This window comes from Ammospiza caudacuta, chromosome Z (genome assembly GCF_027887145.1).
Source record: "Ammospiza caudacuta isolate bAmmCau1 chromosome Z, bAmmCau1.pri, whole genome shotgun sequence".
NCBI classification, from domain to species: Eukaryota; Metazoa; Chordata; class Aves; order Passeriformes; family Passerellidae; genus Ammospiza; species Ammospiza caudacuta.
This window is the reverse complement of record NC_080632.1, coordinates 66,247,915-66,536,272: the sequence shown is the minus strand read 5'-3', so window position 1 is coordinate 66,536,272 and position 288,358 is coordinate 66,247,915. Positions and strand designations below refer to the sequence as shown.

The 288,358-nt window shown below is 43.1% G+C and overlaps 1 protein-coding gene, 1 long non-coding RNA gene and 1 other non-coding gene across 5 annotated transcripts; 2 read left to right on the top strand and 1 right to left on the bottom strand.

The window, feature by feature from the left end:
- Positions 1–85,982: 85,982 nt before the first annotated feature.
- Positions 85,983–88,592, top strand: LOC131571528 (uncharacterized). 2 transcript variants are annotated; one of them, XR_009275953.1, is made up of 4 exons: positions 85,983–86,104; positions 86,991–87,097; positions 87,731–87,938; positions 88,396–88,592. It is a non-coding gene; the product is annotated as an uncharacterized LOC131571528 (long non-coding RNA). The 2 variants fall into 2 exon arrangements; XR_009275952.1 differs by having other exon boundaries at positions 87,731–87,943.
- Positions 86,405–86,537, top strand: LOC131571732 (small nucleolar RNA SNORA13). Its single transcript, XR_009275963.1, has one exon. It is a non-coding gene; the product is annotated as a small nucleolar RNA SNORA13 (small nucleolar RNA).
- Positions 88,593–92,143: 3,551 nt separating the features above from the next.
- EPB41L4A (erythrocyte membrane protein band 4.1 like 4A) lies at positions 92,144–208,551 on the bottom strand. Of its 2 annotated transcripts, none has more exons than XM_058823389.1 (23): positions 208,319–208,551; positions 161,837–161,941; positions 155,102–155,153; positions 154,574–154,652; positions 150,763–150,860; positions 148,177–148,297; positions 143,410–143,497; positions 141,239–141,327; positions 140,804–140,867; positions 131,412–131,503; positions 130,403–130,480; positions 128,061–128,173; positions 121,846–121,927; positions 117,127–117,210; positions 114,849–114,962; positions 112,479–112,526; positions 107,948–108,025; positions 103,509–103,628; positions 98,141–98,188; positions 97,491–97,559; positions 96,524–96,634; positions 95,429–95,510; positions 92,144–94,370 (listed from the first exon to the last, which is right to left on the bottom strand). In XM_058823389.1, exons 1-23 carry the CDS (start codon positions 208,415–208,417, stop codon positions 94,242–94,244), a joined length of 2,043 nt encoding a protein of 680 aa, XP_058679372.1. In that variant the 5' UTR covers positions 208,418–208,551; the 3' UTR covers positions 92,144–94,241. The 2 variants fall into 2 exon arrangements, with proteins under 2 accessions (XP_058679372.1, XP_058679373.1); XM_058823390.1 differs by lacking the exon at positions 208,319–208,551 and adding an exon at positions 166,880–166,971.
- Between the last annotated feature and the right edge of the window lie 79,807 nt (positions 208,552–288,358).

Here is a 288,358-nt window from a genome sequence, read left to right as displayed (position 1 = left end):
CCACAATAATATTTTTTATAAAGCAGTACAGAAATTAACTGCATTAAGCATTCTCTTCTATACTGTTGTTATGTAATTCTAAATACAAAATACATGAACCATAGACTACATATCAGACCATGGTTCAGTTTGTCCATATAAATATCAAATAAAAGCAAATATTTAATTGAGAAAAAAATTATGTCTTCAGAATATGTGATATATCACAGTAGCCACAGAAAAGGAGAAAATACTCAGCACTTTGAAGGTTGAGTATTAAAAATATTACACCATGATTTTTATGATAAAGGAAGAAAGAGCTTTTTTTTCCAAACTAGAATAAAATTTGTACAAATGTTTCTAGACGTCAATATCTTTTAAACTCCTTAAGAAGAAAAACAACCTCATGAAAACACACAAGCATATTCTAGGAAGGAAACTGTCTTCTGTCTCTTGTAGTAAGCATTACAAAACTGCAAGAGAAAATCTCCTATTCAGTCTGTAATTTCTAAAACAGGTTTTCAGTACAGATCACACATTCAGGCATCTCAGCCCCACCAACAGCAGATGAAGTGTCTATACCACCTTTCCATCCTCATTGAGGAGGCAGGCAGGCAAGGCATATTGAGGGAGACATGAAAGAATAGGGACAGTGTTCTACCTGGAAGAACCTTGCCCTGGACATGTAGTCTCCTCAGAGTTTGGGAGTGGTTCTTCTCCACAAACCATCTGTAAGCAGCTGTTCTGTGCCTAGAGCAGTGGTTGTGCTTCCAGCCCCTGTTGTAACTTGTGTGAACTCGCCTGCAGAACTCATCAAGGCACCTGGTTGAGGTGGTAAAATGAAAGAAATTTCCATCATTTATTAGAAGACATAATTGTAAAACTGGTATTAAGGACTTGGAGGGATTATAGAAAATCCTCCAGGCGCTTGAAAAAAAACCCTGTTAGTCCATTAGAAAGGGCTGGAAAGATTGCTATTTCAGCTAGTTTTCCTGTACAACTCATAAATATTGCCTGTCAAATCCCAAACTCTTTACCCAGACAAACTCCTGCTGAGCAAATGGAATTGTGCCCGAGGAAGGACTGAATGAGGTTTTCTGCAGTTAACTCTCTGAGCCTGGCACTGAGGGACTCATTGTCATGAAAACCCAACCCATTATCAGTGAATCTGACAGGGTGGAGCACATCTTTAAACATTGTGCGTTTGTTCAGTCTGGGAATTCATTTGTCACCAAATATACACAATGCACTGGTGAAATTTGTGCTTGTCCCTCACACATCTATAATTAATGCATTGTTATTTTCCATCATTTTTGTGCCAGGTAAGGATACAAATACAAATTGAGTTTTTTTGTAACTGTCAAGCTTTCTTCAATTTGTGGTTCTCCTAAAGACAGAACCCTATCGATGATAGCTTTACTGTCCTTAACTGTCTTTTATGAATTCCTCAGAGGCATCCCTTAAGAGTTGCTGTATCAGAAAGCTGAAAAACATTGCTATCTAAAATTATTCCCTTTTTAGTACTAAAGCTGCAGACTCATGTAGTCCACAGACTAAGTAGTTTTTTAAACTTGACAACAAAAGGAAAGGTTCTGATGTTTTCACTTGCCCTTTGACAGAAAGATTTACAGTCTACTCCTGCAATGAAAGATTTACAAGGTCTATTCCTGCAATGAAGTAACATAAGGTAAATAAGAGCATTATTATGCAACTTGAAATTATGGCTCTTTATCAATACTGTGTGCAGTATTGGTACAAGAATCCATTGTAGTCTTGGAGCACTGCAGGACCTTGAAATTGTCCTGACCTGGATTTTGCTGGTAGTGGGTAACTTCCCATTATCATTCCTCATAAATGAATTACACAGATTGTGTTTACCCTCTGTTGGAGGCACAGCACTGTGTGTTATTGTTATGTCTAATGTCAGCATTTGCTCAGGGCAGAACCAGACAGAAAAAAATTGGCTGAGATTAACCTAACACACTTGAATTTCACAGGCCCACATGAATGCCAGAAGTAGTAAATTACGAAAGAAAGTAAATTTAAGTCTTTTGTACGCAAAAAGTTCAGCTGAAGTGCTCTGAGAGAACTCAGTTCCCAGTTCATCCATGAAAGAGGTGCCTTGGTCAGATGCCAATTCAGCTAAATGTATGGAAGTCCAATTCTTCTGTAAGACATGAATGAGCAGATACTACTTGGACGATCTAATATCATTTCAATGGGCTTGATGCAAATCCTGAGCAGACTGACACCTGAAGCCAAACATCTGAATCATGAGCACGAGATCTACTCCTCTTTTCTATGCAGTTAGAAGGCAGTGGGCTGTTTTCTGCACTGATCCAGTGCACTGAGGAGAACAGAAAAGCAGCTATGTCTGTTGAAATATAGTCACACTATTCTCTTTCAGTGGCATTTAAAAGGATCTGTTAATATTTCAAAATAGAAGGCCTGAAATTATACTGAGGAACACAAATGCTAAGTTAATTGAACACCTGAAAGTTCTTATCCAGCTGTTGTTACTAAGCACCCTAGAAAACAAACCCACTAATTTGTACAAACTAACTACACACGAGATACACAGAGGAATGTGTGTGGGCAAGAAGCCATCCTCTTACATCCGTTCTGTCTTTACCCACCAAAAGTGATGTATTAGAGAAGATGCAAGAAAAAGTTTGAACTCAATAAATTGCAGATGGAAGCACGAGCTCCACTTAACACAGATGACAGTCTGGATCCTGGATGCCTCTCACTTTATTCATAGAATTATAGAATAAGCTGAGATGGAAGGGACATATCAGGATCATTCAGTCCAACTCCTGGCCCTGCACAGAACACCCCAAGAGTCACATGATGTGCCTGAGGGTGTTGTCCTACTTGAACTCTGTCAGGCTAGTGCTGTGACCACTACCTTGGAGAGCCTATTTCATTGCCCTAACACTCTCTGGGAGAAAAATCTTTTCCTGATATCCAGCCTAAATCTCCCCCGGCAGAACTTCAGGCCACTCCCTTGGGTTCTGTCAATGGTCACCCCAGAGAAGAGACCAGGGTCTGCCCCTCCTCCTCCTCTCATGAGGAAGTTGCAGACCCAGTGAGTTCTGCTCTCAGTCTCCTTTTCTCCAGGCTGAACTGACCAAATGCCCTCAGCCACTTTTTGTATGGCTTCACATCAAGGTCCTTCACCATCCTCGTGGCCCCCTTTAGCCATTCTCTGATTGCTTAATACCTTTTTTATATTGTGATACTCAAAACTGCCCCCAGGACTGGAGGTGAGGTCACTCTAGTGCAGAGCAGATGGACAGTAAAGAACTAAATGTATTCTAGTGTGAGTAAATTCCAAAGGATCTGGCATATATTGCCTGTGCTTCTTTGCAGCATGCATGACAATGAGTTTGCAAAATGCCTGTAGAAGTTGATTTTATAACACACATGAGGTAACTAGAGTGGGGTTCATGGCTCGGTGTTTAGTCATAATTGATGCAGGTCTGTGAGCTGGGTATGCACATACCTGTGACAGTCAGTGAAGTCCTGGTCTGTAGAAAGGCTATAGAAAGCAATCAATCTCACCACAAAGAGGTGTGTGCTTTAGGATCAGATTAGTCAATTTCTCATCTGCATTGCTTAGGCAGATCCTACACACGAGGTAGGTATCACTTTCAAGGTTTTCCTTGAAAGCTTACACCCCATCTTCATTTACCAGAAATCTTTGTGAAAAGTCAGCCATCTTCTTGAAATCTCGTTTTGCCTCAATGTTTCTTCTCCCGTTTCACTTTGTAAGACTCTGATATTCTTGCAGGCCAATCCCCTTGTCTGACCTTCCACATTTCTCACAGTTTCAATACCATTCTATCTCCCTTGTTATCACATTTCTCACTCCTCTTGCTTGCAAATGCAAGCCTAAGAATCATCATACAAGTCACAGTGTTACCCCTTTAATCTGCAGCTGTCTCATTCTGGCCAATCCAAAAGTTCAGCAAGTTTCTCCCAGGGAATATCACCTTCAATCCAAGCTGGGTCTTGGCCCTTATGTTCAAGTCCTGATTAATGTCAAGGATATTCTTTTCAATAGTAAATGTATGGTATTACTGGACCCTGTTCCATGACACATGTACATATCAGGATTTTTTACTATAGCAGCACACAGGGAGAGCTCAGCCCTGATCCCCATTTTTAAACTAAAAGATAGTCCTACAAAAATGACAGAAGGCTAAATTTTCTTATCATGTCTTTTCCAGGAATGAACTTCATATGGAGAAATGTCACTTTTCCAAATGATTGCTGGCTACTCTAGAGAATAAATATGCAGCCTGCAGAAGGATGCAGAGCTTGTAAAAGTCTGTGCACATACCAGTATGTTTTTTTCAAGACACTTTTTCATTCAACATTTTTTTGGATATAGATAAGAGAATTCACCCTCATTTTAATGTGGTATGCATCTGGTTTTTTTTTCAACAAGAACTTGGAAGATACCCATTTCCACATTATTTTTGAGGGCTTTAGAAAAAATAGATCTGAATATATTCTTCTCACTCCTATTTCTGACTGAGTCCAGCATTTTTTGAGGGATGCTTTAATTACAAAACCAGGTTGTTTTACATCTACAGCTGAGGGTGGAAAGGGTGTTAAAATAATTCTCTCAGAATGCCCTATGGTCATAATTCTTAATTTTTCATTGTCTCTAATATTCTCCTTCTAAAGCCTGTTCTCACCAATGATGCTGTGGTGAAATGATTATGAGCCAAAACTGGGAAACAGCACATATTTCTCCAAGTCTTTTCCATTTCCTGCTTCCATCACAGTGATGTATGTGTCCAGAAGAGTGGTGGACGGGGAGGGGAAATTATTGAATCTGTTGGTCTCCTGCTAAAAATATTCCTGTTAATACAGTAGACAGTAAGAGCAGCAAAGGACATACTGACAAATCCATGAGCTCCTTCTTCTGTGGTGTCAGTACTTTCAGAGTGTACTTTCCATATTTTGATGAAGTGGTCAGATTTCTATACAATAATTTATAAAATGCTGTTCCAAGCAATATACCCTCTCATTTGAAATTTTACTAGAGTCCTGTTAGCTTCCTGATTATTGTGAGTTCTCACAAACACTCTCAACAATGGACCAAATTAAAATATTTGATATGGCAACTTCACTGTGAAACCCACAGATTCTGCGAGGCTTCCCTCAACTACCCTTAGGACTTGGCATCTTTGCCACAGAGTGCTTTTCATCTGCTTAATTGTCCTTGATGCAAAATGGAAAGCAAAGAATTACTGAACAAGGAAGGTTGTTGAAAAATGTTTTATTCTATTACCTCTCTGCTATCTAAAGTCCACATTTTCCATATACCTCTATTACACATTTGCTATATACACTGCCCTAAACATTACTTCAGTAATTTACTTCATCACTGTATTACAATTAAATTATTTCTGTAAATGTGTTGTAAACACATTTATTTTCACTCATGCCTATTTTAATTTCCATCTATTTTCACTTCAGAAATGTTAAATGAGAAGACTGAACAGTCAACGTGTCAATTTTAAATGTTAGAGAATCTTAATAAGTATAATTCAATTTTTAGGTGCTGTGACAATGTTTTCTTAGAGAAATATTCATAACTTTAAAAGGAGGGGCAAAATTAATTCCTGATTTATCTACTTCTGAAGACAGCAACTCAAAACAGTGAAATTCAATGGATGCAGAAGGAGAGGACCCTCAGTGCTGTGGATCAAACTATGTCCTTGCTCCAATCTCGATGACTGGGGAAGGACAAATGCTGTCAGCAGTGCCTTGCAGTGCCATCAGGCCATCTGCTTGCACACCTCAGGTGCAGGAGGACTGCTGCAAGGCATCTCATTTGCTGGGCAGCAAGGTAACATATGGAGCCCTCACGTCAACACCTGTCCAATATAAACCTGCAGCCACACCTCCCGTGCCACCTGGCACTTTTCTTGCCCTTTTTTCGGCAGGTGCAAGTGCAGGCACAGGATTGAGACGGGCTAAAGCAGAGCTTTTCAGAGCTCAGACCTCTCTGCATCAGACACTGTCTGCCAGGCCAAGCATCACCCTGTAGCACACAGCTGGGCTTTCTCTCACAGTTCTTACCCAGGGATGTTAGGAAACACTACAGGTGTGGTGGGATCAGCTGCAGGCTAAACTGGGATTATCCACTAGTCTCTGCTCTTGATCACTTAGGGATATCATGAGCAAAGAAAATGGATAGCAGGAATGGGTGCTGGTAGCACTTTCTCAGGTTCTCCAGGACTCTTATTTCAGTCACTGGCCTCTCCATATCAGGAAGAAACACCAGAGTGTTGTGAGAATACAAGGAGAGACAGGTGGCACAGAGATTAACCTGCAGAAAAAGTCTGTAAGCAAGTAGATTGCAAAATAACTGAAAGTAAATATTGGCTTAATGGCTATATAAACATGTGTTTCTCCCTTCTTTTCAGAGCCCTGAGGGAGAGACAGGTGGGTATGAAAGCAGTCTCCATGGCAGTGTGGCTGTGACACTGCCCTGGTGTCATTCAAACCCCTCATTGTTAATCAGTAGTAGAGATGGAAACGTTAACAGCAGAGAGAGAGGGAAACAGAGCTCAAACCGTAAACAGCACCTGCTTCCAACCGTCTAGTGGCTGCATCTTAAAAATCAGGAAGGGGTTGTCTAAATCCATTAAGGCACTTAGCATAAATATGTGTAGCAGACCTGTCATTTTGGGTTAGAGAGAAAAGAGAACAAGATACCCAACACACTGAGAAAATATATGAAATTACAAACAGTTTAAGTCAGACTGTGCAGTTCATGGCCTGTCAACTTTTCCATTTAACATCCATTTTCAAGACTCAACTGATAAATTTGCCCCAAGTGTTGCCGAACAAAGTTTTGGAAAAGGACAGGCAAGCAATTTTCCATTATTCCTTTCTTCACAAGCATTTGAAAACAATTGTGAAGTCATTTTAGACTTCAGTAGTATAAAGGGACATCTATTTTGCAGTAACTGGGTAAGGATTAACAAAGATAGGATGTAGACAACAATACCTACAGCAATGAAGCACTATGAAATGCAAGTAAGCATTTAGATTGGAGACTGCACTTCAACAACCAAAATAGACTTCTATATGCTGGAAAGGGTAACAGTGAAGATAATAAAAAAGTGAGCATAAATTAAAAATGTCGCCTGGTTTGTAGAGGAGGGGGCATTATTTGCTTTTAACTCTTAAAACAATTTCACTTTCAATGTAGGTCTTCAGAAAATGTTGTACGTTGTTCAGAAATTAATTTGGTCACTTGATATGCTGCTAAGCTTGCTCAGATAAACTGTTGCCCCTGTGGGTATTTGGGAAGCAATGAAAACTTGAGTTCAACAAGTTTTTCTGTGCAGCTCTGGAACAACTTGTGGTATTTTTTTTCAGACTGGTGTTTCAAGAATAGAGAAGGTCACTTCATGAATATGATCAAAAATAGGTAGTACCCCTTTTGCATGTGATAGTGAAAATGTTCTACTTAATTTATTAGATTACTATGGATTATGTACTTTACTGCCACTCCCAGGTCGGTGACCAAAGATTGGCAGTGCATGGTCACCAGTCAGCAGCCAATGTAATACAAACTACCAGGCTCAAAAAGCAAATGGAAATGAAAATGCTGTAGAAACATCTTTTCCTTGAAGAGCTACTGGTGCTTATCTAAGCTTTTGAGTGCTATGCCTGCAGGACCCCTTATTCCTCTGGGCTGAAACGATGAATTCCTTAAATGCATTCCCTTGTGAATCCAGACTTTCCACCCAAGGCTCTCAGCTGGTCTTACCACAGACCCATTGTAAAGGATTGCTTAGGCTAATGGGGATTGTGCTTAGGCATAAACACTCAAGCTCTGGGATGGCTTTTTCCCAGGGGCTGCAGGTCAGTGCTACCTGGGGCTGTTTGCAAGAGTAAAATAACCCCCCCAAAATCATACAAAGGAGCATAATCTGTCAAAGAGTAGTGAGAGATAAATAATGCTTCTACTCCTATTGGTAGTCTTTGGAAACAGAGGTGAAACAACCTCATTGATTCTGCTCAGCTGGAAAGAAAAGCCATCCAAGTTTTTACATCAGGACACAAAAATATCGTAGTTTAGGGAATGTGTGGTTTAAAGCATAGAGAACATTCTTTGCACATAAAACTTGATAGAAAAAACTGGAAAAGCTTGATGGGAAGTTAATGGTGGGCTAGAATGTAACCTGCACAGCTCCTAGTGGAAAACCACTGTTCTCTGATGCACTTTCAGTTTCCTTTTTAGGGTTTGTCAGGGCTCCTCTGCCTTCAGAGTTGTAATTCAATTTTCTCTCCAGTTTTCCTCTATGCTTCTTCAACAAAATCCCTGGCCACCCTAGGGTTTGAATCCTTTCATCCTGTCATTTACTAAGTCTCTCTTTCTTCCTACAATTTATCTTTCCTGCTCACTTTTCCTTCAAGCCATCACAATGGCACTAGTCCATAAAAACCCATACTTCCTCTTTCTTACCCTCTGTTGCCTCTCCATTAGAGCAGACTCTCCTGTTCAGTCAAATTGACTTTCTTAGTGTTCCATCATATTTACTGGAATTTTGGCCCTCACATGGAACTATGACTGGGCCATCCATAATAAACCCTGACATTAGCTGCCGTCTGGGTCTTTAAATAACATGTCAAGCATTTTTTTCTTCTTAGATTATTTGCTTTGCATTGATTTGAAGCCACTGGTGATCCACAAAAGAAGACCAGAGCAGGGTGAGGGTGACTGCAGTTCTTCAGTACAACAATTTGTACAGTAGATTAAGTGCTGTACTTCATCTGCAGCATGATTAACAGGATCAAAGGTGCTGGCAGATAGCTCTGGAGCTTGACCTTCTGTTTTGACAAAAGCTTTGTAGAGGCTTGCTACCAAATTATTGCTCAAATATGAAATGGGAGGTACACATATATTAATTTTTTTTCTGCCTGGAGAGCTGTGCACAGGCTGAGTGCTCTTTCCTGCTGAGAAAAATTTATGCAGTCATAGAATGGTTTGGGTTGGAGGGACTTTAAAGATCATCTTTAAGGGCAGGGACATCTTCCACTGGAACAGGTTACTCAGAGTTCTATCCAACCTGGGCTCGAGCACCTCTAGAGATGGGGAGTTCATGATCTGTCTGGGTAACCTGTTTCAGTGCCTGAACATCCCTATAGTAAAGAATTAGTTGCCCATAACTAATCTAAACCCCCAGTCTTCATATAGACCCACTTCATGCGCTAGAAGGGACTCTTAAGTTCTTCCTAGAGCCTTCTCCAGGCTGAACACCCCCAACTCTCTCAGCCTGCCTTCACAGGAGACATTATTATAAGAAAAAAATTGCCATTCTCCACCACAGTATAGCAGTGTCAACAAGTGGAGCAATAGTGACATGGTCCCTAAACTATTATTCCACAAGTCTCTGTTGACTAGCCTGCTTTATGTTGACAAAAGAAAAGCTGTTTCACAGCATTGCCTTCCTATTCACATCTGACTGCTCTTAAGCATCCCTTCTCTGTGTGTCCCTGTTGTCTGTGTGTGACATAAGGGTGGTAAATGGAAATGTAACCCAAACCATCTCCCTTTTTTCCCTTCCTGTTGTATGCCATCCAGGAGCATACATCTGAGGGAAGTGAATGGGGAAAAGCGCATCAAGCCAGAGGGCAGCTGTAGTATGAGCTATCTCTCTTTGTCATAGCAGTCTTGCCTCGCTTGCGCTTCCCAGCCGCAGCTCTTGAAATGCAGCAGCAATCAAATTTTATTATAGCAGAAGATACTAATACTGCCTTTTTTTTAACAAAAGATAAGAATAACATTTATTTCTGCCTGAGGTCAGCCATATTTCTAAACTCTTCAGAATGTTTGCACTAAAATATTTACATAGGTAAAAATTACATGACAAAAGCTCCTTATGCTATGACATATTATAATAGATTGTGACTTTACATACACAGAATCCGATTCTTTATACGTATAAACACAAAAGCACTCTTTTAACTGCTGTAACTGGGTAAAATTACTGCATTCCCCAACTGTTTAGTTCTTAAAACTCCACATCCAATAGTCACTATGGAGAAGCTCAGTACAAATCTAACAATTCATATATGCAGTAAAATAAAGAAATTAAAAAAGAGAACTTGAGTGCACTGAAAAAAATAATTGCATTATTTGCGATACATGTTTACTCAAACTGAAGGACTTCACTGCCTAAGATACAACAAAACATCCCCAGCACAGGAAGGACATGGAGCTGTTGGAGTGAATCCAGAGGAGGCACCCAGGTGATCAGAGGCATGGAGCACCTCTGCTGTGAGAGAAGGCTGAGAGAATGGGAATTGTTCAGCCTGAAGAAGAGAAAGCTTTGAGGTGACCTATCTGTGGCCTTCCAGTTCCTGATGGGAGCTCACAAGTAAGATGGAGAGGGACTTCTTACAAGAATTTGGATTGTAAGGGGGACAAGGGGGAAATATCTTCAAACTGAAAGAGCAGGTTTAGATCAGATATCAGGAGGAATGTCTTTTCTGTGAGGATGGTGAGGCCCTGGCGCAGGTTGCCCAGAGAAGCTGTGGCTGTCCCATGCCTGGAAGTGTTCAAGGCCAGGCTGGATGGGGCTTGGAGCAGCCTGGGATAGTGGAAGGTCTCCCTGCCCATGGCAAGAGGGGTTGGAGACAGATCATCTTTTAGGTCCATTCAACCCAGCCCGTTCTGTGATTCTGATTGAATGGGCGCTTCATGACATGATGGACTCTACCAGGAACTCAGCATTAGATTAGGACAGCATCAGAATCATGGTTCTTAGCCAGAATCATCAGCCCAGCACTGCGCTGACCTCATGTGCACACCAAACAGCACCTCAAGCTGCCCTCAAGCAGGCCAGAACTGGTGCTGGCATGAAGAGAAGGAAGCTTGTCAGGAAGCTAGTCAGGAAACAGAACTTACTCTTTTTCTCATTAATGGGCCAATAGGGAGCATGTGTATGTCAGGCCAGCCAATGCACAGGAGCACATCAACAGCAACAGTGGCAAGAAATGCCTCCCTCTGTCTTTAAGCCAAAAACTCTGTGTCATTTCCTCTTGGACCAGAGCCTTGCTACCATGATTCATGCTCTGCTCCGTTACTACAACCCACTGCATCTGGAGCTGCACAGATGCAGAATAAAAAGCTACAAAACCAGACACACTCATGAGATTCCTGACTGAGGAATAACTGTCTATGAGACTGGGGTGAGACATTCTGGTACATTGAAAATGTAGTTTCAAATAAAATCTTGTCAAAAGTCCTGCCATTTTTTCTTGAGCGGATCAGAATGGAACCACAAAGAAGTAAGGGAGAGATCTTTTGTCAGCAACCAAGTCATTAACATAATGGGTGAAAATATTTTATATTACTCTCATGTTTACCTCCATTGTCCAGATCTACCAGTGAGAAAAATGCAGGCAGATGGAAAGTAGAAATCTATTTCTCTCATGCAAGGAAGTTTCCATTGCTAACACAGCCTTTAGAGTTTAAGGTGTACTTTTTCCCCATAAGCAATAAATTCAGTTAAGAAATAACATTTTGGACACAACTGTCTTTGACTTATTTTGTGGATCTGAGTCCAGCTGAATTTCTCTCCAGACTGGGGAACTCTGAATTTTATCAGCTTCATTAATCACTATGAGCTTTCCTCACTTGACTCCAGAGTCACCCTGTTCCGTTCTTTGGACATGAACCCATTCAGAAACAATATGAAATAATGGGTGGAGAGTCCTTCTAATACAGTGCCTGTCTGTGAACAAAGGTTAGTCATCTAGAGCCTGACAAAAGTCTTCACAAGAGAGCTGGTGTCCAGTTATTTAGAGCAGAACACTGAGTACAGCATGTTCCAAGCCAATATGTACTGTCTTCCAGGCAAATTGATCCCACTTCCTGTCATTTTTATATAGTAGTTACAATACCTTGCAAAAATTATGGCTTGAAGCTGCACAAACCAGGTATAAATGAACAAATTACCTTGGCAAATGCAACAGTAGATACAGATGATGATGATGTAGAGTGGATGGATTTGTATCTACATAAGACATTCAACTTAGTAGCTTTTAAATATATGTTAGCATTCTAACCGAGTTTTGCCTAATGTTCTTATGCTAATATCAGGCCAGGCAGAACCATGCTGTATGAATGTTATTCATCAGTGTCAGTCAAACCAGTCATAATCAGAGTTTAGTATTTTCTTTAAAATATATTTTGCTGTTGCCACACTCATGCCTAATGAAATATAACAAAAGAGCAGTCCCCAAACACTGCCACTGCAGATTTAGGTGAGGTTTAACAAAGGATAGCCATGAAAATGAAGCAATTTGGTTTAATTGTCTCTAGTCATTCAGCATGGAAAGCTTTATCAAAACATCTGACAGTGACTATACTAATTTATTTCCTCAGTTTGAATATGATTCACACTACAACCAAAGTTGATTCTGTCAACTCTATTACACCGTTTTTAATGGGAGGGTGGGTAGAGAAGAGAATGAGAGGATAAAAAAGGATATATAGATAGTCAGTCGAGGAATTTGTAATTAATCTAACTAAATAGGTTCACAAACCATACTACAGGCAGAAAGACTTTAAAATCTTCAGAAATGTTGAAATGTCTAGATGTAAGACATTTCCCAAATGCATAGACACTTTAAAAAACAAGATGTAGGCTCCCAGCTCACTTCACTGAGTGTCTTACACCAAATTTGTGTGTACTTTCCTTCCCACTCAACTCCCTGGCCACAGGAGAAATGACTGGAGAGAAATTTACAAAAGGATGAAGCATCTAATCCCAAGCCTCTAATCACCTCTTTCTAATTTTAAGCAAAACAGTGTGTATCTTTTCAAGCTCTGCCTCACTATTATTTATGCAGAAAGACATCTAAATATTAAGATAGCTGCATTGTGGTGTGTCTTTGGTAAGGCAAGAAGCAAGAAGCAGCTTCATCAGTGCAGCCTGGTGACAAGATCTAACAAGGTCTCTCACTACTCTGACTCCACCCTGCTCATCTTTTACATCCAGTCCAGTATCTGCAGCACTCTCACACAATGTCCCATTTTCAAACACCTAATCCTGAAATAAACTTCAGGTGCAAAGCTCCACCGCTGCTCTATGAGAGCCAGAGTCTGGGCCTGTGCATCAAGGCCAACTTACTGCTGTTGGAATACTCTTTATGAAGAAAATCAGTCTCCTTTAAATGGAGAAGAACCATGACTCCTATACCTTCAGATCTTGCACTTCTTTGGGATAACCTGAATCCAGGGCTTCATTGTATTTACTCCCCTGCTTCTACTGGCCAATGAGAAGGGGGAACATCAACCACAAAAACCAGAAAACCCTGTGATTGTGGCAAAACCTGGTGAGACGTCTCTGTTGCTATGGTGAACTTCTCAGTTTTTAAAGATGGTAGTGGCTATGAACAAGCCAAGCACAGAGGGTATGAGATGACCACGTAGGCTATAATAATAAACACCTTCACTTGCATACATTGAACAACAGTTACGGTACAAATTAATTACCTGGTTGCTGCCCTGATGCTGAGAATTCCTTCAGACTAGCTAGTTCTCATTCTGAAAAAATATGGTCTTATTTGGCAGTTTCTTGATTGTCCAAGAAGTGTCCAGACAACAACATTAAAGCAAGGTGTCAACCATGGACAATTTTTGGGACAATTGCAACTCCATTGTTCACCTTGACAAACAAGCCTTCCCAGAGTACTCATTTATCAACTGTCTGAACCATATTTTACATTCAAAGGTTTCTAACACTGTGAATTAAACATGATGGAGGCAGCACCTGGAAAAATTCTAAACCTGTCCCCTGCTGCTGGCAGATTGGAGAGCAGAGAGTTCTGCACATATTGATTGAAATCCACTCTGCTGAGGGTGACAACAATCCTATCAATCTAAATACAAAATTAATATTTAGAGACATTCTTTGGATAGGTGAGGTGAGGTTATCAGCTCTTGGCAGATTGTACAAATATATGCATGGTATATTTTCCCAGGGAGTGATCTCTAAAAGGTGCACCCCAGCAAAATTACTGTAAGAATTTTTCTTCTTTATTTGTGCTTCCTAAGCCCCAACTTTTACACAACTTCAGAGTTTTACATTTCATGGAGAGAAGATGTATCTAGCAGACTTTAGTGTCCTACTGAAAGCAAGCATGTGTCTTTGGAAAACCTTTGTCCAAAATCTCTGGTGCCTGTGGCCTATTTATTTTTTATCTGCAGACTGAGAAAATAGGAGCCAAAGATTTACATAAAATGGACACTTAATAAAAGGTTTACAAAACACAGTACATAAAAACTATGTATCTGGAATGAATACTGATATTCCTTCTTTTTTTGATTCCTTTCCCCTTCAATTTGCTCAAAAAGCTCCTTAAAAGCAGGGCTAGTCAAAGCATCCATTAAACAATGGGAGCAGGGGGGCCTGTCAAGGGAATAATAACTTGTGTGAATATTTTAATTTAGTCATCATTTCTTGAAGTTCTTTATTCCATTAAACTGTGGAGAATGAAAAAATTTGCTCAGGTTTTATGTGTTGAAAACTGGCTTTGTTCCTTTGGCTTTTTGTATTTAAATTATAAAACAGAAACTTTTCAGCAGAAGATATCTTGCCAACAGTAGAATATTTTTGTGGGTAGTCAGTTTCCAAAAAAGAATGTTGATTTTTTGACTGGCCATTCTTATCATTGATCTTTCCCTAACAGTGTGGAACATGATGTCAGTGAATTATCACACAGAAGAAAATTATTTTCTTTTCTCACTGTAGTAAACAGTAGGGTAGCTTGTCTCAAACAACACGAGAGACACCATTTAATTTAGACCTGAATTGATTTAGTCCACAATCAGGCTGATGAATTATCTGTTGACAATAGAAACACTGAAACTGAGCTAAAACAAAAGAATTAACATATACCAAAAAATTCAAGTCTGGAAATGGTGGACATTCAAGCTTGAGCAGGTTGAATTAACTGAGTTATCCACTTAAAATCTGGTTTAAAAGCTCATAATGAAAAGGAATCAGTACAATACTGCTCATTTAGTGTTACATTTAGAGTTTACTGCTCATTTAGTTCCCATCAGCAAAACTGTCATTTTACCACTTCATGGCTCTGACAGGTTATGTCACAGCCCTCTCACTTCAGGACTTTCCAGTTAAACAAATATTTTATTGCTTATTAGCAGTGTCATTGTCCCACCAAAAGCACATGTCTAAGCACCAGTAAGACCATGCATATAATTAACTAATTAGATACAACAGGACTGTTTGCCAACACAAGAAAAGAATCACATTTCAACCATTGAATGACTACAGCCTGGTTTAATGGATCTGAAAAAAAATGCATAATCTGAAAACAAAAGCCTACTTATCACTTGTATTCCCCACAGAAGGAGTTGTGTAAGGTCAGAGTGAAACCTTGGCTCTGACTTCCTGACACATGGAGCAGTCCAGCTGAACAGGCACAGTTGGTGTTTTTCTGCTGAATTGTTGCAAAAATTTGATCCTGTCAGATAGCAGCATGAAGGAATCTGACTCATATTCATAATGCTCCTGAGGTGCTCTGGGGTGATGGCAGTAATGTGACTCTGTTTGCTTCAAACACTCATGAGAGGTAGAAGAAAAACACCACAATATGGTATGTGTGGTCTTAAGCATTCTACAGCCATGGATAGACTGGAAACAAACAAACAGAAAAAAATGTAGCTATGTGTTATTTAGGTAAGAAGCAGTAAAGATTTAACACTCCCCAGTGATTCCCTGCGACAGGAGATGGGCTCAGAGCCAGGCATGCACACATCTGCCTTCCCTGCCAGAAGAATATGCCTGCTTAGAAGTTAGCTGCTAATCTCTTCAGCAGGGTATTTACAGTCCTACTGTAGGCCTGGAAGAGTAGCTATGGAAGATTTTTAACAAATCTTCTTCATGTTTGCAATTAAGAGGTTCATGTATACATTTTATGATGAGCTGAAATTTCTACTCTGCCCAAAAATTCTGTTTCTCTGGGCATCCTAACACCTTTTTTTAATACTGGAAAAAGAAAACAGAAATCACCTGTAGTGACAGGCAGTGTGAACCCTGGATTTCAGCCAAATTCACACCTGAAGACAGGAGAATTTAGCAGAGAGAGGAGCCACAAAACTTCAATTATCCATTTGAAGTGTTTGAAATATCAGGAGCAACACCAGCAGAAAGGCTACAAGCCTATTTTTGACCAAAAGACTGGCCACAAAGTAGTCATTGAATGACCCTGTGCTTTAACACAGAGGGCTGGAATATCACTCCAGCAGGCATTCCACATTCTGCTTATCCACAGCCCCAGCCCTCAGGAGTGGTGTGAGTAAAGCTGATATCCCTTTTATGACAGCTTTCTTCAACTCAGCCACAGACAGGATGGGGTGATAATCATCCCCCCTCTGTGTTATTGAACCACCTTGGCCTTTGTGTGTTACTTGGACAAAAAAAGTCCCATCTAGAAATAGGTCTTACATGAGTAAATATATCTAAGCATGAAAAAAGGTAAAGTAGCTGCCATATGATAATCAGTTAAATTTGTTGTTACTGTAAGCTGTGTTTTTAATGGCTCAGGGTGGCAGAAAAAATATGAAAAAGAATGTTCTCCTTCTCCGGTAGTAATCTGCACCTTAATTACACCATTCTGTTCTTAGCACCCTTTAATAAGGCTTAAATTAAAAAAAAAAAAAAAGAAAAAGAACAAAGAATAATGAAAGAGATGAATGCAGAAGATACAATTGGGAAAGTTCATAATGGAGGAAGCTTGGGAAAAGTAAATGGATGTGACTTTGATGGCAGAAGTAGACCATGCCTGATGCAAGAAAACATAGTTATAAAACTCCTAGCATTTATACTGAGAAAGAAAACATGTAAGAGGTTACAGAAAATCCTCTGCCAAGCAGTGCTGCTTGACGAGAGCTAGTTTGAAGTTTACAGAACGTCCCTGATAAGCAAAGCAGTAGGAGCTAATGGATAGAAAGGGGCTTCCTGACTGCTGCTCCCATATCACGACATAGCCAAGGCTTACTTTTTTTCTGTACACGCTGCAGCAGTTTGATTTGCTGACCTACTTGGGTGGAGCAATTTGCCAAGAAGGCTCTGTCCAACACGCCATCATCTGTATTGTGTGATGTAGCCAAACAAACCTTCAATTTTGCCAGAAGCAAGACTGATTCAGTAGCAGGGGACTTAGCACAAGCTGTCTGGGGTGGTGCTCTGATTCATCTGCAACACTGGCTGGGACAGGACGACTCCTTTCTTCACTACTGTCTGCCTGAAAGAAGGTAGAAGGAACAAGTCTCATTAGTCCTGGCCACCATCCTTGGAGGCAAAGTGCTGCAGAAACATAAAAATCATACAAATCCAGGAAAACAGGACTAGGAGGCAACTCAAAAAGCTATCTAATTCACGTCCTACCACACTAGTACTGCACTTCTTGCTGCCACCATAAATGTGGCTATGAGGAACTATTCACAAGAGAGAAAAATGTGAACCAAAGTGCATACATAGCCACCCACAGCAATGCTGAAGGAACAGAAAACTGAAACTCATTTACTACATATTCATTTTCATCTTAGACACTGTAGCTTTTGTAAGTCCAGACTAAAAATAAAGTCAGAATGTTGGCTAATATTACAAAGAACTTGATGAAAGTACTACAGAGCTCTTGAAGAAAGAGTGATGAAATTATCCTTTTTTGCCCCATTGAGATTTTCACTCTATTTTTAACTCTGTTTCCCCCCTCTGAAATGTTATGATTAGTGCAGAAGCAGAGCAAACTTTTGAAGGAGAAGCTGAAAATTTCCTGGTGTTACCAAAAATTTCAAATTGTACTTCTGGCTTCTGAGCAGTTTCCTTTATCTCTGTGTACAGAAATAACACAGCTTCAGGGCAAAGATCCCTCAGAAAATTAATACCTATTTTTGGTATTGTTTCTTTCTTTTTTTCCTTTCTTTTCAAACGTACATGTTCCAACTACAGTCTTGTAAACTCTCAACAGTATTCTCCTTCAATATTGCAGTATTTTCATAAACAACTTCAGTCTGAAATAAAAAAAGAAAAATCACTAGGAAGCAAAGACAGATTGCAGCAGAAGCCAGGAACAAATCTGGTTTCTTGAGGACTCTTCAATGACTAAAGGGAGCTCTGTTCATTTGCATCATTATTTTGGTTCTTGGGTCAAAGGTATGACTGCATTTTTGTTTTTGAAGTTTCTTAGTGGTTGCATATAGTGTAATGTGCCAGAGTAGCTGGAGGGTTTTTATAATATATTTGTTTTATTTATGAAATAAACACCTGCTGTTTACTTTAGATTTCCCTGGAAGCCTTTGTAAGATTGAGTAAAACAGTGGTTCATGTAATATATTTTCAAGATCTTTTTCCTTGGCTGTGTAGAACTGGGCTACTTGAAATACAAACTTTTTCATTTGTGAAGAATTTGCTGCTAAAGCTCTCTCAGTTTTCCTCTAAAAGTAGATTTTTCCAGAGCTGAGTCACAAGTTGTGCTCGATATAAACAGAGGACAAACAGCACAGGCCAGCACACAGCATTGCAAGAGAATAAAATGTTGCAGCAACACAGATACAAAAAGATGCTCACAGTACAGCTCCTGTGAGTCACAAAATTTTCAGGATTACTCCTTTATGTGCCATCTAGCCACACAGAGCAGTCACAGTTCTGGCACATTCAGTCTGTCCTTCAGGAGGTATAGGCTGATGCCTCTGCCCTCTCAGAGCTATTTCACATGACTCATGGGTGTTCCAGCAGCCTGAACAGCTGGATGTCTTTTAGAAACAAGCGGGAAACTATTAGCCTTTTCGTCAATGATCTCAAGATTCCTTCAGTAAAGAAAATATTTTGGGAATGCGGGTTTATTTCAACTTAGGACCCAAAAAACATCATGGCTTAGTGTTTTATAGCTGCTGCCCGACCCATCTCACTTTGGAATCCAAACTCTGTTGCAATAGTCATTGGTTGCATCAGTCAGTCTTTTCTTATAAAGGGCACCTTATCAGCTCTCTCTGAAGGCATGACTATAGAACAGAGGGTTCTGGGCTCCCATACATGACCTGGCCATCCACTGGCCCCTCAGACACAGGGCTGGACACAGGACAAGGCAGGAACATGCTGTAGGCTCCAGGTACACAGCACTGTTACACCTTCATTTCAGAAGGACAGGCATTATTGTAGCCAATGTAACTAGTTCCCTGGAGGTAGATGAGAAGGAGATCATACTCTCTCAGATCTGAATCTATGAAACATAGTTGAAAAACTTACGTATTAAAAACTCTTCCTGGTCCTTAAGCGCTAAGAAGGAAAGGAACTCCTTCAGGCTCAATGTGTTACTGCTTTCCAAAGCTGGGCAGCCCAAATAAGTGCATGCCCTTTGCTTTGGAATGTCAACTGCTAGTGCTAGCAGTGTTTTACTCAAGAGTGGTGAGCATTAATAACCACTAATTAGTAACCATTAATGGCTGAGATGGAAAATGGCTCAAGAGAATGGCCCTTTCAGACACCTGTGGACCATTGGGTGCATCACTGCTCATACCTGTATTCTCCTTACCGCAAGAAATGCAGGAACCACAGCAGAAACAATTCCAAAGTCCTTGATTACAGAGCCAGACTCACATAAATGCAGGTACCAAGGTATCAGAGTGGGACACACATTTTCCATTTACCACTTTAGAGAGGCAGAGCTCTTATTTACACCCAACACATTTCCCTCTTTAATACGTGCCCTCTCCTACATTTTAGAAAATCACATTTACCCTCCAATAACACCTGGTATTTTACTCATAAAAGAGATCCCCTGGCAGAAGTGTAATAGCATAGTGAGGAGTGGCAGGCTGGCTGCTGGACTTGCACTTGCAGACTGAAGGACAGTGCTCTTCTTCTATCAGATCAATGTCTTTGCCTACTAAGTGCCAGTGTGACCAAAAGCAGGGTGGCACAACTGTGTAAGAAAAGATAAAGGTTTCCATTCCCTTATGTGCCCATATATTGTCCTACAAAGGCCATTCCAGAAAATTTGCTACTTTCTGATCCTTTTTTCATTCTAAATGTCTGTGCTGGCATACAGGCTGACTGAAGTACTGCAGTTATTATAAAATAATCAGGTGAATTTAGGAAAGCAATGTTCTTGTACCAGCTGCCTCTGCACAAATAATCCTTGCAAATGTAAAAAGAACAAATGTGTGCCAGATTTTGCCATGGGCCAAAGGACAAGTTGAAGAACCATCTACGGCTGTGCAGTTGTGCACAACAGCAGGAAGCTTTGACAGTCCTGTGTTCTTTCAGAAGACCTCTTGTCCTAGCTCTACATCACATGATTTATGACAATTATCATGAGACACTTGACAGGCTGTCAAGGTACTTCATGACATTAAGCCCTTCTTTAGTCAACTCTGTCACCAAGGCAACAGAAGAGCACTGTTGAAGTGCTCAGGTGTTAGCCATCCTAAATGTGATCTTGTCAGGAGTAGATGAACTGAGATGATTAAACTTTTGGATGAGTCTGATTAACTGATTAGTCTACAATCTAAACAGCTGTTTTCAAAATTATACTCTACGTCTTTGAGAGAACAGAGAAAATATGGCTTGCTTTATGAGGTGTAGTTTTCTTCCCACCATTATTTGGTTTTTGTTGAATTTACATCACAGTCACATTATTGTGCTATTCAGTGAAACTTTGAAGACAGAAATTGCAGATATATTATCAGAATATAGGAAAACAATAAATGGAGAGATTTTCATAAGGTTGTCTTGAAGTGGTAAGAAGAAAAAACATCATACCAAGCTTCTTCTAATTTATGAGTGCTTAGTCATGTATGTATGTATAGCTTTAGCAACCTGTGGCTATGAGTGCATAAAATGGCATTTGCATTGATATCACCAGTTAAGAAAATCAAGTCCACAATTAAGACAGAAATAGATTTTAATTACAAATGAAGGCCATGCAAGTGTAAGTGCAGATGGAATAATTAGAGCTTTACAGTGAAATCCTGAATGCTTGTTCATGAAGACATAAGAAGTTATAGCAACATCTGGTTCCATTAGAGAATAGACTATTCTTTTCTTTTTTTTCAGTACCTGCTAATGTGAAAAGAAAATGTCTCTGAACTGGAACACTTGCAAAGTGCACATGCTGCACTTTGAAAAACATAGCAGCATGTTGTTTATTGATGCATGTTGAAGGTTTTAAAGTAAGGTATGACAAGCAATGCATAAAGAAGTAAATCAGGTAATTTAATCCATTCGACTGTGACTCATGTTATCCAGGCTGCACAGTGGAAAACAAAGTGGCACCTTGCTGAAAACCAGCAGACAGCACAAACACAGAGACCAACCCCTTTACAAACACTTCACTGGAGGATGTCCTTTAGAAGCTGGGGTTTTTTTGCAGTCTTTGGTAATATTGCAGTAAGATAAATTCCTTTTTAGCCTCTGCTTGTGACTACAGCAATTTGCCCAATTTTTTTAATAAAAAGAGCACATCAGATCACAGCTACTGTGATTCTTTGATTATAAGTCAAAATCCTAATGTTTCACAGTCCATGACAAATAAATTTATGTGGCTTTATCTGTTAGAGGAATAAATGCCCTGAAACTGAAAAACAGTGGCACTTGTGGTGCCATTACACTGACATGAATTGGGAATACCCCTAGGATGACTGTGCCCCAGAAGTACCCACTAAATATCTCATGGAAAGAATAAGGAAATACAAACTGAAATAAAATTGCTCTATAAAGATCTTTCAGGGGTAAAAGCAATATGACATGTGATTTCACTTCCTGTGTGCATAAAATTTGCACAGGAAGACTAAAAAGATGTCTTTGGAGCCTACTTTGGTCAAAAGAACTCAAAGCAAATGTGTTTTCCATTACTCCCTCTAGCTGGCACTTTCTAAGCGGTTCCCTAAAGACAGATAGCAATACCTCATCTTGAAACAAAAAATAAACACTTTATCTCAGTTTTGACTTGAAATCTGAAAACTTGGATTCCCTGAGAACTCAGAATCCTATTCTGCAAAATGATTTTTTTTCAGGCTGTAAAGGTATTAGCTGACAATTCCTAAACCTCATGTACAGGCTTTATTCATTTACCTTCTACACCAATTTCCTTAAAAAATGCCTTATGAAAAAAAGTGTTGCATTGACCTCAAAAACTTGCTCTATAAGAAAAATATAAGAAAAATATGAGGCAAAACTAATGTTACAATCACAAGAGATAGCAAGACAAAATTCTTTCTGGAATATAACCATTCCAAACAAAGGGCTTTTTAATAAAGATTTTATCTTCTTTAATTTTCTTTTTCATTCTCACTTTTTTTTTTTACTTCCAAAGTAATTTAAGAGCTATTAGTTAATAACTAAATACATTTCTTTCTGCTATTTGTCTGTAACTCAGAGACCCCAAGGTTTTCTGCAGGTGGAAGTGATGCCACCTAATGACAGATAAAGACATTTAGTACTTCTTTCTACCTCAGCTTAGTTAAGAGAGAGAGAAGATAGATCCTCCTAATCTCCTGTGTAGACTATCTCTGACATTAAAACAAAGCCATCATAAAACCATCTCAACCTCTCAAGGGAAGATAAACCCAAATTTTGCCAACTCACTGTGGGGCAGAGCAGGGCTGTGTCCAGGACACAGACTGGGAGTGGGAGAGCCAAGCACTATCTGATTGCTGGAAACACTACTATATACAACTGCTGCTTTCAAAAGGAAGTGAGTAGAAAATAACCAACAGAGAACAAAATAACTAGTCAGTGTAAAATAATCATAGTGATTTTTGCTGCAAAGAAAACTGGCTGATTTCATCCCTTTCATACTTGATGGAACTTTATCAAAATCTATACCTTCTTTTTTTTTACTGGAAATTACAGCTAACTGGCTTGTCTCTCCTACCAGTTTTGCCTTGGTTGCATTATGTTTATTGGAATATCCCTGCAATTCACTATGGTCTGGGCTCACAGCCATGGTCAACGAGTGCCCTAGAGATGACAAATACATCTTGTGATAACAAATCTGCCACTGAGTGAATAGAAGTTGGGCCTTGTTTTCATCCTGTATTCTTTTCCTTGAGTAACCAGAGGGTACAAATGACTGATAATGTGAGAAATTACTGGTGCCACAAGTTCAAAAGCTCCTTCTGACACCAATGCTTTTGTCTGGACTGAGTTGTAAAGAAAGAGTGTTTTACCCCTGCTAGAGCCACGTATTCCTTTGTAATCCTCTCAGTAATCCAGAAAATCTCCTGGCACATATGTAGTGACCATGATCTCTGACAGAGGAGACTGAGTGGCCAAGGATTCAGCTTTCACAGCTGAAACTAGCAGAGTTTTGCATGGCTGCTTGTGGTTTCCCCCCCCTTGAGTGCAAAGACCTTTGCTATTCCAGCACTTCCACTGTGTCCCACAGTTTGTTGGAACTGGAAAAGGACTGATGGAAGGGTTTGCCATTGTAAGGGAGGCCCAGCAGACAAAGAATGAGCACAGTAATTATCTAGAAGAGCTGTTTCTCTGTCTTTGTCTTGTTTGTACTCTGGATGCTGGGGACCCGCAATGTAAGCAGCTCTGCAGTTGCAGCAGACTGCTCTCTTACCTTCTTCTTAGCTTGCTTGCAAAACTCAAAATTGGAGAACTTGTATCCAGTGTCATTTTAAGAGAAAAGACAGATCCTCTTCATGAAAACAGATTTCTAGTTTCCACATGAATACTAGATGACAACTGCTTTTCCTCATATTCTGTAAAGGAAAGTATTTGGGAGTGAAAATAATTCCCCTGTTGCCATCAGGATGTTTGTTCTGTCTAGGTCTGCTTCTTGGAGATGATTATTTTACATCTGGATTGCAGTTATCTGATTGTATCAGAGGTACACAGTGGTATTTTGCAGCTGAAAATAGTCCATCACAGACTCTCAAATTTATTTAGGTTTATGGAAAAATTCTTATTTGGAAAAGTTAAAAAGGAAGGTGAACAGTGTTGCTGAAGATGTAACCCCCACTCAATTCAAATAGTCCACCCCAGTACTATGCTGAAATAAGACTAGATTTTCTTGCAGATAAGCCTTTTTCATGTTGATCAAAGATTTAAAGAACAAACTAAATGGTATTATTTTAATTTGTTGTGATTACTTATTCTGTGTCCAATCTTGATAACAGTGATCAAGAGCACACTACATATGTCAAAATTTAATACCATTTTGACAGCATTGTGCCATCTTTCTCTCAAAAGATTATTGTATTTTTCTCAAAACACAAGGCTGACAATATGGGTTTAATTTTCTAAAAATAACTCCCTTTACTAATACTAAGAACTTATTCTGGAGCTGTTGAAAGAAAATTTTCTGTTCACCTACTCCATTGATACTGAATACTTATAGAAAAGAGGAGTGTTGATCATAACTGTGGTTTCAAAAGTCTTCTGAAGTCCCCAAACTGGACTGAATCTTCCCTAATTCACATGTCAGGATGGTACAGAGATTTGTGGGCTCTATTTCATCACAAAGAAAAAGCATGGAAGCTTCGAACATCTACTTTCAAAACAATATTGCAATATTCTTTCTTTCAGGACCATGACAGGTTTTCATAATCATAGATAGATGGAAAAGGAAGAAAGTCAAAAAGCAAAAAATAAGTGAAAATAGCAATGCGTTAGAGAGAATTAATTGCTCTGGCAAGTCAAGTACAAAAGGTAGAGTTTTTTGATCAGTAAGAGTGCAAATCTGTGCAGTGAAAACTCAGAAATTAAATATGAATTTTAAAGGGACAAGTTGATGGTCATTAGTAGAGTTTTCATACTATACCTCCTCCCTCAAAAAAATTGGTTGGCAAAATCAAAAGAATATTGGATACATTTGTAAGACATCTGATCCTTGGAGAAATGAGGCTTGATAAACAGAAATTAAAATTGAAGATTTAATGAAAATGCCACTATAGCAAAATAACTCTTCCGGCTGCTATGAGATAGATACTCATGAAAGCTGTAATGAGTTGGATGAGTAACTTGCTTTTAATCAGCCAGCTTTTGCATGATGACTTTTTAAAATATGCAATTTGGTAATAACACAAGAAAAATTTTGAAGTAGCAGCTGGAAACATGGCAGGAAACCTGAGGTAATAAAGACTAAAACAATAATACTTCTTTGCTTATTTGTCAGCAACTAGGTGGTTTGGTTTATCCATATCTTGATTGCAAATTAACCAATCTGTTAAACACCATATTTTTTGAGATCACCAAAAGTTGACTAGCATTGTATGAATAATGCCACATTTTTAACGAGGCACCCTAAGAGTCTGCTAGGATGCAGATCCTCCTGGGTCCAGAGGTACAGTACTCATCACACTGAATGTCATCCCAGTCCATTCTTCCTTTGCTGTTATAAATATGAGGATCTAAATTAGAGTTCTTATGCAGTCTTTCCATGCATAGGCACTTCCAAACCTCAGTGATCAGTTTTTCATCAGTGAATGCAGTATCTCAATCAAGAAGTGTCCATGTCTGTCTCTGTCAGGACTGAATTTCTGGCCAGGTCTGGTTAGAAACAGGGCAGCTCTCATGTGTGTTGTCATCTGTGGTAAAGATCTTTGGGCAGTGATCTGTGCAGAAATGTCTTTTTAAGTGTCTCTGGGACCAGGGTCTCAGGAAGTTTAGGCACAGTGGTTCATTCAAAAATCTAAACCAGTGGTATGCATGAGTAGGTATGAGCTGGGCATCGAGTTCATCTGCCATGACAATCTGAGGCTCCTGTGTATCTGTAAAGAGGCAAACTCTTACAGGGTGGAGGACATGAAGAAAGAGACCATCAAGGAAGGCTCATAGGAGTGCAGTTTTGAATTTGAGTTTTTTCTAGCTGCACTACAGTCATCTTAATCTTTGCAAGATTTTCAGACTGAAGAATCGCCTTTAAAGGTTCATTGAAAGCTCTGGATGGACAAAGGAACTGAATAGTCACCTTACTGTTCCATCTGTTCTTTCCACCAAGAATATCCATCAAGCAGCTTTTCTGGTCCCAGACCCAAGCGTCAGTAGCAGCTCTCAGGCTTGCTCAGTCTGACCAGCTCCTTACCCAGCTGCTCTTGCCTCTTGTGTGAATGTCTTTTAATGGCCTTCCAGAGCCTTCTGCGTTCCTTTCTCCAGTCTTGGCTTCCAGACTGACCTGCTTATCTACTCTGACAGGTGATATCTAACCAGGTCATACTCTTTAAAATGAACTCTGGAAATCCAGATTTGGAGACTTAGTCATGTGCGCTGCTGTACTGTCTTTCTGAAGGAATGAGAGACTACCAGAGCTGAAAAGGTGTGATGTAATTCCTGCTTAACCCCTAAATTAAACAAGTATTATCCTGCTGGTTTCTCCCTCCTGTTCAAGAAGAAAGACGTAGTGATAAAACAAGTTCATTCTGGATGGTCCTAATGTTTTAGATGCAAGAAAATATAAGCTATAAAGGCTTATACAAATCACCAGAGAAGTTTGCAGGTGTCTATTAATCTCTGACCAGCCCTTTAGCCAAATCATATTTTCCAATGCAGCTGTTTATTGCTTTACCAGGTCCTATCCCAGACCACACTTTCTGAAGTCTGATGCAGTTATATTGACAGTGGCATATTTTGGACAGATTTTTTATATGGAAAATCCCTCCCCTGTAATTAATGTTCTCTTTTTAGTTTACCAGTAGTATCCCAGTGCTTACTAGCCTCACAAATGAAGACTGAACTATATTGCATTAGTTAATGAGATAATCAGAGCAGACAGTCTGTCCAGAGGTACTTGTTATATACTTCAAACAAGTCACAAGCAGGAAGAACAGGGAGGGAAAACAAGTGGGTAGGATTGTGCAGTTGCAGTGACTCAGCCTGTGTAATTAGCATTAGATGGTGGCTTTTATGTCATTACTCGACATAAGGTGAAGTGCAGTTTACTTCAAGATGCTGCAGTCTTTGAAGGGAATCTTTGTGCACTTGGTAATGAGTATTTCACTCATGCACTGTGTCCACTTCATTCCTCAGCATGCAGCTTTCAGCACCCTTAGGGCCCACAACAAGGAGGGCTGGCATTCCTGTGCTGCAGAGACTGCTGGGCTGCATGAGGAAGAAAGAATCACCACCCTAAATTCTGGCTACAAGTAGAAATCTCTTTTTTCTTTTTACATACGGTAGAATTGCTTCAGTAAACGAATGCAAACAATGTATGTTGCTGTGCATGTGATAAAGATAATTAACTGCAATACTTCCTTCAAGGGTAAATGGAGGTGGAAGGAGTTTATCTGTAATTTCAGCAAGAACAAATTTATTTAGTTCTCATAAATATAAAAAAATTAATTTGTCCCATTTTTTAATTTATTAAAATTTTCAACACTAATATAATACTACATAAATCTACCACAATAGCAAAAGAAATTCACACAGACATCTGGCAGTATAACCATTTTTTTTTTGCAAATGTGGTTTTGAAAGTTCAATATAAAAATATATTCTTTTCAAATAAATTCTGAAAAGAAACCTACAGCTTTGTCAATAACCATTTTCTTAATATTATTTTACTACGAATAGAGCTTGAACAGAATGCTCTCCAATATTTTAAAAGATTCAAGTTTCTCATCAACACCAGATCACTATGTAGAACTTCTTTTTGAAATATACACCTTGTATTTCACACAATCACAAATAGCTTAGTAAGTGATAGGTCAAAATAAATCCTGGCCCATTAAATTCTGGAACACATCTGGTTAAGTATAATATTTTCTGCAAAGTCTTCTATTCATTCATTAACAAGAAAACAAATGCGGTTTGTATTCAGAAAATAAAGTAAATTATATTAAAGAAGATACAGTAGTCTGGATTTGGAACTGGGTAACCAGTAGCAACTGGTTTATCTTTACTTTCCCTGGTGATGTTAGCAACATTTGTTCCTTGAAATGACTACATGTAAAGGAATCAAAGAACACATGTATTGGAAAGAAATCAAACAGTAGAATAATTTTATATATTAGGAATTAGATTATAAACGTCAAAAGTTCCAAAAGCACCAAATATATTTCTTTACATGCCATCTCTACTTGCAGTAGCATAAACATCCCTAGTTCAGTAATAAAATGTTTCTTTATGACACAGTAGATAATTTTCCAGTGATGTCAGTTACTAAGCCATGATCTTAAAAAGTAGCTTTGATACTGACAGCAAGGAGACTAATAAATGCAAATTCATATTGCTTTATGACTGGCCTAGTAATGCTCAATGCAGTGAAAGTTACTTCAATATTGTAATTCACAACTTTGTCCTTAATATCTGGCAGCCTTTTAGCCTCTCACTGAAGGAAAATTCCTGGAGGCAAAACTAGCTTTACCTCTTAAAGCATAAACCAATGTTTATTTTTCCTTCATCTTACTTAGTTCAAAAGAATATTTGTTTATGTAGTTTTTTCATAAAATCTTGATTTTTATCAAAACCCAGAACTACTATAAATATAATACTGAAATGGCTATTGAAATGAGAGGGTTAGATGGTATTTTTTGTTGAGAGATTCTTCATGCTATGTTCATAGTTAGTGAAATGACAGTAGACATGATTCCTATCACTATGTACAAATCAGTAATCCTGCATATTTCACTGCACTTCATACTACCTAATAAAAGCCCAAAACTTGGTAACATATACTATTGGTTTCTGTGGAAAGGAAGTGGAGTGCAAGCTGGGAAGATGGAGACCTAGGAAATGGGGAAAACAGGGAGCTGCCTTTGGGTAGAAAGGTGCTCAGGAGAACATGGGACAGGAGATGAGAAATGGGAATTGAGCTACTTAAGGGTTTGGTCAGACAAGGAAAGAGCCTGCACATAAAAACTAAGTCTGTAAAACTAGGACTGAAAATACAGATAATGATATCCATAGGATACAGAAATACGTACCTTTCTACCTGTTATCATACACCCAGTTCTGCAGAGGACCATATGACAGGGAGTCATGTACTGCTTCCTATGCTTAGTGTGTACTATATTCTTTGACTGCTCTCACCTCTTCTTCCTAGATTTTTTCTCTTCAGGTCTATTTTTATGCTTCCTTTCTTCTCCTGCCTCCCTGGTGTCAGCTTTGTGCCAGCACTAGAAAGGGTGCCATGTCCTGAAGCAAGGTGGGGCCCTGCCTGCTGGGGGCTTCTCAGCCCAGCACCAGGGCAAAGGGCTGGCACAGTCACAATCCCCTCATCCCACAGCAGCCACAGCTGGACACAGGATCTTCCACGCTCCAAAGCCAACAGGCTCTGACAAGTTCCCACTGCACTCCTGAGAGATGATTTCTTTTTTTGGACTCATCATTTGTCTAAAATACATTTTTCAGTGATGTCAAGAGACGCGTTTTGGTTGTAAGCAGCCACCCTTCCTGCCAAATCTCCCAGCCCTGCTTCAAAACATGGGCATGCAGAGCTTCAGCTGAATGACTATATTGCTTATATTAACACGGAATGGAGCATGGGTATTTTTGCCTCACACAGTGTTCAGATATGGCTGAACTTTCCAAAATGTTTAAGTCTGAAGGTTAAATGATACATTAATATACAGAGGGTTTTATAAGGCAACTTGCCAGGCAAAAATAAAGATAGGCTTCAACAATTTGCCCTGTTTGAAATACCATGATCTGATAGGAGCAAAGATACAGATGAATAACTTAAATATTAAAAATGTGAGGAAGTGTTTAGAAGAGATAAGCGAGTTTTTAAATAAAATAAAATTAACAAATTGAAAACCTATAGCAGAAAAAAAATTCTTCCCAGCATTGAAATTTGATTGGACGTAGAATACTGGTACTTTGGGGATGGTGTAAGCCCCATGATTTGTGACCCAGCCTATAAAAATAGGCTGGACAAAATATTAGAAAATATGTCCTGCTGAATAACCCTGTGCTCTGAGATGGATGAACCAGATGACCGAATATGACTTTTCCATCTGTACCATCCATGAATCCAAGAGAATTTCTGTATTAATCTGTGGATGAATAAACCAGAAACCTCACTGAAAGACCCAGCCCTGTCATCAGTGCCTGTGCCAATTAGCACCTTGCTTCACAGCATCACTCTCTCCTCTATATTCCTGTTAAAATTAAGATGGGAAAAAGCTCACAGAGGAGAAGAAGATAAATGTGAAACTTTTTGTGTGGCAATCCAGGAAATGTCTGAATTTCTTCCCTGGACAAAGGGGACAGGAATGCTAGAAAAGGCAAGGAAGAAGAAAGAATATTTTTTGCTAGAAATGTGATCTGAAAATTATGGCCAGTCACCAAGGTCAACACCTCATCCTGCAACACTGGCTTTCCTTCCCATGAGCAGCACGAGTGGCTCAGAGACTTTATCATTCTGCTTACTCACTAGCAAATGTACACCCCCTCTTTCATCAGTGCAGGAATTTTTGTGAGATGCTTCAGTGATGATTTAAAAAGCAAAATTAATTTACAGCTTGAACAGCCATCCACAGAAGAATTCCTAGTTGGCATGGGTAACCTGTACTGTAAGGTCAAACACGGTGTTGACATAAGAGAGCTCCCTGCAGCAGCAGGAGCAGGCTGCTCAGCAAGACAAGAAGAAAACAGGCAAAACAGAGAGTGATAACAATTTTCACATTCAGTCATAAAATTGCAAATTCTTCACTTCCTACAAAGAGAGCCACATGTCTCACTGCAATAGAACTGAAAAGAGAGCAGTTTGAAGCCATATACTGCATGATTTTCAATAAAAGGAGTGCAAAATATTCTGTGGCTTAGTAGTTGGAATGCAGTTCAACAGTTTGTAGAATTATGAAATCATAGAGAAGCTGAGTTTGAAGGTTCCCATCAGGATCATCGAGTCCAACTCCTGACCTTGTACAGGACACCCCTAAGAGTCACACCGTGTTGCCTGAAACTGTTGTCCAAAGGCTCATTGAGCCCAGTCAGGCTGGTGGTGTGATCCCTGCCCTGGGGAGCCTGCTCCAATGCTGCTATTATTGAGCAGTTGTAGAACTGATCAATTGCAACAAATCATGCAGCTGAGTTCTAACACTTAACAGGAAAAAATAGCTACTTTACCTACCTTCCAAGGGTGGTCATTTTGGATTTTCTGGTTTAAAATCCAGTATGAGAAGTGACACCTGGAATTACCATTTTGAATTTTCTTTCAAATCAGAGTGACTGTGTGAAAAGCTGGGTCTTTGACTTTCATCAAGCCAGACATAAATATATAAACTTGTGGTGAAAACATTATTTCTGGATCACCAATTTATGTCTGGCCTAGTACACATCTCTTTCATCCAGATTCAAAGAGGATGAAGTAGTGTCCTGTCACAGGGAGCTATGACTAGCTGTCAGATGCTGAGTTTGGACGAGCCTTCTCAAGAATCTGAACTTCTGTGGTAGTTAAAGGGCAGAAACTGGAACTTCCTGAAAGCTGTTGGCTGTCCTGTTAATTCTCTTCTAAATCTTGATGTTTTAATGGTTACAGGTGTTTGCATTTGACAACACAGATATTGTTGAGGACAAAACCTGCTGTTTCTCAAAAAGTCTTTCTAGTTCTAATGGTAATGTCCTGAGTAGAGAAACATTTCCCTAGCAGTGGAGTTGCATTAATCAGTACTACCTAGCTGTAGATCTTTCTTCTCCTTTTGTTCCCCTACAATACAGCATTGAAGAGGATTTTAGTAACTGACTTATGCATATAATCCCATACACTTGCTTTTAATTTTGCAAAGATTGCCAACAAATTATACAGCTTGAGTTTCCACAGTTAACACCAACAAATTTCACATTTAAAGCAGGAATTCAGCCACTTTCATTATGCAGGAGGAAAGAAGCATAAGTTTCATAATCATGACATTCATCCTCCACTTTATGAAAAGTGACTAGTTGTATTGGGTTTCTGTGGCCAGGTTTTGGTAGTGGTGGGTTACTGGATGGTTTCTGTGAGGAGATGCCATAAGGTTCCCTTATGGCTGACACAGGCAGTGCCAGCTGGCTCCAGGATGGATCCACCGCTGGCCAAGGCCAAGCCCATCAGCAATGGTGGTAACACCTCTGTGATAACAGATGTAAGAAGGAAGAGAAGTTATTGAGAAAATGTAATTGTGCTCAGAGAAAAGTGAGAACATGTGGGAGGAATAAGTCTGCAGACACCTGGGTCGGTAGAAAAGGAGGGACAGGAGGTGCTCTGTGTGCCCGATCTGCCCAAGGTGCAGACTGTAGTGGAGGCCCTGTGCCCTTGCACCCCTTGGAGATCCATAGAGAAGCAGAGATCCCCCCGCAGCCTGTGGAGGACCCATGCTGGAGCAGGGGGATGCCCAAGAAAGGCTGTGATGCCCTGGGAAGCCCACGCTGGAGCAGGCTTCTGGCAGGACTTGAGGCCCCGTGGAGATATGGCCCGCACTGGAGCGGGTTTCCTGGAAGCACTTGTGACTCTCTGGGGAACCCAAGCTGTTCCTGAAGCACTGTACCCTGTGCTGGAGCAATTAATGAGGAATCATAGCCCATGGGAAGGAAAGGACACATGCTGGAGAAGTTAATGGAGAACTGTCTCCTTTGAGAGGGAATCCATGCTGGAACAGGGGATCAACTCCTCTCCATGAGCAGCACCAGGAACCAAGTGTGATGAACTGACCATAACCCCCATTCCCTGTCTCCATGGGCCTCTGGGAGAGGACGCAGAGCCTAGAAAGGAGGCAGGGATGGGAGAATGCTGTTTTTAATGTGTTTTTTTACTTCTTATTTTCCTGCTCTGATTTTTGTTGGTAATAAATTCAACTAATTTCCCCAAGTTGGGTCTGTTTTGCCTCTGATGGTAATCACTGAGTGATCTCTCCCTGTTTTTGTCTCAACTCATAAGCTTTCATGATATTTTCTCTCCTCTGTCCAGCTGTGGAGGGGAGTGACAGAGTGGCTTTGATGGGTGCCTGGCATCCAGTTACAGCATCAACCCACCGCAATAATAAAGCAAACATCGTAACAGGCATGTTGAGAGATATTGTTCTTTCTCTTTTAAGGCCAGTGAAATGGAAAATGTTGTCAGTGATGAAACACAGAGAGATGCAGCTGGAAACGACTGAGGGCTTGGCATGACATAAATGAGAAGGTGCAGAGGCAGAGGATGTCTCTCTGCAGAGGCCGACCTGGCACAAACCATTGCAGTGCAAGGTTTGGCCTCACAAAGGCAACAAATGATGAGACCTCAGACTTCAATGCAGCTGTAGAGAATAACAGAGCTTGATAGAGATTCATCATGGTGATGGAGCAGAAAATTGGTAGGTAACTCAAGACTGAGAGGTACGTCACAGAGAAAAGTAGCAGAAGAATACCATTTTAGATGGGCTGCCTGTGGAAGAATGTGAGGACAGAAGAAAGGGAGGAAGAAAGCTCCCAGAGCAAAGATATTCCCAAGGAAGGGTTTGGCTGCACCTAAGGGAAAGCAGAAAATAGGAACTATGAAGCAGCTCTTCCCAAAACGGGGTGGAGAAGAAGAAATAACAAAAATAGAATGTGGCATAAGGATGATAGACAGAAATAAACGTAAAATCAAGCCAAATCACAGAATGATATGCAGACAGGAGAAAAATGCAGGGTAGGAATTCCATATGAACAGCAAAATAAGTGGGTTTACATTCTCCTTTAGAAGAATTTTATGGGCCATTCACAGAATGGGAGAGTGGGCTGTCTGCCAAGATGAAAAATGTGGGCACGTCTCTGAAGGGATCATCACAGGAGTGGAGGAGAGGGCAATGAGATGCATGATACAGCCAGATTGCTACTGGGATGATTCAAAGACACTTACATGCAGCTGGAGAGGACAGGGAAAAAGATGGAGGGACTTAGTCTCCAGTGAAGTGCTTCTAGTACTAGAAGAGATGAAAACTTGGACCAGATGTCAAAAAAGTACAAACAGGTATTAAGAGAAACAAACCTCTAAGAATGAATGCTACTTCATGGAAGAAATTTTACAACTTCCTCCTGGTTTTTTATGAATCCAGACACATAAAACACAAACATCTTATTCTAATTTTTTTTAAAGTATGTAACTTACTCTCTTGTTCCCAGCAGTCCTCAGGATTCCACACACCAGCTAAATACCTGGGCTGAAACAGCAAACTATCATTAGCTATGGAGACTCCTCAAAACTACTTTACTCCTCTTAGGCAGTTCTCACAGATGAATGCTGTCATGAGTGCAAAGGAAATAAAGGCTTGTGATACCAGATAAGCTTTTCAGGTCACTATATGAAGCTAGCTCTGCCGAGCCTCATTATTGATACAGTCATTCTTCCCATGTATGCTTCATTTTGGTATTCATTTTGATATTGAATACATATTGCTATTCAAAGTAAATTATGAAACCACTGTATTTATGTGATCCTACACACAAAATATATTAGATTTGGCAATGGGATAAAGGGATTATTTCCAGTGCACAGGATAAATTAAGAAAGACAACTAAATTATAAAAGCAGTATATTTTGTGTTGTTGAAACAGAAGTAATCTTCTCCAATAATCTCATAATCAATACCCTTTGAACCTTTGAAAGATCTATCTGCAACAAACACTAAATCTACTAATTTTAATGTGCATATCTTCCAGCATTCACTTCCCCTGATCCTGTTATCATGGCCCATATTTTGTGAAACCTAGGTTTTCATGCAAAAATGAGAAGATTTTGTCCAAAGGATAAGTCATGCGCGTCTCTTAAAATAAGTGTGGATATCAAAAGAAAAAAAGATAAGAAATTATTATTTTTACTACCATACATATTCACAAGCCCTTAGTATTTACTCCAGTCAGGCACAAGAAGATTATTAACCCTTTTAAAATTACTAACTTTTATTTAACTAAGCCAACTATTCAAGGTAGGTGAAAACTTTTCTTAGAATGACAAGATATGTTTGTATGTTGTTAATATTATGTATGCAGAGCAGGAAACACATAGAGAGATTTCCATTCTGAAATGTTTACCCTCAGATACCAACATCTGTTACCATGATGTTTGAGATCTTGCTAATTTAAAACAGAAGAGGGACTTACAGCAATGTGTAAAAAACCACTTCAGATGTTCCCTCTTTGACTGTTTCAGTCCATCTGTATTGCTGGTTTCCAATATCCAAGAAAATATCTTGGCAAAGCACAGAACCACTGGGAAAGAATTCTAATATCCTACTAATTCAAGAATGTACTTTCCTTGGAGACTGTATTTTGAAACCGTATTATTTATTGTTTGTAAATGTCAGTCATGCTCTTTTCAGACATTTTTAGTTTCCTAAGATGAAGAATTAAGGATTTGCAGAAGAATTCGGAGTGTAAACTAAGTCAAAATGTTAAATTCAATTTCAGACTCAGAAAACTAACTTAAATGGGGAGATTAATAGTTTTAGTGGTTTTCCCTTCAATCCCTTGTGGCCTCCATGTACACTATTACATTATCAAATGTAAGAATTAGAATGTCATCTTTTCATGATTTTACAAATTTAAAAAATATTATTTACAAAATAGACTGTATTTATATGGAAGTTTTCATTTTGATATTCCTATTCTGCAGCAATTCTTTTCTCATGAAAAATTACTGAAAACTCATAGAATGTTTGAAAAGACTGCAGTGTTGAGATACAGTCTTGTAACCCAAATAAAAGCAGCAGGTACTGGAGATCACTGAAATCTGAAAGGAATACCATTAGGAACTGCCACATGCAAAAGTGCAAAGTGAGTTATGTACATCAAAATTTCTCCTCAGCATCACTATTTACTTCTCACTGATGTAGGTCTCCTTGAGATAGTTACACTGCTAGCAAAATTCACTCCTTTAAATGGGATGAAACTATGTCATCCTTTGCTTTGCTCTCTTTTCTTCTTTCTACTAGAATCTAATAGTAAATTCCTTTTGGTATGACCACTCACTCCCTTCATCTCTTGCCTATTTTTCCCTCTTCTTCCATCTTTCTGCAAGACTAAAATAACCTTTAGAAGGGCATAAGGCTGTCACAACCTCCCGCAGTAAATAGTGAATAAAGGAGATGATAAGCTCAGGATATGACAAAGAGCCTTCTTTCTGTCGCTTTTCTTTTGAAGAGTGAGTACAGAGTTATGTAAGAAAAACTGATTCCCAAATTCTTCACATTCTAGTGGTTCAACACAAGACATTCCTTCCAGCCATATATTTTCCATAGGGAAACCACACAAAATAATATGTAATAAGAAGCCTTGCAGGCAGACTGCCTTGGCTTCCTGTAGGTTTTGCAAAGAAAATGCTGAACAAAGCAGACAGCTCCTAGGCCTGCCCCATTCCTGCTCGGATATGGAGATCCTACTGAGCTCTACCAGCGAGGAGAATAGAGCTGGAAATAGCAAAATGGCCCACAATCATTTTATACAGTGTAGTATTAGCTTAAAATAATAATTCTGCCACTTCAAACAGGTGACATCACTACCAGAGCAATTGAACTGTATGTGCCTTATAGAAATATTCAGTATGTGTCATCAGAGTCACAGGCTGAATTGAGATCAGCCTGTATGAGCTAGGGACAGCACAAGCTAAGCTGAATTCTACTGTGCTCTGATTTTGTCATCCATTCAATTCAAAAGCTGTAGAAAAACCACAGCTACCATTGGCAATTGTGCTGTTGGAGAGGCCTAACTCCAAACCTGCATCCTGGGAACTAGAACTAAACTAGAGTACAGAGAATATTTATCACTAAAATAGAAAGGACTACAGGAAATATGAAGACTCTTTTCTGATGCACAGTGAGGAGAAAAGAGCCAACTGTCCCATCTTGCAGCAAAAACAATTCTGACTAGATTTCTGGAGAAAATGTTCTCTGTGGGAGAGGTTAAGCACCAGATGCCCCAAGAAGATATTCCATCCTTGGAGAAGATGTCTTGTCCTCAGCCAGGCCAGGCTCTGAGTGACTTCATCCAGTTTGGGTATGAGATTGGACTAGATGATCTCAAGAGAACCTGCCAAAACTGATTTTTTTTTTATGAAGTTAACATTTTCTACACAAATATTCTCCAGGCATGTTTAGACTCACTTTTCTACTTTTTTTTTTTATTTTATTTTAATACCCGTCTTTACCAAAATGTTACCAACCAGGAAGAACAGCAAGTGAAAGTGTAGATAAACTTGCTCAAGTCCACACTACCCTCCAGTCCCAGCCTCTCTCCTTACCAAAATCTGTTCATGTTTTTAGCAGATTAGGCAAAAAAAGGGTTTTTTTGCTTTGCAGACCAGCTCAACATTGCAGCACTCATAATTCAGGCCAGGAGAACCAGGAGCAGACAGCTGATTTGGCTACCTCCACCTAAAACATGCTCCACACAGCTGCTCAGCAGGTTACCTGGCATGTGCTACCAGCATCTGTATCCAGGATGTCATTCACTGAACAAAAACTGGGATGTCAATGCTCCATTTTGACCAGGGCCTAGTCTACCACCACAGCCATGCTGGGCCTGTGCTGTAAGTGAACACAAATACCTTCCTCAGGGGAGATGAAACGCCACTTGCAATCAGAATCAATGCAATGAAAGGTCTTGTGCTCCTGTCTTGCCTAGACAAACCCAGTCCTCAGTACCTTCATACTGCTGAACAAATTAGTGCAGAGCTCTTCATCCACCCTTGTCCTCCTCCTCATCTTTAAAAGGCCGCACTGTGCATTTGGAACAATTCCTAGACTCGCAAACTGTTTCCAGAACTTGTGAAGGAAACTCAATGTTTACCAAAGTTTTGTTGAGGAGTCTCCTAAAAGGCTGCATGGGCAACTTCAGCTTGAGACAAATAATGGGCTGGTTCACAACCTGAAAAAGAGCCTTGTGTATGATGTGCTCAGCAAAAACTTCTCACTAATATCATTCTTCAGAGGTTTATCAAACGGTTTTATTCCATCTCCCACCTGGATTTCCATGCCATGGTGCCAACCTCAGCACACAGGCAAAGTTCAAATAAGTGTCATGGCTAGTAAGCAATGAGACAGATTATTAGAAACAGCCAAGAATTCATTCTAGCAGGAAATTGTATAGCAACCAGTGCAATATCAAGCAAATGATGAGTCATATTATATTAACAAAATATTTTAGGCAGTTTCTCTTCACAATATGATATTATCTGTGGCAGGAGTTTTCCTGAAAATTTGTAATTGGCTAGATGAAGAGAGGAGAGAAATCAGTTTGAATAGAGCATTTCAGCAGGCAATTTGAGCCAAAAGGTCATATTCAGGGATGAGTATTTTCTACGAAACTAGGAGGAAGAATGTCTCAGATGTTGAGGAATATATTTATTACAGGTAGCTCACTGTGCAGATTGAGGTCTGGGTGGCAGAGCCCAAGGCAAGTGTCCGTGAACTGCCAACCTTGTGCGTAACAAATGTACAGGCATGGCCAGGTGAGGGACACTGCAGGAGATGAGGACTCAGCCGGGAGACCCCAGATGTCCCCGTGCAGACTGACAGAGTATAAAAGCACAAAGATTTGACTCTTTTCTGGGGTCCCTCCTCCTCCAGCCTGAGGTGTTACTCTGTTGTTGCACAATGATTACATTATTTTAAGGACCCAGAGGTCTGAGACTCTGCTGTGGCAAACGTGAAGTCGAGGCAGTAAGGAAAGTGGTCTGACTGTGTGGGGTGTGCAGGGAGCCGAGCAGGGCATCCATCACCTCCCTGGGTCGCTGCCACAGAGCGGCTTCAGTCCCAAGCAGGTGGTGCCAGTGTGGCTGACAGAGCAGCCCCTGGGTGCTCAGAGAGCAAAGTTTCCTTAAGGTGCTCAAGTTAGACACAAGAAAATGACCTCCAAGTGCACATAGTAAAAAATAAAAATCATAAACTCATCTAGGTTTACACTACAAGGAATTTGTTTGAGAATAATGTGAACCTAAGAAAAATACGAAGCCCTACCCAACACAGCTGTATTGACAAAAGGCCTTACTGGAAAAACAACATTTTTTCAGAATAATAGCTTATTTCCCCTGGGGGCAGGTGAGTGGGAGGCCATGGTGGCTTTGCTATATGTGTAAACTGCAAATCTTTGCCTTTATAGCTCTACTGCTATAGTAGGAGTCTTAGAAAAATATCTTTATTGTATTTGAATATCTGTATTGTACTTGAATATCTGCATATAGGCCTTGCCCTGATAAGCCCCGGTTGTTCTTGATGGGCTGCAGCTGTAGCTAATGAAGATAACTGGGATAAAAGGGGGGGTGTGTTGGCCAGTCAGGGAGAGCTTGGAGGGGGCCTTGATGCAGAAGAAGCAGGTCTGTGCTGTGAAGATCTGCCCCCAAGAAACATCACTGAGAAGGTATGAGATTTTAGAAATGTATTTGTGACAGTATGGGACTTTAGAAATATGATAACAGCAATATGATAACAACATACTGCTAATACACAACATCTAGGTGTCTACATTCCAGGAAAGCACTCCTCATGTAAACAAACACAGGCTAAAGTTCAACTTTTTCTTGCTAAGTTCCCTAGACATCCATGTTTTAGAAGTCATCTTTCAGATAAAATTGGATAGCTTCTGTGTATTTCTGAGGCTGTCATCTAGGCAAAATTCTTTTGGCATGGCCAGAGCATTACCTTTTAAAGGCAGTACTTTAGAACAAGCATATTAAATGCAAGTAGGATATGCTACTGATTCAGATTTTTCAGCTTCAGAGTAGAAGCTAATAAATCAAAACTATAAGAAAGTAATTGACCATGTTTTCTGATAGTTAACAAGACTGATTCACATCTCTTGGAAAAGTTTGATAGTTGCCATATATCTGCCTCCAAAACTAGTGCTAGTGCTGGCATACCCCACTGCTGGCAATGCCTGTAACTGCTGCTTCAGCATTTTCCTCCTCTGGTAAACATGCTAGCCTACCTGCATAAACCTGCCTTTTGGCCTTAAACAAATTACTCCCCAGATTCTTGGCTGGGGTAGTTTGAGTATGTTATTTAAAATGCAAAAAACCTTTCTTTTTTTCTCCTACTGGTTTATAAAAAATGTTCCACATAAAATACTGGGCTTAATGGGAGCACAATTTGTTCTGGTAAAGTTCTTGTCTTGGCATCATGCAGAAAGCTGGGTAGCTATTGGTGTTATAGGCCCCTATAAGAGTGGTGACCAAGTTTATCTAGCAATTGTCTTCAATCTTCTGCCGAACATGAAAGCAGGCAAAAATGTCTTCACAGCCTTGAAACAAAACCAAAGGGGGGAGTGTTGAAGGAGGACTGCAATGAGGAAGCAATTAGTCAGAACTGCAAGGATTGTGCATTTCAGCCAGGCATGTGTTCCTTTATTTATCTGGGTTTATAAGTGAAGACTGCAAGGGGAGCCAAATTTTAAAGAACAAATTGTACATCTTTAGTACTTAAGTTCCATAAATATGTAATACTGCATGTCCCAAAAACACTGATCCTGGGCCAAGATAAAGTCAGTTAAGAACACTATAACAAAAAAGGAAAAAAAGAAAAAGGAAGTAAAAATAGTGTATTTTCATACCACAAAAGATCTGTAGATCATCTTAAGCAAAGAAATCATGTGGGCTTTGTTATATTAGATTCTGATTTCTTCCACTGTATTACTTACGGAACAGAAAAAAAGAAGATACAGGATTTTAAGTATCCTTCACAACGAATATGCTAGTCTCAAATGAAAATATTTATACATGTGATTATTTATTTATACATTTTTATAAAATGCATCTGTGTAAAATGCAGACCTCTGCTGCTCTGTGGCAATAGCCCTTATCTTCCACCTGCAGGCACAAAAGTTATTTGTACCGTGCAAATGTAAGAGGTGTCCCAAGGCAAGGTTCAAGACCAAATGCACAATTCATACAAACTGAAAGTACAGGCCAGAGGCCACTTTATGAAAGACACTACATTCCCAGGTATGTCCAAAGCCTTGGCTGGTTGCTGGATGTCTTAGCACACACTTTAGAGCTGACAGGCTCCCCATGGCCTACCTGTGGGCAGTCAGGGCAGCAGTGCTGTGTATTAGGAAGAGAAGTCAATCCTAATGCTGCTCACAGCTTTTTCTGGCACCACTCAAAAAGCGCAGCATAGATGAAGCCATAGAATCCAAGTTGTGTGTGACTGCAATTCCACTGAGCAAAGAAGACCAAGGTGAGGAAAGTTTCAACCTTTCTTTCACTTTGGCTCTTTCCTCCCAAAGCCCACTAGCTCAGGGCTATGAACTACCCAAAGAGCAATTCTTGCAGACCACCACAGAGATGAAGGGAAGCTGCTGGGTTGTACTTACAAGTGTGACCACAGGCAGAATACTCCAGACATGCCAAATGGCATAAGAGATAGTGGATAATGAACCTTTGTCTTTCTGACCAGCCCTAAGGGTCTTGCAAACACCCTGTCTCATGCAGACTGTGCAAGATTTGTGTAAAAGAGCTTTCTGTCTTTCTCCTGTTTAATTCTATCACATGTTTTTCACAAAATGAAACACATGTTGTAGTCTGATTTTCAGCCTTCTGGCTAGGTGTTTGGTGTTACATAGCAATTACAAAATAGCGGGTGTTTATGATGTGTGTTTGTTATACATATTTTTTATATTTGCTTAATTAGGTTCTGCATCTTTTCCTGTTATTATTTGCTCAAAGACAACTGAAGCCATCTACCTTGGCTATTGCCTTTTCTTACTTGAAGATTGGTCTTGATAAGCATTAGGTTTTCATTGCCAATACCACACTAACATCAACTACTCATGAATACCATTTATTCATTTAGTATAAACTTGTGAGTAATGTCGCTGCTTAAATTAACGCAAAAAAAAAAAAAAAGACCAGCAGAATACAACGTGGATGACAAGTCCCTCACTAATTTCTCTCCATTTGTTGTCTGAAAAGTATAACATGTTTGCCATCCTTTACATGATTATTTACTCTTTTTATACCCATGGCATTTAATTCATTCTCTGATTCACTAAAAATAGCTTTCTTTCCTTGTGTAACACAGGAGAAAGGTTGGTCTTAGCTCACGTAAGAAAATGAGTAATACCATTGCTGTTTCTCAGTGAGCTCCCAATTCCTGTGGGTGAAATTCATCTTCATGGGTGGGGAGGAGGGGGGAGGAGGATCTGCTCCAGACCTATGTAACATTTTATTCCACAGAGCAGGCAGTTAGCACTAAGCTGGTATTTAACCCTTCTCACCAGAGACTGACAAGCCATGAATCTGAAAATGAGTGTCAGTCCAGAACCTTGTCCCGATAAAGACACAGCAGTCTGCTCTCAGCTTTCATGTTAGAGATCCAAGCCTATGACTCAAACACATGAAAGGATTTAGGTCTCTGAAATAAATCACTAGCAGGACTTCAGTCAAAACATTCAAGCCTTGTGACCTCTGTCTAGCCACAGTGCTGAGTAAATCTTGGAGACACCTCAGGTCTGAGGCAGGCAGTTTAATGGCAGCATCTTGTCCAGCTCAGCATCTGTGCAGATGTGACTCAGAAAAGCCTCCACTGAATTCACTACCAGTGACGTCCTTCAAGGCCCAAGGATGCTCCTCACCTCAGCGATTTTAGCAGGCATCCACAAAGCTCACCCAACACACCCCAACCACTCGTTCAAAACTGCAGCCAGACAAGAGAAAGCTGATACCAGCATAGCTGATAAAAGCATAGCTGATAACAGCAAGTGTATCTAACAGCAGCACACCCAGGAGGTGTCTACCAGCATATTTTGATGTCACTTGCCAAGATTAAGATACACAGCTCCTAAAATAAGTAGTTTACAACAGTCTTACGATACACTAAATATTTTAATTGGCTCCAGAAAAGATAAAAAAATGTACTAGCACTATGAGGTCTGGACAGATGTTTCATCTTTCAAAATTAAATTCTGAAAGAAACCACAGATCTGGACCTCCAAAAATGAGAACTTGGTTTTCCAGTATGTACACTGGCTGTTACAACTATCCACCAACTGAATTCTTACTCCTTGTCTCTGAAATTTCCATCAGTCATTACAGCTTTTTATGGAAAAATGTTGCCTTCCTTTAGTTTCACAAAAAAATTACACATATAAATTAGTGAGCTAAAAAAAGATTTGAGGAATATCCACTGATAACCAATGACAGTAATAACTTACAAACAAATATTTCAAAGACTCTGCCATAAAGAGGATCAGAAAATATCAGGCTTTGACATATTTACATCACAGAAATTCAATACCACCACACAGACTTTACATTAAATTATCCACATTTCATGGCAATGATGAACAGTGAGATCAGCATTTCACATATCACAAGAATCATCCCTGTAATTAGTCACTAAGGAACAACTACTACACATAGCAGACTGTACTGAGTAACAAATATTCTGTAGTGCTAATGAAAAGCAAATCTATAGCTTATCTTATTACTAATATAATGATTAATTCAGACACAGATCTTTCACTTATTCTAAAACTGGGCCTTTAAATCAGAAACTAAATGTCAGTTCTGTTCTCCATCACTTCAGCTACTCTGAGGAGCTGTACAATTATAATCAGGAAATGCACTGTTATAACTCATGGGATAACTTAACCCAATTAATCAAAATATTTTTTGTATTCAATAATTTTATGCTACCAAGAAAAAATGGTCATTTACTGTTTTGAGGTCAAATGGTATGAAGTCATTTACCTATTATAATTCACTTCCAAGAACTCCAGTGGCTTTACATACCAGCCTAGGACCCCTACTTAATCACTCATTTCAAACACTGTGAAACCTGTATCTTTGTAAAACTATTTTCTTTCTTGGTTTCAAAATATCACAAAAACATTCCTACATCACAATCACATGTTAATGGCTACATCATCTGGATTGTAAATCTTTTAAAAATTATTAGTACAATTTAGAATTATTTCCTCTTTAAGGAAATTAGTCCAGATCGTTTCAATATTTTGCCATTTCATGAGCATTGCATATATTGCTTGCCTTATTAAGGGATAGAGATTTTCAAATTTGACTCCATTTGTTGTGTATCAAGTTTAGATGCATTAAGAAGACTTCACTGTTTAAACAACTCTCTTTAAAATTAACAAGAGTGGGGGACACAAGGTTTGAATCCACAACTCAGATTCACAAGCTACTTTTGGAAATCAAATTAGCTTCTTTTTATAACCATGTTCAATAACATAAAATAAATCAAATTATGTCGCTTAAAATCAAATTGTTTCTCACCAGTTTCCTATGTGAGGACATGACAGGCTGTGCAACACAGAGGAGGATGAGAGAAACAGTGGTGGGAATTTTCTCAAACTCTGCAGGCTCAGGAGTCTTGTCCCACCATGGCAGTAGAGGTGCAGGTGGACTCTGTGCCATTTTGAGCAGTAAGGCAAGAGTCTGTTGAATGTGAGGGCTGGAAGCAGGTCACTGCCCACACAAGATAGAGGGCTCCTGCTCCTCCTGAAGACCAGCAGTTAGTAGATAGGTTTGGTACCTCACAAAATAGGTATGAGGGTCTGGAAGTGGGTGGAGTGATCGCAGATTTATAGAATGGTTTGGGTTGAAAGGTATTGTAAAGGTCTTCCAGTTCCAACCTTCCATCAATAGCAACACCTTCCACAAGACCAGTTTGCTCAGGGCCCCTTCCAACCTGGACTTGAGCACCTCTGGAGATGGGGCAGCCACAACTTCCCTGGGCAACCTGTGCCCAGGGCCTCCCAGCAAAGAGCTTCCTCCTAATATCTGATCTAAACCAACTCTCTTTCACTTCGAAGCCATTCCCCCCTGTCCGGCCACTACATGTGCTCACAAATACTTCCTCTCCATCCTTCTTGTAGACTCTCCCCAGGTACTGGGAGGCCAGTACCTTCTCCAGCCTCTTCTCCAGGCTGAACAATCCCAGTTTTCTCAGCCTTTTCTCATAGGAGAGGTGTTCCCTCCCTCTGATCACCTTGGTGGTCTCCTTGGGACTCACCTATATTTTTAAAGAAATAGGTGACTCTTTTATTATTCCATGTTCAATTATGAGATAAATTCAACAACTGAAAAGATGGACAGACTTTCAAAACTTCTTAGCTTCCATAACTGAGGACAGATTTTTGGAATAGGCAGATGTATCAAGCACAAAGTTCTCAGATGTCCATCAGCAGGGTCACAGTGGAAACTGGTAAACAATGAGTATTTAAAAAAAGGCCCTAAACTGGTAATTGCAATATTTTCAGTATTGCATATTTTCACTTCTTCAAAATATTAAGCACACAATACTCAAAAGCCAATAATTTCTTTTGATTTAGCAAGGCTCACGATTCTGTGATTCACAATCCTTCATGTTACAAATCAGGAATGTGGTGGAAATGAATTAGTATTAAATTTTAAGGAGCAGGATGATGTCTGAATCACTTCCCCAGATCTTTAGTGTTTAGAAGATGGATAGTGTGGAGAAGAGTATACTTCTCATCAATTCCATTTTATATTTATTTGATGTTAATATTCCATTTATTCTATTTAAACAAGTCCACAGATGCAGTTAGACTGTAAGTTATTAGTTTGATTAAAAATTGTACTTAAAATGTTATTTTCAAACTGGTCTTTCTCTACCACTTCCCAGTGGTCTCTGGGAACTGCTATATACAGTTCTGGCAAGCACTGACTTCACAGCTGCTATGAGTTAGTTGTTTATTTATGCACCATCCTACTTGGCACAATAGGTTTGATTTTGTTAAAGGCACAGTGAATGGGCACAAATCAGAAATTTCAAATTAATTCATGCTATCAACTGTTAATGTTAGAGGCTGAGAGCCATTGCTCAGACACTGCTCACCCTCCAGAAGTGTGAAAGCCATAAAGGTTCCTCAGCTTTCCTCTCTTAAATCTAACTTGGCCCTCAATCTGAAAGGACAATCTCTGGCATCTTTGGGTCTGGGCCAACAGATACCTGTCTGGAAAAAAACCTCACAGAAATTACCTGAGTGGGAATTTTGGATTATGAAACATTTTCAGGGCCAGTGCCTTAATTGAATTTTCGTCTACTACTTCCAAGTAGGCAGCTGAGAAAGCACTATGGGTGAATCTTACTGCATGAAAACACTTCTCACTGGGAAGGTGCTGAAATTACATTTTCTTCAGGTTACCCAGTAGCTGCCAGATTCCATGAGGCTTTCTGTCACCAGTGATCTCCACCTGTGTTTGAAGCCAAAATTCCAAAGCAGTGAGGTCTGGGCTGTGCTGGGGAGGATGTGTGAGGTCCTTCAGTGGTCAGTGACTGGGGAGCTGTGTGACACCCCTGCATGCCATGTCAGTAGAGCATCCCAAAGGTGCCTGACAGGGCACATTGTGACACCAGCCTGTGCTTTGCACCCATCAGGAGATTAGGACTCAGGGTCAGTATCAGAAAAAATTACCCACTGGATGACGTCCCTTTGCAGCCCATCCTGATGGCAAATCTAGACTGCTTCTGAGGGCTCTTGGGACAAGTGCCTGAAAGGGCAGTCAGGATATTTCCTGGTGGAACTGGCTTTTGCTGTGAAAAGCAGTATGAAATATCCATGTATGCATGCTACAATCAATCTGGCATGTTGTCCAACACTGATCATCACTATAGTTACAGGGCCTGATCTATTTTGGGTCCAAAATGACAAAGAAATGTAGAATATCATCCATTCGTAGGCTGGCCAGATACTACAGTCATGCAAACATTAAAAATATGTGTGGTAAATTAGGTAACTAAGCAGAGGTAGGCAGACACAAATGCGGATTTTGAGATGCAAAATATTATGCCTATATCTGTTTCAGTGAAATGACACATCCTTCGGCATAGGACCTGGTATAGTCATGTGTTGTTGTGGTACTGTATAAGTAATGCACTTCTGGCAATTACCACTAACTAACTCAGAAAAAACACACAAAAATTATGGCACAAGTACTGTTTTACTCCCTTTCTTAAAAAAATAAAACCTAGGAACTAGAATATCTTGGGTAAATTGTGGAATAACATCTCTATTTGTTTTTGTTTGTTACCAATACACACCATACTACAGTGAATTGTTTGGAGTTCTTCACAAATGCATTCAGTCTTTTCATACTAAATGGAAAGGTTCCTGTAAAAACTGTTATGCTTGTGAAGTGAAAAATTATGTTTTTCATAATTTAAATATCATCTACCAATACTGCATTGTCCCACTGAATAATTCAGAAGTATATTAGGTTGATGTTATGACATTCCAAATCTACTATTTGCATTTTTCAGTCACCCTTTCTAATCAAGCCTCCATAAATAATCTGATTAAGATAAATTAATCCCTGGTTTGATGCCTTGTGCTGGTAAGTAAGTGCAGATAGTTTGCAGGCTAGTTTAAAGCTGGGGCTATGTCTAAATAACCACTGCTACAGTCAAATCTTTTGAATCAGTTCCTCACATCACATTGCTGCTGAAAGCTAAACCACTTTTGATACCAGAAAATGTTGTATGCAGCTTGGGCTCTTCATTTTCAACTTGAGAGAGACTTAGCAAAGGATTAAAAGAGAGCTGATACCTTTTAGGGATTTTGAATAGCAGAATAGCACTCTGCTACCAAACTGCCTACCCCACTCACCAGGAACTTCCAACATTAGGGACATGAAAACAGGTGAAAAGACAGTTCTGAATTCTCCTTCCTTGATTCCCCCCAGTGTGTCATTCAGGCTAGAGTACTGGCCCACGCATAACCCATTCCTAACATCAAAATCAGACCAGTTTAGCCCTCATCCTTAAACGTATTTACACACATAAACGTATTTACACAGCACATTCTGTCCTTGTTCATACAAGCATGGATGAGAGCCTTGCCAATAGCCCACTTTTTGGCTGGCAGCCGTCAGACTTGCAGGGCCAGCCACAGGCACAGCAGCCAGCTGTTCCTTTACTCTAAATTGCTCATGAACCTGATGCTCAGCACCTCACTGGCTGCATGCCCAGGCTTTCTTCTGGCAGACAGTTCACTTCCTGTTTTCAGTCATTACTATCTGGGCTATTTTCTTCTTCCCCAAGTGATTCAGTGCTTGTTGAGCATCATTTCTCCACTATTCCACCATTCTTTCATAACTTTGCCCCATTCTTCTTCCTCCTAGTGGTTTGCACTACCTTTTGCTGTCTTTATTTTATCTTCCTCCTCACCTCATGCCTGTTATAGTTCCAGGTTCTCTTTCTCACAGCACTATTCCCACCATCTTCCTGTTCTTCCTCTCTATTCCAAGCAAAATTTTCTTGCCTCCTTCTGGCCATTTGTCTTACTCAATCTTTGGCACATTTTCCTACCTTTCCTACTTGCCATCTCTGTTCTACCATGGTTTGCTGCTTGATCCTTGCTCCTCTATTCATGCTTCTTCACCTTCTCCACATCTTCACACATTTCCAGAAGTCACCTACAGTATCTGGCTGCCCCGCTTGGCGTAGACCCCTGCAATTAACACAACCCCATTTCTGTGTTGGCCTCTCCTGTTCTCCTTCAAGCTGCCCATTAACAGGACTAAAAAAAAAGTAGCTGGAAAATCAAGTTTCTCTTTTCCTGTTCAGTTCATTTCAAACTATCCCTTCATGCTCCTATACATCATATGTGAGTCATTTTCTCCTCAAATCTGGCTCTTCCAAGTCAAAAACCTTTTGCTGTGCTTCTCAAACAATGATTAAGACATTTCTACTATGAAGACTTTGTCTGTTCCCTCCAATATTCCTTTTTATTCCAGTTGGATGTGTCTGATGTGAGTAGACCGAATTTGCTTTTAAAGTCCTGAGGGATGTTGCTGACATGCTCTAGGTTTATTTACTGTATTGCATACTTAGGTTGCAGTACTGCTTGGGCCTTTACGTGGACTTCTAAATGAAAAACAAATACAAGTGATAAAATTCAGTTCCACTGCAATCTGCAAATGTATTACTGCTTCTTTCTAATGCTGAAATTAGCAATTGAAAGTGAATTTTAATTGTAGATAGTCCTCTTCTACTCTTTCTGTCACATAAATTCCTCTTCCAGTAGTGAGCCTGAGAAATGCCTAAACCAGGATGACAGAAACAATGCAATGAGAAAGGAGAAAGGTGGGGAATTCTAAAGGAATAAATAAACAAATTTTAAAAAACAACAACAAAAAACCACAAACCAAACAAACCAAGCAAAACAAAAACAAAAGAAAAAAACCCCTGACAAATTAACAAATAGAACAAAACAAGACTAAAAAAACCCAAACACAGAAAGGAAAGCATGCACTCAGCAGTTGATCTAAGACTCAGGCATATTGCATTCACTGAAAATCTTCCATTTTCCTCAAGCTCAAGGCAAAACCCTGGGCCCATTACAGTGACTTAGGCCAAGGTGTTGACATGTTACCTGATTTCTGAAAATTCGTCCTCTCTGTCAAAGTGAAAATATTTCATTGAGGCTGGTAGAAGCCTCTTTTCTAGTTAAAGTACAAAAACACTTATAAATGCACCCTTATGGCAATATACTTCTATCCATCTCCTCAGGCCTTGACACAACTGAAAAAGAAAAACCAAGGCCAGTTTCTGCTGGTTTTTTTCAATTATAAAACTTTATCTTATATTTTTTTTTTCCTATTATGTGTTAGCTGAATTTGGGTAAAGAGTATCATGTCTCAGAAATCATGAAGGGAGCAAATATTTGAAAAAATATGTTCTAGAAAATTAATGCAGTACTTGGAAATTGTGTTTAACAAGGTTTCCTAAAAGCTGTGGGTCATAGCAAATGACAGTATATCTCCTCCTCATGTAATTTTTCCGATTTGCAACCCACAATTGTACTGGCACTAGAGCAGGAGATGCTGCTATGATGTATACAGCCTGTCCTTGAACCTTATTGCACATAGTAAATCTATAGCTGTGTCAGGTGACCTTGCTGGAGGATAATAATTTAAATAGTCAGAATAGCAGGGAAAAAAATTTAATCTAGGGTGGAAATTAATGTCAGGGAAGGACAGGAATATTTCCTTCCATTACTTACCACTGCAGCCAATATAAAATCACTGGTTTCCACCGTGCCATTTGTGGCTTTTCTGATGCCACCTAAATTGTCAAAGGCCATTGCTTCAAAAAAGTCTCTAACCTGCACCTGCATTATTCATTTGTTCTTGTTGACTTACAGAATTTTCACATACACTTATAAAAGTGTGCCTGCATTACAATTGTAATATCGATTGAAAGGCATTTTAAGAACCACTAAGCATGTACTCCACTAAATTGGCAGCAGCAATCTCTACACAAAATGCCTCTTGCAGCCTAATTTCAACAATCCCACTCTTAACAACAGCTTTCCTAGTGGGTAGCAAACATCTGTAGATGTATTTGAGTATCTGTACAACTGTAACCACGGGCTTGAATAAATCTGTCTTTCTTCTTCTTATAAAGGTAGCCAGCAGTGATTACTAATTATGGCAAATTTCTACACTTAAATTTTACTCTTTTTTTATGATGTGCTGCTACAATCATTGCTGCAGTTTGAGTGTGAAAACAGGAGTGTGACCATGTTTGTGTCTGCCATAAAAGTATCAGGACAGCCCACATCCTGGCTCCTGGACAATCCCACCTGCAGCTTTCTATAATGTGCAAAGAGTTTTACTAGGCTATAATAAGAGAATTCATTTTGCATTCTTCTCTCTCATCATTGCATCTCAGTTGTTGTTTTGGTCTGCATTTTGTATGCAGTATGCACAACACCATTTACAAAGAGAAAAGTTATTTACCATCAGGGAAGGAAATGTTTGCATGTTTTGGTCACATTGAAATATGTGGTTAGGCGAAAGGGAGGTATGTATGCTTCAGTGCTGCTTGAGATGGAAGCAGGTAGAATTACAGAAAGTACAGAGCAAAAAGGTTGGCATGACCTTTTGAGAACCATGTGTAATGTTACACTATCAGACAGGAATATAATGTGAACAGACAAATGGAAGAAGAAATTTAACATGTCCTGTTCCTGAGACAGCTGCCAAACAGGCTGAGTAAAATCTGCCCACAAAAAAGCATGAGATAATGCAGGCATACGTTAGCCTGAATGACTGTATCACAATTAAATCATAATTATTTGAGAAGCATTACAGCACAAGCAATATACGAAGAGCTGCCTTAGTATAGCACAAGCTTGTTGCTAATACAGATCACATTCCAAATCCACTTCAGTCTGTGGCACACAGCCAAGTAGAAGAGTATCTGCTATGAGCTCATCATCCTGGGGGAAAGGGAATGGGCTGCAGGAAGCCAACTACACTGAACAGCCAGTGCTGGCCGGGTGAGCCTCCTCCTCACTCAGCCAGTGGCTCCCAGCAGCTTAAGGTCAGGCACCATCTCTACACAGAGATGACTTTACAAAGGGGTGTTGATCAAAGGGTTTGCAATACTTTCTGCCTATAGGCTTCCTCCACTTGTCTCTTTTTTCTTTCTGGAATTAACTCTTCTGAGGCTACTCAGTACTTAAATCACCCTTCACACCACTCTCCTGCAATGGCCATGATTATGGATTGTTTATTACTCTCAGAATTTCTAGAAGTGCTTCTAGAAATAAAGGACACTTAATTCTTAACTTCCCAAGGTTTTCCTCTTTCCACTCTTCTCAGTGCCTTCTGAACCCAAGAAATATACACCCCTCCACATCTCAGCACATAAACTGAACTGAGAAAAATGATATCTATTTATTTATTCTAGTCATCTGCAAAGGAGTCTGTGTACAGGTTCAATTTTCAGGGAGTAGCAACTGAGGAAGCCTTGCCATTTGTACAGTTGTCTATTCTTTTCTTCCACTTTCAACTCATCTGTCACTGACTATACAGGTAAACATAACTAATTTCTTTCAGATTACAGTAAAATCCACTTCATTCCAAAGTCAGGGGTTCTTTTGTTTGTGATGTGCTGCAGAATATTGCACCATTGCTTACTGCAGTATTAATAATTCTTGTCCCCAGGCAGCATATCCTGAAAGATCTCTTCCACGCCACATGGTTGCTGAGGCAATTGCAGTTATTTCAATGTGCAAAGCTTGGCATCTGGCATTCAAGTCTTGGCATTCAAGACTCCCAAGGGATTCAGCAGGAGCTAACCCTAATAACCAGAGGGTTAGCTCCTGCTGAATCCCTTGGGAGTCTTGAATAAACATTTAAGAGTAGACACTATGGAAGCATTGAGTTGATATCTTGTGCTTAGCTGAAAAATGCTTCTACAACCTGAAATTTAGACAAATCCTCGGACTGCGCCAGAGAGTTTACATTTTATGGTTTTCATTAAAATTTTGGATTTAGACAAGTTCTTACTTGGTCTGGTTTTATGATACTAATTGTGCTTTCAGTCCCTGTCTGAACCTATGTGAATGACGCCCTGTTTGATCAACTGGAAAAATTCCTCTTTGCTCTGTCATTTTTGGTGCTAGGTCCTTATGTGAGACACCTGCATGCGTCATCCTGATTCTCCCACTCACTAAGAGATCTGTGATAAAAGGAGCAGCTAATAACACCATGGCCTCATATTTCTTGGCTAGGGTGTACAAGTTGGTTTCATCACTCGATACCAAAAAGATGTACCGATAATCCTCAAATGGCTACTGTTGTCTCTGTATCCCTGGGATTACCCACGCTCTGTATCTCACTGGACTTGAGCTAGAGGGGGGTCAGCCAACCCTGGAGCCCTTCTAGTTCTTTGCCCAAGGTGGATCACCATTATTGCTAATGTTAAATTTGCTGAGTTTCAACAGCTGCTGTGCAGCTTTCCAAGCAGCTGGGAGCTGCTGTAATGCTGCAGTCTTTTCCCATGATGTGCCTTCCATCCAGAAGCAGTTGAAAGAGAAGACCGAGGTGAAATTACATGTCACATGCCGTGCAGCAAACTGAGTACTCAGGAACAGAACTGGTACCTGAAATTGAGTTTGTACTGGACTACCTACAAAACTTTCTTGTCTATTAGCCTATAAAATTTCCTGAGCTTTGGCACCATTACTCACAAGTGACCTCACTGACCATCTACAAAGAGTTTTGGGTTAGATGTAATTCTGCCCTGTTATTATATTTTATGCATCATTACTTTCTCTTGGTTTTATAATGCTGATTGGGGTTTTTTACCACCTTGAATCTCTATGAGAAGCAGCAAAAAGAAAGACAATACCAAACTGTGTTAGGGCAGGTCCTGTCGACATAATAATCCATCACTGAGAAGCGCAACACCCGCCTGCAGTACAGCACAGAAATACTTTTTTTTCATTATAGCTGATTGTGTTTGTTCAATTAAATTAACACACACAATAGTTCTGTCTAAATCTGAGCTTTCAGCTTTGTTTGCACAGGCAAAAGGAAACCTCAACCCTTTCAACACGTGCAAGAGCTACCCATTAAGGCAGAATGTCCCAAAAGCAAACATTCTCAAAAGGGAAATTAGAATTTTAAACCTGTTAAAACCTTCAAGTTTCAGTGCAATCTGTTTTGTGGTCCCATTGTTTCAGCAGAAATTGCTCCAATATGCAGTCTAGACCATAGCCTTGACAGACTTATCTTTTATTCATGGAAGAAACTGAGAGAGTAGAAAAGAGAGATGATCTCGCCGTTGCAGATTTCATTGTACTCCTACTCACTCCTTGCTGCTGTTTCAGTGACATCAGTATGTTTTGTCCTTTTCCATCTATTATCCATCACCATATGTCCTCTGTTCACAAACATGATCCTCAGGGAATCAAATAGCAAAGCATTCTAAATATCAGATATTCAGATTTGCAAATGGTCTGTCCCTTGCACCATAAACACACTCACTCTGTGCACGGCCCCATCACTGGACAGAAGCAGGTTTCCACTCAAGCTTTAGACCTCTTTTCCACACTGTGGGGACACAGGGCTTTAGGTCAGTCTACTTTTATTCAATATGAGCATTATGATGTCAGTCTTGCACAATGCTGATGCAGGCAGCACCCTGACTGACAATTCAGAGGCTACAAGTCTTCCACAGCCCTCTCCTTATTGTGAGGGTGAGAAGGGGAGCATCTTTTTTGCCCTACAGGCCACAGGAGGAAGCGGAGGTCAAGCCATGCCCCAAAATCCTTCTGTCCTCTCCTTCACTGGCCAAGGACTAACTCCTCTGCAGAGGAAAGCAGCAAGAACCCCTGAGTTGAGCAGGGGTAACACACCTTGGCAATGGACCAGCAGCCAGCAGTTGTCTGACTGCCACATCCCTGTGTCTACTGCAAGTCACCCTTGCACAGAGCAAGAGGAATGGAGGAAAAGCATAGAGATGCATTCTTCTGTGACTGTGGGCACACTTTGTACCTTATCAAGGTAGGGAGCTTGGAGCTCTTTCAGGTTTGCCTTGCTTTAACTGAATGCATCATGCACCCAGAATCTTCTCATTGGTCTGGTTCCTAGGCTTAAAAAATCCCAGCTCTGCTGGGTAGCCATGACTTCTAGCAGAGAAGTGATATTTTTGAAACAGAAGGCAAGGAGATTCCAAAGGAAAAACAGGATGCCTGATTGTGGACCTCAGGGAGAGACTGAGTAATGCCCAGTGGCAGTAAATCTCCACTCACTGCTGAGAGAGACAACTGTGGACAGGGGAGGAAGATAGGGAAATGACTGGAAACACCAAAGACAGTGGAATATAAATAATCTTGTATTCTTCCACTGTATGCCACACTAGAAATTATTTTCCAGTTGGTACATTCACAGGCATTAGACAATCAGGAAATTCAACCTTCTCTCCCTTTTAACATCTTACACTTTTGGCAGCTCACAGCAGTTCATTTGGCAGGCGCGTGCACCAAATGTGCCTTTCAGTCTTGTAACAGATGGAGTACATTACACACAGAACTGCATGCCTCACATACAATATCTAACACTTAAACTAGGAAAGGACATCCAACAGATCCCACTGACCACAAAATTACTTCCATATTGCTGAAGGGAAAAATTTTATAAATTAGTTAGAAGCAAATATTCCCTCTCCTCATGATAAATAAATGTGTTACGCCTGACTCCGTAGGCCTTGTTTTCAAAGAAGCAAACAAGTTATTCTTGTATTCACATTTTACTTTGGATATGTCCCACCTGAAATCTAAACCTAAATTATTAAATATCCTCTGATCCGTTTACATTTGTGGTATAATTGTTTCAGAAAGAATGAAAACCGGATCATTTTGCTAGCTATTTGGTTTTAATGGCTTCTTTGTTACATGTTTATAAAACCCAGAATAAAACATAAGCCATAGGCTTATAGGACCATAGGCTTCTGATTAATCTACAGATTAAAATGTTTTACTCAATTCATAGATCAAATCTAAAGGTACTGTATTTTCAAGTACAACTGAGAGAAGATTTTCAGAAATTCTCAGAAATTTGTTTCCTAAGTGCCCACAGCAGACAGGTTGATGGAGCTAAAAAAGGTACCTTTTAAAACATGGCAATTACCAGGTGCATGGAAAAGAACAGCCAGAGGGCAGAATGGAAAAAATAAAAGCAGGACAAAATGTTAAAATATAAACACTGTTAGGTTTACTATTTATATATTCAGAAACTGAAGGAGGGATTTGCAGAGTTGTGAATCACACAGCAAGTTAGAAACTACCAGAGAATGTTTAATATATATTAAATATATGTGCTAAGTTATACAGCATATTATGTAACATATATTAAGCACTCATGGGTGCTTCCTAACTTGCAGGGTGACTTGAGGTGAGATAACCACTTCTTCGATTTCAGAATCTTTCAGATGTGGATAAAAATATTTGTTGATATCAGTGGTCTAGCCTGAGGATGTCCTGGTATTTGAACAGCAGCCATTCATGTGTATAGTGTTACAGTTTTTGTCACTGAATTATGATAGTGCTGTCAGTACTTCAGCAACTCAAACACCGAGGTAAGCCATGGACAGAAAATCCTATGCTTTTCACTGCAGAGGTCTACTTAAGGAACAGACTCGGAGCTCATTTTCTCCTGTGATCAACACTGTCTCATCTAGAGCAGGGTCAACTGTGGAGACAAAGAAAGTAAGTGTACAATGGATGCTGCAGTGTTAGCTGCTGCTCAGTGTGACTCACCAGAAATCATGTGAGACTTCATCCTGTCCCCTCATAAATGTGGGAAAGAGTTTAAAGAGTTTATTTTCTGCAATTTTTTGTACATGTTTGTATGACTAGCTCTTTATTGATATACATCCTGATGTGAAATAAGTCTGATATAAAGCAAAACATAACACTTCATTTTTGGACACAGCAATGCATTGTTTAGTCTGTCTGAAACCAGACCATGTTTGGTCTGTCTGGAGGACAAGTGCAAATGATTAGACACTATAGTATTAGTAACTATACATATGTGAACAGAATTGCTGTGCAGAAAGTTTCAACAAAATAATTGACTGTATCTGTTCTCATTTTATGGAAGATAACAGTAGATCTTCAAGAAAACCTCCAGAGCCAAATACTTTTCTTCAAAAAATTCATTTCCTGCTGTCACAGAAACAATCTTAAACTGAGCAAAGCAGAGGAACAAAGTTAATGTTGACTAAATTCTTACATTCCAAAAACTTACCCAGACCATGGAGACAAGATAACAGAGAGGGGTAAAGAACAACCCTTAATTCATGGAAAGAGAGTAGAAATTTACAAAAAGGAATAGTCCTGTATTCAGCCAAGCCTTATCTCTTTGCTCCAAGTACAGATGGATTTTATTATGCCAAAGACAAGAGCCAATAAAGCAAGTTCACAAATTTCTGTATGACAAAAAACAATGCTATTTACAACAGCAGTATGTAGATGTATTACTTCAGTATAAACGTATAACAAACAATTTCAGGCATTAAAATTCAATTCTGCTTGAGAATTCAGTTGCACCTATAAAATAAGTCAAAACAAAGCAGACAAATAAGAGGAATAAAAAGCACATCAGTCTGGCTGTGACCAGTCCAAGGCTTCTCCTCTCACACAGGCACATGTGAATCTTCTTGGTTCTGCTGTGCTATTGAATCTAGACAAAGGAAGTATTGTACCCCACAGACTCAGACTGCTCTCCAGAACTGGGCTCTTGACTGTAGAGTGGCATTGGTAAAGTGCTGAGGACTGGGGCCTCATGGGGCTTTTATAATGTTAATAATGATTATGTGGACAAAGGCACTGATGACAACGCACTCAGCAGAGACAGAGCTGTGCTACCAGCAAAAATGCTGCACTAGATAAATTATCAAGCCCGGGTTGTCTGAGTTCTTTGCTTCAACAGGGGCATTGCATTCATACATTGGGTTTATCTGACCTTCGTTCACTATTCACGTGCAAGACATCAGTCAGTTTAAGCAACACCCCACTGTGCTCTGAGATGAGCTAAGCATACTGATTTCCTCAGGTCTAACTCCAGAAATAAAAAGATAAATACATGCAATATATAGAAAGAGAAGTGTAGGACTTGTGTGCACAGCTCTAGATTTGCTGTAACTAAAACCATGACTTGGCATGCCAGAAAGGTCATCTCAAGAACCTGTAGGACATGGTGCTGTGCACGTGCTGCACTAAACACGCTGACTCACAGACATTGCCAATGTTAGAAGACAAATGTAATGGTTTAAAAACTGATGACTCTGCTGTCACCAAGCAATAGTGGCAAAAAAACCAGCATGTCCCCCTTCAGCAACAGCAGTTCACATCCAGAACTTTGATTTGATCAGGCAAAAATTTGGGGTGGTAACACGTGGGGTACAGGACCATCTCTTACAAGATTTCTGATGGAAACTGCTGTATCTAGGCCAGCTAAAACCAAAAGCTAGCCTGAGTAAGAGCTCAGATAGTAATATTTCTACTGTTGTGCCTATCTTAGAATACTGCGGGGGCTGGTTTGCAGGCAAGTATCTAAATATCCCCTTAAATTATCTCAAAGAAATGCACACATAATAAAGGACACCTTTCCAACATCTATGCTCCTGACTTTTGTTTCTAGTACACTGAACACAAACCTACAGTGTGGATTCACTGTGGGATTGTTATTAGGATATAGACCAAAATACAACTGACGAGACTCTTGTCAGCAAACACCTTTAAAAAAGCCCCACCGTGTCAAAACCAAAATCAAAACAACAAAAGCAGCAAAATCAAACACAACATCAACAAAATAGTATTGGTTTTAGCCAATTTTTACTCATAGTCACCAAAGGAGTATAAAAATAGTAATTAGATCATTATACAGCAGGCATGAACACAGAACAATATTTTGGTTTATGTATTCTGAGGATCTCAACCATCACTCAGAAAGGAGATTATTAAGACAATAAAAATATCTCAGCATTTGGGTTTGTATTAATTCTGAAGGTCTCTGCTAAAATTTTATACAGGGGTGCAGCAATGATAAGTTTCAACTAGATCACATCAAATGACACCTGCTTTCTTTACAATCTGTATTTCAATCTTTTTTGCTCTCCCTTCCATTTGATATAAAGCACATTTTTAATACAGGCTACATCAGTGCCACATTCTCCAAGAACATTTCCCATTATATAGAAGGTTTCCACATGGATGAGGGTAATGAAAAAATCATTCCAGTTTTGGTGAAATTCACAAAAACCTGTATAGTGGCTATGTAGGTTTGTAAAAACAAATCATTTGAATTCTCCAGGCCTTTGACAGGTTATGTCTTGGCAAGCTTCCATTTCATCTTTCCAGATAATTGATAGAATTTGTATGACTTTCTGACAGCTAAGCTTGGTGTTGTTGCAAACTATTATTCTGTTGCAGCCCTGCTTCATCCTTCTCTATCTGCTCAGCCACACTCCACGTGGTGTGGGTATGGATTTTAAGACTATGTGCAGCTGCTTCAAGGGGTGATCGCTGCAGCTCACAAACTGGAACAGGAGATAAACATGGACCGAATTTTATATTGCTGCTGTGATAAGCTGGAAACAGCAGTGGCTAAAGTGCCTTCACTGGCCATCATCCAGATGTTTGCCATAAAGTTGGTGATCTCCAGGAGGTGAAAGCTGGGGAAAAGGGAGTGACAATATGACTTCAACACTGCAACTCACACTTGCTCTTCCAACTCCTCTAGAAAAAACTCACCTGTTCAATTGAATTCCACTCCCACTTAGCAATAATGCCTTCTCACATTTTTATGCTTATTTATCTTGTAAAAAACCTTAGCTAGTTTCCCAGTTGGTTAAGATAATCATATTGCTTCAATAGCCAAGGCAGCTCCTTCACAGTTAATTCTGGGCATGGTACAAGGACACAGATTTTGAGTTTAGACCTCTCTGTTGTTATCCATGCCTTACTCACCCTATTGTACTGCAGTGTGATCTTAATGAGGTTTCCTCTTCCAGGCTTTAAAAGGTGACAAAGGATTTGATTTTCAATGATACCCCTTCCTGAGAGTGTGTGGTTACTGACACTCTTTGACCTTAGTACATCGTCTGTTGGATTCTAGGTGACATTTAAGAGCATAAACTCTGATCTGAATACATGGAGAGCTGCCCATTTGGAAAAATTACTCTTTCCTCATGGGATAGTATTAGTGCATCTGCCAAAGGTGCTGGTCCACCTGAAACTCCGAAAAATAAAAGAAAGGCAGTGATGGAAGGCATTTTCTTCTATGGCCTAGCTCCAGGATATCTTCATATTTCAATAAAACCTGCCTGGGATTTTTTAGACTAGTGCAATGGGTATTGTTAGACATAGAATTGAGTCTCATTGAACCTGGTTCAGATATCTCCCCTCACCGAACAGGCAAAGGAATTCTGCTGCTAAAGGTAAAAGGGATTTTATATGTTTTTATTTGAAGTTTGAATGGATGCTGGGCACTTAAATTAGGAAAAAAGTGAGATGCTGATAGAGCAGGACAAAAAAATCAGAATTGCTTGGGCATAGAAAGAGGTACAAAACCATGGTTGGTCTGTAACTAAAAGACTATAAGGAGGATATTATTTGATTACTCTTCTGCTCAAAAAAAAAAAATTCTGTGTTATTGCAAACAAACACACCAGAACAAACTCACTCAGCTCACTGCTTGGTCTCTTTTCCTCACTGGAATATCCTTAAAAGCCCCAAATGTTTTCTAGTCACTTGGACCAAGAGGAAGGCAATTATCTGTGCTAGGTCTTTTGGGAAGAAAGAGAATTTGTGTGGGTAGATCTATTCCCTGCTGTTCTACATTTGTTCATGTTTCTGATGGGTGTATTATGGTTAATTAAGCTTTACATAATTTGTTATTTAAATAATTGCTAAATTATTTAATTCTCAAGTAATTGTAGGGTCTAGATCTGGAAATTGATGGAAAAAAAGAAACAGCATAGTTGCTCATGGAACAATATTAGGTGTTTTATTTTTCTCCCATTTTCTTTCTCTTTTTTCCCCACCTCTCAGGAAATGGGTGGCAGTCCATAACTTCACCCCAATCATACCTTTTCTTGAATGATCTGAATTTTCCATCTCTCTTACTAATACCAACACCTAATCATTACTTGGAAACAGCTGGAAGCTTTTTACAAAAGAAAAAGGGAGGAAATGAACAAGACAGCATGTTTTATAGTCCATCCAAAAGACCAAAAGCTTTCTCTCTTCAACACACCTCCACATGAAACTGTGTCGTAAATAAATTCAGGGTCCAAATTCAAAGGAAAATAAATCAAACATAATTAAAAAAACTTTACAGAAAAAGCTTGAATGGTATTTTAGCTTTCTGCATTGTCCGTTATTGACTCCTACCTGACCTGTTTGAAACTAAACATCTTTGTTTAAAAATAAATACAATTGTCATTATCAAAATGATACTTTGATTCATCTCCATCGATCTTATCTCCACACATGGTGGGTTGGCCACCTCTTTAGTGTCAGCAAAAGAGCCTCTTCCTTTCTCACAGGAGGGGCAACCCAAGGATATAATTACTATAGATGGTGCATGGAACACAACTATCTTACACTTTCCAGCTTTTATTTTTCATTATAAACTTTCTTCTCTGTATCTTACTCTTCTGGGTAATTTCATGGTTTCTGCACTTGAAGGGGGAAATGAAACTAGAATTCCATCACAGATGTTGTTGACTGATAAAGATAGAGAATGAAGTCTATTTTTAGAGCTAGCTAACTAATAAGTTTAATTGTTTATCACTAATGTTCCCAGTCTCAGATGTTGTGATAATTGCAATGGATGGTCTGAAATGCAACAAACAGGTGACAAGACATGAAATGTTACATTGATGTATTGAAGTTTTACTTCAATATATTCTATCTGCTTATAGGGGAAAAAAAAAAGAAAACTTAAAATCTCAAAAATTAGGCTTTTCTTCAAAGTCATCCATTATTGATGGAATTAGGTTTTATCCAAAGTACCACTTAAAACACTTGATCTTTAGCACTAAAAATTACAAGAAAAAGACTTTAATTACACAAAACATATAGAAAGTGATTAGCACTTGGAATTTTTTGATATGTCCATCTCCTCATCTTGTTCACATTTATCCTTTATTTAAGTGGAATCACTAAAGTTGTCCCTGCATGTTGTCTGGTCCAAGCTCTTACCCAAAACGGGTCTCCAAAGAGTCTCCAAGTTGGATTAGGTTGCTCAATGTCTGGCCTACAATGAGAAATCTCCAGAGATCAACATTAAATATTTTCACAGGGCACCTGTGCCAAATGACTCCCAAAATTAACAGGTTTTTTGCCTTATACCTACCTAGAATCACTTCTCCTGCAAGTTGGGACTGTCACCTTTTGTCCTTTAAGCTCACAACCCAGGGAGCAGTGGGGTTCATCTTGTAAACAGCCCTCATTCCACAGCTGAAGAATTAAGTATTTTGAAAACTGAGTGAAAAAAACCCATCACCTTCAGTCAGAATATGTTATGTGCTCAAAGCACGTACTGCTGACCTCACCCGAGTTTTGGCAAGAACTTTCCCATACTGGGATCCCAAAAAGGGATACAGTACTCCAGATTTGGCCTCATAATTGTATAAAGTGAATAATGAGTGGTAAATTAATTCTGGCTAATGAAGGCCATCTTTCATACACCATGTCCATCTTAATTACCATGCTGCTAGTACTTAATATTTGTTTCTACAGGCACACAGGTTCCAAATAGGCCAAAACCTTGGTTTTGTGTAAAGCCTACTTGAAATAAAACCTAGGCTACCACTCCTTTAAAAAGATCATTAAACAAATGCTAAATATAATACCTCCACAGAGGTCATCTGATGAGCAGAATAATTGTAGATGTCCAATCCTGGTATCACAAACACTTAAGATATGAAATATGGAATTCTTGTTATTTCAAAAGGCTGTTCTAACCTCAAGCCTCCAACCCCTCACAGCATGCATAAAAGAATGGTTATTTCCAAAATAGCCTTAAGTTAGAAACTGGATCAAGCATTGGACTTTTCACTAGTTTAATGATGATGTTTTGCTACTGTTAGACTGAAATGCTACTTTTCTGTGAACAAACACTAGGAAATTGGACACTGATTTTTGCTAGCAGTTTGAAAGGTGTAGTACACCATGAATCATTTCTTTTGGTCTGCCCAGGTAACTGTACATATGGCTCACCATGGTAATTTTTTTAATATAAGACCTGGTGTCCTATTGAGAACTCCTATCAAGACAAAATTTATTTCAAGATATTTCAGAAAGTTGTTCTCTTCTTGCACAAGTAAGTTCTACAAAGAAACAATGGAGAACTAATTCTTCCTTTCTTCCTTACAAGTGCACTGAATTCTTCTTACTAAACAGAGTTTTTATGTAGTCTATTTTAACATGTTGTGGCTAGTCTTCTAAATAAGTAAAACAAAGCCTCTGGAGAAGATAATTTTCTCTTGCTTTACACTACCTTTTTTTAAGCATAAACTACTTGTCTTCTAAGCAAGATCTCTCAAAAATCAGGTTCTGAAAATGAAAAAATATTTGTTTGTGCTATGAGCATTTTCAGGATCTGAAATGCTGTCTGAATGAGATCTTTTTCAGAAAATGTTTTTTCAAAGTCTGTCTAAGCACAAACAAATTTTGACAAAGCTCACAATAAGGAAGGGATTGAACTATTATTTTCACAGATCACGTGCCAAAAGATTAGAAAGAATCAATAAGAAATTACCTGTATGATTCTGAAGTCAAGCCACATCTTGCTGTGGTAAGAAAGCATAGCCATAAAATGAAGGATAGACAAGATTTTTACATAAGAAGGCAAGTCTTATTCATGTTTATATCAACTGAAACAACACAAATTTTGTCTCAATCTTGGGGCAGTAAAAAAGTGAACAGCAGTTTATCTAAGCAGATAAAGCCTGTATCGCTGAAAGGCACATCAGGGAGAGAAAAGGGAGAGAAAAGACATTCCCTGTCATTAACTTTTGCTTATCAGTCAGCATCTCCACTTCCATCTCTTGAATTTCAACTCTTCAAGCCCATTGCTGTTAGCCCTGCAATGACATGTCCAGAAATGCTGGTCAGGGTCAGTGTCAAAACTGTTAGAGACATATCTCGTCAAGGAAAAAAACCCAAACCAAAACAACAGCAAAATCACAAGGCTTTTGCTAGTGTGCATTAGTAAATTTGCAAAAAAAGTTGCAGCTCTGTTAGGAAAATCTTTTGACTCAGCTAAACTCATTAACATTATACTGGCAAAATCTTTCTATTGGTCCTATTTTTCCAGAATGCCTTATACAGGCATGGGAGCTACTAAAATCAACCCATCTCCCAGGAGTTTGAAATTGCTGAAAAGGCAATCAGGCTACTGGTGGCCAGAGCCATCCAGCTACTTGTCGGCCACACTGCTTCGGAGCCAACTCACTCCACATCTAACACCAGTGACTTGGTACAATCAATATCAACATCAAGGAACAGCCCTAGTGCAAAAGCATTTCAAAAATTCACGTAAATTAGAACAGCAGATACAGGGAAGAAAAAGCAGCATAAATAGGGGGATAAATGAGCACGAAGTCATATAAAAAGTCAGACACAGAAGCAACTGCAGAGCTTTGTGGAGCAGAAACAGGCATCTTCCACAATTAAATGTAACTTGCCCATGTAACTTGTCCATGAAAACAGTTCAGTTTGAAGAAATTCACTTGGAGAAGTGAATCTTCAGCCTAGATTAAAATGGTGAATTCACAGAGAAATTATGTTTCCATGATTTTCAGTCCAGACTATGTAATACTTACTAGTAGTTAGGAAATTTTAAAAAGTTTAAATTTTTTAATATAATATTAAGCACATTGCTATGGTCATCATGAAAACAGACTACAAAACCAAACAGCCTGAATTATACACATTTTATCAATTTATAAAAAATATCTGGCTGTATTTCAGCTTCAGTCGTAATAAAAACAGCTACTTGTACACTAACTCATTCATATACCAGAACAATTTTTACACCTACCTGAAAAAAAAGTATCAACAAAATATACTGTAAACATTGCTTATCATTTTTAAATTGACTAGGGAAAAAACAAATCCCAACTTAATGACTATTCCCAAATGTACAATATTCTACTCATGAGAGAAAAGTACTTCACTGCATAGATCCTGTTTGAAGCACTAAGGTCATATATTGTCAGATAAATTGCTTCCTAACTAATCAATCAGCCTGGGAAAAAGTTCTCCAAGAAAGCCTACTACAGTATACCCAAGACAGAAATTCAATACCTTTTGCCTTTTATATTCAACAACTATTATAATAAATGTGTGGAGAGACAGGAATGTCTCCCTGAAGATGGTCTGTTAAGTGAGCACCCAAAAAATAGAAATTTTCAAGTCAAAACCATGAACTTAAGAAGAAAGGATATTTTTTAAGAGAAACATATCTGATGCATCGGGAAAAGCAAAACACACCCTATCAAGTGACTACTTTTCTCAACCAAAACTAATAAACCTTTTCAATGTCATATATTAAACATGTGCAAAGAAGTACTCAGAAATTACATTAACAGAAATTGCTTAGCAACTTATTTCAAATAACAGAAAAATACAAGGAAACTGTAAGTAATTCACACCTAATTAACAGCAAGGGAACATATTCATTGAATAAAGGATTTGAATAAAATTATTGTCTTGCATCTCACAGTTCAAGTTTCCATGACAACTTTTCTTTATTCATGAATAGCAGGTTTGAAGTAGTACCTAAGTATGATTCAAATGTACTCTATATTTTATTTGAGCTTATCAAGCAAGATCCCTAGTAAAGAGAAGAGAAAATACATGCTTATTACATTCATTTTACAAAATACCTGAGTGTGCACTACAAAAGAGTCCACAATGGTGATGTGATGGTAATTATTTCAATTTAAACTCCTGACAGTTAGCAATAGTGGTACATACTGAAAGCCTATGCTTACAAAACATTTAATTACCATAAATGAGGCTAGTCAAATTTATTCCAAATATGAACAAGTTTTGCTTGCAACTGAAGTGTCTCCATATTTACTAGGTTTCATCATGAAAACTGCACAGGAACTCAAATCCTGTTACCTTCAAAGTATCACTAGCTGAATAACCAGCAGTAGAAAAAGCAAGTTTTCTCATGTGAGTGGAGCTTTAAATGGAAGGACAAAAATTATGGTGAAGTACCTTCCAGTGACTGTGATGTCATCAAACTAGTTTAAATAAAATTATCATTTGGGGTACCTTTGTATTCAAAAATTCAATACATCCCCAACTTTTGAAGATGACAAGGTTTAAAAAAAATGAAGCAAGGAGGATTTCTGCATAAATAAATTAGCTGGATTTCTTTTTCAAGACAAATTCCTATTACACAAGCTCCATTCTCTGGGTTCATCAATTTGAAAACTCCATAGAATTAATAGGGCAGGTTTAAAAGATAGAATTTGCAATTACGACAAAAGAAGCATTTCAGCTTTTCCCAAAGGATACATATCTTTTTCTTCTACCTCAAGGAGCTCTGGAGACAAGTGCAGAGACACATGAGCTTGCTCAGCGCAGCTTATTAACTCAGGATCAGAGCCATGGTAATGAAGCTATATGATCTGCAGGCCGAAGCTGGCCTAGTTCCAGGTGTAGTCAGAGGAAATGTATTCGCTTTTTTGTCTGTCCATAAAATGGCACTCACAGACAGTATTTCAGCTTCAGGTGTTCATTCTGCTTGTCACAAATTTTTGAAGCTCAGCATGTGATTTAGAGCTGCCCAAATTTAAGCATCAGCTACAGCAAATCCCAGGAACAGAGCTCTCCATCTGAGTTTACTGAGTTCACATTTGAAAAGACTGGCCATGGTCACTGGTTTTCAATCTGAGGTTTCATGCATTATTTCTAACTGTGAAAACCAGGCCTAGTCTCAACAGGCTAAGGCTGAGAATAAAAGGCACATCTACCAGAGTGCTTTTTAGAAGATCTGCAAGGTGAAGAACACTGGCAGCTCTTCCCAGAGAAGTACTTTGTTCACTGCCCTGGAGCATCACTCCATATCTCCCACCAATTGTAGTGAGACTTCTCATCCCACTGAGATACTGAAAATACAGCTCATGTGCAAATATTTCTGCCCTCTATTCGTCAGTAACATCTTCCTCTACAACAAAGGTCTTGTGCACAGCCCTACTCCTTTGCATTCTGTACCTGCATAGGCAATCTGTTTTCTGTGACCTTGTGCTAGTAATATTTACTCACAAAAGATTGTCACCAGGAACTACTTCAATCTGTTGCAGAGAAATACTCATTTGAAGTGTTTCAGAGTGTTTGCCTGAGGAATACATTTGACCATTGCCTGTCACTTACTTGTGAAATAATGCATTTTTAAGCACACTTAACAAGTTTCTGTTATGTGTTGTCTTTCTCCCAGAGATATTAAGATGCTAGAATCTAAGATAAAATGTATGTTTGTCACATCACATTCGTATCACAGAAGTACTGTGCTTGATAATCTATACAGAGGAGTCCTAAAGTGATGTTTAGAATGGCTGATTCACTCACATGAGTCAAAGTCACAAGAGTGAGATGAAATTCCAATTCAGAGCTGTGCTGACTGATGTCAACAAAAGAAAACATATGAAGAAAACACAGAGAACAGTTGAGTCCTGAATAGCCAATTTTAGTATTTTAAAGGCAAGCCCAGTTGTCAGTTTTCTTCTATCACATATACAATTGCATCAATGGTAATTTCTGGGGAAGGAAGATGATAAAAGTATTAGGAATACTACTAAATATTACTAAAAAACACCAGCTGAGGTCTTATATGACTCCTCATGTCATCTTACTTCTATATACTACATACACTATATGTATAAAAAGAGGATTTGTGAACACTAAAATATGACAATGCTGTATATAAACTCTTAGAGAGTTTATTCTTGTGTATCTTGTATTCAAATTAGTAGAGAAATTTTAAAGCTATCAATAAATTACCCAAGCTCCCTTTCCTTAAAAAAGTTATGGATTTGATGGTTTTAGTCTTTTAAGATATTACAGTTGTCAAATATATTAAACATTGCAGTTTTAAGGCAAATCTTTGCATTAAAAATCCAAAGCAAGAACAAATACTGGATTAAATTACATTAATAATGGCTCATGAACATAGGCTATTTTTGAAATAAAAGACTCCTACATAACTAATTTTTAGAAAACTGAAGAAAATGTTTTCTTGTCATGCTCTCTTCTTCCTGTAATCATTTGTTGTGTTTAGAGGTTTCAAAATTTGGAATAAATCTTGTAGGTGATGAATTAATAGGAACTGCACATTATCATGATTACAATCACCAGATAAATTGTAAGGGGTCGGGCAAATTACTAATCCTGCATTCATATAAATATGTATGTAGAAGACGTGGAATGGAGCATGGGCCAGTCTCTCTGTTTAGGTTTTACCTGAAAACCACCTCAATACGGCAGCACCATACATGCATGACAGGTCCAAACAAGAATGATATTCTCTTTTCCATACCCAAATGGTCCATTTGTATTTTATGGAATTATACAACTTTGTAAAAAAACTTCCAAGGATGTTTACCAATGTTAAAAATCCAGAGAATGACAAGTACAGTTGTAATATTCATTACCTATATGTGCCACCCTTCACAACAGACCTAAACCTACCTCCTGCAAGTGACCTTTTTTATGAAGACCTTAATGAGATAAACACATAGTGACTATCTTCCATTAAATAAAGGTTTGATTTTGGTGTCTTGTCTGTATAGCAAACCACACGAACAACCAAACTTCAGTGAACAGTCCCACTAGCTCCATTTTGTGAAAATAATTCCATGAACCACAGTACCACAGTGAACTGTAGCAAAAAAGTCAGCAAGCTGCGGCATCATTACTGTTTAAAAATTCTGTCTAAATAAAGGCTGTCTTCAGCATAAAAGTGAAGAGGTCTGGCTCTGCAAATTTTTAATTTTATTCTCTTCCACTCTGAATACAGTAAATCTTGTATTAAAACAAAACAAAATCACTTCACAAGCTGCTTTAAAAATATATTCAAAGCTGTAGGTGTGTAGGTGTTTGCATAGAGACAAAAACAAAAAGAAGGAAAAATCTCACTTTTAAGGATTCCACCATTTATAGGAAAAACTCCATTACTCCTCCACACTAAGAACCTTCCCAAATATATATATATATATATATATATATATCAAGCCCTCCATATCATCTCCAGTATCTTTGCCATCTGTTAGCATATATGGCCAAGAAGGTACTTGTCCAGTAAAATTAATTTCATGGAGTTGAGTCTTTTTCTTCTTCTTAGATCAAAGCTCCATTTGTGAAGTTGTGCAACACCACTTAAATCAAAACACACCATGATGGAATGACATTGCATAAAAAGGCACAGGCAAGAACACTATTTTGTGATGCAAAAATACAGTTTGGTTTATGATACAGCATAGCAAGTGTTTCTGAACTTCTCCCAGATCATTTCAGAGCAAGCAAAAATGCCCAAATTTTCAATTCACTTGAACCAATACACATAAGTTCTTCTCATATACTCATTCTCATCTCATTATGGTATATATGAGCTTCTATTTAGTATTACAAATCAAGATGATTTTCCATTCTGGTGTAGTATGTTACTGCCAAGAATGAGTCACCTTAATCACACGGAATTTTAAGTGGCTAGTCTTTGCTTTTTAGCTGAATAAATTAAGTTTTCTGCAATCCTGACCTGCCATGGTCCACATTTAACAAAACTGTTTATCTTTCTAGTTTCAGGTAATTATAACAAACAAATGCATAGTTTCTGAGATGACTTAATATTTGTGCAAATCTGCAGCTTTGAATCTGAGTTCAGTGAAGTTATCCCATAGGCAGAGTGACATAAGTTTAAAAATATTCCTTGACTAGAAGCACTCCTTTCTCTTTTTTTTAACCTAGAACTAAAATACAGCTAAAATTCTTCAAGTTATGCTTCAGTGTTATCTCAGATGCATTGCTCTACATAAACAAACCAAACCAACTAAACAAACAAAAACAGCTCAGAGAGAGACAGGAAAGATGATCAAGAAGTAATAAAAGGATGTCCTGGTCCTATCTGTTTTCAAGTGCATTCTTCTAGAGATGGTCAGAAGACTTTTTTGCCTGCATTATGCAATCTTTCTAGCAGTCACATAGCTTATATTCCTTCTTTAGAAGCTACTTTATTCTCTACTTTAAAATCCATATTTGAGTATTTAGGTTTTTTTTTCAGTAACAAACTTGTCTTATATTTAAGTGCTTTTTACTCCCAGGCAAAATGAAATCTGCTTTTGCTTTCAATTTTTTAACAGCTATGTAACTGCAATATAAAGGACACAAAAGTACGTGCACATGTTTTCAGTTTACGTTTAAAATGCAGAATTAATTGTAACTCTCTATTTTCAAATCACTTACTTTCTTAGGCCCAGAAATGCATTTAACCTTAAGCATATAATTAATGGCACTGCTGCCCTGCAGGAATTCAGGTAATCTTGATAACATTGTTTTCACTAGGTCTTCACTACAGATCAGGTTTTCAGAAAACTAGTTCTCAAGGTTGAAAATTATAATTTTAAGGTTTTTATTCGCATCTGGGACAGTAGGGTTCCATTATTTTCTGAGTCTACTGAGTGGTCTTCCAAGCACTACTGGAAATGAAGAGGTATATACTGGGATATATGGAAAAAAAGCCTAGACTTTACAAGTGACTGCAATTTGGACCCTGCACGTTTCTTGGCTTATCTATAAAGAAAGAAAAAGGAGATTAGATTCAAAACTAGGAACCCTTTCCAGGAGCAATTTAGGATTTGGAAAAGCATCTCCAGCCGGAACATTAGGCTGTGCCAGAGAACATGTTTGGCTAGGCTTCAGCATCAATGCTTATCAATTTGCACGGCTCACACACACACACACGCACACACACACACTCTGATGCCTCCATTTCACGGGCAAGTGAATTATCTAATACCCACTTTTGGGGCTGTGGGCATCTATACCATGCTAAGTTTTCCTGGAGGTGACCAGGCAAGCCTTCCTTGGGGTAACTACAGGGATAACTACAATTGCAGCAGTGTGGGATTCTGTTCAGTCTGTCCCAGAAATAAACCCTTGGGCAGCTGGGTTCTGCAGTGCTGCATGCTGCTAAAGCTGCATTACTGCTCATTCCTGAATGGCCCCATTTAACAACACCTTGCAGGTGTCTGCTTGAGTGAAGGTCATAACTTCCTCTAGATGTGCATGGAAGTAGAAAGCCAACACTTACAAACAACCTCCTATTCCCCTATAAAACTAAAGAATGTTCTATTTTGTTATAATTAAATATTATTAATTGTTCTGTTTTAATGTTCTCTAATGTTCCACACGTAGCTCTGACCAGTCCCATAAACCAGCAATCCTGAGGAAAGATCCTATTTTACATTTCTCATTGGATCACTTTTTGTTTTGAAAATACTGATTTTCTCATTACCTGAAAGTGTAAGTATTACAAGGTGTTCCATGGGTAGCAGAACTAAGAAGCAGGCTTCTTAGGGTTGTGTCCTTTGTTCTCAGCCTTTAGAGAACATCCTCACAAAGGCAAGAAATAGAACATGCAGCTGCTAACATCCAGCTCCCAGCTGGTTAATAGGCTGCCAAATACATCTAACACCAGAGCTGTCTGTGTTATTTTTTACCATGACAGCTTTTGTTTCTGAACAGTCAGTAGTTTTCATTAGATCTATAGGAGGAAAGTTTCTAAAATATAATTATTTTATTTTTATTTATTATTTTTATTATTTATTTTTATTATTTTATTAAAATCCATAATACTAGCCAAGAATGAAGAAAACATACTACTATAGACACTGTAATATCCATTCTCTTTATTAGCTGTGTTCCAGCTGCTTGATTGCTCAAGCACCAGTTACCTATTGCCTGCTTCTGGGTTGTAAACACTTCACAGAACACAGAACTACCAACTAGTGTTTACCACATATCAGCACACACAGAGACAGGTTTCAAGCCTTGTTGTTCTTAGAATCTTTTCTTCACATAAACAGAGAAACCTGAAGATTTTTTTTGTTATCTCGGGACATGCTGCTCCCTATTCATTACAGAGGGAAACAGGACATTACATTTGATAGTTTGGGGTTTTTAAAGTAACTGAGTAATAACAGACTATCTCACTTTTAGCCATATGCCAAGGAAGTTCCCTATGAAGAACTACAGTGACAGCTTTCTAGAAGTCAGACCATTACACATTTGAGAGGTATACAGATCTATTCTCCTGGCTACTTATGTTCCTGCCCATCTGTTGCAGTGGCAAGGTGCCTGCTTATGCACAGACATGTCCATTTCAATAAAGCAAAAATAACAATTGTCAAGAACAAAAAAGCTTTCAGGTGACATAAAACTTCCAGCACTCATGCTTCCACAAGGAATCCCTCCTCATTTGCAGCAATACCATATGCTCCTCTCACACCACTCCCAGTGACATGTGTGCCAAACTCTGTTGGTGGGAAGAAAGGACACCATGAGTTCACAATTGCCAGGATGACAGACTGAATACAGCAGGAGGAACCTGAGAAGTACACTAAGACAACATGTAGGGTTCCAACATGTCACAAAGAAGCACAACTGGCATCTTTGGCTGGTAAAAGCATTCACAGCTGAAATGTGTCCATTGCAACTAACATACTCCAATTTGTATCCTCCACCTTCATAATACAACAAAAACGTCCTTTTTTTTTTTTTTTTTTTTTTTTTAAACTGATATACTGATGTCTCTTAGGCAGGTCTTTTGGGTATTCTGCATTTATTATTCTTCTGGAATCATATCAGTATGTTCAAATTAAAATTAAGTACTTTCTGAAAAGTCCAAATTTAGCATGGGATTTGAAAGTCAAGATGAGTTAATTCCTGTTTGCATATGAGCGTGAGAACATTCAGCAGGAACAGGGAAACCCATTGTTTTCAAACGACATACAAAAGTTGGCATTCAGTAAGCAACTTCATGAAAACTATAAAAAAAGAAGACTCAGTGTATTCCTTTTAGATGAGTGAACTCTAAGGGTAACATGAGGAAAGGGTGGTTAATACTTGTTTATCCTGTCCTCCAGAATCCAGTGAGCAGATCTGTTGAGAAACAAAAGCTTTTCCTGTAGTCACCTCCTGACACAAAGAAGTTTTTAAGTTCTAAGTAAATGAAATTTAGACAAAATCATATCTGGTTGCCAGTGTAAAGGCAACTTCCAGAGAAGCTGAATGTATTCTGGATTTTAACTAGTTGAGATGTTAAACACTAGGGAATTACATGTTGAATTTGAAAATCTGCATTTATTCCAGGCACCTAAAAGACAAATTTGAACCTGGCCAGGTAGCAGCAGTCTTCCATTTAGAAGTCTGAGTGAAACAGCAAGTATATATTGGTAAGCAAAGCCAGCATTACACAGCAACAAACAGACAATGAGCACAGTGAAATAGTGACATCTATGTTTGAAAACTGTTTTCAAATGGATATCAGGGTGCTCTGAAAGGCTTCTGCCTTCATGCCCATATTGAGTCATATATACAGGTGTACTGCAGTACAGAGCAAGACTTGGCTGCTTTGGGATCAGATCCATAGAGGAATATAGGCTTCACAATCCTGAGAGTACTATGGTGATTCCATTTTGCCTTGGCTTTGAAGTCTATATCTCTCTACTCTACAAAGGGAGAGCTCAGTATTTCAGACCAAGCATCAGGAAAAAAACCCAGTATTTTCACACAGAATCACACACACAGAATCACAAGGTTGGAAGAGACCTTTAAGATCATCAAGTCCAACCCAGTCCTAACACCTCAACTAGATCATGGCACTGAGTGCCACATCCAGGCCTTTTTTAAACACATCCAGGGATGGTGACTCCACCACTCCCTGGGCAGTGATGATTCCACTACTTTATCATTCTTTCTGTAAAAAACTTTTTATGCAACTATTTATCCTAATATCCAGCCTATGTTTCCCTTGGCATAGCTTGAGCCTGTGTCTTCTGGTTCTGTAAGTTGCTGCCTGGACAAAGAGACCAACCCCACCTGACTACACCCACCTTTCAGGAAGTTGTAGAGAGTGATAAGGTCACCTCTGAGTCTCCTTTTCTCCAGGCTAAACAACCCAGCTCCCTCAGCAATTCCTCACAGGGCTTGTGTTCCAAGCCCCTCACCAGCCTCGCTGCCCCCTCTGGATGTTCTCAAGTGTCTCAACATCCTTCCCAAATGGAGGGGCCCAGAACTGGACACGGCACTCAAGGTACTGCCTCACCAGTGCTGAGTACAGGGGAAGGATGACCTCCCTGCTCCTGCTGGCCACACTCTTCCTGATACAGGCCAGGATATCACTGGCCTTCTAGGCCACCAGGGCACAGTGCTGGCCCCACCAAGGCACACTGCTGGCTCACATTCAGTCAGCTGTTGACCAGTATCCCCAGGTCCCTTTCTGCCTGGGTGCTCTCCAGCCACACCATCCCCAGCCTACAATGCTGCAGGGGGTTACTGTGGCCAAAATTTGGACTTATTAAACTTTATCCTATGGGACTCTGCCCATCCATCCAACCCTTCCAAGTCTCTCTGCAGAGCCACCCTACCCTGCAACAAATCAACACAAGCTCCCAGCTTGGTGTCATCTGCAAATTTGCTAATGAAAGATTCAACACCCTCGTCCATGTCATCAATAAAAATATTGAACAGAACTGGTCCCAGCACAGACCCCTGAGGGACACCACTGGTGACTGGCCCCCAGCTGGATGCAGCAGCACTCACCACCACTCTCTGGGCCCGGACATCCAGCCAGTTCCTAACCTAGCAAAGAGTGCTCCTGTCCAAGCCGTGGGCTGCCAACTTTTCCAGGAGTGTGCTGTGGGAGACAGTGTCAAAGGCCTTGCTGAAGTCCAGGTGCACAACATCAACAGCTCTTCCTGGATCCACCAGGCAGGTCATTTGTTATAAAAGGAGACCAAGTCGGTCAAACACCACCTACCCCTCCTAAACCCATGCTGAGGGTTTACCTCACCAGGTACTGTGGTCAGTCTAACCAGCCTATAATTACCAGGATCCTCCTTCCCATTCTTTTTTGTGAATGGGTATCACATTGGCCAGCTTCCCAGTCATCTGGGACCTCACCAGTGAGCCAGGACTGTTGGTAAATGATGGAGAGTGGCTTTGCAAGCTCATCTGCCAGCTCCCTCATCACCCTGGGATGGACCCCATCTGGTCCCACTGATTTACGAACATCCAAGTGAGTCAGCATTTCTCTGACTGCCTCCTCCTGGATAACAGGAGGACCATTCTGCTCCCGGACACCATCTACCAGCCCAGGAGGACAGCTGTCCTGCGGACAAGCTACCTTCCCACTAAAGAAGGCATAGAAGCACTTCTGCCTTCTCCTCACCTGCAGTTACAAAGTTCCCTCTAGAATCCAATAGAGAATGAAGGTTGGTACCATTCATTTTACCATTTTACCATTAATATATTTGTAAAAATATTTTCTATTATCCTTTACAAAAGTTGCCAAATTAAGTTCAAACTGAGCTTTGGCCTCCCTAATTTTTTTTCCTACATGACCTATCAACCCCCTTAAAAACTTCCTGAGAAACCAGACCATCTTCCCAAAATTGATATATCCTCTTTTTATTCCTAAGCTCCTTCAAAACCTCATTGCCCATCCAGGCTGGATGTTTTCCTCATCGACTCGTCCTTTGGCACACAGGGACAGGCTCTTCCTGTGCCTTCAAGACCTCTGTGTTGAAAGCTCACGTTTCCTGGACTCCTTCATTTTTAAGGGCTACTTCCCAAGGAAATCTCTGAATAAGTCTCCTAAAGAGGTCAAAGTCAGCCCTCCAGAAATCTGATATAAAAGCCTTGATGTTTGATGTTCCTCCTGATTTCACCAAACATTGAGAACTCCATCATTTCATTATCACTATGGCCCAAGTGGCCTCCAACCACCACATCACCCACCAGCCCATCTCTATTTGCAAACAACAGGTCTAACATAGTCCCTTCCCTGGTGGGCTCACTCACCAATTGTGACAAAACATTGTCCTCCACACACTAAAAGCTCTTTTCTGCTGTATGAAGTCCCTGACAGATGTCTAGTAGGTTAAAATCACCTACAAGAGCAAGGGCTGGTGATCCCGAAACATTCTCCAGCTCCTTACAGAATGAGTTGTGTCCACCTCCTCTTCCTGGTTGGATGCACAACAGACTCCCAGTAGGATGTCAGCCTTGTTGGCCTTCCCCCCTAATTCTTACCCAAAGGCATTCAACTTCAGCATCATTAGTTTCAATATCCATGGCATCAAAACCCTCCCTAAATAAAGGGCCACCCCTCCACCTCTTTCCTGTCTCTCCTGAAGAGCTTGTAGCCATCCCGTACTATGTGAGTCATCCCACCACGTTTCCATGATGGCAATTACATCATAGCTCTGCTGCTGAACGATGGGGCCTCCAGTTCTTCTTGTTTGTTACCCATGCTGCGTGCATTAGTGTACAGGCACCTCAGCTGGGCTGCTGATTTCACCCCTAACTCAGGCTTATCACCCTTGGGCCTGCTTCCAGAGAGCCCAGCTGCATCTCCTTCCCCCTTCAAACCTTAGATTAAAGATCTCTCAATGTGTTCTGCCAGTTCATGAGCTAAAATCCTTCTGCCCTTAACAGAGAGATGGAGCCCATTCAGTTCCAGCAGTGCCAAAAAAGTTGCCCCATAATCAAGGAACCCAAAATTCTGCTTTGAGCCACTTGTTAATAACATGAGTTCTCCTGTTCCTTTCAACATTTTTCTCCACCACCAAAGGGACAGAGCAGAACACGACCTGTGCTCCTGCCCTATCAACCACTTGACCCAGTGCCCTAAAGTCCCTTTTTATTGCCCTGACACTCCTCTTTTCAATCTCATCACCGTCAACCAGGAGTATGAGCAGTGGGTAATAATCAGAGGGTCAAATCAGCCCAGGGACTCTCTTGGTAATATCCCGTATCCCAGCCCCAGGGAGGCACAGACAACAATGGGTCTAGTCAACAAATGGGGCCCTCTGTTCCCCCCAGAAGGGAGTCATCTACTATGACTACCCTTCTTTTCTTTTTAATGCCAGAAGTGGTGTTCTGTCTGGCAGACAAAGCCTAAGCAGGAGATTACCTGGGCAGATAATTTTCTTCTACGTCCGCTGGCTGACCTTCTGGATCCAGGGCCTCATACCTATTCTGAAGTGGGACCTGGGTAGGTGATGGGGGTTGGGAGGAGTTTTTATTCCTCAAGCAGGGACCCATTTCCACCCCCCTTCATCCACCAGGTGTCCTCCTACTGCCTCCTATTGACAGTGGGAGACATAGGAGTCTTCTGACTCCGGATGGATCTCCCTCAAGGATGGAAGGGCTGAACTCCACCAATCTATTTTCCTTTCACTTTCCCTGATACTCCTTAGTCTTTCAACTTCCTCCTTAAGCCTGGCCACCAGCAAAAGGAGATCACTCACCTGTTCACACCACAGGCAGGCTTCCTCTGCAATGCCCCTAGTATCACTGATAAGCCCAACCACTCTGCACAGGAATGGGTCTGGACAGATACATCCTTTTTGGAGGGTTGGCAACATACGCTTTTACTAACTGTAGTTTTTGATTGTGTAAAAACCATTACCAACAACAACCAAAAAAACCCACCCAACAACAAAAACCAACCAACCAAAAGAAACAACAAACTAAAAACCTCACCAGCAGGAGGAAACCTGCAACCCTGTCTGTGCAAACTGCCACACAAACTGCCATGCCATGCTCTGAGAGCCATGTCATGCTCCTTAGAGCCCTCTTTTAATTACCTCACCACTCACAGGAGGAAAAACCTGCCCTGCACCTGCGTGGCTAACAAGAATGACCAAGTGCTACCAGTAAGGGTCAATAGAAAGCTTGCTACCAAAGCCTCACTCTGCTCTTTCCATAGCTTGACATTGCATTTACCCCAGTGAGAAGGCAAGTCTGCAAGGAGGAATAGGTTGTGAGGTATCCAGTGCCTCAGCTGGCTCACCCTGGTCTGCAACCAATGTGCCTCCCTGCCATTGCAGCTGCGTATGTCCTCAGTAGACCCTGAACACAAACTTCTCCTAGGGAATGGACACCTGTGACCAGCAGATGTTCTAGTCTATGTTAAAGCAATTAGCTCTCGAGGAGAAGTGAAAACTTGTACCCCGTTTTCATAGTGAATAAAGCCATGGGGGTTTTCTTATGCATGGGACAAGAATTGCAAACCTATTCGTGTTGCAGTACAAATGAATACCACAGTGTATAATTTATCATTTATAATTCAACACTCATAATTGCTCATAGTGAAGGGACAAATATTGTAGATTAATACTGACATTTTTCATATTGCAGCCTGAAAGGATCTTCTACTCTGCAATTTCCTAATTAAAAGAGGATGTGTGCAATCACAGAATGAAAGAAAAGCTCTGATTATCTTAGCCTATGTCAAGCCAACACATTTGCCAGTGAAACTACAATGTTGAGGGTTAATGAGCAGCATTACTGTAAAATAATGTTAATTCTGCATATTAACACTAGCAGATAGCATTATTTCTCAACTATGAACACAGTCTCACAACTGAGTACTTCATTCATTGAATCACACTATGCTGTCATTTCAAAAGAAAAATCTCCTGGAATTTTACATCCTACTCAGAAAAGATATATTTAAAAAACCTGAACCATGCAAAAGATCAATGGTCATCAAATAATACTATAGAAGTGCATAGCAGAAGAAGCAGATGGGGAAAGAAGGCAGAAAAGCATGTGGATTGAACTGAATTCCAGTTCTGTGGTCAGTTTGCAGCAAGCCAAGTCAATTTTTCTGGCCTTCAGTTTCCTTCCAGATGCCCTTTTTCCTGAGGACTCTACGGAGACAAGTCACAAGGTGCATGAATTGTCACATAATCTTCACCTAGCTTGCACCTAGCTGCCTCCCTTCAAAGGATCCCTCAAGATCTATCACTAATTATTCCATGTTTCTAGGAAGCCTCAGGTCTACCATTTAAGCAGAACAGAACTGTACTATATTCATAACTGCTTTTCTGTTAGGGGATAAGTAGGGCCCACTGCCACCATTAGGTAAGACAACACTGCTCACTGACTAGAAAATATGATCATCAGGCAAACATAGATATGCGTCAAAATACTCTTAAAAGGGCATCACTTTTTCCTAATTAGTCCAAATTAGGTAATTCCTAAGCACATCAGGACTAGGAACTTCCAGCGGGGACACAGAAATTTCAGATCACTACAAAAAAAGGCCAAATGAAAGACATCAGTGGTTAACTTTTTCACAGATGGCCATTTTTAAACACTCCTCTCACCAGAAACTTTGTCAGCACCTCTCTCCTTCCAGTTCCCCTGCTTCCCAGTGACCTAGAGACATGGTGATTTTCAAGATATGTCATTTGTATACAGACAGCAGCACTTACAGTAATGATATGCCAGCACCCTTTTCAGAGTGAGAAATGCAGCCAACACAGTTAGTGCCCAGGCAATTGTTACAGCTTCTTAAACCTCTATAGAAGTAAAAGCCAGAACAGTGATGCATCTGTAACACAGCCATAGGCTCCATTCTTACAAAGCCAGAGGAGTTGCAGCTACAGAACATTTTTACGAAGGAAATGTATTGGTAATTTAAGTACCTAGGTGACAGCTCCTGATTATCTGGACAAGAATAAACAAGAACTTTTCTGTACAACAAATGTTGTTGAATCTCTTCTTTCCACTAGAAATTAAAGAACAGGGAACAAGGAGAGAGCCTGGGACCTGTCCAAGGGATTCTACAAAGAGAACACACCCTGAAGAAAAGCAAGGATACTGTAATATTACTCACTATTGTTCGGCCCATTTCCACAGGACTAAAAGAACTGTGTTCCAAGGAACTGAAGAAATTATTCAAACTAAACCTAGAAGCCATGTTCAAATGTGCCCAGGGTCAAACTAACTGACACTACTCCTGGCTCATGTGCAAAGTACCATAATAACACTGAACCTCTAGTGGAAAGAAAAAAACTACTTTCACAAACCACACTAAAAAACTACCAGCACTACCACTACTACATGATGGTAATTTAGACCAACAAATAGTCACCATTTTTACTCCATGCCCACCTTGACTGAGCTTCTCAATAACAAATAAACAGTTCAAACCCTTAACAATTATGGTAAGAATGAGGTAAGAATACACATAAGTGTATGTTTACATTAACTAATGTTTTGAAAATAAAAGCTATTTCTAGACCATTTAAATGTATCAGGAATTAGAGTTAACTTTTCCAAAACAAGTGTAGTGTGTATACCATATACAGTGCAAGACAGTGCTAATACACATATAAAAACATCATTCTTTGAAAATAACCAGTCCACCACTTCAATAACTAAAATTGTTTGATTTAACAATGGAGAAATTCTCACAATCAGAATCTGGGGCAGGTTCATGCACGATCCCCACAGAGCAGCTGAGCAGCTCATATCTGCTGAGCAGAACTGTGGACACTATGCCAAGGACTAATGTGTCATTTTCCTGCACCAGTTTCAAGTTTTCTGCCTAATTCAACAGTAAATAAATATATGTTGCTCGGCAGATCTCTGCACCAAGCTATTCCCATATTGATTTTCTGTGGCTTTTTCAATAATTGTGAGAATTATTTATACAATAATGGAAATGTTATCCTAAAAGTATATGTAAGGGAGTAGTCTGTTATTTGCCACTGATGCCCAAATTTACACATTAGTAAATGAGTCTTCTTTTGCGGATGCTCAGGTCCATGAAAATCTGCTTTACTAACTGATTTACCTGAGCCTGAGTACTTATTTTTACCAAATACTCAGTCCTAGAACTACCACAAAAGAGTCAATTGCTGGATTCATATCACAGGGGAAAAGACAATTGCTCTAAACATTTGTTATGTCCAGGATAACCTAGCCTATTGTCTTGTTAGTAGTGATAAAAATGACAGAACAGGTAGGAAAACACTGGCAAATCAGCTTCAAATGCAGTGCACCAGATGAAGAGACCTTTGATACAGAGTGGTTACAAAAAATTTCTGAAAACAAAAAATTCTTACAGGTTTAACAAAATTTTTAGTGTGCCAGTATTTTAGTGGGTTTTGTAGTTTATCATACTCAGCAAGTGAGGCTACCAACAGAAGCCAAGAGGAACTTGCAAATTCCCTGCACAAATCAGCTGAATAGGGAAATATAGTGACAAACAAAGTCAGTAACAACAAATAAAAAGGAGAAAAAAATTATACTAAGAGTCCCAAAATGTTTCCCATTAATATTATAACTTTTGAAGGAAATTGACATGTCATTATAGTCCAGTGAAGGGCTTCATTCAACGAAAAAGTGTTGCCAGAAAAGGAAGGGAATGAGCCATTGAGAGAAGAGTTTAATAAGATTAAGCCATTCTTCGGCTCTCCAGAATATCTGAAAAGCTGCTAATTGACATTAACACTCTTTCAAAGATAGAGTCAGCCTCATGCTTCTGGAGGCAAGCTCACCACCTTACAGGTGACTTCACACTAACTCACTGCCAGCTCCACACCCTTTCTCTAATTCAGCTGGTACAGACAAAAGACAAGGTGGGCTGTTGGCAGATCGCTGCTAGGCTCCTGTAAGCCCAGCAGTAACGCAGTAACCTGGCGTTACTGTCCTGGCCGTACTGCTCGCCACTCTCGGCATTACACTGACCTCTGCTGGGCTGCAGGAAAGCGAGCTGCCGAGAATTAACGCGGATAAAAATCCAAGCAAATCATACCCTGCAACTTCGGTGGGAGTTCAGCAAGGGCATGCAGAAAGTCTGATTTTGCCTCAAGACAGCCCAATAGGAACACGCTAATGCCCTGCTGCTCAAAAATCATTTTAGAGATATTTCAGTTTTTACAATGATGCTCCCTCCAAATAGTCTACTGTGTTGTGTTAGGATTTCCTGTAACACCACTAAAATATTGTGCACATGGTGCCCCCTTAATCTTTATGAAGAAAAGGAAGCAAATAGGTGGATCTGCAAACTTTCTCTGCAACATACATCTCAAACTGAAGTGCATATGTTTAACCTTTCTTGACTCTTCTCAGGCTATATTGAACTATTTTAATTAATTTTATTATCTTCTACTGCACATTTTAGTGTGCCTGAAGGCAAATTGCATGTTTTTGGGACTCTGACCATTTCAGTGACCGGTTTTGTGGCATGCTGCCACAAATACCAGCACTGACAAAACTCATGGAGCAGTTAATTGATGTTGGGAACTGAAATGAGGCCACAAGGCAGGAAGGGCAGGAACTGGTTTTCTTGCTGAAGAAAGCACAACGGGGAATTTAAGCCTTACAAGTTAGTGTTGGAGTTCACTCAGGAAAACTAAGGACACACCCAGACAGAGTGGAACAAAACACTGTTTATTGCAGATTCAGATTTTGACTGCTTATTAGCATTCACAGGAAATCAATGACTACTGAAAAGGATGAGGAGCCAGAACTGTGCTTACTCCACTTGTAGAGTAAGACTGAATATTCACTCTCCCTTGCACATAGTAATAAATTTATAAAAGACTTAGTTTGACATTATATTTCCTGGGGCATGGTGGTGCAGGGAGCCCCCTTCTGACTATGTCAGTTGCCAGCTGTTGAATTCTACTTTGAAAATAAGTAAGAGTGAATGAAGAGATCATTTATGATATGCAGTACTTTTTAAAACTGAAGTTAATGTCATTTAAAGCCTAATGGGCTCTTTCAGTACTAACTTGTCAGAAATATTCTCAGGTCTGACAAAACACATCAGTAATAAGAATAGGCCTTTTGTGCATGCTCAGGAAGTGCTTAAGAATATTTTAACAGAAAGGAAAGATAGCTTATGTAGCTGTTAACAGCAGACTCACTTAAGTGCTGGGTTTGAAGCAGCTCAGCAGATCTTGAAAACACAAATGCTGTCCACATGTACTCAGAGACACAGGTACCTTGCTGCTGGAAGTCCGCAATGCCATTTGCAAGTTGGTTAAACAGATGGAAAAGAAATTTGTGCAAAAGAATGAATACACTAGAAAATGTAGTCATTATCATTGCTTCCTCCCATGCTTTCTCCATTTGGCAGGATGACAAGTAGTGCACACAGCACTTTCAGCCAGCCAAATGATGACTTTTCAGAAAACCTTCAAGAAATTAATATTCTTTAACCCTTTTATAATTTGGCTTCAAAAGTATTGCCAATTGACACTGAAACAATTCCAGTGATTAAATAATCAATCACATGCTTAGGAAACAAAAGAGAAAGTAGTACCTTAGCATTAACTTCAAAGACAAAAACCTGAGTGTCTCATGCCTTTCACTAGGTAGATTCAGCTTTTCTTTCTTAATCACTGTAGGGTCAAAGTTGTTGTCTTGTGCCTTGTGGCTGTGTTGACAAATTGGAATACATCAACCACTGCATCATACTGGACAGTGGTTTAACTCAAATTCATCATAAGAGGCCACAAAGCTACAATGGGGCTTTGTACTAGAGCAGATATTCAAGCTGCTAACCATGCAAAATGTACAATAAATAATCTGAACAACAGGGCCAACTGCTGGGACAGAAGTGTCCTGACCTGGCAAAGCAGGACTCATGCTTTAACCTTCTGTTAAACCTCCCACATATTTAAATGTGGTTTCTGTTTCCACCTCAAGAGGTTTTTCTTATCTACTAGGTAACTAAGAATTATTGTTAGTTATGTCTTCTATCTTGCATGTCCTGGGTTTGGGGGAATACTTGTAACAAATAAAATGATCACAGACTCAGAGATTAGGAATTCAGATTGACTGTGATCATCTAGAAGATAAGCACATTAAGTCATTCCAATTTGAATTATGTTGCCACTTTCCAGAAAATTCTAACCCTAAAAGGACTAAATGAATCAGTTTGAAAAAGTAAATAAATCCAGCTGTGCAGTATCATCTCCTGTCTTTTGTAAATTGTGCCACTGATTATTTTTACTGTCTTTAAAGTTGTTCAGTAAGAAAAGAAAAACAGGATGTGTGATCAATGTCCCTAACCTGCTTATGATCTGAAAAGCTTTGATCACTGTTTGATCACTGTTAAAACTTTAAAGCAGCCTTTTGATACTTAAAGGGAGCTTGTAAGAAAGATATAGACAGGCTTTTCACCGCTGCCTGTAGTGACAGAACAATGAACAATGGTCAGAAACTAAAAGAGGAGAAATTTAGACATTAGAATTGGACATAAGGAACAAATTTTACTCTGAGGATAGAGTCAGATTGCCCAGGGAAGCTGTTGATGTCCCCATTACTGGAAGTCTTCAAAGCCAGGGTGGTGGGGTGTCGCTGTGCAGCCCAGTCTATGAAAGATGCCCTTGCCAATGCCACAGAGTTTGGACTAGCAGGTCCCTTCCAACCCAGACCATTCTGTGACTCTGCGACTCAGTAACAACTTCTGGGTTCACCTGAAGTGACTATATCGTTCATACAGTCAGTTAGTGTTCTGTAGATGGAACACTTAGCTAATCAAGTTCTCCTGTATCCCCAGGCCAAAATAATAAATGTCACAGACATTTAGAGCTTTTTCCTCACTATACTGTTTACTTAGATAATCAAAACCTACTTATATCGGACTTAAACTTCTGTCCAGGCAGCTGTCCCTGAGCAGCAAATCAACACTTGACTGTATCAACAGCACAGAGTAACAGATCTCCACTGATTTAATAGCTTGACTGTCGCCTGCAGTCTCATCTGTGTCCCTCCAAGACCACTACTTGTGAATTATATGTATCACTTTACTCAAAGTGCCGACCTTTATGCATGCATAAGTTTGGCCTGAGGCAATGCCTAAGAAAATTGTGCATCTTCCTCATGTGCAAAACAGAACTCAAATGACAAGCCAAAGCTATTAGAGGTCAATCTGTTTCAAATTAATGTTAATGTTACTTTAGTTTGAACTATAAACAGAGCACTAATAAACGCTTAGACATGTCTAAGCATAAGGACGCAAAAGCTAATTTCTGTAAAGCAAACTAATGTTGCACCCCTGCAAGTATGAAGGCTTTCCCAGAAGCTCTAAGTGATGACATCTGCTTGCCCCTTAACTTTTCCTTTTATTTATCTTTATTCCTCCTAACTGTCTTGGCTGAATGAATCATGTCTCTTTGCCTGGGCATTAGGCAGCCTTCTCGTAACCTCCTGTTATTTAGCTAAGGCATACACACACCTGCATACACACTTCAGGCTGTCCTGCAGAAGTGACTTGGCAACTCTGCCTTTTGGACACTGTGTAAGTGCTTCCTCTGATATTCCCAGGTAAGGAGGAGCCAAAAGAAGCAAGCAAACCACAGCAGCGCCAAGAAGCAGAGCAGGGTGGATTCCAGCAAAGAACATGAAACCCCATCGAGTGCAAGAAAATGCTGACCACTCCACAAGCAAAGAAGCAGGCACACAGACGTGAACTGCACAGAGATTCCAACTTGTGTCTTAGATCTTGTGTTTCACCCACAGAAAGTTGTGAACAGTGGGATTTATAAGTGTGGGAATCAGTAGCATTGTAGAATTTTTTGTTAGATGATAGCTTAATCCATCAGAGCAAGGCAGGTAGGAGAGCTGTACAGGTTTCCCTATAGCTGGCACCAGCCTCATCCTGCTCTGTCCTGGACACGCTGCCAGTTTATCCTCCTGGTGTACCTGCCTGCTCTGATTCCCCCTTCTCACAGGATTTCAAATATGTGAACACAAGGTCAGGAAATGTGGAAAATATGCACTCTGGCAGAGCTTTTGCCAGCATTCAAGCCTTAAATATCGAGGGCTGTCTCAACTTGCAGTGTGCACCAAGACCGGTTCCTCTCTCCACGTGCCCCGGGCAGAGCAAACAGCAGGACACTCCTGGGATGGACAAGGCACATTTTGGCTCTCTGAACAGACTAATAAGAGCTAAGTTTAGGAAAGAAACATTGCTTATTCTGCAAGGGAGCAAAGTGGAGGTTTCCACCAGTCAAGCACACAGAAGGGTAAAAGGTCACAGCTTTCACACAGCAAAACATCCGCGGCCCACCTAATGCATGTTTATTTCTGTGATGTAACCTTGTGCAATTCTTCAAACACAGCCCTTTTCTTTATTAAGCAACTTCTACTGTATGTCATCTGAGGGCACTGGTTATGTTTACAAAAGGCGAGGGGAGTTCAGCCTGGGGACAGACAATTTTACCTGAAAGCATCGCAACCATGAGCGAGCCGTGCACGGGATGGGGTGTTACGTGCAGTCACCTCACCGTGATCTGCCCCCGTAAAGACAAAGGGAACCCCGGGAACTTGCCCGCCGGGAGGGCATAGGGAATACAGGGAGCCCCCACAAAGGCCCCAGGAACACCAGGAGCCGCCACAAGGAACAGGAAGCACTAGCAACTTCCCCTCAACAGCCCCCACACGCCTCGGTGGGCGCGGCACTGCGCATGCGCAGGCAGAAGGATGCGACATCGCCTCCCTCGCGGAGGCGCCTCCATCGCCGCGGTAAGACAGTGGGGAGAGCCGATGCTGGTCTGAACCCCGGCGCCTTTCCAGGGCTGTGTCGCCTGCTCAGAACTCCTTCTCCGGGGATGGCCGAATGTGTAGCCTCGCGTCTGCGGCAGAGGCAGTACGCGGCCGCTGCGCTGCGGGAAGAGGTGGAGGCGGCGCACGGCGTGCCCCCTCCTTTTCGGGAGGGATGGTTCGCCCCGCGTGAGGTACGCCGGGAGCGACCCGGCGTCCGCGGCTGCTGAGGGAGCTGCGGTGTGAGGGTGTTGTTATTGGTGCTGCTTGTCTTCGAAATCGGGCACTTACCTCTAGTACGTCCTTTTAGACTCCTTGTACTGTTCGTGTGTCTCTGTCGTCTTCAAAGTATGTCTTCTCCCTTTTTTTTTTCCCAAATGAAAGCAATGGAAGTTGGTCAGTGGCCGGAGCGTGCACCACCATGACGAAAAGGTGTTCCAGGATCATGGTATTCTTGGCTTTTCCTATTAAGTGTTTGCTCTGTATATAATATTACTTAATTGCGAATTTTGAAATATTTTTCAGCTGATTAATTTCTCTTTTTCATAAACTGTGAATTTAATTTTAGGAGTAAAGAGTTCCCATATGCAGGTTTTGGCCTTTGTGTTGCCCATTCATTCCTGTTCCGGATGGATGTGGTGTCAGAAAAGGCAAAGAGGAATTCTTGCTCAAACTGGTTTAGGGAGCTAGTTATGTACCTTCCTCCTTTCTGTTTTTGCAAGGACAAAAAACCCTAAACAACATGTAGGAATAGTATGGTTGAGTAGCCATGTAGTAGATTTTATTCTGCAGTCTTTTAAAGTGGAGAATCTGACAGTTATTAAAAGAGGAAAAGCTAAAATTATAATGGCCACTTTTAGCATTGTTTAGCTCTCGTGTCTGTCATTACATTTGCAAGTAATTAGTACATAACTTTCCAGGCTTCTAGCAGTGGCTTCTAGATTTTCTACTGTAAAAAGACATTTACACCTTAATACTCATGCACAGAAAAGATTAAATCTTCTTAAAGAGGAAAAATTGTGTTTTGTTTCTGTACGTTTGTGGGTGTATTATTCAGTATTGAATAATATGTTGTGTATTCTATTGCTGGGCTTTCCTTGATGCCGTTTTGAAAGCGTAAAGTGTTCTTGGATACTGTCAAATTCCTGACAGAACGTTTAATGCTAGGAATGCTTCTTGCAGGTTCCTGGTGTGTTTTGCTGGAAGTTTGGGATCTCTCTGTGTGGTGAAGGCCTCTGAGCTTGAGAAAGGCATGTGGGAAGAAGCTGCCAAGTGCTGATTGCAGAGCTGTGAGTAGCAATAATTCCTTGTGCAACTCTGTCCTGTATCTTGCTGTTAAAATGAAGCAGGCTTTCTGCTGAGAAGGAGGCACAATGACTTTAGAGCAGAAATCAGAACTGAAACAGTGAGAGTGAGATCTGCCTGATGGCTATATTCTTATCAAAAAGAGCAAAGTGGAAGGTACAGAATAAAAATTTTGGTGTGGGTGGCTTTGTTAAATCAGTGTGTGGCTGCCAGTGTGTTCAAGACAAGGACTTGCTTTCTCATGTTTGCTTTTAGGGGTGTGATATTGTGGAGCATTTCAGAACGTAAAGGTTGAAAATGTTAAAAAGACTGGCAAAATATGAAAGGAAGTTTTGAATATGCCAGATACTGCTTCACTGTAAAGTCTTGGAAAAGCCAACATTACTGAAAAGCTGAGTAGCGCAAGTCAACCCAAATTTCATTAGTACAGACAAGGTATTAATAAAAATCACATGCACTATCAAGTCTTTTTTTTTGTGTAACCGACATACCCAAGGGTGTGACGTGTAATCCAAGTCTCTGAAGCCAGGAACTTAGAGGTCAATACTGGAAATCTGGTGTAAAAATGATCCTGTACTACATCACTGTAGATTTTGTTTGGGTTGGGTTTTTTTCAGGAGAAAATACAACTGATCTTCAGTGAAGTGATGAAACTCCTCCAGGGTGGCCATAATGCTCTTGAAAGTAATAACATCTGAAAGTTTCATCAACGAAATGTGAGAATCTGCTTGAGCAACACAGATGCAATGAATCCTTTACCCCTACTGCTGGTAGGAAGTGAGCCTGTGAAATCCATCCACACCTGCTGCACCCCAGGCACTGTGGGTAAGGTGGGCACTCTGTGTATGAATCTCTCTCTGGGAAGAGAAAAGTTTGTGTAATCCATTAGTAGTAAAGTGTCCAGTAACAGGGCTGATGCTTGTTTTCCAACATAAAATTATTAAATCGTGTATTATTGGCTTACTGTTCCCAGAGTGTTTTCTAATGCATAGTCATGTGCACAAGTTAGTACTGCAGAAATTTCTGTTGATTCCCACTAGCCAGAAAGTGTTATTACTGCCACCAGTCTGTAGTTATCATCTGAATTCTTGCTTCGGTGGGCAACAAAACCTCTCTTACAGACAGGCTTCCTAAAAATTAGATGTGTAAATTTTACCTTTTTGCCCACAGGATGAGGGCATCATCTTTGTAATACTGTATTAGTGTTGGGGATTTAGAGGATGTTACTGGAAAGAGCTGTGTGCTACATGTGTCTCACATTGTGTGTTTATTTTTTCCTTAGGAAGAATTGCTAGAACTAGCCTGAGAGCAATGCCCCTCTATTGAAACACTCCTGCCTAAGAAACAAAAAAAACTGTTTAAAAGATGGACTACTAAGCCTCCATGTAATAATACAAAGTGCATTTAACTGCATTGTGTCAGTGTCTGGTAATGTTTATATAGACAAAAAAATAAAGATTTATGTTTCTCTTCTCAGAATTTCTGTCTTTCCCAAGCTTTAGTGCTTGTGTTTCAGAGTTCAGACTTCTTTGTGTTATTGTTGGGATACCAGCAATCTCTGTATGAAACAAAGCCTAGGAGTGAGTTGGGATGTGATGATTTAAACCATGGTCTCCTGCAGTATTTGGAGATAGGGTTGGCTGAGATTTGTATTGTGAGCAAAAATAGAAATTAAAAAAGTAAAAATTCAGCAAACCTGGGTTTAAAAATAGCAGGAAAGGTGTTTATCCAGCATGGAGAATGACAAGTTTATTATCACCGTGACCAGCTACATCATGTGGTACTTCAGCATAACTTGGAGTGAAATACTCTTGAGGTAATTGGGATTGCTGCTTATTTTTCTAGGAAGACTTAACATGGTTTATCAGAAGAACAAATGCTTAAATTGTGTATCTTGCACTGTGATTTTTCAGTACTGAATGTAAGCATGTTACTAATTCTAAGTGCAAGGTTGTTTTTGGTTTGTCAGAGAGAAGGAGGTTTAGACAAGAGTAATTAATTTTTAAGAGATCCAGCTTGTAATTATGGGATGTACTTGAAAGTTTAGGGTTTTTATTAGGGATTACATTCCCTGAAGATACCATCTGTTCAGGAGTTCTGCTCATGGGCCTTTGTTCTTGAAGTGTAAGACCAAGAGGAGTAGCATTTTAAAACTTAAAAAAAAAAAATCTCATGAGCAACAGCTAGTGATAGGATTTGATGATTGGTACATAACCCCAGGGTTAGATACTTGATTGGTATCAACCTCAGGGTAGGCTTCCTTTCAACTAAAAAAGATGTAGAACCTCAATCTTTAATATGTAATACAGGGGTTATAGTGGCATAGAACAAGGTAAAAGTGAGCTACATGAAGTAATAGGTGCTTTCAGGGGTCACAGATTACTTAAATAATAATGCTGGTAAATGTGAAGTACAATGTTAAACATTAGAACTGCCTTTTACTTTGTATGACTGGCTAACTGAATTGCACCCTTAAAAAAAAAATCAACGATCAGTATAAATCAGTATAAGAATCTGTTCAGCAATATAAACTGAAGAGAAAGGATAAGGTGTTCATATTCTGGAACAACCTACTACATGCACTGAAGCCCTACTTTGCAGGAACTGGGTGGACACCATGTGCTCCTGGAAAGTAGAAAAAGTAAATCTTTTGGAGTTTGGTTATTTTTTGCTTTTGCTTCTGCTTTACTAAACTCCTTTATCTTGACCCACAAGGATTTTTTCCATCTAATTCCTTTGCCCATCCTGTTAAGGAGGGGAGTGATAGAGCAGCTTGGGCACCTGGTGTCCTGCCAAGGTCAACACATCACAGTTCTTACTCAGGAGAACAAATACAGGAATAAAAACAGACACATTAAGGAGAGAGTGTCTGCCACACTGGCTCTGTACCTGTGTTTGCTTTGACAGCTTACATAGTCTGCTGGTTGCTCTCTGGTGATGCTTAGGTGAGAAAGGAAACTGGTATAGATGTGCACTGGAAATGCAAAGCTTACAGTGACAACTTCCTGCTACAAGATAAAGTACTTAATCTGGAGAAGCTGTGTCCTCGAATGGATTTTAATTGGTACTACACCTGTTTTTACCAGATGGTGGTGTCAAATGAATCTGTGTTTCTGAAGGCTTTGCTCCTTAGTGTAATGTAAATAAGACACACAGGCAACCATGCAATGCCCTAAAAATTCAAGTTTTACTTGACTTTTAAATAACCTGGACACAAGTATTGACACAGCCATCTATCAAACTCATTTTAAAATAAAGCACACAGTTGCTTCATGAATACCTAATGTATATGGAACAAATGTATCACATTGGTATGTTCATGTATGTTGTCTTCAAACACCTTTCTAGGGAGTTCTGAATTAAACAAATCTTCCCAAAAGAAAACATGCTATCTCTTTAGTTCAATATCCACCTGTATAAAGGGAATGACTTTGGCAACTCAAATAGGAATGACTTTGCAACAAACATCATCAATATAATGAGCTTGGTTAGAATACAAGTTGCAGAGTTAGTGATACTGGAAGGGGTGCAATGTAGAAAACAGCAGGTCCAGGCTAGTTCCAAATGAAAGAAACCAGCCAACTAAGCAAGGGAACCAGTATAGGATATCCTACAGTGCTTTTGTGCTGTGGTTAGCAAGCCCTCTTTATTGTATAAAATACATGTTTTGCAAAAGGTTGTACAAATATGTTGTAATTATTGCTAATTAGTGAGAGTTTTGTAACTTACCAATGCTTAGCACTTATGGAAGTCTCAGAAGAGGTAAAGGCAGAGGCACAAAGTTAAAATCATCAGCCTGAGATCAATTCAGGAGAATTAAGATGAGAAGGCCTCAAATACCAGTCCTTTGTCCAAGTGAGCAGGGGTCTGTGTATGGCATTCAACCCCAGGGTAGACACTGTTACACATCTCATGTCTTTAGCCTGATTCTTCAGGATGTACAAGGATTTTAGACTGACATCCAGACTCCAGATCTGAAAATGCAGCTGCCTCTAGGCACTGAATGCCCCAGGAGAGCTGGGGAAGGGTAGCGACAGTGGAGGGGGCAAGGTGTAGCTCAGAGCTGTAGGAGGCTGACCACTTAGACATGTAGAGCTGGTTTAGGTGTAGAAGGCATAACTGTGACACAGTGTTTTCAGTGATTGATCACTTGTGTGTATCTCTCACAAAAATATATAAAAAAAGATGCTTTTCCTCAAATGATTGAGGAAAAGAAGCTTGAAGGGAAAGGAGGATCACATATACCAAAAAAACTTGCTTTTCTGTACTATTACCTGACAGTGATACCCTTGTTGCAAGTTTTGCCTTGTTTTGGCACAACAAAACATTTGGAAAATGTGTAATAGAGGCATTGTATCTTTAGTCTTTTGTGGACACAAAACTGGATTGTAGTGGCCCAGGCTAACATCAGACTGGCTAAAAACCTGCTTCCTACATAGTCTCATAAGGGAGAAGATCACTAACTCAAATCTAGGGCTCTCTCTGCAAACTTCTCTTCTAAATGCAAAATAGTTGGCTTGATTACAAAACAACTCTCCAGTGACTTGAGAATTTAAACCTTTCACTACTGGACTAGACAAGCTATTTTCTGATGTAGTGCAGTAAGTAAAATACCATGCGTTTGGCTGAGGGTATCCAGCAATAACACACAAAAGGCCCACAGGAAGATGAAAGCATACATAAAAGCATGAGGTTTGATATAAACCTTGATCAATATTTAAAGATTGGCAAGATAGGTACACTATGTACAGATAATTCTCAATAACACAAATCCCCCTGCAGTAGTAGGTATGTGATACTTACCTGTGCTGGGTAAGGATAGCAAATAAATAGTAATGATTAGAAAGCACCAAACTATAAGCTTGTAATGCTCCAAGCTGGAATATGTTCTCAAAGGAACAAGGAGCAGCTTTCGTTGCTGATACTAATCAGTTCTTGTATACTTTGTCATTTTTCAGTTGCCTTCCAAAAAGATTGTGATGCTCTTCATTTTGCCATGGTGATTTTTTTTTTCCTAGGGGTTGATCAGGGTTTTTTGTTGTGGTTTGGGTTTGGATTTTTTTTTTTTTTTTTTTTTTTTTGGTTTGGTTTGTTTTTTTGTTTTGTTTGCACTTTTCTTGACTGTTGTTCTTGACAGTACTACAGAAGGTCATAAACAGACCCTACAGGATCTCTTTAAATTGGAGCAATGACAATGAAACCATTTAACAAACTTAAAAAGCTGAGCAAATACTTTAAACCAAGCCCAACAATGTCCTAGAATTAAATCCACAGGAAATTCAAAAACTTCTAAAGAACCTGCATGAAAACTGAATTTTTACTACATTATTTTTTTTTATCTTGCTCTTTCCTTCCCTTAGATTTGTTTACTGAGACTGTAGAAGCAGAGCTGTCCCAAGTAAATGACCAAAGAAAACTATTTGTTACATGACTCTGCCTTCCCTGCAGCACTTGCTAACCTAGAGACCACTGTATACTGTGATAGGAATATACAAACTGTATGGCGGCCACCCTGGCTGGTAACATCCACCTGACCACATCGTGAAACAATGAAGAATCAAAAAACAAAGTGGAAAATAAAACACATCGTACAACATTTTGCTTACCAGTCTAGTCAGTTAATATGTGTATTAGTAGTCCCAGGCCTCTTGTAAAAGTGTAACTTAAACACCTTATGCTAACTCCAGTTCTCAAGCGGTGTTGCTTTACTGACAGGGCTGCAATTCCCTGGTGTTGCTTGGACTGGAAGACACAGGATCACTGTAAATCTCTGTGGGTTGTGAGGGTCGAGTGTAGAGAGGACAGATGTAGAAAGGCACATGAGCTGCTACAGCTGTTTGCGACACTAACAAATTCAGTACTTAGTTCAATGATTACATTTAGCAAAAAATTACTTCCACAACACAAAGACTTTGCTAAGCTCTACAGCAAGACAGCAACGCCTGAAAGTTCATCCATGTGCTGACTGTGGACAAATGGGAGGCAGAGAAGTGATTTTCAGATATATGTAAGAAGTGATAGGACAAGAGGAGAACCAGGCATCACTTCAGATATATATTAGAAGATAACCCACTCAATGTGCAGCATCATTAAAACTTAGTATTCCTACCATGACAATAGAAAAAAAATTATAGTTCTCATACCTGAAATACTGCCTTTGTCATTTTAACATAGTAGAAATGGCTCAGAGAAAAGTGTCAGATTATTTTATATGAGATATTAAGACAGATTTTGCTAATCTAGATTTAAAAAAAAAAAAGGCGCTATCTTCTAGCTGTTTTAAATACTACTCCACAAGTTTCATTTAACCAGCACTGAAGTGCCTTGTTAAGCTGTCTTTACACAGTGGGTCAATTTATCTTCCCCTGTTTCCAACTACAAGTTGGTAAATGTATTTCTGTGGTATGGAATGTTCATTTATATAGTCCCTATACACAAATGGACATTCAAAATTTAGAACACTTAAACCTGCCCAAAGCAAAGTAAGTCTGTATCATCTCTGGAATGCACTGCTACAGCATGTTACAGAGTCTACTGTTTTTGAGCTAAAATGGGTTGAGTCAGAGTTTGTATCAACAACACAAGCGTCTGTTATTGTGCTAGGTTAAAATAACTCTAGTAAGAGCTATTATTTGTCCTTATGTCTCAGAACATAAGTTGATCCCCATATAAATTGTGAAGATAATTTCCCCATATCACACTGTATTGCACAATTGACCAAAAATATTACTATTTTACTTATCTTGAAACATCTGATCCTGATCATGTCAGTTAACAGTCATTTCTTGAAACAAGGCTATTCAGTTACAGAGCAGACCATGAAGCCTGTTTTGTTGCAGCAATTTTTTTTTGTTGTTGTTCATTTTTTGGAAATGTAACTACTGATCTTTCAGTTTTGCAAAGAATTTTGGTTTTGGTTGTCTGTCAGGCAGCTTGTTCTCAATCAGTCACACCACTAGAATGGTGTTGGTGATAAAACCATTGCTTGGTCTTCCCAGCAAGCCAGCTGCACTGCCAGGTGTCCTGAAGGAAAGACCACCATGTCAACTTCAGTTCCTTCTGTTGCACACATAAACAAATTCTCACTTTCCAAAGACCAAAATCCATTCACCATCTTCAATTCATCAGTCAAGTCTCCACCTTGAAGCGTGACACCTGTACAGTTTTTACAATCTTAGTGTTGGGTTTTCCATCAACATTATTAGTGGATAGCAGAGATGGTTCTTCTATCAGGCTGTCCTTAGATCCATTCTGCCTCTGAAGAGCATAAATTAAACATGTTGTTGAAAACATACAGCAGAATTTAAACACTGTATTTTGCTAACTTGCTATGAAAGCCTTAGGCTATGGTATGGCAATTCATGTATACGCATACACACATGCATCAGGAATAATAAAGTCTCTACATTTATTTGATCAAACAGAACTTTTTTCCCTTCTTGCCTCCTGCCAGCTGCTGCCCCTTTGTGCTATTGCCTATTCAGGGAATGCCATGATGATATTTAGCAAAACACTGCAAGTAAACACCCACAAGGAATTAGCGTCCACTGTCGTGAGGGAGCCTGGGGCAGAGGGAAAAGAGAGGTGTTTGTACACACTGAACATTTTAACATTACTGGTAGTAAGTTAGGTGTCTGGAATTCTCCCTTCTCCCTTTCATGTTTTGGTTCTCCTTTTGTGTGTTTGCACAAAAGACCTGTGAGCGCTTTTGAATAGAATTTGCTTCTCATATTCTGAGCTCAATAAAACCATCAAAACTGAGAGATATGATAGTGTAATATATGATGAAAGACAGTGATTAAGTTAGATGAACATAAGGCAACTACTGTCCTTTTTAGATGCCAATAGCCTAAAAAATAAATTATTTGGGACTGGGGGGGGGGGGGGGGGGGATAAAAGAGAAAGGAAAATAAAAGCACTGTTTCAAGCCCAAGCAACAAAACTCTTCAGACAACCTCTAAAAGAGATTAATAAATGATGTGATTATACCTGCATTACAACCACATCTGCATAATTCAAGAAGTGGTAAAAGTCAGTTTTCCTTCAGTGACAAGCAGAGATGCATCTTAGGAATGCATCAGATTGGGAAAGAGTTCTCCAACAGCTGGAGCAGGTGTTCACAGGGGCTTATGCTACAGAACCACATGTATTTTGGAATACAAACAAAGTGTAAGTAAAATACAAAAATTTGATTAAAAAAAAAAATCTCATCTTTATTTTTCACTGTAAATCAAAGACTATCTTAAATAAAGCACTAGAGTTCCACTTCTCTCTCCAATGAAAAGGAAAATTGAAAAGGATGTACAATCACTAACCTGTTGAGTCATGTGGATGCTGGGAACTTTCCCATCTGAAGATCGTGTAACAGGCAGTGGAGGGACCAGATCAGTTTTGACACTGGAATTATGATATCACAAAATGGATGTTGCTTTAATGAGGTAAACTATAACTGTGCAGAGGAAGAACAATGAAACTGATACAGACTGCTCTATTGATCTGAAGGCCTTCTATCACCTGACTTAGGACATCTGGAAGCTGTCATGCTGATTCTCTGGGCACCTTCAGGGCATAGCCCATCCCATTCCTGTCTTTTCCTGGTCTTTGGAAGGAGCCCAAATTGATACAACATCTTTGAATAACAGAATGGTTTGGTTTTGGAGGGACCATAAAGATCTTCCAGTTCCACCTCCTGCTATAGGCCTAGATACCTTCCACTATCCCATCAGATTTCCCTCCAGCCTGGTCTTGGGCACTTCTAGGGATGGGGCAGCCACAGGTGCTCTGGGCAACCTCTGCCAGGGTGCAGCCACCCTCATGGCAAAGACAAGTCTCACATGAAATCACGGGTGTGCTGCACCTCCTTCAGGGTGCTATCCAGCTAAAACTAGCCTTCCAGGTGGGGACTGCTTTTCATGTTTTTATGGCTTGCTGCAACCGAGAATGGGGCTATTGCTTTTCCATTCATCAGTACTCTTCAGCCTTCTAGGGAAGACTGATCCACCTATTGATGAAGGGGGTTGTACTAGAGTTCCCATGAAAAAAATTACAGGCCTAACTCAGATAACATCTTAACTCTGTCAAGGATGAAGTTACTTGGAAAGTAACCCACAGACTCTCATCCCCTAAGCAGCTTTATGACCTACCACTAAAGACCTAGACAGGTTTACTTTAGCCTTTTCAGTTTTTCTTCCTTTCAAATGGATCAAGAAAACCACTGTGGCTGAGAACAGACCATAAATGTTTTTGGAGTTGTTTCCGTCACGTTTAACTCTGAAGACATACTATTCAGGGGGTCACCTGAACCCTGTGCCACCAACAAGCCACATTTATGCAGCTTCTTACCACCATGACCTCTGTCAACTTTTGGGCTGCACTAGACTAGTTCAGTGCTAATAACCATGTTCACATACTTCACTTCAGACAGGACAGATCTCTCCCCATCGGAGCACTGGGACCGCCGGTACTGCCGGTAGCTGCGAGGGGAGTGCGAGTGCCGGATGCGGATGGGGTCGCCTTGAGTCCTGAGAGAGACACAGAATTCACACCAGGGCTTGGTAAACCAGATCTTTGGCACAGAACACAAATTCAGCTGCAGACTGAGTCTTCGCATTTCGTACTGAAGTATAACAGACAGCTTCTTCTTGCACTGGCTGAATTTAAAGAGCTGATGCTTCTTTTTAGAAGTCTGCACTTGGAATTCAATGCTTTAAGAGAGCAGAGGTCACAAACTGGCATGCTCATATTTGAGAATGGAACTTTAATGAAGAATGCATTAATTTATATGTCCTTAACATCAGCCTTTTTTGCCTAGTGGTGTTTGGAAGTACATTATAATGCAACCCAGGATCCCATTTGTGCTTGCACTGACACTTGGAATCCCAAATGGGCAATTATTGCAGCGAAATGGATGTTGGTTCTTAAGGAAATAGGTATGCCCTGGCAGCTGCCCATGACAACCCAGGGAAGGGGTTGCAAAGATTAAAGAGTGCCTTGGATGATTGGACTATTTAAAACAAAGAAGTTTATGAAAAAAAATATTTTCTTGTTTGCATTCACTTCTTTCTGGTACTGTAGTTTATAATATAAGTTTAAAAGCTAGCATAGGGAGAAATACAGAACATACAGACACGTTCATGAGTGTGTGGGATATATTAGGAGAGATTAAGATGGGTTTTATTTCTTATTTTGAAAAGTAAAAATATTTGATTTAAGATTATTTAGTATCTCCACCCAACCCATCCTAGGGGAGTATTTGGAATAGATATGAGCTTATAGATTGTATGTAAACCCATTCCTATTTCAGTAGGACACATTTCACAGTAAAGTAAGAAAAGTGGGCTTTTATATTCACAAAAAATAAATTCTGACCAAACTCACTCTACTTTAGTGTATGGGATTTCTTTCAATTGCTCCTCAGATAGGCCAGATGGATCCACAAGCTCCTTCCTATAAAGGATTAGGAAAAATAAAAAATGTAACATTAACTGTGAAGTGCAAAAATTTTTATTATATTTGGCTAAAATGATTTACTAAAACAAGCTGTTGTCAGCCCTGAAGCTATCTTGACATCAAAATAGGACACTTACTTTGAAATAAGTATAACTTCACCTTGATTGCTTCAACTGCATGTCTCCTCCTGTTCCACCTTCTTCTCAACTCCCTGCAAATCTGATCTTGTTGCTTCACAATATCATGAATATTATGTGTGCTGAACAGTGAACACGCTTTGGAATTGCTAAATATCTCCCTAAGGGGTAATGGGGTGTCACACTAAAAGTGTCAATATTGATATTTTGGAAGCCACACAGGAATAAATCCCTAAAATTATGTATTGTTCTTTAACAATTCATTTACATACGATGGTCATCTTTATTCAGTGCACTCAGTGACCTGCAGTATCTTCTACATCTTAATACATACATAATTTACTGAAACTAAATCAGTGTAGTGCCACAGTGGAGGGGATTTGAATAACTACATTAAAGGCAAACCAAGCATCTCTCAGACCCTACAAGGACCATACTTACTGAATATGTTTCCACAGTTCTTCTTTAGCTTGTACATCTGGGCTTCTCCTATAAATATCAACAGAGAAAACACAGGCTCAGCTGTGAAAACCATTGTCTGACCATGTTGCTGTCCAAATAACTTTTAACAGCACAGACCCTGCACAGAAATCATGATAAATATAATCCACCAGTGACTTCAATTTTAAGGTTTGTTATCTCAGAAAATTCATTAAACTTCATCACTGTATTTCAACTGAAAAGTCATTTCTTGAATGACAGGCCCTCCTCAATCACAATTTCAGTTCCACCAGCCTTCAGCAAGAGTGTACATAAAATATAAACAACAGCACAATTCCCCAAGCCAAATCACTGCCCAGTCGCTGCCAACATTTATCCCTCCAAGGACAACACGTTTTGGAATGACACTTCTGAAAAAGGCCCTCAGAAATGTCCTGTGGCCCACAGAGCCATTGGTGGGCAGAAGGAAGCACAGGCCACAGATCAGTAATCCCAGCCATTACCCATGGACACCACTGGGAAAAACCGGAATGAAACAACTCCACTGCAATCACAGTGCAGCCTCTCTCTTTCTGGTCATCTCCAAAAAAGGTTTGTGCTTTATTTATAAATTTTTGGTGTCCAATACTAAAAAAAAAAACAGCAACAAACTAATCAAAATAGCAACTATGCCTATTTATGCACCTAAATATTTCAGCAAGTATTCAATTCACACATAAAGAATTTACTAAAAATGGTAATCTCCCTGTTGCAGACATAGAGATGGAGCAAAGCAAGCCTGAGGGGCAGATTTCGCATTTTCTACTAAATCACAGAATAGATGCTTCTAACTAGAACCCCTTTATTTTTACTTTTCTTTTGCTTCTCTATTGCAAGGTAAGTGCAAAACCACCACTGTTGTTTAAACTGCACTTGGAATTCACCCAAACCCATTCAGAGGAATAGATAAGTAAAGATTTTAGACAGTGGTAAGGACTTGTATGGACGGATCTGGTAACTCTTTTCCTTGTCATTATATAAGCTCAGTGTCAACAGCTAGACTGTTCCACACTATCTAAGACGAGAGGGATGCAACTTTTAGACACATATAGCACACATAAACATGCCCAAAGTTTCTCAAATACTGTCTTACACCATCAGGTCATACAGCCTGATTTTTTTTCTCAAGGCAAAAAGGCCTAACATATTCAAAGATGCTTTAGGAGGCATATTATCCAAATTTAAATGCAGATCAAGAAGGACAGCAGAGATCTTAATTTTTACCATGTTTGGCTTATCAGCCTAGGAATAATGTTCAGAGACATCTATATTGCAGTAAACAGCTGATGTAAAGGCGGAATATTTTGGAATGGTGGTGTTTTGGGATATTTTTTAGATTTTATAGGAGCAGAAGTACTAGGAGATACTACTTAACTGGTTTATAAAGACCAGAGAAGGACCAAAGGATGAAAAACAACCTAGCATTTGTGTTTCCCTAGTAGGGCTAAAATTAATTAATCCATAACCACCTCAGGCTCCAAGACTTTCCAAGCAGGATGATTCCCGTCCTTGACAAACTGCTGTCCATTCCAGCTCCTCAGGTTCTCATGATGGCAACAGCTACAGCATGGGTGGTTTACAGTCCATTTGTTGTCTGTGTTCAGAGCTTTTTAAACATTTTTGTGTTTCTGTTTATTATAATGCATTAAGTTTTCTCTGATTTTCACTTCTATCTGTGCCTTCTGCTCTCTGTGACCAGCTTCAGGTATTTTGCTCTGTGATCTCTGAAATTTTCCCCTCTTCCATCCCTGCAATTACACTAATAATAAAGACTTTGCTGTACAATACAATTTAGCAGTATGGCATCCCATGGGAAAAAAAAGGGCTAAGTACAATACTGCTAATACTCCTTCACTCTTCTTGCATTTACTTCACTTTATTGCATCTGTCCATGCTGCTTTTAACTCCCTGAGGCAGTAAATTCAGTGGCATTTAATAGCCTTTTTCACCCCTCAGTTTTGAACTGATTTCTGCCCCCATGTAGCTTCCTGCTCACAAAATAGCAGCTGCAAACCCTGCAATCACCCTGAGGGCGGAAAGATAGGCATCCTCTTCTGAGGCTGAATAATCAGACAGCAGGGAATGTGAAAGCTCCCTGGAAAATGCCAGCTTCTCCAGGGAGGCTTTGTCATGCTTACAAGCCCTAGTTTGCCCGAGGAAGCAAAGCCCCAGGGTTGCTCCCTAACCCAGGCCCCGCACAAAGCAGGGTACTGGGCACACCACTGACCCATTTGATCAGCTCATGGCTTTTACTTATTCATGGAAATACAGCAGTTCAGGACCTGGCCTTAAGACTCAAGTATCACAAAGCATCATGTGAAGCCTCACCAACAGTAAGAAATATTAATTGTGGGGCAGCCTGGAAAGAGAATGGTTAAATAAGAAGACGTCATCATTTCTCCACTTTCTAGGAACTGTGCTTCCTGCTTTCTGTGACCGGCTCCAGATATTTTGCTCTGTGATCTCTGCCACTTTCCTTCTTTCCATCCCTGCAATTACACTAATAATAAATACTTCCCTGTAAAATACCAATTTAGCAGTATGGCATACCATGGGAAAAAAAAAGAAAAATGCGCTAAATACAATGATTCCTCAGACCAAATTTCCCTTAGACTTCACACCCTGCAACTAGTTATTTTCCATCTGTTTAAGAAGTGTTACCATACTAGGATAACCTTACAGCATTTATTCAGGTTAGCTCCCCACCAAATAATATAAAGAAATATGATGCAGATTAAGTAACTTAATTAAGGCATTTTCTTTCCATAGGCCTGTTCCCCCTTCCTTTGAAAGTAAAACGACAGAAAGCTTACAAAAAGAAAAGTGAAATGTAAGATGAAATGTAGGTATTGCATATACTGCATAGGAAATCCGTGTTGGTATGGTTCTTAAGAGACCACAACAAAGCAGTTCTTCTGTTAAATCTTTAAAGTCAGATCACAATTCCTCTTTTACTTTGTTTTCATCTTTTTACTGTGAATTTTTTTAAACTCACTGGTTTGATATTTAGGACTCAGATTGTCCTGTCTCAGTATCTGAATCAATACCTTCTGGATAATTTGCATGCTAATCAGTTTCTCTAATGCACAAGAAACCTAATGGGACTTCCCAGTAAGTGATGAATCTCATGGGAGTTTTTTGTTTATTTTTTATTTCGTTTGCACAAGCTGGAACAGCTCTACACATTAATAAGGTCTACATTATTTTTGTGCCTGCATCTGCACCCTTATTAATATTTCAGTTTGAGTCACAAATGGTAAATTTAAATAGCCATGGAATTTTATGGCCATTCTTCTTAATTAGAAAAAGCCCTTTGGCTACACAGATGTTTTACATGAACTCTTGAAAATAAACCCTGTGGAACTAGAATTGGGAGCTCTTTGCATTTGTTTATTTATTATTATTATTTATTATTATTGTTATTATTGAGGAAAAAGAAAGGTCAAATTCTTGTCAAATACTTTTATTCCCAAGTCCAAGGAGACACCCCCTTGCCACAACGAATTATTAATATTACTTATTCTCAAGCAAATGAAATGCGCTATGCCAGGCACAGTAACAAACATTTCAGACACTACTTCACATTTCCAAAGGTAAGCTCCATTTAAAAATGCAACAATGGACTTACTGTGAAAGAATTACCCGTTCTACTAAATTTAAGGGTTTGTATCAATTTTTGAATGGGCACGTTGAAATGACCATTTGACAACATTTAAAACCAAAACAACCATAACCTATGGAATTATGTTTCCTTTTCTTCTGAACTGTATCCAGTCAAGTAAACAAACAGCTGAGCCAAACTAAATGAAATACATTCTCTTATAATGTACTACATATTAACAGTAAAATAACTTTTACAAATTTATTTTCAAAAATTAGTTTGGGCTTATTTCATTGTTGGTTTGTTTGGTTTTGCAGGTTTTTTTTTAACCTGGAGAGTAGGATAAAAAGGAGAAACTCATGAATAACTAAAAGAATAGCAAAAAGAAATGAGATGCCTTCCAAAATCTTCAGGACTTCTTCATTTCTTTGCTTCCTCTTGGACCTTTTCTTTCTAAGTTAGATTAACTAGCTTAACATCTATGTAGTTTTGCTATAAGTAGTTTAAATGAAATATAACTCAATGTCACTGTGCTTGAAAATCAAAGCCATTTCATAAGTTAAGTTAACCACAAGAGGGAACCCGTGCAGTCCAAACAATGAGATTTACCTGGCCTGTGGGTAAAAAAGAAAAGCTGGCTACAAATTTAATGTAACCATTATTAACTGAGTACATTTCCTAGTTTACAGCACTTTCTGCATATAATAAAACAAACCAAAATCATATTAAATGAACTGTATTCACTGGATTCCATACAAGTAAGCTTTAATATTCCTAAAGTTTAGTAATATATCATTGTATAATTACACCTAATAACACAAGACTTCTGCACAGCTGAAAGTGAACAAGTCTGTGCAAAGTCTGTTAAAGAAGAAATTCCAATATGTGGATCTTTAAAGGTAAATTCTGTTCCTCATAAAGAAATAAAACTCTGCACTGTAAAACTGGAGACAGCAGAGTTCTAGCAACATGGACAACTGAAGACAGAACTCAAATGGATTTTAATGCTGGAAACTTCAATGCTGACTATGATTTCAGTGATACCAAACAGTGTGTCTATGCCCCAAAAGCAGGCAGTTTTAGAAGAAAAAGATAAATTAAAGGAAATCAACATTTTCATTAGCTTGAGAAAATTAATTTCAAAAGCTGATAACTTCACCATGTCAGAACAGGCTGCAAGCAGGAACAGCAGCACCTGGCAGTACGGCTCCATCATGGAAATCCTGACATTGGGATGCAATATATCACTGACTGCTGCTTGTCAGGGATAATTTGACATGGAAACATGAGCAGCTGCTTTCATTTGGAACACCACTGCAGATATTATATGATTAAACAGGTGTGTATGTATTCCATTAAAACGTTTGCAGCTATCAAGTAAAATCTCAATGCCTCCACAGACGTGCTGCCCAGAAAAGAGGAACCACTGTACTCATTACAGAACTGATGTTCAATGAGCCACAGAACCATCCTGGACTTCTTCCCAGGTGATGGACAGAGTTTCTCAGAAGCTTTGTTACAAAGCCCTGTCTTCGTTATTTGTGCCCTAAAATTCAAATCACGAAAAAAAGGCAATTTGACCACAAAGACAAATCTGCTAATATGAGAGTATGCCAGATGAAAATCTCTGCAGCGGAGGGCCACCGCCACACTGGAGATATTCCTCCTGCTCTTTAACACGATTCAACAGCCTTAATTTACACATCAAAGGGTTCAAGGGTTACGTACGATCGAGATCTGTGCCTGGATCGCCGGTAGTTTGGATCTGCCTGGGTTTTCCCCTTCTGCCGCCGCAGCACAGCTTCCCACTGAGGAGCCGAGTCAACCATATCATTCTCCTGCCGCAATCTGCAAAAGAGGTACCAAGAGTTTAGTCTGAGGGCTCTCAGGGCAGGATGCTCTGAGAAGCAATGGGGTATTTCCACCCCCACTGCCCACAAAATCTGCTCCTGCCATGCTGTATTTAACCTTCAATCTCGCTAAATTTTAACTAATACTCCCATACTGCATTAGTGTAAGAACTATATAAAAAAAACCCTGCTGATTTGTTATTTAGAAACAGCATGAGCCAAAAATGTAACAATCAGTGCCTTTAAGGACAGACCCACAACTTGCATTCTTCTTCCCAGTCCAGGCGAACATCTGGAATTTTTTCCCTGTTTACATATTCCCCTCTACCTCATCTGCACCAAATGGGAGACACACATCATGCTACAAGGTTCTTCTACTACAACTTTCAGAAGCACTTTACTGCAGCATGCAACTTCCTAGAATCCAGGGAAAAATCCTCTCTGTAAGTCCCCAGTCAGAAGAATCATCCTTTCATCTTAACCTGCAACAAAGCTCAGGATGCATGCAGATCTTCATGGCACTCCTGCACCTTCCCCTGAGGGTTTGGTCCCTGTCATGGCTTGTGTGGATCTAAATGACATGCTCTGCCTTTTATTCCTTCTTTTTTTAAATAGTTTTTTTTTTTTTTTTAATCCATTAATTCATTGATGGAATGCATTACAGATTGAGCCAAGTATCAAAATCCTGTCAACTCAGCACATTTGTTAGGAGGCTGCAGTGATTCCAAATGCCACAGCCCTCCAGGCAGATGCTTCCCACAGTTTTGAGGTTGCACATATGACTGCTGGGATGAAGTGCTAAGGTCGTGGAGCAAATGGATATGTTGGTCACAGCAGTGAATTTAAAATTCAGCAGGGATTTCAAAACATCCCTGGAAAATATCTCCCAAGTGTAGATTGCCTGATCGGATGGTAGGGCTGGGATACTGGAGAAGCCAGGGGGGAAGACTGACAGGTACAACAAACAAAGAAGCCAACAGAGATAAAGGGATTACACTGGAGATGTAGGCAATGCAAAGTGTGTTGTTGTTGCTCTTCACTTCAGATGTACTTTTCTCTTTGAGTTTTGAATTGTATCAGGCTAAACCAGCTACACAGGCTTCTGCTTTTCCTTTAATCAGATCTTCTCTCACATGCATAATGAATTTTGAGCTCAATCCCCAACTACTGTAAACAGACACAACTCTACCAAATGGTATGAAGCATCTGGAGAAGACTGCAACCTCAGGTTTTGATTTCTAAGCAAATCTTTTTATATCTGTAATCTGCTGACAGGTATTAACATAAACTTCTATCTAAGGATTTAGTAGAAAGACTCACACAGCAACAAGTAATGAGTTGTGATTTTCATCCCAAATAATCCAATTTGTGCAAACAGCAATCATCCCATATGGTATAGACACCACCAACTGCCTCCCACACACAGCAGCCACTTGCACAAAAATACTGAAAATCTAAATATATCAAGTTAGCATTGCAGCTATTAAAACAAGTGGTGTTAGCAAACTCAAAGCACTGTTGCACCACAGCAGAACTCTGCTAGATGGAGACATGAAGAACATGCATTTTGCAGTTGCAAAGAAAGGCAGTATACTCACATTTAACAAGGTAAAAGATGACCAAGGTATCATGACCTCTATATTAGATACATTATTTGAAGGCAATGTTCAAATTCTAATCATTTGGGGCAATTTTTTTAGGGTTTTGGTGACAGAAATGACCAAAAAAAATGCTGAAAGAAACTTAGCTCAAATCTTAATTTTCTATTTAAAGATATTTTTGAATAAAAACTGTTGACCTTGCCCCAATAGCCCATTACAGTCTTCCTTTCAAACTTTTCACTGGCACAGGCTGCCCAGAGCGGTGGTGGCATCTCTATCCTTGGAGATACTGAAAAGATGTGTGGGAATGGTTCTGGACTACCAGCTCTTGGTGGCCCTGCAGGAGCAGTGGTTGGACAGCCAGAGGTCCCTGCCAGCCTCAACAATTCAGTCACTCTCTAAATCTATCAGATGCATCTTCTAAGTGTAGCCAGAAAGGAAAGTATGCTTCAGTATGCACTGCCTGCTCCTTTAATCTATTTTTATCTACACAATAAATTTTGACCACAGCATTGAAAATGCAAATGCATTTCTTCTGTAATTGAAATATGCTCATCACAGGTTCTTCTTCACTTTCATATGAACATCTGCTTAGGAGAAAACATTTTTATAATGGAGTGAAACCTCAAAGACTGAGATCAGGTAAAAAGATCTTCCCCAAGATTTTTCTAGTTTTCTACCTTCAGAAGCTCTCATCTATGTTTCTGGTTTTCTCTGATAATTTGTTTTCTTCTGGCAAATAGGTCACAGTGATCTCTTGTCATGTGAACAATATATTCTACTCTAATGTGACCAGAAGCTGACTTCTTTGGTTAATGTGAATATTCAGTATTTTTTTTCAATAAAATAAACCACTTTTGTTTCTGGTTGTGTCAGGGACCTGATTACTGTACTGGGCAATAAATTGTATTAGTCTATGCAACAGCAGAAATTTGGGTAACAGCAGTTGCAAGCCTCATTATAATGCCCTATTTAACCCTGCTAGTGCTGGCTCATCTCTGAAAACAGGAAAGCTGCTCAGAGCCTCTGACCTTCCAGCTTGTTATGTTCCTGCTATGCCTGCTAACAAAATGCAAAAATTCATTATGACTGGTTGTTTTCCTGCACCTGCTCACAAGGAACAAGTCTTAGACTTCTAGCTCATTTAGTACTTGTTTAATCTAACACTGATAATGATCTTTTTTCTGGTCAGATTTCAAGTGATCACCTAAAAACAACAGATGCTCAAACATTAACATTTTTGTTGCATCTTCTGTTTCTGAAAACATGAAAAACTTAGAAACAAGAAAAAAAATGGATCTTTTTTTCTTTTTATTTTAATTCTTTTTTTCCATTAAGTGAGGAAGTGTGGGTAAAAGCCCTTTCATTCTTCAAAAAATGATAAGCAGTACTTAATCCTTCTTACAGTTCAAAACATTCTTGTGGTCAGTCTCTAATTTCTTTCACTTGCTTCTGGATCTCCCTGCAGAAGGAGTTTCACAAGAAGAAAAAAGCCTGGCAAGAGTGTTTTGGGAGAAAGGGATACAAAATACCATGTACTGCTGATCACTGAAACTACACTCAACATGTCATTTAAACTTCAGCTAGAAAATAAACCTTCCAGGCACATTAGGTTATTGTTAGCCAAGTACCCTACAAGACTGTGCTCTGATTTAGGTAAGCTTCAAAGAAATCTCATGTCTCAGATGTGCTTTATGCCATCCCATGTGAGTGTCACAATGGTTTTTAATATTTCTTTAACTACTGCAAGTCATGCTGAAAATGTAATTATACTGCATACTCCTGCTGCACTATCTAGCATGCAATTATTTCTCAGACCTTCCAGAGACCTGGAAATCATTTATCACTGAATATAAGACATGAAGAAATGATGGCAGCTCATGCAGACAGTAACTTAGAAACTTTGCCTTAAAACAGTTCCTCTTTTGTCTAGTTACACTTCTCTTGCATTGTGTTTATGCAATATGAGGAAATTCTATGTGCTTTTAAAAAGTGTATTTTCAGAAATACCTCCAGGATGTTGTGATCTCCAGTGCAACATAAAATACACAGCTTTGAAGGGAATTTATAGGAAATCAGTAGTTATGTCATCTTTTTCATACCAGCAACAAGAAAAATAGAATATATAATAGAGAACTTGTTAGCATCACTTGATATGAACTATTGCTGTCCTATTAAAACTTGATGCTGTACACATTTTAGGTTTGGGCCCATACCTGACATTTTGGAAAACAAAATCTTTATACAGTTAAATACATGAATTTAAAAACAACATTGAGATTCATAGCCACTAAAAATATTTTTACCTCTCAACACCTTATTTTCTGCTTGAAAAAATCTGCACTTGAATTTGTGAGGTAAAAGTATATGCTGAGAATATCATTATCAAGATATTATCCACTTTATTTGCATTTATACCACAAGTCTTTTGTAAGTGTGCCCTGTACTTGATCTTGTAGTTCATTACTGAGCTCTTCCCAAGGAACAGGAGAGCAGGAATTCATTGCATAATGATGTATTCTGGCAATTATCACTCTTCTTATTCAGAAAAGGGTCTTTAGCTGCCTCAGGAGGACTCTATTCACATAAAATATGTTAAATCCGTTTTTACTGTGTTTATCTGAGAAAAGTCCATCTCCATTTGTGTGTTTAATGTCTTCATAAAGACATGAAATTCTTCATGTATTCCTGTCTAAAATATTTAATATATTGTCACCTGTTTCTCTTCTTCCGATGCTCTCTGTTGGAATTTTCTGATTCACTGCCACTGCTGGTGTTACAACGGGACCGTGACCTGGAGAAGAGAAAAGCAACATCTCAGGATGAATGTATCTACTAACACCAAAATTATTGCAGTGCTAAATGAAGAAAGAACAACACTGTAAAGACATTACTCAGAAAACCAGAATTAAAAGACTCTGGAGTGCTTGGCTACACCTGAAAGTCATATTATATTTTTCTTATTAATTGATTGCGAAGAACTGCTCCAAAAGTAGTGCACCCAGACTGTAGTATCAGGTAAGTGCTGTTTTCATTTTAATAATTTCACTGTTTCATTTATTTTTAAATTTTTTTATTATTTTATTGTTCAGCATTCTTTTTGTAAATGCCACATCAATTTGTTTCTTGAAGGTGGTTTCATCTCTAATCTGTATGGCATTTTTCTTCTTGCAGATTCTGGTACACCCAGCAGAAATTACTCAGAACTCTGTGTTTGCAAGCAAAACAAAATGCTCACAGGTCTATGTATTCTATTCCCTTCAACTGTGTAAGTTCTTAAGTCCTCAGTCTATGGAGTCTGTTCTCCTCTCTATGCTAAATTAGAAAATCATTAGTGCAAATGTCTTCCACTCAAACAAAAATGTGTTAGAAGAACAGGACAGCTAAAGTCTAGAAAATCAGCTCAACCCAGCTTGTCTGAAGGGAATGGCAGCATGGAAGAAACACCAGTAGCACTAGGATTCTGCTGCTCTTTATGGAAAAAAGAAGGCTGCGCTCCCTACAGGCAAACTCCTCTCTACTACCTGAGACCCTTAAATCTGTGACTGCATTTTGGAGAACACAGACCAGATTGCAGGGCTTTAGTCCTCGAATCCAGGACTCTGCCACTCTATCACTGGCTAAAGCTGGCACTCTCATCACCGTCTGGTTTGGATTATTTGCTCATTAGTGTGAGGATGGCTTGGGAATGGTTGGATTTGATGATCTGAAAAAGGTCCTTCCCACCCTGAACATTTCTGTGATTCCAAAGACAGACATGTTTCTCTGCTGTACTGACAGCCCAGCTGATTAATGAGGAAAGCTGGCTGATGTTAACAGGAGCTGGTCTACAAGGATTTAGGCTGACTGAGTTGGAATCAGTGACGGTTTTGCTTCAATGGAAAACAGAATCTTTCTTCTGAGGTCTCTGGCCACGAAATAGGACCTATAAGGGGATAACTCCTGATGATGCTTGTAGAGATATATATTTTCTTATGCCTCCTGGGTTTTCTTTCACTCTTAGTTGACATTTCTAAGAGGGCAGATTTGTTGAACTACACCTCAAACAAGCCAAGGAGACAAAGCAGTTTCTTAGGTGTGAGTAACAGGTAAGGGGAAGCATTTAATGACAATATATGAAGTTCCTGACTAGCACCTGCTCAGTGCATATTCTAATGGTTTAGGAAGAAGAGCCCAAACAGGATGAGAGAAGATTGTTCCCAGGGAACAGCACAGATGCAGCATGGAGCTGTTCTATCTGCTCAGGCACACATCATTCTGCTTTCTGGAGGACTAGGACTAAATGACCAGGACACTGTTACAGATATCACTCAGACACACCTGAGAGCCTCATGAAATTCTCCATAATACCAGTGAATTACAGTTGCCTCCAACAAGTTGCTGAGGCTTTAAATCCCTTGGTCTATAGAGTCTGTTCTCCCCTCTCTTCCAAATTAGGAAATCATTAACTCAAATAGCTCCCATTCAAATAGAAATGTCTTAGAATAATAGGACAGCTAAAGTCTAGGAAAATCAGTCCAACCCAGCTTGCATGAAGGAAATAAATCTGGTAAAATGAAATTTTCCCCAGAGAAGGAGCTTCTCCCTGTTGGAAAAGATACGAAATTTTATTTTTTTTCCAATTTTATAGCTTTAGTCAGGTTTGTTCACCTTTGCCCTGGGGGAAGGAACTGAAGTTTTTTTCAGGGCATTGTTCCACTAGGCAAGGCCTGATGAACTTAACATCTTAACAGACTGAGAGTAGCACAGAAGAAACACAAAAGATAACGACCATAAACAACCATTAATGACCATCAACTCTAAATATCAACCCTGGCATGGTCAGAGACACCAGGTCTGGGAAAGGAAAGATAGGAATGAGGAACAAATTAGCATTGGAGGAAAACAAATTCATATCCAAAAGAAAACCAAATACTGGGAACTACATAACTTGAAACCAATGAACATTGAACCAATGAATCTCTAGGGGTTTTGACTGTATAAAGTTAGGGGAAAGTCTGGTAAAATACATGCGTAATGGAATTATTTCCTCTGCACACTGAGGCTATGTGAGGATGAAATTATTTCTGTTGTTCTGTGGACATCCTGGTCAGAACAACATCCTACCCAGAATAAAGTAATGCCTTGATTCTCTAATACTAAAAATTTTGTTGAGGGTTTTTTGTTTTTCCCACAGTTTCAGTGACATCGTCATCCCCAAACTTCATAATTTAAAGCCAGGTTAGCTGTGCTGCCAGCTAAAAATACCCTCTTCAGGGTGAAGCTCAAAGTGGGAATAAAAATTATGTGTGTTAATACAGAAAATTGTAATCCCAAAGGAAGAAGGAAGATTAAAAGATTATGTCAAAAAGAGTCACTCATGCACAATGGAATACTGAAGAGCAATAAAAATGCTTTAGAATTGCAGGAGACTTAACACAGCCAAAAGGATACCTTTCCCCAGCCCAGTCTTATCAGATGTTTAATAAATATACCACTAACATCAACATCAATAAGTTGTCTGAGCAACATTTTTCTTTCACACTTCCAGGTCATTAACATGACTCTTCTACATTTTTCAGTAGGACAAGAAGTTTTTTCATGTGATTTAAGTAATTTATATCATAAGGTACCAAAACAGCCAAAAATCACAGTATGGCAGGCAAAGGATAAGATAAAACATCCAAATTGATCAAACTCAAGATGAGCCTTTCTCTACCTTTTCAGGAATGAAAATCTGAATCACCTTTTGGATATTGCTCATTGAATTACCTTGTGTTTCTTGTCAGGAAAGCATTTGTGGGGAGACAGAAGGACTCCCGAGCTGTCAGCTGAGTGGCAGCTGCTCATGCTTGTTTGTCAGAATATTATCATTCACTGAATATTAACTATCATCTTTTATTAAAACAAATAAAATACCAAAAATGGGTAGGAAAAATGTAGTTTCCTAAATCAGGTGCAAGAATACGTGAGATCATCCCTATCTCTAACAATTTTAAGGTATCTTTTGTCCTTTATTCCCCTGTTTTCCTTGTCATGCAATATATTTGATATTTTGCAGGTAGAATACATATATACTCTGGCATAAGGAGCCAGAAAGAAGTCATAGTCAGTTTTACAAGAGACACAACAAATACTGCCTAGGAGGGGGCTTGGAGGGCTGAGGAAAGCTCACATTCTGGCACAGTCTTTTTCTGGGTAAAATGAGAGGAGAATAGCCAAATTGTGAGGAAGTGGAGAAGGTCTTTTGCAATGTACAATAACAAACATGTGGTAAGAGGTTCCTTCTGAGCCCTGAGGCTTTCCACCTGAGATGCTTAACTAAATCTTTCCAGTTTTATGTGCTGGACATCTATCACAAGATTACTACTGGCAGCTTGTAATGTTAACATCCTTCCAAAAAACATTCTATCTCATAGTAAGTACAAAGTGCATGAGCACTTTCTCTGGCTTCCTGTGATTGTCCTGAGATGTTTGTATCTCTGCCAGAGTTCCTTTCCCGTGCTGCTGCAGTGATTCAGATCCTGGGAGTGCCTCCTCGCCTTCCCAAGCTCCACGAGCCTCTGACGCTGAAATGCACTCCACTGTCTCCTTATTCCAGCAATGCAAGCAGGAGCACAGGAGCAAGGAGGAACACTAAACAGAGTCATGACAAGCAGATGTGGCAAAAATCTGTCAAAAGGTGAGGTTGTTGAAGGTCACAACCAAATTCACACCTGCATTTTATTTGCAATGTAAAAACTAGTCAAGTCTGAAATGGGAGATGGGGGCAGGGAGAAGAAGCTTAAGAAAAAATCGACAAAAAATGTACAAGACAGCAAGAGGACCATCAGGAGTTACATATGCCTTTGCACTTACCTCTGGCAGGACAATTCATCTCAGATGATAGCACACTTGTTTGCAAAACAGATTAATTAAAAGTGGGTAGGGAGGCTGGAGAAGTAAAAACAAATCTGCAGATACAGAATCCAAAAGCTAGAAGTTCTGGAACTGACTTTCAAGTTGCAGATAAGCCCTTAGGAAATTTTCACAAGCTGCTTCTGACATGGGGTAGTAACAATGTGCTGCAAGACTCTGCTGTGATGAGGCTACGCCACAGAGCATTTAAGCAAAAGATAAGAAATAAAAAATAAAAAGGTCATAACACAACAAACCTTTTATACATTTAGGAAGATGAGGGAGAAGAAGGAAAGAAGAGAATGCAGTGAACAAAAATATTACCAGTACCTTCAGTATCATTTCATAGGTGCTAGAGATCGTATATTTACCTTCTCCTTTGCTTTAAATCTGAATCTTCACCACTGTTTTGATTTTTTCTGTGACATAAAGGAAGTTTTAATGAAGTGTCATAGAGTGACTTATTACAAATACACAGAACTACCCATAAAAATCCCAAAGGGTTTTAGTTTTTTGATGGATTTCTTTTTGCCAGTATGACGTCAGGCAGAGAAAACAGGGCATGTGCTTGTTTTAAACCCTTCAGGACACCTTTATAATAAGCTTTGAAGGCATGATTCCATTCAAGGTCTCATTGCAAACCCTTGACTTGCAAAATTAACCAGACCATGCTGCTCTTTAGAGTTTCCTACTGTTTCCAACATAGCAGAGTGTGGTGGTTTCCTCTTAACTCAAGTATAGGGTGCATAAACAGCACAGTTATTGTTATTAACAGTTGGAAAAGGAAAGTGCATGAATAAAACCAAGACTCAGGAAGGCATAATTAAGTTAAAATCTACCTACCATTGTCAGTCTTCACAGTCTCACATATGAGATAAGACTTTAAAAACATTTTGTTCATGTGGTAGCTCAAGAGAAAATTTGCTATTGGCATGACTGTGCACTGACTAGATCATCCCAATGCAAATCCCAGGTGATAAAACAATTTCCTGCTGCACAGTGCACAAACACTTTCCTTGATATGAGAGATCTTTGCATTGCACATCTCTACTCTTTTGTTTTTACAAAGCCAAAAGAGCCCTTCTAACAATGAAGCTAGCAATGCACCAGAAAAACTGTGCTGGTTTTGACTGCAGTGGAGTTAGTTTTCTTCACAGTGGCAGGCATGGGGCTGTAGTTTGGGGTTGTGCTGAACACAGGGTTGATAATATAGAAATGCTTTTGTTATTGCCGAGCAGGGACTGCGCAGAGCCAAGGCCACACTGGGGAGGAGGCTGGGGGTGTGTGGCTGGGAGGGGACACAGCCAGGACAGGTGACCCCAAACTGACCAAAGGGATATTCCAGACCTTGTGGCATCAGGCTCTGTGTATAAAGAGGGGGAAGGAGGAGGAAGGAGGGGATGTTTGGGCTGATGGTGTTTGTCCTCTCAAGTCACCCTTAGTGTGCTCTGCTGGAAATGGCTGAACATCAGCTCAGCAATGGGAAGCAGGGGATTCATTCCTTGGTTTGCTTTGTTTGGGTGTGTGGCTTTTGCTCTGTTTCTCAACTCACAAGGTTTCTATCCCCTACCCTTCTGATTCTCTCCGTGCTGGCAGGGGAGTGAGTGAGGGGACTTGGCTGAGGTAAAAACATGACAAAACCCATTCAGGAAACACATTGCTGTTAGCACCTACAAGGGCTCTATCCAACAGAGCAAATAAACATAACTCTGTTGCCTGAGAGTTACACTGATTTATTTGAGGTCACTAAGCATGCACTATGGGTGAGTTTCTTCTCTGCTGTCCCAGACAGCTAATGGCAGATAAAAGGTGTGAAACAGTTCAGAAACCTGACAAGGATAAAAGCTCCACATGAAATTGGATTTCCTCATCAATATAGCTGCATTGTAAGAGACCCCTTTGCCAGCTCTGGCTTTGAAGGCCAAACAGGTACTCATTTCAGAGATGTCAGAAAGAGACGTAACTCTCAGGTGCTGGCTCCTGAGGCAGTTGTAGAAGACTGCAATGAATATGGCACAGTATCTGTGTTTGTTTATACTTGATAACAGATCACATCACCAGGCAGAGTGCCCCAGCGATGAAAACAGCTTCTCAGCAGGACAAATCATCCCAGGCAACACACAGTCTTCTCAATCTTCTATTGCTTCAGAATTGTCCCTGTAATTTGCTTTTTGGACATGTTCAAGGACACACAGCACAGAATCTCCACCCATTCTATTTTACTCCTCTAAGTCATTCCACCAATTGAAATTTTCACTAGTTGTATTTTTGCTGGCATCCTTTCTAACGCAAAGTGGTTCATATATGGGACTGTTGAAGACAGTTTTATGGCTCATTTGTGTAATTCTTGGGGCAGTTAAAATAAGGAAATGCACTTAAAACACCGCTTTGGAAGCTCAAAGCAAGAAAGCAAATCCATCAGTGCTTTCATTCACCAGGCAAAAAGAGCTCCAGTAACTAAAGGAATCTTGCCATGCCAATAATGCAACTTTTCACATTTTTAACATCATTTCCCACAATAGCACACAAGCAAACAACCTGACCAAAGCTTCCTTTCCAAAAACAGCTGTGGTGCTCTTGCTCGGGTGTTTTTTTTAAATAGCAGGTAGGTTTTTTTACTGGCCCCTGGAATATCCCCTTTCCCAGGACCCAGCTGTGCCTCCACGAGCTGAGCACTGAGCATGCAGGACCTCCAGTTTCTACACAGAAAAGCTGGCAGTAGTTAATCATGAGGCTCTTACCTCCTCCGAACTGGCTGCCCAGACTCATTCTCACTGCCGCCAGATGGGTTCCTTCGGCGAGAGTAAGGAAACTTTGGTGATTTATTGCGGTCACTGGCAGAATTATACAGTCCACTAAGGTTAAAAAGGAAGAGCAAAGAGTCAGCTTTAAATTTTCCAGGGCAGTTAGGCCAGGTGAGATTCAGCACAAAAATGAACAGATCCATGCACGCACGCACACACTCACGTACAGGTGAGCATTTGGCTATGTGCGCTTTTCTGGGTGTTAGTGGGTGTTCTATGTAAATGCAGATAGCACTGCTTTCTAGCAATAAATTCTTCACACTGAACCTTGAAATGTAGGAGAGAGACCTCTTAGTGTTGCCAGGTCAACAACTCTAAGATTACAAATATAGATTTTAGCTCATTAATATTCTTTTACCATAATAAATTTTCTGTGCTTTAGTATGGCGTATCCAACCCAGAGCTAGATATTCTTCCTGTTTTCCATGGATGTAAGTATGAACACTTCCCATGTTTTGTCATGACATTTGTTTTCATCACAGAGCTGATGCTTGGGAATATGAAACAATTCTATCTCCATTTCTCTTCTGCTCATCCACACAAATCTCTGCCAATGGTATGGAGGTGCTCCAAGCTCCAGCTTTCTTTCTGCTTTCCTAAAAGCCTCTGACCTTCAAATTTAATCCATTCTTCTTCATCTGCCTCTGCACACAGCTGATTACAGCACTGCTCTGCAAAGGTGAAAAGTTCCCACAGCTCATCTCAATGAGAATTATTAAGAGCTGTGAAAGCCTCTGAGCAACATCCAGCCTTCTTATGTGTGTAAACCTGCATAGTGCTTTAGAAATGATCGTTTTGCAAAAACTCAATCCTACCATTGTTTGCCTTCTGCAAGATCAAACCTCCTGCTGTCCTGAGAGCAATTGAAACACTGGAGACATAAAGTGACAAGATGACACCATTTTTCTAAATATAACCAAAGAAAGGAGTATAGCAAAAGAATATTTGCTCACTGCTTTGTTCTCATTCTAGAAACTGCTGCTGTTTACAGAAGGAGCACAAGAGGTAAATCATTAGGGTACCCCAAATGACACATCAGGTATAGATCTGAATTGTCACAGAAAGGTAGGATCATTCTGGATTACACTGTACGTGCTGTCTGGTCCAGTAGCCTGTTTCCAACAGCAGCTGTTAATAGCCAGCTACAGGAAGCAAAACCCTGAAGGCAGCTTCCCAGTGTTCCCTGAGTCCCACACCATTCCCAGACCAGGGGACCTACTGAGGCAGCTGCTGCACCTCTGTCTCCACAAGCCCTTCAGGATTTTTGTTCCATGACTCATCCAGCTTCCCTCAGGAATTTACCTCCTTGCAAAGGAGGACCACAGGTCTCCCACTCCTGGTGAGTCACTACTGACTGCCTTTTAAACCACTTTCAATAGCTTCACCTGAAGATCCTTAGTTCTTTTACGGGAAAAATAGAGTCCTGGTAATTTCCTCTTTTCTCAGTATGACTCTTGATTTTCTATACGTCATCCCCTGAAATTCCCTCTTTTACATTCTGAAGGAAGATTCCTTTCTGCCTGTGCCCTTGCTCCTTGTACAGATTTACTGCAGAGCCTTTCACATTTTTGATCACCTTTGCTGCTTCTCTCAAAGCCTATGCCTTTTCCTGAGAAACAGGAACATCAGAAGTGCTTCCAAAATGTGATCCACCAATTTATATAATGGCATAATTCTGTCCTCTTGCTTTACTACTAATTGCAAATTGTTTTACTGATTGCTACACAGCTGATGTTTTCTTTGTTATCCATCATCATTTCATAGCACTTCATATTACCCAGAAATCAAGGGTGTTTTTTTTGTCCTTATGTATCTCTCTTTACATTTTTTGACTCAACAGAATCTACCCATCTGTCACATTAAGAGTCTTTCTGCCACTCTTCACAGACAAATTTCTCACTATCCTAAACAATTTTGTATCATCACCTAACTTTATTACCCCTTTTTCAAATTCTCTGACAAATATTCTAAATATCAGAGGTCTATGAACAGATCTCTGTAAAAAGCCACTGCTGATATTCAATCGCTCGCTACCTTGTCTTACACGTACTTTTTGAATTTTTAACTGTTCATTTATCCATGAAAGAACCTATCTGCTTACATGCAATACATATATATTGCAAATCAAATAACTCATTAATATATTATATTAATAACCTTCAACCTTCTGCTGTGGCATGATGCGCAATACCTAAGACATCAAGTCTTGCCTTACCTTTGTGAGCCATTTTCCTCCCATGGAGCGCTGGTTTTACTTCTTTGTGTTTCTGGACTGTTTTCATTTTTCATCTTTTTAAAGCTAAATAAGAGTACAGACAAATACACATGTATGTATATTAAAAAAAAAACTACTTAAAACGTTGTACATATTGTACACAGATCACATTTTCTTTTATACTGACCACTTAAAATTTAATTTTAAAGACATACAGTTATTAGAGAGATCCACCCTGGCATATAGTTACTTATTTGTCATGTGAAAGAGGGAAAAGAGCTCCTATGTTGAAAAGTTACTCCCATAAAGAGCAAACATAAGGAGAAGGAGAAAGAAGGAAAAAAAAAAAAAAAGAAAAGAAAGAGAGAGAAAAATCATCTCTGCAACCTCATAATTGTGGCAGCACTGAGTCAGAAAAACAGGTAATCCTGTCTCCAAATAAATATGAGCAGACACTTAAGCAAGAAGTCTAACAGTAGGGCAAACATACAGCATCATCTCATAGTCTTCCATAATATGCAGTTAAAAGATTATTGAATCAGAGGCTTTACCTCCTTTTTATTTTACAAAGCTCTAAATGAAACTTTTTTTCCACGGGTTTACTTAAATACCTTTAGAACATTTTTTAATTTTTGTCATAAATAGTGGCTAGTGGAGAATATTCCAGTATCTGGCTATGACATAAACAATTATTTAATGTTATCTCAAAACTTCCGCCTGGTTCAAAACTTCAATCTCTTGTTCCTGACTGTTTCTGTGATTATAAAAAGAAATAAATAAAAACAAACAGCTATGAATGATAGCTCCCTAAATCAAAAACTCCACCCCTTTTTTTTTTTTTTTGCACATTTTTAACTGTCTAATCCCTTTTCCAAGTGAAAGAACCAGACTATTTAATCTCTCCCAGTAGGGGAGTCACCACATACCTCAGGTTATCCTTATCGTATTTCTCTACCATCTTTCCAGGTGTGCAGTACATACTTTAAAATGGGAGCAACAAAGTCAGGGGTGATGAAAACTATTCAAAGCATGACAGATCACGGGTTCATAGGTTTGCAGAGTAGCATATCCTTCTCATACCCTCCCCAGTAAAGCCTTGGGTTTTATTTTTGCCAGAAAGACATTTTTGTGAAAGAGCTGACTTCACTGACTGCTGCAAGGCGAAGTAACAGAACAGTCACCTGGCTTGAGAGGTATGTCAGCATTTGTAACCAGTCTCCACCATACCTATGGGGATGGGGGGGGGGGGAAGCAGTATGCTCCAATTCTTCCTTTATTCCTATCATTCTCACATGTCATGTTTTACAGCTTCTGACCCATTAATGCTCCCAGATAATTGCACTTCAAATGCTGGGAAGTGGCTCTTAGCTGAAGCACACCGCTGTCCAAAAGCTTGGCAGAGCTTTTCCTGCAGCACCATCTCTAGAGCTCTTTTCCTGCAGTGCACCTGAGACAGAACAAGGCAGCCACACTGATTTCCACTAGGATCATCAAGTACTACTGATGGCAACCCCGTACAGTCATTAATACACCATATAGTTACAAAGTGCAACTCAAGCAGGAAAAATAGAAGCTTTACAGTTGCTTACAGAGAGGAGGATATAAGCTGGGAGTTCTTTCCCCAGAGCAGGAGGTGACAGACTCAGCTTTATGAAGGAAACATGGCTACTTACCTCACTAATCCACTTTTAACCTCAGCCTTTGGTTACTACAGGTCACTGAGTTAATAATTTAATTTTCACAGAGTGAACAAAATGCAAAGCTACAGTAAGTCAGCTACAGTGAGGAAAAGAAATTAAATTACACCTTATCAGGTAAATAATTTTCTTAATACTGCACCCATTAATTATTGACTCATGGATGCATGCAATCTATTCCCAGGCTTAAAAATATATGCTTACTACAGACTGAGCAAGTAAACCACATAAATACATTTCTGTCCCACACTGCAGAAAGGAATTATTAGCACAGCGTATACTACTACCTAGGCTGAACTTAACTGTGAATTCTGTTTTCAAATCTTAAAAGGAGAAAGAAATTGTACCTGGGAGGTGAATTTAATGCATTAAATTACCAAGTCATTATTCATTTTGAGCAGACACACACTTCACAGACAGAAAGCTAGACCATGGCAGCACTTCAAATACCAGCAGTATCTCCAGGAATGCAGTTGCAAAAGGTACTCAGTTCATTAAAAGTATGTGAAAGAGTTAGGATGTGAATGTCAAGTGAGATTCATTGGAGGGTTTTTATGATTTGAGCTTATACCACTTACACAGAAGTGATTGACTATAGATCTCAACAGTGAATTAGATGTTAAATATGAAAACTCAGCTTGTGAACACTACTGAAAGATGCTCCGCAAGCATCACTAACAATTAATGCAAGAATTACACAGGATGGAGCAAACTTCCAAACCGTAAGTGCTACACAAATTTTGTGTGCTACCTCTCACATACATGATGCCTGGCAGACCCAAAAGGTGTTTTTCATGTGCAGACAGAGACACAGAGAAAAACAAATCAAATCCTAAATGGAAAACCAATTTCCAACACCTTTTTTTTTTTCTGGAAGTGACTAACATTGTCTAAAACATGACTCAGTAAGAATCTGCCTGTGAACTGCTTTTAATCTGTCAAGGTTAATCTGTCAAGAAACTAAACTCAGTAACCTTGAAGCTGTCATATTGAGAGCTACTTATTCTGGTTCTTTGTCTAAAACCTGTCTATCCATTTCTTTTTAACAGCTCATTGTTAAAAATTCTGTAGTAAAGGACTCCCATGCCTCCTAAAACAATGAGCTCTGTACTGTAGAATAATGGTACCTTTTGTTTTATATCTTTCTTTCTCCTAACAAATCACAGAACAACACAATGGTGGGGCCATCAGGGTCCTCGGAATGTCATGTGGTCCAGCTGCCTGCTCCAGCAGGGTGACCCAGACTCAGTTGCCCAGAACTACTCCCAGACAGCTGTGGTATTATCTCCAAGGAAGGAGATGTCGCGACAGTTATGGACAACCTTTGCCAGTGCTCAGTCATCTGCACAGGGAAAAATTTTTCCTGACATTCAGAGGGAATCTCCTGTGTTTCAGCGTGTGCCCACCAGGTCCTGTCCATGGGCAACACTGTAAAGAGCCTGGATCCATCCTCTTTGTGCCTTCCTTTCATGTATTTTTTAATATCTGTATTCTTTTCTAATTAATAGTTTAGCTTCAGCATGACCAAGTGGCAATCATAAACTTTTTAAAACACACAGTTAGCATTATTTTCTAAGGGCTGGAATAGTGGATTAAATTTCCCTCAAAATGAGAAAGCAATTTAGCTCAACTTTTCTTTTGGAAGTCAACTGTTTTACATGTTAGGCAATAGAGAATACTATCCACCAAGTATTTGCAGTACATCTTTTAGATCCTTTTTCAGAGTTCAGTCCAGATAACTAGTTTGTGAAGCCAACAGCCTCAATGCATAGGTAAGCCCAGTTAAGGGTTACTCAGTCAGGAAAAATACCCAGCTGTCAGGATTGCCAAGTATCCAGAGACAGATATCCAGGCAATTAAGCAAAGGTTAGGTACAGTGTTTTTGACTCATTATTTTGTAAAATCACTCTTCTTCTGATTCGGGCACATAAATTCCACCTAAAATTAGAGGTGGGGATGCAAACGCATTTCTGAATCTGATCCTTACCTCTTCCTTTCAGATATGCTTAATAAGCAGAGATGTGCACTTCAACACTGATAAATTAGACACAGCAGACCACACAAGTCCAGGGGACCCCTGGCAATTCACTACTCCTACAGATCAGGAACAAACATGATTGGTACCTGATTTTTACTATAATTTGAACAGTGTAATGGGCACTCACTGCAAGATTAACAAACCTGCTGGAAGGGAGTCCATGCCAAGCCCCTCCCTGCCACACACGCCAATCTTGCCCTGTTCAAAGACAGAAGGCGCATGACCTGAGGGCTCTGACAGCCAGCCCACAGCTCCCAGGCGAGAGACTAATAGGACTTCACAGGACTACCCTGACCAATGCACTTTCAGACCAAGGCAATTTCAGACATTTCTTACAAAATTGTTACCATCTATAGAAACAGATGTCAAGTAGAACAACAAAACAATATCATTACTGATGTAGACCTCCTCTAGATGGGATTCTGAGCATGTTCCTTGAAGATAATTAAATAGATTGAAGATTATAATATGATGTCCTCTGGACAAAATCAACAGCATCACAATGTTGTTAATATAGTAGTAAAATCCCCAAGCCATTTTGACTGGCTAAAACAAAAATGTGATGTCTTAATTTAAGCTGTGAAAAGATTCTGCATGGTAAGTTTTCCCCTCAGCCTCAGAGAAAAGATTTCTTCACAATCTCCTTCAACTTCCTATACCACCCCTTTGGCATACAAAGTCTCTGGACCCTACCTGTTTTTTTCCTATTTAAACCTGAGACTGTCTGCCTTCCCATTAACTTGTGCTGATTTATGGGTTTTCAAACCATGTGTCATCTGAAATCCCTGTTCCACACTGATTGGAAGATCAGGGTTTTATAAAAATAAATACTTGGCAACACTCTCTGACCTTTGTCAGCAGATGATAAGATGGTCCTGAACTCAAGGGCAGAATAAACTAATAGTAATGATTACTAAATATGTTCCTCTATCCAATGTATTCTATAATCTCTTAAAAGCTGTAAGGAAATGTGGGTCTACATACCTTTTTACTGGAGAAGGTGCAATAATTTTGGTAGTTCCTTCATTTTCCCCATTTGTTGTAATCTGGCTCATGTTCTTAGAACCTAGAAAAAAATATAAAAGCCCAAAATAGTTGAATCCTGTAGCATAAATATTTGCACACCTACTCAGCATAATCACCTACAGGGCAGCATGAGAGATAAAATGAGACACAAAATATCTGGCACATGCTCATTTTGTTAAAGGTGTGTAAGGATCACACCTTTGTGTCTTAGCCTTATTTCTAGTTGTACCAGGACACATTAACATGAAGCACATTCATTAGTCTTCCACATAAGACAGAGAAGTCTGAAGCAGTTGTTCTCCAAGAGATACTCTGCCCCCATCAACAGAAGGAAATTCCCTGCTCAGTCAGCAATGAGAATAAAGGTGTGAGGAGAAAAGAGTTTGATTCCTGCTGGTGCCATGATTTCAGTTTCCATGCCATGCTGTTAATATCAATCTGTAATTTCCCATCAGTTCACACATTGTGTTTCCACCTAATTGGCAATTTCAGACATTTCTTACAAAATTGTTACCATCTATAGAAACAGATGTCAAGTAGAACAACAAAACAATATCATTATTAATGTAGACCTCCTCTAGACGGGATTCTGAGCATGTTCCTTGAAGATAATTAAATAGATTGAAGATTATAATATGATGTCCTCTGGACAAAATCAACAGCATCACAATGTTGTTAATATAGTAGTAAAATCCCCAAGCCATTTTGACTGGCTAAAACAAAAATGTGATGTCTTAATTTAAGCTGTGAAAAGATTTTGCATGGTAAGCTTTCCCCTCAGCCTCAGAGAAAAGATTTCTTCACAATCTCCTTCAACTTCCTATACCACCCCTTTGGCATACAAAGTCTCTGGACCCTACCCCAATACCCTACTTGCGATTTTCTGATGCCTTTCTTTCTGCTCATCAATTGGTTCTCTTACAGGTTAGATTTGCCAGTTATCTGCAGACATCAGCAAATACATGACTTTTTCAAACAAAGGAATTTATCTCAGTACTTCACATATTCTTCTGTGAGGCAGTTTTCAATTAAGTCACAGAAAGTCTTTGTCACTTAATGGAGTAATAAAAACTTGCGCTCCAAAACATACCACAGCAGTGAAACAGCTGCCAGAAAAACAGTCAAGGGTCAGATGATATAGAAGTAATAGACACCTCCGGAAGTGATTGTTTGCTATGTTTGGTAATATCCTTACCATTCTGCAGGCACCCAGTCACCTCTGGGTGTCAGGCCATGCTGGGTTAATCAGGAGTTTTCTGTCCACACCTACAGAAATTGTAATGATTGTCTCCAAGTATGTTCCACTTGGTATATCTTTTACTGACTACAGTACTGTTCCACCAGCTTATATCTCTGTATGATATAATTATCTAATATAAAAAAGCAGACTCCAAAAATACTGTCCAAACACTAACCCCATTGCAAAACTTAAGTATATTGGTGCTTCTTGCTTGTCAAGGCTACAGGCCTCTCAAAAATACCTTAAGCAGAAATCTTGACATCTCATTCGTGGCCAGTTTCCCTGGTTGTTTACATTTGGCTGGAAAAGGTACTCTCAGGATTGAGTGCACTGCGCTGAACTTTTCCAATGAAGTGAATGCATACACTTAATTCCCTTTTACAGCTATATTAATGCTGACTTGTCCATTCAATTCAAGCCAACTATTACATTTTTAAAAACTCAAGTGTCCAAAACCATAACAGCCTGGCAAGTTAGTTAGCTTGTCATGCCTGTTTCTTATCAGGTAAAGCTACTTCACTGACATTATCAGGAAGCAGTGTTTGTGTTTAAACTGAATCATGAAAGCAGCAGATAGTGCAACCAAATGGAAAACATGCAGTAAGAGCTCATGCTTTGCACCCTGGGCTACTGTGAGCCTACAAAAATCAATAGACTTTCATATGTCTACACCAGTACGGCCTACTCTGTGATAAGGGCTGTTTTTCTTAATAGTTTCTAAGCCTGTAGCCTCAAGAGTTTGTTCATCTCACGCCCCATGACTGAAATGCGGAAGCAGTCACACCCATCCTTTTACCAAACATTGGATTTTAAGTAAACTTTAAAGTATAAAGCTCGAAGTACATAAATTGGGAAACAGTTAAAATCACCTCAAGATCCATTCTCTCAAAAATCTAACTTTCAAATCCAATTTTACAATTCTCTGGGAAAATATTTTAACTGGGCCAGACCAACAACTATACCTATCACAGCTACCAGCAGGGCAGTAAGAGGCATCTGTGGCAAAATGTGATTGTTTAGGGAATATCACAATACCAACAGTACTGTAATTGTAATACTCACACCCAGTTCTCTGCCTGGCTTCTAAACACTTATTTTACACTTGTTTATACAACTACCCCACGTGCAAAGGCAGGGACAAACCAAGTCCTCAGCTACCAAACAACAAAAAACCCTAAGCAACATGTTTTCCACCTCTGAATAAACTCAGAATCACAGCAACAGGTGTGGTCACATCAATGTTTGTCCTGAGAGGATGTTCCCAAGGAGCTTTTCATGTTCAGCGCTCAGCCAAAAGAATAATGAACATTTTCACCGTACGTGGTGAACACTGAATATTATCAGTCAGGCCCTAAGACAGTATAACAGAACAACAAGAGATCTTGTTCCATGTTTGAGTTTATTATTTGCAAGTAGAGCAAAATGCAACTGTAATTCTCACTCTCATGAAAGGGGCAAACCAAGCAAACAAATGAAGTTACTCTTATCTCTCTCACAAGACTTGACAAAACAAAACAAAAAAACTCTTTCTTTAAATGAACACCAACTTGAATACCAGCCTAAACATATAGCAAAAAAACCCCTATGTGCTACTGTAAGAACACAGTCTAGATCTAATATAAAATCATAGCCATTAAAGTTCCCTGATATGATTTTTGCACTAGCCCTAGAACAACTGAAATATGAAATGTATCAAACAAGTGACAAAACAGAGGTTACTACATTTTAAACCATGGTATTCTGTATTCTAAGAAAATATTCTGCCATGATAAAGCCAAAAGGTCGGCACTGTTCATCCTCTCAGGGGAAGAAATCTACAGCAGTGGCTTGTATACACAAGAAATAGTTTCTCTCTGTTGACACTATCATCTCCTTCAATCTTGATATTAAACCACAAATATTTTTACTGAAAACAGAAATAATATTTTCTATCATTGTCTTGGCTGGCACCTGCTCCAGCTGTTGACCCAGAGTTCACCAAGTGCACGCAGTCCTAAGGACTTCAGGGCACTCTAGTGGACCAATGAGACAAACATTATTGCTCAACTCTGCTAGAGATAATAACTAACCTCTACCTTCAGGTGACAGAAAAAATATACAAAAAGCACATACTGTGTTTATAACACCAGAACATGTACACAAAAAGAAGCAACAAGGAGAAGGGTTTTATTTAGATGTCAGAGGTTAGAGGTTTTAGCGCTTCATAGACACTTATCTGATGGAGGCAATGCCGGTATTATATGCTGCAATCATTCATTGAGTTCTAATTGCCCCCAAAGCCACTGCTGTGGCTGTTCCCATTACTGGTACCAATAGATTAAAAAACATACTAAAAGAATCAAAATGGCTAATTGCAGTGAGTGCAAAAATGAAGCCTTTAACACATTTCACTTTGCAGTCTTAAGAAAAGATAAAAAGGGAAAGCAGATGAGGAAAGATGCTGAACTCTGAAAAGGTGAAAGGAAGTTATTTCATACAAGCTATTTGTGAGCTGTTGTTGGATTTGGGGAGGTAAATGGAAACCTGACTTTTACCCAAAAAAATTAAATTATAAGACTTCATCTAGCTAGATCCTAATTAAAGGTGTATTTGACTGAAAATACCTTATGATATAATACATGTTAACTGAAATAACCCTGTTTAAAATGTTGGACAAGTAATATTTAGCCTTAATATACTATATTACAAACAGAAAATGAAGAACAAAGGACTAGCCATCAATGATGACCATCTGCATAATGTCACTATGCAAAAGGAGTATTCAATTTAAGAAGAAATGTAATTTCATTTTCTCAAATATTTTAGTCAGGGAAACTTTTACATAACCTGTAAAACTTATTAGAGCACCAGGTAAATTTGCAAGATTAAAAATAGTCTACAAAATAAAACCTACATTGGGATAATATATTGAAGTAAATGATGGTTAAAATATGCCAAATAGTCTTGATTCATTGCATGAAATGGACTTTGTTACATCTAAGAACAACTTTAGGTAAAATGAGGCAGATTTATTTAATGCAATAGACTATCATATGTTGCCTGACACAGCAAGGAGAAGCAACATTAGCCTACATTCTTCTTCTGAAATCCTGTTTAAATGGAGGAAGAGTATTCAGTGTTTATCACTGTGAATAGCAAAGACAAAATTTTTAAAAAAAGGAAAAAATATGTTTATTTATAGGGCAAGATGGCATTTGAAAGACATAGCTCTCTTCCCTCAGTCCATATTTTGAGCTGGAAATTAAACAAATTAGTTTAACATTAATATAATCTAAGTTAATACATTTGTCCCAGTGATGTGACTGCAGATTTGGAACACATGGATAATCAATTAAGCTGAATTTGAAAAGAAAACGGATGATAGAGATTACACAACTACATGTATGTAAAATGGTGAAAAAGCAGACGTTTTATTTTAAAGTGGGAGAAAGTGTTTAAATGCATCAAAATAGCAAACACATATTGCCCAGAGAATTTTGATTCCAATTACATCAACAGAAAAGTTTCAGTTTTACTTCATATTTCCAGCCAAAGAGACTGAAAACAAAATGAACAAACACAAACACATGCACAGCCTCGCAGCAACACAGACTGACCTCCTCTGCCTGGGCTAAGGCAAACATTATTTTAAACCAAGAGCTGAATTTTAGCTGACAAACAGCCACACAAATTTCCTGAAACAGAACCAGGGACTAATGAGGTAGGAAATGCTGTTTGGCTTGAACTGCTGCCCTAAGAACAGGACACTCCAGCTGAACAAAAATTTAAGTCATTAGGTTCAAGGGTCATTAGCTACTTGTCCTCTCAGACATCCACTTAAAACTGCACACAATGAAATATATCAGAATCAGAAAGCAAAACAATTCTTCTCTTTTTACATGAAATAAAATAAAATAAAATTTTTTAAAATGTTGTAAACTGCCTCTATTTTCCAAGGCTATACTTTTAATTATGTGACATTTCATAGAGCCACCACAGCTAAAAGGCAGAGTTTTGTTTCTAAAAGCACACCAGTTTTGTTTCTAAATCAAAAGACCACATTCAGGATAACCACTGGAGATTTCCAGAGGTATGTATCTGCTCTCTTTTTAAAAACAGGTTCTCAAAATCTATAGTGGCACATTGAACAGCAATAGAAGAGAGATACTATTTACATTTTAAAGCCCAGACAAGTTTTTTCTCAAACAGCAAACACACACACATACACACATGCTTTACTCCAGGCACAAGTTTGACTCAAGTGTGTCTGCCTTGTTGTCATAGATGAAGCTAAGCAATACCCCATGTAATCATATGTAGACCTGGAGCTTGACATCTCTATTACCAAATTTCAGGAAGCATCCATTATCTAGGGCATGACTTCTGTGATCCTTAATCCTATCTCCTCTAACACCTGTGAAAACATCCAGCTTGCCATGACAGCTTCCACACACAGAACAGATTTCCAGCTCACACATCAGAAGCATGTTAAAATTGCATGGCACTAACTTCTGTTCCACTTAATATCAAAATAAAGGGATACTGTCCTTGAAATGGGAAGAGGTTGCAAAAAGTGGCACCCTGGGTCAAACAGGCGAACAATGGGATACTAACCACGATCACAGGTACAAAATTTGTTTGCAAGAGACAGGTCTCTAGAGGAAAAAAACATGTTCGCACTGCCTGTTTTCAAACTTCCCTTTCAACCTTTACATTAGACCTACACACATGGGGGCTTTTCCTCTTTAATCCACAGCAACTCTTTTCCTTTATCTGGAAAGCTGGAGGTTTCATACCCTGTTAACCTTAGATATAAATACTGACTGAAAGCAAAACCCAGAATCCATTCCGAGAGAACATCAAGGACACTGCAGCAGTTCTGAGTCACTTCGTGATGACAAAATGAACCAAAAAAAGAAGACATCTGCCCCCAGGTCAGTAGAGAAGGACCTACCTGTCTGTTGTGCTCTTTTGGGGTAAGTCTTGCTGCGACTTCTTTCAATGCTCTGGTCAGGCCGCGGAAGCTGCACAGAGGGGTCTCTGGTCATTCGCAAAGATGTTTTTCCACTTCAAAACACAATAAAATCATGAGAAAATACTTGGGACAGTTATCCAGCAGGATCCTTAGACTGAAAAAAACCATGCTGTTAACTTCTCATCCCACTTCTGGTTCTCCTGTTGAGTGGCACTACCCCGAATTTTGTTTTGAATCAGTCACTGGCAAAATCATCAATAGATTGTGCCAACCACTCCTATATTTGGCATTTCCAAGTGGAGATATGCCACTAAACAAAATACTTTTTGTTAGGAATAGCTTAAGGTAGCATGACCTTTTCTAACCTAGAATATTTTAACATACGACTTTCTTAAGTAATATTACTTCTTCCTGAACTTTTTCTGCAAGTTTCCTCCCAGGAAAACATGTTTAATATTGTTTACACATATTTTATATTGTTCAGTTCCAGTCAGTCAGGGGCTACTCCTCTGGCATGTGGAATGACACCCTAAAAGACTGCAAAACAAACTGCAATAAAGAACTCTCACTAGCACAGCCCCAGATGACAACAAATTGAGTAAAAGTCTTGATTCTTGTTTACAGTAAGGTTTTTCTTCACTGCACCATTGAATTAAATTATTAAGTTTAAATAAATTCTTTTATACTCATTTTAATATTCCTCTCAGTGTGACTAAACAGAATATAGTGGTCATGACAAAAATCTAAAATTCATATTCCTCCCCAAAACTCCACATTTGTTTCTGGAAACTTACTGCACAAGAGTAGTAATTGTCACTATTAATTCCTTAACACCTGAGGTTTGATCATTGTGAAGTAAAATGATTTTACTAGAAAGTACTAAGCAACTATACAGGAATTGCTTATGTAGATTTTCTGAATTATGTGAATAGACTCCATGAAATACTGATAATATTTTCATCAGTAGCCCATCATAGATATTCAGCACTGCAGAATTTCAATGTTTTCAAAATTATAAAAGAATTGAAAGACAAAAAAAAATCTCAAATCCTAATTCTACATTACAGTATTGATGTAAAAATACTTTTTTTGTTTATGTAGTTAGTTTATAGCATGCTATCAAGTTAGCCAGAAAACTCATCTGCTCAACTTTTAAGGTTGGCAACCATGACAGTACTGCAAATTCCAGAAGCAAGTGTAACAAACATCTGGGAATAGGACTTTCCATCCCCACTAAGACCTCCAAAGGATCTGATCTTAAGACAAAATAATTGCCTTCATGAAAACTGTCTGACACACAATGAGAAGTCTCTAAAGGATTTAACAAAAAAAAAAAAAGGAAGGAAGAAGAAAACAAAAAACATACAAACAAACAAAACAGAACAAACACAATACCACAAGACAAATGAAAATATTACAGTCTCCCCACTTACCCAGAAAAACAATGGGATTATGGTTTCTGCTCTGAGCTAATGATGTGTACAGATACACAACACTGTCACTGCTTTTGATGACACAGTGGGGGACCAAAGACAAAAAGGGAAGACAACCAAAATTGTCAGTTATGACTATCACCCCAACATGGCACGCCTGATCACTTATCACCCATGACATTTATTAAAACAGGAAGATGAACTGAACTGCCACACTAAGAGCAATAGCTCAAACACAGTTAACTGCTTTATGGCATGTTTTTTTTAATTGATTGAAAAGTTTTTGCCAGTACAAAGCTTTCTTCTCCTCAGGACCAGTGCCCTGCTCCAATCTGCTGAAGTGATCCAACAGAAAAAACTCATCCACAGTACGCTGGCAGGAATCATTGAGCTCCTGCCCATTATCCCAGATGGGGCAATGCAGGCCAGGATCCAGTACAAATACAAAAGGCAGGACAATCATTGCCCTGTTGTCCACAGCAAGGAGAATCTTTCAAAGCTTAGAGCATTGAACATTCATCCAATATTGTCACCTGTTCAAGTCAGAAAAGATAGACACTCATTTTGGTATTCCCCAGCTGTCAAGAAAACCTCTTTAGGACATAAACATAATTTCAGTACTTATAAGGAGATAATGATTTAGAGAATTGTCAAAGCTGCTCCCACTTTGAATACACTATAGCAAGCCTCCACCCATTCTGGGGATCTGAAGAAGAAACATCTGTCCCAAAATTTTCAAGCTCCCAAAGACAGTCTGTTAAAATGGCCCTGATTCATCTTTCATCTTCAGAACTATTCTGGGTAGTGGTTTTCTTTTACTGGAAGGAAAGAGGAGAAAAGGAATGAAGAAGGAATGAATCGAAGTTTTAAACAATCAAAAAAATTCACCTGTACCGATGTTTATAACCTATGGATCCAAACTTGCTGACTTTTCTTGACAGAGAGTTTGATTCATTCTCTGACACCCTGTGTAGTTTGAAAAATAAAGTAACAGAGTAAGTTGCATAGATAGGTCTGAATTATAGTCCCCTTCCCAAGTCAAGAAAAAACATACAAATTTGGGCTCAAAAAAATATTATTTTTTCTGCAAGTTCCTCTTCATCCCTACCTCTGGACAGATCCTTACGGGGCTGAGAGTCTCCCAAAGACACCTGTTTGTCCCCCCTGTTTTGACTACACATCTCTTTATTTCAGAGTCAAGTGTAAATTACTGGCACCAGCAGCCTTTCACCTAATTTTGGAAGAAGACAAATCCACCCTGACACAGTAGTGAGACTGCAGGAGGGATTCCCAATTCACTCATTTACAGCACTGCTAAAGGCAGCCCAGAGGATTCCATCCACCAGTTCCCAGTTAGGCACCTTAGCGCATTTCTCTTGGTGTATTTTGCAACAGTAAACTCAAGTGCTTTGAGATGTGCAGTACGGAGAAGATTTTATACACCTCAGTAAGTAGGCAAAATGTTATGGAAATTCAATGAATTTGTATTAAAATATACATATATATTTCTGTGCATGGTAGAAAATAGTAATGTCTGAATTCCAAAGGCCTCCCTCAAGCCAATGCTGCTACAGAAAAGCTGATGATCAAATACATCCAAATCTATTTGGCAACTTAAATCCTGCCATCTTTCTGATAAAGTCTACTCTACACAACCTGAAGTACTGTTTAGAAAAGAATGGTAACATAAAAGAAACCACCAAACTACAAAATTTTAAAAACATTGTTTCACATCACTATAAGAAAAGGTGTTGGCTTTTAAAAGCATTCTATAACCAAGAGCACAAATGTGTTACCAGGCAGCAAGCCTTTGTTGCACCACTCTGCGGGTACAACAAGGCTCTCACTCAGTGTAGTGGCCCTAAGGGAAACACAACCTAACTTCTGCATCACTCACCTGAAAAATGTATGATGCTCTACACAACATTTCCAGAGATGTTTGCATGTGACCTTGTTACGTGCTTCAAAAAAGAAGGAAGTTTCATTGCACTAAAGACAAAACAAAACAAATTAATGTTCTTATGGGGGATCCTGCCATTGGAGTGAATCTCATTTACTGAACACAAGAACCAGCCATTGCATATCAGTCCATGCAAGAAAAGAAATCAGCACAAAGAAAAGCAGGTTCTATAATTCTGTAGAATTCTTCATTTAAAAGTGTTTTTCTTTTTGAAAAGCAGAGAAAAGAGATTATTGAAACATTCATGTTCCTTTGTTCGTTCACATCTTCTTCCCTAAAAAATCACAAGTTTTCCTAATAAAACACAAGTTGGTTTTTTTCCAAAAATTATGTTTCGGATGTTTTCTGAAATGGCAGCTCAGATGTCAATCAAAAATATTCTGGTTAACAGTATAAAAAAAGGCAAGAATAAATGAAAGAAAGAAAGGAGCTCAGGATCTGTTATAAACAATTATGAAGCAATGACAGAGGAAACACACAAAACAGGCCAAGGTAAACCTGAGGGGAAAAAAATACTGAAGAAGGGAAGAGTTTTCTTTTTTAAAGAAAGCTAACTTCAGAATAATTCAAAATGCTAAGAAAAAGTTGAAAGTCTTAAAACCCAACTTAAAATCTCTTAAGGAAGCCAACAAAAGCCAGAACAAAAGCATATGCACAGCTTAAAAGCCAATCTCTGGAAACTGGTAGAGAAAAGAGAAGTGGGATGCATACAAACTATGAAATACTTCCAACAGTAAAGGAGAAGCAACAGACACATCACAGTGCTGGTTTTCAACAAGCAAAACACTCAGATGTGTTCCATCTATTTTTCACTTGGTGAACTCAAGCACTTGGTGTTTCAGCTGTGATTTGCACGAAGAATGAGCAATCCCAGTGATGTCAGTGTGAGAGTTCAGCATGGCATGACACCCTCTGTAACAAAACTGAGTCTCAAACCATTTCATCAAGGTGTGAGTTACAAAGGAGGTGTGATTCACACCACCTTCAGCAGCTGATTTTGAACAATCTATGTCCCTGCATTACTTAAATTCCCTAGTGTCATGCGTACACAAGTAAAAAGCTCAGGAAGTTTCTCCCTCTCCTCATTTACTGTTGTTTATTATTATCTGCAAGCACCTTGCAAACTGTGAATTAATTCTCTATGTTCTCTAGAATTCAAAATTTCACCTATAACAAAAATCCAGTTATATCCCCATTAACAGCTGTCAAGCAGCCTCACAAAATCACAAATTACCTCCTCAAGCAGCTTTTCCTTCACCTTGAAACAAATAACAGCAAAACAACAGAATTTTGCGCTTGTGGTTAGAATAATAGAGATCTAATTCCCTGACAAAAAAAATAAATATCATACATGAGTTTATTTTCTCCCATGCCTTATTTTAGTTAAATGTCTGGCTGGAACAGTGCCATGGAACAGGCAAGGAATTAAAATAATTCTCTGGTCTTCCATCAAAAGCACATTTTACTCTCCATGGCAAGAGAAAATAATACAAGCAGTACAGTAAGACAATGACCACCAAGAATGTTGAAACCTAGGATTCATCTGATACTGCTGTGTATATAATAAAATTACTTTGTAGTACAGAAATAGAAATAGAAATATATAGGTAAATATATAGGTCCAATAAATATATTCCCAAAGTTTCTCAGGTTTGACAGGGATCATCATCTCTCTGCAGGATTCACAAGTGGTTTAACTTATAGACAAAATAAAGGCTTCCTGAAAAATCTTGAAAATAGTCAAGGAGAAAAATCAATTTATCATGGACTCTTCTAGAGTAACAACACTGCTCTTTCTCCTCTGATGGCTAGAAATAAGAGTCTACCCACTGAAAAACCATAACGCATTTTACGTTGTAAAACTTTTACAGAAAACATATAAAGTGGTGCTTTGCATTTGCTTACTTTGCACATAGCAGAAAAGTAGCTTTGGATTTCATTATTTGATTTAAATTACAATTTCTATATTAGACTGTCATCTCATATGATTTCATATAAACTCACACAACTGTACTCATCTTCAAAAGGATAATATCAAACTGCATTGTAGTATTGCAAACTTGATGCAATATGATGAATCAGTTTAGCTTCTGTTAGGAAATAACTCAATGACTCACTTTTAATATGCAGGATCTTGCTCCTTCTTTGTTCACTCCTACTTTTAGGCAAAGAATCCTCTGTTGCACTTAAATGTATTTAATTACATAATCTCAAAGGAAGGAGTTTCTGGTATGTGGGAAGGGAGAGGCAAAGAGAAGACAGGAATGATTTTTTTCTTTAAAGAGACTTTCTAAAATAAGGTGTTTCTGCCATATCTTACTGTTAGACCAATTTGAATGCCACTGGCATTCAACAACAGTGGGGAAAAGCTGGGGGGAAAGTTCTATTCCTTTGGGGGAAAAAGTTCTATTCGTCCATTTTGTCTTCTTTAAGTCACAGTTTCAGAACTTTCCCATACACAGAACAAACAGCAGGAAAAAACATTAAAATCAGTAAGTGACAATAAGAGGGACCATATAGTTATACTGCCATTTCCTAGAACGATCTGACCAGCAAAGATTACTGATTCCATCATACGAAGGCATTATTTTCCAAGGTAGAAGAAAGTTCACCCTAGCTGGCAAGAAAAATGTTGATGATGCTGAAACACCTAAACTTAGTATTCAGCAATCAGTGGCACTCAGGGAGGGCAAAAAATGGAAGGGCTGGTGGGGGGGGAGGTGGGATGAGGATAATGACTCTATAGATACAATTTACCAAAACTTTCTGGAATTCAGATCTGGAAAATGAAACAATTGCCTAAAAGTCATAGGACAGACCAACAAGCCTTCTGATAACACCCCCAGGCTTATTTATTTATTTATTTGAATTTGAAGGAAAACCGTATGTCTGAAAACTACGGCCTCACAACTGATGCTTGGTATAACTCAATAGCACAATTAAATTGTGCTATTGAGAGGAAAAATTGTGCTATATAGAGGAAAAAAAAGCCTAAAACACTCAATCCCATCAAAGGGGAAGCAATTCATAATTCTTTCACCATTTCTCAGCTTATCTGGGAATTATTCTGTAACTTACAGCAACCAAGTCCAGTATGACACTGCTTACAGGACAGCCAGGTTTAGGACTTCCTCCATATTCCTTTTAGGACTATTTAAGGCTTGTAAGAGTAGTGATTACCCTGACAATTTATAGATGCCTATATAAAAGTAATCAGTACTGAGAACATCAATACCTTTCTGGATTAACATTTCTCCCCCAAGGGAATGAAATTATTTATATTAGTAAAGCAAAGATGGCCTTTCCTGTTAAGACCATGACCTTTTGTTCCCAATAAAAGACAACATTTTTAGCATTTTGAACATAGCAATTTCCTACAGATAGTTAGGGTTAGCTGGGTGTTTTGCTTATTATTCTCATATATCTGAACCAAAAGAAACAAAGACCTATTGTAATTTTACTAATTATTTATAGGAAATGACACTTCCAAAGTAATTCAGTGCTCTTTGGTGCAACACAAGCTTCTCCTGGCTACTCATCCTGCTGCTTTCAGAGTGCCCAGTGTACTAAAGGTGAGGCACTGTAAATCATGATCTCCTTCCAGAGCAGTCCTGGCTTCTGCATTCTCTGGTGATCTCTCTCCTTTGAGCCATCTTGGTGTCTGTCTGTTCTTTCAGGAAGCCCATTTTGCTGATCAAACAAGTAGAGAAACCACTTATTTTTGTATGGTTATTTTCAATCCCATCTGTGACTTGCAGGAGCAAAGGAGGGGCAGGAGGATGGGACCAGAGGCTGCAAAAGGCCCTTGCAGCAATAACCAAGCTGTGGGACTGCCTCCTCCTAACCGTGACGAGGTACACACCCTTTGCCAAAAAATGTGAGGACGAACATTTAAATATCTAACGATTAGATATCCTTCTTCTTTTAGGTGCTTTGAAAGCTTGTTCTGCAGTCTCCAAAACATGCTACAGCTCATACTGCTAGTACCTCACCACCAATTTTAACCAGAGGAGGAGAGAGAGACTAGCACAGTGGATGCAGATAGCTTGTCTACACTACAAACCTATACACAGATGGACAATGAAGCTCTTCCCTGGTTTATGGTGGCTCCCAGACCAGCCAGAAGACTGATCTGGCAGGGCCTCTAAGACCTCCACTAGAGAGCTGGGAGTTGGAACAGTGCTGCACCCTAATACCCATGCCTCTCAGGTGGAAGATTAAAAGCATGTTACAAAACCCTTCAAAGGAGACAGGTCAGAGGGGTCATTGCTCTGTCTAAGCACAGAACACGTCTGGAACTAGTACAAAAGTTCAGGAGTGCTTGGTAAACAGCTTCCTGCTTGCTTTGCCTCGCCAGCCTGATTACACAGCTTTCAGGCTCAGAGATGCTTTGTGCCCAGCTAGCTCAGCTCCTAGGCAGGGCAAGCTCAGCTCCACCTGGAAGAGAAGACACACACTTAAAATGACAGCTCTTCTCTCTGAGGGCCGGAATACCCCTTGTTCTTGGAGCTCATGGATTACTCCCAGGATAAGAGGCCACTGTCAGCAGATTTACACTCATTGCAGGGAGAACTGAACCTGCCCACAGAGCAAAAATGATTCGAGAACCACCGATGCAGAGCAGGCTTTAGCTACCTTAATTTACAAGACATTTATGGACTCCCAGCAATGCAGGCTCAGAAAATGAAGAAGAAAATCCCAAAACCACATTAGGAGCCATGCCAGCACACACACCCCTCCTCCCAGTCACAGTGAGCACAGGGAGGGCTAATGCTACACAAGGAGGGATCTTGCCCTGTTACAGGACACACTGCACATGTAACAGGATTATTAACACTGAAGCTACTGCTTCAGAACATAATTCTTTGCCAGAATAATTATTCTCAGGCACATACCTGGGTACCATCAGCTCTAAATTCCAATAGGAAGCATTCTGGTTTTATATATAGACATATGCAGACAAATCACAGCTTATGTAACAAACAATGTACTATTACTGGTTATACAAGATCAGTCTGTAGGAAAATGATACCAAGTTGGCAATTCAAATTGAAAAAAACTGTGTCAGTTGCACGTCAACATTGAAACAATCATATCTTAGCTTCACAGCAATTACAGCAATTCAAAAACACTAAGGAAGAATTAGAAAAAAAGAAAGCTGACAGTATCACCTTAGTGTCAGTGAATTTAATTTTATGCAGGCTTTGAACCAATCTTACAGTCCTTCTATGATGGCTCAGAAGGCAATTAAGAAAAGACAGGAAAACCCCCAAGCAACCAAAACAAGCCAAAACTGTTTAATATGATATATTAATATCACTGAGCTTCTTCACCTCCACCCTTTTATTATCACTCTGAGTTAAGTGGGTGCAAATGCAAATGATGGAAAAGTCATTTGCAACTCCTAAACCATAAGAAAAATCAAACCACTATTTTTGTCTGGAAACTACACATAAAATTAATTTGACTTAAGAGTGAGAGTAACATATCTTCAAATCCTGTTCAATCTTCCCAAGAAGCTGCAGGAACTATAAATCAAATTAGAAGTTCCTGGCCGGAATTTGTAACTCAAGACAGAATACAGCATTTGATAGGGAAAAGAAGGGGTACAGCTGAACCACCTTATTAACATAATTATTTTTCAGACTAATGACACTTATGAGAAGCAGATAAAAAAGATAAAGCATATATACAGTGTTTTCTGGACTATTTAAAATAACAAAAAAAAAATTGTATTTATACAAGTTTCAGCCACACAAAAAGGGGAGGATTATGTACTTTGGACTTGCATCAGTGGTTGGTATTGTTCCTAAAGAGTCATTACCAATTTCACCTTGTGAATTCATCTCAATATGGAAGACTGCAGAGGAACACACAAAAATGTGGAAATAATCTTAAACTGCACAGATTGAGAGATTGTTTTGACTCAAAAATGCCCAAATTTCAAGATCTCTTGAAATAAAAATTGCAAAATTCAAAAAGGCCTTTCTCTTACAGGAAAAATTATGAAAGCAAGTGTTTCGCTCATTGAATTCTTTCTGTTTTGTGAAACAGGAAAAATAAGAACAGAAGTTTTGCATAAACCCTGCTAAAGAGTGAAATCATTCATGTGCATGTTCAGACATAGAGCAACTGAAGTAAAAGGCTCAGTTACTCCAAACAGCACCGGGGTGCAGGGAACAGCACAGAAGTACTTGGTACCTACAGGCAAAAAACCTCCTCATCTCTCATTCCTGCCTATTATCACATTTACATTCCCAGCCTACACAGTCTATCACAGCATGTTTTTCTCTGTTTCCTTCCATGTCCCTAGTTGACAGAGAAATCTAGGAAGCAGGCTGTGCTTCACATGGGGAATCACAGGAGGTATGCTGGGCACCCTTTACACTACTCACTTCCACACAGAGCATCCATTGTGACCAAGCTCTGTTTTGCTGGTGGAGAGGGGAGGGCTTTGGCAGCCACCTGTGTTACTGGATTGTTTCCAGTAAGGTTGCTCCACTGGAAGACATGCTGCCAGGAACTGTGCACAGGCTTTAGATGAATTTCTTAGTTTTCTAAGAAATAAACTTCTTTAATCTTCAAAAATTCTTGGCCATTTTATGTCATGTTCAGGGAATGTGAACATGTGAAACCCTTGCAGGGGAAGGGCTCCTCATTTCATGCTGATGCTTAGAGGTGCCAGAGAGGACCTAACGCCTTTATAGCTCAGAATTCACAGCATGGATTCATGCAGGGGTACAATTAAACACTGAGTCAATTATTAACACCACTGAAAAAGAGCTTCAGTCTCACATGTCCAGGGATGGCCAAATATGAAAGGCATTATTTTGTTTATGAGGGGGCAACAGCAATTACCTAAGAGAGAAAACATATAATACAAGCAAAATAGTGAAAGATAGAACCAAAGTACTGATGGTCATGCTTGTACACAACAGGAACAGGTGTGCAGGAAAAAAAATATGAGGCAGCTAAATATACAGGATTATTCTCATGGAAGAGATATGAAAAAGTACAAGAGGTTACACTACAAAACAGAAAAGCCAAAGCAGCTTACTTTATTGTAAGACACTAAGCAATAGCATGTTCTGCTCAGTAAGCATCAAGTTTAAGAAACGTGAAGCAATGTAAACAAGAAAATGAGCAGCCATAGGTTTGGCTGACACAGACAACAGCGGGGTTCAGGTAGTCTGAAGGTGTGGACTTGTACACTTAGACTGTCATCTGTCAAGAAGAACAGATGTCCATTTCCACCCACCTAGTCAGAAATACACAGACTCTTCTGGCATGGTTGAAAAAATGTCACACCAATCCCAGCAAGCAACAACAAAGAAGTTACCACAAGCAACTCCATCCAGGGGGAGAGCCTTGCTGGTACTAAAGGCACCAACAGCTTCCTCTTCATGAGCAGTGAAAGGTGACAGTCAGTGTGAATAAGGGGAGCTGGTGTGTGTGGAAACATGAATAAAACCCACCCTGCAGAGAGATTTTACAACTTATGGAAAAGAAAAACGCTCAGTTCATCCAGAAATAATCTGCTCTGTTACACAGTATTAGCTCCTTCACTTTATGCCATAAAGTTCAACTTAAAGGCATTGGAAAACTCCCATTATTTTTACTTCTCCTGAATCTCTTCTGGAGCTCTCTACAACTAACTGGAACAGACATTCCAGACTTAGTATACCACATCTGATACAAGGAAAATATTAATTCCCTGGGCAGTAAAATTATATTACAGGAGGCAGGATGGAGTGAAAATGGTGTATTTACTCTCCTGTAATATACTCATGTGTCACATGGGAGGACAAAGTGATAGCATTTATTAAAAAAAAAAACATAAGAGGAATAAAATAAATTGGTGAATCAGATTTTTTTTGAGTATTGGAACATACATGAATACACTGATGAGCTTTTCCTCCTCTGTGTAGAACAGCATAAATTCTTATGACAACTTTAATCCAGAGACTGAAATTACTGCCTGCTTATTCCAATATATAATTTTGTTCAAAGTACCCCCAGATTGGTAAAAAAAGGGAAAAAGATTTCTCTAAGCCATTTTGGCCCTTCCTGATCTTGTTCGGATATGAAGTGCTATAGAAATACTTCAGATTAGTATTAGTTGCAAAGGCAAATTTAGTGAAGGTACACACCCCTGTACTTACTGTTCTACCCAACAATTCCTAGAAATACCTGTCAAGGCTTGAAAGTACCAAGTTCTGTCAAAATGTTTGCCTTATCACAATGGTAAGAGTTCACCAGCCGTCAATATTCACAGCCTCAACTTTTCCAAAACCTTCCAGGTTTTCTACTCAGTTTGCTAAGCCTTTGCAATTCCATATGGTTAAAAGAAAACTGTGGAAATGTGGCATGAAAGAGAAGCTATAGCTTCATTCACTTCCAAGCAATTCACTCCGAGTCAAACTCGGACTTGTTTGTACATGAACTATCACTCACCTTTAAATGAAACATGGTGAAAAGTTTTCCCAGCCTTCCCCCAGCCTTTAAATAACACTCCTATTTCAACAAACACACCTTCAGAAATAAAATTCCCATAGATTGCCACACCAAATATAAACAAGTCACTTGGGAGTAGCAAAAGAGAGATTTGCCAAGACGTCTGCAGAGACACCAGAAATGCTGTCCACAACAGGAGCAAGACAAATGCCCTCATGGAAAGACCATGGATGAGACTGACAACCATTACAAGGATGAACAAAAATGCTTAGATAAAAAGTAAAGGGGATTTTTGCCAGCAGGTTAATATAATTTAAAACTATTAACTACAGTCCTTATGAAACTATAAACTTTCATGTTCCAAAAAGACATGAAAGTATTTTCAAAACATATTTCAGCTAACTAAATTTTTAACTAAACCAGACAGCAAAAATCACAAACTGACTGCAACTATGTTTTTTATTGCATATCATTATCTTTTCCTACATTCTCAACAGTCTCCTCCTCTCCCTATTCCACATGCCTTGTAGGAGATAATTTTTTTTTTCTTTTTTTTTTCTTTTTTACTTACTGCATCTTAAAACCTCCTCTCTTCCTATCAACCTGCTGACCTTGCCCCACTGGAACCAACATTTCTTTCTCTCATATGGTCTAAGTGCAAAGTGATGTTAAACTCTGACAAATGGGTTTCAATCTATACAACGTGGCTCCCTGTTTTGTGCCTGAGAGCTTTGTGAGGTTCCCTTCACCTACATTTGGTTTCCTACAGTAAATTTCAATAAAACCAATTAGATTTCAACAGACACACTAAATTTCCACCTTCATTAGATCTAAAATTATTTTTTTGATCTTTTCAGGCCTAAATGAAAACTTACATCTTTTCCCAGGACTCGAAGTTCAAACTGTGTTTCCTTGAAGTGAACTTTCGTAATTCTAGGCCTGTAATATTGAAAAAAAAAAAGACAGACCAAACTTCATGACCTTTTAATTTCATGTGTAGTAAGATATAAAGTTGTATACATTTGCATACAAAGACAAAAAAAAATTCACAGAAGATTTATTTTTCAGGTATGCCCTAGATGTCAGCAGACAATTAGTGATATGTAAACATTTCAGCATGAGTATGGTAAAGGTGATCTATCACCTGGAGTATTAAAAAAATCTACATCATCCAAAGAAATATTAATAATTCTATGTATAATTTTTTGATACTGCTATGATTAAAATTTTAAATAGATACCACAAATCGTAAACATCCATACAACATTGTTATTGCTTTAGTGCAGACTGCACATTTGAATAGTACATACCAGAAATACTTTCCTACTTGCTTTTTATTCTTGTAGACAACAACTCCTATGGGTGTTAATCCTAAAAAGTATTCAGATTTGTTTTCACCCTAGAAAATAAAAATCTATGTCATTCATACAGTTACAAGTAGAATCACAGTATCAGTGAGATCCAGTGAGAAATTCATCCTGGTGACTTGAATATACTGTTTCACTCTGTACAAATGGAAAAATAGTACTTGATCTAGTTATGAAAGCTTCTATATGAAAATTTGTAGATCTGGGGGAAAAGAGGCAAGAAAGAATGGCAGTGAGAGAAAAAGAAAGGGAATTTCACACCATGGTGAAAAACAAAAATACCTCTTTTTCTGTTTTCTTACTGAATTAATTTTTGCTATTTGGCAAATGGCCAAAACTCAGAAACTGAACTCCTTATTCAGGCATGAATGCAATAGATATCCCAACTTTCAGCTGAAAGTAAATAGTGATTTTCTGACCTATAATACAATCACACAGCTGCCTTCTCCCTCCTAAAATAGTGTCAGCTGCTGCTGCCTCCAAGTGAAGTAGCTCCTTTGGGAGAGTCAAGCATCTTTTTTCTTGTTCAGAAAGGGCAATGGTATGCAGGGAACAGCCACATGCATCAACTCCTCTGAAGGAAACCATTCCTGAAGTCAGAATACAAATCTCAAGCTGCACTGGGTGAGAACAGGGTGAAAGCCCTGCTGCTGAGTAGCAGAAGGTCCCCACCTCCCCAGTTCACAGTCAATAACCAAAACCAGAAGCAGGTTACAGCTGAAAGAGTGCAAACCCTAGTGCATGAGGTTAAAAGAAAGTCAGCTGGAAAAGCTCATTCACCTGTCTACTTGAGGCAATGAGGAAAAGCCCTGCAAGTCTAAACCAGTGGAGCATGAGCAGCAGAACTATCAACTGTGAGAGGCACTGACTTGAGACACTGTAAAAGTGTCCTGTGTGATTACAGGGCTGGCAAAGGTCAAGCACACTTGGCAAGCTCTGCCTGTGCTCCTCAGTGAATTAACTGCTAAAGGCAACTTTACTTTTAATGTGAACAAGGAGGAAAATAACTGCATCTCATCATGTGTGCAGTTTCAGTCTCAAACGAGGGCTTCTGCTGCTGATGCAATTTAAGTAGGAACAAAGATGTTCACAGGTTACCCAGGCAGGGATTTCATTGCACAATAAAAGCAAGTTATGAGGCAAAAAAAATTCCACGCTGTACTAATTTAACATGATTTTGTTGGATCATATTGGATCTTGTTCCAGTAACTCCCAATTTTTCCACTGGTGGGAGGGGAACAAAGCCTGGGATATGAATATAATTAAGCCATAGGTTGCATTAAAAGGTACTTTATATTGCATGCCACACATTTTTCAGAGGAAACACATATTTAATCTTCAGGTACTATCTTGATTTCTTTATTTTCTTTCAAATAATTTTACAAAGTACTGATATGTAACTCAGAGAACTATCTATACTACAACTCCCCATTTGAACTCCTGATTTTCTTTTATTCAAAAAAATGCCTGCCACAAGCAGAATAATTCAAACAAGATAGAATGATGTTTTCACCAGGAGCACATACCCTCCAGGTAATGACTTGGATCCAGTCCCAACATACATTCTTTTGTCCCTGACAGACAAAAGAAAGGGAGGGGTTTTTTGAGGCAATACAACTTGCAATGCTGCATGATACAACATGGGAAAAAATGGAAACATACTCTGGATCTTTAGCAAAACCTCGACAACAAATATTTTAAAAAGCCAGATATGCTACTGCTACTCCACCCTAATTTTTGCCATGGTATTGAAGAGGTTTCAGGACACATTTGCTCTTTTTTAAACTTAAATAATATGCAAATTCTTCTGTCAAAAACAAAGGTGATAATCCTCACTCATGTCTCCTGACACTTGCACAAATTACTTCTTTTCTGTCTGAATTGTTTTTATCCAGAATATAACTCATTGGGTTTTAGAGGCGTAACACAATCACACCATTTGATCTGAAAATCATTAGGCTTATATGAATAACTGAATCCTCTCAGTCTGTAAATATGTGTTCCTTTGCATTTCTTGAGTAGTGTTCCCTTTTCAGTTATCCTGTGGCAAAAAAACTACATAAGTACTGTTTCACATATTAGTGCAGTAACCATTTTTCACAGTTAATACTTACATAAACAGGATGGAGATCCACCCCATACATTTCCAGAGATTTGGCCACACCTAAGTAGTTCACTTCTGCCTCAGCAGGAACTTGACCCCTGTAAACACAATTATTTTTAAGAATCTTGTCATTCCAATCAACATATCAAAATAGATAATATTATTAAATATAGTTTTCTATATGCAGACCTTCTTAGCAGTTTTTTAGACTGTCATGGTCTTTTCAACTCTGAACTTCTTATTCCAGATAACACTAGATCTCTAGAGGTCTCCTAGCACAGACATATATGCTATCAGATATATAATGTTTGCCTAATGTACTGCCTTTTGCCTTTTCATTGCTGCCACATACACACTTCACACATTTCATTTTCAGGCTTCAATAAGCAAATAACTTTTTTTTCCCAATAATTGCATTATTATTAATAAAGCAGAATAGAACGACTGGTTGGGGTACTATTCCCCATGGAAGTGTTGAAGCTTATGAAAGCAAGGTGGATAACTTCAGAGAAATTATTACATTCTCCATAAAATCTTGCCTACAGTAAGTCACACCAGCTGGTAGCACGCAGGTCTGCTGTGTTGAAAACAAGACTTGGAGTCTGTCTCATGAGATTAGCTATTTCAAAGATCCTGCCTGCCTTCCTAGCTACAGATATCAATCCATCAGTTTAAAAGTACCACTGGCAGGAAACAACTGGGAAAACTGGTAAGGGACATATCCTGGCTGGTAGGAACATATTTGACATTACTGAAAAATAACTTATTTTCAAAAAGACCAAAACAACTAAAAAAATTCAAAGCATTATCCTCAGAATTTAATTTGCTCTTTGCTTAGTATCTGTTACTGATACAAGAACAAGCTTCTTTTTTGTAAGCCTGAAAGACCTGAAGTCATGTTTTTGTTTTCACTTCTTTTTAATACTTATCTGAAAACAACTGGACTGTTTTGGGAAAGTACAGTACATCTTGCAAAAATATCAGCTCAAAAAGATGCATATCCTGCTTAATCCTGTTGGTTTTCTTGGGAAATACTTCACTGGATGCGCTACCTTTCAAATTCAAGGTGTGAAGTAGAGCATTCTACATTCAACATTTTGACCAAAGATCTGGAAAATCCTGCAATAGGCACATTCACGCTTCTTGTGTCACCATTCTCTTTAGCCTAGAAGGTGCCATCCAGTTTTTCCCAACTTTGTGTTATGGCTGACAAAGAAAAAAGGACTTCCAAGGTCAAAGACATGAAGCAGCAGTGCTAGCATTAATGCAATACATATTTAAAGGTATTCAAAGGCATTAAAAATAACTTCTTTGTATCTGGGAGATGGACTGCTTCAGCTCATCTTATCCATGTAGCAGCACTGTCCCTTTTCCAGGTGCTCTTCTCTCCAAGGACTCCTGGAAAAGCAGCAGACCTGAAGCTTGTAAGAGAAACCCCTTTCTTCAAATCCCAGTAGATGTGTCATTCATTATCTGTATTCAGAACACGCAGAACACTGGATATTCAGCACATCAGTAATGTCACATCTGTCACATCTTTTACACACTTTTGCTGTAAAAATTTACTCTGCAGCCTGATTTTTAAATTTGAAGTCTTGCAAGTATATGTCAGGAATGTAAGCAAAATGGTCACAGGGGCTGCATTGTCTCACTGAATCTGCAAATAGGCTAAATACCAGTCCTGAGCAAAATGGATTATTCCATTACTGAATTAGTGCTAGAATACAATTCCAATTTCAACCCTGCTGCTAGTCTTTCCTTACTGACCAGGATTAGAAAAATGCTGATGCACTTATTCCTCTATTCTTACCTGCCTCTGAAAGGACCAAAAAGCTCAAATGTCAAATAATTTTTTTGAGCGTGTTTTTATAAATACTTTCAGAGTCATATATCATGTTTTAGAAACCGAATTTGCAAAAATATTGAAGGAAGCAAAGATGTGAGCCGGAGCTTCTGAAGGAAGCAGATGGAAACCAAAGGTAGAAGTCCTCCCAAAAGCAGATGGAGAAGCCAGAACACAAAGGGAGGAAGAACTGTCAGGGACTGAAATAACTCCCATTACTACAAAGAGTGTTTCATTTTTATCATGTGTGAAAACACAAACTCTCCTCAGCACCACACATCCCAAAACTAAAGCAGTCTTTGCCAGTGGGAATGACAGAGCTGGCAAAGTGACAGCCATGCAGCTGACACACACGCACTCGTTTGGATAGACAAAGGGCACCTGAGTGCCATTTGAGGCCCTAAGCAACAGTGAAAGCAGCTCTTAAAGCTAAATATCAGGGGCATTTTTGCTTTGCTTGTGCCCCACTGACAGCGTGAAGTGTTGATTCAATACACAGCAGCAGCTGACTTGCCGAGCACCAGTCTATTGGAATATGAATCCCAATATTACCAGTTAGATTGTGCCTGGGCCCGTCTGACCCTTGCTGCCAGGCCAAAGGCGGCAACTGTGGTGTATCACCCCAGAGACACCTTTAGCTTGCTGGAGGTTGCAGCCGTGCAGTGAACAAGTCCAGGCTTGTAGAAACTCAGTTTTACCTCAGAGGGAAGGCTTCAGGCTATGGTGAGGAGGAAGGAGACGGATTCTGTCGGAGGGTTAATATCCAGAGCTCTATTCCATGGTCACAGAGGTCCGAGTCTTGGTAACAGCTCCAACAGAATCACGAGCACATGGTCTGATTGACCTTTTAAGCTTCGGGGGAGGGGGAGGGAAGGGACAGGTGTGCCACCAACCAGGTGGGAGGGGGAGGGTCTCAAGGGACGAGGGACACCTAAACAGGCCAATGACCCCCAGGCCTGAAGGGCGTCCTTTGAAAGTGACGAACCACATGACAGCCTTACTGGAATGTTAATCCTGATTGACAGCCTAGCAGGGGGCCAGGGGGGAAGAAGAAGAGAGGTATTGGCACACCTGGGGAAGGGACTGGGAAGTCTAAAACAGGAAATAGGCTCACACTGCAACACCGGTCAGAGACAAATCTCCCACAGACTGAAATGGGCACTGTCAGCCGCACAACACCAGCTCTCCTGTCTGCACTGAGGGATTCTGTCTCTCCTCCAGCACCAAGTGTTTCCTCCCTCACAAGTGAGCCCCAAAGCCACTGCTTGATTCTCCAGATGTGCCTGACAACATCAGGTCGCCTCACACTGCTCTCCGACCTTGGAGTTGTCATGTTGGTTTATAGATGAGACTACAGTCACAGTAGGCAGGCTGCAGAGTCAGAAACCCCCTCCACTTTCTTCCCTCACCTTTCTCAAAATAATGCATCCTTACTGAATCTCCAAATGGCTATTGTGCTGTGTAAAAAACCCAAAACCTGAGAGGAAACATGCAACCAAAACCAGTTTTTCTTGACATAACCAGGAGAAGGAAGGTATATGCAGAGCCATAACTGTTTTGAAAACCAAAACCAAAACCAAAACAAAAAACCAACCAAGCAAACACAAAAAGCCCCCGTGTTTCCATGCTGGGATCCAGAAAGAATAAAACAGTTCTTCCAAACCATATCACACACCTGTCCCTAAAATGTCTCAGGTCAATGAGACAATTTCAGATGCCCACACCTATTATAGCTTCACACTCCTTAGCTGAAGAGACTGTGGTCACCTGTGCAGAAGTCAAAGCTGGCAGTGCTGATGGTAACAGTTGAGCTGAAGTAGCAATGAGCCCACCTTGGCTTTCCTCTCTGTTCTGATGCTGCTAAATCCCTGACACCCAACTGCAGCCAAGCAGCAGAACAGTACCAGGGCTCCAGATCAGTTAGTGTTTGACAGTGATCTCTGCCCTTCACAACCACTGGCTTCTGAATCTAGTGACTACAGAAACTTGAGAGAGAGAATGAAGGCTGCTTAGTTCACAGCAATTTATCTCAAGTCTCATTTCTCACAAACCACTTCTGTGATGTTGAACCAAACTAACGAGCTGTGACTCAGTTTCCTCTCTCTGGAATGGAAAAAAACAATACTTTTTTACTTTATAGAAATACATGTAGCAAGTTCTCTGAAAAGTATAAATTAGTATAAGGCTGTCATGCAACCACACATAAATAATTAGTAACAACAGACTCTCTTCCCTGGAAGAGAAAGCTCAGGTCAACGTGGCAAATGGCACAGACTCCAATTACTGGAAAACTTTTCAGAGAACAGCTGTGACCCTGAGTTAATACCTGTTCTCATTAAACAAGACAGATGTAACATTAACACACAGTGCTACAGGCAAAAATTACTTAACCTTTATCCAGACTGTGTCTTCATTATCGGAAAAGAATCAAGAAATTTAGATCTACTACAAGATGGGTAACTGATTCTCTTCGCATTACTTTGACAAAGGCTATGATGAACACCTTCATGAAAGGGTTCTTACTGCTCTCATCTTCATAAATGGTTATATCACAATTGCGCCTAACTTGGATTTGTTAGAACAAGCTTCCTTACACTTACCAGGAACATAAACTTGGTGATAAGCAAGTAAATGTTTATTTTGGCTCTCCGTGTGAATTTCTGGCATATGTTTTATTAAAACCGCTGGCTCTGAAACACCCATACCTAAGTCTGACACACCTCATATTTCCAGCTATTGTCCTACTGACTTCCTAAAAGAACAACTTCAATATGTAAAATCTCTTCTGCTTCTGAGACGTATAACTGGAGTCCCTGTGTCCTTTCCTCAAGTCTAGAAACCTCCACTTTGCCCCACGGGCTGCTCCTCCCCACCTGCCTAGCATCCCTGAGTCTGGTATTACCTGCCAGGTTCCCAAAAGAACTGAGTTCTTACATCAGAGTCTTGTGTATCCTCTCTATGGCATCCTCCAGCTCTTCCTTCTGGTCAGGAACGAAGCGGTACTCGGAGACATAACCTGCAGTGTGCTTGTATGGGTCATAGTCCCCCAGCTCAGCTGCAGAACACAAGGAGAAAACAAAGGTCACCTGTGCTTCTTCTCAACCAAAAAACGTGTTATACAGTCCAACCACTGGTGCCCAGCTACCCCTCTCCAACTGACGGCAAATTTTATCGGCAGTCAGATAAGAGAAAAAGGAATGAAGGAAGAGAATACAGAACTATTCACTTCAGCACACATAAAAGCAAGAAAAAATTGTCTTCACATGTTAAAATCTATATAGAAGGTTAGAGCTAGAGAGAGCTAGAAGCCTTGACAAAAGGAAACCTACTGCTTCTACAGGCCAGACAAAATTTTAACCAAACCAGCAAAGTTTGAATTCAATGACATTGATTATTTGGCAGCATATGCAAAACAAGTGTAAAAGAAAAGTCTAGTTTTGTAATATTATGCTCTCATGGTATACTGCAATATTACTGGCAGGAAAGTTCCATATTATTGCTGGGACTTTAACATAAACTGGGAATATAAATGGAGGTAAATATCCTGTGAGTCCTGGAGGGAAGGTCTTCTAATGGTGTTTCTTATGAAGAATCACAAGCTTTCCTTTTTCAATAAAATATCAGTGTATTTCCTGGATATCAAATTCACTTTAAAATAAAAACAGCTTTCAAAAGACGTTTCTTAAAAAAAAGAATAGTCAATGTAATTTCGTTTGACGCAACCCTGAATTTGTTCACATTAGTCATGTCTGTTCATATGTCGTAACGTAATTTTAAAACAAATATCATCTTGGCCAGAATTCACATCTACTGATCTTAACTATAATTGCATCTAAGAAACTCTGCAGAAGTTAGTATTTCAATTTTTTATAACCCTGGGTAATATCTGTACATCAAGCTTCTCTGAGAAAGATTTCACAGGAGCTTTCTAACCAATGCCCACTGAGCCAAAACCATAGCCAAAAGGAGGCTTCAAGAGCCAAGAAGGAAAAGACTCATCTAACTACTAATGTTTCTGTTCTAAATGTTGAAATGAAGTTGCTAGAAAAAGATGGTGAGCTACTCAGTATGGATGTTGAGAAGTCTCACTGGAAAACCTCCATTAAAATTACATATTCAGCGTCTGAGACAGACATTTCTCAGGTGTCTTTACATATTTGGAACAACTGCAAACCCTAAACACAAGGATAAAGTTTTTTATAGACCCCGTAGGAATGCATACCTCCTGGAGCCTGGACTAACTTTAACTCACTGTATGTAACCTTGGCCATGCTTTAACTCTTCTCTCTCCCATAGACTTTCTCATTGTTTTCCACTAAAAATATTTGAGATTAGAAGTACAGGAACAGGACACTATACCGAAACAACAGCTCTCACCACCTTGCAAAATAACTGAAGGCCATGAATTTACTCCTTTTACTTATTTCTCATAATAAAAATGAAGATGCATCATTGCATATTTTCCTGCTTCACACTTGAAGTATTTTTCAGAGTAGGCTTGTCTGCCAGTAAACTGAAATGTGCATTGCAAACAATTGTTTAGAGAATGACATGTCATATTTCTTAGATGGCAAAATAAAGTAAACAATAATTGTACAAAAATAAACACTGCCTGAAATTTTGACTTTTCAGATACACATATAATCCACCACAAAATCCTGTATTGGGCCCATTCCTATTTCGTACACAAGTTATTCTGCCCTGTCATTCAAAATGGATATAAAAAGAGGACTATTTTTTATGTTATATTAAGTGGTTTTGAGTCACACTTTTAACACCAGAAATACAAATAATCTTTCCTTGATACATATCACTTTAGACAAATCTAAATTTAACACAGAAGAAATTATAGATAGAGGTCCCAGCATGGTACTTCACACAATTTTTGGTTGCAATTCTGTTTGAATATAGATCTTGAGATGTAATGGAAAAAGAATAACAGCTGCAGTAGACAGACAGCTCCTTTCTAATTGATTGCTAGTTCTATTAAGCATGCAGCACATAACCTCCCCTCCTGAAAAGATCTCTACTGATGGATGAATGTAGATAAATACTAAATAAAATGAAAACTCTTCACATCAGGTCAGATCATATCCTCACATTACGTAAACTTGCATTCATATGGATATAATGTAATTTTTGAGATAATGCTTTATTTTCCAGGTTTGAGGCTACCAATAGCCTTTGAAGTCTGTAAAACTCCTGATGAAAGTTTTTTCATACTCTACATGTAATCCAAAGTCATAAAGACTTGAGTACTTGATAAAATATTCCCCAGCGAAGCAAATAATGTTTAGCAGAGTATTCAGACTGATTTTCTTCTTTACACTAATTTCCATATTACTCCTGTATTATCTATTCAGAATGGTCATTTATTTACAGCTCTTGAACTGAAATCAGTCATGCTACTTCTGTTTGGAAGCGAATGCATAAAGTGTTAATGATTCTTCAGTCATCACTTAAAATAATCACAATGCAGGATTGAAAGAAATTAGGTCTCAGAGGGCCAGGAGAACTTACACTGAATTATGTATGCTCCCAGCTGTGCTGCAGTGTTGATTGGACAAGGCAAACGGCCCTGTAGAACATCTTGCTTTACCTGCAAGAAAAACTGATACCTAAAACACAGAGACAAAACAAAGTTGTTATTTTAAGTCCATTTAATATTTCAATATTATCCCTTTAATTGTGCACATACCATGTACCATAACTATGTGACAGTAAATGCCTGTATTCCCCTCTAAATGACTTCCCCTATTGATCCTGAAGTAACAAAGATTCATCCACAGGAAGGACCCAGGAAAGGGAGCACTCCCTATTTCCAATCTGCTTATATTGTGCAGATGCAATTACTTATCTCTCTAAAATGTCATTTCCCTCTTTTGAACTTTCACAGAGCAGGGAAGAGGGAGCAGTAGGGAAGAGGGATAGGAATCAGAAAAATTGAGCAAGAAACCTATCAAAGGGCAAAAGTTTAACCTCGTTATGGGATCAGTGTAAAGGATGACTGGGTAGTGGATGCTTGCTTACTCAAATATTTCCTTTTCACATACCGGACTATTGAATACAATGCAGCAGGGAAGTTTGATGGAGCCCATGACAAAGATGGATGGGTGTGTCATCAGCAACTAAGTGAATCTGTCATAGCACAGGATACTCTCCTGCTTGGAATAGTGATAGCAGGGGTGAAAATGTAATTTTCAAAGTCATAACCTGCTTCTACACTTGATAAAGCTGAGACCACTTAGAATGAATCAATAAGCCCAAAGCAGATGGAACAGACAAGATAACAAGCCATTATATAATAAGGATCTGCAGTTTTGCAACATTCCATTATGATTTCTACAAAATCTTTTAAACGCTATTTGGATTTTATCTGGTTTTATTACAACAAATTTATGCAGTGTTTCACATCAGCCTAAGTTAATTTCTTGCACTGATTTCCTACAAAATGTAAAAATACAATGAAGGTAATTTTTTACAGAAAAAAAAAAATCTTCCATACAAGTACATAGCTTTTCTATTATTCACTAGTTCAGTTTTATCTACATAGAGCCATTCAGCTACTCTGCAAATAATTTATTCTGTGTTAGTACAAGAAACTTATGAAAGCACCTTGGAATGCTCTGTAAGTTCAAAGTGCACCTACACTGATTTCAGAGAACTTTACAAACTGCAGGTTACATGATAGCTGACTCGGAAAACTTAAGGGAAAACCAAATTTTCTAGACTTTATCAGATGAGCCTCTGAATAAAGATACCCGTCTTTCTGATTAATGATTTCCCACAGAGTTTGTGCTGTGACAGATGTTATGGTAGGAATGTCCAGCCTCTAAAAAATGGTTAATGTTCTCTACTTTAGAGGAATGACATTAGCATAGGAATTTCCTGGGAATGTCTCTGGGCAACACAAAGCACAGACACTCAGTGTTTCCTCATTCTAAGCAATACCTCAGTCCTGTTTCTAGTTTATGCTTGCACTCCTACCTAGACAAATCTTCCCTGTATGAATTATGATAATGACCAAGATGATTTTACATCCTCTGTGAAATACACAACAGCATCTTTCCGATATGAAATGCATTTCTGTTGCACACCCATACTTCTGTTAGCATTTTTCCACCTCTACAGAGTTTGGAAGGAGAGGATGCTAGAAATGTAGTATCCTTGCAGCAGGAACCTGTGTTTCTGTAGTCTCAAAATAAAGCAGCATAGGAACCCTCAAAACACACCTGCATCCTGCACTGCTAATTGCTGAAGTGACTACTGTAAGGTGAACAATCTCAATTCCCACAGAAGCTGAGCTCCTTGCCTTTTGTCCATACCTATAGCTAAAGCAGTCTCATCTTGTGCACCTGTGTTTGTCATGCATATATTAGAGTGCCAAATTGCAAGTTTTCTCTAGCAAACACCGCAGTGTTAGCTTTTGCCGACAACCAGATAGATTCTGCTGCAAAGCAATTACAAATTTGACAGGTTTTCATTATTTGCAAAGAGTAATCATGTAATGGCACAGATCATCAGAATCTAATAACAACAGAGCTAGCTCTCATGTCCATTAAAGTAATAAATACATGCTCCAAAGAAACACATTGATTAGCACAAAGCAGTTAACACATCACTGGAATTACAGCGTTAGGCAGAATATTATTATTATTATTATAAAGGAAAAGAGGATCTTTATTACCTCCTAAGTAGAAGGACCTTTAAGAGTCCCTTCCAACCCAAATTATTCTAAGGAGATGGTGGTATTATTATTATTATTATTATTATAACCCAAATTATTCTAAGGAGATGGTGGTATTATTATTATTATTATAACCCAAATTATTCTAAGGAGATGGTGGTATTATTACTATTATTATTATTGGTATTGGGATCACTACTGTTATTTTCCTGAACAAAAAAAAAGCCTTTCTTCCAAGTTTTAAGAGCTTATGGGAATAAGTGCTCACAGATGTTGAAGGCAGTTGGCTATTCAATGTGTTTCATAGAAGACTGACAATACCATTATATCACTTTCCTAGGCTGGCCTTCTGTAACACCCAAGGTGCCAGTTCTGCATGACCAAACACTATCAAGTCATGACTAAAGGCTTCCTAATGACACTGGAACCTTTCTTGACTGGATTTGCACACTAATCAGCAGTGTAGATCACTGGCAGGCCTTATCACAGGGCAAAGGAAGAACTTGTGAAAATTTAGCCCCCTGGCTCCACCCTGCCTCCTGGGAGGCAATCACAACAGGTTCTGTGGCCAAAGTTCCCTTTCCCAGGGATGCCTGTCTTTCCCTGTGAGGAGGATTTAAAGCTTTTCTGGGAAAGCACAAGAGAATGGCACCGAATTTCCATAGTACAGGGGCATCCCATTGCTGCCAGCTTATATTCTTTTACCTGCCAAGTCACAGCACTTTTTATTTTTACCAGACCAGCCTGAGTCTTGTTGCATTGGAGACTTCCATTCCTGTTGTGCCAGTTGGAAACAAAAGAGCAAGAAAACTCTGGAGCAAGAAAAATATTCTGCCTGTGCTGCAACCTTTGATTTAGGAAAATTAAAAACCTTGCATGCATTCTAATGAATCCTCATGTGCCACATTCTTAGGACATCAAAAGAAGTATTTTGGCATTTGTTAACGCAAGCCAGCACACTAAATTTGTCCACCTACCTACCCAAATTCTCAAATTTCCTTTTGAACCTAAAGTTAATTGTCCGAGACATTTAATAAATAAAACAAACAGATAACCCCAAAACTGTGAGAGAGTTCAGATAACCTTGTGTGTGTGTCTGTGTGCAAGTATGTGCATGTGTTATTGTGTGCATCCTCATACCGTGCAGAGGACAAGCTTAGGTAAAAGAATCAGAGGCATGAAACTCTTCAATTTCCTTCACATATTTTTAGTAAGTCCAAAAGAAATCCCCTTGAAAAACAGTTCTGGAATTTAAGCTATGGCCAATGAAGAAGAAAATTCCCTGTATTTATATCTGATATCCAAGTAAACTCTAAACTTGGTTATAGCATAGTATAAATGCAGCTGTAACACTGTATTACTGAAAATATGGAAAAAAAACCCCATAACCCACTCTTAAAAATGTACATCAAGGCCCTTTGATTCTTGATGCACCAGAGAACATCCTTTCTTCCTGGGCTTCCTAACAGTCCTCACTATCAACCACTGTGAAGTTATTCACATTTTTCTTTATACACACCAACGTTCAAGCAAAAACATTCAGATGTTCAAGAAAAAAAACAACCCAGGCACAACAATATGCACTTGGTTGAAATGTATTGCTAGCCTGAGATCAACAAACTATACTTTTATTAAATACTGTACCTTGTTATTTCTTCCTTTAGTTTACATGGATCTTCTGCATAAAATTTAATGCCAAAATACAGAGTGTATGGTGGTCCAGCTGCACGAAAAAAAAATTGGTGTAACAGTGAGTTGTCATGAATGGCTAATTGGCATTAGTTGTTACTAGTTGACTACAAAACAGCTATTAAGAAGCCTATCTTAACATTTTATGAAATTTTAAATTTTCAGAAAAAATGTTACATTCACACAGGAAATGGTAATGGTATGCTAAGCATGATAGAGGCATCACAGCCATTATAAAATTATACTAATTAACAATAACACCACTTATTAGCATAAAACAAAATTTAAGAACAGAGCAGTCTTTGGACAATAATGACACTTTTAAGTGATACCGTGTGCAACCCATGTGTGAAATTTTGATACAGCAAAGAACTGCAATAACAAACTTGTTAAGAACGATAAATCTGTAGAATATTGTGCCAACTGTGTAGATGGAACATTGTTACTTCATCTTTGTCCTTTAAGTTCAAATTAAATACATACTGCTTATCAATTCTTTATGTTCAGCGAGGGTCTTTGCAGGATCCAGCCAGTACTGCGAGACAGATAATTATGGAAATTAGTTACTTAACTTTGAAAATTAGCACAGAACAATTGGTTATTCATATCACTTAACCTTTTCTTCTCCTTGCGTCATACTGAGCTGACAGGAGGAACTGCACTCTCATCCCTGGAAGAGAGAGTGCTGCTGCTTGTGCTAGTAAAAATAAGTATCAGCTGCCATAAGAAAATATGTTTTTCTGTGAGTGCCACAGGTCTTGAGATCAGCACAGGTGAGATTAAACACTTCAGTGTGGGGAAGAAGAGACAAGAATCTCATCTGCCTTTTCATTTCTCCAGTGAGTACTTAGCTCTGTGGCCATAGCACAAACCCATGCTTAAAATTACTACGCAGCTATTTATTATTTCAAAGACTGCCAAAATTTTCCTGAAGAATGCAAGAGGTGGGGGGAGGAGCAGGAGATTTCTAACATTTTATTTGCAAGCCAAAGATGAATGGAATTTCATGGATAATGCAAAGGCATTTTTCAAGCCAAAGTCAGACAGTAAAGACGAGAACATTTAGAGATCCAAGAACCCCAACACCAGGGCCCTGTGAGCACACCTGGGCACACCTACACAGTAATGTGTGCTAGATACTTGTTAAATGCTTATACAGATGGATAAACAGCGTCAGCTATAGTTACACCACAAGCTGATAGGCTGAAGTGCGAAAAGAAATGCAACAAAAAACCAACGTCTCATTAACCCAGCGCGCTTGCACAGCAGCTGCTGACAACAAACCCCGGCGTGGTGAATGCCAAGGCAGCTCCGACTGCTGCCTCCGCCCTTCCCATCTCCTAGCAGCCCCTGGGACAGCCCCGGTCCTCTCCCACCGATGCCCCTGCAAACAGCTCACCCCTGCTGCAGAGGACACAGCACCTCCTCACCCAGCTGCAAGGTGCCAGCACTGCGAATCTAAAAGTATTTAACAGTTACAGAAGAAGTGGGAAAAAATATAATAATTTTGCTGATTATATTGTTGATAGTTGCATCCCAATGCAACTATCCAGTTGCTAAAGGGACTGGTTTACTAATTGTTCTTTACAAATGCATACAGTATTACTTTAAGATTTTTTTTATTTACTAAGACTGATTAAAAAGGTACAATGTTATTAAGGAAAATAGCTCCCTTTTAAATTTAGGTAGAAATTACATTAAAAAAAATGTTTTAAAGTACAGCATAAAGAATAAATGGACTCTTTTGTCCTTTGTACTTTTACAAACCTGGCTCCCATACAAGCCAGGTATGTAAGCAGCATGCACCCAAGCTCCATGCAGTGTTTCATAATTAGCCCTTTTAAGGCCTGCAAGAACTTTACCACAAATCTGGAATCTTAATTTTTTGTATCTGCATAGGGTTAAACTTGGGTCAAATTCCATTAACCTGCTTGAAACAAAATATTAACTAGTTAGAAATGTTTGCTGTAGTATCAATCAATGAAGTGTCTGTTGCAGAAAGATCTACCAAATTCAAACTAAATGTTGGACTGTCTTAATTAGATTCTCACAATCAAGGTATTAGTTTTTGATCACATTTACAACAGGAAGAAACACAGTTTTGGAGATAAAATGTGTCATTTTTCAATTATAATCTGAAATTATCGAGACTTCCTACAGCCTAAGACAACACTAAGAATTGGAATTGCTGTATCAGATTTTTCCTGCAAATATCCAGTGCAAAGAACCTCAATCTGCCAAGTTCAGGATGTCCCTATTATATAAGAAATGTAAAAATTTTCAGGCAATTCTTGCATATAAATGTGTATTTAATGCTATTATCTTTGTTTTTAGAACCTGAAGTTATATAGATTATATTTATCGTGATATCATCAGTGAACTGATCCTGCTGCACTCTAAAAGTTTATTCTTACTACCTGTAACTCCCCTGACCATCAGCTTTGTGTCTGTTGTTTTAATTCAATAATATTCTTCTAAATTTTCTTGTTTCTACTCAACATTATCAGTCTCCATTTTTCTTCCACTGGTTATGACATCTAATTTAACACACACAAACACTTCTCTTTCCTCCTAGATAATTTAGTACATCGTGTCTGGGAATGAGTGTAAAAATCCATTTAAAAAACTTCCATTCAACAAAACACAAGGTAGGTACAATTTGACTTTTTTTCTAAGATCTTGAAGACAAAATATGCTCTGCATTGTATGACATTAATTCCCTGCATTGCCATGGGTTACCTCCTACCTGCTGTGCTCTGAGGGTTATGTGCTCAAACAGAGCTTCCTCCAAACAGGGGAGAAAAACACATCTACATTGCAGGGTGGGGGCATGGTGCAATATGAATAAATACCATTATTTGCCCTTCTGTATTTGTATTTCTCCTCTTATGTGGTACATTTGATTATAATAGCTCAAATTAGCACTATCAGGTCAAATATACTGTTGTAAATATTCTTACTGCTGTACTATTTTGTGTATATAGCATGATTCTTTTGGCATTTCACAAAAGGGAACATCTTTGGGCTTCAGGAGGACCCTTTCCCTCATCAAATTCTGCTCAGCTTTTCTTGACATATCATGTATAAATACTGCAATCTCTGCCTTTTGTGTACCTCAATAAAACACTGGCCTCTTCCATTCCAGCTTGGCTATCCTACACACCCTGGCAGAGCCACAAAGGCAGTAGCGAAGGGACTGGGTGGAGAGCACCTGGGAGCTGCAGCACAGCAGGAAGCAGCTGTGAGAGCAGCACGACAGCCCTCCTAGCACCAGTTCACCCAGCCCCTGGAGAAGTGCATGCCTGGAACACTGTTTTCACCAAATACTATAGCAATGAGAGACTGCAGTGGGAAGAGTGTCGCCAGCAAGTCGAAGGAGGTGATCCTCCTCCTCTCCTCAGTCCTAGTAAGGCACACCTGGAAAACTTTGTCCAGTTCTGAGCTCCCTAGTGCAAGAGTGCCAAGGAGCTAAAGCATAGGGTCCAGTGAAGGGTCACAGAGATGGTGAGGGTTTTGGAGCATGTCTTTTATGAGGAGAGGTAGGATCTGGGCCTATTTAGTCTGGAGAAGAGATCTCACTAATGCAAGTAAGTATCTCCAAGGCAGCTGCCAGGAGGAAGGTACCAGACCTCTTTTTAATAGTGCAAAGTGACAGGACGAGGAGCAATGGGCATAAACTAAAACACAGAAATTTCCCCCTCAATACAAGGAAGAACTTCCTTCCATTGAGGGTGGCAGAGCACTGGAAGAGCTGCCCAGGGAGGATGTGGAGTCTTGCCTTCCAGAGACATCCTAAAACCCCCTGGGTGTGCTCCAGATGACTCTTCTTTGTCAGAGGGCTGGACTGGGTGATCTCCAGAGGTCCCTTCCAACCTAATGAGTCTGTGATTCTGGACAGAGCTTCCTCAGCCACCCTCAGCCTCTGCTACACATAGTCTGGTGATTGGGTCTCACTTAGAAATAGCAGATGGGGCACAAAGTCCTGGGAGATGAGGCAGAAGACACAAATGTCCTCTCCAGGAAGACCAAGTTGAGAACCATATCCACACTGCGAACCACGAGGACAGTATCTAGCGTCAACTCGCATTAATTTGGGTGCCAGTACTCTCTGCAGTAATGCAAAAGGCTCAGGTGAGGGTTAGATGATGGAGCACAGTTAGGGATTCTGTGGCACTCAAAGAAAATTGGTCTTTTTTTAAAGAACTTGCAGCACTAAGAAAAGTACTCAAGTACCACATGAGAAGAAGCACCATGTAGTTTGTCAACAGAGGGACTATTAGGAAACACTACTGACAACACAGCATTAGCTGAACCCATTTGTTCATTGGGGTGTAGTTTTATATCATGGAATTTTTAATTCATTATTAAATGTTGTACTTTAACCAATTATCAGAAAAGATATTTTGTTGTTCCTTTGGAGACCTATCTTGTTCAGGAGCACTAAGTAGATATAGGTAATGCTATTCTGACATCAACTTGTAATCTTCCAGAGCTTGATTTTTCCATTTGAATACTGTCCTTTTACTGTGGAGAATTTAGCAAAACCTGGAATGTCAGTAAAGCAAAATTTGTGCAATATGACCAAATTACTACCCTAGAGACAGGGTCATCCAATTTGTGCTTTACCCTACTTTTCATGCCCCTGCCAGTGCCACCCAGTTCTGTCAACCTGCTGCATCCAGCTGTTCTCACAGGCTAATTAGTTTGTTGGTGTTCAGGAAGAGACAATTTTAATGCTACACATTCATATACACTACGTAGCACAGTGAAACCTTGTTCACTCATTAAAGCCCTACTGGTAGTACTAAAATAATTATGATACCACCCACATAAGAGGTAGCTCACCAACACAGCACTTAAAAGACCACCTGGAAGTGCTGAGGCATGCAGGAGTAATGGGGAAATAACCAAACAATCCTTTTCAAACCCTTAATAAGAAAAATGTTTCTTTTGTGACCGATTTATGTTCTTTAAAATACATCACTTTGTCTACGCTGCTTTGTTCGTCATTCAGTTAAACCTATAGTGTGACAAAAAACCGGACAGGACAAGTAATAAAACTTTCCCCACCACAAGCAATGTATTAATAGGTAGCCCAACCCCCAAACACTTTTCTCCCTCTGAGACTAACTCAGGACCATGGTTTTAAAGCTAATTAGCAAGGTAACCTTTTTCCTCTTCCCTTAGGAAATCCACTGTGGTCGATCCAAAAAATATCCAATCCAAAATGCAGATCTAGGCTTATTGCCAGCCATTACTGAACTAATTCCCACAACAGCCCAGAGTGTTTTAGCCGTGGTCGGCATGCAACTAAATATATGTTTACAGCTAAAGCACAAGGTGTTTTTTGTTGTGTGAAAACTTTCCATTCTTCTGCCCATTCTTAAGAGCTTACAGGAGTTCACTAAAAAAAGCAAGCTAGCAGCATAAAGCCACACATCACAAAACACATAAAACTACACACAGTAGCGCTGTTTGGCTCATTTATGAACTTTTCAGATGAAGGAGCATCAGTTTTTTGCTATCCTTACACAGACAAACAACACAAACAGGCCTTTTCACAATGATTTGTTACAGAACAATCCAGGTGCAAAGGCAGTCCCTGTGGCAGCATCTCCAGGCTGGGCAGTGGCACTCTATAGCCTTGCACACAGCTGATGTCCCATATCCACATGATAAGGCCTGTGTTTGTGTAAGAGCAGGCGAATGACAGAAGTGGGATAAACACCTTCCTAATCCATGGGAAAATCAAGAATCACAGTGGCTTCCTGACACTGAGCTGGCCAGAGGATAAAGCCTAAAGCTAACATTAAATTAATACCACTGGAGCACCACACGAGAGAAAAAGCAGAACAAAAGGATGTGCCCTAAAATATGCTTTTGTGTGTCCCTTTCATAACAGAGGTGCAATCCATTTTTGTACTCATATTTTCATATACACCACTAAACATACCCTGTGTATGTTTCTGGAAACATCCCCAGGAACAGCCATTTCTATTTATTTGCAACCACAGCTAACAGGAAAACACTTCAGAGAGCAAAAAATACCTACCTGCTCTTCATTCACACCTCAAATTCCTCAGGAAATCAAAACCACCATTTTTAACAGTCTACTTTAATTCACAGCTGAATTTGGCTTTCATCTTCATAGAACAAAATTATTAGAAGCTCATCAAGGAACTGAATTCATACATTTCTGGACTACGGCACGGAAGTTAAAACATAGGGAATGAGGCAGTCTGTAGCTCTCAGTAGCAATCAGCAATCTGCTTAATACTGTTCTAAATTCAGTCTTTACATGACCAGCTTCTGGTTAACAGAAGAACTCAGCAAATGTTTACCCAATTCAATAAGTTATTACTATCTTTTGGTGAAACAGGATCTTGTAGAGTGCTATCATCACTAAACACCGGCTTCAAAGCTGTAATGGCTTGACTTAACTTAACCATAGGCCAGGCACTATTCCCTTCATAATTTTTAGGTAGCATGAAGACCATCCTGTGAATACAGCACTGGTTCCTCTTGCTGAGCATTCCCTGCTCCTCACCTCTGCCTGCAGCAGTCCTGCACAAGCCTTTGGTGGGGCAGACAGCAATGCTCCAAAACACTGCCTGCTTTGGCTGAAACATCTCAGCCTGGCTGAAACATCTCCTTGTCTGTTTAGGATGGAAACGTCTCGGTGGGAAAAGCCTGGGATGTGGGGTGAGTCCCTGCCAAGGAGGCTCTAGAGAGCATGGGCTCAGGGACACAGAGATGGTTCAGGCAGAGTGAAAATGGCATTGCCCAGCAAAGCCTGAAACAGGTGTTTGGCCAGTGTTGCAGCAAGTGAAGCAGGCTGTGATGCACTCAGGGGTGCTCTTTCCCAGGCACTGCAGTGCCAAGTGAGGCTGAGTAGCACAGAGCACCAGGCACTGGCTTCAGGTCACAGTATTAAAGAGGAAAAAATATCAGTCCTAAGTTCATATAATAATTATTTTATTTGTACTTCCTTAATTTAGTTTTCAACAACATTTAACATTTGATTCCATTCCTATCTAAGGTGCTAATGGCTATTCCAAGACTTTATTGGAAATAAACAAAATAAATTATTACTGGAAACCTGAGCCAGGAAACAGTGAAAGTTAGGGGAAGTATGACAATCTAATGCTGTACAGGCAACCGGCGCAACAGGGTGAATTTTATGCATGCCAAATCCAATCTGCTGTGTCTCTCACTCACCGTTTGATGACTTCGGTCACAGTAGCGCAGCCCAAAGTAATCTATTTCCACCAGGTTTAAGTGACGAAATACGTAGCCCAGGACAACCGACCCCTTCGTTGACTTCTGTGGGAAAGAATTTACACAGCCTACTCACAAAGATGCTCTGCTTTTGTCAGCTATGTGCAGTGGCATTCATGCATTCAATTAGCTTTGTCTAGAAAAAAAAAAAAATGAGGCAGCTGCCAGTGCCTTTAACAAAAATTTCAGCAGTACAGATGAAAATATTTTGTATGTTTGAAAAATAATTCTGTAAGACACTATTAGGAAGCTGGCAAGGTAGTAGATACACAATACCAAAAGAAAAACAAACAAACAAACAAAAACCCCATGGTTCTAGTGAACACAGCATTTTTCAAATCCCACTCACCCTTCCAGTACAGACCTGTCACTCAAGCTCTGACAATGGAGAACAGGAGGCAAAACTGCCCTTAAGACTTAAATTATACATGATTAACTTCTCTGTTACTAATCTTTGTAAAGAAGGTTAGTTTTATTTGTTTTCTTGTAAAATATTTTTGATAGTAGAAGGGAGAACAGTCCAACACCCTGAATTGAAATAATCCCACTGTTTTCTTGAATAGCACTTCATTAAGTGTCTACGACAGTATTTGCAAACAATGTCGGGGACAATATGCTCCACAAAAAGCTCACTTCCACCTGAATGCCTTGTATTTGTTGGTTCGCCTGGCAGCCAACAACAAACAGATGAGGAAGATGGAGAATAATTACACAGAATGATCCCCTCTCAGAATCAATTAGAGCCTTTGATGATTACAGTCCTAAATTCCACAAGAAAATATGGACATAACTCATAATAACGTTTTGCTTAACTGCTTCATATTTTATAAACTACTAGACTGTAGTAAAATCACCACAGAGAAAAGAAAGTGGAAGCTGTGAGATATTATTTGTGCAGTTTCATTTTTTAACCTATGAACAGATAATTTCAAAATTAAAATGGCAAATAATACTAATTAAAAAATTCTTTAATTTAGTTCTGCTGGTGAAGTATTAATCACATCACAACAGTGAAGGTCTGTTTTTTTTCAGTGGGTGCCTTTGGTCAGGACTCATATCTAATCCCACGAGCAGGGACAATACAACAATTTCAGGTGGCCACTCACAACTAAGCAAGCCATGACAAGGTAAACATCTCTGGTAGGCTGGAAACAGCATATCCATGCTATTCACCAGATTTACTACACATTTGTTTAAATTAGGAGATGTACTTGAAAGGTTCTCTTTGTCTAAATCCATCAAACTGGTTGTTTATATCAGGCAACTGCAATTACATGTTCCCTCAGCGTGTACAGTGAGCCTTAATGATCAGCCACAAAACAGAGGGGGGAAACACGATTAAGGTAAGCATAAATTCACTACATCTCAATTTATCAAGTTGGATAAAGCAGAGAAAAACAGTGATTTTATCATCAGTTTCATCAACAAGAAGCTGAAGTAAGGTTGTGAGAACAAGGCAAGACAGGCTGTAGAGTGACTATCAGGAGCACTGCGGAAAAAAAGTTGGAACAAAACAAAACACACCTTAAAAATACTAAAAATACAGGTTTGATTACTAGACAGTAGGGATTTAAGACTGAAGTAGTAATTGTCCTTGCTAATTTTGTTTTTAAATTAGTTGTCATTCAAAAGAAGCAGAAGTGATATCCCACTAAAAAGGACATTGCTATCTCATCATTCATGTATTGGACTTGATGATCCTGGTGGGCCCCTTCCAGTTGGCATGCTCTATGATTCTGTGTCATATAAGGTAAATTACCTTCAGCATTGTTAACTATTTCCATCATCATTTAAACAGTACGGCAATGTCTTGGGAACCTAGGGCTGGACAGGCATCTTTAGAAACACAAGAAAAGTTCAAAATAAGCAAGCAACCCTGACACCAAATGACCCATGCACATAAATGATGGCAACACCTCCAGCTGGGCACTAAACATTCAGAGAACATTTTAGACTAAAGGATCTCCAGCATCAGCCACTCCGAGTTGATGGTTTTTGACACAGTTAAACACAGTGAGGTCAGCAAACACTTGCAGAAGGTATAAAAAGGGGTGCCTGCACCATGGCTCACAGGACACATTGAGTGGTACCCACCCAAGCCTTGCTCAGCTTCTGTGACTGTGTGAAGTTCAAATCTGTTTTCTTTCAATGAGCTTTCCATTCCTTGTCTGACCAGTACCATTATTCACAGTGTCCTTTGGTTTTATTAACAGCACCGAGAAACAATGATTGAGCCACCAAGATGAAGCTGTCAACTTCAAAAACGCAAGTATTATTTTACTTACAATAAGAGTACACAATCGTACAAAATCCTGGGAGTAATCAAAGAAGCTTAAGTCTTAAAGGAGTTCAACTTTCATGACTCTGCACCAGTTTAGAATGCCACTACCCTTCTTGTCTGGAAGTCTTCTGCTTCATTCAGTTGAGGACTGCTTAAGGAGGTTTTGGGACAGCTTCCCTCCTATGGACCCTAAAGCTGGTGTGTTATCCCCAAGAAAGATGCATATATCAGACCTGGTTTGGTTAAAACTAAAGCCCCCTTTTCTTCTTTTCAGAGATAAAAGGCTTTAAACTGCTTTTTACTAATACTGCTCAGTAGATAGAAAACATAAATGCCTGTTAATTTATTCTCTTTTGATGCAGCTCAGTTAATACTTCAATAATTGCAGGTTCTGCAGAAAGAGGTGGTCTGGCTGTGGGGAAAGGCTGAGCAAACCTACCCAGCTTACAGTAGCTGGGGGCTCTCCACCTCTATAGCAGCAAGGTGCTCAGTGCTTTGATTATTCACAGCAAAAACAGACTGCCTGGTGTAGTCTCCACAGCCCTCTCTGCCAATCCCTTTCACATCTTTCAGCACAGCCTGCCGAACACAAAGAAGTGCTTTGCAAGGGAACAGCCAGGATATGAGCCAGGACCTATCCTCACACCCTTAAACCTCGCTTTCCTTAACCTCCTACTTTCCCAGCACTGGGGAGCACAGTCCACATAAAACACTGACCCTTGGTGAAATCACTGCAGACTCATTTTCAGTTGAAGTTCTCAGTTTTAGCCACTTGATTTCAGGGTTTCATGCAAGTAATTTGCATCTCCAAGTCAAATCAAGAAAGAAGTTTTGCTGATGAATCCCTTAGCAACTACTTCTCAGTCCTGACACACATTTGTACCACATTTGCTCAAAGTTTTGCAAACTAAGAGAAGCCATCTTATTTCCCCTGAAAAAATTACAGCAAAATTCAGCAAAGCTGGAAACCAAAACTATCAAAGAGGTTAACAGGATTACATTCACATCATATGGCACTGCAAAAATTACATAATCTGCCTTGCATTAAGCTCAGACTTGCAAAAGGTTTGCATTCTTAGGGGTAAACCCAAGTACATTTGAAAATACCATCAGCAATGCTTTCAAGAGAGAACAAAGAATTGTTTCAATGAGTCATAACATCTTGCTTTACATGTTAGCACTGTGGCTTCATAAACCAGAAAGGCAGGTTTATACTGGCTAAAGAAAATAACAGCCAGAACATTCAGGAGAAGGCTGATTTAACTGTAGTTTTCTTAACCAAAATGAAATTATTATTTTAAAAGCAGTACATAGAGTTCTGTGTTTTAACATATTCATATTACTCTATATTTAAACACCAGAAATTCTTATCTTTCACACTGCTCACTGCTTTTTAGCTCCAGTGAGGTTTTTCTTGTTGGGTAGTTTTTAATTTTCTCTCTTGTGTTGTACAGAGCAGTGGAGGCCATGTCAGAACTATTACTAGCATTAACTGAATTTAAAGATAAAATCTCTGACCCAGTAGGATGCTAGTCCCTCTACTGAAGGAAAAGTGCTATAGGTAGTGAAGCCTCTTTTTATTGTCTCTTTTAGATCAAGCAGGCTTCATGGGGCTTTTCTCCTGAAAATAATTCAATCCACACACTCTACCTCTTACAACCCCCCCAAGAAAAGCTAAGGAACATGCAGAATTCATGAGCCTTTGCTCAGAAAAAGGGCTTAGAACTTAGGCTGAACATAACCTTTGCCTTTTGAGATGCCCATCAGAGTCCCCCCTGATGCAGCATGCTTGGAGACCAAATTGCAGTATTTGCCCTAGGTAAAGGTTACTAAGGAGAGATTAAAATAATGCACAAAGCACACAATCATGCATGAGAGTGAGCAGAAATAGTTGTCTCCAAACAGCATTTTCTCGCTTTTCTTTTTGGCCTATCCTTCCTCCTTACCTCAAGCTCAGAGAAGACTAGACACCCTGCAATTTTTCATCACCTTCCCCTGACGAAAGCAGCAAGGCATGAAGCTCTGAAATCAAAGTCTTTGGTTTTTAACAATGAAGACTAAGGACCCCTTTTCCCCAAGGCAGTGTGCCACCCAGGCCTCAATTTGCATACCACATGTTCAAGCACAGAAAAGCCTTTAAATTAAAAATGCTAAACATTTACAAATATTCACCTAGACAAAACAGCTTAGCCTTAATTTCCAGAATGCATGTCCAAACAGAGAAGAATTTACATTAGTGTTATTTTATACGTGCAAGGTATTCCCCAGCACAATCACATAACAGAACTAAATACTTTGAGGAACTGAGAATTTAACAAATACAAATGAAACATCACAGGCTGCCATAAGTATGCATGAGTAATATGAACCATCCAAAATGTACTAACCCATCCCTTCCTCTCTGCTTGTATTTCACTGGCAGCAGACATGCCAACATGTTTTCAGAGGTTTTTGGATTTATGGGCACAGGAAGACCTCCCTATCACTGTTCCCAAGAACTTGGCACAGTGTCTGACGTGCCTGGATGTAAGAGATTACACTGGTTTCTAGGTGCTGTATATTAAGATACCTGTAAATCTGTTTAGCTTTCACTAGTGGTCAATCCATTGCATTTCAGTCAGAAAATGCTATTCTAGAAAAAATGTCTGAAGATGCACCATATTTTTCTGGTTTTGCAATTATTGTATCTGTCACAAATTCACCTGCTTAGGGGCAACCTCTTTGAGAGAGGGATACATTCCTAGAAGCATGGGCTGCAGACAATTGAACACCTCCCCTTGTAACTACTGGCTGGAGTGCACTTTGAGCCACTGTCACAGATATATTTACTTGACTCCTAAACACAGAAGAAAACAAGTTAAAGAAATTATGCTTTAAAAATGTTTGGCTTTTTGGGAATGTTGGGAAATTATGGGAAATTGCGAAAAAATGTCGGAAAATTACTTCAGTTCAGGGGGGTCTTTTTTGGGGAGAAGATTTAAGCAAGTTGTAGTTGTATATTACATATATAATATACATATATACCAGTTGTATATATGTATGTGTTATACCATGTTTATATTTACATGGTATAACAATGCAATTTGGACATGCACACACATTAAAAGGAATGCTCTAAGCAGGAATCAAAGCCCAATGAAGAAAACAAAGGACAAGTAGAGCAAGCAAATAAGTAATGGGAAGACAAATAAATTTTGGAAACATAATTACTTTACTAGTGCTGTAAAACTGATCTCCACAACAAATGATATTTTACAAAATGGCAGTAACTGGTTCTGTTTAGAGGAATTCTAGCCATACAAATTTTTTGTTAAAATCTATTTACTAATCTATCCCCTGATATTAACATTATCCAGTTCATTAGCATCTACATTCACTGTATGACAGATGAGTTAAGCTACCAACAATAATGCATTCCAAGTTTTCACAGAAAAGAGCTTTTCTGAAGAACTGAATACCAATGAACATTTCCATCATTCTAATGTACTTTGATTAAATCTACACCTAAGAAAGGAATTATGAATAATGTAATAATGAAATTAGAAAACACAGAATACAACCACTCATTGGGAATGGTGAAGATGTAGGTTGCTCTTGTTTTTCTACTTTTTGAAACTGCTCTTTACTCACAGCTGTATGATCTGGTGTACCTTCTGGTCACGAGACAGCCCTTTACTCTGTGAGGTGAGCAGCTCCATGGTAGAGCACTTGGTGGAAGAGTTATCTTGGCAGAGAAAGGATGCTGTACTTACTTTTGGCTCATTCATTCTAAATAAAGTAAGCATACCATTTTCTAGGTGATTTTCATGACAGTTTCTGCAATTCTTTTTGCAGTCATTGAAATCTTTCTTGAAACCTTTCTTATATAAATTTCTTGCCATTTTAAAAGTCTATTTTTTGCTGCTGCATATTTTGGTATTCTTGGATTCTGTTTTGTTCCTCTTTTTAGTTATTTTGCCTTATTTATTTTTCTTCCTTTATTTGTTATGTTTTATTACAGCAATTCATGTTAGCTTTGTCAACTTACATAAAAAATATCAATTGAGAAATAAATACATAAGTATAATCGTTTTTGTATCAGTCATCTAGTCCTGGTATATTTGGTTTTATTCCTCCTATTTGTGATTTTGTGATTGCTGCCTTTGCGCCAAAGGGAGGCACTTGAGGAACTAAAGCCTCAGTTCGAACACCCTATCTTTTCCTATGGTCATCCACTTAAACACCTTTTTTTTTAGGTGTTGCATGCATTTTCATGGAGCATACTAAACTGATTATGCATAGCAGTTTTAGAGCACAGGGACTTAAAATTTAAATATGTCACTTGCTTTGCTTAACTGCTTTTAGTGTAAGACTGACAAGGGAGAGTGTCAGTAAAGAGCTGAACTCTAAAAGGCTTTCAGAAAGAGAATGTTAAAAATTAAAGACTAGACACTCACTCTGACAAACTGCTCAAGGATTTTACTATCGTTTCAGCTGTTAAAAAAGTAATGAAGTTTTAGTCTCATAAGAAGTTGGCTCAAACTATTAGCTGGCAGAATGGTTAGAAGGTTTTCTGTGTTAGATTGTTTGGGAAGCTTTTAGGAGCAAGAAGAATGGGAAGGAGAAAAGGTCAGTGAACATCTTGCCAATCCTTTATTTTGCCATTTTTTCATTCAGAATGAATAGCTGTACTGTCAGAGCTGAGCATACCTGCAGAAGCTTGTTTGTACAGAGCTCCACTAGACTGAGCAAAAACAAACCACCTTCTCATGGTCTCTGTCCCTCAGCAAAGCCCAAATGTAGGGCCCTGCTCACCACACCTGCTCTCACCCTTGTTAACATCTTTGCCTTCAAGTTGCTCCTTCTTTTATTACAATAATTATTTCTGCTGCTGTCTGACTTTTACCTGTGTCATCCCCCTTTTTTCTTTCCCCTCCTTTAGACTCCATTTCTCAAAATCTCATCAGCGTTCTGGTCATGAAGTCAGCAACTTATGATGGCAATTCCCAAGTAGATTCTCAATTTATTTTTTAACCCTTTCTTTCTAAATCCCCATGTTCAAGAGTAAGGGCTACAACACATAGAACACAGAGACTTAAATCTTCATCTTCAAGTCAATTCACACCTTCAAAACTTCTATCAAGCTCAGTTAATTTTTTAAAAAATAAGTTCTTATATTTTCCTTCTTCAAAAGCAATGGTGCTAGCATGATTTTGTTTATTGAACTCTCTCTCTTTTGATTCTGTTAATTGAACTCTCTCATTATGAGTCAAGAGATATTACAAGAGAAAAAGTTACAAAAAAACCAGTGGAACCTTCTCAGATGCAAAACTAACAGAAAGGACAAAGAGAAGGTATATTTCTTGACTGGACAGGGCCACCTTTTCTCCCTAGCTCTGGCATAGGTGAGTCGGGGAAGAAAGAGAGGGGGAAATGCAAAACAAAAATAGTAGCTCTCTCCATTCAACAAGACTTTCAAAGCACACAGATCTTTGGAACTTTCCTCCTCCACCACAAACCCGAAGGAGTCGTGCCCCACCACAGAGCCACTCACATCCCAAAAAGCTTTTCCCAAACACTTTATGATTTTTAATATTTAAAAGTGCTATTTCCCTTTTGATGAAGTTCAAATTCTCATTTGGGCTGACACCACCAAGTTACTTACTTCTGCAGTGGAGACAGACAGAAGGCAAAGGAATATATTTATTATCCTAAAAATTGTACATATGATTTCTGTACATCTTTGATAATCTGATTGCCATGGTGCTTCCCAGAAAACTGGGAATTCATTATACTGGAAACTTAATTCCTAATTTCTTAAAATAAGCATCTGGAATTTCATATTTAAAAAAAAATTAAGATTGACCTTTTTTTTTTTAAAGTCTTCATTTTTTTCCCATTAGAGCAATGGAGGATTTTGTTCTAAAAATGGTTTTCCAGATAGTCGCATTAACAAATGCACACACACACCAAAAAAAAAAAAAAGTCAACACGTTTGCACCAGGACAAGAATAAGTTACCCATTAGCAGGCCATAATGGTTGCTAATGGGGAACTCTATACACCTGCATTCTCTCCTTCCCCTTCTAGAATTTCTGGCTATCCTGAAGAGATGCTATCCAGTGCCACACACTGCATGGGCTCATATTACCATTTTACTGGTGCTGGGCTGCATTCAACTTTAACAGGCTTGACTGAAAAATAACCCCAACATAAAAGCCCGTGCATGGGAAAGGAAGGACGCTCACGGAGCCGCGGCAGCAGAGGGGGATGAAAGGAGGTATCCATCACAGCTCCCAGCTCTTGTCACCCTCTGCTAGTGCTCCCTGGCCCCTCACACCCACACTCACAGCCAGAGTGCCTCATTCAGCTGTCAATCAACTCCCGAATCATTCAGCTGTCAATCAGTCCCCGAATCGCTGCAGGTTCCAGCCCTGCATATTCACATGAAACAGAATCCAAGCCAGCCCTTTTTTTTCTTTTCTTTTTTTTTTTTTTTTTTTTTTTTTGTAGAATGATACCCCTGTACATAAATAAACACAAAACGCAAGTGTTAAGTTAAAATAGCAACACACATAATTTAAATTTAAAGCATCGACAGAACCTGCCAACCATTAATACATTCTTTTGTGTGAATGAGGCAGTGTCACCACCGGTTGCTTCCCCCCGCCCCTGCAACTCACACAGGACTATCCCTGTCTCCTCCCTGGCATCATTGCTCATCCCTGGCGGCCAGTGCTCTGCTCCTAATTATATCTACCCGTGGTGTAAGCCAGCGGGTTTTGTGTGCTTTCGCGAACCACCTCCCAGTTCCTCGCCCTTTCCTACACGCTCCCTGATTCCACGGAGCACCAACAGCACCCTCCACGCTTACACCCCTGGCACAGACACCGCTGCTTCCCCAGCCAGGCATCCTCAGCGGCTCCTGTGGATTGCACTAAATCCTCCCTCCACTACTCCGACCCACCTCCAGTCTGCTTCTTCACTCTTCCCACCGACTTTGTCCTTGTCCCCACGTGAATCAGGAGAGGAAATTTCTCCACACTCCCATACTGTGGGACAGGTAACGCAGGGACACATTTGACGGCTCCAAACGCAAGAAAATTGTTTTCAGTTTTTGTGCCCAAACTCAAGCATCAGGAACACCCAGACATAATAGGGCCAGTGTGAGGTGGCATCCTAACAGGACTTCACTGAGAAAGTCTGAGGAAATCTCTCCTGAGAGAGAGATTCCAGCATCTTAAATGGGCTTATTTTAGGCATATCTTTAAAAAATGGAGAACAACACATCTCTGGTCTGGTGACCATGCTGACAGCAATTGTAATCTCTTTGTTCCAAGAGTTTCTCAGACAAAAGTTGCCAGGTTTTCTTTTTCTTGGAAATAGGTAAACAGATTTCAACAAAACTTTGTGAAATAATTCATTGCAGAGTTTGAAAACTGGTGAGTAGAAAACCTACAAAGATAACAACCAACTTCAGTAGGGCTAACAACCCTCTCCCTTGCACCTTCCCTTCTGGAAAGTCCCACAAGCTTCTGACACTGAATTTACAGCTATTTCCTCAGAGATTTCATTAAAAAGTCAATATTACGCTGAAAAAGCTCTTGGGCAAGGAACTGTAGTGATAACACATCTATCTCCCTATTAAAAGGTAATGCACAAAACATTCTGTGTGGCTTCAAGGGAAACTATGGCATATTTTAGTAAGATTTTCTTTTTCTGTGACCTCCATTCTTTTTCTCTTTCAGCAATTAAACCTCTCAAGTAGTGACCTGATGTTAATCACAGTGATTCAAGGACATTACTTTCTCACTGCTTAGTCTTCATTGGATCTCTAAAATGGGTAGTATATTTTGAAATGCCTTTATATGATATGGAAACTGCACAAACCGGAGAACACAATTTGCATGTTCACATAGTCATCAATAAAATCACCACAATCTCTTTATTTTTAAGAGATTTAACATACCAAAGTTGTTGGGGAAAGATGCTTTTAACATGAGGCTACAAACCAATTAACTTCTATGCCTTGACTTGAAACCTATTCCTGCAGATTTTTATTCTTTGATATGGAACATTCAAGAAACGAAGTATTTTATACATGGTGTAATATGATATGTATGATATATACTTACATATATGACAGTTATATTTTTATACATGGTGGCAGCTTACCTATGTAAGTTAATAAGAATATTCCGTATAATAAAAAAACAGAAAAAAGAAAAAAACCACTCACCTTAATTAGCATCTCTACAATACATCTCCGTGAAGGAAAATATAAAGCGATTAAAGACATGTGCAAATCTGGATAAATTTCTTTACTGCCAGCTGATAGGCAGATTAGTGATTAGTATAGTGTAAAGATCTATACACAAACATAGCGCACATAATTTTGCAGAACCAGATCCTTCTTTCTTTACATTTAGTACAAAACCAACAAATATGTCTGTGCATTTACAAAAGTTGCAGAGATGTAAGCAGTTAACTCCTTAATGCTCATAGTCTCAGTATTGTGACTCCACTGAAAAAAGGCATCCTTGCAGCATCTCCATTATCAGACTAATGAGGTTAGTTAATTAAATGCCCAAGGCATACCACCCTTTCCCATCTGCTATACTCCACTTACACACTTACACATCTCAAGCAAGAAGGAAAACAGTTTTTAAAACAGCTTGCTGACTACGGACATGAAATCACAAATATATTTCACATTAGGGGGAAAAAAGGGAGTTGATTATTACCAGAAGACAACAGATATCTGTTTAAATTTTTCACTGGTGATGTGAAAATAACACATTCAGATTTATGTAAATGTGAAATTTATTACTGACTTTTAGGGCAGAGATTTTATATTAATGTTAGAAATAAGATTTTAAGCCTTTAGCCTAAAATTTGCACACAGTGGAGCTGTGCTCACAGTGCTTTCTTTGGACCCAAAGAGCACACAGGTACCAGCTACCTTCCAATAATCAGAGTAGAAAACTGATGACTGCAAGAAAAGCAAAATAAACTATGAAACTGAAGGTTGATTGTAAAAACTCTTATGTTTAAAATCTCAAGCTTGCAGGCAAGCCACTGGTATTGTCAGGAGTCTTCAGCAGAGAATCTCCATTTCTATTACAGCTGTACCCTGCCACAGAGCACTGAATGAACCTTAAATGTTCATGTTTTAAAGGAATTTTTTTAGATACTGCATATGCCCAACACCATTCTTTCACTACAGTCACGACATATTCTGCAGACTAGACCATTTCATTTCCAATAGATCACTACTTTTCATTTTTAACTTGCTAAAAATGTACTTGATTATGTCCAAATCTCTAAGGTAAAATTACCCATCTCTGATCTGTGTTGAATACAAGACTTTTGGCAGTATTACTTTTGTTTACAATAAATTTAACTTACTGGATGATTTGGACAAAATCCTATTCACACTGAAATCCAAAAGTAAAAAAAAACAAAAAACACAAAAAACCCCCCAATCTTTTGCTTAAAGACAGGAGGTTCGCACCCTTCAGTTTTGATCTGATTGCTTGAGGATAAAATAGTGTGGTTTGCTTAGAGTAAAACCAGCAGCATATTCAGCAGAACTTAATAAAGTAATAGCCCGTAGGCTTCCCCTGGCATTTCAGTTAAGAGGTACCATTTCTGTAAATTTTTAAGGTTTACCACTTCATGCGGACCTCAACCATGCCCATACTCATCCCTTTGTCAATGGGCTGCTAAATGAGATATATCAAAGTAATGATTCTTGAAGTTCTGTTGCAAAGTCAGTGACTCTCATTTTCCAGAATTAATTGTGACTAAGCACCCTTCCTTGTAAAATATAAGGTTTTAACTTTTGCATTTTTTTTTTCCTAGTGATATGAACTCCTGCTCACAAAACTTCTCTGCTGACAATAACCACACCAGGACTGTTACATGAGACAATACCCAAAACCATACTGGAATATGTATCTCTTTATATGTACATGTTACAACATGTATGTAAAATTATTTTTAAATAACCATGTTTGTTTATAAGTGGAGGAGGTTGTGTTATTATTTAGGGCATTCCCCAAAATACTGATGCTTCCCACCCAAGGTGATTTGAAACCTCATCCCAGGTAGCTGATAAAAGGAAGACAGACACTAAAACTGCAAGATTCTCTCTTTCTACTGAAAGGTGCAGCTCTGTGTGAGTCAAAGTAGGTTTCAGTAAATCTTTTCCAAGTCTAAACCTAACAGGTTGGTCCAGTATCCACCATGATAAGGATTCATCCCAGCACTATTTCTCCCAGGCCCTGCTCCTCAGCCACCGGGTTGTACTACACACAATGTCTCAGCCATGACTAAGGACCAAGGCTTTCATTTATTTGCCCTACTATACAAAAATATAATGAAATACCCACTTAACAAATGCCCTCAAGGACAGTCTCGTCCAACTTCCCAGTTGTAAGAAACCCAGCAGCTCTCACCAAGATGCCAAAGGTGCTTGACATCCCCATCCTCCTGCCAAAGGGAGGGTGCATGCCAGCCTACACAGCTGCTCCTGGGAGTATAACTCATCTGGTTTCAATGAAAATGATCCAGGATAGCACATAGCCCTCAGGTAAACTTCACAAAATTAATGCATTTTTACTCGCCATAGCATGCTGATGTCTCAGTCAGAAACCTGCTAGGAATTTTAGGCAGGTATCCAATCAGTATGAAAATGAACAAGTCCCCCAGGTTGCAGGAGTTGCACTGGAATAGTCATCAGTTATCCCAGCCACAGCACAGAGATAAAGGGCATTTGGTATATCCAGTTATGCAAAACGTATGAGATTTTAACTGCAAATTGGCCATCTCCCTGACAGAGTTAAGCTGTTAAAATACACAACTTATATCTAGATTGGGCCTGGGAGGACTAGAACACTATGCCACTGATGTAGATGGCATTCATCAGTTAATTAAGGAGGAGTAATGCCAGTGGATTGGACATTTCTAAGGCCCAGCCTGGACCTGCTGCCGTGCAACTTGCCACCAAAGTCAGTGCTGAGGTCATTCATGGATGAGTGCACAGCACTACCCTAGTATCTTCCCTGTATTCTAATATATATTTTAACAAAAAGCAATACCACAGAACAGGCAATAAAGCCTCACTGAAAGAAGGATGATCAAAGATTATCCAGGCTACCTAAGAAAATATGGAATATACTCAAGATGGATGCTGAAGGTCTGCCTGGTCCTATGCACCCTCACTTTCTCCCTGAGTGAAGTAGTTCTCACTTCTTTACATTCAAACTGTTCACTCCTTTACAGTTGTCTGACAGCTTCTATAAACTCAGCTGTAACCTAGCTGTCACTCACTGCTGCAAGAGCACAAAGTTCTCCTGGCAACACCGAGAAGAAAGGTGACACTGACTCCATGAGAGAATCATAGAAAAGCCAAAGTTGGAAAAGACCTTTAAGATCATTGAGACCAACTACTGACCCAGCACTGCAAATCCATAACACTAAACCCCATCCCTAAGCACCACATGTCCACATCTTTTAGATACTTCCAGGGTGATGACTTAGCCACTTCCTGGGGCAGCCTGTTCCTCTGTTTGACAACTCCTCCATAAAGAAATTTTCCTTTTTATCCAATATAAAAATCCCCAACACTACTTGAGGCCATTTCTTCTTGTTCTATCACTTATTCTTAGGACAAGCAACCAGTGCTCTCCTTCCAGGTGGTTGTGGAGCAATAAGGTCTTTCTTGAGCTTCCGTTTCTACAGACTAAACAACCCCTCTCTTCAGACCTGTGTTCCAGACCCTTCCCCACCTCTGAGAGAAGTTTCCCTTCTCTGGACATGCTCCAGCACCTCACTGACTTTCTTTGTGAGGGACTCAAAGCTGAGCACAGGAATTTAATATTATCCTAGTTTGAAATATGCTGCCGACGTTTCCTGAAGAAAGACAGCTGATGGATTTGGGGATGTCATTTTGACACAGAAGCAGAAGAGTATGAAAATCAAGGGCAGGCAACTGAAAGCAAGTGAAATAAGAGAAACCATCACCCCCACTTGCACAGCTCGTGAAGAGAATGGTCCATGGAAGCTGCCAAAAAACACATTTTGCTCAATTCAGAGTTGTTGTTTGAAGCAGAAATAACATTATTGTTTTGCTAAATGAGGGGAACCCATCTGTTATCCCCTTCAGAGCTGCAATAACCCAAACAATGCTGGAGCTCCCATCTTGGGTAGGGGGACAGTTACTACTGAGGCCAAATTATCTGACCAATAATTTTTGGAGAGAAGAAGGGTAGTTTCTCTTTACTGTAGCTCTGAGGTAATGCTTCATATATGCCCTCTATATCACTCTACTTTAGTCCATAATTAGGGGTCTAAATCTTTGTTCAAATAAAGCCCTAGCAACTAGCAAGAGCAAACTCATTGCATGTTCTTACAGAAACTAGACTACACGTAGCACTAAATGTAAGATGGCAAAAGTATGTTAATATTCAAGAATTGAGATGTCTGCAAATTTGTTTTGATTTCGTTTTGTCCACAAGTATTTTTAGTACTATTAAAGTTCTTTCTGTTCTGATAGGAAAGTCTTCTCTGCACTTATTCCCACATTAAGAATCAATTTTTTTTCTATTTCTCACCTCCACATTTGCAAGCATGATCATGCATCCTTTCTGTTACTAAAATGCTTATTTGTGTATGTATCTACTTCTTACTTTTCTGCATAAATCCACTAAAATCAGTACAACTGAGATTTTCCCAAGGAAACTTCAGCATTCCATTCCTAAACGTAGTAAATATCATCCCACAATACCAAGATCCAAGTGGCTAAGACAGGTTAATTACCAAAAGCCTACACTTCAAATACACACCAGTGAACTTTACATTCATTGTGCAGGTCCTTCTTTCAAATTAGAAGAAAAAAAAAATACAATCCTAGCCACAAAACCCAGTTTTAAGTTCTTCCCGTGGAGATCATAAATGCATTACACATTTGACAATGGAAAAAAAAATTTTTAAATCTCAATCTGATTAATTTTATGTGTGCAACAAGTCTCAGAGCCTCAAGACTTTTCAGGATCTTCAGCTGATACCAGCAGAAGAGCCTCAGCTGGGTTCACAGGGCAGTTCACAAGACCTGTAAACACCTGGTGTTCAAACAACTCTTACAAACCAGTTGGCTGCACTGTTCCAGGTGACAAAACTAAAGAAAATGTCTGAATAAGTAGATGCACAGCTGTTGAAAGTCAAAGACATTGTTGGCTTACCAAACACCAGAATATTGTAGGCCTTACTATGTTCCCCCATAAAATGTTTGCTCTCAAATCTGTCACAAAGGAGAAAAGGTGTGCAACTCCACTGTCAAAACCAACTGGCATAAGTAGGCTCCAAATACTTCACTGTTTGACAAGTCAGCTGGCGACATGGCTGTTTTGACAGCACTCAACTCACTGTGTCCCAATCCTGCACTCACTGCACAAGCAAGATACCGTTCAAAAAAACTGCCTTTCACAGAAGGGCTTATATACATAACAGTTACCAAAATAAGCACAAATTTAAGACCTAACAAACAGACTGGGAAGCTTAAGATTTCTGTTTAATGGAAAAGGTAATTTTTGGAGTCCCATTATTTCAGTAGCTTACTCGAGAAACAGACGCTCATAAAATAGCAGAATACATAGCCACTATGACTATGAAGAGGGCAAATACTTCCTTCTAAGTAATTTTATAGCCATTATAATACCTATTTTTGCCTGCTTTCAGAAGCCAGACCCAAAGAAGGTAAGATTAGTTGCAATTAATCTGGTATATTCACACTCCTACCACCCTGGGAAAGTTCTGATTAGGACCAGAAGTTACACACAAAAAGTCTTGTTAATTTATAGTCACTATATCTAGATAGAGATGAAGTACAGCTTTTTAAATATTATCTATGGACAGACATGAGAAAATTCATGTTTATTTCTCACTCTCTCCTGGTTGCTTGAGTTACATGACATTGATTAAGCCTCCCTTCTGTAAAAAGGTGAGTTTATCCAGGTCCCACACAAAGATAAAGCAGGACAAAGTTCTGTAGAGAGCTGCAAAGATTGCTAGTGGGGTGCAGCACATGGACATCCAAGTACGAGAACTTATATACATTGCAGAGAACTCAAGGGAGGTTGTAGTTACAGCAAGAAACAACAGAGCCAGACTCTCATCACAGATGCACAGTAAGAAAATTAAAGGATCACAAGATGCAGCAAAGGAAATCCCCCACTAGAGAGGGAGTAAGTGCAGAAACAGGCTGCCCACAGCCACAGTTTATGGAGCTTCCACCATTAGAGAGACTCAAAACTCACCTGGGATAGTTCCTGCTCTAACTTGGCAAGAAGATAAACTACATGACCTCCAGAGGATCCTTCCAGCTTTAATGATCCTATCACACCACTTAACTCAGCCCACAGAAGAGAGCTAATTAGTGCTGCATCACCTTATCTGCATTTGTCTGAAATTAGATTTGAATGTGAATAAGTGGAAATAGTAGTTTGGGGTAAATATGCACATATCCTCAGCTCCGAAGGATGTTGTAAGAAACCTTTGTCATACAGAAATTATTAAAATAAATGTATATAATTGATACAACTATAAAAACAGGGGGAGAAATGGAAGGTAGTCTGTAAAACTCCTAAATCCTAATAGAACTTGTATAGACATCTAGTCAACAAGCATTATCAGTATTTTTTATTGAAATGGTTATAAATAGTACACTTACTGTTCCAAGACAATAGTGTATTGTTTATCCACATGCTACTCACTTTAACTCCAAAAATATTTTGAAGGTATAAATACACATACTGAAAAATATTTCTATGTAATTGTGACAGCATATGATTAACTCATAGTGGACATGCTCATAACGACTATTCCCACAAAACCACTTTATGTTCATTTTTATACTGCTTATATTTATATAAAAGGAAAGCAGGAGTTAAAAGAAGTTACACAAATCTCTTAGATATTAACTACAAGTCTTAACTGCAATGAGATATTCCAGTGTTAACCATCGAGTCAGCTTAACATTGAAAGTAAACATGCCAGAAGACAGGTTATGCATAAAGTCAATTACACAACTCAGCTCTGTTTACCTATAGCAAAATTTCCAGAAATGCTGCCTCTGAGGAGTTTCTAAAGAGAATAGTTAGAGACTTGGGGCCAGCAGCACTTGTCATGAGTTCTTTTCAGTAATTATTAACAGAAGACTCTTAGTTCAAGCAGACTGCTTTCAATAAATTACTGCGCTGCTAACAGGGCCACTGAAACAATGGCACAAGCATCTCAGTGACCCACTCAAAGCCATTTCAGTCACAGCATGATCTGATAGCTTAGCATTAATTATAACATAAGATGACTGACTCTGCAATTCTTGCATTTACTTTTGTCTTTCATGGTTTTATTCAAACAGCTTATCCCTATGTACTACTATGAATTATTAGTTGAAAAGAGAAAAACTTGGACAGCTTAAAAAGGGCCAGCTATAGCCACCTCTATTTTAACAGGACAATGTTTTGACTTTCCTCTGGGAAAGGCAATACCAAACTGAATTTGCTTACATTTACCAATTAGATTAGGGAAGAAGCCTAGTCCCAAAAGAAACTGGAAATCAATCTTTCACTCTCCAGTAATTACTGCTTACAAATGGGCAAAAATTAAAACAGAGCCTTGCCATTACATAGAGCAGATATCCCAGAACTTAGCACTGAACTTATGGATGTAATTTCTGCCATCTATGTCACAGAGTCAAATCTGCTATATTTTTGAAACATTATGTTGATAGAGGAAAACATTTCTTATGCATAGCTTGTAATTAAAAGACATAGAAAATTTCTGACTAGAGCTTAGCAACTCAAGCAGTTCACAGCCAAATCTGCAGCTACAATTTGTTTCTCTTAAAGATTAAACTTCATTCTTCATTTATATATGGAAAATAGAAAGACAGTGTCTTAAAAAATGCAGCACTGAATACCAAATTCCAAGCATCTTTATCTGAATTTTTTTCTTTTTCCTTTTCTTCCAGCACAGGAGAAACATGTGCTACCAGCCTATAAAGCTCAGGCAGACTATATAGCATTTCACAGTTCAAAAGTAATCTCCAAAACAAGAGTTGCAAGTAATTTAATCAATATTAAAATTTTCAAGCACAATCTCTTTAAAAGTTGTTTTTTTCCAAAGGCAAGAAAAAAGAACGTTTCTTAGTTGCAACAAGCAAAGTCCTAGCTCATCATAGGCTAGGCACCATCAGAACTGTGTAAGTTTAGCATTAAAAGAAAAGTTCCTTTGCTGCCAGCACTTTTATACTTAAATAACTTTCAGGGAACTTTTCTAACACTTCTTTTGCTGTTTTATACAGAAAAATTAAATAAAACATTCTGACCTTAGGTAATTTCATGACTCAAGACACTAAGTCTCCCAGGGCAAAATACTATTTCCTAACCTCCACTATATAGGCAGCTAGATAACTGATGGCTTCATCAGATTACAGCTGTACCCTGGTTTAAATAAGTGCAATCAATTAGCATGCAAGTCATTTGTGCTCCCATTGCAAAAGGGAAGATACTTATCCTACCGGTCCTTCATTATCTTACCTTTATAAAGCTGTTAGAAAGAAAATAAATTAACTCCAAATTTCAGCCCAAATCTGTGGTACTGCAGCCCCCTGCTCTCTTTTGGAAAGGAATATTGTGATAATTGGACCCCACACAGATATGCCAGAAAATCTTGATTTAAAGCTGTTGCGTTAGGCATTGGTCCAATTCCTCTGTAAAACAGGAGAACCAAATCAGGTCTCAGTCAAGAAATTATGCTGTGGATGTGAAGGCCAGGTTGTGGCAAGTTCCATAAGAACAACACTTTTTAAACTCAAGAACTTATTTCCAAGTGTTTCAAACCAACCCAGCTGAAGAATACAGGACTGTATTAACAAAGATCATTCGTATTGGTGACTTATCCATCCATGTGGCAACACAAAGCTGCCGTCTCATTCCGGCCAGTCCCCCATATCCTCACATCCAGATCCTGCAGTACCACAGAGCTACCCTGAGGCTGAGGAATTTGCAGCAAACCTGCTGCCAGCTGGAGAAGGCCATGGCCATGCCCCTGTGCCTGCCAGGAGCCTCTGGCACGGGAAGTTCTGAGGCATCCGAGCAGACAAGTTTGTTGCAAGCAGAGAAAAATAAATTCTCACCATTAGTATGCAACATCTGGCTTAACTTCAGCCAGTGCTCACATTATCCACCCAGAAGGACAGGTGAATTGATCCTAGGCCATTTTATTTATTTGAAATGAAAAAAAAAAAAAAACAAACCAACAAAACATACCCGACCTGCCCCCCCCAATAAAACCCCAAACAACAACCACCAAAACCAACCAAACAAACAAAAAACAAAACAAAACAAAAACCACGACCACTGGTGGTTCCAGGACCCAGTAATGTGTTTTTCAATTAAAAACTTTCAGTTTCTTGGAGAAATTAGTAAACATTATGTAAAAGCCAGTGTGATTCCAAATTTGCTGGCCTTCAAACTGCACAACAATAATGTAAACAGAAAGAAAGTCTTCACAGTGAAGAATGAAAACAAAGCCACAATACCACACCTCCTTCTGCTAACCCACACAAGGAGGGCACTTAAACAGAAAATCTCCAACCCGAGACACAACATACACGATATTAAAGAAAATACAAAAATAAAACATACTGTTATGTGGGCCAAGAAACAAGTTCACAATTGCATGTTTATCAAACCCCTTGGAGAGACCTGGAGATGTTCTCCTCCTGCTCTTCTCTATACACACAATAATAATGAAAATAGTCTTTTTCACTATAAATTATTAGTACAATTTTTAGAGCAGAACATATCTGAACATATGCAATTTAATTGTGGAACTTTCATGTTGATCACATACCAAAACAAACTATTAGAAATTCATGATCAACATTACTTTCTCATATACTGTTTAAAAACTGGAGCTTGCAGTAAGAAACAATTACAAAGATCTTCCATTCATATTGGCACTTTTTCCTCCTTTCTTCTTTTATTTTTTCCATTTTCATTATGGGAAGAATAATATTCATATGCACCCGTAGTAAAAACCATGAAAGAGTAGGTGTTTTACACCAAGGCTAAAATGTCTTATAAAACCCAAAACCAATTAAATTATCAATAGTGTCAAAAATCTACTCCTTCTACAGCCAGAAAAGGAATTGTATTTGAAAAAGCATTAAAAGCCACTAAACAAAACAAAGGATGACTAAAACAAGCATAAATAGCTTTTGTAACTAGTACCTTTTAAAATACAGCTAAAAATTTTTGAACTACAGTAAGTGTAGAATAAAACTGAATGTATCAACTCAGTGCTACAACAGGAGTGGGAGAGTAATCATCCATCATGACTATTGCCAAGCACATGTATAACTTAGTATTTTCTTAGTATTTCAATTTATTCAATACCCTTCTTCATGAATATGAGCAACATTATCATAACCCTTTACAATAATGTATTCTTGTTCTAATTCAAGGAAACCAGGCTGCTAAAGATTTTGGACCATTTTGTGTCCAAAATCTTTATTGTTATAGTGAGTAGACCTGGCTGGCTTCCAGATGCCCACCCAGTTACTCCCTCACTTCCCTACCTCAGCTGGACAAAGCCAGAAAACAAGATTAAAAGCTCATGGGTCAAGATACACACAGAGAAATTGCTTCATCAGTTACTGTCACAGGCAATACAGACTCAGCTTGGGGAAAGGTGATTTAATTTGCTGACAATTACAAGAAGGATGGTGAGAAACAGCAGCAAACTTAAAATGCTTTCCATTTCTTCTTGCCAGGCTCAATTTCACTTCGTTTCTGAGTCCTGTGTCCCCTCCCCAAGCAGTGCAGAGGCCTGGGCAGCAGGGCTTGTGCTCAACCCACGACTGCCCCTCGCTGCTGCTCCATCCCTTCCTCTTCTCCCCGCTTCCCCTTACAGAGGCCACCCCTGCAGACCCCACCACAAAAGCCTTGCCATGAAAACACAATGTGATTGTGTAAATAGACTGCAGAATGAGCCTTTGAGAGCCTGATTACAGTGTTCCATAATGATCTTATTCTGGAGGGTGGGAGGGTGGAAAGCACTGTTTATAGGTTTCATAACATTTCAGCTACAGCACCAGAAATATCATATGTAAAATTTCCTTCCCCAAAATAATTAACCACAGTCAGAAAAAAAAAAAATAAAATTAACAATTTTCTTTGTGTAAAATAAATGTGTATTATGGCAGGGGTCTGTTTTTCCCATACACACGTTCAAATTTTGGAGCCTGCTATAACAGCAACACTTTACTGGAGATGTCTGGCAGTTATAAGTAAATCTACCCTAAATAATGTTTAAAAGTTATACTATAAAAAAAATTACCAATAAACTATTAATTAAATTAAATAAATGTTGTGAATTATACATCCCTAAAGTATAATTTTTAGTAGAGTACTGTCTTCCAAGTTCAAAGGAGGGCTTTGCAACAGTTTTTCTATGACCTGCAATATAAGATTCCCCTAGAAATTTGTAGACATTTGTAGACATTCCAATTTTTAGACATTCCAGAAATCACTAAAGTGACAAGTAATGAGAAAAGCCAGTTATTGGTGAAAATCACCTGAACCTCTTGGTAAGACAAGCTCTGAAAACATGCATTCTAACAACTGCAAAGGGTGAGTTCATCTATGGCAAGGAAATACACCAATTTTAAGAAGTAAGATTTGTGTACTGACAAGCCGCAGCTCTGAATGGAATTTGGGCATCACTGGGAATAAGCAAGTGAACCTGAGATCACAGTGATGCAGTTATTAAGCAAGGGCAGGGAGAGAATACAACAACCCCAGGAACTTCAGTTCCTATTTCTGTAGGAAGGTGGCAATACTTTAATATAATTGAAGAAATGTAACTAATTCTCTTCTGATTCTACACTTCAAGAATTAAAACTCATTCAGATGGGGATTTTTAAAAAACAAATGGATAAATTCTGGAAATCTTGCCATTTGGGAGATGTCAATCAATGTTGAAATATTCAGTGTATTAGAAAGAGATTAAAGGTGATTTGTTCTGTGCCTCCCAGTATCAACACAAGGAAGGCCTCTGATAGAGGGCAAAAGGCAAGAGTTTAAGAGCAAAAGGCAGAGAAAGCTGAAATGAATAAAAGATATCTGCACAATTTCACAATAAATATTAAAAAAAATTAACAGTGACAATAACAAAAATAACACGTCAAACAACCTAACAGGTGATACAGGAACAGTAACAATTTTAAACTTTACATTCTCATCATTGCCTTTTTAAATTCACAAAAGCACAAATTTCTGGAGAGGCAATACTGCATATACCTAAATTTTCACCAGCTAAGGAAGAAGAGAATGATTTCTGGGTCAGGACTGTTAACAGGATATCGCCAATATTAAACATCCACTGCAGTGACCAATCACAGCTGCAGTGGAGGATGTGGGGCTGTCTCCAAACATGTCAGAAGAATGTATATTTCAAAGCCTGGACACTTGACTCACATGTTCGTGTTTTCAGTTCAGAGCACTGCCAGCAGAAGGGCTTACTGCCATTGAAGTTCTCCATAATCCTCCTTTAGGAATAGCCATGCTAAGGATTCAAATTATGATGCTGGAGGGGGATGGCTCAGGGCAGCGCAATTCTGAAGCCAAAGACTCCTGTGGTGGAGCAGTTAATTTCTTTTTTTTTTGTTGTTTTTCTTTTTCTGTCCAGAAGGGTGAAAAGACACTATTGGCTGGTAAAACTCCCCATAAATTAAAGTACCGCCTCTGGTGGTACCCAGATTTTCTCATTGTATCAGGCAGCAGCCGAACTTACAGAAACCTCCATGGTTCTCTCCTGAGAAAGCTTAAGCTAAATTTTACATGAAACATAAAACATCTGTTAGGTTTTATCTTACAGGTATATTGCATAATATCAGATAAAGTAGGGGTGATTATTCAGTAAATACAATAGGACCCTTTTTCCCCCTCTGTCACTTCAATACCAGATGCAATTCCCTATTTCCAAGAAGATACATCCCTTCATTAGTCTTTTTGTTTACAGCAAGAAAACAGTTCTGGATTCAAACACTGATGGATAAAAAGTGGTCTCAAAAAGCAAGTACAATGTGAAAGGGTTGGAAAAATTATTTCTATATTCAACTACAATCACTATGTCAATAACAATACTGAAGCTCTGTGATTCATTAAGTGAATGGCAAAAATAATAGCACAAACATGACAGCAGCTCAAGAAAGCAGTAATTTCATTTCAGGTATAAAGGAATATTCTAATGTATTTTGTCAAAAAGAAGATGAATGCCAATTTTTAAGCACTTAGCTTTCTTGCTGTGCATTTGCCAGACAGGCTGCTCTGTAATATCTGTCTCTGCAGGTTTATGAAACTGTATAAGACAGTAAAAATGAGCTAAAGTATGGGCAGTTTTACATAATGATTGCTCCAAATTTGAAGCTGCATTGAAATTAGCACTTAAAGCAGAAACAAAGTCCTTTTCCTTCACAGATGATGGGTGGGTTCTACTTCAATTGGCACAATCTGCCATAAAAGGCACTGCCTTTTCTTCTTATAGATGCTGCTTTTTAAAGAATGAAAAGAATTACTGAATTATTTAGATTAAATAAACAGGATCAATTTCTGAGCTGATATTCTTATACTTTATCCTCTCTGACGAGTTTTAGTGTCTGTATTCCATTCACATTTATTTACCTCTGTCTGACCTGAAACCAAAAATTCCTTGTTTGTGGTAACTTTTGTAAGTCATACATAAAGCACTCTGAGATCTACATTGTCACACTTTGACTTCCCTATGCAAGCCACACGTGCAACTTAACTTGTCACAACTGATGTGATCTAGACCAGAAATAGATAATGGGTACTTAAAAACTGCATTTTAGTTCTTCCTTCTGAGGGTCTTTCTGGGTCACTGTGACCCCAAGATTGTTAAAAGTCTCTTTTCCCAGCCCAGGGGCTTGAAGAATGAGTCGGAGATCTTCAGTTCTTGGTCTCAAGGCTGTTTATTGCATCTATAAAAATTTTCTCCTGCCCTGCCAAGATGCATCCAGCAGGATAGTTCCAGGCACACTGCCTGCCCCTGGGGCAGTGTTACGTCTTTATACTAAAAACTACGTGTACAATGTTTACAATTACTTTCTACTACCTATCAGCTATGTTAGACAGTGAGCTTCTAGTCTAAACCAATCTAAAAGTGCCAACATCACAGCAGAAGATGGAGGCCGAGAAGACAAAGGAGAAAGGCTGGACACGCACAGATCCCTCCATCTTGCCTCCTGAACCCCCATACCAAAAACCCTAAAATCTACTTTTCCACCTCGTGATAACTTCACTATTATTCTACCTAAACTGTTGTGGCTTGATGATCTTCATATAAGGCTGGTAATTAGCTCCACGGGTCATAATCAAGGCCACAGGTGTTTTGAGCTCCATGCCAGGGCTTCTGAACCCCCTGGCAGGGGTCTTGGCCATCCTGGACAGCCAGAGGGATGCTCTGGGTTCTCACACTTCCTTTCAAAAAGAAGTGAAGAGAAGAAAGAACTGCCAGGAGGAGAATGGATTTTGTTTAAAACTGGATGGAAACCAACTGTACGAAAACTATTTCGATTCATTAGTGGGGGTGGCTTCATCAACAGACCTCAGATCTAAATTTGCTTTCAAATTTTGAAAGTACTCAGATGAAGAATACCCTTCTTCTGGATCTCTCTGGCTGAGTGAGAGAGAAAATGAGCTCTTGCTTCAAAGCCATGTGTCTGAGACCAAAACATCCCTAAGCTGTACTGAAAGCAATTGTGCATTAGGCTTCATGTACTGATAAGCAACATAAGATACAGCAGTAAATACCTGCTTTCAACACAGTAGAGACACAAAAAGAAAAAAAATCAACCCTACAGTCTGTTTTCTTAAAGTAATCCTTTTTTTCCTGCATAAAAGAAAGAAGATAGGTAGCAACTGGAAAGATGTCCCAGGAGCCCCAGCTAGGAAGCAGAAGACAGCCAAAAATGCATTAAATGGAGGCAGAGTACAAGAGCAGAAACAGAAGGAGAGAGCACAGCTCCTTTCTTTCTCGCACTCCAAACACTGTGCCCTCTGTGAAAGAAACAAACACCTTCTCCTGCCTAACAGGGAGGGCAGCACAAACATCTGCCTTCAGGGAGCAGCACATGAGCTTTGCATGTCCCCCTTGCCCCATCCACCCACTCTCACCCCTTTTGAGACTCCAGTTGTGAGCTGCTGCTTCTGCAGAATCATCACCTGATCATGCACGACGAGATGAGAAAGAGCCTGCCTAACAAGCCTATACAAGCAACCACAGAAAGAGGACAAAAAAAGCCCTACACTCAAAACAACTCATAAAAACAGAATAAAAGGGAAAAGGTAAAAAGAGAGCAAGGATGAAATAGGAACCAAAAGGCAATCAAAGTGTGCTGCTAAAATGCTCAAAGAATTGCCTGTCAGGCATCAATTTATTGTGCAGATTTATCCATATCTGGTTTTAAAACGTGATTTTTACCTCCCCTTGGGTACTGTGTGAAAGGCTAATTACAGAACACTCCCAGGCAGGTGAAGTATACAGAACACAATCTAGATTTGCTTTATATTTCCATCATGCTATGTATCACCTACAAGACAAAAAATCCCATGTCTTCTGCAGTCCCTGCCTACTCCAAGGCTGTTGCACAGGTGAAAGGATAAGATGTCTCAGTGTTTCACAAACAGAATACAGGGCAGAGTAATTTGTGAGAAATGAACTAGAAACAGAGGCTTTTCAGCAGCCCCAGTTGGCCGAAGTAGGGATAAAGGAAAACATTTAATTGCTCTGCCAGAAAGTTACTTACATGCTGGTAACCACACATAATCTCCAAAATTCTTTGAAATAGACCCAGACATGCTGTTGTTTATTCATTTCTAAAAATTGGCTAATTCTGTTGAGTTTGTGGCACTGTGAGAAGCATACCTGGCTTTATGAAACCATGACTGGCACCCCACAGTTGTGTCAAGACAGATTATTTCCACAGTGATGCTCCACAAAACCTGTCACGAACCAGAACTGTAATTCTGCTATTTTCTTCAGAAGCCCACAAACTACTTAAAAGTCCAGACAACAGCTATAAACCCTCTTCTAAACACAGTACTAGTGAAAACTTTGGGAATATTCAGGTTGTATCCAAAGGATTTCTACTCTGGCCTCACTTCAGCTCAGGACAGCACCATACACAAACAAAGCACAAAAACACACCTGCCCGACTCAGACAATGCAAACATCCTTCAGGAAACCAAAATGAAAAGAGCTCTTTGCTATAGGAGATTTGCTACTCCCTGCTATGGTGTCACTGGGACAATTAACTCTGTCTCCACTGACCTGATTTCCCTGGTACATTTTCTGTCCCATACCACAGGCAGAAACCCCTGGACATGCAGATCAACATCAACAATGCACAGCTGGAATCACAGAATCACAGAAGGGTGAGGTTGGAAGGAGACACAATGGGGTCATCTGGTCAAGCTGCTCTCTTCAAGCAGGGTCATCCCAGGGTTGTGCCCAGGTTCTGGAATATCCCCAGTGAGGGAGAACCCACAGCCTCTCTGGGCAGTCTGTTCAGTGTTCAGTCACTGCACAGTGAAGAAGTTCTTCCCCATGTTCAGGCAAAACTTCCTGGAACATTTTCAAACTCCATAAGTTTAATGAAGAGCCAAGGAAATCTACAAAGCCATGTGAAATAGGAAACAAGCCACCAGGAAACCATACCTAAAAGTACCTCCCTTACATTTTCAGGAAAATATACCCAGAAATCTGAAAAATACACTACTTTTAGGATTTTAAAAGATAGGCTAAAAATGTGTGTTCACATGATCAGATAATATAATAAATTGTGGTGGCTTATGTTAATACTGTATTTACATGGTAAATTAGTTTTCATGACAAAAGTTATTGAGACATGAAGCAAATATGAGATGTGTGTGTGCAAAATCTCCTCTAAAATGAAAAGATTCCACTGAACGCCAGTGGTTTGAAATTTTTACCACCAATTCCTGTTCTACTAGAACATTTTTGTTGTTTTTTAAATTATCTTAATATCTTGAGAAAATTGCACACACACACACATTTTTTCCAGGCCCTTGTCAAGGTCTTTTTCAACAGAGGAGAAAGTGATAAAAGTTGACCTTTAGTCTTTTGAAATCAGTGGAAAATGTGAGATTTAAATGAGCTGTCTGTATAAAGATCCAATTACAATTCCTTGAATTTACCAGCAAAGGTGACTGATAGTGTACATCACATGGACAACACAAATTTCTTCCCATTGCAACCAACTCACAAAAATTCTGAGCACCTTCTGCTCTTTCACAACAGGTTCAAAGCCCTCTTGCAAACTTTTAGGAATGGCAGCTCAGCAGTTCTTCAGCACACTTGTACTTTTCAGCCACCACTCTCCTGGAAAAAGAGTCTGGTCTTTTAATTACTTTTTTAGGTAGACCGATAGAGAGATCCCAGCATAAATTACATTTATACTTTTTATGTACTGTATACTCTTCTATATAAAGGATATACATTTTTTAAAGGCATTTTTACACTGTGTGTTTGTTTTCTTTTTTTTTAGTCTATTTAAGGCTAATCTTTTCAGTAACTACTCAGTAAAATAAAATAGTTACAAAACTATGCAGGTGATTTGCACAGAACATATCCAGATGCTTAAAAACCCTGAAAATTCATTTTCACAGTCAATATTTACTTAACGTTTTAGATATCCAGCTATGCAAATTAATCTTGTTCACTATAATCTCAAACCTACTCAGGTTCTACAAACCAGAGAGATAATGATTTTTTTTTTGTAACTAATTTGTCTGCTGAACTTTAAAGTGAAACTTGCTCTTATTGATAACAGCCTACTGCAACACGAAGGCGAAGTTAAAGGTTAATATGGGAAAAAGAAAATAATCATATTTTTTTCTGTTATCTGACAACATTATGACAAAACAATATTACACATTTTAGGATCTTCTATGATGGATGATAAGCCTATTCAGAAGGCTGCAGAGAATAATTCCCGATGCAATAAAAACCAGTGCTCTTAGCACAGGTACAATGCATTGCAGCAACACTTTTGATTTGTAAACCCTTGCAATGACATCCCAATTCCTAATGCATGTGTGGTTGCATTAAATCTGCCATCAAAGTAGATGAAAGTCAATACTGAGCCTGGCTATAAATCGTAAAGTTAAATAAATGCATGAAGCAGGCAAGTAACGCTGCAAATGTACTGGTGATGGCATATAATCCATGGATGTGCCTTTTTATTTTTATTTAAAGAAACAGCAGCTCTACTGTGGACAAGGAATCAATTCCTACACATCAGCACAAACATTTTTAATAACAACTCCCCAAACATGGCATATATTAAGGGAGTGAGGCAAGAAGTGTAGATTTAAAAGCAATTATTAAAGTATTTCTGATGCAGAAGAGTGGGAAAAGAAAAAATTAACAGGTTGAATGAATTGTGACCTCAGTTTATCATGTTACACTGTACTCTGTAATTATTTATTGCATTTACTATTCATACACACTGTTCAGTGAAACAGGATGATAAAACTCTTTCCAGCAAGATGAAAAATAAACTTATCTTTTGTAAATTAATTAGGGCAACTAAATTTCCTTTTAAATATTCCTGTTTTGCTCATCCAAGTAACACTTTTGCAAAAGATGCAGAGACATTCATATCTCTGACTAACAAACTGCAGAGTTGCTCTGAGAGGGCCTTCAGAGAAGGTCCTTGATAAAACCCACTGACTTTAGCCACAAGTCCTTGTGCCTGTCTTTCCAATTACAGGGCATGGCATTGCAGCATTCAAACTCCTCACTGTGGGCATGAGGGAGCGTTTGAAGGAAGACAACAGGTTCATTCCTTCTCTGCACAGCCTCAACAGGAAAGTCTCAGCAATTCCCCACTGGGGGCTCCTCACTTGGAAGGAAGCTGGTGGGCTTCGATCCAAGAGATCCAGCTCCCACACCCTCCTGCCCACAGCACCTTGGCAGGGTGGGAAAGGGAGTGGCTGGGACCTGCCCTGTTCCTGTGTTCCTGTGGCACACAGCTCCTCAGGGACCACTGCCAACTGGAGTAAATTAAAGTAGACCTCAGGCTACCTTACAGAGGGCTGGGACAAGTCAGGAGAGGAGAAACACGCAGCTGTAATCAGGATAAACTTCAAGAAGCGCTCTTTTCATCAAAGACATGTTTCCTCTTAATTTTGTTGAGCAATTAGAGTTTTACAAAGGTCTGCTTAGCCTATCTCTATCCTACCTGTCTCCACAGCCAGGCTTACAACTACCAACAATTCTAGGCTGGAAGAAGCCTGAATGGGAAGGAACATCTTCTCTGCTGTGTCATTCCTATTTCTACTGCACTTGGGATTCCTGGATCTTAAAAAAAGGTGCTAGAGTTAAAAATTCAAGTGCAATACTACCAGTGCTGCTATCCCACTCCCCCAGTCCAGAGAGTGCATCAGGTGTGTAACTCAAAACAGGCTGGTTCTGACTCAATGAATCTCAGCAAGCCAAGGGCCAAACTGGAAACAAACATCAACTGCTACAGTAAAGTTCTACAGGTCTTCAGTAAAACTGAACCTAGCAACAGTGGAAAATATTGATTCAATGTACTTTTTCTGTTTCTGTGATTTTGCTGCCTGCATAGCAGTCGGTGAGAAAGGTGGTTAATGGTTAATGTAATTTCCAGTTTCAGTCTAATTCCTCACTGTCAGAACGACAGCACGAGCACAAAGACCCCAGAGTAAACACAAAAGGTCAGAACTGATCTAATAGGAAGCCATTAGAAATGGCTTCTTCAGAGCCTGAGACCAGAACACAAATAGTGATGACTTCACTTGAAGGAAATTCCTGAAATCACTGAATCTTTTAGGTTGCAAAAGATCTCCAAGATTATCGAGTCCAAACTCTGACCAATCTAGATCGTACCATGTAGAGCCCTGTCCAGTCATTTCTTGAACACCTCCAGGGATGGGGACTCCACTACATCCCTGGGCAGCCCACTCCAATGCTTGAACAATGTTTCCATGAAGAAATTCTGCCTGAGATCCAACGTTGGGACAGCTTCAGGCTATGTTCTCTTGTCCTGTTGCTAGATGCCTGGAAGCAGAGGAATCTTCTAAAAACCATGAGTTTTCTAAAAATCATGAACTTTCTAAAATCTTTCTAAAATCATGGGGTTTACCCCTGGAAAGTAAATGCATAAGCATTTTAAAATGGGAAGGGACACTGGATGCAACAGTGTAGTGGAAATGATAAATATTGGATGCATAAGCCAGCAAACTTAAATTTTAAAATTAATTCTGGAGAGAAAAATCTGTCCAAAGCTGTAGGCTTTTTTTAAGGGGAGAAGGGCCAGGAAGTTGGCACAGATGGTGGGTGAGGCTTGTTTGCATACTTTTTGCTCGGCTTCTGTTTTTTGTGGGTTTGTATTAAGTCAACTCTTTCTCTATTAGTTAAAAAAAAATGCCAGATATTTGCTTCAACACATTTCCAATCTTCAGGGCCCTCTTAGATCTTCTAACAAAGAAGTGTATGACAACTTGTATGTGGAAGAAGGATCTATATCTGATAAGATCAATTGTAATTAAAATATATGTTTCATACTGCAGTGCTTATTTCCCCTCATGCCACTTGCCCCTCCTGCTTTATTACTGTCACCATGATTTAGAGATGAGACACAAAAAGGGATGCTAAAATACTGTAGTTCCATGTGGCATGGATTGTAAAAGATACAATTACTAATCCCTGACTCCCAAAACATAAAGCCAAAATAGTGAACCAGCCAAACAAACAAAAGAAACATTTTCCCATTCCCACTTTTTTAAGTGCAGAGATATGAAGCCCAGATTGTCCCAAGTGCTGGGTAGAAAAAGAACTATACTCTGCTCATTCACATGCCATCTCTAGTCTTTGGCCAGCAGACCAATGCTCCCAGCAAGGAAACAACAGATCAATAAGAACTATTCAAGAAAGGCAAGAGGAAACTGCAAAACAGTGAGGACATACTACAGGAACAAAGATTAAGGTTTCTGGGGGTACTCAGAAACACTGAGGGTGAGAGAAGGCATCTAAGGTAAAACAAACCCAAATCCAGATATTTTCCTTAGGTACATGATTAGGAGAGATGGTGGTGGAAGAGGTTGGCACCCAATTTAATGCTCCATACTCAGGTAACCTCCTCCACCCTGGCTGTCAGACAATTGCCTGGGTGTCTGCCTCTGCTCAAACTCAAAGCTTCCAGCATCTCCTAGCAACAAGTCTCATAATGTTCTATAAAAAAGCATGTGGAAAAAGGTTAAGGACCAAATGTACTCTGTGCACAGACCCACAGAAGTCAGAAAAACATGAAAGTAGATTAACTGAAAACAAACGTGACCCTGTCGAGACGTCAGGGAAAGCTTTCTACTACAAGAATAACAAAGGACTGCAGCTGAGCTCCGGGAGGCTCCTTTAGTTGGGGTTTTCAAAAACAGATCACACTAAAAGAACCTGTAAAGAATGAGCCACATAATTGTGATCGTGCCCTCATGTAATGTCATTCACTATACATTGACTATATATCCTCCTCATCTGATTCCCTCCTGTCCCTGCTGTTCCACAGAGGCAATCCTGGCCATTGAGAAATGATGACTTTGCCTTCAAGAGGGGAAAAAAAATCATAGCACTTGCTTTAATTCCAAGCTTCCTCACAGAAATATGCAGGCTTACTGGTTTTAGGAGTCAGCAGGGTTCATGCTTTTAAGCTGCTCTCTGCAACCATGACAACAGAAAGTTTATTTCAAATGAAAGCAAGAAAGAAATTCAAGACTTTGCATTTACAAAAACACCAAAGTGAAATCTACTGTAAGAATCAGACTGAAGCATTGCAGACTTGAACCTCCCAGAGAAATCAGAGCCCTTCAAGATATGAAAGCTGAACCACCACAACCACCCTGAGTGAAGGCTCTTAACCAACAGCAAATAAAAGGTAATGCAACTAAATCCTCTTAGTGCAATCTAAAATAAACTGCATTACTAAATATTTGCTATTCATGCATATGGACAGCTACCAGACTGAACACTTACCAGTTTGATCACATGTCCAAACCTTTCCATAGAAACTTGTAAGAATCAGCAGAGCCTGCAAATACTACACACAAGTAAAATACTTAGATATTGTAATCCCTCTGGAGAACTGAATTTCAGATAGGGTAACACACTGATCTGAATCACAGAACTTTCAGCTCAATGTCACCACCTAAACAACCCTATGACAGCCAGACCTTCCTTCTGAAGCAATTCTTCTGTGTGAACAAATGGGGCAAACATTTCTTTGTCTCAGAAGCAGCTGTTTCTTAAATCTGTTAAGTCCACAGCCTCAACAGCATAAAATTCTCTATCTTCTGTTTCTAGCATTGAGTAAGAAAATGCCAGCTCACACAGCTGAGATGCTGCTCCCCAGTCTCAGCTTCTGGGTCAAGCTCTCATACAGCAGGTATCTTGATTTAAGTGACACTGTTCTCCTGATATTTACTCTGTAACCATTAATTCAGTCCTGAGAGGTTTTCAGATTTGCCTGAGTGCCCAGTACAATCTTTAAAAAGGACTTTTGAAAGACTCTTATGCAAGCACCTAAATAGTTCTGAAAATAAGTTCCAATGCCTGTGTCCTCTGTGTACAATTGCAATGCTGCCTATGATTATGTGACACATGATAATTCCCACTGAAACTGGCAGGCTCTTCCTCACCAAGGTCAGATCTTTCCAATTTCTTCATTTTATTATGCATAATTTTCTTCTGTTTGATATGCACTTTATTTGCATTGATAAACTATTGCTTAAATGAAATTTGAGATAATTCAAGACAGGAGAGTATTCTTTCCTCCTTTTGTAGCAGAACATGTGTGAGATGACTAAACTCCAACAACTGACTTGACTTATTTTGGCTTAAACAAGTGTCATTGGAGGATATGATTCCCCCCTGAAACAAGAGCCAAAATCCAAAACAAATCCCTGTTTAAAATAATGTGTTCTTCTAAGCAGATCCAGCCTTCTATCTAAATGAGGTAGATCAAGGAAAAAAAATCACAACAATCATCTGTTATGACGTGGTTCAATAAGTCTGTTATTTCACCCAAACACTGCTTCTGCTAATTTTTAATGTAATTATATATATAAATACGTTTCAAGGTGTTTTGACATTGTCCAACATATTCCTCTGCCCACAAGGAAGTAACTTATGTTACATGAGCACTATCACAATGCATACTCAGACTACAGGTGGACTGTATTTTATTTTCCCTATGAAAGCAGATCCAGTTAGTCAAATACCATTTCTGCATGCAGAGAAACACTTGAGGTTTCGGGGCTCAGCAGTCTGGCAGGAGTGATGGGATGATCAAAGGGGTTCAATAGGTTTTGGGTAGACTTTGATAAGGTCAATACTCACTGTGAAATTACCAGTTAGGCTTTCGTCAGATGCGCTACCTTTGCAGCTTTGAGTTAGAGATGGTTAAAATTTTAGGGCCTAGAAATCTTCTTCCATTCCCTCTGCTTCTGGAACCACAGTGTACCTCCCTCCCACATGTTATGCAGTAGGAAACAGCTGTACACTTGAAAAATAACCTAAAATTATATGTACTAAGAACACTGGAGTATCAACTAATTGAGTCAAAGGCATTGTTTAATTAAATGTTCAGTTCCTCCTTTCAGACTGAAAATTATGCAAGGCTTCCTCTCTGTGTACTTACAACAACCACTACTGCAATTTCCTTTAAATCACACTTCAGGTTCTCCCCTGCTTCAGACTTTAAAGAGCAAACAAAACCCAGCTTTTCCCTACATTAATATATTTCCCCCTTTTTTTCAAGCCTGTACTGAATAGAAAAAGCCTGTGTTAGGCCAATCAGGTTTCCTCTTCCCTGTAACTGTTCCTAACCAACTTCAAAATGTGAGTACATCTGTATGCACAGTGAACTCCCCAGCAAACACCTGCTTCTTAAAGGCACTGTACACTGTCCTACCTCCTGTAATTTGCTGCTCAAGTACATTACTTCGCTTCATTTTCTGTACACTCAGAAATCAATATTCAAAATTCAATTACACTGCAATTTCTTCAGTTCAAGTGATTTTTCTTATCCCATATTCCTTCTGTATGCAAGAAAAGGAATATGAATCACAGCAAGCTTGAAAAACAAGATAATAAGCAGCATTGTGTTAGATGCTCTTCATCTTATAGATAATAATACCAAGTCCATCTGCTCTATGTGGTTAGATTAGGTAGGAAAAAATGCATATTAAGATGAAGAGCCTTTAATCCACAGTAGGGAAAGAAACTCTGCCACTTTCAATAGAATTGCGTGAATGCACTGGTGGATTAGATACAGAGTGTAATCACCTCAACCTGGGCATGGAGATGGGCAGTGCACACATTTATGTAACTTTCAGAGAAGTGAACGCTGTAATGAACACTGACTTGTACTTTTGTAACTTTTCAAGTGAATGCCTTATACCTTAGTACAGCAGGCACATAAAAATCTCTCTGGTTTGAATTCTCTTCAAGGTAAGACACACAGCAGGATTAACTAATACTAAAGAAAAAATCACCTTTCAATTTTTGAGTTTCTTTGTGGGCACTATTTGTCTACGAAAAGTTCCAAGTAAATGTCTCAAAGGGAGGGTTCTATAAGCACACTTTGTGTGTATGTCACACACAGCAGCAGAAATATTTCTGTGTGCTGCCCTACTGCAAATCTACTGCAAATCTTCTACCCTGATCTTTCTAAAACTCATGAACAAAACCAAAAATTAGCATAAATAAACTAATTAATTAGTTAATTAATTAATATCAAGATCATTGAAAGTGTCATGATCTGAGATACAGACTAAGCATCAGGAAAAAGAAAATTTACCTAAAACAAAAAACTGGGTTTGATTCATTTTCAGCCAACTCAGTGGAAGTGGTTTAACTCCCTCCCAATCAAACCTTCCTCTCAACAAAATACATCAAGCTGGAGTCAAGCTCTCCTGCAGGACTTCTGCCTGCTTCTGGAGTTTTTCCATGCCACAGGAAAAAATTTCAGCTTTCACAAAACTACAAACACTACAAAGAAAGATTTAAAACAGCAACAGTACTTAGAACTATCTTGTTTTGGACATTTTATAGATTCCTCTCCCCAAACAACTTCATTTAGCTAAGGCCCCTCCAATTTCTGTTGGAGACAAACACACACATAATACCAAAACTAAACCTAGTATTTTTTCTGATCATTTGTTCTGACTTCTGTTCACCTGTTCCCAAAGCAGCAGACATCATAAACAAACATGGTAAGCATTGCAGTTTTCCTTTAAACAAAGATTTCAGGAGACAGTTCATGAAACCTGGTTCTGTAGAAGATTTTTTCCAGGAAAAAAGAAACAAAAGAATAAAGATACAGACATGGAAATATCAAACATGGCTTTCATGCTCTAAACAGATAAAAGAGCTGAATACCTGTGAAATGCCAAGGATGATTAAGAAAAAGATTTGACTTCTGTTAAAAAGGTAGAAATTTTTCATGTTTATTTTATGTTAATAACATCTGTCACCTTCATCCAAGAAATTACACTCTTTCTTTCAAATAAATTTTCATTTATTAATTGAACCTGCTCACAGAAAAATTGGGTTCAATTTGGCTCCTGTTGAAATTGGTGCCAAAGCACTTCAAAACACGTCATCAACAGTGAAATTAAAACCAGGTACAAAATTTCAAGTATTCTCCAATCCAGGAAGGACAGTGGTAACTCATTATTGCTTTCACAGGAAAAGAAAAAGAAACATTATTACTAAATGGTGGTCGAAGAAAGAAAATTGGCTTTTGCAAGAACTGCTTTGAGGCACTGATGACACAGATAAAGGAACCTCAAGGCCAAGAATATTTTCTTAGTAAATCTCATCCATCCCAACCTGGAGCACTGAGAGAGCTCCAGAACACTCCCCATTTTTGGAGAAAGATGGTTCAGTCAGAGGTGATTTTAAAGGCATTATAATTTGTCTACATTAAGGCATTTGTTAAGAACAAAAGGATAAGAATAAATGTGGTAGATACCCTTTGAAGGATACCAGAAACTTTTGTTTCCCACAGCTTTAGAATTTGCTGTTCCAGAAGAAGGATGCACACACTGAAAAGAGAACTGAAGTGTTCAGCCAACTTATGTTCTGTACACAAAAAGAAAAGATGAGACTTTTAGAAAGTAAAAAAATAATAAAGTGAAGAATACAGCTGAAGAATCTGACATCGCTTCTAAGTAGGGGGAAAATATTTGATCTTTTCAACAAAAGGGCTTTAGTCCCGAAAATGGTATTAAAAAAACATTTTTAATGTTTTTCCTCCTCCTTCCCCTTTCCCTCCTCCCTCCAGTTCCTCCTCCCCTACCCAAAGCAGCAAATGGAAATTAAACCTAAAAAGCTGAGGGCAGGTGAGGTCAGGACATTCACACACCTCATCAAAAGGTTCCTCTACAAATTCTTGTGGCTTTCTTCCCTTCCTTCAGAAAGCAAATGGCAATACAAAAAAGTTTGTTTGTTGCAAGACTATTCTGTCCATTTGCAACTCTCCTTCATTTCCCCAGGAACTTTTTCTCCTGATCACCTCTACTGAACTTAAGCTACCTCTCTCCTGTGGTCCCTCCTGAGATGTCCTAATTTGCTCTGAAGGGAGATCCAGGCACAGGTTTCAGGATTATCTGCTGTCTTGTCCCCTCCAAGGCACCCCAATACATATCACCCACCCCTTAACTGTCATGGTATGACAACCAGAATTATGAGAGTCTGACACTCAGCTTTCTTTCGTTCTGGCATATTAAATAAACAAACCAACCACACAGACAAAAGATTGCTGTCAGCCTGAAGCACACTTGAAAGGACCCCTGTGTAGGAGGTCTGGGCTCTGTGTGATACAGCTTGGAAGTGTCAGGCTGCAACAAGCTCCATTGCACTCTTTCTCACTTCCCACAGCCACAGGAACCACAGGGAACGAGGATCTGAGGATTCCTCCATGGGAACAAACACTGAAGAAATGCTGGAAGTCATGGCCTTCCAGTCCCACTTGGTTCTGACACGTGACTTGCATTCCTTTCGATGGCCATGACGAGATTTCACCACTTTATAAATTACAGCCACCTTCTACACCACAGCAAACTCCACCTGCACGGAACCAGGGCAAAGGCAGGGCCCACTGCAGCATTCCTTGGTATCTGGTGCTGGCCAAACAAAGCAAAACTCATTTCAAAACAGGGAGTTTTGCCGGCAGTTTGAGGCACCCCTGAGAGAGATGTGGAGAATCTCCTTCCATGTTACCTATCACACCAGCACTGTGGGATTACCTCTTCTCACAAGGGCTGTTGAATCTTTCCTTCAAGTCCTGAGTTAGCGCTGAACTCACTCCTCATTAGTCTCCTATGCATTCCTCCTCATTTTTATAATTCTGAACTGTTAGCTCCACCAGTTTTCTGTGGTACTCACAAACAGCATAAAAAGAAAATTTACTTTCCCTTATGGTTCTCAATGTAGTCTTTTATAAAGAGAATACTTGCTCTGGTATTCTAAAGAGGGAAAAGAACAAAACCCCATTACATTCCTTCCAGCTACCATTTGTCCACGAAATAGGAAAGAATTTTGTCACAATTCTTTTACACTGTGATTTTTTTTTCTCATATAGAATGTATTTTAAAAATTAATAATAAAATAAACTAGATATTCTGTATAACACACAAATAAGTATTATTATAGATAGAAAATATTTTCCAAAACACTACAAATAAACTCTTCTCAGACATAAATGAGAACTTTGAGTGAAATATATAGTATGTGGAAAACAAAAACCAGATCCAGTGGGTTTTGTGTGGATGAACTGTCTTCTGGATGAATTCTACAAGACAATCAAGTGCCTTTAGTTCTACAAAGTGTTAAATCATGTGCTAGCCTACATTAGTAGTCATGCCAAATTTTGCCACTAATTATATAGGGAAACTGCCATTTTCTGCCTTCCAAATTCTTTTAATGGAATTGACATACTGAAGGTCCTTCCTTTCCATTCCTAAAAGGCATTCTGTCTCTCATACAAATAAGAGAATTATTCTTCAGTGCACTCAGTTCTTACTTTCCTGAGAACACAGGAAAAGTATTAAAGAAAGTGCAGAGTGATTTATTATCAAACTGGCTCACTCAACCACAGAGAGATTCTACCCAAAACTTCAAGAACTACAGGTAGATAGATAGTGTTCTTCTCTGCTTTATGGACAACGAGTTGTAATCTGCAGAGTTTAAAATGTAAATATTGACAAATGAATAAACACATCGCCATACAAATTACATCCACTTTTCCTTTACATTAGTAACATTAGTAACTACCCATTACTGTAATGACTTTATTATTTATCTTAAACATAAGCAGGAGCAGTTGGATTTCACTGAATATAAAGTCTTATGCTTGCTCTTACCAAGCAAATGACTAATGAAAGCTCCTGATAGGAGTGAGAGTTTGCCATTTGCAAACAAGACAGAATTAAAAAGAAACCATGAGGGGCAAGAGGAAAGAAAGGCTTCTCAAAAAGGAATCTTTACAGACCTCTGAGACATCTAACAACAAACTTCAACATAAATACCCTAGTACTATAGGTTAATGGTACATTCAGCCCAATAGGGATTTCCATCTAGAATGATCAAAAATGCCTATGCGGGTATATTAAATTTTGGTTGTTACTTTCAATAAAGACAATTTGTATATCAAATCAAAGGAAGTTCTGAGGTGTCTTTTTCCTGCCTCTGGAAACGGCTAGAACTACCAGGTCTCTTCCCTTCACAGAAATCAATGTTTGTGGTCACAAGCAAAGGAGAGCAGATAAAGCATGTTTCCCACTTGGCAAAACAGGCAGGTTCCCCTCTTCATGCTGCAGCAAAACCAAAGGAGCAGAGCTCTCATTTTACAATGTTTCTATTGGTTTTCCACTTCTGAATAAATAGCACGGGTTGACCTCGAGCATGTCCTTTTGACCTTAGTGCCTGCAGTGCTCAGCCATCCACAACTCAGGATGCAATGGAAGAAGTGGGAACAAAAGTTCGATCAATACTGAAATGACAACCTTCATTTTAAACTCCGCAAATAAATCTGTATGCAGCAAGCAAAAGATCTGATCAGAAAGCAGCAACTAAAATGTGAATTTAAAAATGCAGTTTGCAAAATTAAACCCAGATACTGAAATGTGATTATTCACTTCCAAATATATCAGTTGTGAAAAAAAGTTAAGGTAATATAGCTGATCTATCATTACAAAATTAAATCCCCTTTGGGAAAATAAATTTTAAAAATATTTAAAAGACTGGCAAGTCCTCTCTCATCTTTCTAGCAAAAATGCAGATATTAATAATGATGCCATTTGACCAATACCTAATTTCTCTTTTCCTCATATGTGTTCAATATCATCTTGAAAACAGATATTTTTACAGCATGAAGTGACATAAAATTTTAGCTTCTAGAAACATTCTCTTTCTGAAACACCTTTTCAATTCAGTTTCTTCAAGATTTCTCCCCATACAATGTGATGATTTTTTAGCAGTTTTCTTTTTTGAAGGAACGGATTGCAATTCTGCAGCTGAATTTTAGTTCAGAATTCTCAGGAACTAAAATGAATAACATATCAAGAGATGGTATTTAACTATACTAAAATATTTTAATATAAGAAATGCTTGATCCAAGGTACATAAACCCAAAACTGTACCAAAAAAAAGCAGCCTCATACTTTACGTGTACCCTGGTCCTATTATGAAATTACTGCTCAGTGAAAACAGAAGAATAGACACCTCTGACAATATGATTGCTCAAACCTCAGGTTCACCAAGACATAACTCCATTTAGAAATTAATGGATTTACTTCTTGTTGTCATGCTGGTTTCATTAATTTACTTAAGTGAACCTAGGGAAAATAAAGTGTCTCATTGTTAATTTATTTTATGGTTATTCTGTGGGGTATTCAAGATCGCTGGCCTCATCTGTAAAGATATTGTAAGAAGTTAGTAATCTATTTCAAATTTGTGACACAAATTTTTGCAGAGCAGTTAATAGCAGTGTTCATGACCCATTTTGCTCCTTTCATTCTCTGTAAACTAGAATTGTGCATTGTTTCTGCCCATTTCTGGAGGACTGAAATAGTTCAAATTTTCATATAAACCATCTGGTCCTCAGTGTGCAATCAGATGACCATTTTACACCCATAAAGGAACTTTAAGGAGCACCAGCACCTTTCTGATATGGAAGGGATTATCAGTAATGTACATTTTTTTAACATTTTTTTTTGTTATTTTGCTACAGACAATACTTAGATGCGGCGATTCAACAGCATTAAAAAAAATTATTCACACTTGGAACTTGATGATATTGTCTGTGTAGTTTTTCTTCTGCTATGCAAAATATGTACACATAGCAGAACTGTTGCTTTATAAAGAAAATATATTACAAGGTTGAAATGAGAGTGAGATTGTGTTCTTTTAATCAACTCAATTTTATTAACTATTCTTTTCAAATCAATATGCAGAATATCAAGAAGAATTGGCCTTGAAATATTTATCAATTAATTATTTCTTTATTAATCAATAGCAAAGAGGGCAGAGGAAAATATGATTAAATATGCTTGAACTCTGATATTTCAGTTTAGTAATTCCTGTAGGTGGTGAAAATACCATAGGTAGAAAACAATTGCAATCTACCTTTAAAAAGATTTTTCAGATTTATAAGTAGTGTAACCAGAAAATTTTAGAAAACTGACAAAAAAGACGGTTTCCTTTCCTAGAAAAATTTAGAAGAATAAACCAGGAGAAATCACTTTCATAAAGAATACATTCCACATTCACAGCAAATTTTACCAATTTGATTTTAATGCTAACTCTCAATTAAAATAAAATAAGTTCTTTCTATTCATAGGATTCTATTTCCTGCTATCAAATGCATCCATTAAGTATTTTCACTGGGAAAAAAAAATAGATCCCTGTCATTCCCAGGCGGACTCCTTGGTGTACCTCCAGGTAATAGAGTTTGATGTAAAAGTGCACTTGTAAAAGTGTAAAATTGTATATTTTCTGTATGCACTGTATTTTAAAGACATGAAGTCTGGAACTATTTAGCTTCACTGGGGACTGAAAAAAAAAGTCAAAACAAAAACAAAGGAAAAAGCAAATAAAAAAACCCCCAAACTGAACAAAAATGAAAAAAAAAAAAAAAAAAAAACAAACAAAAAAACACACACACAAGAAAAGGAAAAATACCATAATAATCCACAGAAAACTTTCTAAGAAATGATGCACTCACCTACTTCTGTAGATCATACTGAATCCTTTGGTCAATTTTTCCATAAGTATCTTCACAATATGTATAATATTCTGATGAACCCACTCATGCTTTTTACATGTCCAGTTAGTTAACACAGTTCCTAATATCAGTCACTCTCTATTTCAGGTTTGCTTTTTTGCTTTGATGTTTTTTGGGGGTTTTGGTTTGTTTTATTGTTGTTATTGTTATTTTGTTTGGGGTTTTTTTTTGAGGTGAGGGCTAGGGGGTTTTTTTAGCCATCATTTGCTAAATTCTCAGTAAATCATCAAGTAAATGGTATGATGGCCAGACTATCACTGGCCACCAGTGATAAATGGTACCACCTAATAAAATAATATTACAGAACATATACTTCTCCCAGGAATACCTTGTGTATCTTTCCTGTTCATCACTTCTCTTCTAATGAAATACTGCTGATGGCCCATCACACATGTCAGTCTAAACAGAACATAAAAACTGTGCTCAGAGAGGAATTTCAAGGAGCACTTCAAAAGTGCAATGACCAGATGGCTTAAGACTAATTAGAGAGCTTCTTCACTGCAAAAGTAGCTAATTTTTTTTTTTGAGATCTTTGTTCCAACCAAAGAGATGCAAACATGAGACACAGATGATTCACAACATTTTTAGCTTCTTCAGGAGAGAAAAAACAAAACAAATACCTCCCTTAAATACTATTTTCAAGGTGGGGGAAAAAAGGCTTCTTAGGTTCCTGTAACACACACTTTTCAAGATGAGCACTCTTATTATTTTTAAGGGCCCACAGAGATTTTCCTTGATCTCCAGAAACAAATTTGTGCAATAAGGCACACCACTGTTTACAAGGACAATTAGCTCAGTTCTCAACAGAGCCAAAATATGTAATGTCCACAACCCCTCAGTCAGGTATCCTGTCAAAAGACCTCTGACATGTCTCACAACATCAACAGATGAGCTACAACTGGTGCTGTACCATAAAAATGCCTAAGTTATTGTTTAGTCTGTGTGAAGAGAAGACGAAGTAGCAGTCCTGGAAAAGGGATTATTTTCAGCTGGTAGTTCATTCTTACCATATCTTTAGCAAAAACCCATTTCCTAACTGGAAACTTGAACATCCTTTTAAGAGGAAAAGCTGTCCCCATTTGAGGCCATGCACGTTGACTAGAAAGCAGCATGAGATTGTGGTGAATAGCCTCTTCCATCCCAAAATTTCTGGGACTAACAACTGCCATCACTTTTTTATCTCAATGCATGTTAATGTACTATAATGAAACATAAAAATTAAGATTATGAGACACCTGATGGCCTTTCCTGATTACCTAACCCTTATCAGCCTCCTGTAAGCCTCAGTGCTGGACACCCAGCTTACATATTTTCATAGAGCAGTGCTCTAACCTTAAACCACAAAGACAGAAAGGAAGAACAGCAACGCAGGACTGATACACTGATAACAGTAAAAAAAAACCACAAAAAAAAAAAAAAAAAAAAAAACAAAACAAAAAAACCCCAACCAAACAAACAAAAAAAAAAAAACACCAACCAAAAAAAAAAAAAAAAAAAAAAAAAAACACCAAAACCCCCCCCCCCCAAAAAAAACCCTGAGAAGCAATAATTGGTCTGAAGAAGAGTTCCTCACAAACCCCTCCAGACAGCATGGCCCAAGGCAGAATGGTCAGTTCTATCCCTCCAATAGCAAAGGGAAGTTGTTTCCTTGCCTTACAACCTTGAGAAAGCCATTTCACCTCTTTCCATCTCAGCTTCCCCACTTGAGAGCCAGAAGAAAACTAATCTTTTTCTTTCCCTAACAAGCTCTTTGAAGTCCACAGAGAAAAGTATCCCTAAATTGCACTTAAAGTCTCAGTCTTGTCACCTCTGCTCATTGTTTCAATGTGAAGTACAATTTGAAGCCCACTGTAGAATGAAGAATGTGTCAATGAAATTGTAATTAAAAAATGTCATGTTTTGATAAGTAGAGCTGCTGCCAAGCATAACAAGTCAGAAATAACCACTATATAAAGCAAGCAATGCATCCTCAAAATTCACTGGCCACAAGTATCTACTTCATATCCAATTCCCTGAAGAAACAAACTTGCCTCGGACTCCTACAGGGCCTTCCACCCTTCAAAACAAGGAGGTTTATACCCACTAATATCAAGCAAGTATATAAATTGCCAAAAGCTGTTGAGCTGTGTTTTTTATTTCTAAGAGACATGCATCTGCTTGAGGGAAAATAAAAGAACAAAGTTGCTCCTGTAACAATTCAGGATATGTGAAAGAGGACCAAAAGCTTGTGTCCCATGTATCTCTGAACCAAATTAAAAGTGAAGATGACAAAAGGAAGATCCCATCCAGAATCTGTAGTTCTAAGGAAATGTTTTTTTTTTTTAATGTTAGTTTAAAATGAAACCTATATGAACTTTTACAAACTATACATATGTGCCAAAGCTGAAATGCCAATTAAAAAAAAATTTAAAAAATTAAAAATAAAATTCTCTGCATTTACATGAGTGCATTTCAAAAGATTTGAAATAAAATATTTGTATTTCAAGGGTAAAGTACCAAATGACAAAGCATGCCAGAATATGACAAATTTTATGTTCTGTTTCACTAATAATTGATAACAGAACATCCCTGGAAAGCTGTAGAATAACAACAGCAGCTGAAAATGACAGAAGCCAGGACTGTGTTGAAAAAGCCATTTCTGCCATCCCCCAGCTGTGAAGTGGAGCAGAGCACAAAGGTCTAGCTAAAGGCTCACCCAGCAAAAGGCAAAGCAGTGGCCACCCTTCAGCTGGGCAGGAGCTGCTCCTCACACACAGCTGCACAAACACTCCTGTGGGTACCAAGGCAAGGGAAGGCTCCATGGTTTAAAACACAGCCTGGGAGAGAGCTCTGCAGCTCCTCACCTTGGGTTTTCAAAGGCTCATGGAGCTAGAGCGCTGGGGTGTGGCTTCGCCGTGTACAAACTATATCTTAAAACAAAGGAAAGAAAAAGAAAACACAGGAGACAGGCTGCTACGAAAAGGGAGATTCTCCCTTCCCTAAGGTTTCCCACTGTGCAGTGTGAGTGCCTATGCCAAATTGTTAATGAACTAGTACTTTTCTCGTCAGATCCACACACTGTTCCAACTGATTCCATGACTGCTCTGTGGTTGAGTTTCAGACAGAGAAGGAGCAGGTAGAAGGGATGAAATATTTAGCATTATACCACATTCAGATCACACTAAGAATGGCAGGAAAACACACCCTCATCTTAAACTAGACAGTTCCCAAGACTGCAAGTCATGCATTCTTGGAAAGAAGTTACATCTTCAGACTCTTTCTTTCCCATGGGACATTAATTTTTATTAGACACTGCACAAACCCTTCACTTTCAGGTTTTAGCTTCATTAGACTAACCATCTTTGCAGATTATACTTTTAACATACTTCTGTGACTGCATGTTTACTGCACAAAAACATGCATGATATACACACCCACATCTGCACATTGAAAGGTAAGGCTTTTCAGAAGTGTCTAAACTTAGACTTCAAAGACCCTGCACAGGTACTGAATTCCGGTGTCATTCCAGCGTGATTTGCTTATTCCTCTGTGCTAAGCATGGATTTATGGGCCTATCTGCAGGCAGTTGATTCAGCAAAGCTTGATAATGCTGAATACACGTAGACCTAGTAATACCACTGATTACGGTTGAAAATATATTGTTAAATATAAACTCCCTCTCCCCACTACCCTCCTTCAGATTCTCCTTTCCACAGTTGCTTCTCCAAGCTTCAATCATTCAAGCTAAAGCACAAAGGCATACAGAATTTTATTCTTTGGATGTCTTAGGTAAAATCGGACAGCCCTTTCCAACAATAAATTTTAGAAGAACTAATTTCTTTCTTTGAATGTATTTTCTCAAATGTCTTTTGTTTGTTTGGTTGGTTGGTTTGGTTTTTTTGTTCGGTTTTTTTTTTCCTGATCCAACAATCCGACATTGAAACCACGTTCTTACGTTGCTAATAAATTCATGTTCGTGGCTCTTCGAACAAGGACTTCAACTGTCTGCGACATGCTATCAGTTGTCATCACGCTTAACCAAACAGGACCAAGTTAAGGGCCTTTAGAAAAATCTCAGTTTCCACAAGCTCTGTCAGGGCTCATTAGCGCTTGGCAGATGACTACTTTGAAGAGTTCGTCCACGCCGAGCGTGCTGCAGCGGCGCAGGAGCTGTTCCCAGCGGCCGGGCCACGGGACACCGGGCTGGGGAGGCGGCTGGACCTTCGCCCTGCGCTCGGGAGCTGCTGCGCTCCCGCCCCGCTCCGCTGCCCCCGGTCCTTCCCAGGAGAGCGCGTCCCAGGCGGGCACGGCCCAAGGCAGAGGGAGCGGGGAATGACTCAACACGGGCGCGCAACACACCGTGCACACAGCCGCCTTCTCTTTTCTTGCTCTGGCAGGTACAGAACAATACCTCTGCGCCGAGCGTCCCGAGTGCCCCGGGGTGGTCGGCACCTGCTCGTTTTAAGTCACTATCTCGAGGTGAAGCCTTCCAGAGCACCGTCTGCCCCACCGGCGAGCGTCACCCTGATCCATCTGTCCTTTGCGCGACCGTAAGCAAAGTTACGACGTTATTCCTCCCGAAACCCCATTTTTTTCCGCCGCCGCTCCCTTCCTGGCTATCGCAGCGCAGTCGGGAGGCAGCCACCGCCGGGCAGCCCAGCGGGCTCTCCCGCATCGCGACCCCGCAGCTCTGCCGGCGTGCTTACCTTGATGCCCTGCTGCTGTGTGGTCAGGGTCAGCTTGGACTCGTCCAGGAGCAAAACTTCGCAGTAAAATTCCTCCGGGACCGCGCAGAAACAGCCCATGCCTGCTGCGATGGCCGAAGACGGGGCGGGGAGGCGAGAAGAGCCCCAGGCGGCGGCGGAGAGGGGCTGAGGCGCAGCCGGGTCTGGGCCGCACCCGGCTCGCGCCTCGGCTGCGCGGATGGAGCCCGGCGGCTGCTAGGGCGCAGCGCCCAGCCCCACGGGGCGGCCCGCGGCCATCCTGCCCAACAGCCTGGACGGGGCTGCCGGGCTCTCTCTCCGGGAAAGGGGGAAAAAAAAACCCGGCGGCTTTTTTAGGGAGGATCCCGCGCCCGGCTGTCACGGCGGCTCCCCCACCGCTGCCGCCCCGGGGAGGTACCGAGCCGCCCACCCGCCTCGTCCTCCTCCCCGTCCGCGCACGATTCCGCGCCTCCCCTTTGTGTGCAGGAGCGGGGCCGGGGAAGGGCTCTCGGCCGCCGCAGCCGGGGTGTGGGAGTGGTCCCCGCCCGGCCAGCGCGTTCCCTCCGGCCGCGGAGCCTGCGGGCGGAGCGGGGCGGCGGCGGTGGCGGTGCCCGGCCGGCGCTGCGCTGCTCCCCGGCTGCCCGCGGCCGTGCGGGGGGCGCCGGCTGCGCTCGCCTCCTCCCCGTCGGGGGCGGAGGGATGGAGAGAAGAGAGACCCGGCGGTCGGGCAGCGCCGGCCGCCTCCTGCCGGCCGCCGGGCAGGACTCCCCCGGGGCGCCTTTGGGGCGGAGAGCGGCGGGCGGCACCTGCCCGGCCCCGGCACCACGCCGCATCCTGGCACGGCACCCACCGGCGTGCCCGCTCCGGGGCCGGGCGCTCCCTGCCCTCTGCCGTGGGGCGGTGGCGATGTCCCCTGCCCCGGCCCGCGCCCCGCGGTTGTCCCCGTCGCCGCTGGGCACGGCTGCCCGTCCCGGCGGCCGCGGCCCCGCTCGCTCTCCGGGGCAGCACTGACCCCTGCGGGCTGCGCCGGCTCCCCGCCGGAGGGAGTCACATCGGGAACGGGTTTCGTCTCTGCGCTTGACAAAGAAGCGCTTCAGGAGACACCACGAGTGAAGGGTCCAGCAGAGGATGAATTTTTGAAAGTCCCCTAGATCGGAGGTCTATTCTCCATCGAGCTGTTGAATACTGTGCTTGCTACAGGTATATTTAATTTGCAAAGCAACAGTATTAAAAACAAATAAATAGATATATTTTTAAAAATCAGTTTAAAAAATTGAAACCAAAACCCAACCAACAAAGAAAAGGGGGAACACGAGAGATCCTCCAACTGCTTTTGCAGTTGTTGTCTATAGTTTTTGGAGCACTCAACTTTCTTTGATGCACATACCTCCAGGATTTTTCGCTCTCAGGTAGGAGAGGGATCCTACAAGTGAAGCCCTGATCCCACAAATGCCTGTGCTTTTATGTAAATCTGTATGCATGAGTCGTCCTATTGAAGAAGTTCACGTGTATAAATTTCAGAATATGCAGAAGTGTTTTTCTTCTGGTCAATAACTTGTTTGTGTAGCATAAGAGAGGGGCACAAGGAAATTATGCTTACAAAACCTATTGGGTATGTAGGTAAGTCTGCTTTTAAACACCTGTCCTAAATATAACCCTGCTGCTCCCAAGTAATGACACTCTCATTTTCATGTTTGAACTTGGACCTTGGGGTGTTGGGATCTCCATATCCATCCTGTAGCTGCAAAAAACAATATTCCATGAGCACTGGGAAGATCAGGACAAAACCCACTATAGAGGTTCATAAAAATAAAGCCTTTTGAAAGACCTAGAAATACTTAAAAAGACTAGCCAGTTAAAAAATTTGACTTCCTAACCTTTTTTCCTGGGCAATATGTACCCAGGGAGAATGCCATCCAGAAAGCACAGAAAATTTAGGAAATTTATTTATGGCTTTCTAAACACATTTTTCAAACAGTTCTTGAGCCCCTCTGACAGCAGACAATTTTCTATAGATCAGATGGTCCCTTTTCCCCCCTCTTTAGTCTATTTAGATCCATATATCATGCACATTGTGATATAAATTACCCTCTAAGTCAGTTAAAGTCATTATATATGTGTAAATCACTGGTTAATCAAGTGGGAGGGTTCAGTGAACTCAAAACTGCTTCAAAATCTTTATTGATAATTTTAAGTGTTCATACAATCACAATTCCAAATCTGAGCAGTTTTATCAATACTACTCTGGGTCATATGTTGCTTATAAGCTGTCCAAGTGAACTATTTAATGTCTTCTCTTTTTGAAGATCCATTTTGTGCACCTGCATGTTAGCTGCTTGGTCCGTGGGGAAAATACATAATACACAGTGACGTTGAGCTGATGCCTATGTTTAGGGCACAGAGAAGTTAACTCATGAATTTGTCTCCTAGCCAGCTATTGCCGACACCTAAGCACTTGATAAAGAAGCAGTACCAGAACCTGCTACTTGAGGTGAAAGCCTGGGAGGAGATCCTGAAATTCAGAAGAGACAAAATCAACCAGGGAGCAGAGGAAGAGAGGATGGAATAGATGGGATCTAGACTATGAACCAGTATGAGCCCTGAGAAGCTCAGGAAATCAGAACAATCAGCAGGCAAAAACATAGTGCCTAGCTTTTCCTTGGAGCACCATGTTACAGAAGACCAGCCCTGCCTCAGTATTTTAAGTATCAGGACCACCTCACAACTCATGAAGATCCTGAGATAGTCATCTGTTTTCCAAATCCATTAGGAAATTGAGCTCCCTTTTACTTCTCTCTACAATAAAAAACAGGTCAAGCACTGCAGAGGGAAACTTGTTGATGTAAGCTCTCATCACACAAACACTTATGGACATGTTTAACTCAGGCATGTAAGTACAGGACCAGAGCATAAAGGCATTTTTGTCTATTGCCTGTTTGATGAAGTAGCCAGCAGAACTCACTGCAGCCTCTGTGATCCAGTACACTCTCATTAAAATGTTCTGTTTTAGCTGTAATGCAGTATTTTCAATGAGGTCATATAAGCAAGGCACCACAATGGCACCACAAGGACTCCTATACATGAAGTGACCTATATCCATATTCTAACATACAGCAATTTGCCCAAAGGACACAGGGTGGCATATCTGCTTTCTCCCTCATTTTTACACAGTTTTGCTCACAAACATTTGCTGTCAGGAAGTTCATAATGTAGTAGGAGTTATGACGACTTGTTTTAACTGTTATCAGTATCACTTACCTTTCACTATTACCCATTGATATGTAGGGATGCAATTGCTGCATCTTATCCATGTGGGCTTCCAGCAACTGAGTGAAAAGTTTGAGAGGCACAGAGCAAGCTCTTCATTCTTCTTTATATGTAAAAACAAGTCTCCTGGACTCAGTTCCATGCTCAAACAATGAGAGAAGCAAAGCACTGAGGTCTAATGCAAGAAAATTAAAATGAAAACAGAGGAACAGCACATAACTCTCTGGGCTACATGTACAATCCTGAATGTATCTTCCATTAAAGAAAAAAGTCTTACTGAGACAACTGTTCAACAATTATTGTCCAGCAGAGTCTCTGGTCTTCACAGGGGAAAAAAGGTACAACTGCCCCAGCAGCACTGCATTGCTCTGGTTTGGCACTGCCCACCTGTCCAGACACACCTGTCCTCAGCCCTGCCACAGGGGTTCTCCATAGCTTCAACATGCTGTTAAGAACTCCACTTATTTGTGATTCTTGGATCCAAAAAAAGGAGCAAAGCAGGCAGTGGAAAAAGAATACTTTCCACATAGCATTTTACCGTATTCAGAGGAAAAAAGTTTGTTGCAATGGTGCATGAATTGGCATTTCTCATTTCACTAACAAAAGGCTGATTTATCTGGATTCTGTCTTACTACTACACATTAGACAAGTATGCACCCACTGCACCATTAGAATCTATGATCAAAACTACTGTGAAAATAAATTTATTCAGATATTCATCAGTTTTATACTTCCTGCAAAAATGTTGACATTATGCTCTACACAATACAAGTCCTTAAAGCAAGAAATGCCAGTTAAGACTACTTAATTACAAAACATGTTACAGAAAGGCCAAAGTTCAGATATACAGTGCAAGGATAACATAAAAAAACCCACACAGGCAAATAAAACAAAACATTTTTTAAAATCTTAGGAGGCTACAAAGTAAACTTAAACAGATTACATTTATTAGTCATTCTATAGCAATAAATGCCTTGAGATCCTCTGAACTGACATGGGACTGAGTGACAATAAATTCCTGATTTTCTTCACACATTTAACAAGACCCCAGAAGATTGCAACACTGCAAACACACACTTAACAATCAAGGAAATAATAAGCATCTCTCACTTGCTGATTTTTTAATAGGAACACATGCGTTAACTATACCTCCTCCACTCAAGAAAAATTTAAAATAAAGCTTTCAGGATATTTATTGTAAACCATAGCGCTAAAATTAGAAACTGAAAGAACTGTACAATTTTATCAAGGCAAGGAAAAAAAAATCTAGTTTTAGCTACTATTTATTGAACCTAATTTTGTGTGTGATGTGGTTTTACAAAGTTTCTGCCAAGACTTTGACAAGTTACCCCTGTGCAAAGAAGAACCAGATGATCCTGTTTTATTTTGCTTATGCTTAGCTTCCTTGGCAGAACCTAATAAGTTTTAATAGTAAAGGTAATTGGGTGGCAAGATGTAACAATCTAACTCACCAAGAGGAAACAAAACCAAGAATTCTCTACATGACTTCAAGTCATGCTCTCACAATTTAAACCAGTACCTTGTAGCCCCAGTCTGCAGAGAAAAACAGAGGTTGTGAAGGACTGTGGATATTTGGGAGGTAATCTTCTTGCAAAGAGTTTTTCAAAGAATACTACCTAGTGGATAAACTGTTGCTTTTCTTAATAAAGCACAACAGACTAGATCCATGCTTAAGCACAAAAAGGAGAATATTGTCTCCACACTACTGTACTTTTTCCTATCCCATTAGAATAGCTCCAGACATGCATCTTTGGGGTAAGACAATGGTAAGCCAAAAGCTACATCTCAAGGATCTAGTGCTAAGCCTGTTCCAAGGCATCCAATATACTCTGACATTCTTGTAAAAAGCAGCTGCTTTGAATACACTTAGTGAAGCATTTCTTATTCCAAGGACAGGCTGGCTGTGCTGGCTGGCAAATGACAGGAGACTCAGGTAACCTGTCTTTTGTGCCCCACATTGTGCAAGCACAACAGAAACCATGTTTATTTGTAACCATCGCCTCTTCTTTTCCTCTCTGTCACTTTCTGGATGCAAGTTTTGGAGATCATGTTCCACTGAAATTAATTATACAGAGGTCTACAAATGTCACAGCAATAAACCCAGGGACACAATAAACCTAAGCAATGGTCTAGGCAAGGCAAAGACAGTCTAAGAGGACTATAAGCCAGGTCAGGGAGGCAATTAGTCAAGAGTGACATAGATGTCCATTAAGACAAGCATTTTCCACACATAAAAGAAAATATTTATATATACAAGCCATCAGTAGGATGCTCTGATGGAGAAAACAGCTGACTACTTTTATGTTTAATAAACTCACTACTGTGAACCTTAAACTTTAAAAATTCAGGTCCAAATTTTTTTTACAGGTATTACATCTACATTTATTCTCTCTTCTGTTGTTTGGTTATTACAGCCACATTGTCAATTGAGAACCTCCATGCTACTCCTAAACTCAGTTTCTAATTTAAACCTGTCATTCTCAAGTTGCTAATATCAATTTCTACTATTGTGAGATGCATACTAAAATAGTACCAGCTGTAGTATGCAGCAACACTTCAAGTTTTGGACAACTTGAAAATCTAGAGATTTTCTAATACAATTTCTGTGAAAAAATTGCCCTTTCTGGATAAGCAGTGCTCTTTAGCTGAACCTTGAAAGCAGAAAATGCAGTTATTGTCTGGACAACATCATCTATTGTGAACTATGACGAGATGGAGTGGTGATGGGATGCTGGAGGAAATTGGAAGAAATAAATCTTTTCTTCAGTGACTACACTTATCTATGTTGATTTCAAAAGCAAAGAGATTTAAATAGCTCCCATAACTGATTAAGGAAATAACCAGGTTGTCATATATCTTGTCGACTCAGATAATTAATATGAGAAGATACAGACTAAAGCATGCTACACGTAGCCTGCTGTGTCTTCCTTTCAAATTTCCTTTTGGTAGCAGACAGATGAGAAGGATTCCCTCAAGTTCCTACATCAGCCTCTGATTCTGAGTAATGCTCAGCCTGCAGAGGGATTGCTCCAGCTCAAAGTCAGTCAGGGCCACTAAATTGTCTAATTGATTTCATGTTTATCACATTCCCTTCAATATGGGGGATGTTTCTTGCTGCAGAAGACAGAAACTCACTCTGATATAGCATATTTTCTGGAATTATTAAGTCAGGCTAAACAGTACAATCTGGAAACTTTTCCACTTTTCTGGGAGTTTCTAAGCATGGTTACACCTGACTGACATATTTCTGTGTGTATCCTTTTTTAACATTTGATTTTCTCCTTAGGACATATGGAAAAAAAATGTAAATGGGACCTCCATGGGACAGCAAGTCCTTTAATAAAGCAAGGAAATCACAGAACTCATCTTGCATTCAGAATAAAAATTATCAGCACCCAGTGTTTTTCAAAGAAATGGATGAGGTGAATAAGAGGTTCAGAGCATTTTTAAAGCCCTGGTACTGCTGCCTTTCATATTCATAGTGTGTGTCTGACACAGGCTTTAACAGTACAACTATACCTTCTGCTCCTCACCAGTCTGTATAACAGTCTAATTTACTGCCACCACACTTCTAAGTTCAAATTACTTGGCCATGCTAGCATTCAGCTGGCTGAAACAAAAAAAGGAAAAACTCATTTTCCAGCATAGGGGAGGAGAAGGGAGTACACAAGAAAAGTGCAGGAGAAAGAGGAGGAGGAGGAGAAAGAACATCTGTTTGTTGCTGGGATGAAAGGAACCGAAATGTAAGTACACCACACGGAGGTGAAAGCTAGGAAAATAAAAGCAACTATGAGAGGTACATCAGAGAAGACAGAAATAAAAAGAAAAGTGGAGGAAAAGGGCATATTGAAAAAGAGAAAGAGGATGAAAGTATAATAAAAATGCTCTAAGCAGGAATTGCTTCTGTAGGAGCTGGGCCTGCCAAGCAGGGACAGAAAGAGAGTATCAGATGAGGTCATGAAAATGTAAACAGCTTTGATGGAATTGAAGTGCAAATGCTGCTTGCACAGGTCTTATCCTCTCCAATGTAACATTTTGCCTTGAAGGCAACAGGAATGTGGTCTAAGCACCATGGGTGTTCCTCCCCTTCATCTGCTTCCACAGACCTCTTGTGCTCCTCAAAAACCCAAGCTGCATTCCTGGCCTGGCTTCCTACCTTGGTGCACAGTAAAACACAATTTTTAAAGGTGTGCTTCTGGTGCTTCCAGCAGGGAACTGGTAACCTGTCTCGCTGTAACTCCTCCTAAGCACATGGGTTATTAAACAGCAAGGTATGCTCCAGGTTGCTCATATAATGTGGTTTTGGGGTTTTTCAATGTTTGGAGGTTCTTTTCCCCTGCACCTGAACATAAAAAATGAAGCAATTGCTCATGAAGCCAAGTACATTTCTATACCTTGAAAATAAAAATGGGATTTTGTCAGCCTTGGAGAGTTATGTGCCCCACATCAGATGTTCAGAGATGATCGTGAATAAATCAAAGTGTAGACCCTTTTTAGCATGCTAAATATTATGTAAAAATTGATTACACTATGGACATTAATTTATTTTTTATGACATGAAAGTAGGAATGCTACAGCTTACACAGCATGTAAAATGCAATACTATTCTAATAGATGCATATTCTCAAACCCACCACATTACAGAAGAGCACAGATTGCCAGGGACTGATACAGCAGCACTCCAAGGATATAAGGGCTCTGTACACAGCATCTGTGAAGAGCAGACTAATGAGATTAAGTCATTCTGTCTCTATTAATATATCTACAGAAATGCTTTTTCTTTACAAACTTGATAGTGTTCCATATTCATAGTACCAAGTTCACTGATAATTTCCATTGCTGCTAGCACTGAATGATCACGATGAATTTTTAATTTGCTTGTACATGTATTTATATCAAGGTCATGCTGTTTTGATAGGGTCTGCATTCCTAGGATCTTAATTCATTGCCAGATCAGCATACCTGAAATACCATTTTGAATGGTGGTGTATTTATACTTTGACATCTATCAACCCAACTGATGTTTGTAACCAAGTTCTGCACCATTCCTTGCATATTTATAAATGGGTGTTTCTACAGACTATAATGCTACCAATTTTTTTTACTAGTTACAAATAAATGCTGTATTTCTGTTTGCTGATGTCTGTACCATCAAAAAAACGAGTCATTTATTTATACTTCTCTCTCAATAGAGGTATGAAGAAAACCAAGAAGGCAATATTGATGGTTATAGTAATCATTACTAGTGATCCAAGTTCTTTTGTAAAAGATATAAGGACTGGCAGAAGAGGCAGACAGCTGACTCAAACAATATTGACCTTTTCAGAAAAACACTTGGGTCTTCTAAATTGATTGTTTCATCTACTACTTTGAAGCTTTCAAAGAAAACATACTCAGCTTAGAATAAGCATAACATTTCAGGACAAGGATCCCATTTTGGGAAATATTGTAAAAAAATCACCCACTTCTTGTTCCTTCCTGTGTGATCCTTCTGCACTTGGAGAAACCAAGTTTAGAATGCTGTTGAGCAGAACTTGTACCAGGTACAAGCGTCCAGGTCTTGGCAGGATATGCTGCAGGAATGGCCACTGGAAAGGGAGGATGGGTCAGCCCCACATATGGACCCACAGCAGACCTACTGTGGGCCACAGCCAATTCCTCAGCCAAGATGGTGGTGGCTATGTAATAACACATTTAACAACATGGAAAAACGCTGCACAATAACTGTGAGGGAAGACTGAGAAAAAATCTGAGGAACAGCTCTGCAGCCCTCAAGGCCAGTGCAGAAGGAGGGCAGGAGGTGCTCCAGTGCCAGAGCTGAGACTCCCCTGCTCACCTTGGAGGAGACCATGGTGGGGCAGCTGTGCCTCTGCAGCCCACGGAGGGCACAGGGGACAGAGATCAGCGCACGCAGATATGCAGAAGGTCCCAAGAGGGAAACTGCAGCTCATGGAGAGCCCACTCCAGAGGGGCTGTTGCCAGCAGAGGGCAGCCCACACTGGAGCAGGTTTGGTGGCAGGACTGTGACCTGTGGAGGACCCACACTGTAGCAAGCTGTTCCTGAAGGACTGACCCCGTGGAAAGGGATCAGCTGGAGCAGTAGTGAAGATTTGCATCCTGTGGCAAGGACCCACACTGGAGCAGTTCATGGAGGTCTGTATCCCACAGGAGGGACACGCTGCAGCAGCAGCAAAGTGAGGAGGAAGGAGAAGCATGAAAGAACTGCCATGGACTGACCCCAGCTCCTATTTCTCATGCCCCTTGCTGGAGGCAGAAGGAAGTAGAAGTGTTGACACTCAAGGAGAGCAGTTGAGCCTGGGAAGAAGTTGGGGAGGGCTTTCAGGTTTTGTCTTTGTTTCTCATCATGCTACTCTATTTTTAATTGGCAAATAATTAAATCAATATGCTCCAAGTCAAGTCTGTTTTGCCCATGACACTAATTAGTAAAAGATGCCCCTGTTCTTACCTTGACCTATTAGATTTCCATCATATTTTCTGCCCTTATCCAATTGAGAAGCACGAATGAAAAAGAATGGATGGACACCTGGCACTCAGTTGAGGTTGACTCACCAGAGAACTGATGATAATTCACATGATATCAACAAATATCTTAGGATGATGGTAGCAAAAGATAAGCTTTGAAAGGATTTCAAGATGTTTCTAGGTCAAACTCCAGCTTAATCAGCTGTGAGGCTAGAAAAAGTTTCCTCAGGACATCATTCAGCCCTGCTTTTAAAACCATAGATGTTGGAGACTACATAGCTTTATAGTCTCACACAGGTACATGAAAGCCATAAGGGCAGAATATTGTTTGCATCTATATAAATATGCACAAGACAGCCAACAAATCAGACACCACGTTAGTCTGAATGAGGTTTTGAACATAGCAGGGTTCTCCAACCACAGAGCATTCTTTAACACATAACTTCATTATCCGCTTTAACACAGGGTATTCCTGATGCCCTTTACACCAGACTTATACAAGATTAATAGTTTTGACCGTAATCACAGAGGAAACTCATTAACACTTTGATGTTTATTTGGGCTTATACATGACCTTTTAAGTTCACAGAGAAAATCTGAGCAACTTAACAGTGGCTGGGTTCTGAGATCATACCTACAGAACAAGACAATATCTCCATTTGTGGAATCATCCTGTATATGTCTTCATAGGCAGAGACATACCTGGTTAAAGAATACTGAAAAGCTATTCGTTATAATGAAATTACTAACCTTGTCAAGAATTTGATTGCTGCTTGTTGGGATGTCCAGCTTTTTGGGGACAACACTTAGAAAAGTTCCCCCATGTTAGCTATTTCCAGGATGTCCCTCTTAGCTTAATTTGCTCAGAACAGCTTGCTTTAATGAAGAATCATTTTGGTCTTGCTCTTCATCAAAAGGGACTGCACTGGCACTCCTCTCTAGAAGAGACATAGCCAGAAGACACAATCCCTGAAGGCAGCTGGAACCCACACTGTGAAGGCAGACTGTAAATAAAGCAATAGCCATTCAAACATAGAATACTGAAATTCGGGCTTAAATCGGTGGCCAGAGAAGATATGTGATTATATGGGGAATAATCACATTTCTTGACAATAACTGGAGTGAATACAAGAGCTACATGGGTCATCCCTAGGAAGTCTGGTAGCATTGAACGGGAAGAGAGATTGCTAAAAGTCACTGATAATTTAAGAAATACCTTCAGCTGCACAGTGAGCAAGGTCAGAGCTCTTCACTGATTCTGAAAAAAACTGGTTGTTAAAAGATAACAATGTGTGATCTGTAGTTATACTGAGGAAAAAAAATGTTATTTTTAGAAGTATGGTTTAAGATATGAAGTAATTGTATCATCTCTTAATAAACTTTTATTTCAGTTCACCATCTATTAGGACTATTTATATATGAAATAGGTTAAAGTGACTATATGTAAACTGAAAATAGTGATCCTTATCTTCATTTCAGATATGCCTCTGTTTATTCACCAACTGCTCGCAATTTGAATAAAATATTGTATTTAAAAATGCAGAATTTAAATCCTATATTTTCTAAGTAACATGTGCAGTTTGAAATTTATCTAAAGTGACCAGACCTTATGTTGTGAAGATTTTGTAAATCAAATTCTTAAATATTGCCCATTTCAGTAGCTGAAGGCATTCTAAAGGCTCCTGGAATTACTCCACTATTTCAACTGATTTGGGACTGCCCATTAGAAAGTTTAATTTAACCAAAAGTATCTGGCTTTCAGTAATCAGAAAGTTAATGTTGCATTGACTGAAGAGTTGAGACGTGATGCTCTGTTTCTTTTTTATAGTTTTAATTTCTTTCTTGGGTATACTTTCTACATATTACAAGTGATTTACTAGTATTTACACTGGATGATGTCAATGTATTTTTTTTTAGTATGCTAGATAAAATCTGAAAATATTTATCTTGTTGCTTTTTCTGAGTTGTACAATATTCTTCTATTTTTCATGTTCCCTTACATTATTATTTTTCTTTGTTTGCTTTGGATATTCTTATTCCACTAAGTATTAAAATTTTACTGCTTTTAAACCCATCTCTTTTGATGTTTTTCAGAGGCTATCCTTCTCTCTGTTGTGACATGTTAAGGGAAAGATTTTTCCATATATCTTCTTAGTGCAATCAATCCACATTCTTTATGACCATCATTTCCATTTACTTGTAGGTATGTAATGTTTTTTAATCTGCTGCTAGTATAGTGTGCTAAGAGTAGTTGGTGTCCTAAACACTGTTCTGTCTTTTAACATCTGTTTCCTTCATTTGCACTGTTGAATAATTCACTAACAACTTAATCAGCGTTTGACTGAAAAGTGTGAAGTCCCCTTAACATTGATAAATTGGATGCCCTGTTGTTTTTTTGTCTGGAATTAAAATTAATTTTTTAATATAGTATACACTACAGAATGTTGCTACTTCAAACTTTTGTGAATTTTAAAATTCACAAAAGAGAGAGAGCTGGCGTGGTGCTGGGACAAGCCGCCCCAGCCCCGGCCCTGCCTTTTTCCAAGTTGTGGGCAGCAGCACATGACCTCCCTCAGGGTGCCACACCTGCACGGCCACACTTGGGGCACAAGAGAGGGCAGCTGGGCCAGAGCAGGAGGTTGCCTTTCCTTCCCAAACTCATCTGCAAAGTGAGTGGCCAGGTTGTCCTCCCTCGTCGGACAGGGCCATGGCAGGCCCTTGCTCGGGGTCAGCCTGCAAGAAGCCAGCTGCGCTCACAGAGCAGCCCCACAGCACAAAGGGCCAACAGCCAGCTGCCACTCAGCCCAAGCAGCCTGAGCGTGGCACACAGCTGGCAGCCTCTGGCCCGCCGGCCTCTCTGCCCCAAGCAACATTGCTCCTGCCAGTGGCAGCAGCAAAGACATGCTGGCACTGCTGCTGGCTCTTCAAAGCCTGTGCTTGCCCAGTGGCAGCAGGGCCCCTTGCTTCCCTGCACACAAGGTGGGTGCACTAGGCAAGGATCCCTGGCAGCCCAGGACAGTGTGCCAAGAAGTGCTCAGGCACAGAGCCCGCAGCACAGAAACATTTGCTGTAGGGTGGCTGTTCAACTGCACAGCCAGGGCTTTGATGCTTGGCAGGTGGCTGACTCGTGTTCCCTGGGTCCTGGGCAGTGGCAAAAGGGGTGGGCAGAGAGCTGGATAAGCCCCAAGCCACTTGCGGTGCCTCATCAGACAGCTGTGCCTGACAGCTGCCCGCAGCCACAGCTCTCCCCAGCTGAGGAGCTGTGTTCCCCAGTGCAGCTGTCGTGGGAGCATCCCCCTGCGGCAGCAGCAGCAGCTTGCCCCTGTAGCTGTGCCCACCCACTGCTCTTTCAGTGCCTGGGAGCTGCAGGGGAGAGGGAGAGGGAGAGGGAGAGGGAGAGGGAGAGGGAGAGGGAGAGGGAGAGGGAGAGGGAGAGGGAGAGGGAGAGGGAGAGGGAGAGGGAGAGGGAGAGGGAGAGGGAGAGGGAGAGGGAGAGGAGAACCAGCAGCAGGCCCCACTGCCCCCAGCCCATGGGGAGCAGAGAGGCACAGCCCTGCCTAGGGACCTGAAGCCCTGTGGTGGGGGCAGGACAGGGACGCTGCCCAAGCACTGACTCCCTGTCAGCTGTCAGAGCAGTGGCTTTTGCCCTTGCCTTCTGGCAAGCCAATGCTGACCAGGCCGCACAGGCCACTCTCTGCTCCTGCTCTGCACAGAGGCCAGAGGCAAGGCTGCCCAAGGGCTCCTGCTTCCATGGCTGGCAAGCTCTCCTGCCCTGCCATGGCATGTGGCACCATGACTCACACAAAAGTGGCAAAGCAGGAGCCGCTGAGCCAGATGAGGATGATGGAGGTGGCATCCTCATCACTGCCTTCCTGCTGCTGCTCTTGTTGTGTCTGCAGTGCCTCCTCCTTCCCACGTCCAGGGCCAGGCAGTGCCCCAGCTGCAGAGAGCAGAGGCAGGCAGAGAGGGGCAGGTGGCCTCACTGGCATCCTTGCACAGAGCCTTCCTTGGTGTATCCCCCTTCCACAGTAGCACAGATGAGTTCAGGATGGGCTATCCCAAAAGAAGGGAGATGCTCTCTAGCCTTAGGGCTTTCTTTCCTTTGCCCACTTTCCCAATGGGAAATGGAGCTTTCCTCAGCAGACCCTTGCAGCGCCTTCTCCCCAAACGTGTGGCTCTGCCCAGACCCTTTTACGGTTTCTTGGCTTGTCTTTGCAGAACTGGGGCATCAGCTGGGCGGGCCTGCCTGTTTTCCCCCAGCCCTCAGCAGCCCTCTTTGCCAAAACCCTCCTGGATCCTAAGGCACGCATCTGCTAATTGCTCCCAATGACACTAACCAAGACTCATTTCAGTTCCAGTTTCACTGACTGCACCTTGCTGCAGCAGCACTTTTCAGGAAGTGCACCAAAGGCAACTTAAGTTGAAAAGGAAATGTACTACAGCTTGTTGTACCTGTGCTTCTTACATGCCATTACAAGTTCTGTTACAAGCTTACTGCACATAATTACATCTCTGCTGATTCCATGGCAAGCAACAGAGATCACTACCAGTTCACACCATCTGTCCTGGTTTAGAGAAAATTTGGGAGAGAATCCCCAAAGGGGCTCCCGTAGGAAAGCAAATTCAATCAGCCCCTCCCCCCAACCGGTCCAAGAGAAAATACCTCCTTGGAGAAAAGTGGAAAAAAAGTGTTTATTAAACAATAAAACCTAAACAAAATTAACCAATAAAACCCCTTGCCACTCCAGAAGAGATGACAAACTGAGAAAACCCTGTCCCCAGTTGCAGCTCAGCTCACTCAGTCTCTGATCAGTCCCTCCGGTGCTGGAATTGTCACAGGGCAGGCCCGGCCCGGTGGGCCACAGCTGGTGCGCCCCTGGGTGTTCAGTCCACAGCAGGTTTCAAGAGGTCCAAAGAAAACGGAAAAAACTACAGTCCAGGGAACTTCTTTGCCTCAGCTAGCCAAACTAACTAAAGACAAAAAATAGCTCTGTCCCGCTGTCTGTCCATCCACAGACAACACAGTCCAGGAGCAGAAATGTGTAGGAGTGAGAGCAGTGTCTGGGAAAAAAAAACAACCGTGCACTTCTTCTCTCCCCCCTTCACTCTCTGCAACAAGTCTTAAAGGTGCAAAACTTATTATTCAGCATAACAAAACGAGACGATTGGGGATAAAAGCATCATATAGTCAACCTAGGACACCATCTCATCACTGACAGGTTACAAAGTGGTGCCTGTACAGAGAGAAAATGACAAACATCCTCGGCCCTCTCTAAATACCCACAGAGTGAGAAGTAAACTGCCCAATGCAATGCAGGTTTACATAAGAATCGATGCAGAGAGAAACATAAGGATCTGCATTGTGAAAATATATTGACTTCTGTATACAAACGGCCCTACACAACATGAACCTGTGCAGAACTATACAATGACCCAGCTACACCTCCATGTCCCTGTAACTAAAGACACAGAACTGTGTATAGCTCTACCATTCCATGCATACTGAAGTACAACTAGAGACAGACAGGGACATAACTGTGGCATTCACATTCTCTGAACATGATGCCTTCACCTGATACCTTCACCCAGGGTGTCACAGACATTTCTTCATAAAAATCCTTTCTTTTAGGATTTGTCCTTTCTGGGAAGCTGGGGCCCGAGAAGAAGAATGTAAACAATTGTTATCGGCTGCTGTGGAATGTAGCAGGTGCACCTGTGATTGGCTCATGTTCCATCTTTACAATTGGGGGCCAATTACAGGACCAAGCACAGGGACAGATTCCCTGGACACAGAACTTTGTTATTCATTCTTTTCTATTCTATTCTTAGCTTAGCAGCTTCTGCAACTCTCTCTCTCTATTCCTATTAGTATAGTCATAATGTATTATATATCATATATTAATAAATCCAGCCTTCTAATCATGAAACAAGATTCTCGTCCATCTCTCTCACCCTGAGGAACCCCCTCACAAGTCACTGCAATACCAGGGCTTTTCTCCTGGGAAGCTGAAAGGCAGCAAGAGGCCCCAGAGAAAAAAAAAACAATTCTCATCTCATTTGCTTCTCCTGTGTTGCGCTCATGTGGAATGTGTTTGGAGATTGTTTACTCAAGGTGATTGTTTCATTGGACTCCGGTGTGAGTTGTTTTGACTCATTGGCCAATTAGGGCCAAGTTGTGTCGGGACTCTGCAAAGAGTCACAAGTATTCATTATTATCTTTTTGGCATTCAGTAAGTATCTTTTTCGTATAGTATCGTATAGTGTAGTATAGTATAGTATAGTATTCTTCAATATAATATAGAATATTAAGGTAATAAATTAGCCTTCTGAGAACATGGAGTCAGATGCCTGCCACAGGGCTCGCCATGCATTTACAATACATAACTATATAGAGGCACAATGCTAACCCAGTACAAACAGGGCTAGGACACAGCCCATCTCCCCCCACTCCCCCTCTGTCCCTTGGTCCTGTGCAGAGCAGCCCTTCTGGAAACATAAAGCAGACGGAGATCTCTAGGAAGCAAAGGGAGCACTGAGTCACTTGCATGTGCCCTCAGCCCCACCATAGCCTCAGAACACCTACAAGATCCCCAGTCCCTTCAAAGCCTCCTAGCCCATCAGCCCCCACAGCGCTGCCATTCCTCTGAGCATCCTCAGTGCCCTGAGCCCGGCCAGCCCTCTCAGCCTGTGCCTCTTCCCTGCCCACCCAGCCTCCGCCACCATCGCCCTCAGCCCCCAGAGCCGCTGCTTGCCCTCAGCCCCCACTGCCTCACCATCCCCTCAGTGCCGTGGGCACCAGCAGCAGGTCCTCAGCAGCCGCAGGGTGCCTTCAGAGGCGCTGTCCCCGCTGTGGCAGCCCCAGTGCCATCAGCCTTACTGGCCCTTCAGCTCCCGGGAGCCTTGAGCCCCACGGCCCCTGAGAGGGACAGTGCCTGGTGCCCCGGCACTTCCCGCCGCTCCCGTCAGGTGCTGGCAGCCGGGAGCTGGGGCTGAAAGCGCTGCTTGGCCCGTCCTGGCTGCTAGCCCACACCCCAGCCCAGCCAGAGGGGACAGGGTGGCAGGGTGCGCAAGGCAACAGGGCACAGGAGCAGCAGAGCGGGGGAAGAGGGCATAAAACAGCATGTCCCTCTCCCAACAGAAAAAGACCAACCTCCTTAGCCATGGAGCTAGAACTATTGAAATTGAAATTGATCGAAACCTTATCTCAAAAGAGCAGCTCAAAAGACAGCTACACCCAGAAGTGGAGGGAGAGCCATGGCAGCTGCCCCATCTTCACAGCCTCTCCCTCGACCGCTTTCTCCTGCGCAGAGCACTCTTCCTGCTGAGGTACAGAATATGGCCGTGCCAGAAGCCACGGGCTGCAGAGGAGCTCTTGCCAAGCCCTGGCCAGCAGCAGCCTTTGGTGGCTCTTGCCAGCACCTTGGGCTGACTCAGGGCAGTGTGGAGAGAAAGGCAGCAGAGCCTGGGGCATTCCTACCTGGCCTTCCTGGCCTGCCACAGCCTCCCGGGTTGTTGGCATCTCCTGCCGTCCCTCCTCCTCCTCCTCTTCCTCTCGGACTGCTATTCTCCATCTCTGGCCCAGGCCTTCCCGCTGTCATTTCCTGCTGGGTTCCTCCACTGGGGTAGCCTGCAAGCCTTGACGTGCTCGGTTGGATTAGATGGGCAAAGAGGCACAAGACAACTTCCTTCTTGTTGCAGTCAATGCAAGTGCCTTTCACCTACGTGAGTCAGGAAGGCTCAGGGGGCTTTGGCCTCAGCCAGGGCCTCCATGGAGCTCTCGCTCTCCTTGCTTGGAGGCAAAGCTGGAGGCACCTAAAGCAGAAATTCTGGAGGTGAGAGGTGGCAAGAGACAGACTGGATGAGGAAGGGAGCAATTCCCAAATTGCCCCCTTAGCTGCACAGAAAAGACACTGCTTTGCATCAGCCCCTCTCACACACTACAGATGTCCACAGAGAGGCTGGAGGGAGCTGGCATGAGCTGGCATGGGAGAAGAAGCCCGCTCAAACTGACTGCTCTGCACTGCCACTTGCAGCTAACAAGAAGACAAAGGGCTGTTCATAGTACCAGAAGCAGTGCCCTGATGTGAGCACCATGCCCTAACACAATGCACATTTTTGATTTGGAAGCCTGCCCTCAAGCAAGTGGAAAGTGCAGTTGCATAGGGGAAACATCTAGAGGGACAAGAGCTAAGTCCATCAGCTGGCAGCAAGAGTGGCACAAGTTTCTGGGGCACTAGAATTCTTTTTGAATAGGAAGTATAGGAGACAGCAAATGAGGGAAAGCTTTGGCTGGTACCCAGTGGACATGAAAAGTAATCTATGATGCAAATATGGTGTTGGCTTTGAGAACTAGCTCAAGGTAGCTCAATACTCTTGCTAGTAGAGCTGCTTAAGATGCAGGAATAGCTTCTGGTCTGCCAAACTCTCTGTCTTAATGCTACGGACAAAGGAAGCTGTCATCTCATATTTCCCCTTCTGTTTCAGCATAACTGGCCTTTCTCTGAGCAAAGCAAGGATATCTCTGTGTGTGGTGACAAGACAGGTTTAGCACTGTTAGAAATCATACAGATGGATAATTTTCAAAAGAAAGATAAGCTGTAACACTTTTATACTTACAAAATTATTTATAGTACCTGCAGACAGAAGTAGTTGTACAATTGTGACTATCAAGTCAAAGGAAAATTGTGACTAACAAGTAACAGGGAAAAAAGGCACTTTTTGAAACTCTTGCACTTTGACTAGTAAGAGTGGCTGCCCACCACTGAGAACACTGTATGCCAGGCTTATCTGCTTGCACTCTAAAGAGAGTAATAGTTCCATGGTTAAGATTTAAGACTCCAGTAATTCCTTTTCTTCCAAGTATTCAAATGGTGACATACATCCTGAATGCAGGTGCAAGTCATGTTCTAACTAGAGACAGGACATGCAGTCCTCTGATTTTATGGTCTCCTCAGCACCTCCCCAATACTTCTGCATGCAATATGCGACACCACTATACATATAACAAACTTCAATGGTTAGTGGTATAAAGAACCCTTTGATGCAATCTAAAATTCTTCTCTAGTTTAAGGACAGAACTAAGATCCTTTTCTCTTTAGGAAAGTAAGACTAACTGGAGTTATCTGTTCCTGCAAGCTTTTTCTCCCAAAAGCTTGATGATGTACAAATATTTGTAAATATAACAACTATGTGGAGAACTATTTTTAACTACTCTATTTTTTTAACCATAATTTCTTGTGTCTTACTTACATATTTATAATCCTTCTTACAAAGAGTAAGTGAGATTTCAGATCTCACATCTTTTACTATGTGAACAAGTCATTTAAGTGCACTGTATGGCCTTGTGTTACAGAAGGCTCAGGTCCTTGTATGGCTTTATTTTCTGTGGGCAGTCTAGGCAGCATGACAACAGTGTAAAGAGGTGTGTGATATGAATGTTATCCATACTGGGGAGAAGGAAGTTTTTGCTTACAGAAGTGACCTGCCTGTACCATGTGCTGGTTTTACTCCTTTAGGATTTTGCCAAAAAATTCGAAAGGCTTTTCTTGTAATCAGGGAGAAAGTCAAACTGTTGATGCTTATCTAGGGTCACTCCTATGTTACTGACCTACAATTAAATGTGAGAATTTTCTCTGGGCTACTGAGGCAATGGAAGATTCCCCAGCTGACTGACTTTACTGCTTTGGAATTAGCATCCTGCAATGCTCTGGCACAAATAAATTTAGTACCACAGTAGACAGAAATAGTGTCACACCTAGACACCTCTGTGCTGCACGCAGAATGGGAGCATCAGTAAAAGTTCATAAGAGAAGCCCTTTCAATGAGACATAAAGTGCAAAAGGATCCCCTTGCTACCTAAATTCCTCCTCAGACTGGGATCAAGGTGCATCTCAATTTAATCTTAGCCCTACACTTAGTCAATGCTTTACACCTAAATGATTATGCAGCTGTAATACAACCCTTGTACCGATTTTTCCAACACAACTAAGGATGGCAAACCACAATTTATTCAAAACTATTACAATAATGCTAATTAAGAGATAATAAATACTTCAATCAGAATTTCCACACAGTATAGGTACTTATAACTACTACTGTAATGCACTACTGTTAAAGCAGTGTTGAAGCACTGCCACAGCACTAAGGCTAGCAAAAACCATTCTTCAGGAGAAACTGGTGTTACTTACTCATACCAACTACCATGGGCAATCTCACTCAACCTTCAGGAGCAGCCTTGAGGTGTACACACACGCAGGGGAAGGATTTTCACACACCTTAGGGGGCATGCTAGAAGTCTTCACTGTGAAAAAGTGGGACTGGGGTTTTGTTGTAGTGTGTTTTTAAGTTTCTCAGTTTGCTCCCCCATTTTATGTATGTTCCTCCTATTGTTCATTATAAATGGTTCCCTCCTCTCCAGTTTTCCCGCCTCAGAGCTTTTTACAGTTACGTTGCTACGGTTACCCCTTCCCTTACAGCTGCCTGTCGCTTAAGTTATGTAACTTCCCCTCCCCTATCCTACCTTATAAGTTAGTTTTCCCTCCTCCCTGGGCCCAGTCAATCACCCCCCACTCCTCCCTACTTTCGAGAACCTTCTTCTCACTGGGGGTTGTGGTTGGCTGGTGTCCCAGGGCCCCTCCTTTACTTCATGTTCATTGGATACATTCTTATGTCAGTTATGTTTAGTACCTCGCTTTATGTTTTCCTATTGGTTAGCTGGGCTTCCCTCCCTTCTCCACCCCTTTCCTTTAAAACCTTGGTTCTCCCCCTACTCAGGGCCATTTGCTGCTGGGTTTTCCCATCCGTTGGTCACCTCAAGCCTTCAATAAACCGACGTGTTACCCCCAGCAAGTGGTCTCCTCTTCTTTCATCTCATTCTGCGCTATATCCAAGTCCGCAATCCAGCCCAGCCCGAGGCCAGGACACCAGGGGGGCTGGCTTCCGATGCGTGGAGGGTGTCGGCCATTACCCCCTCTCAGCTAGCCGGACTTAGGGCCACTGGCGCCCTTGCGCAGCTGGCGCCCAACGTGCAGCCCGAAGAAGTGGACTGTTGACCACTGACTGGACCCTGCGGAGTTGGATTTTACCTATCCTGTTGGACGTCAAGCTACCCCAGGTAGTAGCAGGCCCCGTTTTAGGGGCAGCGCTCCCTGTGGGATCGGAGTCGGGAATCTTCGCACCCTAGGAAGACGACTCCGGAGACGAGGACCATCGCCTGCCTTTTCATTGTCGTTGCTGCCGGTTTGGTAAGCTCGGGCCCTGAATAGGGGACTCTCCGAGTTTCCCCCCTGCCCTTTTTAAAATTCCCTTGGGGTACATGCCTTGCGTTGGGCACCTACCCCCTGTCCTCTTTCCTTGAGGATTTTCCTCACCCCCACGTTACTTTGTTTTCGTGTCCCCGTGGGTGCCGGCTTTCCAGACTCATCTCCTAAATTTCCTCTTTCCCTCCGATTGTTGTCCCAGACTTTGGGGCGGTTGGGGGGAGCGGGGGCCGGCGGCAGGCGGCTCAGTGTATAAGTTTGCGTTATTTAGCAGGCGAGTGGTTGTACCACCAGAGGATTTTCCCCCTTTCTAGGGGCAGAAATTTCTGCGCTAGAAAGGAGCCATGGGTGCTGGCCTGGGAAAATCCCAGAAGGGGGTTTACTATGTTATTAAGGGTTTATTGCTTTGGGGTGGTCATCAGGCCCCCAAGCAGGAGTTAAAGTGTTTAGTTAAGTGGGTCTTTTCGAAGTTCCCCAACATCCCTCTGGAACTTGCTAAACAGCCACAATTTTGAGCAGCCGTTGTGGCCAAATTAGAAGAGGCCGTGAACTCCGGTGAGATGCATCTGGCCACCGTGGCTTATTGGGCGGGCAGAGTGTACGCAACACTCCGTCCGTCAGGGGAGCCTAGGAAAAGTCCCGCAAGTTCTGGTTTATCTCCTCGTTCCCCTCGTTCCGTGGCCCTTGCCCCTAAACCCTTTCCTTCATCCCATAGGCGGGAGCCCTCGAGGGGGATTTTAAAGGCCGAACAGAGGCAGGGGGTCCATCCTGCCCCTGCTCCCTCTCGACCTGCTCAGCCTCCCCCTTCGAGGAGCCCTGGCCAGGCTCCTTCACTTTCCTCACCCTCTACCCCAGTCCCCAAGTCCCCAGTTTCTAACCCCAAGTTTGTTAGGTTTTTTGAAGGTTCACAAGATGGCTCCCTGGGAGCCCGAAATGGCGGCGACCACGCGGTTGTTCCCGCCATGGCTCCTTTTTCTCCTCCCAACCCTTTCCTCCCCTGTGCCAACTCTTTCCTTTCCCCAGACCCAACCTCTTTTTCGGTTGCCCCTCCCTCGTATCCTCCCCCCGCCCCTCCCATTTCCCCGCCTTCCGCTCCTCCATCAAATCCTCCTCAAACTCCTCCCCTTGTTCAACCCCCTGTTCACGCCTCCCCTGCTCCGCCTTCCTACTCCACGCCGCCCCCGACCTCCATCAAGGGGGCGGAGAAGGTGGGTGTGCCGCGCCCACTCCCTCGCCCTGCCTCGCTGCCAGACCCCGCCTCAACCTCCTCCAGTTCCGGTTCCCACGCTCCTCCTTCCGGTTCCCACCCTTTGTGTTCCGGGGGGGCGGGGGGGGGGGGGGGGTAGATGACCGGAAGCCGGGGCAGGCGCCTTTATTGGAAGCCGCTCCGGTAACGTACCACCTTGGTGGGGAGGGGAGTTCTCAGGCCCAATGGGTGCTGCTTGCACAGGCCCAAATCAAGGAACTGTGCAAGATGCAGAAGAATTACTCCCAGGAGTCTGAGTACTTCCGGGGGATGCTCCGCAATGCCCTTGCACGGGGAGATTTGGTGCCAGCGGACCTGAGAGCCCTCTTCTCCAGTCTTACAAGGCCAATGGAGTTCAGGGTCTGGGTGGCGGAGTGGAGGAGGGAGATCTTGGAGGCTCTCCCAATTCTTTGGGGGAGTCCTTCAACATCTCATGATGTGGACGGCTTGGTGGTATCCCCTGAACCTCTTTTGGGCGAGGGACAGTGGGCTGAGGGGGCAGCACAGGCGAAAGCCTTATTGCCACCGCAGCTTGTGGAGACAGCTAAGGCAGCCAAGCGGGCCTTTTACAAGCTGCAGGTGGTGACTTCCCAATGGGAAGATGATGAGATCTGGCAAGGGGCACAGGAGCCCTACATGGTCTTCATCGAGTACCTCTACCGGTATGTGGAGGCGCAGGCAACCGGGGACAATGATAGGGAGAGCATGCTCTGCAGAATGGTGTACAGCAACGCCAATGCAAAGTGTCGCAAAGCCATCAGAACTCTCCCTCGAAGTCCCCAGTCCACGGTGGAGGCCATGATAGAGGCCATGGTCAGCAACGTCTCATTAACATCGCGCCCCAAAAGGTCGTCAGTTGCTTTTGCAGAGTGCCCTGAACCGGATCTCCTCGAGTTAGAAGCTGCCCCCGTTGCCGGACCAGGAACACCAGGGTCCGGCCAAAGATCTGCAGCCACCCACCCCTGCCACCTCTGTGGCAAGACCGGGCATTGGATGCCCCAGTGCCCCATGCGCCAAGATTATTTAGAATACAGAAGGAAGCGGGAGAGGGAAGAAGTCAAAGGCACAAAAAACTAAGCCCAGAGCGCAGCCCCTCCCTGCGTGAGGACACAAGTGCGGCGGGATTTGGAACAGCATGCGGGGAGGGAGGAGTTGAGAGAGGGCCGCCGACATTTACCTTACCGGATTTGACATATCTCACTGACTTGACATCGCCTACCTGTGGTACTGCACCTGCGCTTAACACCTTGTCCTCTGTTTCTCCTTACAGGCTGCAGCTAACTAGGGACTTTTATCTCCCTAGCAGTGACATTCAGCTGGTGTCTGTCGACCTTCAACACCTGGGTCGCTGGAGGAAACTTGGACGTTGCAGGTGGACCGTCGTCGGAGACACCAAGCACACACCGCGAGACATTCACATCATCCCGGGTTTGGTAACCACCGACCGGGACCGTTTCGCGGTAGGGCTGTACTGTGTCCGACCCCCACTCTTCCTCCCCAAGGGACAGATCATTGCCCAGGCTATCCCGGTTCCAGATCAAGCTCACTGGAGGAACTCCGCGGAGAGGACATCGCCTCTGATGGTAGCCTGGGCACAGCTAGTGGGGAGAGAGAAACCCCGCCTAACTTGCCAACTCTCGTTGGGTGGGGACAAAAAGATTGTAAGGGGTCTTTTGGACATGGGTGCAGATGTGACGATCATTCCCTCTCGGGAGTGGCCGTCACATTGGGGCTTGCAAAGCGCAGCGGGCATGATTTCAGGTGTTGGGGGTCTTCAATTGGCGAATCAATCGAAGAGCATTGTTCAAATTAAGGGGCCCGACAGGCAATTGGCATCTATACGCTCGTTTGTTTTAGACTACACAGAGCCTCTCTGGGGGAGAGACCTTTTAGCCCAGTGGGGAGCCAGAATTGACCTACCAAAGGCTCCCCAGGTTTTTCGGGCAGTGGCCACTGAAGAGCGCCAGACCTGGAAGCTGAATTGGCTATCGGATAAACCAGTACAGGTCTTGCAGTGGCCACTTAACAAGCAAAAATTGAAGGCACTCAACGAGCTCATTCAGGAGCAGCTACAAAAAGGCAACCTGGTGGAAACCATGTCACCTTGGAACTCCCCAGTGTTTGTCATCAAAAAATCTAACAAGGATAAGTGGCGGCTCCTGACCAATCTTCGCCAAATTAACGAATTAATAATTGACATGGGTCCTCTCCAGCCCGGGATGCCCTCCCCAGCAATGCTCCCCCAAAATTGGAATTTGGCAGTCATTGATATAAAAGATTGTTTTTTCCAAATTCCCCTTCACCCGGACGATGCCCCGCGCTTTGCATTCACGGTTCCATCCATCAACTGTGAGTCCCCAGCCAAGCGCTACCATTGGCGGGTGCTTCCACAGGGCATGAAGAACAGCCCTGCGATCTGCCAATGGTGTCGCTTCGCTGCTGTCACCTGTACGTACAGCCCTCGGGGATGCCGTCATTGTTCACCATTATATGGACGACATCCTCGTGTGTGCGCCCGACCACAGTCTGCTTGCCCATGCGCTTGACCTGACAACCAATGCGTTGGTTGCTGTTGGTTGGTTGGGTTCGAGCTCCAGCAGGACAAAATTCAGAGGATGCCACCTTGGAAATACCTGGGCCTCGAAATCACAAAGCGGACCATTGTTTCGCAGAAATTGGCGATCCAGACTAAAGTCCAGACCTTAGCAGATGTCCATCAACTGTGTGGGTCTTTAAATTGGGTGAGACCCTGGCTAGGCATTTCAACCGAGGACCTAGCCCCTCTTTTCAATTTGTTGAAAGGGGGAGAGGGGCTTAGTTCCCCTAGGGCTCTCACCCCAGAGGCAGAGGTGGCCTTGGAGAGGACACAGAAAGCTATTTTGGCCAGGTAGACCCACTGTTACCATCCGGGCCTGCCCTTCAAATTCATTATACTGGGAAAGTTGCCACATCTCCATGGCATGATCCACCAGTGGGATGAAAGTTTAAAGGACCAGGGCTCAGGAGATAAGCTCTTAATCATAGAGTGGGTCTTCCTGAGCCACCAGCAGTCCAAAAGGATGACGCGGCCACAGGAGTTGGTAGCCGAACTGATCCTCAAAGCTAGATCGAGGATCAGGGAGCTGGCAGGTTGTGATTTTGCGTGCATACATATACCACTTAAATTGGAATCGGGCCAACTTACATTAAAGACCTTTGAAGAACTGCTGCAAACTAATGAATATCTTCAGTTTGCACTCGACAGCTACACTGGGCGCATTGCAGTAGATCGGCCGGCCCACAAATTGTTCAATTCGGAGTTTAAATTATCTCTAAAAAAGGTTCAGAGCAGGGAGCCACTGGATGCTGTGACAGTTTTTACTGACGCGTCTGGAACATCCCACAGGTCGGTAATGACTTGGAAGGATCCTCAGACTCAGCAGTGGGAGACAGATGTTGCTATTGTGGAGGGCTCTCCACAAATTGCTGAGTTGGACGCAGTCGTCAGGGCATTCCAGAGATTTCCTGAACCTTTTAATTTGGTTACAGATTCTGCGTATGTCGCAGATGTAGTGTCGCGAGCTGAGTCCGCAGTTCTTCAGGAGGTCACTAACAAAAGGTTATTTGAATTACTTAATAGGCTCGTCGAATTAGTCTCCCACCACGAGCACCCTTTCTATGTTATGCATGTAAGATCACACACAGACCTGCCCGGGTTTATTGCGGAGGGCAACTGTCGTGCCGATTCTTTGGCCGCGGCTGCCGTTACGCAAGCCCCTCTCCCAGATGTGTTCGGCCAGGCTAAGATCAGCCACCAACTCTTCCACCAGAATGCGCCTGGCCTGGTCCGTCAATTCAATCTGACGCAGGATCAGGCCAAGGCGATAGTGGCCACATGTCCCCAATGCCAGCACGATCAAATGCCCACCGTGGCCTTGGGGGCCAATCCCCGAGGTCTGGCAAGGTGTGGCAGATGGACGTAACACACATTCCATCTTTTGGCCGATTGTGTTACATCCACGTCTCAGTTGATACCTTCTCCGGGGCTATCTATGCTTCTGCCCACACAGGCGAAAAGGCAGCGGATGTCCAGAAGCATCTGCTTCAGGCATTCGCTGTCTTGGGCATCCCTAGGGCCTTAAAAATAGACAATGGCCCTGCGTATACCTCCAAGGAGCTGCGGAGCTTCCTGCAGCAATGGGGAATAGTCCATAAGACCGGCATCCCCTATTCCCCAACAGGCCAAGCCATGGTGGAGAGGGCCCACCAGAGCCTTAAGAAGATTCTGTCCCGGCAACAACCGGCAATGAAGGTGGAAACCCCCCACGTCCAGCTGTCAAGAGCGTTGTATACCCTTAACTTTCTAAATTGCTTTTTCGACAGCCAAAATCCTCCAGTGGTCCAGCATTTCGGCAGTAACCAGCAGCTGCAGCCTAAAGCCAGGCCACCGGTTCTTGTAAAAGATCCGGAGACCTGGCAGATGGAGGGCCCCTTTGACCTGGTGACCTGGGGGAGGGGATATGCCTGCGTGTCCACTCCCTCAGGCCCCAGATGGGTTCCATCAAAGTGGGTCAGGCCCTTCGTCCCGAAACAGAGGACCAAGAAGGAGGCAGTACCACAGGTCTGGCAAGCTTGTTGGTGGCGGCGGAGGAAACAACACCATATGCCTTTGTCTTATTCTCCGGTTCTCCCCCAAGTTCCTGAAGAACCTTCTCCTCCGGCTTCTCCTCCTCCCCTCGACCTTTTATATCATGTTGCTTCCCATTCTCCCCCAGCTCCAGATATTACTCCCCGTATGTTTTATTTGAACTGGTTGTTTGGAGAGGAACCATTTTTGTGATCTCGTCATACTTTCACTACTTTCTTTCATTTCAGTTACATCTCCCTAATGGCCTCAGTTTGTAAAGTTGTCTTGAGTTTGATTATATTTTCAGTTTTAATCGTGTTGATCCGCGGCCTGGTCCGAAGACTACTAGCAAAGGCCTCCTCATCCACTGTGAATCATGCCGCGATTCCGATAGAGGAGCACTTCGAGCTGGAAGACTTCTCTTCAGAGGCCAAGGAAGCCGTGGACGAAGAGGGGTCAACCTCACCGCCCCACGAACATCCATGGGCAGGCGATCTCCAGCTCGAAGAAGGCAAGGACTGGCCGGACCAGCCGCGGGTCTCCGACTTTTGAGTTTATATGGACATTTCAGTTTCCTTTATTTTATTTGTTAAGAAACGGGGAGATGTTGTAGTGTGTTTTTAAGTTTCTCAGTTTGCTCCCCCATTTTATGTATGTTCCCCCTATTGTTCATTATAAATGGTTCCCTCCTCTCCAGTTTTCTCGCCTCAGAGCTTTTTACAGTTATGTTGCTACGGTTACCCCTTCCCTTACAGCTGCCTGTCGCTTAAGTTATGTAACTTCCCCTCCCCTATCCTACCTTATAAGTTAGTTTTCCCTCCTCCCTGGGCCCAGTCAATCACCCCCCACTCCTCCCTACTTTCGAGAACCTTCTTCTCACTGGGGGTTGTGGTTGGCTGGTGTCCCAGGGCCCCTCCTTTACTTCATGTTCATTGGATACATTCTTATGTCAGTTATGTTTAGTACCTCGCTTTATGTTTTCCTATTGGTTAGCTGGGCTTCCCTCCCTTCTCCACCCCTTTCCTTTAAAACCTTGGTTCTCCCCCTACTCAGGGCCATTTGCTGCTGGGTTTTCCCATCCGTTGGTCACCTCAAGCCTTCAATAAACCGACATGTTACCCCCAGCAAGTGGTCTCCTCTTCTTTCATCTCATTCTGCGCTATATCGAAGTCCGCAATCCAGCCCAGCCCGAGGCCAGGACGCCAAGGGGGGCTGGCTACTGATGCGTGGAGGGTGTCGGCCATTTCTCCCTCTCAGCAAGCCGGACTGAGGGCCACTGGCACCCTCGCGCAGGGTTTTACAGTATGACCTAATTGACTGTTAGTCATAGATATTTTTAGGCTAAATGTTGCCAGGCTTATTCAGCAAAATATGCTCCTTTTTTTTTTTTGTAATCAGCTCTTTGGTTTCTTCTGTTCAACACTTTTGACTCTTCATATCAGCGCCTTGCATGGCCTTGCACTGGGTCTGATAGTTGGTCAAGGAGACCTAAAACCAGCATATCCCCTTTGCTCAATCTCATCACTGAACAGCAGACCCTCCTTGCTCAGTTCATCACAGACAGAATGTAAATATGACTAAGTTCAAGCTTCTGTATCTGGGCTTAGGCAGAGCATCCTACTACAGACTGACATTTAGAAAGCTTTTTAGAGGTAAAAGTGTCAACTTAATTTTTAAAATATTATAAAGTGTCAATACGTTAATTTTAAATAATATTAATAATAATATTTTAATTTTAAAATATGAATATTCTTATTCTGCTTTTATGGGACTGTCTAAGCTACATTTTCAACACTGTGCCTGTCATACTTCATTAGAACCTTCCTTCATCTCCTCTTTTATATTATGCATTGGATACCTCTGACTGCCAGGCTGTGTGCAGCAGAACAACCTTGCACTAGCCAGATCATAGTAATGATGATGATGAACCTTTATGGTATCATGTGGTACCTCTGGATTTCCTGTGTAGATCTTGTGTGCAGATATACAGAATGCTGAGCCTGAAACAGCATCCATCACACAGAATCCACCCAGGATTCACCTTGCAATTCCTCCAGTGCAGCAAATGGCATCCATAAGTGCAGTGCAGCAGGCAACCCCGAATTGTGCTTGATTCCAAGCCCTGTCTTTAGTATGACAGGCTTATGTCTGCCCCAGGAAAATACCTATATGTGTATATATATACATATGTACATATTTTTATAAATAAATAAATAAATAAATAATACACACGTATGTAGCACCCCCAGGGGTTAGTTAGTCTCAGCACATAGATCACTTAAGGATCATTTGTGATTTGTGAACTGTCTTAGTGGCATGTCAGCTTTGTCTACACTGTGTACAAATGTCTTATTTTGTAGGGCTGTTATACAGATTTAGATAGATGTGTACTTACATAAAATATATGTGCTTGTTACATATAGAAAAATAAATACACACATACACACACACACACATATATACGTATGTATGTATACATAGTATATACACTGGTAAAATATTTACTGATAATATGCACATATATATTACAATCACATACATAAAGTATATACTGATAATGACCTGTGTTTATATGCACACACCTGTAGGAGTGTAGTGGCCTATGCATATCTATATCTATAGCTATAGCTATGTGTTATACTGAAAATAACCTGTATCCGTGTATGTAGAAAAATTCTTGGCAGAATTGTCCCTGGTTTACCTCTTCCTTTCCCCTCCAAGATGGCGCAGGCTGCATGGCAGGGGCGGCCACCTTGGAGCCTCAACAAGATCAAGGCTGGAATGATGCCCCCTGCTTCCCACCATACTCCTCCCAAGCATTATGCTCCACCCCTGCGTTGGGTCCTGTTGTGTTGTGTCATTTGGTTTGTTCTTGTTTTGCCCCCTTTATGGTTTCACCCTAAGTTGCCTCCCTTTCCCCAAATGTCAATCCTATCCCCTCTCCTCCCAGGTCTCTGGAAACTTCCCTGCCAATCCTCGTATCCCCTCCCTGGCACTTTGTCTATCACTCGGCTTCCTGTCCCCCTCTCTGGAAATTTCCACAAAGGGTGCCAAGTGATTGGTCAAGGGCCAGGTGTCCCTCCTACTAAGTTCCCTGATAAATTGCTCTGTTTGTCAGTTATTCCTCGGTTCCCTCCCCTTTATCCCCTTATTGGTAGACAGCTGGACTCCTCCCTTGTTCCCACCCCTTAATAAAAGGTGCTACTCCCACTGTCTCAAAAACTTTTTGGAGTTGTATCCCCCGAGGCTGAGAGCTGTTAATAACTTCTAATAAAAACTTGGATTAAATACTCTCCAGATTGCCTGTTCCCTTCCTTCACCACCATCGGCTGCGTCTTTCTGAAGAAAAAGCTAACACCCTTCGCCGCTCTTCGGCATTCCCGAGCACAGAAGAGTGTCCCCTGCAGTCAGCAGTGTCAGGGCTAGCAAGGAGGCACCAAGTGGTCACTTGGTGGACACTGCAACAGGGCCCCTCTCATTCCATGACGTCGATGGTGTCTGCATTGGGACCCTCTCCTTCTCCCCTACCGGTCGCTCCCACTGATAAACTCCTCCCCAGCTCTACACCCAGCTAGCCACACCCCCTCGCCTCCTACCACTTCCAGTGCTCACACCACCGGAATCAGAAGACGAAGAAGGCCAGCTTGGCACTCAAGGGACCGAGTCATCGGACCCTACCAGCCAATAGGAGAACCTGTACCCCAGCCAGTCCTCCTTCATCCACTTCAGAGGATGAGGACTGACTCCCCAGGCCGCAACACCCCGCCTGGAGGGGGCTGGAAACAAATTTAGGAGAAAGTCCTAAGGGAGGGAAATTTTGAGTTAGCCAAAGATCCAGACCATTTGGTAGCACCGGTGATCCTAACTAGGAGGGAAACATAGGTGGGAAAAAATTTTGTACACCAAGGTAAAAGAACTGCAAAAAGCAGCAAAAGACTACAGGAGGAATTCACCATATTTTAAGAACATACTACAAATTACTTTTTCAGATCACATATTAATACCACATGATATTCAGTACCTGATGACTATCCTGCTGTCCCCCACAGAATTAATGCTGTGGGAGGCACAGTGGAAGAAGTTGTAAAAGCCATTGATCAATAAGCATGAGGTTGGGGATGGAGAGGCAAAAGATGCCATGGATGCATTGTCTGGGGAAGGGGAATCTGACAGCCCTGAAGACCAAGTACAGTTGCCATTGCTGGTGCTGAATGATATTAAAGATGTTGCACACAGAGCATCTTTATGGAAAACACCAGACAGTAATTTCCCCCGGCAAAACTTTTTCTACTATTTTCCAAGGCACCGATGAGTCTTCCATTAAGTTCATAGACAGTTCAAAGATGCAATGGACAAACAGACTGATAACCCTGATGTCCAAGAACTTCTGAGAAAGATGGAGACAACCAACACCAATGTTGAATACAAGAAGGTAATCAGGACACTTCCTCAGGAACATGAGCCAATAAACGATTCAATAAACAGTACAAATCTGCTCCAAGGTAACCTGTTTAGAACACATAGTCGCCTTGGCAGTCAGCAAAGGGGTGGAGGAAGTCATGGCAGCTCAGAATACCATCAGATCCTTACACTGTGGACAAATGGGGCACATTAAGGGGCACTCTCCTCACCCTTTTTCAAGTTCTCACCCTTCCTCAAGGCCTTCTAGAGGTCACCATATGCCAGGATTTACCAGCCAGGAAATGGGACTGCTGAGTGCAAAATGACCTCGTGCCATGACATCAAATGGGAGGTCGTATCACCCCAGTCTCCCCACCATCCAGGAGACCCAATTCCTGGATGGTACATTCCGGAGGACCCACACAGACGGACTCTACTTGTTCAGGAGAACTAACCAATTAAACCAAGGGACCAGTGTGTGTTATACAGTTCCCTATATTTGTTATTGGATGATGAAAGTATTGAAAGAGTCCCAGCAGGATACCTCCCCTTGATCCCAGATGGAATACCTACTAGTATATTACTATTAATACGAGACAATCACCATACACCTGATGAAATAACAGTCATCCCAGTCATTGTCTTGATCAATCCAGGGCAAGAAATCACTGTCTCCATAACTTGTACTACTCCTCCTTTTTCATTGACGAAGAATGCACCATTTGCCCAGATGTATATCCTGAGTGGTCAAGATTATTTGGACACAGACAATTATGATGTTTACTTATCCGAAATACACAGCAAGGAGAAGCCAAAAGTGCAAGTAATCATATCTTATGCAGTCTTCTTCTCTGGTAGGAATGGCTGATACTGGAGCAGATGTCACCTTGATTCCGTACAAAAAATGGCCAAACCACTGCGAGTTGGTATCCCCTGGTGGTTCAGTGTCAGGGATGGTGGGAGCTGTCACCTCTAGGAGGAGCAAACACCTCATTACCATGAAAGGGCCAACAGGACAAGTCACCATGGTGAGACAATTCGTGGTGAAGGGCTGTGGGGAGGGAGCCCAGGGGAAGACAGGGCAGAGATGCCCTGGGAAGATAGTGTTTGACTATAGATCGACTATGGTTCCCTCCCCTGTTCTGGAAAGTTCTACAGTTTCTGTTGCCCTCTTGGTTCCAATCAAAAGAACAACGACGCTCCAGGCTCCCATTCCTGTATCCCATGTCATTCCACCTCAACTCCTCCACAGACTCCCTTCCCTATTGGAAAGCTTGTACCCTGACCCCTCCTACCTTCCCCTGGTTATAAACCATGGCCACGCCCTTGTTGTGGGCTCTACCACTAAACCCCTTCAACGGTGGCTGTATTACTACCTGCTCCTGTCCCAAATCTCACCGTCACCCATCAGCAACCAACTCCCAAATGGCCCAGGTCCCCTTGCTGGAAGGGTGCTGGGGGAAGATGAGAACTAGGTGAGCCACTCCTGGGACAGGTTTGCCCCACTGCCTCAGGGCTCTTGTTTCCTTTCTCCCCTCTTCAGAGAAATTCGCCGTCTAGCCATACACTTCTGTTCCGCGGTGGCATTCTACCTGCTCGCCCTGCTCGGCCAAGAGATGCCATACTGGGATTTCCCTGCCCTGGCATTCCTTGTGGAGGTGAGCCTCAAGGCCAGCGCTGCCTTGCTGAGCTGCCTCCCAGCTCTCTGCCCTCTCGTAGCCACAGCTGCCAGGACAAAGACACCTGTGCCCGTGCCCTGTGCTGCTGCCTGGGCCATGTGCTGCTGCCTGGGCCCGGCCCTGTGCGCTTCTGGGCTCCTGCCGGCCGGCTCCCCTGTCACTGCCCTGTCCCTTTCAGGTCCTCGACTGCCTGGACTTGAGGGAATGCAGTGACAGTCTTCTGGAGATCATGGCACAGAACCTGCAGAGCGAGCACATGGCCAGGCGTTACTTGGCACTCAGAGGCCTCGTAGTGCTGGGCAAGAATCCCTTGATGGTGAGAATGGGCCCATGGCTGAAGCCCTGCAGGCAGCGTGGGGCTGGGCAAAGCAGTCGCTTAGCCTTGCCTGGCCTTCGGGCGCTGGGCCAGCTGCTCCCAGCTCTCCTGCCTCCCGCATCAGCTGCCCGAGTGCTTCAGGACAGGCCTTTAGCCTCTGGGCCCTGCGGCAGCAGGGCGGCCTTTCACAAAGTTGGCTTCCACGCAGGCCGAAAAAATGCGGAGCCTGACTGAAAGTCTTGTGGAGCTCCTGGAGGAAAATGATAGCGACATGATCAGGATGACCATTCTTCTACTCAGATATTTGCTCCTGGATAATGGTGCCCCAATACCCACCCCCATCGCCCTGCAGCTGGCTGAGGCGCTCCTGCCACTCTTTGACCACGTAAGGCTCTGTGCCCACAGCCACGGCCACTGGCTGCTGCCCGGACACTTGGTGCCCTGTGCAGATGCAGGCCTGTGCCCTGGGGGGCCTGAAACAGCTGGTGCTCAGCTCTTTTGCCCTTCCCTTTCATACAGGATGATATCCAGGTGCAGCTGAGCTCCATGTCTGTCTATCAAGAGATGCTCGACTTATTAACAGAAGAGGGAAGAAAGGCCCTGAAGTCCCACGTGCGCCAGAGCCTGCTCCCACTCTACTTCCACTGCCATGATGAGAATCAGACTGTTGCTGAGGTGAGCACTTGTGGCCAGCTGCTGTCCCCCTGGCAGGGGCTGCCTCCTGCCCTGGCACCTTGCGGGCTGCAGCCTCCTCCAGCCTGTGGCATAGGTTGGCTCCTGTGCGCTGCACTGTGGGGCCATCAGTGCGTCTCTGCTGCTCTCCAGGCCTCCCGGGAAACGCTGCATTCTTCAGCCAGATTCCTCAAGAGGAGGGATCTCCAACAAATGCTACAGGTGGATCAGAGGTTTGGCGACTACCTGGTAAGAGCAGCCGAGAAACCCCAGCCTCAGCCTGGAGAAGGCCCCTGAGGGCGGTGCTCAGTCTGCGGGGCTGGCAGCTGTGCCCCTGCCCGCTGCTGCTCCCAGAGGCCGCGCAGGCTCTTCTCCAAGCTCCCGTGGGCCCGAGCCGGGTGCCCACGCAGTCCCGGCCCGGCAGGGCGGCGGGGCGGCACCGCGGCTCCCCGGGTAGCAGCCGGCCCTCTGGCCCCACCCCTCGGGAGCCCGGCGCCAGCTGCTGCTGGCCACGCCTCAGGGCTCTGCGGGCAGGGGAGGGCCGGGGCTGGACGCAGGCAGCGCCCGGCCCGGGGCCTGAGCCCGCGCCAACCCTTCCCTCCTGCTGCTCTCTCCAGCTGGCAGAGGACAGGAGTCGAGCGGCCGAGCACCTCCGCCGGGCCCTGCGCTACCTGCAGAGCCCACAGGAGCCCCTGCGAGAGGCGGCCGTCAGCTTCATGGGTGAGCCACGAGCCCGCGCTCCCTCCCCTGCCCACCGCAGCTCGGCCCCGGCCCCGCCTGCTGCCCCGGCAGCGCCACCCGGGCCCGGCGCCGTGGAGCCCCGCCTGGCCCGGGCATTGCTTCTGCCGTCCTCTGGCAGCCGTGCCCCTGGGCGGCAGCGTGCGGCAAGGGCCCGGGCTGAGCCCTGCCGGGCCAGCAGCCCGTGTGGCCACAGCGCCGACAGCGTCGCTGGCAGGGAGTTGTGCTGCTGGGGCCGTGACAGGCTCTGTGTTCACAGGGATGGCCGGCCGGCACCTGAGGGGGCAGCAGCAAGAGCTTCAGCTGATCTGCAGTGGTGAGTGAGTGAGGGCAGCGGGCTGACCACGGGGGCTGGCACGGGAAGCTGCAAGCCCTGCCCCGGCTGCGGAGGGCTCTGCTCCCGTGGCCAGAGCACACAGACATTTCAGGGCCACGTGTGGCATTTGTGGCCAGCAGCTTTGGGCTGATCCCCTTGGTCCCTGCTCCCTCCGGGCCATGGCAAGAGCCAGCTGGGATGACCCTGCCAGGGGGTTCACCTCGGCTCCCTGCACATCCGGGATCTGACCTTGGCTCTGTTCCTCTCTCTTGCAGCCCTTGAAGAAATGGCCTATGACAGCAGTCCCGCAATCAGAAATGCTGCAATTGAATCTTGTTTAGTTCTCCGCGCTGTACAGAGAGCTCCGTACTCCACATGGCATAAGCTGCGAGATCAATTCCGCAGTGCATGGAAGAAACGGCCTCGTCTGTGGGGCACTGCCTTGCTGTTCTGCTGCAGCTCCTCAGAGAGATGATCTGCGCAAGACTCTGTCTGCTGGGCCAATTGAGCCAGCAGGGGTTTTCTTGTTCTTCTATTAGATTTTTGTGTTTGGATTTTCCTTTTTGTTGACAATGTAAATATAGAGTATCTTCCAATACACAGAGTCCCGGGATCTTCCTTTTCCTGCACAGTGTCCGTAGGGCATAGGGGAAGAGGGGCAAAAGGGTGCTCATCCAGCTGCCCAGGCGTGCAGTGTTTCAGGGAAAAAGGCCAGAAGCCCCTTGGCCTCTGGTGGTTCTGCTGAAGCCTTTGTGCTGCCAACAGAGCGGCTGGGCAGGGGCAGGAGCTGCGGGGATCCCTGCCAGAGCGGTGCCTGGAGATGGCCACAAGCCCTGTGCCACGCAGGAAGGGCCATCTGCATCCTCCTGCCCGTGTGCTGCTGGCTGCTTTGCTGAGGGCTCCCAGGTGCCTCTGGATGGGGCTTCTCTGGAGCTGCTGTGGGGCTGTGGCGCTGCTGCAGGGAAGCTTGGCCGGGCTGGGGGACACCCTGAGTCACTGGTAAGCCCTGAGTAATGGGCTGGCAGAGGCCATAAGCAGCCTCCTGGCAGCCGCCTTGATCCTGACAGCCGGCTGCTCTGGCGCTTCCTCGGTGGCCGGTTGGAGGGACCCCCTGGAATCAGGCACGAAACCCTGGTCCTGGCCTTTCAGGCCTCTGAGGCCAGGAGTTGCGGGGCTGGGCGTGTGGCCTGCCTGTGCTCCAGACTGGAGCCCCCCGCCCCTCAGCCTTAGGCATTGAGCTCCACTGCCTGCTTGCCGAGTCTTGCTCCTGTTGCTCCGGCGGAGGCCCCGCTCTGTGGCTTTAGGCCCCATTGAGCCAGAAGAGCAGCAGCTTGGAGCCCAGAGGGGCCACAGAAAGGCCCTCTTGGACAAAGGGCATTCCTGTCATTCCCAGGGCAGGGCCACATGAGAGTGCAGCAGGCACCTTCAGGGCCACCTGGGCCACCTCCATGTGTGCAGGGATGGCTCTTTGCTTTGCTGCTCTCGGCCTTTTGTCGTCGTACTCCTTGGGCTGCCTGCAGCCAGGGGCAGCTCTATAAGGAGGGTGAAAGGCCCCGTCTCCCACATCTCAAGGGGGAAATGCAGCTCTCCCGGCCCTCAGCCCACGCTGTAAGCAGAGCAGAGCAGAGCCTTTTCCCCAGCCCTGATGGCTTTCTGCCTGCTTCTGGCCCCTGGCCACCGTGACCCACTGCACTCGCTCTGAGTCACCTACAGGATGGCTGGTGCCTCTTGATTTGCTGACCCTGGGACGTGAGGGTCACTGCAGGAAAGGTGGGTGTCCCAATGCTGAGGGCACACGTGGGTCACTGAGCAGACTTGGGGCTTCCCCAGCAGCTTGCAGGTGTCTTGCCTTATGTGTCATGTTACAGTGGTTGTGCTGCTGCCTGCTCCTGTCCCTCTTCTCACCCTCACCCAACCTGCACCCTCTGACCTGCCTTCAAGAAACCCTGTTGGATCAGACATGGTGTCAAGAGCCCTCCTTCGCCTGCCGCTCCAGCGCACATTACAACCTCCGGGCCTGAGAGCAAGGTGGGCTGGGGCAGCTGGTCTCTCAGACCAAGAGGGAACCGCTCTCGACAGCACCGGGCCATGGACGTTCCCCGCACCAGATAAAATCATCTCCAAGTTTAGCTAGTAAGGTAGTAAGGTAGAAACCATTAATTGCCTGCAAATCTGGCACTAGTCTCTAAGTTCCATGAGGTTTCTTTATTGCTAATCTAGGAGTAATACATTTTGACTCCCATTCTTCCAATAATCCTGATGGCAGGAATTTATTCATTGTTGCCTCCGTTCTTTTCCCAGCCTATAGTCTTCAAGGTATTGCTTTCTGACTATGGCCTAACTCATGTCTGCAGCTCAATTTTAATTGGGTCTGCTCGTTTGGATTTTCCTGGGCTATCAATATCCCATACTCTTGGCTACACCTGATTCAATACTTGCTCTAAATAGTTATTCTTGTTTGTTGGTCTTGTGTCAATTGTCAGTCCTACTGCTAAAACCAATTTGTCTTCAGGTACCTTCAACTTAATTTTTCTTTTCCAAAACAGAACTGTTGTGTCAAAATTTTCAAGCAAATCCCTGCCTAGGACAGATTTGGGTGCGTTTGGTAAATAAAGAAACTGATGGATTGCCAGTTTCTTCTTGATTTTCCATTTAAGTGGTTGCAGGAAGAATGCATTTTCTGGCTGGCCAGTTGCTATCTCCTATTGCTTGAAGATAGTTCTCACTTTTGGGGATCAGTGCTTGATTCAAGAGTGAAAAATTTCCACTATTTATTGAAAATTCCACTATTTATTAAAAATTCAACCTCTTTATCATCCTTTAGCCTTCTTTTAACCAGTGGCCTGCTAGGGTAAGAACTGCCAGTCTCGGTCATTTCTTATCATCTAGAGCGGCTACAAGAGTGTTGTGTACTTTGTCTGCTAACTCTGGGCACTGGCCCTATTTCCAGTGTCCTTATTTCTTACAATATGCACATTGATTTGGCCCCAGCTTGGTCTGTGCCTGGTTTGAAACTCCTCTGCCTCTGCTACTTTTGCCCCTGCTTCTGCTTCATGCGCATCCTCTCCCTGGTGCTGATCCAGAGCTGCCACCATGGCTGCAGGGAGTTCTTTTTCTTTTTCTCTCTCTTTATCATCATACGCTTTCGATGCTTTTCTCATTAATGCCTTTAAGTCTCTCTTTACAGGCTCTTTCAGCCTCTGAAGTTTCTGCCTGACACCTGGGCTAGATTGCCCTAACATCAGGGAAACGGACTGCTGCTTTCCTGTATCCGACCAGGGATCCCGAGCTGCGCTTTATGTGCAGCTGCTCACAACCTGTCCACAAAGTCAGTGGATGACTCGTGCTGGCCCTGTGTAACATTATCTATTACTGACCAATTTATTGCTTTTGGACTAGCACTTTGTAATTCAAATTTGACTAGTTCCTGGCATCTGGTTAACATTGCACAGCTGCCTGCATCGTTCGGGTCCCACAAAGGGCTTACAATAGGAGACAGCTGGTCCAGTGTGCCTTGTAAGGCTCCACTAGCAATTTGTCCCTGCGCACGTGCTCTGGCTACCTTGATCAGCAACTCTTTGCTGGTTTTGTTAGCTCTGTCAACATGAAATCAGTAGCACCTCACTCTGGGTCTTGATTCTTGACTATGCACTCCAATCTTTTTGCTACTTTGCCTGCGTTTTCTCTATACGTTTTAACTTTTTCCCACCAACGGTTCAGCTCACTAGGAGAAAAGCAGATGTTCACCCACATGGCTTCTCCTGGGGGACTCAAGACTTGCCGTAAGCGGGGGACTAAAGGCAAAGCTTTCTTGGTTTTATTCCTTGTGTTGGTTGTCACTGGGGGTCTCTGAAAGTGTCCCCTCACCTCCTCCTCACTGCCATCTGGGTTTCATTCAGGGGGCGGCGTGGCTGGCTGAGGGGGAGTGTACTCGAGCTGGCCTGGAGTAACTCGGCTGTAAGTCTTGGACACCTAGGACACAATCTTCCTGGTGCATTGGAGCCAATTTCAAACATCTCTGCCCTATGCTGGATGCTGAACGACAGCTCTTTATTTTCTGCCTGTTTTCTCTTTCCAAAGTTAGGACTAAAGGTCCTATGGGGCCAAAGAAAAAAGCCACAATTCTTTCTGCCCCTCAGGTTTATTCTTCAGGGTAAAAAACATGTCTGCATATATGGCTGGATCTCATTTTTCTTCTTTGCTTCAAAATAACATCAACTGTAAAAATCTATCATAAAGTTTCAGCGGGGGTCACTTTTCACCACTTCCTAATTGACACCAAGGCTACCATTGGGTAGGCTATTTCATCCAATTACCTTTCTTTGAAAAATTACCCTCTGCCATTCCTCCCAAATCTTTCTCCACTGCTAAATTACGTTCTAGTGGACTCTTTTTAATACCATCTTTACTTCTCCTCTTGTTCATTCTTCATGCTATCAAAATTTCAAAACTTAGCAGGATCTAGTAGTACTTCTCCTTTCCTTCTCTTCATCCCCTCTATACTCCACTTCACACACACGGGCTGTCTCTCAGTCACCCAGCACCAATATTCTTTTCTACAGTCCTAACAAGCAATGAAAATAAAAGGATTCCACGTTCCACACAACCTTCATGGAATTGGGCTTTGATCAGACATAAAACGAATTTCTTAAAAAAACTGCCTAAAGTCATACCCGGGAGTATATACTCGTGTCAACCTGGAGTTCACAACCCTTGACTTTTGATGTAGTGTCTAAAAGATTGAGTGACTGCTCGATGTTGTTCAAACACTTCTCAAAGTCAGACGAGCTCGGTGCTGTGCCCATTTCCCTGGGCTGTTCCGGTTGGTGTTTATTTGTCAGTTAGCGTATGATGGTTTGTTTTCACGTTGCCCGTGCTTTCCCCACGTTGCTTTACAGCTAGGTTTTGCCCTCCGTCAAAGCTGTCCCTCATGCCATTGCCCACTCTTTGTTCCAGCTCCTTCCCTGCCTGTCAAGATCATGCAGCTCTTTAGTCCTGAACCTTCCCTGTCAGTTTTGTTTTTGCCTTGGACCAATCCCTGACTGCACCACCCCTTTGGAATTCCCCTGTTGCTGCAAGCCCCACTGGCCAAGGTGACCTACCTTCTCCTCCCGTCTGACCTAATTAGTCCCAAGCAATTGATGTAATCCCCTGGCTCATTCCCTGCAGATTCCTTATTGATCAATCCTCTGTATCCACCGCCCGAGTTGTACCCCTATAAAATCCCATGCACAGAAGTGCTGGCGCCTCTTTGCTGCTGAATCCTTCCCTTGGAATAAACCTTTGCCTCTGGAACCTCCCTATCCAGGAGCCTCCTCCTTCTCTTTTGCCTGCTCCGTGCTGCACTTAGTAGATCCCAAACCACTGAGCAGTGACACATCAGCTTCAGCCGCAGGCAGAACCCACGCCTTGGCCGTTCCCCACTCCTGGCGCAGCGCCGCACTTTTCCCAAGAGCCAGCCCGGGCTCCGTTGGGCTGCGTCAATGGGGAACCTGTCCCAGTGCCTGACCGTGCTCTGGCTGAAAAACCTGTTCCTGATATGGAAATCAAACTTGCCCTGTCCCGGCTCCCTGCCCTCTGCCCTTTTCTCCAGTGCTGTCACTGCTCCCAACAGTGACGAGAGCTGCAGCAGGCCCTCCGATTCCCCTCAGGAGGATGGTGAAGACCACAATGGTGCCCTTTACTCTCCTCCAGGCAGAAGAAAGTGGCCTCAGCTGCAACTGGGGCTTCCCCTCCAGACCACACTCCATCCTTGCAGTCCTCCTTTGCATTCTGGCTAAAGGCTTCATATCTTTTTCTATTGTCCTGCCCAAAACCGCGCCCATCTGCTTCCCGCACTTCTCTTGGCTGCTGCTTTAGCGTGTGGGCACCATCATCAGAGACACAGAACAGCTTGTCCTCCCACAGTTATCCTTATCCTCTGAACTTCCCACTTTGTGGCCACTCATTGCTGTGCTCAGCAGGGACACGGTTTTGTTCGGACGGGAGCTGCCGGAGCCAGATATGCAGCAACTGAAGCCGAGAATAGCAGAGGCTGGGCAGATTCTATTTGTCCCAGAATGCAGGCAAGAGAGTGAGAAAGGCACAAGGAAATTTCAGACTGTTACTTTGTAATCTAATTGCCCCGGGAAACTCAGCAATGGATGGTGCTCTGCTGCTACTGCCAATGCCTTCCATGAGAAAAATTCATTGCGGGAAGGAGCAACATCATCTGACAGAGACCAAGTGTGCCAGCAGTTGCTCCAGGTGCTCCTGCCATCAGCCCCTGCAGGAAGGAGCACAGCCCCCAATGCACGTGGGCTTTGGCTCCCTCTGGCACAGAAGCCCCCCGGGGGCACAGGTCTTTCAGGCACCAGCGCTGCCAGGGGCTCGAGGGGTGGCGGGTCTGCTTGGCCGGCGACTCTGCCACACCTGCTGATGTCAGCGCTCCCCGGGCCCCAGGGCTCAGAGCAGCCTTCGTGCCCGGGCCCACACGTTCCTTGTGCGTGTCACACCCGCAGGTTTAGGACGGCCACCAGCCGGGACGTGTCCCAAGGAGGCCGTGTCAGTTTCCCTGGAAGGTCCCGTGCCCTTCCCAGCGCAGCTGCATCGGCAGCCTTGGGGGCTCCTTCTGCTGCCCCTGAGCCCGCAGAGCAGGGCAGCCTTTGCTGATGCTCTGAGCCCTTGCTAAAGGGCCCTTGCTAAAGATCTTGTCGGCCTGGCTTAGACACCTGGGGCCAGGCATTCCTTCCAACCTGGGCCAGTTTGGCTGGGCTGGGGGCAGCCCCGAGGCAGGCGGCAGTGTGTGCAAGGGCCCTTGGTGACACGCTGCAGCACGGTCACCGTGGCATCGAATGGAACCGGGTGTCTAAGGGCCCTTTGTGACACCGGGTGACATAGGAGCTGGCGGTGACAACAGCACGCCTCAGTGCTCGGAGCACACCACGGGACAGGACAGGACAGAGCGGTGCCGTGAGGAGCCCCCGCACAGCGCGCTCCTTCGCGTCCCACCCGGAGCTTTTCTGAGGCGTTGTTCCTGCAGCTGAGCTCCAGGCCAGACCACAGGACCTTCTTACCTGTGGTCTCCCTGAGGCTTTTCTTCTGCAGGTGCCCTCGAGGCCAGACCACAATCCTTCACAGGAGTCTCCTGTCCTTGTGGCAGGAGCCCTTGAGACCGAGTGCAGGACTTGCTGTCCTGTAGCCTTCCTGAGGCTTCTTTCTTGACGGTGCCTTCCAGGCAGGACTGCAGGACTTGGTGACCTGGAGCTTTTCCAAGGCACCTCTCCTGCAAATAGCCACAAATCCAGTCTGACATGGAGCAGCGACCCCCAAAAGTGCCCAAGCTGGCCTGGGTGGAGGAGGAGGAGGAAGGCCCTGCAGCTGCCCTGGCACAGCACACTGAAGAGGTGGTGCCATTCCAGCCACCACATGAGGGTAAGTGGCAGAGCTGGGACACAGGACTGGTGCCTGCGGCCAGCTTGGCTCCACGCCATTCCCTGCCGTGCCGGGCCGGGCCATGCCATGCTATCCCCTGGGGACATGCCCACGGACAGGACGGAAGAGGGGCCGAGCAGACAGCCCGCAGTGGCTGTGCTCCATCCCCTGGCGCATCCCGGGCCTCTCTCTGCCTGGGGAGCGCAGGGCTGGGCTGTGTAGTCCGGCCCCTCCCGCAGCCCCTCATCTCTGGCTGCGCTCGCTCTTTGCCAGATGCAGCCCCGGAGCGCACACAAGAGCAGGAGTCCCGCCCTGGCCGCTTCCGCAGAACAGCGCAGGTACCTGCAGCCATCCCCAACTGGGCTGGGCCTGCTCTCCCTGCTCAGCCCAGCACCGTGTGTGCAGCACTCCATGCAACATCCCTGCCTTCTTGCCCTTCTCCTACAGTTTGTTTGCAACTTCATCAAGAGAATTGAGGAGGAAGAGACCATGGGCGCAGGCCTCAGACCATACTCGCCCATCTTCCAAAGCAAGAGCAGTGCTGCCCTGCTGGCTATGCTTGTAGAGGAAGATTTTTACAATCCCAAGCAAGTAAGCAGCCTGTGGCCAGGGTTTGATCCCCCCAGGAATTGCTTGGCCTCCAAAGCCACGCATGCTGGTTGCTGTGAGCCATTCAGGCCACATGGCAGCGTGGTGGCAAGGGAAGCACCCCTCTGGAGAAGCTGGGAACATTGCTCTCTCTGGCAGCTTTCCAAGTCTCCCTGCCTTCTCCAGGTGCCTGCCATGGTGAGCTACATCCACCAGTGGCTCTCGGCCAATGATTCTGCTGAGCACAGGCTGGACAAGACCCTGCTGCATCTCACCGAAGCACAGCCAAAGGACGCCGTCATGACGCTCCTGCATGTGGCCCCGTCCTGTGACAGGTATGGGGCCCAGCTGCCCCTGATGGGCTCCCCAGCCCATCACCCTGTACAGCCTGCCCCAGGTGTCTGACCAACAGAGAGTCCCAGGGCCCTCTGGCTGCTCCCTTTCCTGAGCCTGCTGCCACGCTCCCTTGCTGCCTCTCAGGGCTCTGTCCCCACAGGGCTGGGCTGTCTGGGTGCTGCTGGCAGGGGGGCAGTGGGCAGTGGCAGAAGTGGCAGCCAGCTCAGCTGGCCCCGGTGCTGTGTCTGAGACCCACCTGAGAGACAGCTCTAACCCCGCAGAGCTGCCATGGCCATGTGGAAGACCATCATGGCCTCAGCCAGGACTGCGGAGCTGGCACAGCTGATACTCCTGGATGTGCTGGGGAGCTGCACATGGGGGCCAAATGGCTGTCTTTGCCCTGGCTGTGAGTTTCTGCAAGTGGCCTTTGCTGGCCCCAAGGCTGCCTCCCCAGCAGCTCTCCATCCTCCTTCCCCCACTGCATCTCCCTGCATCAGGCGCTGGCCTGAAACCTGGCCCAGGGGCAGCTTCAGGGCCACCAGGCCCCGTGCTCCCCCTGCGCCTCTCCTGGCCTCTCCCTGCCACGCTCGGGCCCTGCCACACACACACCTGGGCACTGAGCGCTGTCTTGGGGGGCTCTGTCCTTTGCAGGCAACTGTGGTGATGTGGAAGATCCTCCAGGTGCCCTGTCTCCCACGGATATTGAGGCTGTATTTCCCCCAGCTATTTGTGCATCTGCTCTTCCAAGTCTTCTTCAGCACTCTGGATACGCCACAGGACGTCCTTACCTTCTGGAAGGCATGCCAGGAAGAGCATGGCCTTGCCACCAGCCCCAACAGGTGCTCCGTGCCAGTCCTCCTGTCCCTGCCACGTGGCCTGCCAAGGAGCCAGTGCTGCCAGTGTGACCTGGGCTTTGCTCTGCACACAGGTTTGCAGTGCGGACCCTGAAGTCCCTGCTCTGCCTGCTCCGCTGCGAGGATGTGGTGGTGGCAATGGAACGCAGGTGTGCCTGGGACACGCTGCTCTCTGTTGACACTCACCACTTTGCCGTGGCTCTGCTTGCCAGGTGAGACCCCCTTCTCCCCACTGCCTCGGACATTTGTGCTCTGTGCCCAGGTGCCCCACTAAGTGCCCGTGGTAATGGGCAGGAGGGCCTTGTCCCTGAGGGACGGCCAAGCAGACTGGAAAAGGCTGGGAGAGGAGGCTGCCCATCAGCAACCAACTCCCAAATGGCCCAGGTCCCCTTGCTGGAAGGGTGCTGGGGGAAGATGAGAACTAGGTGAGCCACTCCTGGGACAGGTTTGCCCCACTGCCTCAGGGCTCTTGTTTCCTTTCTCCCCTCTTCAGAGAAATTCGCCGTCTAGCCATACACTTCTGTTCCGCGGTGGCATTCTACCTGCTCGCCCTGCTCGGCCAAGAGATGCCATACTGGGATTTCCCTGCCCTGGCATTCCTTGTGGAGGTGAGCCTCAAGGCCAGCGCTGCCTTGCTGAGCTGCCTCCCAGCTCTCTGCCCTCTCGTAGCCACAGCTGCCAGGACAAAGACACCTGTGCCCGTGCCCTGTGCTGCTGCCTGGGCCATGTGCTGCTGCCTGGGCCCGGCCCTGTGCGCTTCTGGGCTCCTGCCGGCCGGCTCCCCTGTCACTGCCCTGTCCCTTTCAGGTCCTCGACTGCCTGGACTTGAGGGAATGCAGTGACAGTCTTCTGGAGATCATGGCACAGAACCTGCAGAGCGAGCACATGGCCAGGCGTTACTTGGCACTCAGAGGCCTCGTAGTGCTGGGCAAGAATCCCTTGATGGTGAGAATGGGCCCATGGCTGAAGCCCTGCAGGCAGCGTGGGGCTGGGCAAAGCAGTCGCTTAGCCTTGCCTGGCCTTCGGGCGCTGGGCCAGCTGCTCCCAGCTCTCCTGCCTCCCGCATCAGCTGCCCGAGTGCTTCGGGACAGGCCTTTAGCCTCTGGGCCCTGCGGCAGCAGGGCGGCCTTTCACAAAGTTGGCTTCCACGCAGGCCGAAAAAATGCGGAGCCTGACTGAAAGTCTTGTGGAGCTCCTGGAGGAAAATGATAGCGACATGATCAGGATGACCATTCTTCTACTCAGATATTTGCTCCTGGATAATGGTGCCCCAATACCCACCCCCATCGCCCTGCAGCTGGCTGAGGCGCTCCTGCCACTCTTTGACCACGTAAGGCTCTGTGCCCACAGCCACGGCCACTGGCTGCTGCCCGGACACTTGGTGCCCTGTGCAGATGCAGGCCTGTGCCCTGGGGGGCCTGAAGCAGCTGATGCTCAGCTCTTTTGCCCTTCCCTTTCATACAGGATGATATCCAGGTGCAGCTGAGCTCCATGTCTGTCTATCAAGAGATGCTCGACTTATTAACAGAAGAGGGAAGAAAGGCCCTGAAGTCCCACGTGCGCCAGAGCCTGCTCCCACTCTACTTCCACTGCCATGATGAGAATCAGACTGTTGCTGAGGTGAGCACTTGTGGCCAGCTGCTGTCCCCCTGGCAGGGGTTTGCGCTGCCTCCTGCCCTGGCACCTTGCAGGCTGCAGCCTCCTCCAGCCTGTGGCATAGGTTGGCTCCTGTGCCCTGCACTGTGGGGCCATCAGTGCGTCTCTGCTGCTCTCCAGGCCTCCCGGGAAACGCTGCATTCTTCAGCCAGATTCCTCAAGAGGAGGGATCTCCAACAAATGCTACAGGTGGATCAGAGGTTTGGCGAGTACCTGGTAAGAGCAGCCGAGAAACCCCAGCCTCAGCCTGGAGAAGGCCCCTGAGGGCGGTGCTCAGTCTGCGGGGCTGGCAGCTGTGCCCCTGCCCGCTGCTGCTCCTAGAGGCCGCGCAGGCTCTTCTCCAAGCTCCCGTGGGCCCGAGCCGGGTGCCCACGCAGTCCCGGCCCGGCAGGGCGGCGGGGCGGCACCGCGGCTCCCCGGGTAGCAGCCGGCCCTCTGGCCCCGCCCCTCGGGAGCCCGGCGCCAGCTGCTGCTGGCCACGCCTCAGGGCTCTGCGGGCAGGGGAGGGCCGGGGCTGGGCGCAGGCAGCGCCCGGCCCGGGGCCTGAGCCCGCGCCAACCCTTCCCTCCTGCTGCTCTCTCCAGCTGGCAGAGGACAGGAGCCGAGCGGCCGAGCACCTCCGCCGGGCCCTGCGCTACCTGCAGAGCCCACAGGAGCCCCTGCGAGAGGCGGCCGTCAGCTTCATGGGTGAGCCACGAGCCCGCGCTCCCTCCCCTGCCCACCGCAGCTCGGCCCCGGCCCCGCCTGCTGCCCCGGCAGCGCCACCCGGGCCCGGCGCCGTGGAGCCCCGCCTGGCCCGGGCATTGCTGCTGCCGTCCTCTGGCAGCCGTGCCCCTGGGCGGCAGCGTGCGGCAAGGGCCCGGGCTGAGCCCTGCCGGGCCAGCAGCCCGTGTGGCCACAGCGCCGACAGCGTCGCTGGCAGGGAGTTGTGCTGCTGGGGCCGTGACAGGCTCTGTGTTCACAGGGATGGCCGGCCGGCACCTGAGGGGGCAGCAGCAAGAGCTTCAGCTGATCTGCAGTGGTGAGTGAGTGAGGGCAGCGGGCTGACCACGGGGGCTGGCACGGGAAGCTGCAAGCCCTGCCCCGGCTGCGGAGGGCTCTGCTCCCGTGGCCAGAGCACACAGACATTTCAGGGCCACGTGTGGCATTTGTGGCCAGCAGCTTTGGGCTGATCCCCTTGGTCCCTGCTCCCTCCGGGCCATGGCAAGAGCCGGCCGGGATGACCCTGCCAGGGGGTTCACCTCGGCTCCCTGCACATCCGGGATCTGACCTTGGCTCTGTTCCTCTCTCTTGCAGCCCTTGAAGAAATGGCCTATGACAGCAGTCCCGCAATCAGAAATGCTGCGATTGAATCTTGTTTAGTTCTCCGCGCTGTACGGAGAGCTCCGTACTCCACATGGCATAAGCTGCGAGATCAATTCCGCAGTGCATGGAAGAAACGGCCTCGTCTGTGGGGCACTGCCTTGCTGTTCTGCTGCAGCTCCTCAGAGAGATGATCTGCGCAAGACTCTGTCTGCTGGGCCAATTGAGCCAGCAGGGGTTTTCTTGTTCTTCTATTAGATTTTTGTGTTTGGATTTTCCTTTTTGTTGACAATGTAAATATAGAGTATCTTCCAATACACAGAGTCCCAGGATCTTCCTTTTCCTGCACAGTGTCCGTAGGGCATAGGGGAAGAGGGGCAAAAGGGTGCTCATCCAGCTGCCCAGGCGTGCAGTGTTTCAGGGAAAAAGGCCAGAAGCCCCTTGGCCTCTGGTGGTTCTGCTGAAGCCTTTGTGCTGCCAACAGAGCGGCTGGGCAGGGGCGGGAGCTGCGGGGATCCCTGCCAGAGCGGTGCCTGGAGATGGCCACAAGCCCTGTGCCACGCAGGAAGGGCCATCTGCATCCTCCTGCCCGTGTGCTGCTGGCTGCTTTGCTGAGGGCTCCCAGGTGCCTCTGGATGGGGCTTCTCTGGAGCTGCTGTGGGGCTGTGGCGCTGCTGCGGGGAAGCTTGGCCGGGCTGGGGGACACCCTGAGTCACTGGTAAGCCCTGAGTAATGGGCTGGCAGAGGCCATAAGCAGCCTCCTGGCAGCCGCCTTGATCCTGACAGCCGGCTGCTCTGGCGCTTCCTCGGTGGCCGGTTGGAGGGACCCCCTGGAATCAGGCACGAAACCCTGGTCCTGGCCTTTCAGGCCTCTGAGGCCAGGAGTTGCGGGGCTGGGCGTGTGGCCTGCCTGTGCTCCAGACTGGAGCCCCCCGCCCCTCAGCCTTAGGCATTGAGCTCCACTGCCTGCTTGCCGAGTCTTGCTCCTGTTGCTCCGGGGGAGGCCCCGCTCTGTGGCTTTAGGCCCCATTGAGCCAGAAGAGCAGCAGCTTGGAGCCCAGAGGGGCCACAGAAAGGCCCTCTTGGACAAAGGGCATTCCTGTCATTCCCAGGGCAGGGCCACATGAGAGTGCAGCGGGCACCTTCAGGGCCACCTGGGCCACCTCCATGTGTGCAGGGCTGGCTCTTTGCTTTGCTGCTCTTGGCCTTTTGTCGTCGTACTCCTTGGGCTGCCTGCAGCCAGGGGCAGCTCTATAAGGAGGGTGAAAGGCCCCGTCTCCCACATCTCAAGGGGGAAATGCAGCTCTCCCGGCCCTCAGCCCACGCTGTAAGCAGAGCAGAGCAGAGCCTTTTCCCCAGCCCTGATGGCTTTCTGCCTGCTTCTGGCCCCTGGCCACCGTGACCCACTGCACTCGCTCTGAGTCACCTACAGGATGGCTGGTGCCTCTTGATTTGCTGACCCTGGGACGTGAGGGTCACTGCAGGAGAGGTGGGTGTCCCAATGCTGAGGGCACACGTGGGTCACTGAGCAGACTTGGGGCTTCCCCAGCAGCTTGCAGGTGTCTTGCCTTATGTGTCGTGTTACAGTGGTTGTGCTGCTGCCTGCTCCTGTCCCTCTTCTCACTCTCACCCAACCTGCACCCTCTGACCTGCCTTCAAGAAACCCTGTTGGATCAGACATGGTGTCAAGAGCCCTCCTTCGCCTGCCGCTCCAGCGCACATTACAACCTCCGGGCCTGAGAGCAAGGTGGGCTGGGGCAGCTGGTCTCTCAGACCAAGAGGGAACCGCTCTCGACAGCACCGGGCCATGGACGTTCCCCGCACCAGATAAAATCATCTCCAAGTTTAGCTAGTAAGGTAGTAAGGTAGAAACCATTAATTGCCTGCAAATCTGGCACTAGTCTCTAAGTTCCATGAGGTTTCTTTATTGCTAATCTAGGAGTAATACATTTTGACTCCCATTCTTCCAATAATCCTGATGGCAGGAATTTATTCATTGTTGCCTCCGTTCTTTTCCCAGCCTATAGTCTTCAAGGTATTGCTTTCTGACTATGGCCTAACTCATGTCTGCAGCTCAATTTTAATTGGGTCTGCTCGTTTGGATTTTCCTGGGCTATCAATATCCCATACTCTTGGCTACACCTGATTCAATACTTGCTCTAAATAGTTATTCTTGTTTGTTGGTCTTGTGTCAATTGTCAGTCCTACTGCTAAAACCAATTTGTCTTCAGGTACCTTCAACTTAATTTTTCTTTTCCGAAACAGAACTGTTGTGTCAAAATTTTCAAGCAAATCCCTGCCTAGGACAGATTTGGGTGCGTTTGGTAAATAAAGAAACTGATGGATTGCCAGTTTCTTCTTGATTTTCCATTTAAGTGGTTGCAGGAAGAATGCATTTTCTGGCTGGCCAGTTGCTATCTCCTATTGCTTGAAGATAGTTCTCACTTTTGGGGATCAGTGCTTGATTCAAGAGTGAAAAATTTCCACTATTTATTGAAAATTCCACTATTTATTAAAAATTCAACCTCTTTATCATCCTTTAGCCTTCTTTTAACCAGTGGCCTGCTAGGGTAAGAACTGCCAGTCTCGGTCATTTCTTATCATCTAGAGCGGCTACAAGAGTGTTGTGTACTTTGTCTGCTAACTCTGGGCACTGGCCCTATTTCCAGTGTCCTTATTTCTTACAATATGCACATTGATTTGGCCCCAGCTTGGTCTGTGCCTGGTTTGAAACTCCTCTGCCTCTGCTACTTTTGCCCCTGCTTCTGCTTCATGCGCGTCCTCTCCCTGGTGCTGATCCAGAGCTGCCACCATGGCTGCAGGGAGTTCTTTTTCTTTTTCTCTCTCTTTATCATCATACGCTTTCGATGCTTTTCTCATTAATGCCTTTAAGTCTCTCTTTACAGGCTCTTTCAGCCTCTGAAGTTTCTGCCTGACACCTGGGCTAGATTGCCCTAACATCAGGGAAACGGACTGCTGCTTTCCTGTATCCGACCAGGGATCCCGAGCTGCGCTTTATGTGCAGCTGCTCACAACCTGTCCACAAAGTCAGTGGATGACTCGTGCTGGCCCTGTGTAACATTATCTATTACTGACCAATTTATTGCTTTTGGACTAGCACTTTGTAATTCAAATTTGACTAGTTCCTGGCATCTGGTTAACATTGCACAGCTGCCTGCATCGTTCGGGTCCCACAAAGGGCTTACAATAGGAGACAGCTGGTCCAGTGTGCCTTGTAAGGCTCCACTAGCAATTTGTCCCTGCGCACGTGCTCTGGCTACCTTGATCAGCAACTCTTTGCTGGTTTTGTTAGCTCTGTCAACATGAAATCAGTAGCACCTCACTCTGGGTCTTGATTCTTGACTATGCACTCCAATCTTTTTGCTACTTTGCCTGGGTTTTCTCTATACGTTTTAACTTTTTCCCACCAACGGTTCAGCTCACTAGGAGAAAAGCAAATGTTCACCCACATGGCTTCTCCTGGGGGACTCAAGACTTGCCGTAAGCGGGGGACTAAAGGCAAAGCTTTCTTGGTTTTATTCCTTGTGTTGGTTGTCACTGGGGGTCTCTGAAAGTGTCCCCTCACCTCCTCCTCACTGCCATCTGGGTTTCATTCAGGGGGCGGCGTGGCTGGCTGAGGGGGAGTGTACTCGAGCTGGCCTGGAGTAACTCGCCTGTAAGTCTTGGACACCTAGGACACAATCTTCCTGGTGCATTGGAGCCAATTTCAAACATCTCTGCCCTATGCTGGATGCTGAACGACAGCTCTTTATTTTCTGCCTGTTTTCTCTTTCCAAAGTTAGGACTAAAGGTCCTATGGGGCCAAAGAAAAAAGCCACAATTCTTTCTGCCCCTCAGGTTTATTCTTCAGGGTAAAAAACATGTCTGCATATATGGCTGGATCTCATTTTTCTTCTTTGCTTCAAAATAACATCAACTGTAAAAATCTATCATAAAGTTTCAGCGGGGGTCACTTTTCACCACTTCCTAATTGACACCAAGGCTACCATTGGGTAGGCTATTTCATCCAATTACCTTTCTTTGAAAAATTACCCTCTGCCATTCCTCCCAAATCTTTCTCCACTGCTAAATTACGTTCTAGTGGACTCTTTTTAATACCATCTTTACTTCTCCTCTTGTTCATTCTTCATGCTATCAAAATTTCAAAACTTAGCAGGATCTAGTAGTACTTCTCCTTTCCTTCTCTTCATCCCCTCTATACTCCACTTCACACACACGGGCTGTCTCTCAGTCACCCAGCACCAATATTCCTTTACAGTCCTAACAAGCAATGAAAATAAAAGGATTCCACGTTCCACACAACCTTCATGGAATTGGGCTTTGATCAGACATAAAACGAATTTCTTAAAAAAACTGCCTAAAGTCATACCCGGGAGTATATACTCGTGTCAACCTGGAGTTCACAACCCTTGACTTTTGATGTAGTGTCTAAAAGATTGAGTGACTGCTCGATGTTGTTCAAACACTTCTCAAAGTCAGACGAGCTCGGTGCTGTGCCCATTTCCCTGGGCTGTTCCGGTTGGTGTTTATTTGTCAGTTAGCGTATGATGGTTTGTTTTCACGTTGCCCGTGCTTTCCCCACGTTGCTTTACAGCTAGGTTTTGCCCTCCGTCAAAGCTGTCCCTCATGCCATTGCCCACTCTTTGTTCCAGCTCCTTCCCTGCCTGTCAAGATCATGCAGCTCTTTAGTCCTGAACCTTCCCTGTCAGTTTTGTTTTTGCCTTGGACCAATCCCTGACTGCACCACCCCTTTGGAATTCCCCTGTTGCTGCAAGCCCCACTGGCCAAGGTGACCTACCTTCTCCTCCCGTCTGACCTAATTAGTCCCAAGCAATTGATGTAATCCCCTGGCTCATTCCCTGCAGATTCCTTATTGATCAATCCTCTGTATCCACCGCCCGAGTTGTACCCCTATAAAATCCCATGCACAGAAGTGCTGGCGCCTCTTTGCTGCTGAATCCTTCCCTTGGAATAAACCTTTGCCTCTGGAACCTCCCTATCCAGGAGCCTCCTCCTTCTCTTTTGCCTGCTCCGTGCTGCACTTAGTAGATCCCGAACCACTGAGCAGTGACACATCAGCTTCAGCCGCAGGCAGAACCCACGCCTTGGCCGTTCCCCACTCCTGGCGCAGCGCCGCACTTTTCCCAAGAGCCAGCCCGGGCTCCGTTGGGCTGCGTCAATGGGGAACCTGTCCCAGTGCCTGACCGTGCTCTGGCTGAAAAACCTGTTCCTGATATGGAAATCAAACTTGCCCTGTCCCGGCTCCCTGCCCTCTGCCCTTTTCTCCAGTGCTGTCACTGCTCCCAACAGTGACGAGAGCTGCAGCAGGCCCTCCGATTCCCCTCAGGAGGATGGTGAAGACCACAATGGTGCCCTTTACTCTCCTCCAGGCAGAAGAAAGTGGCCTCAGCTGCAACTGGGGCTTCCCCTCCAGACCACACTCCATCCTTGCAGTCCTCCTTTGCATTCTGGCTAAAGGCTTCATATCTTTTTCTATTGTCCTGCCCAAAACCGCGCCCATCTGCTTCCCGCACTTCTCTTGGCTGCTGCTTTAGCGTGTGGGCACCATCATCAGAGACACAGAACAGCTTGTCCTCCCACAGTTATCCTTATCCTCTGAACTTCCCACTTTGTGGCCACTCATTGCTGTGCTCAGCAGGGACACGGTTTTGTTCGGACGGGAGCTGCCGGAGCCAGATATGCAGCAACTGAAGCCGAGAATAGCAGAGGCTGGGCAGATTCTATTTGTCCCAGAATGCAGGCAAGAGAGTGAGAAAGGCACAAGGAAATTTCAGACTGTTACTTTGTAATCTAATTGCCCCGGGAAACTCAGCAATGGATGGTGCTCTGCTGCTACTGCCAATGCCTTCCATGAGAAAAATTCATTGCGGGAAGGAGCAACATCATCTGACAGAGACCAAGTGTGCCAGCAGTTGCTCCAGGTGCTCCTGCCATCAGCCCCTGCAGGAAGGAGCACAGCCCCCAATGCGCGTGGGCTTTGGCTCCCTCTGGCACAGAAGCCCCCCGGGGGCACAGGTCTTTCGGGCACCAGCGCTGCCAGGGGCTCGAGGGGTGGCGGGTCTGCTTGGCCGGCGACTCTGCCACACCTGCTGATGTCAGCGCTCCCCGGGCCCCAGGGCTCAGAGCAGCCTTCGTGCCCGGGCCCACACGTTCCTTGTGCGTGTCACACCCGCAGGTTTAGGACGGCCACCAGCCGGGACGTGTCCCAAGGAGGCCGTGTCAGTTTCCCTGGAAGGTCCCGTGCCCTACCCAGCGCGGCTGCATCGGCAGCCTTGGGGGCTCCTTCTGCTGCCCCTGAGCCCGCAGAGCAGGGCAGCCTTTGCTGATGCTCTGAGCCCTTGCTAAAGGGCCCTTGCTAAAGATCTTGTCGGCCTGGCTTAGACACCTGGGGCCAGGCATTCCTTCCAACCTGGGCCAGTTTGGCTGGGCTGGGGGCAGCCCCGAGGCAGGCGGCAGTGTGTGCAAGGGCCCTTGGTGACACGCTGCAGCACGGTCACCGTGGCATCGAATGGAACCGGGTGTCTAAGGGCCCTTTGTGACACCGGGTGACATAGGAGCTGGCGGTGACAACAGCACGCCTCAGTGCTCGGAGCACACCACGGGACAGGACAGGACAGAGCGGTGCCGTGAGGAGCCCCCGCACAGCGCGCTCCTTCGCGTCCCACCCGGAGCTTTTCTGAGGCGTTGTTCCTGCAGCTGAGCTCCAGGCCAGACCACAGGACCTTCTTACCTGTGGTCTCCCTGAGGCTTTTCTTCTGCAGGTGCCCTCGAGGCCAGACCACAATCCTTCACAGGAGTCTCCTGTCCTTGTGGCAGGAGCCCTTGAGACCGAGTGCAGGACTTGCTGTCCTGTAGCCTTCCTGAGGCTTCTTTCTTGACGGTGCCTTCCAGGCAGGACTGCAGGACTTGGTGACCTGGAGCTTTTCCAAGGCACCTCTCCTGCAAATAGCCACAAATCCAGTCTGACATGGAGCAGCGACCCCCAAAAGTGCCCAAGCTGGCCTGGGTGGAGGAGGAGGAGGAAGGCCCTGCAGCTGCCCTGGCACAGCACACTGAAGAGGTGGTGCCATTCCAGCCACCACATGAGGGTAAGTGGCAGAGCTGGGACACAGGACTGGTGCCTGCGGCCTGCTTGGCTCCACGCCATTCCCTGCCGTGCCGGGCCGGGCCATGCCATGCTATCCCCTGGGGACATGCCCACGGACAGGACGGAAGAGGGGCCGAGCAGACAGCCCGCAGTGGCTGTGCTCCATCCCCTGGCGCATCCCGGGCCTCTCTCTGCCTGGGGAGCGCAGGGCTGGGCTGTGTAGTCCGGCCCCTCCCGCAGCCCCTCATCTCTGGCTGCGCTTGCTCTTTGCCAGATGCAGCCCCGGAGCGCACACAAGAGCAGGAGTCCCGCCCTGGCCGCTTCCGCAGAACAGCGCAGGTACCTGCAGCCATCCCCAACTGGGCTGGGCCTGCTCTCCCTGCTCAGCCCAGCACCGTGTGTGCAGCACTCCATGCAACATCCCTGCCTTCTTGCCCTTCTCCTACAGTTTGTTTGCAACTTCATCAAGAGAATTGAGGAGGAAGAGACCATGGGCGCAGGCCTCAGACCATACTCGCCCATCTTCCAAAGCAAGAGCAGTGCTGCCCTGCTGGCTATGCTTGTAGAGGAAGATTTTTACAATCCCAAGCAAGTAAGCAGCCTGTGGCCAGGGTTTGATCCCCCCAGGAATTGCTTGGCCTCCAAAGCCACGCATGCTGGTTGCTGTGAGCCTTTCAGGCCACATGGCAGCGTGGTGGCAAGGGAAGCACCCCTCTGGAGAAGCTGGGAACATTGCTCTCTCTGGCAGCTTTCCAAGTCTCCCTGCCTTCTCCAGGTGCCTGCCATGGTGAGCTACATCCACCAGTGGCTCTCGGCCAATGATTCTGCTGAGCACAGGCTGGACAAGACCCTGCTGCATCTCACCGAAGCACAGCCAAAGGACGCCGTCATGACGCTCCTGCGTGTGGCCCCGTCCTGTGACAGGTATGGGGCCCAGCTGCCCCTGATGGGCTCCCCAGCCCATCACCCTGTACAGCCTGCCCCAGGTGTCTGACCAACAGAGAGTCCCAGGGCCCTCTGGCTGCTCCCTTTCCTGAGCCTGCTGCCACGCTCCCTTGCTGCCTCTCAGGGCTCTGTCCCCACAGGGCTGGGCTGTCTGGGTGCTGCTGGCAGGGGGGCAGTGGGCAGTGGCAGAAGTGGCAGCCAGCTCAGCTGGCCCCGGTGCTGTGTCTGAGACCCCCCTGAGACACAGCTCTAACCCCGCAGAGCTGCCATGGCCATGTGGAAGACCATCATGGCCTCAGCCAGGACTGCGGAGCTGGCACAGCTGATACTCCTGGATGTGCTGGGGAGCTGGCCAGAGCACAGCACCTGCACCTCCGATGGGGGCCAAATGGCTGTCTTTGCCCTGGCTGTGAGTTTCTGCAAGTGGCCTTTGCTGGCCCCAAGGCTGCCTCCCCAGCAGCTCTCCATCCTCCTTCCCCCACTGCATCTCCCTGCATCAGGCGCTGGCCTGAAACCTGGCCCAGGGGCAGCTTCAGGGCCACCAGGCCCCGTGCTCCCCCTGCGCCTCTCCTGGCCTCTCCCTGCCACGCTCGGGCCCTGCCACACACACACCTGGGCACTGAGCGCTGTCTCGGGGGGCTCTGTCCTTTGCAGGCAACTGTGGTGATGTGGAAGATCCTTCAGGTGCCCTGTCTCCCACGGATATTGAGGCTGTATTTCCCCCAGCTATTTGTGCATCTGCTCTTCCAAGTCTTCTTCAGCACTCTGGATACGCCACAGGACGTCCTTACCTTCTGGAAGGCATGCCAGGAAGAGCATGGCCTTGCCACCAGCCCCAACAGGTGCTCCGTGCCAGTCCTCCTGTCCCTGCCACGTGGCCTGCCAAGGAGCCAGTGCTGCCAGTGTGACCTGGGCTTTGCTCTGCACACAGGTTTGCAGTGCGGACCCTGAAGTCCCTGCTCTGCCTGCTCCGCTGCGAGGATGTGGTGGTGGCAATGGAACGCAGGTGTGCCTGGGACACGCTGCTCTCTGTTGACACTCACCACTTTGCCGTGGCTCTGCTTGCCAGGTGAGACCCCCTTCTCCCCACTGCCTCGGACATTTGTGCTCTGTGCCCAGGTGCCCCACTAAGTGCCCGTGGTAATGGACAGGAGGGCCTTGTCCCTGAGGGACGGCCAAGCAGACTGGAAAAGGCTGGGAGAGGAGGCTGCCCATCAGCAACCAACTCCCAAATGGCCCAGGTCCCCTTGCTGGAAGGGTGCTGGGGGAAGATGAGAACTAGGTGAGCCACTCCTGGGACAGGTTTGCCCCACTGCCTCAGGGCTCTTGTTTCCTTTCTCCCCTCTTCAGAGAAATTCGCCGTCTAGCCATACACTTCTGTTCCGCGGTGGCATTCTACCTGCTCGCCCTGCTCGGCCAAGAGATGCCATACTGGGATTTCCCTGCCCTGGCATTCCTTGTGGAGGTGAGCCTCAAGGCCAGCGCTGCCTTGCTGAGCTGCCTCCCAGCTCTCTGCCCTCTCGTAGCCACAGCTGCCAGGACAAAGACACCTGTGCCCGTGCCCTGTGCTGCTGCCTGGGCCATGTGCTGCTGCCTGGGCCCGGCCCTGTGCGCTTCTGGGCTCCTGCCGGCCGGCTCCCCTGTCACTGCCCTGTCCCTTTCAGGTCCTCGACTGCCTGGACTTGAGGGAATGCAGTGACAGTCTTCTGGAGATCATGGCACAGAACCTGCAGAGCGAGCACATGGCCAGGCGTTACTTGGCACTCAGAGGCCTCGTAGTGCTGGGCAAGAATCCCTTGATGGTGAGAATGGGCCCATGGCTGAAGCCCTGCAGGCAGCGTGGGGCTGGGCAAAGCAGTCGCTTAGCCTTGCCTGGCCTTCGGGCGCTGGGCCAGCTGCTCCCAGCTCTCCTGCCTCCCGCATCAGCTGCCCGAGTGCTTCGGGACAGGCCTTTAGCCTCTGGGCCCTGCGGCAGCAGGGCGGCCTTTCACAAAGTTGGCTTCCACGCAGGCCGAAAAAATGCGGAGCCTGACTGAAAGTCTTGTGGAGCTCCTGGAGGAAAATGATAGCGACATGATCAGGATGACCATTCTTCTACTCAGATATTTGCTCCTGGATAATGGTGCCCCAATACCCACCCCCATCGCCCTGCAGCTGGCTGAGGCGCTCCTGCCACTCTTTGACCACGTAAGGCTCTGTGCCCACAGCCACGGCCACTGGCTGCTGCCCGGACACTTGGTGCCCTGTGCAGATGCAGGCCTGTGCCCTGGGGGGCCTGAAGCAGCTGATGCTCAGCTCTTTTGCCCTTCCCTTTCATACAGGATGATATCCAGGTGCAGCTGAGCTCCATGTCTGTCTATCAAGAGATGCTCGACTTATTAACAGAAGAGGGAAGAAAGGCCCTGAAGTCCCACGTGCGCCAGAGCCTGCTCCCACTCTACTTCCACTGCCATGATGAGAATCAGACTGTTGCTGAGGTGAGCACTTGTGGCCAGCTGCTGTCCCCCTGGCAGGGGTTTGCGCTGCCTCCTGCCCTGGCACCTTGCAGGCTGCAGCCTCCTCCAGCCTGTGGCATAGGTTGGCTCCTGTGCCCTGCACTGTGGGGCCATCAGTGCGTCTCTGCTGCTCTCCAGGCCTCCCGGGAAACGCTGCATTCTTCAGCCAGATTCCTCAAGAGGAGGGATCTCCAACAAATGCTACAGGTGGATCAGAGGTTTGGCGAGTACCTGGTAAGAGCAGCCGAGAAACCCCAGCCTCAGCCTGGAGAAGGCCCCTGAGGGCGGTGCTCAGTCTGCGGGGCTGGCAGCTGTGCCCCTGCCCGCTGCTGCTCCTAGAGGCCGCGCAGGCTCTTCTCCAAGCTCCCGTGGGCCCGAGCCGGGTGCCCACGCAGTCCCGGCCCGGCAGGGCGGCGGGGCGGCACCGCGGCTCCCCGGGTAGCAGCCGGCCCTCTGGCCCCGCCCCTCGGGAGCCCGGCGCCAGCTGCTGCTGGCCACGCCTCAGGGCTCTGCGGGCAGGGGAGGGCCGGGGCTGGGCGCAGGCAGCGCCCGGCCCGGGGCCTGAGCCCGTGCCAACCCTTCCCTCCTGCTGCTCTCTCCAGCTGGCAGAGGACAGGAGCCGAGCGGCCGAGCACCTCCGCCGGGCCCTGCGCTACCTGCAGAGCCCACAGGAGCCCCTGCGAGAGGCGGCCGTCAGCTTCATGGGTGAGCCACGAGCCCGCGCTCCCTCCCCTGCCCACCGCAGCTCGGCCCCGGCCCCGCCTGCTGCCCCGGCAGCGCCACCCGGGCCCGGCGCCGTGGAGCCCCGCCTGGCCCGGGCATTGCTGCTGCCGTCCTCTGGCAGCCGTGGCCCTGGGCGGCAGCGTGCGGCAAGGGCCCGGGCTGAGCCCTGCCGGGCCAGCAGCCCGTGTGGCCACAGCGCCGACAGCGCTGCTGGCAGGGAGTTGTGCTGCTGGGGCCGTGACAGGCTCTGTGTTCACAGGGATGGCCGGCCGGCACCTGAGGGGGCAGCAGCAAGAGCTTCAGCTGATCTGCAGTGGTGAGTGAGTGAGGGCAGCGGGCTGACCACGGGGGCTGGCACGGGAAGCTGCAAGCCCTGCCCCGGCTGCGGAGGGCTCTGCTCCCGTGGCCAGAGCACACAGACATTTCAGGGCCACGTGTGGCATTTGTGGCCAGCAGCTTTGGGCTGATCCCCTTGGTCCCTGCTCCCTCCGGGCCATGGCAAGAGCCGGCCGGGATGACCCTGCCAGGGGGTTCACCTCGGCTCCCTGCATATCCGGGATCTGACCTTGGCTCTGTTCCTCTCTCTTGCAGCCCTTGAAGAAATGGCCTATGACAGCAGTCCCGCAATCAGAAATGCTGCAATTGAATCTTGTTTAGTTCTCCGCGCTGTACAGAGAGCTCCGTACTCCACATGGCATAAGCTGCGAGATCAATTCCGCAGTGCATGGAAGAAACGGCCTCGTCTGTGGGGCACTGCCTTGCTGTTCTGCTGCAGCTCCTCAGAGAGATGATCTGCGCAAGACTCTGTCTGCTGGGCCAATTGAGCCAGCAGGGGTTTTCTTGTTCTTCTATTAGATTTTTGTGTTTGGATTTTCCTTTTTGTTGACAATGTAAATATAGAGTATCTTCCAATACACAGAGTCCCAGGATCTTCCTTTTCCTGCACAGTGTCCGTAGGGCATAGGGGAAGAGGGGCAAAAGGGTGCTCATCCAGCTGCCCAGGCGTGCAGTGTTTCAGGGAAAAAGGCCAGAAGCCCCTTGGCCTCTGGTGGTTCTGCTGAAGCCTTTGTGCTGCCAACAGAGCGGCTGGGCAGGGGCGGGAGCTGCGGGGATCCCTGCCAGAGCGGTGCCTGGAGATGGCCACAAGCCCTGTGCCACGCAGGAAGGGCCATCTGCATCCTCCTGCCCGTGTGCTGCTGGCTGCTTTGCTGAGGGCTCCCAGGTGCCTCTGGATGGGGCTTCTCTGGAGCTGCTGTGGGGCTGTGGCGCTGCTGCGGGGAAGCTTGGCCGGGCTGGGGGACACCCTGAGTCACTGGTAAGCCCTGAGTAATGGGCTGGCAGAGGCCATAAGCAGCCTCCTGGCAGCCGCCTTGATCCTGACAGCCGGCTGCTCTGGCGCTTCCTCGGTGGCCGGTTGGAGGGACCCCCTGGAATCAGGCACGAAACCCTGGTCCTGGCCTTTCAGGCCTCTGAGGCCAGGAGTTGCGGGGCTGGGCGTGTGGCCTGCCTGTGCTCCAGACTGGAGCCCCCCGCCCCTCAGCCTTAGGCATTGAGCTCCACTGCCTGCTTGCCGAGTCTTGCTCCTGTTGCTCCGGGGGAGGCCCCGCTCTGTGGCTTTAGGCCCCATTGAGCCAGAAGAGCAGCAGCTTGGAGCCCAGAGGGGCCACAGAAAGGCCCTCTTGGACAAAGGGCATTCCTGTCATTCCCAGGGCAGGGCCACATGAGAGTGCAGCGGGCACCTTCAGGGCCACCTGGGCCACCTCCATGTGTGCAGGGCTGGCTCTTTGCTTTGCTGCTCTCGGCCTTTTGTCGTCGTACTCCTTGGGCTGCCTGCAGCCAGGGGCAGCTCTATAAGGAGGGTGAAAGGCCCCGTCTCCCACATCTCAAGGGGGAAATGCAGCTCTCCCGGCCCTCAGCCCACGCTGTAAGCAGAGCAGAGCAGAGCCTTTTCCCCAGCCCTGATGGCTTTCTGCCTGCTTCTGGCCCCTGGCCACCGTGACCCACTGCACTCGCTCTGAGTCACCTACAGGATGGCTGGTGCCTCTTGATTTGCTGACCCTGGGACGTGAGGGTCACTGCAGGAAAGGTGGGTGTCCCAATGCTGAGGGCACACGTGGGTCACTGAGCAGACTTGGGGCTTCCCCAGCAGCTTGCAGGTGTCTTGCCTTATGTGTCGTGTTACAGTGGTTGTGCTGCTGCCTGCTCCTGTCCCTCTTCTCACCCTCACCCAACCTGCACCCTCTGACCTGCCTTCAAGAAACCCTGTTGGATCAGACATGGTGTCAAGAGCCCTCCTTCGCCTGCCGCTCCAGCGCACATTACAACCTCCGGGCCTGAGAGCAAGGTGGGCTGGGGCAGCTGGTCTCTCAGACCAAGAGGGAACCGCTCTCGACAGCACCAGGCCATGGACGTTCCCCGCACCAGATAAAATCATCTCCAAGTTTAGCTAGTAAGGTAGTAAGGTAGAAACCATTAATTGCCTGCAAATCTGGCACTAGTCTCTAAGTTCCATGAGGTTTCTTTATTGCTAATCTAGGAGTAATACATTTTGACTCCCATTCTTCCAAAAATCCTGATGGCAGGAATTTATTCATTGTTGCCTCCGTTCTTTTCCCAGCCTATAGTCTTCAAGGTATTGCTTTCTGACTATGGCCTAACTCATGTCTGCAGCTCAATTTTAATTGGGTCTGCTCGTTTGGATTTTCCTGGGCTATCAATATCCCATACTCTTGGCTACACCTGATTCAATACTTGCTCTAAATAGTTATTCTTGTTTGTTGGTCTTGTGTCAATTGTCAGTCCTACTGCTAAAACCGATTTGTCTTCAGGTACCTTCAACTTAATTTTTCTTTTCCGAAACAGAACTGTTGTGTCAAAATTTTCAAGCAAATCCCTGCCTAGGACAGATTTGGGTGTGTTTGGTAAATAAAGAAACTGATGGATTGCCAGTTTCTTCTTGATTTTCCATTTAAGTGGTTGCAGGAAGAATGCATTTTCTGGCTGGCCAGTTGCTATCTCCTATTGCTTGAAGATAGTTCTCACTTTTGGGGATCAGTGCTTGATTCAAGAGTGAAAAATTTCCACTATTTATTGAAAATTCCACTATTTATTAAAAATTCAACCTCTTTATCATCCTTTAGCCTTCTTTTAACCAGTGGCCTGCTAGGGTAAGAACTGCCAGTCTCGGTCATTTCTTATCATCTAGAGCGGCTACAAGAGTGTTGTGTACTTTGTCTGCTAACTCTGGGCACTGGCCCTATTTCCAGTGTCCTTATTTCTTACAATATGCACATTGATTTGGCCCCAGCTTGGTCTGTGCCTGGTTTGAAACTCCTCTGCCTCTGCTACTTTTGCCCCTGCTTCTGCTTCATGCGCGTCCTCTCCCTGGTGCTGATCCAGAGCTGCCACCATGGCTGCAGGGAGTTCTTTTTCTTTTTCTCTCTCTTTATCATCATACGCTTTCGATGCTTTTCTCATTAATGCCTTTAAGTCTCTCTTTACAGGCTCTTTCAGCCTCTGAAGTTTCTGCCTGACACCTGGGCTAGATTGCCCTAACATCAGGGAAACGGACTGCTGCTTTCCTGTATCCGACCAGGGATCCCGAGCTGCGCTTTATGTGCAGCTGCTCACAACCTGTCCACAAAGTCAGTGGATGACTCGTGCTGGCCCTGTGTAACATTATCTATTACTGACCAATTTATTGCTTTTGGACTAGCACTTTGTAATTCAAATTTGACTAGTTCCTGGCATCTGGTTAACATTGCACAGCTGCCTGCATCGTTCGGGTCCCACAAAGGGCTTACAATAGGAGACAGCTGGTCCAGTGTGCCTTGTAAGGCTCCACTAGCAATTTGTCCCTGCGCACGTGCTCTGGCTACCTTGATCAGCAACTCTTTGCTGGTTTTGTTAGCTCTGTCAACATGAAATCAGTAGCACCTCACTCTGGGTCTTGATTCTTGACTATGCACTCCAATCTTTTTGCTACTTTGCCTGCGTTTTCTCTATACGTTTTAACTTTTTCCCACCAACGGTTCAGCTCACTAGGAGAAAAGCAGATGTTCACCCACATGGCTTCTCCTGGGGGACTCAAGACTTGCCGTAAGCGGGGGACTAAAGGCAAAGCTTTCTTGGTTTTATTCCTTGTGTTGGTTGTCACTGGGGGTCTCTGAAAGTGTCCCCTCACCTCCTCCTCACTGCCATCTGGATTTCATTCAGGGGGCGGCGTGGCTGGCTGAGGGGGAGTGTACTCGAGCTGGCCTGGAGTAACTCGCCTGTAAGTCTTGGACACCTAGGACACAATCTTCCTGGTGCATTGGAGCCAATTTCAAACATCTCTGCCCTATGCTGGATGCTGAACGACAGCTCTTTATTTTCTGCCTGTTTTCTCTTTCCAAAGTTAGGACTAAAGGTCCTATGGGGCCAAAGAAAAAAGCCACAATTCTTTCTGCCCCTCAGGTTTATTCTTCAGGGTAAAAAACATGTCTGCATATATGGCTGGATCTCATTTTTCTTCTTTGCTTCAAAATAACATCAACTGTAAAAATCTATCATAAAGTTTCAGCGGGGGTCACTTTTCACCACTTCCTAATTGACACCAAGGCTACCATTGGGTAGGCTATTTCATCCAATTACCTTTCTTTGAAAAATTACCCTCTGCCATTCCTCCCAAATCTTTCTCCACTGCTAAATTACGTTCTAGTGGACTCTTTTTAATACCATCTTTACTTCTCCTCTTGTTCATTCTTCATGCTATCAAAATTTCAAAACTTAGCAGGATCTAGTAGTACTTCTCCTTTCCTTCTCTTCATCCCCTCTATACTCCACTTCACACACACGGGCTGTCTCTCAGTCACCCAGCACCAATATTCCTTTACAGTCCTAACAAGCAATGAAAATAAAAGGATTCCACGTTCCACACAACCTTCATGGAATTGGGCTTTGATCAGACATAAAACGAATTTCTTAAAAAAACTGCCTAAAGTCATACCCGGGAGTATATACTCGTGTCAACCTGGAGTTCACAACCCTTGACTTTTGATGTAGTGTCTAAAAGATTGAGTGACTGCTCGATGTTGTTCAAACACTTCTCAAAGTCAGACGAGCTCGGTGCTGTGCCCATTTCCCTGGGCTGTTCCGGTTGGTGTTTATTTGTCAGTTAGCGTATGATGGTTTGTTTTCACGTTGCCCGTGCTTTCCCCACGTTGCTTTACAGCTAGGTTTTGCCCTCCGTCAAAGCTGTCCCTCATGCCATTGCCCACTCTTTGTTCCAGCTCCTTCCCTGCCTGTCAAGATCATGCAGCTCTTTAGTCCTGAACCTTCCCTGTCAGTTTTGTTTTTGCCTTGGACCAATCCCTGACTGCACCACCCCTTTGGAATTCCCCTGTTGCTGCAAGCCCCACTGGCCAAGGTGACCTACCTTCTCCTCCCGTCTGACCTAATTAGTCCCAAGCAATTGATGTAATCCCCTGGCTCATTCCCTGCAGATTCCTTATTGATCAATCCTCTGTATCCACCGCCCGAGTTGTACCCCTATAAAATCCCATGCACAGAAGTGCTGGCGCCTCTTTGCTGCTGAATCCTTCCCTTGGAATAAACCTTTGCCTCTGGAACCTCCCTATCCAGGAGCCTCCTCCTTCTCTTTTGCCTGCTCCGTGCTGCACTTAGTAGATCCCGAACCACTGAGCAGTGACACATCAGCTTCAGCCGCAGGCAGAACCCACGCCTTGGCCGTTCCCCACTCCTGGCGCAGCGCCGCACTTTTCCCAAGAGCCAGCCCGGGCTCCGTTGGGCTGCGTCAATGGGGAACCTGTCCCAGTGCCTGACCGTGCTCTGGCTGAAAAACCTGTTCCTGATATGGAAATCAAACTTGCCCTGTCCCGGCTCCCTGCCCTCTGCCCTTTTCTCCAGTGCTGTCACTGCTCCCAACAGTGACGAGAGCTGCAGCAGCCCCTCCGATTCCCCTCAGGAGGATGGTGAAGACCACAATGGTGCCCTTTACTCTCCTCCAGGCAGAAGAAAGTGGCCTCAGCTGCAACTGGGGCTTCCCCTCCAGACCACACTCCATCCTTGCAGTCCTCCTTTGCATTCTGGCTAAAGGCTTCATATCTTTTTCTATTGTCCTGCCCAAAACCGCGCCCATCTGCTTCCCGCACTTCTCTTGGCTGCTGCTTTAGCGTGTGGGCACCATCATCAGAGACACAGAACAGCTTGTCCTCCCACAGTTATCCTTATCCTCTGAACTTCCCACTTTGTGGCCACTCATTGCTGTGCTCAGCAGGGACACGGTTTTGTTCGGACGGGAGCTGCCGGAGCCAGATATGCAGCAACTGAAGCCGAGAATAGCAGAGGCTGGGCAGATTCTATTTGTCCCAGAATGCAGGCAAGAGAGTGAGAAAGGCACAAGGAAATTTCAGACTGTTACTTTGTAATCTAATTGCCCCGGGAAACTCAGCAATGGATGGTGCTCTGCTGCTACTGCCAATGCCTTCCATGAGAAAAATTCATTGCGGGAAGGAGCAACATCATCTGACAGAGACCAAGTGTGCCAGCAGTTGCTCCAGGTGCTCCTGCCATCAGCCCCTGCAGGAAGGAGCACAGCCCCCAATGCACGTGGGCTTTGGCTCCCTCTGGCACAGAAGCCCCCCGGGGGCACAGGTCTTTCAGGCACCAGCGCTGCCAGGGGCTCGAGGGGTGGCGGGTCTGCTTGGCCGGCGACTCTGCCACACCTGCTGATGTCAGCGCTCCCCGGGCCCCAGGGCTCAGAGCAGCCTTCGTGCCCGGGCCCACACGTTCCTTGTGCGTGTCACACCCGCAGGTTTAGGACGGCCACCAGCCGGGACGTGTCCCAAGGAGGCCGTGTCAGTTTCCCTGGAAGGTCCCGTGCCCTTCCCAGCGCAGCTGCATCGGCAGCCTTGGGGGCTCCTTCTGCTGCCCCTGAGCCCGCAGAGCAGGGCAGCCTTTGCTGATGCTCTGAGCCCTTGCTAAAGGGCCCTTGCTAAAGATCTTGTCGGCCTGGCTTAGACACCTGGGGCCAGGCATTCCTTCCAACCTGGGCCAGTTTGGCTGGGCTGGGGGCAGCCCCGAGGCAGGCGGCAGTGTGTGCAAGGGCCCTTGGTGACACGCTGCAGCACGGTCACCGTGGCATCGAATGGAACCGGGTGTCTAAGGGCCCTTTGTGACACCGGGTGACATAGGAGCTGGCGGTGACAACAGCACGCCTCAGTGCTCGGAGCACACCACGGGACAGGACAGGACAGAGCGGTGCCGTGAGGAGCCCCCGCACAGCGCGCTCCTTCGCGTCCCACCCGGAGCTTTTCTGAGGCGTTGTTCCTGCAGCTGAGCTCCAGGCCAGACCACAGGACCTTCTTACCTGTGGTCTCCCTGAGGCTTTTCTTCTGCAGGTGCCCTCGAGGCCAGACCACAATCCTTCACAGGAGTCTCCTGTCCTTGTGGCAGGAGCCCTTGAGACCGAGTGCAGGACTTGCTGTCCTGTAGCCTTCCTGAGGCTTCTTTCTTGACGGTGCCTTCCAGGCAGGACTGCAGGACTTGGTGACCTGGAGCTTTTCCAAGGCACCTCTCCTGCAAATAGCCACAAATCCAGTCTGACATGGAGCAGCGACCCCCAAAAGTGCCCAAGCTGGCCTGGGTGGAGGAGGAGGAGGAAGGCCCTGCAGCTGCCCTGGCACAGCACACTGAAGAGGTGGTGCCATTCCAGCCACCACATGAGGGTAAGTGGCAGAGCTGGGACACAGGACTGGTGCCTGCGGCCAGCTTGGCTCCACGCCATTCCCTGCCGTGCCGGGCCGGGCCATGCCATGCTATCCCCTGGGGACATGCCCACGGACAGGACGGAAGAGGGGCCGAGCAGACAGCCCGCAGTGGCTGTGCTCCATCCCCTGGCGCATCCCGGGCCTCTCTCTGCCTGGGGAGCGCAGGGCTGGGCTGTGTAGTCCGGCCCCTCCCGCAGCCCCTCATCTCTGGCTGCGCTCGCTCTTTGCCAGATGCAGCCCCGGAGCGCACACAAGAGCAGGAGTCCCGCCCTGGCCGCTTCCGCAGAACAGCGCAGGTACCTGCAGCCATCCCCAACTGGGCTGGGCCTGCTCTCCCTGCTCAGCCCAGCACCGTGTGTGCAGCACTCCAAGCAACATCCCTGCCTTCTTGCCCTTCTCCTACAGTTTGTTTGCAACTTCATCAAGAGAATTGAGGAGGAAGAGACCATGGGCGCAGGCCTCAGACCATACTCGCCCATCTTCCAAAGCAAGAGCAGTGCTGCCCTGCTGGCTATGCTTGTAGAGGAAGATTTTTACAATCCCAAGCAAGTAAGCCGCCTGTGGCCAGGGTTTGATCCCCCCAGGAATTGCTTGGCCTCCAAAGCCACGCATGCTGGTTGCTGAGAGCCTTTCAGGCCACATGGCAGCGTGGTGGCAAGGGAAGCACCCCTCTGGACAAGCTGGGAACATTGCTCTCTCTGGCAGCTTTCCAAGTCTCCCTGCCTTCTCCAGGTGCCTGCCATGGTGAGCTACATCCACCAGTGGCTCTCGGCCAATGATTCTGCTGAGCACAGGCTGGACAAGACCCTGCTGCATCTCACCGAAGCACAGCCAAAGGACGCCGTCATGACGCTCCTGCGTGTGGCCCCGTCCTGTGACAGGTATGGGGCCCAGCTGCCCCTGATGGGCTCCCCAGCCCATCACCCTGTACAGCCTGCCCCAGGTGTCTGACCAACAGAGAGTCCCAGGGCCCTCTGGCTGCTCCCTTTCCTGAGCCTGCTGCCACGCTCCCTTGCTGCCTCTCAGGGCTCTGTCCCCACAGGGCTGGGCTGTCTGGGTGCTGCTGGCAGGGGGGCAGTGGGCAGTGGCAGAAGTGGCAGCCAGCTCAGCTGGCCCCGGTGCTGTGTCTGAGACCCCCCTGAGACACAGCTCTAACCCCGCAGAGCTGCCATGGCCATGTGGAAGACCATCATGGCCTCAGCCAGGACTGCGGAGCTGGCACAGCTGATACTCCTGGATGTGCTGGGGAGCTGGCCAGAGCACAGCACCTGCACCTCCGATGGGGGCCAAATGGCTGTCTTTGCCCTGGCTGTGAGTTTCTGCAAGTGGCCTTTGCTGGCCCCAAGGCTGCCTCCCCAGCAGCTCTCCATCCTCCTTCCCCCACTGCATCTCCCTGCATCAGGCGCTGGCCTGAAACCTGGCCCAGGGGCAGCTTCAGGGCCACCAGGCCCCGTGCTCCCCCTGCGCCTCTCCTGGCCTCTCCCTGCCACGCTCGGGCCCTGCCACACACACACCTGGGCACTGAGCGCTGTCTTGGGGGGCTCTGTCCTTTGCAGGCAACTGTGGTGATGTGGAAGATCCTCCAGGTGCCCTGTCTCCCACGGATATTGAGGCTGTATTTCCCCCAGCTATTTGTGCATCTGCTCTTCCAAGTCTTCTTCAGCACTCTGGATACGCCACAGGACGTCCTTACCTTCTGGAAGGCATGCCAGGAAGAGCATGGCCTTGCCACCAGCCCCAACAGGTGCTCCGTGCCAGTCCTCCTGTCCCTGCCACGTGGCCTGCCAAGGAGCCAGTGCTGCCAGTGTGACCTGGGCTTTGCTCTGCACACAGGTTTGCAGTGCGGACCCTGAAGTCCCTGCTCTGCCTGCTCCGCTGCGAGGATGTGGTGGTGGCAATGGAACGCAGGTGTGCCTGGGACACGCTGCTCTCTGTTGACACTCACCACTTTGCCGTGGCTCTGCTTGCCAGGTGAGACCCCCTTCTCCCCACTGCCTCGGACATTTGTGCTCTGTGCCCAGGTGCCCCACTAAGTGCCCGTGGTAATGGACAGGAGGGCCTTGTCCCTGAGGGACGGCCAAGCAGACTGGAAAAGGCTGGGAGAGGAGGCTGCCCATCAGCAACCAACTCCCAAATGGCCCAGGTCCCCTTGCTGGAAGGGTGCTGGGGGAAGATGAGAACTAGGTGAGCCACTCGTGGGACAGGTTTGCCCCACTGCCTCAGGGCTCTTGTTTCCTTTCTCCCCTCTTCAGAGAAATTCGCCGTCTAGCCATACACTTCTGTTCCGCGGTGGCATTCTACCTGCTCGCCCTGCTCGGCCAAGAGATGCCATACTGGGATTTCCCTGCCCTGGCATTCCTTGTGGAGGTGAGCCTCAAGGCCAGCGCTGCCTTGCTGAGCTGCCTCCCAGCTCTCTGCCCTCTCGTAGCCACAGCTGCCAGGACAAAGACACCTGTGCCCGTGCCCTGTGCTGCTGCCTGGGCCATGTGCTGCTGCCTGGGCCCGGCCCTGTGCGCTTCTGGGCTCCTGCCGGCCGGCTCCCCTGTCACTGCCCTGTCCCTTTCAGGTCCTCGACTGCCTGGACTTGAGGGAATGCAGTGACAGTCTTCTGGAGATCATGGCACAGAACCTGCAGAGCGAGCACATGGCCAGGCATTACTTGGCACTCAGAGGCCTCGTAGTGCTGGGCAAGAATCCCTTGATGGTGAGAATGGGCCCATGGCTGAAGCCCTGCAGGCAGCGTGGGGCTGGGCAAAGCAGTCGCTTAGCCTTGCCTGGCCTTCGGGCGCTGGGCCAGCTGCTCCCAGCTCTCCTGCCTCCCGCATCAGCTGCCCGAGTGCTTCGGGACAGGCCTTTAGCCTCTGGGCCCTGCGGCAGCAGGGCGGCCTTTCACAAAGTTGGCTTCCACACAGGCCGAAAAAATGCGGAGCCTGACTGAAAGTCTTGTGGAGCTCCTGGAGGAAAATGATAGCGACATGATCAGGATGACCATTCTTCTACTCAGATATTTGCTCCTGGATAATGGTGCCCCAATACCCACCCCCATCGCCCTGCAGCTGGCTGAGGCGCTCCTGCCACTCTTTGACCACGTAAGGCTCTGTGCCCACAGCCACGGCCACTGGCTGCTGCCCGGACACTTGGTGCCCTGTGCAGATGCAGGCCTGTGCCCTGGGGGGCCTGAAGCAGCTGACGCTCAGCTCTTTTGCCCTTCCCTTTCATACAGGATGATATCCAGGTGCAGCTGAGCTCCATGTCTGTCTATCAAGAGATGCTCGACTTATTAACAGAAGAGGGAAGAAAGGCCCTGAAGTCCCACGTGCGCCAGAGCCTGCTCCCACTCTACTTCCACTGCCATGATGAGAATCAGACTGTTGCTGAGGTGAGCACTTGTGGCCAGCTGCTGTCCCCCTGGCAGGGGCTTGCGCTGCCTCCTGCCCTGGCACCTTGCGGGCTGCAGCCTCCTCCAGCCTGTGGCATAGGTTGGCTCCTGTGCCCTGCACTGTGGGGCCATCAGTGCGTCTCTGCTGCTCTCCAGGCCTCCCGGGAAACGCTGCATTCTTCAGCCAGATTCCTCAAGAGGAGGGATCTCCAACAAATGCTACAGGTGGATCAGAGGTTTGGCGAGTACCTGGTAAGAGCAGCCGAGAAACCCCAGCCTCAGCCTGGAGAAGGCCCCTGAGGGCGGTGCTCAGTCTGCGGGGCTGGCAGCTGTGCCCCTGCCCGCTGCTGCTCCCAGAGGCCGCGCAGGCTCTTCTCCAAGCTCCCGTGGGCCCGAGCCGGGTGCCCACGCAGTCCCGGCCCGGCAGGGCGGCGGGGCGGCACCGCGGCTCCCCGGGTAGCAGCCGGCCCTCTGGCCCCGCCCCTCGGGAGCCCGGCGCCAGCTGCTGCTGGCCACGCCTCAGGGCTCTGCGGGCAGGGGAGGGCCGGGGCTGGGCGCAGGCAGCGCCCGGCCCGGGGCCTGAGCCCGCGCCAACCCTTCCCTCCTGCTGCTCTCTCCAGCTGGCAGAGGACAGGAGCCGAGCGGCCGAGCACCTCCGCCGGGCCCTGCGCTACCTGCAGAGCCCACAGGAGCCCCTGCGAGAGGCGGCCGTCAGCTTCATGGGTGAGCCACGAGCCCGCGCTCCCTCCCCTGCCCACCGCAGCTCGGCCCCGGCCCCGCCTGCTGCCCCGGCAGCGCCACCCGGGCCCGGCGCCGTGGAGCCCCGCCTGGCCCGGGCATTGCTGCTGCCGTCCTCTGGCAGCCGTGGCCCTGGGCGGCAGCGTGCGGCAAGGGCCCGGGCTGAGCCCTGCCGGGCCAGCAGCCCGTGTGGCCACAGCGCCGACAGCGTCGCTGGCAGGGAGTTGTGCTGCTGGGGCCGTGACAGGCTCTGTGTTCACAGGGATGGCCGGCCGGCACCTGAGGGGGCAGCAGCAAGAGCTTCAGCTGATCTGCAGTGGTGAGTGAGTGAGGGCAGCGGGCTGACCACGGGGGCTGGCACGGGAAGCTGCAAGCCCTGCCCCGGCTGCGGAGGGCTCTGCTCCCGTGGCCAGAGCACACAGACATTTCAGGGCCACGTGTGGCATTTGTGGCCAGCAGCTTTGGGCTGATCCCCTTGGTCCCTGCTCCCTCCGGGCCATGGCAAGAGCCGGCCGGGATGACCCTGCCAGGGGGTTCACCTCGGCTCCCTGCATATCCGGGATCTGACCTTGGCTCTGTTCCTCTCTCTTGCAGCCCTTGAAGAAATGGCCTATGACAGCAGTCCCGCAATCAGAAATGCTGCAATTGAATCTTGTTTAGTTCTCCGCGCTGTACAGAGAGCTCCGTACTCCACATGGCATAAGCTGCGAGATCAATTCCGCAGTGCATGGAAGAAACGGCCTCGTCTGTGGGGCACTGCCTTGCTGTTCTGCTGCAGCTCCTCAGAGAGATGATCTGCGCAAGACTCTGTCTGCTGGGCCAATTGAGCCAGCAGGGGTTTTCTTGTTCTTCTATTAGATTTTTGTGTTTGGATTTTCCTTTTTGTTGACAATGTAAATATAGAGTATCTTCCAATACACAGAGTCCCAGGATCTTCCTTTTCCTGCACAGTGTCCGTAGGGCATAGGGGAAGAGGGGCAAAAGGGTGCTCATCCAGCTGCCCAGGCGTGCAGTGTTTCAGGGAAAAAGGCCAGAAGCCCCTTGGCCTCTGGTGGTTCTGCTGAAGCCTTTGTGCTGCCAACAGAGCGGCTGGGCAGGGGCAGGAGCTGCGGGGATCCCTGCCAGAGCGGTGCCTGGAGATGGCCACAAGCCCTGTGCCACGCAGGAAGGGCCATCCGCATCCTCCTGCCCGTGTGCTGCTGGCTGCTTTGCTGAGGGCTCCCAGGTGCCTCTGGATGGGGCTTCTCTGGAGCTGCTGTGGGGCTGTGGCGCTGCTGCGGGGAAGCTTGGCCGGGCTGGGGGACACCCTGAGTCACTGGTAAGCCCTGAGTAATGGGCTGGCAGAGGCCATAAGCAGCCTCCTGGCAGCCGCCTTGATCCTGACAGCTGGCTGCTCTGGCGCTTCCTCGGTGGCCGGTTGGAGGGACCCCCTGGAATCAGGCGTGGAACCCTGGTCCTGGCCTTTCAGGCCTCTGAGGCCAGGAGTTGCGGGGCTGGGCGTGTGGCCTGCCTGTGCTCCAGACTGGAGCCCCCCGCCCCTCAGCCTTAGGCATTGAGCTCCACTGCCTGCTTGCCGAGTCTTGCTCCTGTTGCTCCGGGGGAGGCCCCGCTCTGTGGCTTTAGGCCCCATTGAGCCAGAAGAGCAGCAGCTTGGAGCCCAGAGGGGCCACAGAAAGGCCCTCTTGGACAAAGGGCATTCCTGTCATTCCCAGGGCAGGGCCACATGAGAGTGCAGCGGGCACCTTCAGGGCCACCTGGGCCACCTCCATGTGTGCAGGGCTGGCTCTTTGCTTTGCTGCTCTCGGCCTTTTGTCGTCGTACTCCTTGGGCTGCCTGCAGCCAGGGGCAGCTCTATAAGGAGGGTGAAAGGCCCCGTCTCCCACATCTCAAGGGGGAAATGCAGCTCTCCCGGCCCTCAGCCCACGCTGTAAGCAGAGCAGAGCAGAGCCTTTTCCCCAGCCCTGATGGCTTTCTGCCTGCTTCTGGCCCCTGGCCACCGTGACCCACTGCACTCGCTCTGAGTCACCTACAGGATGGCTGGTGCCTCTTGATTTGCTGACCCTGGGACGTGAGGGTCACTGCAGGAAAGGTGGGTGTCCCAATGCTGAGGGCACACGTGGGTCACTGAGCAGACTTGGGGCTTCCCCAGCAGCTTGCAGGTGTCTTGCCTTATGTGTCGTGTTACAGTGGTTGTGCTGCTGCCTGCTCCTGTCCCTCTTCTCACCCTCACCCAACCTGCACCCTCTGACCTGCCTTCAAGAAACCCTGTTGGATCAGACATGGTGTCAAGAGCCCTCCTTCGCCTGCCGCTCCAGCGCACATTACAACCTCCGGGCCTGAGAGCAAGGTGGGCTGGGGCAGCTGGTCTCTCAGACCAAGAGGGAACCGCTCTCGACAGCACCGGGCCATGGACGTTCCCCGCACCAGATAAAATCATCTCCAAGTTTAGCTAGTAAGGTAGTAAGGTAGAAACCATTAATTGCCTGCAAATCTGGCACTAGTCTCTAAGTTCCATGAGGTTTCTTTATTGCTAATCTAGGAGTAATACATTTTGACTCCCATTCTTCCAATAATCCTGATGGCAGGAATTTATTCATTGTTGCCTCCGTTCTTTTCCCAGCCTATAGTCTTCAAGGTATTGCTTTCTGACTATGGCCTAACTCATGTCTGCAGCTCAATTTTAATTGGGTCTGCTCGTTTGGACTTTCCTGGGCTATCAATATCCCATACTCTTGGCTACACCTGATTCAATACTTGCTCTAAATAGTTATTCTTGTTTGTTGGTCTTGTGTCAATTGTCAGTCCTACTGCTAAAACCAATTTGTCTTCAGGTACCTTCAACTTAATTTTTCTTTTCCAAAACAGAACTGTTGTGTCAAAATTTTCAAGCAAATCCCTGCCTAGGACAGATTTGGGTGCGTTTGGTAAATAAAGAAACTGATGGATTGCCAGTTTCTTCTTGATTTTCCATTTAAGTGGTTGCAGGAAGAATGCATTTTCTGGCTGGCCAGTTGCTATCTCCTATTGCTTGAAGATAGTTCTCACTTTTGGGGATCAGTGCTTGATTCAAGAGTGAAAAATTTTCACTATTTATTGAAAATTCCACTATTTATTAAAAATTCAACCTCTTTATCATCCTTTAGCCTTCTTTTAACCAGTGACCTGCTAGGGTAAGAACTGCCAGTCTCGGTCATTTCTTATCATCTAGAGCGGCTACAAGAGTTTTGTGTACTTTGTCTGCTAACTCTGGGCACTGGCCCTATTTCCAGTGTCCTTATTTCTTACAATATGCACATTGATTTGGCCCCAGCTTGGTCTGTGCCTGGTTTGAAACTCCTCTGCCTCTGCTACTTTTGCCCCTGCTTCTGCTTCATGCGCGTCCTCTCCCTGGTGCTGATCCAGAGCTGCCACCATGGCTGCAGGGAGTTCTTTTTCTTTTTCTCTCTCTTTATCATCATACGCTTTCGATGCTTTTCTCATTAATGCCTTTAAGTCTCTCTTTACAGGCTCTTTCAGCCTCTGAAGTTTCTGCCTGACACCTGGGCTAGATTGCCCTAACATCAGGGAAACGGACTGCTGCTTTCCTGTATCCGACCAGGGATCCCGAGCTGCGCTTTATGTGCAGCTGCTCACAACCTGTCCACAAAGTCAGTGGATGACTCGTGCTGGCCCTGTGTAACATTATCTATTACTGACCAATTTATTGCTTTTGGACTAGCACTTTGTAATTCAAATTTGACTAGTTCCTGGCATCTGGTTAACATTGCACAGCTGCCTGCATCGTTCGGGTCCCACAAAGGGCTTACAATAGGAGACAGCTGGTCCAGTGTGCCTTGTAAGGCTCCACTAGCAATTTGTCCCTGCGCACGTGCTCTGGCTACCTTGATCAGCAACTCTTTGCTGGTTTTGTTAGCTCTGTCAACATGAAATCAGTAGCACCTCACTCTGGGTCTTGATTCTTGACTATGCACTCCAATCTTTTTGCTACTTTGCCTGCGTTTTCTCTATACGTTTTAACTTCTTCCCACCAACGGTTCAGCTCACTAGGAGAAAAGCAAATGTTCACCCACATGGCTTCTCCTGGGGGACTCAAGACTTGCCATAAGCGGGGGACTAAAGGCAAAGCTTTCTTGGTTTTATTCCTTGTGTTGGTTGTCACTGGGGGTCTCTGAAAGTGTCCCCTCACCTCCTCCTCACTGCCATCTGGGTTTCATTCAGGGGGCGGCGTGGTTGGCTGAGGGGGAGTGTACTCAAGCTGGCCTGGAGTAACTCGCCTGTAAGTCTTGGACACCTAGGACACAATCTTCCTGGTGCATTGGAGCCAATTTCAAACATCTCTGCCCTATGCTGGATGCTGAACGACAGCTCTTTATTTTCTGCCTGTTTTCTCTTTCCAAAGTTAGGACTAAAGGTCCTATGGGGCCAAAGAAAAAAGCCACAATTCTTTCTGCCCCTCAGGTTTATTCTTCAGGGTAAAAAACATGTCTGCATATATGGCTGGATCTCATTTTTCTTCTTTGCTTCAAAATAACATCAACTGTAAAAATCTATCATAAAGTTTCAGCGGGGGTCACTTTTCACCACTTCCTAATTGACACCAAGGCTACCATTGGGTAGGCTATTTCATCCAATTACCTTTCTTTGAAAAATTACCCTCTGCCATTCCTCCCAAATCTTTCTCCACTGCTAAATTACGTTCTAGTGGACTCTTTTTAATACCATCTTTACTTCTCCTCTTGTTCATTCTTCATGCTATCAAAATTTCAAAACTTAGCAGGATCTAGTAGTACTTCTCCTTTCCTTCTCTTCATCCCCTCTATACTCCACTTCACACACACGGGCTGTCTCTCAGTCACCCAGCACCAATATTCTTTTCTACAGTCCTAACAAGCAATGAAAATAAAAGGATTCCACGTTCCACACAACCTTCATGGAATTGGGCTTTGATCAGACATAAAACGAATTTCTTAAAAAAACTGCCTAAAGTCACACCCGGGAGTATATACTCGTGTCAACCTGGAGTTCACAACCCTTGACTTTTGATGTAGTGTCTAAAAGATTGAGTGACTGCTCGATGTTGTTCAAACACTTCTCAAAGTCAGACGAGCTCGGTGCTGTGCCCATTTCCCTGGGCTGTTCCGGTTGGTGTTTATTTGTCAGTTAGCGTATGATGGTTTGTTTTCACGTTGCCCGTGCTTTCCCCACGTTGCTTTACAGCTAGGTTTTGCCCTCCGTCAAAGCTGTCCCTCATGCCATTGCCCACTCTTTGTTCCAGCTCCTTCCCTGCCTGTCAAGATCATGCAGCTCTTTAGTCCTGAACCTTCCCTGTCAGTTTTGTTTTTGCCTTGGACCAATCCCTGACTGCACCACCCCTTTGGAATTCCCCTGTTGCTGCAAGCCCCACTGGCCAAGGTGACCTACCTTCTCCTCCCGTCTGACCTAATTAGTCCCAAGCAATTGATGTAATCCCCTGGCTCATTCCCTGCAGATTCCTTATTGATCAATCCTCTGTATCCACCGCCCGAGTTGTACCCCTATAAAATCCCATGCACAGAAGTGCTGGCGCCTCTTTGCTGCTGAATCCTTCCCTTGGAATAAACCTTTGCCTCTGGAACCTCCCTATCCAGGAGCCTCCTCCTTCTCTTTTGCCTGCTCCGTGCTGCACTTAGTAGATCCCGAACCACTGAGCAGTGACACATCAGCTTCAGCCGCAGGCAGAACCCACGCCTTGGCCGTTCCCCACTCCTGGCGCAGCGCCGCACTTTTCCCAAGAGCCAGCCCGGGCTCCGTTGGGCTGCGTCAATGGGGAACCTGTCCCAGTGCCTGACCGTGCTCTGGCTGAAAAACCTGTTCCTGATATGGAAATCAAACTTGCCCTGTCCCGGCTCCCTGCCCTCTGCCCTTTTCTCCAGTGCTGTCACTGCTCCCAACAGTGACGAGAGCTGCAGCAGCCCCTCCGATTCCCCTCAGGAGGATGGTGAAGACCACAATGGCGCCCTTTACTCTCCTCCAGGCAGAAGAAAGTGGCCTCAGCTGCAACTGGGGCTTCCCCTCCAGACCACACTCCATCCTTGCAGTCCTCCTTTGCATTCTGGCTAAAGGCTTCATATCTTTTTCTATTGTCCTGCCCAAAACCGCGCCCATCTGCTTCCCGCACTTCTCTTGGCTGCTGCTTTAGCGTGTGGGCACCATCATCAGAGACACAGAACAGCTTGTCCTCCCACAGTTATCCTTATCCTCTGAACTTCCCACTTTGTGGCCACTCATTGCTGTGCTCAGCAGGGACACGGTTTTGTTTGGATGGGAGCTGCCGGAGCCAGATATGCAGCAACTGAAGCCGAGAATAGCAGAGGCTGGGCAGATTCTATTTGTCCCAGAATGCAGGCAAGAGAGTGAGAAAGGCACAAGGAAATTTCAGACTGTTACTTTGTAATCTAATTGCCCCGGGAAACTCAGCAATGGATGGTGCTCTGCTGCTACTGCCAATGCCTTCCATGAGAAAAATTCATTGCAGGAAGGAGCAACATCATCTGACAGAGACCAAGTGTGCCAGCAGTTGCTCCAGGTGCTCCTGCCATCAGCCCCTGCAGGAAGGAGCACAGCCCCCAATGCACGTGGGCTTTGGCTCCCTCTGGCACAGAAGCCCCCCGGGGGCACAGGTCTTTCGGGCACCAGCGCTGCCAGGGGCTCGAGGGGTGGCGGGTCTGCTTGGCCGGCGACTCTGCCACACCTGCTGATGTCAGCGCTCCCCGGGCCCCAGGGCTCAGAGCAGCCTTCGTGCCCGGGCCCACACGTTCCTTGTGCGTGTCACACCCGCAGGTTTAGGACGGCCACCAGCCGGGACGTGTCCCAAGGAGGCCGTGTCAGTTTCCCTGGAAGGTCCCGTGCCCTACCCAGCGCGGCTGCATCGGCAGCCTTGGGGGCTCCTTCTGCTGCCCCTGAGCCCGCAGAGCAGGGCAGCCTTTGCTGATGCTCTGAGCCCTTGCTAAAGGGCCCTTGCTAAAGATCTTGTCGGCCTGGCTTAGACACCTGGGGCCAGGCATTCCTTCCAACCTGGGCCAGTTTGGCTGGGCTGGGGGCAGCCCCGAGGCAGGCGGCAGTGTGTGCAAGGGCCCTTGGTGACACGCTGCAGCACGGTCACCGTGGCATCGAATGGAACCGGGTGTCTAAGGGCCCTTTGTGACACCGGGTGACATAGGAGCTGGCGGTGACAACAGCACGCCTCAGTGCTCGGAGCACACCACGGGACAGGACAGGACAGAGCGGTGCCGTGAGGAGCCCCCGCACAGCGCGCTCCTTCGCGTCCCACCCGGAGCTTTTCTGAGGCGTTGTTCCTGCAGCTGAGCTCCAGGCCAGACCACAGGACCTTCTTACCTGTGGTCTCCCTGAGGCTTTTTTATGCAGGTGCCCTCGAGGCCAGACCACAATCCTTTACAGGAGTCTCCTGTCCTTGTGGCAGGAGCCCTTGAGACCGAGTGCAGGACTTGCTGTCCTGTAGCCTTCCTGAGGCTTCTTTCTTGACGGTGCCTTCCAGGCAGGACTGCAGGACTTGGTGACCTGGAGCTTTTCCAAGGCACCTCTCCTGCAAATAGCCACAAATCCAGTCTGACATGGAGCAGCGACCCCCAAAAGTGCCCAAGCTGGCCTGGGTGGAGGAGGAGGAGGAAGGCCCTGCAGCTGCCCTGGCACAGCACACTGAAGAGGTGGTGCCATTCCAGCCACCACATGAGGGTAAGTGGCAGAGCTGGGACACAGGACTGGTGCCTGCGGCCTGCTTGGCTCCACGCCATTCCCTGCCGTGCCGGGCTGGGCCATGCCATGCCATGCTATCCCCTGGGGACATGCCCACGGACAGGACGGAAGAGGGGCCGAGCAGACAGCCCGCAGTGGCTGTGCTCCATCCCCTGGCGCATCCCGGGCCTCTCTCTGCCTGGGGAGCGCAGGGCTGGGCTGTGTAGTCCGGCCCCTCCCGCAGCCCCTCATCTCTGGCTGCGCTCGCTCTTTGCCAGATGCAGCCCCGGAGCGCACACAAGAGCAGGAGTCCCGCCCTGGCCGCTTCCGCAGAACAGCGCAGGTACCTGCAGCCATCCCCAACTGGGCTGGGCCTGCTCTCCCTGCTCAGCCCAGCACCGTGTGTGCAGCACTCCAAGCAACATCCCTGCCTTCTTGCCCTTCTCCTACAGTTTGTTTGCAACTTCATCAAGAGAATTGAGGAGGAAGAGACCATGGGCGCAGGCCTCAGACCATACTCGCCCATCTTCCAAAGCAAGAGCAGTGCTGCCCTGCTGGCTATGCTTGTAGAGGAAGATTTTTACAATCCCAAGCAAGTAAGCCGCCTGTGGCCAGGGTTTGATCCCCCCAGGAATTGCTTGGCCTCCAAAGCCACGCATGCTGGTTGCTGAGAGCCTTTCAGGCCACATGGCAGCGTGGTGGCAAGGGAAGCACCCCTCTGGACAAGCTGGGAACATTGCTCTCTCTGGCAGCTTTCCAAGTCTCCCTGCCTTCTCCAGGTGCCTGCCATGGTGAGCTACATCCACCAGTGGCTCTCGGCCAATGATTCTGCTGAGCACAGGCTGGACAAGACCCTGCTGCATCTCACCGAAGCACAGCCAAAGGACGCCGTCATGACGCTCCTGCGTGTGGCCCCGTCCTGTGACAGGTATGGGGCCCAGCTGCCCCTGATGGGCTCCCCAGCCCATCACCCTGTACAGCCTGCCCCAGGTGTCTGACCAACAGAGAGTCCCAGGGCCCTCTGGCTGCTCCCTTTCCTGAGCCTGCTGCCACGCTCCCTTGCTGCCTCTCAGGGCTCTGTCCCCACAGGGCTGGGCTGTCTGGGTGCTGCTGGCAGGGGGGCAGTGGGCAGTGGCAGAAGTGGCAGCCAGCTCAGCTGGCCCCGGTGCTGTGTCTGAGACCCCCCTGAGACACAGCTCTAACCCCGCAGAGCTGCCATGGCCATGTGGAAGACCATCATGGCCTCAGCCAGGACTGCGGAGCTGGCACAGCTGATACTCCTGGATGTGCTGGGGAGCTGGCCAGAGCACAGCACCTGCACCTCCGATGGGGGCCAAATGGCTGTCTTTGCCCTGGCTGTGAGTTTCTGCAAGTGGCCTTTGCTGGCCCCAAGGCTGCCTCCCCAGCAGCTCTCCATCCTCCTTCCCCCACTGCATCTCCCTGCATCAGGCGCTGGCCTGAAACCTGGCCCAGGGGCAGCTTCAGGGCCACCAGGCCCCGTGCTCCCCCTGCGCCTCTCCTGGCCTCTCCCTGCCACGCTCGGGCCCTGCCACACACACACCTGGGCACTGAGCGCTGTCTTGGGGGGCTCTGTCCTTTGCAGGCAACTGTGGTGATGTGGAAGATCCTCCAGGTGCCCTGTCTCCCACGGATATTGAGGCTGTATTTCCCCCAGCTATTTGTGCATCTGCTCTTCCAAGTCTTCTTCAGCACTCTGGATACGCCACAGGACGTCCTTACCTTCTGGAAGGCATGCCAGGAAGAGCATGGCCTTGCCACCAGCCCCAACAGGTGCTCCGTGCCAGTCCTCCTGTCCCTGCCACGTGGCCTGCCAAGGAGCCAGTGCTGCCAGTGTGACCTGGGCTTTGCTCTGCACACAGGTTTGCAGTGCGGACCCTGAAGTCCCTGCTCTGCCTGCTCCGCTGCGAGGATGTGGTGGTGGCAATGGAACGCAGGTGTGCCTGGGACACGCTGCTCTCTGT

Excerpts from the sequence above, each read along its gene's own strand:
- EPB41L4A (XM_058823389.1), bottom strand. The coding sequence starts at position 208,417 with ATGGGCTGTTTCTGCGCGGTCCCGGAGGAATTTTACTGCGAAGTTTTG. Across the intron at positions 131,504-140,803 it reads TTCGAGTCCTGGGAAAAGAT|TGCAATGAAACTTCCTTCTT; the intron begins GTAAGTTTTCAT and ends TTTTGTCTTTAG. Across the intron at positions 98,189-103,508 it reads TCCAGGCACAGATCTCGATC|GAGAAGCCCAGATGTACAAG; the intron begins GTACGTAACCCT and ends TGATATTTATAG.